Source organism: Mugil cephalus, chromosome 14 (genome assembly GCF_022458985.1).
Source record: "Mugil cephalus isolate CIBA_MC_2020 chromosome 14, CIBA_Mcephalus_1.1, whole genome shotgun sequence".
Classification (NCBI taxonomy): domain Eukaryota; kingdom Metazoa; phylum Chordata; class Actinopteri; order Mugiliformes; family Mugilidae; genus Mugil; species Mugil cephalus.
This window is the reverse complement of record NC_061783.1, coordinates 1,728,186-2,014,429: the sequence shown is the minus strand read 5'-3', so window position 1 is coordinate 2,014,429 and position 286,244 is coordinate 1,728,186. Positions and strand designations below refer to the sequence as shown.

The 286,244-nt window shown below is 41.4% G+C and overlaps 9 protein-coding genes across 29 annotated transcripts; 4 read left to right on the top strand and 5 right to left on the bottom strand.

The window, feature by feature from the left end:
• Positions 1 to 13,632: 13,632 nt before the first annotated feature.
• On the bottom strand, positions 13,633 to 26,050 carry nsun2 (NOP2/Sun RNA methyltransferase 2). The gene is made up of 19 exons (XM_047605098.1): positions 25,807 to 26,050; positions 25,177 to 25,334; positions 24,708 to 24,812; positions 24,515 to 24,620; positions 22,459 to 22,530; positions 22,292 to 22,376; positions 21,996 to 22,188; positions 21,331 to 21,405; positions 21,039 to 21,169; positions 19,226 to 19,299; positions 19,007 to 19,137; positions 18,423 to 18,519; positions 18,063 to 18,274; positions 17,780 to 17,872; positions 17,548 to 17,683; positions 15,379 to 15,459; positions 14,849 to 14,987; positions 14,453 to 14,492; positions 13,633 to 14,356 (listed from the first exon to the last, which is right to left on the bottom strand). The coding sequence occupies exons 1-19, from the start codon at positions 25,870 to 25,872 to the stop codon at positions 14,032 to 14,034; spliced, it is 2,319 nt and encodes a 772-aa protein (XP_047461054.1). The 5' UTR covers positions 25,873 to 26,050; the 3' UTR covers positions 13,633 to 14,031.
• Positions 26,051 to 26,660: 610 nt separating this feature from the next.
• On the top strand, positions 26,661 to 35,168 carry srd5a1 (steroid-5-alpha-reductase, alpha polypeptide 1 (3-oxo-5 alpha-steroid delta 4-dehydrogenase alpha 1)). The gene is made up of 5 exons (XM_047605099.1): positions 26,661 to 27,109; positions 27,655 to 27,821; positions 30,536 to 30,637; positions 33,726 to 33,876; positions 33,972 to 35,168. Exons 1-5 carry the CDS (start codon positions 26,799 to 26,801, stop codon positions 34,036 to 34,038), a joined length of 798 nt encoding a protein of 265 aa, XP_047461055.1. The 5' UTR covers positions 26,661 to 26,798; the 3' UTR covers positions 34,039 to 35,168.
• A 2,413-nt stretch (positions 35,169 to 37,581) lies between these two features.
• Positions 37,582 to 54,963, top strand: tent4a (terminal nucleotidyltransferase 4A). 4 transcript variants are annotated; one of them, XM_047605794.1, is made up of 14 exons: positions 37,582 to 38,828; positions 42,159 to 42,282; positions 43,628 to 43,674; positions 43,765 to 43,885; positions 44,779 to 44,886; positions 46,763 to 46,891; positions 47,124 to 47,337; positions 47,836 to 47,962; positions 48,059 to 48,162; positions 48,541 to 48,716; positions 49,205 to 49,354; positions 49,513 to 49,686; positions 50,324 to 50,404; positions 51,547 to 54,963. In XM_047605794.1, the coding sequence occupies exons 1-14, from the start codon at positions 37,999 to 38,001 to the stop codon at positions 51,697 to 51,699; spliced, it is 2,538 nt and encodes an 845-aa protein (XP_047461750.1). In that variant the 5' UTR covers positions 37,582 to 37,998; the 3' UTR covers positions 51,700 to 54,963. The 4 variants fall into 4 exon arrangements, with proteins under 4 accessions (XP_047461750.1, XP_047461751.1, XP_047461752.1 ...); XM_047605796.1 differs by having other exon boundaries at positions 37,583 to 38,828; positions 49,513 to 49,566; XM_047605795.1 differs by lacking the exon at positions 50,324 to 50,404.
• A 12,303-nt stretch (positions 54,964 to 67,266) lies between these two features.
• adcy2b (adenylate cyclase 2b (brain)) lies at positions 67,267 to 113,907 on the top strand. Of its 3 annotated transcripts, none has more exons than XM_047605904.1 (25): positions 67,267 to 68,033; positions 75,143 to 75,340; positions 79,729 to 79,890; positions 80,675 to 80,824; positions 84,864 to 85,012; positions 86,684 to 86,795; positions 87,774 to 87,901; positions 88,564 to 88,722; positions 89,249 to 89,405; positions 92,977 to 93,153; positions 93,980 to 94,020; positions 94,114 to 94,194; positions 95,495 to 95,564; positions 95,890 to 95,987; positions 96,641 to 96,725; positions 102,272 to 102,409; positions 105,009 to 105,125; positions 106,727 to 106,911; positions 108,008 to 108,092; positions 110,242 to 110,400; positions 111,161 to 111,307; positions 111,415 to 111,522; positions 112,581 to 112,695; positions 112,804 to 112,928; positions 113,003 to 113,907. In XM_047605904.1, exons 1-25 carry the CDS (start codon positions 67,770 to 67,772, stop codon positions 113,153 to 113,155), a joined length of 3,363 nt encoding a protein of 1,120 aa, XP_047461860.1. In that variant the 5' UTR covers positions 67,267 to 67,769; the 3' UTR covers positions 113,156 to 113,907. The 3 variants fall into 3 exon arrangements, with proteins under 3 accessions (XP_047461860.1, XP_047461859.1, XP_047461861.1); XM_047605903.1 differs by having other exon boundaries at positions 102,269 to 102,409; XM_047605905.1 differs by having other exon boundaries at positions 67,268 to 68,033; positions 89,273 to 89,405; positions 102,269 to 102,409.
• A 135-nt stretch (positions 113,908 to 114,042) lies between these two features.
• c14h5orf49 (chromosome 14 C5orf49 homolog) lies at positions 114,043 to 119,852 on the bottom strand. Of its 2 annotated transcripts, XM_047605907.1 has the most exons (4): positions 119,605 to 119,852; positions 118,811 to 118,927; positions 118,341 to 118,392; positions 114,043 to 115,780 (listed from the first exon to the last, which is right to left on the bottom strand). In XM_047605907.1, exons 1-4 carry the CDS (start codon positions 119,719 to 119,721, stop codon positions 115,674 to 115,676), a joined length of 393 nt encoding a protein of 130 aa, XP_047461863.1. In that variant the 5' UTR covers positions 119,722 to 119,852; the 3' UTR covers positions 114,043 to 115,673. The 2 variants fall into 2 exon arrangements, with proteins under 2 accessions (XP_047461863.1, XP_047461862.1); XM_047605906.1 differs by lacking the exon at positions 118,341 to 118,392 and having other exon boundaries at positions 119,605 to 119,848.
• Positions 119,853 to 133,734: 13,882 nt separating this feature from the next.
• On the top strand, positions 133,735 to 206,420 carry trioa (trio Rho guanine nucleotide exchange factor a). Of its 7 annotated transcripts, none has more exons than XM_047606051.1 (64): positions 133,739 to 133,876; positions 134,013 to 134,460; positions 153,300 to 153,350; positions 166,139 to 166,213; positions 168,844 to 168,958; positions 170,511 to 170,703; positions 173,466 to 173,570; positions 173,747 to 173,943; positions 174,251 to 174,500; positions 175,246 to 175,368; positions 175,807 to 175,998; positions 177,079 to 177,210; positions 177,927 to 178,157; positions 178,794 to 178,916; positions 180,065 to 180,256; positions 181,147 to 181,316; positions 183,849 to 184,023; positions 184,304 to 184,499; positions 185,084 to 185,250; positions 185,357 to 185,476; positions 185,581 to 185,772; positions 185,860 to 186,009; positions 186,097 to 186,211; positions 186,873 to 186,988; positions 187,117 to 187,239; positions 187,320 to 187,514; positions 187,614 to 187,732; positions 188,445 to 188,511; positions 188,622 to 188,731; positions 188,894 to 188,963; positions 189,200 to 189,289; positions 189,384 to 189,476; positions 189,563 to 189,674; positions 189,780 to 189,970; positions 190,228 to 190,329; positions 191,430 to 191,459; positions 192,179 to 192,321; positions 192,450 to 192,549; positions 192,723 to 192,966; positions 193,090 to 193,197; positions 193,304 to 193,497; positions 193,593 to 193,763; positions 196,079 to 196,174; positions 196,496 to 196,644; positions 196,763 to 196,829; positions 196,918 to 197,021; positions 197,120 to 197,189; positions 197,283 to 197,372; positions 197,471 to 197,563; positions 197,693 to 197,743; positions 197,838 to 197,915; positions 197,996 to 198,187; positions 198,402 to 198,582; positions 198,702 to 198,968; positions 199,066 to 199,568; positions 200,399 to 200,646; positions 201,960 to 202,098; positions 202,189 to 202,216; positions 202,328 to 202,490; positions 202,622 to 202,743; positions 202,832 to 202,907; positions 203,018 to 203,218; positions 203,323 to 203,461; positions 203,820 to 206,420. In XM_047606051.1, exons 2-64 carry the CDS (start codon positions 134,391 to 134,393, stop codon positions 204,369 to 204,371), a joined length of 9,321 nt encoding a protein of 3,106 aa, XP_047462007.1. In that variant the 5' UTR covers positions 133,739 to 133,876; positions 134,013 to 134,390; the 3' UTR covers positions 204,372 to 206,420. The 7 variants fall into 7 exon arrangements, with proteins under 7 accessions (XP_047462009.1, XP_047462007.1, XP_047462011.1 ...); XM_047606050.1 differs by having other exon boundaries at positions 133,740 to 133,876; positions 202,829 to 202,907; XM_047606049.1 differs by having other exon boundaries at positions 133,740 to 133,876; positions 201,957 to 202,098; positions 202,829 to 202,907.
• A 3,304-nt stretch (positions 206,421 to 209,724) lies between these two features.
• On the bottom strand, positions 209,725 to 254,003 carry LOC125019646 (growth factor receptor-bound protein 10-like). 2 transcript variants are annotated; one of them, XM_047604549.1, is made up of 17 exons: positions 253,661 to 254,003; positions 251,149 to 251,253; positions 244,189 to 244,282; positions 237,561 to 237,819; positions 236,801 to 236,924; positions 225,413 to 225,569; positions 222,897 to 223,012; positions 220,487 to 220,561; positions 220,074 to 220,211; positions 219,685 to 219,795; positions 218,657 to 218,755; positions 218,434 to 218,511; positions 217,299 to 217,415; positions 216,852 to 216,918; positions 216,673 to 216,760; positions 216,344 to 216,437; positions 209,725 to 215,260 (listed from the first exon to the last, which is right to left on the bottom strand). In XM_047604549.1, the coding sequence occupies exons 2-17, from the start codon at positions 251,197 to 251,199 to the stop codon at positions 215,114 to 215,116; spliced, it is 1,815 nt and encodes a 604-aa protein (XP_047460505.1). In that variant the 5' UTR covers positions 251,200 to 251,253; positions 253,661 to 254,003; the 3' UTR covers positions 209,725 to 215,113. The 2 variants fall into 2 exon arrangements, with proteins under 2 accessions (XP_047460505.1, XP_047460507.1); XM_047604551.1 differs by lacking the exons at positions 251,149 to 251,253; positions 253,661 to 254,003 and adding an exon at positions 248,412 to 248,553.
• Positions 254,004 to 273,976: 19,973 nt separating this feature from the next.
• On the bottom strand, positions 273,977 to 278,832 carry LOC125020166. 2 transcript variants are annotated; one of them, XR_007114174.1, is made up of 6 exons: positions 278,615 to 278,832; positions 278,458 to 278,480; positions 278,260 to 278,380; positions 277,996 to 278,169; positions 274,461 to 277,873; positions 273,977 to 274,154 (listed from the first exon to the last, which is right to left on the bottom strand). XR_007114174.1 is itself a non-coding variant. In XM_047605460.1 (5 exons), the coding sequence occupies exons 1-5, from the start codon at positions 278,615 to 278,617 to the stop codon at positions 277,241 to 277,243; spliced, it is 954 nt and encodes a 317-aa protein (XP_047461416.1). In that variant the 5' UTR covers positions 278,618 to 278,832; the 3' UTR covers positions 273,977 to 277,240. The 2 variants fall into 2 exon arrangements, 1 of the variants encoding a protein (XP_047461416.1); XM_047605460.1 differs by having other exon boundaries at positions 273,977 to 277,873.
• An 876-nt stretch (positions 278,833 to 279,708) lies between these two features.
• Positions 279,709 to 283,662, bottom strand: LOC125020447. 7 transcript variants are annotated; one of them, XM_047605782.1, is made up of 7 exons: positions 283,532 to 283,662; positions 281,338 to 282,268; positions 281,159 to 281,254; positions 280,846 to 280,892; positions 280,362 to 280,753; positions 280,140 to 280,269; positions 279,709 to 279,977 (listed from the first exon to the last, which is right to left on the bottom strand). In XM_047605782.1, exons 3-7 carry the CDS (start codon positions 281,161 to 281,163, stop codon positions 279,964 to 279,966), a joined length of 588 nt encoding a protein of 195 aa, XP_047461738.1. In that variant the 5' UTR covers positions 281,164 to 281,254; positions 281,338 to 282,268; positions 283,532 to 283,662; the 3' UTR covers positions 279,709 to 279,963. The 7 variants fall into 7 exon arrangements, with proteins under 7 accessions (XP_047461738.1, XP_047461739.1, XP_047461740.1 ...); XM_047605783.1 differs by having other exon boundaries at positions 281,159 to 281,249; XM_047605784.1 differs by lacking the exon at positions 283,532 to 283,662 and having other exon boundaries at positions 281,338 to 281,445; positions 282,225 to 282,240.
• Between the last annotated feature and the right edge of the window lie 2,582 nt (positions 283,663 to 286,244).

The following is a 286,244-nucleotide window of genomic DNA, read 5'->3' as shown; positions in this document are numbered from 1 at the left end:
AGCACATCAGCTTAATTTTCTGATTGGAACACCCTAAGCAGACAAAAAAAAACCTTCTGTGTCTGTATGCGTGTGTCTTTCGGTGGAGGCAAGAGACTGAAAATTTATTATTCAGTTATGAGGCAACAAGGCTCAATTCCCTGAAGGTTACCTTGACACAGAAACAAAACAACCTCAGCGAGGCTCAGAGACACAACAACAACAAAAAAAAGAAAAAGTTAGAGCGAGAGGAGGAAGGTGACCGTGACTGTGTTCGTGCTTTTAGGATATGCTCATCTTATATCCCAAGAAATGATACCATAGGGTATAATCAGAAAGATGCAAGTGTACTGGGCCTGTTTCCACGGGGAAAGCTTAATCAGAGGGTGAGGAAACAGTGATAAGTGTCTTTTTATGGGCAGTGCTGTATCAGTGTTTAGGCTTATGGATGTAGACAAGGGTAAATGCTTAAAGCCACATTTCAATCAGCTGAATACTTTATCTTGCTTCTCATGATGAAGCTTGAATAAAATAGCCTGAGTGCAGATTTTGCTTATGAGTTGTTGTTAAACTGTCTATTGAGAACTTTTTACAACAATAATAATAATGATGATGATGATAAACAGTTTGTGAAGTTAGTGTCAGGCTGATAAATAACACCCTTACCCTTAGCTTGCTAAAGTGTTAGCTTAAATCACTTCAAGATGTTTCAGTGGTTGTCTAGCAACAGAAGTAACAGTTGATTTTACCACTTGAAACAAATAAACATTTCATACATGAATTGTCATACGCTGCCATTAAATATGGCCACATTTGCCGGGTAATGGTTGGTAATGTCTTCATGAGGAATCATGTGTTCCAATGGAACTAGTGAAGGTAATGCATATGATTGGTTGATGTCATTGTATCATGGCTACTGTGAATGTAGCATTAGATAGATTAGATTTTCTTTTTTTAAATAAAGCATAGCCCTACAATTAATCCTTTTAGTACAACTATAAAACACAGCTTAGCAGCAAACAAAGAAAGAGGGAGATTTAGATGATCTAAACTAGAAGTAAAACCTCAGTAAAATGAGGGCACAGAGTCAGGAGCACAGAGGGTTAGCTTCTCCTCTCCAGCTGAATTATATTAGCTTCATTAGATAAGATTTGATTTGTGACTCTTCCATTTCCTCTGCCCCGTCCTCACTGACAAGGACTGCGGAGGACATTTCCCAGAATATCGGTATGAGATGAGAAGAGAGCTGGTTGGAGGGCGTTTGCTTGCTGCCTGGTGAACACGCACCTTATTAGGCACGCACTTCCAGTATATCGAAGGCTCTTATGTTTACAGACCACTTGTCGTTTAAGAAGAGGCTGACTTATTGTCAAGAAGATTGGTATAGGCACAAAGGGCTTGAGAGGGTGAAAGGAGACAAACCAGATGGGCAGATTAGACACCCTCCCTCCCTCCCTCACACGTAGGTCAGTCCATCATGTATATTGCCATCTTTTAAAATGTATGAAATATTAAAGGGGCCTCAAATATATGGCTCACACAAAATATCCCATTCATCAGCACAATTCTCACAGGATAATAAACAACAAAATATTGTGTGCATATAGTTTTGCTGTTTCTGCAGCGTTGAGATGAAGCTTTACTGTGCAGAGACACTGGAGAGTGAATTTTATTCCATACAGTCTGCATGCATTATGCATCCTCCATGCGCACTACACTGGTGTCTCACTTGGATACGTGGTGTTAAATAATGAATTTGTTTTCCCTGTTGATACACAAATGTATGGATAACGTGGGAGGAAGGGTTTATACACAGACTGCGTATGCACTGTGTATGTGTACTGCACATGTGTGTGGTTAGGAGAGGTTGTGTGAATAACTGAGCCCATAATAAATTGATTTTGTTCCATGAGCAAACGTCTGCCACATAAATTAAAGGGGAACACTAAAAAGCAAACTGAAGAATGGAAGCTGTTTGCCGCAATTACAGTAAGTGTGGCTCCAACTACACTCAGTTAGCAAAGCTGCCGTTGTTTATTACTGTCATTCAGCAAGCCAGGTGACAACTTTCTTCTGAATACTCTTTGTAAGTCATGAATGATGGTGATAGAAAGAACAATTTATTCACCTTTCATGTCATTATAAATCCCTCCCTAAGTATCTTCTATATAGGCGTTCTCTTTAATGTTCATGTATCAGAATATTTACTTTTGCTCATTGATGACATTTCTTATTTCTATTACTTAAAAAGCAGAAGAACCTGTAGACCTTTTGTCAATGGCCCTTTTCAGACCATACATTAACATGTGTTTTGGGTGACCCCAGATGTTGACAAATCCAAGGAGATGTAGTCCCTATTTGGGCCTACTAAAGTAGAGTAAACCAACCTTTTTATAGAAATCATTCAAAATAGTTTTGTTTCGTGGTCACAAGATGACCCGCAAATGTGGACTGAGTTTTCGGATCCGAAACGTGCCTTCAATGTGTCTTTAAGCTACCTAGTTGTGATGGCATCGGTCAGGGTCTGAACAGGGCCATAAAGGATGCACTGGGATCCAAACACAACATTCCAACATGGTCTGGACCACATTTGACCACATTCTTTTAGCATAGAGAACATAAATGTGACCTGGACCACACTGACCCATCACATAAACTGGTTTCCTCCTAAGCAGATGTGTGCTTCATTAACTTTGGTGTGCAATTTCATCTATCACATAGTAGGGCTTCAATGTAATGATGGTTTTTACTCTCAGTCATTCATCAGGTCAGCAGTCTAGCATAAACTTTTCCAAAGACCCTTTAAAACCATAGGAATACTCCAAATTGTCACTAAACCAAAAGATGCCTGGTTTCCTGGGCAAACTTGCACAAGCACCTGATCAGAAATGTGAGTATATGTGGAAGGGAAGAGCCAGTTGAAAGAAAGTGGGTCCTGTGAACATCCAATGACAGGTGCAAAACAGAAAACAACACAATAACAAAACAAAAGGAGAGACTTCAAACAGATGTATGACTTACCATTCTGCTTTTTTCAGTTACTAGTACATCACAAGTTGTTAAACATGCCAAATAAAGTTGAATAAATGCTTTAAATTACATGATAATCTTTATAGTCTTTTGTTGCAGCAATGTATGTGGTTGAAACAATGAAACCGTCTTTTTTTCTACATCTTCTTTTAAGATGCTTGTGTAAGATCTGAACATAATGTTAACCCAAACATGCATGTCCAAGTCTCCTTTCTTTGAGGTGTACAGATTGTGCCAGTATTAGGGTACATTGATACTAGACTAAGCTTGACCTGATTTGATGTTATCTGTTATATAAATAGTGTAGTAATAAAGCAGTCCAGATCACAATGTTCAGGGCTCCTCCAGTGATTCTTTTGACCTCAGCAGAATAAACCCTCTCTGTCGCCCTGTCTGCCTCAATCTGTTTGAACATGTGTGTTAAATACAGATAGAGAGTAAGGCCTGAACTTGTCTCTTTCAAACTGCAGTTAGCTCTTATGTAAGCCCTGGCACTGGGATGGAGGCTACAGCAAGCTTTGGAAGCTATTTCCTCTCCCTCTTTCTCTCTCCGTAGCATCTTTGCCATTCTTAGCGCACTAGGGCTCACTATAAATATTTTATATGGCACAGTGCATGTGGGAAAATGTATTTTTAGCCCCTTTCAGTGCATTCACAAGAAGCCAGACTGCTTTTTTCTGTTTGAATTCATTTGACTCTTGTGTGCATGCGGGTTGGGCTTGATTAATTCGATCAGCTCTGGCTGCTGTCCGCTGGCAACAGCTGCAGCATTGATTTTCAATGAGTTCTTTTAAGGTAGGATACCCTGCGTGAGCTTTCCAGTCAATAGAGTTTGAGTTTTAAGGACCTCGGTCTCAGTGTGTTTGGGATTTAACACAAGGTGATCCTTCCCTCCCCAAGGACTATTAGAAAGACAGAGGCACTGATAGCACAGGATGGGGACTGTGAGGAGAAAACCTACGAATGAGAAGAGAGAAAGAAATGTTTGCGGACGTCTGTAGTGAGGGATGGTTGTTAAAATGCAAAGCACTCCCTTCCCCCAGCCACCAAGACATGCATGCATGAACATGAGTAGCAGACTGCCTTCAGACACTCGTAGTAGCGGCGGACGCCTTTTGCATGTGACCGCACATGAAAGAGAATGGAGTAATTAAAGCAAAATCATTAGTAGCCCAGGCATTAGACACATCCATGGATCATTAGCCACATCGCCGCTGCAAACTGTGAGCGTCTACGGAAGGGAAACTTTTTGACACAGGCGCGTACGACATAAAATGTGGCCACATCTCTCCCTCCGTTCTTCCTTTTGATTTGTTAGCCTCTGTAAATTTTAACAAGCAACCGGCAACTTGGTCGATCGCACACACACACACACACACACACACACACACACACACACACACACAGAGTCTCCTTAGTCTGGTGCTGATGAATAATAACAAGAGTCGTGATTGGATCGGGCAGTTTATTGAGCTGGTTTTCTTGCTCGTTTGAAAGGATGCAGAAAATGAATCAAAGGCCGACGTGGTTGTGTGGAGGCTGTGTGTTCGAACCTGTCTGAAACACACTTCCACGGAGCAACATGATGAGAAAGTCTAACGGAGCAACAAATGCTATGGCAACAACCTTGGTGAGTGTGTTTTTTTTTCTCTCTCTCTACAGAAAGATGTTTTTTTCTGTATTTTCTCTCCTTCCTATCCACTTTCCCTCCTTAATTCATGTCTCTCCTCCTGCCTCTACTTGCCCTCCTTTCCTTCGTCTTCTTCCTGACAGGAGGACATCAGCCATCCTGACTGCTAATGAGAGACAGGGCTCTTGCTCTGTATGTGTGTGCGTGCGAGTGTGCCATACTCTGAGGGAGAAACACACAGAGAGGGCGTCTTTGTGCGTGAGCATGAGAGTGTGTGCGTGCCTGCATTGGGAATTTGGAAGACGATGAGGCCAGGAGCCGAAAGAGAAGGACTGGAGAAGATAAAGGGAGATGTGCTCTCCAGCTCTCTTCCCTCGATCTGTTTCCTCTCTGTTACTAGGCAACACCTGCAGGCATGCACTAAATAAAGCCTTGTACCCACTATTCACCCCACCCCTCTGCCTCCCAACTCTCCTTCTGTCTCTCTCCTCGTCACCCTCATCCATCTCTCCTTCCTTCATTCATCCCTTAGTTCTCCAGGACCCCTGCCCTTCGCCCCACCATCACAGCCCCCATTATTTTCCCCTCGTACGTCCTGTCCTTTCCTGTGTCATCCTCTTCCTCCTTCACCGTCCCCTGTTCTGGTTTGAAACAAAGCAGGAACAAAATAACTTGTCACTTTGACACAACAGAAAGAGTTTCTCTTTTAATGCCAAAATGTAGCTACATGTTCTCCAAGCTTTGGGTGAATCGAAATATACAATAATAGCTCAGTTTTGCCGTTAATATCATGGTTCCACATTCTCAGAAGAAACAGCAACTAGATTAGGCTGCACCAGATGTCCTTGAATATATTCAAGAATGTAGCGACTTTTTCCAAAGCTCTTTGTGAATAGCACAATTCCCTGACCATTTTCTGAATAACTAATCTAAATCTAACTAAACCAATCTTTGGTTAAAAATATAACAGAACTTTTCCGAACAGATTTTATTCAAACCTATGGTGACACATTTCACACGGCCTGATGCCTAAGGAAGAACCAGTTTCACGCTTCAAGTTTAACCCAATGATACTATTCATCACAAATTCAGATTTATTGAGTGGAATAAGGAATTTTTTTTTTCTATATTCTGTCAATAATTTGCAAACTCCAGTGACTTGTGCTGATTGCAAGTGGAAATGCCACCAAAGCATATTCTATACAAATAGCAGTAGTGTTTGTAGTGTGTGGTAGTGTGAGCTTCCACAAACGACAAATATTCAGTAGAGACACTGAGTCCAATCTGTTTTTGTAAATACAGATATTATAGTTTTGCACAGACTGGTAGACGTGTGTCAGACTGAACAGTATTCATGCAGTTTGGGGTGAACTACATTACTACAATATGGATATGTATGTAGTATGAAAATATATAAAATTCATTCATTCACATTACAGCAAACTTACACTTTTGTAATTTTTTAGGTTTTCTGAATGTATTCAAAATCTTCAGAAGTCACCAGATTAAAAAGAGCAATGTACTCTGCATTATTCATTTTGATTTGAAAGGAGTCAAATGTTGGTGTGCTAACTTTAGCTTTGTTACACCGATACAACCGATAGCTGTGTGTACCATTACCTCCACGCTGCTAACAAAATCTCAGAATTATGGTCTAACCTCAGTTTCAGCTGGGAAGGACTGACACCGGCATCAGGAAGGAAATTTTGGTCAGACTGTGAATGGTGGTGTGAAACTCTGATAATGCATCCACTAGCGCCTAACACACATGTAAATGTTTTCTCTCTTTGCAATCACCGGATCCAGGTTATTTGAGTCCATCTAGGTTATTTCATTATATTGAATGAAGTCAGTCTCATTGGGGATAAAATGTACCCTGCTTATTCTTTTGTTATATTCCCACTTTGTATTCAACAGCAGGCAGAAACACACTGTTCGTGTCAAAAAAGGTTATGGGGCATGGAAACACATATATCTTATCAGAGCACCTTATTTAGTGTACATGTAAGATTTTAATGTGAGATCAGAATAATTCATCTGGTTAAAGATACACTGCCCAAGTAAACGTAACAAATGTCTATGTGAGAACTACTGTGTGCTTCAGCACTTTAATTTGATGACGTATAAATCTCAAAGATAATACAAAGTTTAAATCTGCAGGCGAGCTTATCGACAGTTCCTTTATCACTTCTGATAATAAGCTTTCAGACAAGGACGGACAGGTAAAGAAACTGCTGCCTATGACTCAAATGCACATTAAACTGATTGTGAAAAGCTGGAGGTTTTCTACTGGGCACTTCTAAAGAAAAGGCATAAAATGTTTTATTGAATATCTTGTACAAAAGAAATAAAATGGCATGGAAAAATGAAGTAGGAGACAACCACAAAGGAAAGTGCACGTGCAGAGACGGGCTCGTTGCAAATAACGGTAATGTAATGGAGGCTTTTTATGTCCTTTTTAAATTTTTGCATGCAATGACCCTCACAAAATCGCAAACCACATCCACTGACAGCAACAGAAACACTCTTCATACCTTGGCCTTCTTGCCACCGTTCCTCCTATATATAGCGTACCATGCATTCTTAAAGGATTTCATGACGATAAAAGCCTCCGGCATTATTTATGGTACTGTACTTCTTGAAGGATGTGCTTGCCCCTTTGTGTAGAGCATCTGCTCAACCTTTCTGTGTAGTGCAGAAAGACTGAGCAGATGCTACATCCATGGAGTCGGATGAACCTGAACGGAGGCACTGCAGCCAATTCAGTTGTGGAGGCTCTCATGAGAGTGCCGCATTAACGCACAGGGCGCATGGGTGACCTGGCCCTCACCTGGATTCTGCACTGAAACCTTGATTCCTTTCACTTGATAATATTATTAGCTCATTCTAGACGATTTATCAGGAGAGACAGGATGAGGGCTTGAGGAAACTGAGACAGAGATAGATAGAACGGGAGGGAAAAGAGATAAAGACAGCACACTTAGAGGCGCAGGCAGGTAAAACTAACCCCAAACTGTCATCCCGACACACTACCACATCTTTCTCTCTGTGCTGCTGCGGAGGATAAATCTTTGGATCATCTACAAGATCAGTCAACCTGACAGGCAGCAAGAAACCGACCTTGTGCTATTTGGGATTTTGTGGCTGTCAAAAGTCTTTTTGAAACCCTTTGAAATAATAATAATAATTGTCTTGTTTTCGACCTTTTTGTCCCCCCTCTCTGGGGTGCTCAGCTGCTGATTATAGTACGTGTAAAGAGGACTCAAGTGCACCTCTCAAAGCCCATGTCTGTCTGCTAACCTGTGCGAGCGGATTTTGTTCAGGTTTAAACCCTGCATCCAGTCCTGGGAGACGGCACATTGAGCGGTAATGGCGCCACATGAAGAGCGGGCACGGACACGCACACACATGCCTAGCACGGGTCTGGGACAGAGGATGAGAGGGAAAAAAAGGATTAAAGGCTCTGAAAGCGGCAGCGTCATATGTTGGGGAGCGTCGTGCATCAGAGGCAGGAATAAAATGGCATGGGACAGGTCTCGTGTACGTGCGTGCAGTGGGGGAAAAATATTGGTATGTTCTGAGGGTGCACGTGCACACATGGGTACATGCACACAGTGGATTTGCACAATAGCACCATCAAACAGAGCCAACAGTCCTAACTGCAGATTTACCAGCGGATTTTAAAAGGGCGAGCAGTTGTGTATGTGTGTGTGTTTGTGTGTGTATGTAGAGCTGAGTGGGATTTGGTTTAATCCAAACATGAAACACTAGATTCCCACATCACAAACACACACACGCACACATATACACACCACCACCACCTCCTCCTCCTCTTCGCTGTCACTCTCCCTCTTAGAGTGTGTGTGTGTGTGTGAATTTGCCTCCCTCACTCTCTTTTGGTGTTGCGTAACAGCTTGATTATATAATCCCAAACATTTATGCATGTCCACAAGGCTGAGCGCTAGAGGGCATGAAGCATGCAAGAGCATCAAATTGGAGAGGGGGTGGGGTGATGGGGAGGAGGAGGAGGAGGAGGAGGCTGAGGAGGAGAAAGGAAAGGGGTGAAGAAGGGACACTGTCTCAAGTGACGTCACACATTCATGTTGACAGGATTGCATTTTATAGGAGCAGAGGTGGCAGCGTGTTTTATGCCACTGATGAAGGTAAAGGGAAGAAGTTGGCAGAAAAACAATGGTGCCCTGTATCATGTGTCAAAAACACTGTAAATGCTGTTTAAGATAAGTGTAACAAAGTGACAAATAAGACATGGGTTTTATTTTACATTGAAAAGGACACACAGAGCAGGTTTAATCTTAACCGTAGCAGAAACTTTCTGATTTGGGTTTGTACATTGTTTTGGTCCTATTAACTGATCACATCTGATTGGGTGTTGTTCATGTGCAGGTAAACAGTCACGGTGGAGAGCGAAAGAGGCACACGTCCTGTCATACCCTGCTGGCAAGCAAGCTGAACATGTTGTGATTGTCAAGCAAACTCCCGTGACAGCAGATTGGGACACATCAAGCTGGTGACCACGAGAGTCCGTAGTTTTGTGTGTCCCGCAGCGTTGCCACTAGCTGGACTCCTGTCAGTAGCTGTTTTGCCAATTCAGTGCGCTGAACAAGAAGGGAAATGGAAATGATGAAACTAAACTGAGACAAGTTCAAACGGCAAATGCTCTTCTTGCCTGTCCTCGTCTTCTAGTCTGAACATTCAAGCACACAAATATTTTCACAATTATAGGATCGTCTAGAATGAATAAACTGTGGACGAAACAATCAGCATGATTCAGGAGGGGTCAGCTCTCCCTAGCATCCCAGCTAATGGTAGCTCTTTCGGTTTCCCCATATGAATCAAGGAGAAACACTACTGCCTGCCACTGGTATGATGAGTTATTTCCTTTCCTTTCTAGACGCAGAGCATACAGTATGGGCCATCTGGTCTTTGGCCGTAGATTTTGCAGGGTTTTCAAGTGCAGGCACGCGACGCAACGTCACTTGTCAAATGGTTCTGTTGTAGACATGATTCTATGGTTTCACGTCTCAAGTTGTTAGACTTTTAACAATGACCAGCACACAGAGGAGAAGGTCTCAACCATATTCACCGGCTTTCAACTGTTGTCCCCAGAGGTAGGTCATCAGATGATAGCAGATGACTTCATATACCAGAACTGGGTTGATTTACACTTTGGGGACAGTTAGAAAATATACTTTAAAAGGACCAAAAAGTGGCAGAAACTGACACAAAATGTCTACCAGTGTCAGTTTTGCTTAATGATTGTGTGACTTTGATGGTTTCGCGGTGTCTTTGACGTGGCTACTAGACATGAGACAGGAGCTGTGTTTCAGTCCATTCAGTTCACAAGATGTATGTCCAGGATTCAGTCTCCTTTAGAGTCTGAAATAAATGTTTGCTACATAAGTTGGTAGTAGCAGTTTGTACAGGGTTGGCACTGTCTGGGATTTTCTATCACTTAAAGCATTTTTACAACGGTTTTGTAAGACATTAGTGAAAACAACTCTTGTGGTGCCATGTTGTAAAATACCTTTTCCAGGGCATCACAACTCGCCCTCAGAAACATTACGAAGACAATAATGCAGGATTATAAGTTTCCGGTTTTCTAATAAACCAACACATCAATAATTACAATAACTTAGTATTATTTATAGAGCCAAAATACAAATCTCTTCCAGCGGGGGACAAAGCTGCTGTCAGGCTGCACTATGTGGGAGGATAAACACCAGCCAGAGAGATGTTTTACAACTTGATAATATCTACCTCACATAAAAAGATATGAAACAAGGGAGAGACTGGAGGACAATAACCAAGTTTTGGGTGGGAAAAAAAAACTTGCTTTGATTTCTGAATGTATCACACAAACACAAAGAGCAGAAGGAGAACACTGCTCCAATAAAAGTGGAGTACAGAGGGAGAACTAAAGGGAGCAACTTAAATTGAGGTGACAGTTTGGGAACATTTCAGAGCCCGAGCTTTAGAAGGTCCTGAGTGCTTTCAGAAAGCTCTTCTGGGGAGAAAGATAATCAAAATGGAAAGAAGAACTGAGTGTTATGAATAAAGTTAGTGACAGAGAGCGGATGGAAATGTAACCACAGAGTAAAAGCTCAGGGAAGACAGGAGATGTGCGGTAGACAACGACGGAGAGAGAAGACAAAAAGTTGCGCGTGTCCTTGAGCAGAGTTGATGTCATTAGCAGCATTAGCAGTTTGACTGTAAACACCGAAGCTAAAAGGCAGAAGGCATCACTCACCCTGACAAACACACTTTAAACACACAAAGACAGGTTTAGGTTAAGTATACACACGTATTCAGGCGCTAGCTTAACCCAAACACACACACACACACACACACCAACAGGCCTGTGGCTCTGACTTTTGCCTTATCTCGAGACCTTTCCCTATCAGCTCAATTCATTTTATTCACTGCCACCCTTTCTGTAATCTTCTATGCATTCATCTCTTCATCGTCCCAAGGCTTTTATCATTTCAGCGCCGTCCATTTTCACATGCTATCCTCTATTCAGCTTGAAGAAGCAGAGTGTTTCTTTGACATGTGCTCATCCTCAACTGACCGCATAAGCAACCCACCTCCGTATGTTTGTTGTCCACTCTTTGTTTTCACCTGTATCCTATAAGCAGAGACGTCAGTAGGAAGAAATGAGTCGTGATTTGGTCAAAATGTTTGCTTGATTTTACTGGAAACAGCTGGTGAACAAAGAAATCTTGTCCCCTTCTGCCCCTGCAAACAGTGCTGTCACTGCGTACCAACAGCCAAGGGAATTGACATGACAGCTGCTCCCCCGAATGGTAATACCCACAGTGCACTTTAGAGGTCACGGAGCAAATGGCAAAAAAAAAAAAAAAAAAAAAGAAAGGAGGAAGAAACAAGCGAGGATAGAGAAGAAACGTAAGGAGTGAGATCTAGACAGAGAATGCAGAGGAGCGCTCACTGCTCTTTGTGGAGCCTCCGTCCTGCGTTTCCTCTCATCACCAGAGAGAGGTGAGGGGGCTGGTTGTCATGACGGTTGTTGTCATGGTAGCTGGTCTCGGTAATAAACAGGAGGAAGAGACGTCTGTCCATCCAGTGCAGTGATGCAGTCTTGGCAAATGCTGACAAGTAGCAGTAATCAAGCACAGAAGTTTGACTGGGTTTTTAATTGGATGATTCTCACTTTAATTTTAATTTAATTTACATTTCTATTTAGTGTGATGAAATTGTGAAGACCTGTGGTTATACAGCTGGCAACACAGTTATGTGAGGTTTTAGAGTATGGCAGGCATTTTAGACATGAGACTCTTTGGCCAGAATTTAAATATCTCAACTTCTGGACTGACAGAAAATTATCACATTCATGGTCCATAGAGGATGAATCCTGACGACTTTGGTTATCCTGTAACTTCATGTCTCGAATAACCCATGAACCCTGGGAGGAAGCTGTAGTACCTGGACAGGACCTGCGCAGCAACAGGGAGAACATGCAAACTCTCCACAGAAAGACTCATATTCGAACCCAGAACCTTCTTCAACCCAGACTTGTAAAATGAAATCTCACCAACCTAACTAAAGGAACTAACACAATATCTTGGCACAGACATTAATGGACAATATATCCTATTATCTTTCAAGTTTTCCTTAAACGCTTGCAATGCAAACCAACTTTGACACTTCCTCACTTTGCCTGAGCTTAGATCTAAAATTTCACAGGGTGACCAAAAGACTAGAGGCCAGATTCTACTCCTACATAAAGGGAAAGTGTCTTTCAATTCAAACTGAACAAATATGCTCTGTACTTAATATGTACGAGTTTATAATCATTCATTTTCCATTGTTGCCCATCATCTAGACTAGGGTTGCTTGAAGCTATCCCATCTTTGGGCGAGAGGTGTGATGCACCTTAGCCCTTTGCTTTGGCTTACCCAGAAATATGGGCAACCACTCAGACCCATTAAGCTAACGTGCGTGTCTTTGGAATGTGGGACCACAAAGAGGTACATGGAGAAAACCAATAAAGGCAGAGGGAGAACGGCCCCAAGACAAGCTTTTTTGCAGTGACCACTGCACCAATGTGGTGCCCCGAGGTTATGATCAGAAACATGCAAATCTAATAACATTTCTGGAAGAGTCACCTGGTTTCACTCATCCGCTCATTAGCTATATATAAAATTGGATGAAGCTTCTGTGACGTCACCCATAGGATTCCTGAAGAGTGCTTCTGAAGGTCAGTGTGGGAGCTGAGGTTGTTGCCATCTTGGCTGTTCACTCAAATATAAATGGCAAAATAGGCCCAAAACTAGAACTTGAGTGGAGGTGAGGCAGGAGACACCGAGGCAAATGCTTAGCTGTGAGGGAACCCATCGCTGTCACACACTTAATTGTGCAAATTAAATAAACGAAAACAAAAACAAAACAAAAACCAGCCCTGAACAGCTGCCATGAATGCTAAAATTAGGTACTCTAGACCGTAAACATGTTTCTTTGTACCAGGTTATAAACACAATTATTTGATTATTGTTAAGTTTAACATGGGGGTCTATGGGTTTTGCCCATAGGCTGTAAATAAAGATGGAGGGCAGAAAAGATCCTCAAAACTGAAACCAGAGCAAGTAGAAGATGTGAGCGAGCCTGGAGGAAGTGTGGGTGGGTCATCGATAACACAGCTCTGCATGGCTCCACTCTCAGACCGTACTGCGCAGACTCTGACTCCAAACTCGCAAGACGGGTGGTCCATATCCACACGTCAATTTTGCCAATTCAAGGAAGTCAGGTCCATTGTCCATATTTATGCAGTCTATGCGAGTATTGCCTTACTTAAGTTGCCATTTGAGGAACAAACTAGTGAGCTAACATGGACATGAATGTGGTTAACCATTTAGGTGCTGAACATCAGTGAGGTATTATGTTCTTTATGCAAATTTTGCCTGTTTTTATTGTGGTTGATAAAGTGGAAGTGTAATTATTTGACCGCTGACACGGTGAACATTTCACGCTTTTAATTAACATCATACTTCTGCTTAATAACAGGTGTAGGAAATCAGGAAGCAATTAATATAAAGCTCTCAAAACATGAGCGACTGAAAGAAAAGTGATTCCTCTGACTAGGTCAGAGGGACACGCTGGTTAAAACTGTTACTATATAAAATAAGACAAGCCATATAACTAAAAAGCTGACTCTTGGAGGAGATCCAAAAAATGAAAACTCCAAAGGGAGTCCGTCTCTGGTAGGGAATTCTTCTGTGCTGGCAGTGTGGTAAACAGAGAACCCCTTAGAGGCACATTACTCTACTCTACCACATAATGTGGTTTTGGACCTGGTGGACAGCTCTTAGAGCTCTAATATGTCATCAGTCTTTCTCTCCACTGTCTCCACTACATTCTCAGCTGCTAGTCTCTTTGTCGCCGTTGTCAGCCTTTGGCTGTGATGATCCATTTTTTTCGCCATTCTCCAAGTCCAGCACTCCCTCATTTTCCACTGCTGCTCCTTCCTCCTCTGCGTCCTTTTCCGCCTCGTCCTCTACCTCCTCTTTTCTATCCTTTTCTCCATCCCTCCTTTTCTGCCCCTGGCCCTGTTTGTCTCTGAAGACCTCCACACCTAACATTCTGAGGTAATGAAACCTCTCGTTGCGGGGGACAAAGGCTCGGATGGACGTCTTCCCCCTCCATCCACACAGCTGGATGGGACACTGAGGCTCCGCTGTATTACTGGCAAACAGAGGGCAGTGATGAGTGACACAATAATATCACTCGACAACATGATGGTTGTTTTAACATGGCAAACCAAAAATATTTATGTCTTACTTTGGGTTTGGAATATACGTCAGCACAATGCTTCCCATTCCTGTGAAGAGATTTATAACGTTATACAATGCAAATAACTGGAAAATGAAGTTAATTCACCTTGTATGGCAATATCTGAACTAACCAGTGTACTACGACTGATACTTCTATGTCTGCAGGTACACCGTAGCTCTGGAGCTTGACATACAGTGGTCTTTTTCAGATGTATAGCTCCCTTTGTAGCTGTTGGACAGCAGCTGTGATGAAAGCCTCACACATTTATTTGCCTCTTTCCCTTAATGCCAGCCACTCATCCGCTACTCTAACCCTCCGATTATGTTAGTCGAGTCTTCTCTGGATGTGGTCATTTAGTTTGAATACATGTCTTTTCTTACAAAGCCATTCCGCAGTCAGTACCTATTTTCTTGGCTTGACTGTGAGCGTCGTCCTGCAGTTTGCTGAGGAAGGGGTTCTCCTGGGTCAGCAGCACTTTGATGTCCTCCACACTCACTCTGATTATCCTGGAGCGAATGTAAGGCTGAAGAGTGTAAATACCCTGGCAGGACAGAGACGAAATAAACCGTGATATTTTACAGCTACACTGTGTACATAAAATGAATTCAGTTGATTTGAGTGTGGATTCTGTAGCCTGGCTCCTTGTTATTAAGCTGGGTTCTGCCTTCAATGATGATCCTTTGAGTTCACATAATATTCAGTATACTACAAACTCAAAGTATATGTGTTGAAAAATAAGCTATATTACAAATACAAGCAACACAAGGTTAATTTGCATTTGAAAGGTAGATTTTGGACATTGGGAGAAAGAATTTCACAAAGATACAGGTTCAATTAATAACACAAGAGAGTTCACAGAAAAATGAATTTTACTCCACTGAAGATTACATCTGTGTGGATGAATTAAATAAATTATGCCTCGTGCGCGTTACCTCCTGAGCCAGTCTGAAGGCACAGCCAAACTCGTCTCCATCACTGTTGCGACACCACACCTTCAACCCTGTGTTAATGACCTGAGAAGAAACCAAAAAATAAAAAGCAGGCTTTGTGTAAATGGTCTTGTTTTTATATAGCACTTTCTCCCCATTGGTACTGAAAGCACTTTTATAGTCACACACACATCCACCCATTCACACACCAGTGCCAGTTGCACTGGGAGCAACTGGGGGTTCAGTGTCGTGCTCAAGGACACTTGACAACGTGCTGTACCTACTGAGCCACAGCCGCCCCCAAAAGGACAGTGATGGCAAAAAAAGTCAGTGAAAATATATGCAAGGTTGGTCATTTAAATTTGAATTAGTTACTATGTATTATTGCACACAAATAAAAAACAGGTTATAAACGACTCATAAAAACATGAAAAACAGCACAAGGTGTTGCCTCCAAATTCACTAGATCCCAAACTGATCAAGTATCTGTGGGATGAACCACAGAGGCCCCTCCTCTCAACCCATAGAACCCCACTGACAACATGTTGTTGCCAGACACCACAGGACACAGAAGACCCATAGGAGACCTACACAATACAAGGAAGGTGGTCATAATGTTATGCCTGACTGGTGTATAGTGAAGACAAAATTGAATACAGCAAGGCGTTGTGTATGTTGTTGCCAATTATTCCTGCCAGATATTTCAGGAATTGGAGAAAAAACCTGAAGTAAATGATGACAAACGTGGGAATTCTTTAAAAAGAGATGAAATAATAGAAGTCAGCATCATCTCAACATCGAAGCACCTCCATGATACTAGATGATCTGACAACTTTCAGAAAATAATGTGCCTCCGAGCTGATGTTGTGTCCTCATCTGTTGCATCTCAGACAATAACTCAAAGACTCCCTAGAGCAGATGCTAATTAGCCTGGTGAAGCCAAACTCAATTCAAAATATGACTCTGGTAACACTTAGATTTCATTATGGGGCATGTTTCAGCGGATACAGAGAAAAGAATACATCTGCACTAAGCTGGACAGTCCTGCAAACAGAGTCATGCTGTAAACTTATTAAACTGCAATGCCCTCAGATGAGGCATATGAGCACATTGCTGTTACTCTTCTGTCCATCGCCGCATAAAACCCACCCACATGTTTTCATCAGCCACTAAATCTATGCCAGAGCATATTCAGTTCCCAACAAAGTGACTCTAGACCAACAAATACTGTGGAAGTCAGGATGGCTTCCAGGCAAGATGTAATGCTTGTACAGCAACATTAGCTTTCCAGTGCATCTGTTTGTTTATGTCTCTCAGTCGGTGCAAATAATACAGCTGCATTTCAATCACAATCAGCACAAACCACCGAAATTAAATCATACTCTATGTATGCTAATTAAGAGCAGAATATAGCAAAGAACATCCTTCCTAATTAGGTTTACACTTAATAAATCTCTTCATTTGTGATGAATAGTACCAATGAGTAAAATAAAACGCTTTGTTTTCTAGTTAAAATGTGTCATTATGGTAAAGCATTTGAAGAAAAGGTTGAAATATTATTGCATGGTTAATCTGCAGTGTCAAGTTTGAGTAATTGAGAAAATAATTGATACATTAATCTAATCTGTAGTGGCGGCCTTATTACCAATACTTATCTAATTGATATTAAACATTACACTACTGTGGTACTTGAAATGTTATAAAGCAACAAGGACTACACACGAATCCTGTTTTCCAATGATCGTGCCAAGAATCTGTAATGACGTGCAAACAGACAATTTACTGTGAATCAGCTCAAGAGAGTCACTGAGAAGTGAGAAGCATCAAACAGTGAGGAGAACAAAGACACTGAAACGCACAGTGCCACCTGTGCAGGTGCTACAGGGTGGAAGACCAGAGGGATTGAGGAGAGGAGAGGGTCCCATCTGTTTATGCTTCTCCCTTCACACAACAAAAACAAACTGCTGTATCAATGTAAAGCCAATAAATCTGCACTCAGATAAACAATGCACTTTCAAGCAGATCTATACTAGCCACACAGTCCCTAGGAAAGAATTGATTATGGATTTGTTGTATTTATTTATAACACATGGACATGCTTCGTCACCAGTTATCCAACCAGTTCAGTGAGTGCAATAATCGGCAATGCTGCCCCCAGAGAAAACTACGCACCTTCATGCGCTCACTGTTGTTGAGTATCACATTGCGAAGCTCTTTGGAGACCATGTACAAGTGTCTCTTCTTGCCCTCGTGAGTCCGGGTCAGAACATTGAGTTTGGGAAAGTCAGGAGACAGATCATAGAAAGATCTAGGAAAAGCGGGATAGTGTTTTATTGAATTTTTTTTTTTTTTAACCAGAATCTTGAAAACAATCAGTTCCACAGTGAATACACGCGACTCTTACTGTATGTTGGTGAAGACGGGGTCGTCTTCAGTTAAGAACACAAAAGGGTCTTCTTTATACCCAAACAGCTTCATCTTCTTTGGGGGTGGAGGCCTAAGAGGAAATACGTTTAAATTTTAATGCTGCTTCATGGTGATCATTAAGGTAGCATGTAATCAATGCAGGAAATGGCACTGATGGATTTGTTAATGCAAAGAGTATTTTCTTATTCAAAGCTCTGCATATTCAATATTCAATGGCGCGTATCTTTTGTTTATTAGCACACCAGACTGACATGACTCACCCACACACCCCATCTTGTTTAGCACCAGCGTCGTGAGCCAAAGGAGCTCCTTTGGACGGCTGCTCGTCTGCCTCCCCGTCTTCTTTTCCCTCAGGGCCGCCTCCTTCCACCTCCTCTAGCAGACCCTCAGGCTGGGGAGTGTTTGTTGGTGACAAGGCCGCTTGAGAGCTTCCCGTCTGGGCTGCTGAACTGAAGGAGACGTCCTTCCTCAGCTGGAGGCGAAGGGGAGGGGGGTGAGCGGACAAAGGAGACAGGAAAAAAATTAAAAGCCCCAGCTGTGGTTTGTAAAACGGAACAGGTGAGTGATACAGTGCAGTGGTAGTGTATTAAGTGTGTGTGTGTGTGTTCGTAAGGGAGTACCTTGGGATATCTTTTGTTCCAAGGCATCGGGGCTTTCTTCACCAACACAGCCACAAAGAAACCTCCAGTGTTCTGGTGATGTGGCAGAATCCTCATACTGACATTAAAATACAGACACAGACGAATCAGAAATCATGGCCTTGAGTCTCACGGTGCCATCTACTGTGAAGACAAACATGGGGTTTTTTTCCAGCTATTAATAAGAGGTGTTGTGACAACGTAGGACAACAGCTCCCTCTGCTGGCCCAGATAAAGTCAGAGAGCTAAAGATAATGAGTAGAAATGACATCATCTTCCATTATGGGAGAAAGAAGGGGGAGCATGGCATTGATGCAGACTGGGTGTATGTGTTAGAAGTTTCTGCCAAAAAAATCATCAAAAAACACTGCCCTGTTAATGAATTTGGCCACAGTGAGGGCTGCAGGTACATGTGGGGTTTGGTTTCCAAAAGAAAATACTTTGGGGATAAAAAGATGAGGAAGAGCAGCTAAAATAAGATCAGGGTTTGAGGAGAGAGTGTTTATTACTATATTAGTACATTAAAGTTTGGAGACTGTCTGTGCTTTTTGTGTGTGCGCACATACCATCGCTCCAGGTGCATGTCAGCCAGTTTCTCTGGGTCTGTTGGCGGGAACATGGTAGGGCGGATCTGTGTGTGACGACTGCTCGGGACCTCGGACCAGTCTGAGTACCACTGGCCCTCTTTGGTCATCAGCTGGAGAGGAAAACGGAAGATCCACCATTAAGACGCAGACAAACTAAATTTTGTCATAGCCATTGCTAAAGACTAAACTTTTCTGCACCTTCCATGAAGAGACCCCTGGCATCCACTTCAACCCCGGCAGCTCAGCTGAGCTGTCGGCCAGCTCCAACGCTCCTGGAAACGTAGACAGAAGAGACATTAGATATCATCCTCGCATAATACATGTGGAATATGTCACCTGAGAAGGAAGGATTTTGGTGTCGGTGCTGACTTTGACAGATAATATTGTCATCTTGTATTAACATATGATCCAATATGGTATGAATGAATACGAAAAGAAAAAAAATTACATTTTATTTTTTGAGAGAAAAAAATCAAAAATCAGTGTCATTTGTGATTGATCAAAGCAGCCATAAACAGAAACTTAATACACTCCAACATTAGGCCTGACAAAATTTGCTGATCAACGGAAAATTAACAGTCAATAATTTAGAATTTGTTGTCATTTTCCAAACAATAATGTCAGTGTTTTTGGTTTCAGGATCTCCAGTGTGAAGACATATTGCGTTTGCTTGTTTAAGGTTAGATAAGGGCTATATTACTGAGTTAGGCTGGACAACGGCAAGCTAAAATCTTTCGTTGTCAGTCAGTGCGTTTACATGCACAGCTTAATCGAGCTAAGCTCGAAATTCGTCTTTCTGAATGTGGTCATTGTCCCAGTTTACATGCAGCAGAAGAAAATCAAATAACTGACGGGAACATGTCCTCCTCCTCCTCCAGACAGGTTAATACGACCCCCTTTCCAGCTGACCTAATATGTCATATAATAAAAAGAGTTGTTCATGTGGCAGGCCGGCATTTTAAACAACGAGATGGATAATATTCAGCTTTTTAATCTCGTACGTAATGTACGCGCTAGTTATGATGCAGATAAGATGGTGCTATCCTTCAGGTGATTCTTCTACTGGCTCTGTTTACCTTCTTCTGCGACTGGCTTTCTTTGATGTTTTTGTTCTGGGGTCACACGCCAACGCAGTGGTTGTGGAGCATGTGCTTAATGCAGTTAAAAGTCTGTGTGCATACATGGCGGAGTGTTAATTGGATAAGAAGAACTCCGATTTCAGTTGGCGTAATGAACTTAAGATCCCCAGTTTAAGTTGGATTAAGGCAATAATTTGTTTTTTTCCACATGCATGTAAACTTGCCGAGAATTTGTAGAACTGGCTTTTGTCACAATTAAAGTAAGAATGACAATGACAAGACATGGATACTAAAAAATATAAGGAGAAAAATTCAAATTTATAGTCGCACTTCACTGCTGTGCTGCAGCTGTGGTGTAGCCTATGGCGTAAACCAGACATGGCCCTCTCCGGATATGAAACTACATGTTGTGGTGATGAAGACTACCTTGCTCCAAAAAGCATTCCTCTGAGAAGTGTACTGTGAGATCCCTTGACCACCAAATTCTAACCAGTTCACTCCTGGGTCTGAGGGAAAATGTGAGCCATATGTAAAGGAATCCCATCCAGATATCCCTGAAATATACCTTGAATGGGAGAGACAGACAACCTGACAACAAAATGCCTCTAACCATGGCTAGTGGCAGCCCGGAGGAATTTAAACTGCAATCAGTAGCTTCGGCTCTAAGCGTTGCACTAATACATATCACAGGTCTTGAGAATTTCAGAGAGGCACCAAACTTCAAGCTAACAGAGCTGACTTGTCTCTTCTTTGGGTATAATTTACATAACACTACATGCATGACAAAAGAACAAGGAGGTAATAAACAAAGTGATGTGCAAGGTCAATGCACTATTCATAAAAAATGAAAAAAAATTGGTGCTCACTGAACTACTTAAATTGAAAAATAAATATTGTACAGAATATTGTATGACCCTGTGTGTGTTAGTTACCTTCACTCTTCTCCAGCAGTGCTGCTATGACAGCTTCGTCCTCTATAGGGTTGAGTGAACAGGTGGAGTAGACCATCCTCCCTCCCACAGCCAGCTGTTCAACGCCCCGCACTGCAATACGCAGCTGGAGCCTGATAAAAAACACACACTGTGATGCTGCCAACTTTTCTTTTAATTAGCACCAAAGAACACACCCGCTTCCCTGGACGTTAAGTCAATTTGGTTTACCACACGAGTGCATGAATTCCTGTGTTGTCCCTTAAATGTGAGCACTCACTCTCCCCCCACTCACCCGTGGAGATGCAGGCTGTTGCTGGTCGTCCATTTCTTCCAGACGTCTATGTTCTTCCTCATTGTGCCGTCCCCGCTACGGAACACAGAGCAGACAGTGGCACAAGTCAGAAACACTGTCACTTTGGCCCCTGGGACGCAGAGACCACCAGAGATCCCAGACACTTCTCACAGGGCCAAAAAGTCTGCAAAGCACTAGCTGTAGAAACGCCAGGCTTTAGCTGACTGCTCACATCACTCTGCCTGCCTGCTTCTGTCTTCATTAGGGCTTTTCCTGCCCTCGCTCTCCCTGTGTTGTGTTTGGCAAGGACCTCCCGGATTCAGCAGTTAAGCTGGCTAAACACAAGCAGCATTTGCAAACCTATGCAGTTCTGTTTTGGCCACAAAATGCTGCAAGACTTGGAGAGAAGGAGGATGTGGAAACATGTGTTTCCAATGTACGGAAACTTCAAGGAATCAGAGACATTATTAACAGCCACATGAGGAGGTGTAGACACTCTGCATTTGACAGAGAGGATGAAGCGCCATCTCCATCTGTCACACACAATCTCCTCTCCAGACAAACTCCCACACATCCAGCAGAGCTTAACAAACTTATTTTTAATCTTTAAACCGTAATTCTCCTAAACTCAACATCACTGATGATAGTCATTTGCATTTGCTGACCTGCAGGGCACGTCACACAGGATGCGGTCATAGAAGAGGATGTCCTTCTTCCCGTCTGAGTCGATCTTCAGCGTGGGGATGCAGGAGGCGTCGTGGTTGACCACCATGACGCAGGGGCTGTTGAGACGCTTGGCCTGGTGCACGAGCAAGTAGCAGCGCTTGTTGTCCACATCGTTGGCAATTACAAAACCCTCTGAGGGTTGGAAGTGTGGGGGAAAATGATAAGTTATCACAGGGCATATCTTTTTCTTAAAAACAAGATGCAGAATTTTATTCTATTTTTAAATGGCTCTTGCCAGGAAATGGCACATCCATGTCAGCGTGGAGCATCTCGATCAACTGAGCTGTCTTTGACCCGGGAGCTGCACACATATCCAGGATCTAAACAAAAGAAACGCATGTCAACTCTTCAAGCAGAAGGCAAAGGTAGTGATTTCACCTTAACAACGGGGAATGTTTTTACCTTGTGATGTGGCTCAATCTTCAGGAGCAGAGGAGGGATCATGCTGACAGCTTCCTGTCGGCTGATGTTTCCCTGCAAGGACAAAAAGGATGCCCGTCTCTTCCATTGATGGTATATAAAGATGGACAAACCTTATGCGACATCACCCACATACTATGGTCAAAAGAATTTAAAGAACGCTTGTTAATCTGAATAGAGCATCAAGTCCATTAAACTTCTGTGATGTTGATCTGGTCAGTTAAGCAGTGGAGGGTGTTGTTAATCAGTTTCAGCTCTTGGGTACTCTAGAGGAGTAGCCATGAGATTATCCCCTCCTCATCTTTTCTGACTGTTTCCACTATTTTTTTTTTTTTCATTTGGCTAGGGTCAGTGTCACTACTGACAGCATGAGCCTCCCGAACTGTACAGAGTTTCACAGGTAGTCCAACTCCTCCAGGATTGAACATCAATATGTGACATTGCGCCCTGTGCTCTTCACAGATAAGAGCATGTTCACCCTGAGCACATGTGAAAGGGTCTGGAGAAGCCGAGGTGAATGTTCTGCTGCCTATAACACTGTTCAACATGGCCGCTTTGGTAAGGGTCAGTGATGATCTTAGGAGGCATAGTTTAGAAATTATAAATCCCTTGAAGCTCATGGACACTTGAATGGCTGGGTTCAGGATCTGTTCTCGTTTTGACTGGGGGCGAAAACAAGCTAAACCACTGAAACAGCACCAAAATGGTGGGAAAAGAAAAAGAAAACAAGTCTGTGCTGCCTGTATCATAAACCAGAGAGCAAGGGCTACAAAAGTGGATGCTGATCATCATCATGTAATGATACTGTAATGATCACGGCATAATTTTCAGTTTGTACTCCTGTCATACATAGTTTGTTGTTCTCTAAATCCTACTCAGTTGATTTTTCAGTTGATTTATATCCACCGTTGGCTTGTCTGCATGTTAAAGAACAGTAGTCAACAACACCAGAGTTGTAAAATATCACATACAGCAGGTAAAATAAGTATTGAACACATCACCATTTTTCATAGTAAACCTATCGCTATTGACATGAAACCTTCACGAGATGTTGGTAACAACCCAAGTAATCCATACATAGAAAGACAAATAAGTTCAGAAATTAAGTTATGTGTAATAACGTAAAATAACACACGCAGAAAGAGAGGGGGGAAAAGGCATGGAAAGCCAAGACACCAGCTGAATCTATCAGTGATCAGAAAGCCATCCTGCCCCTTGTCAGTGCAAATGAATATCAGCTGGTTCAGTCCAAACTAATGGCCTATAGAAAGGTGAGTCATTACCAAGGTGTCACACAAGGAACATCTCATGATGAGTAAAAGCAAAGAACTGTCTCAAGACCTTCACAACCTTATTGTTACAAAACAGGACGTTCAAATGCATTAAAAACTCAAACATTGCAGTTGCACTACACAAAACAAGTCACTTCACGTGTTAATTTACTATTCTGAATGTTTTGAGCATGAAGTTCTTTTGTGTGAGGAATTTTCACTGTGAAGAATAAAGTCTGAAACTTGATACAGCCGTCTCATCTTTAAACTTTATCTGGGCACTGGTTTGTGAGCTATTTTTCTAGTTTCCTCCACATCTCTAGCAGTTAGCTAACACTAAAATCAACTTTTTTTATGGTTTGAATTATTATCAATTCCTTTACTGCAACTGCACTTCAGCCTGATTACCCACCAAAATGGTGCTAATGACCCAAAATGCACTGCTTTGCGAATTATGTCACCTGACAAAACTGAGAGAACACCTCTGGGACATTATGTTTCAGTCCATCCAATGCCACCAGGTTTCAGCTCAGACAGTGATGTCTGAGTCCAGGGCTGGGAGGAAGATATGCCAGGATACCATCTGTCATCTCATAAAGAGCACATTGGAGCTAAACAAACTACTGAGTACCATTTTCATTTGCAGCAATTGAATTTCAGCAAAATGGACTAGTCTGCTGCATAATTTCTTCCATTTTTATTAACATACCACAATCCTGTTAAAGCTTTACTGCCTCAATTTTCCATTTCCGTTGTGTCTGACTCACCGACTCAGTCTCGTTGACCAGAAACTGGTGGAACTTCTCCAGGAGGGGTGACTTCCTGATGATCTTCCTGCTCATGTTGGTGTGCCAGGCCTTCTCATCGGGGTACCTGGACAGGACAGACACAATCTGCACTGAATTTCTAGTCTTAGCCCGTGGGTCCTTTCAGTCCAGTGCAAATCACGTCATATATTACCAGCTAAGAGCCTGTGGAGCTTCAATCTTCTGGCCATCAATGTCCAGCTCCTGAATATCCTTGAAATATTTTTCCTTGAGACAGTGGAGTATCTCCTTCGCATGGCTGCACCAGGGCAAAATAAAAAGAGCAGAACTGGCATGAAGAAGCTAGAAATATTTCCATCAAGTACAGCAGTGAGCCAACACTTTAAGACTAATGACTAAACCTCAGAGTTTAGGTCAACAGGCTGGCAGAGAACATTCCTGTGTGGTCAGTCTGTCATCGCCTGCTGCTGGCATTGGAAAGATGCGTTAGCAGTTGCAGCTAAGCTTTAGCTACAGGGGTTCATCATCAATCATCGAGCACTTGTACTGAAAAGTGGGAATTCAAAAATAGCTGAATTTATAAGTAATCTCTATGAGCTGCGTATACTTGTTCATGAAAGGCAAATTCATTTCATGAGACCAAAATGACACGTCCGACTCACCTCTTGTATCCAGTGATGCGAATGGTTGCTGGCAGCGGTTCCCTCATCGCCTCCATGAACTGTTCAAACTCTCCCTCAGGGACTAGGCCTAGTTCCTTGTAGTAGTGCTCGAACAGCTTATTCTCCTTAACAATGTCAGCATAGCCTGCTCCCCAGCCCTGGAACACATGGTGCATTATTATTACTGTTATTATTAGTAGTACTAGTGTAGGTCGTATAACTGAGCTGCTGCATGGAGAGGCTACAGGGCAAAACTTAAATCAAATGTCTGATAATTTAACATTCATTTATGGTTAAAGGCTTTAAGAACATACCACAGTACCCCTAACATTTTAGTATAGTCTGATGGACAAAAGAAAAAAATAATCGGCGAACGTGTACGAGAACAGTTAGAAGGATACAGGAGGGGTCACACATAGCTGTAAAATAGCAATTAGCTTCCTGATGTTGCAGCTGTGCCTCAGCTGCATTTCTCCACAAGTTTAAAAAAAAATACAACCAACAAACAACTGCGATGGCCTACTGTGGATCACTATGATCAAGTCGGCTCCACCGGTGTGTACTACATTTAAATTTAGTTATTCGTGGCCTGGGGACCTATTCAGGTTTGTAGTTCAGTATGAATCTTACAGCGTTGTCTCTGTCGTCCCTGCCAGAAGTCTGGTTTTTCTGTCTCTGTCTGCTTCTTTTCCCCATCTTAGAACAGCAGACAACTCTGGAGAAAAGCCTGCGGAGATGCGTGGTGGATGAATGCAAAGTAGAGACCTGCAACTCAGGAAAACTGTAAATGTAAAAGCGTTTCAGCTTGAGCTGCTGTGTTTCCTCGGAACGTGTTGCCTCTGACGCACGTGAATCAGGACCTTTCGAGGTGGCCACAAAACCTGCCTGACAAAAAAAGGAAAACGTTCTGGACAGTTAACGTTATATGTTACGGTCAAGTATTTGAATTTGTATTATAACATATTAATGAGGTAATTGTTGTATATATAATGTTTGTTTGTCGAATAATTTTGTTAGTTATATATAACTAATTGCGACACCGTAATGTAACTTATCGTTAGCCTAATTTAATAATTTTCCAAGTCATTTTTTAACTTTCTGTTACAATAAAATTACAATAAAAATACATTGTGTTTACTAAAAAATGTGTTTTTCTTGTCTTCCAAAACCGTTCAAATAAGATTTAGGCAATTATTCTAACAGCGATATTAAGAAAATTAACCCAGTGAAGTTAGCTATTTATTCTTTTTGATGCTGCATAATCTCGTATAACTGCATTTTTATCTGCTTTGATATCTAATTTTTAACGCGTTTTCCTAATTTAATAAATTCGTAATAGTATGCCAATCGGAAGCAAAATCACAGGTAAGACGTAAAATAATAATAATAATAATATTAAGCACCTTCAACTAGCCCAGCCCCCGAGCATTTTGATTGGTTGACAAGATCCTTTGACGTGTTTCGCCAAGGACTGTGATTGGTTCGAATCTGACGCGAGCACATATGCCGTCCATAGACATACAGGAGCTCGTGAATCAGCATACTCGAATTGGAAGTTGTAAACATTTGTTAAATTGCATTGCTTCTTGTTTTAGTTTTGTGCTTCCACCTCTGCCGTCGCCATGGACGCCCTCCTCTCCAGGCTCTTCTCCTCGGAGGCAGAGGAACTGTTCACACTGGACTGCATGGCTTACCTCATGCATGTCATGGCAGCCTGCACTTTCGTTACATTGCTTTTCGAAAATGTCCCATACGGGCGATATGCTAGCAGCAAATATGGATTCCCAGTGAATGCTAGATTTGCCTGGTTTGTCCAGGAGCTGCCTGCCTTCTTCTTGCCTTTGTGCCTGGTATTTTGGACATCCTCTGCAAAAACGTCACTGCTGCCAAATCAGCTGCTCATTGCCATGTACTTCTGCCACTATGTCCACAGGTAGGACTGAATCTGAAACCGTTAATATCACCACTGTATGCACTGAAGTATGTAGTTACTGTTCAGCTTTGATCACAAACGTCCTGTAGGTAGGTGCCAGTGTATGGAATTCCACTGTGTAATATATGAATAATTATTTAATCGCTTTTGTCACTTTGTTCTTGTGTAGTGATTTTATGTTGGCTGTTATGTTTGTCCTATTCAATGTCTTTTTGCTGTCTGTTCTCTGTGTCCTTTTTAATTTCTTTTCTAGTTACTGGTTTTCTTGACTTATGCTGCTTTAACATTTGAATTTCACCTAAGGGATTCAATAAAGTCTTATCTTATCTTATCTTATCTTATCTTATCTTATCTTATCACCAAATGTGTTATATATTGTTGTCATGTTTATTTTATTTTGTATTTCACATTCATTTTATTTCGTTGTAAAGTGACCTGGAGGTTCCGAAAGGTGCTTATAATTAAAATGCAGAGGTGTTTAAATAATGTCAATACTAACTAGTCCATGAGAGATTCTTGTCAATAACATTTTTGTTCTTCTGCAGATCTCTTATTTATCCATTTTTAATAAGAGGAGGGAAGGCAACACCATTTGTCTCATTCGCTCTGGCCACTGTCTTCTGCACCTATAATGGTTACATGCAGATCAGGTACCTGAGCCATTATGCCGAGTACCCTGCATCCTGGGTTACACATCCGTGCTTCATCATTGGTAAGTGTCTGCTTCCCAACTTTCTACAAGAGAAATATGATCCAACTTATTTTGCATAAAGCTTTGTAGTGGACTATAATATTGTTTAGTCTGGATAAAACATGTTTTAATGAATTTTGGTGGAATAGAGGAGGATATAACCTCCTTATGTCTTACCATCCTCAAGTATGTCCTTTCTCCCCCTCTTTCTTACGTTAAAAAAATACAGAGTTTGGTTTTCCAAACCCTCAGTATCATCAGTGATTATATCCCTCTTATTCAAGCAAATGCAGCAAACCTCTGTATCAATCGAATTAATGCAATGTATCACTATTACGAAACTCTTACTGCCCTAGATTTATATTCCAATTTTTCACACAATACACTAAGTTTAAATGTGTCTAATTACAGCTTGATAATCAGACTGAACAGTCATTTAGTTTAGGATTATTGAAAATATGTGAGATTAGGGTGACAATTCAGAGATCTGAACCCTGGTAGGTATATAGAAATGACACTGATTAGTTTTATTATCTCAACCCAGACATCCAGAATCTCTCTTACAGCTCTTTTCAGTGTGGTTAACCAGGACACCATGTCTGAAATATGAAGATACATTTCTAACCATTGTCAAATCAAATTTGTCCACACTACCAAGTGCTGAAGTCTGTAGTTCGTGTACTTTGTATTGGTAAATGACTTCTAGTCATTACAGACCCTAATCATGTGAGTTTTTATGTGGGTATCATCCACAGATGATATCAATAAAACCCATACTCTTCACCAGTCATTGAGTCTGAAGAGGCTACTTGCATGAGTAGTGAAATGTCTTCAGAATCTACCTCATGAGATAGATTTTACTACATAGATAGAGTTAAGTGTTAACAAAGACAATGTATATCTCTGTATTCATTCATTGTAGCATGTAAGCTTCCGACATCATTGTAGGTTACAGCGGCAAAAACACTATAGGCTAATATAGTAATAGACCTGATACATGTGGTAACTAATAAGTGGGTCAAAATTTCACCAAATGTGGAGTATAATGTTATAATGGAAACAGGGACATTTACTACTTGCACAGAAAGGTGCAGTGGGAAGCCTGCCATTAAGATCCTTTGTTGGTGATCCGAGCGCGTAAGCCAGATGTGAACATGCATTGAGATTGGATTTGTTTTGTCTCATTTATTTATGAAAAAACACATGGGCGTTATTATAAGTGATTGCCTAAAAAGGAAAAAGCATCCTAAGTGATTCAAGATTCAGGAATCATTTATTGTCATTATGTGTCTAAATAACAAAATTTTTGATGGCAGGCCCTGGCTAAAGTAGTGCAAATATAAAAACAGTACAATAAGTATGCCACTATAAATAAAATAAAATAAAAACAGATGTACAGATATATACATGACTAAGTCAGCATGGCGGCGGTGTGGGAGCTGTGTGTCTGTGTCTTGAGAAACCTTCAGGGTTGGAGTTATAATCTGACAATTGTGCAGGTCTAACTAATGTCAGGGTAGAGATGAATAGGTAATCACACGCATAAAACAGTGGTGTCCTGGGTTCTAGACCAGTGGTAGAGCTCTATTATACCCTTTTCACATCGAAAATCTCGGGTCGACTCGCCTATGGTGCGCTTTCACACCTCCACACGTCCCGGGTCTGACCTCCTGCTGTGCGTGCCTGTTTTTTCCTCCCTCTAATACGTCACTGCGTACACTGCAGGTAAACAATGTACAGCATGGGTGTAGTTTTTAACGCTTTCAGTTTGTTGATGACCTGAAGAATGGACCAGTCAAACTCCCACTCTTTCAAAAGGCTGCTGATATTAGAATAAATCACTGTGTCTCGCACAGAGTCTGATCTTCCACCGAATCTCCTCTTCTCCTCGGGTTCAGAGAAGCTAGCGGTCAATGTCAGAGTGAAAAACCCGGGGCAATGTGGCTTCGATGTGAACAGGAATGCCGTGTCGACCTGGGCCGATAAAATCCCGGGTCTGACTTTTTTATAGCAAATGATTATTGTCCTGATTGTGATCACACACTGGCACCTAGAGATGGAAACGAAAGTCTGTACATAGTGTCACAGGATTTGCCATGTATCAATCTGTAATAATAGATACTGCAAATATAACCCATATGTTACTAGAATTTAAAGTGTGTGGGAGGAAGTTGTTAAAAATGAATGAATGATAAGGGAAAAAACAGATGAGTGCCATCTTAAATCAAAAATAACAGTCTTATGATGGATGGAACAGGAAAGAACAGACAAATGAGATGAATGTGTGTCATGGGATTTGCAGGGGTTGGTTTATGAATATAGGAAACAGTGGAAATACAACAAACTGGACCACTGTCCAGATTTCTGTAAAAAAAAAAAGTATTAAATACATATCGCAACATGTTTAAAATCCCAATAGTATTGTATTGTGATATCATGGGTTGGTCCCAATGCTGCCTATATTCCACACTGCTGCTCGGTGGCATGTTGAAGGATAGAAGAACCGTATGCATCCGATGCTTCAATGAAGCTTGATGAATTCCAGTCTCTCCGTCCCAACTCGACACCTCATAGTTATTAATAAATCACAAGACATTTTGTTTCTATACAATTGATGTCCTCGTGTCACTGTTGTAAGAAAGGCAGTTGTGTGTTGTTTTTTTCAAACACAGATTTGCTGTCTGGATTTTGTCTGTGAAATGTCTTGCTTTAGCAGCTTTTGGGTTTGTTTCCAGGGTCTGCTCTGTGGTTAGTTGGCTGGCTTGTAAATATGTACTCTGACCACATCCTGAGGAACCTGAGAAAGCCCGGAGAGACTGGTTACAAGATTCCCACAGGTAAGGACTTCATTTGATCCAACACATCTACAGTGTAGACCTCAAGGATTTAGACATTTACAGTGTGTTCAGACACTGTGCTTTACCATAGTCAACATGTAACAGACTACTGAATAATACATTAAAGTGACAAGTCTTGCCTCTAATGTGAGTAGATTTTCATCAACATAATGTAATAGAGTGTGGCAAGTAACTTAGTGGAAAATAATTTGAGTGAGAAAAAAATCCTTTATGTCTTATGTTCAGGTACATTTAAAAAAGCAAGATTTGACATAAAATATATACTTTCCTGCCAAAAATATGTCTGTTTAACAATGTGAAAAGGACCTCTTTCTTCTGTATCTTATTTTTTGATTGGAATTTAATGGTCAAAGGTCAATTACTCATCATCATAATGTCTAATTATGACAATATTCCACTCAAATAAATATACATTACATTACATTAAATTCCTTCACAATCTTCCCTACATGTAGTATATTATATGAGCACACATGAATGTTAAATGCATCTTGACTGGTTGGCATAGCTACACAATCACTAGATGAATTTTGACTGCATTTCCTTGCTTTCATTTACTGTTAACAGAACATTTAACAGAACATTTTTTCCTCCACTGCCCTGGGGTGACAAGGAAGTAAAAAAAAAAATAAATAATAACAGTAATCACATCATGGCACTGAGCACAGCGGTCTCTGTACACTAGATGCTAATTTTCCAGTGTGGTTGCATGATTACACAGGATTGTACTGTAAGCAGAATCACAGGTTGTCACCAGTTATCTTTTCCTCCCTGCCGTGCTCTCTCTGAGCCCTTACATTAGTGCTGAAAAAAGTTCTTGCTGCACTGACTCTAATACGCTCCAACTCACAATACTCGTAGTGTGTTTAGTTTTGTGTTCGCTGACTCAAACGCAGAAATGTTTTAAACCACACAGTGTTGATAGTAACCATGTTAGACAGCGAGCTAAGTCTATACTGGAACATGTCTGGATGGTATGCACCGGCCAGTCTGATTTGATATCCAAGCTAAAGCACTCAGCTGTAAAAAGGGTTCAAGCTATTATGACATCCCTGTGTGGTTCTAAATTACACCATATGTTGCTGAAATTTCTTTTGAGTTTAGATATTGTAGTTTTAATACAATTCATATACATTCACTTACCAGTTCTTTGGGTACCCTAGTGAAAACATTCCTGCCCTAAATTTTAGTTTCATGAAGGTTCTGTTATTTAAAATTTGTTTCAAATAACTGAGAGCTGTTCATTTGACTGTGTTTTCATTCTGGAGGCTGTGGTCTGTAGTACTATTGAATTGTATTGCATTGTACTGACAATGCAATACAATTATTTTGACAACTCAGTGTGCTAGGTTTAATACAGTGACACTTTTATGACTAATAAATCCAGTCAATCCAGTTTAGCAGCACCATATTTACATCGTCCAAAATGATCATCCAGTTGAATTAAAAATCAGAATAAGAAGTTTTATTGCTGCTGTCCACAGAAAAACAAAGAAATACAGTTTATAAAGATAAAAAACTATTGTGGCAATACACAGTAAAACCTACAATATATACAATAAAATCACGGAGTAGCGCACTAATGAATGTAGTTAGGATAGCGGTGAATGAAAGTGACAGTGATATAGAACAGTAAACTGGTATATAGCAGCATTTTAAAACAGTAAAGGATAGTGTAAATTGCCCGTGGAGTGCAGATGGACTGGGGAATAGGTGTGGTAGTTATTGCACAACAGTCTTATGAAAGGTTGAAGGTGTGAGGGATTTGACAGCTTGAGGGTAGAAGCCGTTTTTTTAGTCTGTTGGTTCTGGATTTGTGGCTCTGTATTTCTTTCCAGAAAGGGGATTTAGTGCAGGATATCAGAACACGTGCATTTTCACTAGTGTACCTGATGAACTGACAAGTGAGTGTACATTCATGCCAAAATTCAAACAACAATGAAGTGTAAGAACAACCATTTGGGATTTACAGGGGCTTCATGTTAAGATTTGTGCCAAGCTAAGCTAACTGACTGCTTTCTCCACTTTATTACACACGTTGTCAGCTGTTCCTTTGAATCAATGACTGACAGAGCACGTTACCCTGAAGAGACAGTGAAACATGTTGCAAAACTCTGAAAACAATTCACTGCACCGAAGGTTTTATTTCCCCTTTTCGAGAGGATTCATGAAGGTCAATAAATGTTTACATTATTATGTACAATGAAACTAGCTACAAACTAGCTATAAATCTATATGCATACAATACACAATAAATAATTATACAGTCAAGAAATAATTTGCAACCATATTCTCAACAATGCCACAGATCGACTAAACAGAAGCAGGTGTGGGTAGATTTTTTTAGTCCATGACCTTTCCAGTGTAAAAATGGATGTGCTTTCTATGAGATGTGACATGTTAGGAGGGGGTTTGGTAAACAGGATTTTTGACTCAGCTCCAAATTCCTCTTGACAAATAGCCCAAAAGGAGTATGAGTGGATGAAGCTATATGTTTGGCTAATTCCAACATAAACTGGCTTTTCCCTTTCCTAAATGAGCCCGTAATGATAACAGGTTCACAAAGTGAGTGGCTCCCCTGACTAGGAACATAGTCACAACAATGGCACCTTGAGCCTGAACTTGACGTGAACCTGTTGAAACAATCCGTCCTGGACCCTTAAGGAAAATAAAGTGGAGAAGGCGAGGCGGGAGGAAGCTGTGAGCTTTGTTGCTCCAAATCAACCTCCAAGCACGTCTGGAATCCCCTCAGCCAAGAATCTGCCATTTTCACATAGAGGGTAGAAGCATTGCTGAGCACACGGCCTGCAGTCAAATAATGAGTGCTCAGCCTTCTATGGTCGGTGTGGAGCTGGTAGTGTGAACGGCCTCTTTTTTGTAAAGAATATTTCGCCTCCAAATGAAATCTGTAGATAGTGGAAATGTCACTACTTACTCAGCTTAGCATGGAGTTGTAGTCTAGGAAAAGCCATCAGATTTGATTTTCTTCCAGACTGAAACATTTTGCTTCAGTGAACATATAAAGGATAAGCACACCTGCCCTCATTTCTGTGTCTTCCACCCACAGGCGGAATGTTTGAATATGTGTCTGGGGCCAACTTCTTGGGGGAGATAACAGAGTGGGCTGGCTTCGCTCTAGCAGGCCACTCTGTTCACAGCTTAGCTTTCGCCATCTTTACCACAGTGGTTCTCGCCAGCAGGGCTGTGGCCCACCACAAGTAAGAATAATAATAACATGCGCTCTGTTAGAAGGTTTCCATGGAGTGTGTTGTACACTTTAAAGCAAAATGTCTCCTTCTTTCTTGCTCTGCAGATGGTACCTTGCTAAGTTTGAAGACTATCCTAGAAGCAGAAAAGCGTTGATTCCCTTTCTGTACTAGAAAACAGTGGGGACTTACCGGGAGCTTAAAAAGGTATTGTATTTACTTGAAGTGGCAGAGAAGACCATTCCCATATTTTTTGTTGATTTAGAAAATTTCTGATGTCAGAACAAACCCTCTGGAGATCTTTATTGAAAACACACATGCATGTAAAAGATCTAAGCTGCAAGCCAACAACAGTTAAACCTCATCATCTTCAAATGCTTTTTATTGTTGCCATTAGTTTGGCAGTAATATCCATAAAGCACCAAGAAACACCGGCAGGCGTGGACTGAATGTGTTGGTACTGTTGTGTTTGAGGAGAAGCATTACAATTAGTGCTTCTCCTGAGGATGTACGATGGAGAATGAAGTGTACCTTAACAGTAATACTTTGGATTTATACCACTCTGCAGCAGCAAATAACAGCTTTGAGACTTTCCTCTGATCTGCATAATCTCCCAGATGGGACATAAACTTGAAAATGCAAAGCGTTAAAGTTTTCATTAATCCTCAAGGCTCATGTGTTGCAAATCTATCTTTTTTAACATCCATTCAAATGATATAGACCACCTCAGCAAGGGGCTTTGCGTGAAGAAATGCTGAATTTTTTTGTGGATGTTATGAGAGACTTTTTTTTTTTACTAACCTCACCACTTTGAAAAAAATACAACTGCGTCTCAGGCCTATGAAGACGGAAACTACAGTAGGTTAGTATCATAAAATGGAGTCCAAGCATGGCTCTCAATAGCTCACCCATGCCTGAAATGAGAAAATGAGAGTTGCCTCAACACATCACTCCTGTCAGGGTTTCAAAGACAGAGATTAAAGAAGAAGAGCATCAAGTGTTAATCATTGGACTGATACTGGATGGATGAGGTTGAGTGTGACTGAATGAACAGAAGAAAACTGTTTTTGATGAGTCTTGTACTCTATTATGGTTTCTTGATTAATGTTACCACGACAATCTTGTCATTGTAAGTATGGACTTATCATGTGTTATGTCTTACTAAGAAAGAGGTCTGACTGTAACTCAGTTCAGTTCTCTTTCCCAACATCAGTCACAAGCAAACAATATGTAATTTTACAAAGAATTTTATTTTCTCATGGTTTTTATATGCTGTCGTCAATAAATACTACTTCTGTTTCTGAGTTTGATGGGAAATCTGTATAACTGAAGGATATAGAGAGTGACATCCTTCATGTTCCAGGACCCTACTGTCTCACTCTTTCTCTTCAAGACATTTCCTATATGTATCTTGTTTATCCGTGCTCCTTATTAACTGCATCTCTGTCTTACACAACCAGTATTTACTGACATTTGACTGTGGTACCCTTCATCTTCAAGCCAATTTATATGCATAGCGTCTCTACAAAGTGTCTCTAAATCTAAAACTCAGCTACTCAGTCACATAGACTGCCAGTACTCCATAAGGAGAGCTGTTTTGTAATATTCAGCATAGACATGCCTGCCAGGCTTTGTCCCATAGGCAAGGATGGTAAAGTATTTAAGTACACCTGTAGTATTCCACCCAAAGTACCTGGAAACTTTAGTCCCATGAGCTTCTTTTGTTGAGCTAAAGGGTTTGTTCACTGGTCTGCAATTCCACCTCTGAGTCTAAATCCTCAGGAAGATTAGGCAAATTAGGACACTGATGCTTGAAAAAGTGCGTAACTCCACATGAGCCAGCTCCACGCCACTCCAGAAGGTGGCGGTAATGCAAGAGCCTGTAAACTGTATTATAACTGTAAACTGTTTATACTGAATTATGGCTTTGCAAATATGTATTACAAATGAAATTCTGGACTCAGTGTCAACACTATTACCGTTATGTTCACGTTATGACAATAGATGGTTTTGTGGATGAATCTCATTTATTTCAGTTTCGCAATTTCTCTTGTCATGTTTTTTTTCACAGGTTCAGTTAACAGGTTAAGTGATCACTTGACATCACTTATGTTGTTTAAAAAGTGATTTCTAAAAAATAATTAAAATGAATGTTTTAAAACAAATAAACAAACACTACAATAATACTAGTTTAATAAAACACCCATTGCCTGTAGTTGATGAATCTTCTAAGCATCTGTGTTCCTCGTTGCCTGTAGATGGCACACACTGTTAGGTATAAACTGCAGCACATTTTATGCATTTAGGTGGTGCAGGTTGAACAGCAGGTCCAGATCATAAACTAAATATAAAGTCAATGGCCCAGATATGCAGTTGTGAGTCTGCAGTAGCAGTTGCTCTGCAGTCAGTTTCGCTGGGTCCCTTTCAACTGTGTCCTTGTAATAGTGCATCTAACGTCAGACCGGAGGCAACACACCAGAGGCGGTACGTTCATGTGTAGAAATGTGAGGCAGCGTCTGACATTGTAAATGCAGCTTTTCACTAATGTGGGTTAAATATCTGGAACATGCTGCAGCCTCATTACTATTCAAGCCACATGCAGCCCAGACGACCGCCTGCTTTCTTTAATATTATCTGCCATTGCTTGGAGCACGTTGTTGACTTCTCTGGCCGTGTCCCTGTTTATGTGTGCGTTTGTCAAGCATCTGTCAGCCACGGTCCACTCGTCACTAATGTGGTAATCCCATAAAAGCTGACAATGAGGCAAACCAGCCTTGGAAGTCAAACACACATGCTCAGTGGCACACAGTCGGTGTCAGGATTTGGCTTGAGCGGTGACTCTGACATTAGAAATGGGAGAAATAACCTATTAATTCTGGTGTGTCACTCAAATGCCTGTGTTTCATACATTATAAGACAGAGGGAGATAGAAAGAAGAGCTTGGATTTGTACATGGGTACAGTGGGAGGGAGCAGCTGTGGGTACGCCCGAGTGTGTTACACAGAGAGCTTCATCCTAGCCGGCACATAGTTTGCTCTGGGGGGTTTTCCTTGGCTATGTCACATGCTGCACGTGAGTAGCAGAGGTTGGGGGTGGGCATTATGCAAGACACCCTCTCGCTCACTCTCTCTTTTACATGCATACGCATCCCAAAGGTGCTGGTTATGCCTTATCCAGCCAGCCTCTGCTCTATCATAAAGCTTAATGGGTTGAAGTAGAGCAGCTACGAGGGCTGAGCAGCAGAATCTAGACTGATGAATACCACCTGCCCGCATTACTCCTTTAAAATAAGTATTTAAAAGTATTTCAGATGCCAACAAACAATACGTTGAGGTCTTAGTCTCACTCCATTTTCTCTCTTTCAAGGTTATTAAATACCTTCAGTGGGTGTTATTACCTGACAGCTTTCATGGCACATGAGACGGATCTGTGACTAGATTACTCAGAGAAAAAGACAGATTTCCAAGGGGGCCCAGACTCTTAAGGCTTCGAACCTCCATGGCTTTGCATACATACAGTATAATTACTGAGTTCAGTTGGAATATCTGCCAATACTTCCAGGATATTATCAGTTAACTGACATTCCTGCTCAGTCTCTTATTGATAGGTGATCCCCTGTGAACACACCCACCCCTCCTCCCCCTGGTGAGTGTACAAGGATCTCTGTGTTCCCACACCTCGCGTTAAGAGCTTAGGACTTCGGGTAGCCTGTCCATTATTGACATTTTCCTTATTTCATTTGTTGCACAATTAAACATTTATTAAATCAAGATTTATATGTTTATTCGACTCAATTCATCAGCAGCCCGGCGGAGGAGCGTTTGAGGAGTGGGCGGATGGGGGGCGCAGTCATCATTTAAGAAACCCCTGATAGAGCGCATGCGCTTGGATTTGAAGAGAATACGCCATATTGAATTCCCGTAGGAACCAGCTAGCATTTTTTCCAGCTAGCGGTGTAAATGGGCCACTTTATCAATGGTCCTAGTTCGGTTTAATGTTTAAATACGTCTATTTTCGTTACCTCGGACAGCGTAGCGACCCTTGAAAGGTCCAGGGTGCGGCGCAGATTCACAACGGGCTCTTTAGTGTGTGTGTTAGATACTTATAGGGGGGGTTACCGGAGAAAGAAGTTGAATGGATCCGAGGGTAGCTTGGATTCAGCCCGAACAGAAAGGACCTGCGAACGCCTTATGGATGCACGTCTGGGAGACCTCTCAGGGAGTACGGACACTCTCCACTCAGCAGCAGCAGCAGCTCCACAATCAAAATCATTACGCGGCGTTGGATGTTTTAAAAAATGTGGCGACTGCGGTGGCGGCGAGCAAGAGCATTTGCAGCAGCAACGGCAACGTTACTGGCAGCCTGGGCAACGGCAGCAGCCATCACAGCATCATGAACGGCACCACACACGGCAGTAGTGTTAACGGTACTGCGATGTCCCCGCTGGGGATGTCGCTGTCCAACGGGAACGTACACAACTCTTTCGCCGCGACGAACCTCGCCGCCGAAGCAGGTGAGGGGAAAATCCTGCCCCAGAAGTCTGGATCCGTCTCCTCCTCGTCTTCGCAGGAATCCGGGGCGGACAGTCCCCCTTCCAGCTGCTCACTTGAGAGGACTATGGGTGGAAATGACACGGGAAACATTAATAAAAACGTCGGGGGTGCCAACCTGCTCTTCAGCACGAGCGACAACATGGACAATAATGTGAACCTTTACCACCAACATCACCGTCACTTACAGGAGCACCCGGCTTACAATTTACAGCAGATATGCGCGAAGCGTCATCAGGTTCACCCCTCTGTGTCTGTAAATCACACACACAATCATCACCCAGGCCGAAGGAAAAGTGACAACAAAGCGAGCACTTATGGGATGAATTACTTGCTGTCAAACTGCACTAATGGCAATTATGCGAGCACTTGGACTCCCTGGAAGACGAGGAAGTACAACCCGGGGGTCTTAGGGTGAGTGTCTGAACGCTATAGGGTTATAAGGCTGAAGTTGAGTAACGTCTGTCTTTTGCTGCTCTTTCAGCTAATACGCGTATTTTATGTGTATGTATTAAGTCATATAATAGAATGGGCTCTATCTGAACGCTGTCCAGATGCCCAGACATGAGTAATCTGGAGTCAGGCTGGATGTTTTCTGTCGCCGTTGTATGGTTAGCGACATATCCACTGTTACATGTCGTAGTTGCGTAAAGGCGGCGATAGACGGCCTGGACGAGACCGGAAGTGCCGTGATTTTGTCCTCTGAATTTTAAAGTGGACCGTTAAATCATTGTCATTTCCTACACATTACGGTAGAAATACAGCTATCAAACACTGAAAGCGAGGAGTTGTTAAATATTTCGTCCACCCCATAAATACGTGTTGCAGACACGGTATTTTCATGGTGTCGTTTATTTAGAAGGTTTTGACCGGATACTCGAATTTTTAAACGTTGTCCGGTCGTCAGCACGACCGAGGAGCTAATAGCTAACCTGGCTAACGGTTTCTCCTGTAACTGTAACTTAAATGTACGGAGCAAGCAGTTTAAAAGCCGAATTACGAAACTTATTCCACCAAGGAAAACTAAGATTGATCACTGAAATTGAAAAATTCTATTAATAACCATCCTAAATATTACTACTACATTTTAACTAACGCGCAAGTGAATGAACTGTTCATTCTCCGGCTTTATTAATTACTTGCTTGATAAAAGTATTCTGTCAACGTAATGTGACACTATGCAAGCACTTTGGATTTAAATGTGAATATTGTAAATTTCAACGCTTTATGTAGCATTTATATCTTTATTATACAGCAAAGGCAGAATAAAAATTATGGTTGAGATGCGTATTAAATTCTGGAAGACTCGCTTTTATACCCAAGTTATTCTGGGTGCAACCACAGTTGACTTCCTTTTTCCAGGTTGTTCTTTATTGAGCACTCCTTCAGTGTGACATAACATGCAGGGGTGTATGTACTGAAGAAACACAGTTTGATCAAAGATTAAATGGAGTATATATTATTAGATTAATCTCTCCTTTCTCACAATGTAATGTGTAGGAATGGTTAGTAGGTGTTGCGGGAATGTTTGACACCTGGTGTAATAAGAACCGTGTAACTGTATGTTGGGATTGATTTCAGATATTCATAAATGTGTTATCAGTTTTGCACAGGCAGGAATATTCTTACAAAACAAATGACTATAGAAGTTTCCAATGTGGGACACAATCTTGTGATCTTTGAAACGGCTACTTGTTTGATAAGTTTCTGTACAATGAATCTGCGTTTGTCATGGAAATATGCGAGTTGTTATTGTTTTAACATGTGGTGGCTGAATTAATGACACGTCTTATTTGAGGTTTCACAAGTTTTCTGATGCAAGTTTTGGCTTGTACACTGACAAGTCTTGTATTGGGTTGCCTTCAGGGATGCACTTTGAAGTCCTATGTAGGGAGGGAGGCCCATTTCAAATTGAAAGTACTGTTCAAATAACTGTAGTTACTCAGAATTGACATTCAGCGATTAGGTTTGGTTAATATAACATTGTATATTTAAAATATATTACAGTGGCAAGCACCATTGGTTTCTTTAATACTGGTCCCCAAAGTGGTCAAATATTGATTGAGGTTGTTAGCCTAAAGAATTTTTGACTTTAGGCTAGTGTATCAGGAATGTCTGTAGTAGCACTCCGATTTTGACTGTGGAGTTCCCAATAATAAATATGCTCTCGGACAGTGGTGGACTCTTGGCATTCATACGCCCTGGCCTGACTGGCAGTGTTTTCACCAAGAAGTGGGCACATGGGCTGGCTGCATCTCCTCCAGGGCTCTGGTAATTGATTGTGACAGTCCCCCTGTTCTGTATTTCACACTGACAACATAGTGTGCATTCCTAGAAAAATGAATAGCCACAGGGATGAACAGGCTTGCACTGTTCGAAGGCATTTGACTGGTCAGAAATCTTTATGCTATATATGCCTCTCTGCTGTTGAACACAAAAACATATCAACAGTAAGCCCGGGACTCTGCAGCCCTACTCTGGCTCCAACTAAAGCTTTGTTCCACATTCCGCTCAAAACCTCAGGTGCATGTTGTTGTATCTGTGGCTTTGCACGTCCAAATATTTTCACTGATGATAAGAAAAATGCTGCAACTGTCACTATGACCACTTTTGTTGTGGCCCATATTTGGGATATGGCTACGTTAAGAGCTAGGATTACTGTTGCTCTCATGGATAATGCCAAAGTTACAAAGGTTTTGTTTAAAATGTTTTATATCAAGAAGAGTAGAAGAATTTGAAATTGGTTTCTTACAATATTGACTTTTGAATAGTTTCACACAGTTGTGATCCCAAAGGGATTTATGGTTTTCAGACTTGGACTTGCACTAGGACCGTAGCTCAGAACTCTCACAGACGTAAATTATTGCCGTTTCGTTTATCTGGGATATTGTGCTTCCTCTGTAACTCCAATTCTGCACAGCTGTACAGTGATGTTACAGACTGATACCATTTTAAACAAATTTTGCCACAGTATAGGCATGGATTTAAGGTTAATTAGTGACTTTTAAGATGCCCTGACACTGGTGAATTTAACATATTAAACTCTGAAAGTGAAGGTTTTGATTTAAAAAAAAAAAAAAAAAAGAAGAAAAAAAAGGCAAAGGGAAGCAACCACTGGAAGTTTTTACCAACCCAGTTGTCAGAACAGTGACCCGTGTAATCAAATAATTTCTTACCTTACACTATCAAATATGCAGATAAATGTTTGCATTAGAGAAGCGGTGGAATTCTGCTTTAGCACTAGCTGTCTGAAAGTTCAGAGTTCTGATTAAAGTCTTCTCTCAATACTGAACCTTTGGATCCGCTAACAGTTGCATACAGTTGGTATTAAATCTGGATTAGACATGTCTGGTTGATACCAGACCTGTTCAGATATACTCTGAATGTCCAGTGTGTTCCAGAGCTTCTTGGCTCTCATTTAATGGGTGCTAATCAGCTGTAATCTTGAAGCTTACAGGGTTTTCTACCAAAACTATCCTATATATTTAGTAATTTTGTAGTAGATATATTCACCAGTTGTTTCACAATTGCACCTAGCAGTGTGAAATGATTCAAGGCAGTGCACATATTTTAAATAGTTCACAGGTAATTATTTCATTCATTCATTCATTTTCTGTAAACACTTGTCCTGTAGAGGGTCATGAGGGGGGCAGGACCTATCAGCCTAGGTTTTAACTGATATTTGTCGGAGAAGAGTCAGTGTGATGAGAGAGAATAACTCAAGTTTGTCACTTTTTTCTTCAGACTCCACGAAGAGGTGATGGACTTCTACAACTTTATGTCTCCTCGACCAGAGGAGGCAGCAATGAGGAAGGAGGTGGTGAATCGGATAGAGATGATCATCAAAGAGCTCTGGCCAACTGCAGATGTAAGACACACACACACACACACACACACACACACACACGCATGCATACGCATGCATGCTTTTGTTTATTTGATCCCGCCCCAGTGACTTAATATTTTAGAGAGCAGTCCCTTAATTCACCCAATTGGCTCTTGGAGGAGGAATTATTGGCACTAGTTTGACATTTTGGGAAATGCTCTCAACCTCTTTTCCACAGAGGTGGGCAATCTATATCACGGTATTGTGAGTGGGGTGAAACTGAGGGTCATAGCATGATCACTGAAGATATTCCGTTCCAAAAAATGATTAAAATTCACATATTAGCTAATCTTCAGCACACAAATTAAGATGCTGCATATCTTTTGGTTTAATTAACTCTGAATACATTTTCGGTTTATGTGTTAAATTTTTTCTTTATTACTGAAGTGCTTGGCAACCGCGTCACGACGATGATGATGATAAGACTCTATAAAGTTACTGTGTCCATTCAAGAAGTAATCTGGCACGTGGCAACCCACCTCCTGTAAAACCACTGCTTGGTTCAGTTTGACTCGTCATTGCCAGCCTTTCTGCTGAGCTAAGCTAATCGACCCCTAGCTGTAGCTTCTTGCTTAATTCTCCTGAAAGTAAAACACAAAAAGTCCTTCAAAAGAGCCATTCTGCAAACTTCTGAATTGTTATTAGAAGCGAACTAGAAGGATTGATTGAAGTTTCTGTAGAAGGAATGTTCAGAAATTACACTTTTTGATCAGTGTTGTATTTAGAAGCTTGTGCACTTTGTATGTATAGAAATAGTGATGGAGGATCTTGCTGTTGGTTGAGAACAGTGCAGTGAAGTAGGGTTGATGCAATGCCCCTTTCATTACTTAATGATGTAAAACATGCGCAGCGGTGATTTGTTGGCTGCCAATCTTCCCCACTTCCACTATGAGTTGCGTTGTCAGGTAAATGGATCAAGACTCTGATTTGTACCAGCCTCCCTTTTCATTTCAGCCTATTAATCCTGGCCTGTCCGTGTGCAATTGCCTTGTCGTATTTACCAGACGGAAAAGGAAAGAACTGTACGCCGCTTCCTTTGGAGGGCTTCGCTTGCAGCCCCCAAGCGCAGCATTTGTTTTCTTGAACCCATTGTATAGCTAATTTGGCAGCATATTCAGTTTGGCAGGGTGACCTGTTCCTGAAGTGAAACCTGGAAATAACTTTGTCCTGGTGATTTGCAAACATTTTGAACCGATCTGATCTATAGTTGTTCCAAAGCAGGTTGCCAAGCCCTTTGTGGTTTCGATTGTGATTTAAGAGGCGGTGTCACTGTGTATGTTGTGTCCTGTGCTGCATTTTACTTAACAATTTCTTGTTCCTGCAACAGGTCCAGATATTTGGTAGCTTCAGCACAGGGCTGTACCTTCCAACAAGGTAAGACACAGTATTTCTACATAAAGAAAACTCAAGGTACCAATTGGTTTGCTGGACAGTAATTTAATGTTCTTACATTTTTCCCCTCAGTGACATTGACCTGGTGGTGTTTGGGAAATGGGATCGTCCCCCGCTGCAAGAGCTAGAACAAGCACTACGCAAACATAATGTGGCTGAACCTTTCTCTATTAAAGTGCTGGACAAGGCCACAGTAAGTAGAAGCAACCAGAATGTGTTTCTCAACTATTCTAGCTATGTGAAGAAGCCAGAGGGTGTTCATATTGTGTTTATAAACAAGGGCAAATTGTAATTTACAGCAACATATTTGAATGAAATAGAGATTTCCATCCTGCATATTGCTACAGTGATGAATGTGTGTGTTAACATTGCTTGACTGTGAATTTTCAGTATTCTGGGTTTTATTCCTCACTGTAAATAATAAAATATTATTTACCCGAGTAAATTAACCGAAAGTTGAACTAGAACAAACCCTGCCAAATCAAAAAATTGGCAACACATTTTACATTCCATTCAAAGTTCTGCTGGACTTCAAATGGGCAGTTGGAAATGTAGAGCTTACACTCCACTTAATTCCCTCAGCGGAAATAAAAAAGAAGAGGTGCACTAACCTGTGAGCCTCAATTAGTGTCCTCCATCTGTTCAGCTCATAGGTGGCTCATTTTGCCAGTTGTGTTGGACCTGATACCCATTTTTCCTGATAAACAGTGTATTACGTACGATTATTGTGCAAATGGAGTGTGTGTATAGTTCACAAAAAATGAAACCCGTCATCACGTATTCAGCTGAGGTCAGTGATTTTGGCTCAGTTCAGTTCTACTTAAACTTCCCTTCATTGTGTTAAAGCGAAACCATCATTCTACAGTTTCTTGTAACTACATAGGTGGAAGTGTTTATTGCTTCACTCCCACAGTGGTAGTTTTGGAAAAGGTAGCAGGGCAGCCCACACATCCATCTTGTGGGCTGTGCATGCATTGAGGCAAACCATCGTCAACCTTGCTGACTGACATGATGATAAGCTGTAGTTATCTACGGTTAGATAAAGGCTAAGATGTGTGATGATGTATTTCACCTACTTTCTTTCAGGTGCCAATCATCAAGCTGACAGACCAGGAGACTGAGGTGAAGGTGGACATTAGTTTTAATGTAGAGACTGGGGTCAAAGCGGCGAGCTTCATTAAAGACTACGTAAAGGTGAGAGAGTACATCTGTCTTGGAAATGTTACCCTCAGATCATACTGGTTTAGTTTTAATTGTGGAATCTGACCAAAAGACCACAAACAACACACAGAAATCCATGTGAAGTCGCAGACTACAGAGACTAACGCTTACTAAGAATGGAGCACGAGAGCAGGAAAAGGTCATGTAGACATGTTTAAATAAAAAAAACCGCCAGAGGAGTCCCATAATTACCGTTCTACAGTGGGGTCTAAATACAGAACTTTGGAAAATCCCTCTGTGAATCAGGCAAGCCAGCAGTTTAAAGCATTACACTTCACTCCAGTGTTGTTCTGGCCCATCTCATTTCCTAAGTGAAGATGGAACAGACCCAGCAACCGTGCTCAATATAATCTCCTCTTAACTGGACCGGAGTCTGTGTGGTGCTGAAGATCTCATTGCCAAATCTGCTCAGTGGGGTGAGTTCACCCTGTGGCTCTGACAGAATTCCTGCTGAAGGTGGACCTCTGCCTGTTTTCAGTCCTGGCTTTAGTAGCTAATGAAGGAGAGAAATTCCAGGTGCCGACATTCCAGCAAGCTGTCAGCTTTTGGCCTTTGTCTGTTGTTGTAGTTGCATGTTTGTTTTCAGATTCTCTGGGAGCACATGTCGCAGCTTGAAAGGCTGCTGTCAGCATCCATCCAGCAATAGCTGATGTTGTTAATCTATGAGCGAGGATCCAGCGCAGTCTCTTCGTTCGTTTTTATGTATCGGGCAGGTTACTGTAAAGCTAGTTGTAGCAGCATGCGGACCAGTCTTGTTCTCACTTCCTAAAAGCATATTTGAAAAAGCTAACCAAGACATGCTGCTCCACTGGCACAGATAAGCACGCACACATTGCCAGGAGTATGCTGCCTTTTCAATTGGAAAATTAACATATTTGTAATTCCCGTTCTCAGCCCCTCAGGCGCTTCACACCACTTCACATTGCTACCTTTTTTTAGAAAGTTTGGCCCAGATGGCAGCAAGAGAGAGCGTGGATGTTAGTAGGGGCTGTAACAATTGTATGTTGCAAGTTGAAGAAGACACTTGGATTACTGGTAAAATGTCTCAGGGGAAACTCAACAAGCTCCTTTGTTTTTTTGATATTAATATTTTACTATTGAACTCCTTTGATGATCTAGTTCTTTTTGTTTCAGTAATAATCATGTTTCTACTTGTAGTTTTTAGCTCTGAATTACTTGCTTTTGTTATGTTATGTTTGTTATGTTCATAGTTCTTGAGAGGCGGGTAATGCACTGAACTGGGGTCATGACATGATAACAGGTGCCCCAGGATCATAGCGTTCTACATTTCGAATAGTATGATTAATGTATAAAACTACCGTCAGCTACACAGCACCGCCAGTGAATCTTCAACTGATTTAGTGGGTAGTCCTGGTAAATACTCCATCAAATCAGAAACCCTCACAAAAGATTTATTTATGTGGGTTTAAATGTGTCCATTTAATAGTTTTGATTGAATGAATTCAGTCACATTTTACTAAACTGAATGAACTTGTCTGTGAAGTTCAGTCACTCTTAATTATTAAATCCTCAACCACTCAGTCAAGCCAAGTTGTTATTTGTCCAAACATACACACTCCTGACATGCTACAGTCCTTTCAGTAACTTTCTCTCTCCACTTTCAGTGTACGTTGGCCCTCTCTCTAACTCACTGAATTCTCTGTATAAAACTAGAACCCCCCAGTTCCCTCAGTGGCTTATACATGTCAAACCATCTACTTTTCCTTTTTAAGATTCTCTTCTGTGCTCTGATCTTTTTTTTATTATTAATTTATTTTTTATACTTAATCCACAGTTTGACTGAAGTGACTATTGCCATTCCACATCTGTCTCTGTTGTCTGCTTTCAGAAGTATCCAGTGCTGCCTTACCTGATCTTTGTACTCAAGCAGTTTCTGCTGCAGAGAGATCTGAACGAAGTCTTCACAGGGGGCATCAGCTCTTACAGTCTCATTCTCATGGTCATCAGTTTCCTACAGGTATTGTAACACAGTTGCCACAAATATCAAACTTGCCTCATTTTTCTAGTGATGCTTGTGCTAATACAGTTTATATGATAGTGGTAGAAGTATTTTATTTGTCCGGCTGCCTCTAATCTGTTAATGCTAAGGACAGCGATATCAGGATTCACATAATTAGTTGTGTAAAGCAGCATTCATAAGAAAGTACCTTTCATGATGCAATAATAATCCAGTGTCCTTGTCTCTTCAGCTCCATCCTCGTATTGATGCCAGAAACCCCAGTGAGAACTTGGGGGTGTTGCTGATCGAGTTCTTTGAGTTATATGGCCGCCATTTCAATTACTTGAAAACAGGGATTCGTATCAAAAATGGAGGCGCATATGTAGCCAAAGAGGAGATAATGAAGGCCATGACCAATGGATACAGGCCATCCATGCTTTGCATAGAGGACCCACTACTTCCAGGTGTGTCTTCACAGAAATCCTATTTTTAGTCTGTGTTATTGGCTACTATATTAATAGCTGGCTCAGAGACCTAATGACTCTGAACAGAGTCTGCATCTTTGTGCAGTCTCGCTTGTAGTAAGAAATACTTAGGCTGGTGGTGTTTGACCTTTTCTATTTGAATCATTTTATTTTGTCACCATCTGGTGGTGGTGTGTGGGATTACATGGTGGCTGGCAGCTATCGAGGACACCTTAAGCAAACACTGCACCAGTTTTCACCTGCACTGATTCTCTACAAACAGAAACCCAACCAACATTTTTGAAGATGATTGGATCTAATAAGAAAATGACACATAGACTAATGACTAAATAGTTAAAATTTAAAACTAACTATTTAAAAATTTTTAAATAGTAGTTTGTGATGCAAACATACCATTTGCAAGTAAGCCGCAAATTCTGTCACAATTAGTGTCAACTTTACATTTAAAAACTTTAAATTTGTCTTTTTTTCCTGTAGGTAATGATGTGGGGAGGGGTTCCTATGGTGCCATGCACGTCAAGCAGGTGTTTGACTACGCCTACACTGTCCTAAGTCATGCCGTGTCACCTCTTGCGCGGTCATATCCCAACAAAGACTGCGAAAGGTCAGAATTCAGTCCATTACAAAAAGCTTTGTAGATGAAAGCACTAAAGAGTAAAAGTGGTCCTCCTTTTAAAACACATCTCTCTCGTCCCTACAGCACGCTGGGGAGGATAATCAGGTTGACCCAGGAAGTGATCGAGTACCGGGAATGGATCATTAAGAAGTGGGGGGGCAGGGATTTAGCACGAACAGACAACAGAGGTATGATCAGATCATATGCAGTGAGTAGAAGTGATGGTTAACTGCTTTGTAGGGAACGTCTGCTTTTCATTAAAGTCAATTTACTGTCTATGAAGCCATTAACTTGTGGCTAAATATTACAAATACAATAACGAATACAGCTATGTTCACAGTGTGCAACAGTTCTGCAAAACAGCAAGGCATGGACAGCTACTTTTATGAGCTGCTGTTGAATTGTTGCTCCAAAGCTTGTTGACATTGTTATGTTGAAAAGAATGCTGGAGCACATACAAATAATTACTTGACTTGTGACTGCATGATTGGAGTGCTGCCAAAAAGGGAACTTTTTTTTCCTGCTGTGGGTCCAGTTCAACCTCACCCTTTATTGTCTCTCCCCAGTTTCTCCTACCAAGGACTCGGAGCAGGAGTCCTGTGTGCTGGGCGGCGGTGTTGGGTCAGAAGAGCAGCAGAGGGACTCGGTGTCCCCTCACAGTGCAGACTCTCCTATGTCCATCTCCAGTCCTCAGCAGCACTCGTCAGCCTCATCCGTGTCCTCACTGTCTGGATCTGACAATGTAAGAAAACACATACACATGTGCGGAGAAGAGGAAAAACACACACTGTAGATATGCAGTCACAAGCTTTTGATTTGTTGCAGATTTTCTGGGGTGTATTTCTTGTAAACTGTCTTTCAGTGTGGCTTAGGTTCATACTCCACACTTGGGTGACCTTTTTTGCCATTCTCTTCTCTCACCATTCCCACATTTCCTCTGTCTCTATTGCAGGCCATGATAACTTCCTTAATCTAGTAGAAAACTTCTGTTTGCTGAGTGTTTACCACTGTAAATGATTCTTTTCCTTCATAATTTATTGTGTTTCTGCAGTTGATGTCTGGTTTAGTTGAGTAATATTGCCATCCACCTGGTGTGTCTCCGTCCTGATTGGTTCTCTTAAACCCATCTGACGGAGGCACACGCAATTTACATCTAATTTTCCTGTTTAGATAAAAATATGATCTGCGGTGGCTGTAAGTGACACAGTATCCTTCTGTTTGATCTCCCAGGACTCTGATTCAACGTGTCCGTTCCAGCCAAACCTGCCAACGTTTCCGTCTTTCCCACCCATGGGCCTACCTTTACCACAAGGCCTCAACCTGGGCACCGGCAAGCATGGCATAGGAGGACACCATCTGCTCATGCCTCCAGTTTCACAGGTAGACACAGAGCAGTAGCCACAGGCTAGTTTTTTGTGTTTGCTTTGGTCATATATGCAAAATGAGAACAGTGGAAATGTTCCGGTAGTATTTAGAGAACCAGTGTATGAGTAAAATGTACTGCACTGTAGTTAATTGTTTTCTCTTTCATCTGCCAGGCTCGTGTGTCACTGCCCGGTGGTCTAACAATGCACTCCATACCTGGCAGACAGGTGTGTATAGACGCCAGGCTCCCCCCCTTCTTCCACATGCCCCCCCCAGCCCATGCTCATGCCCCTGCCCCTTCCAGCCCCCAGCCTCCGCCCAGCCCCCACTCCAGCCACACACACAAGGTAGGCGCTGGGTCTAACAAACGCACTCAAATGCACTGTCAAGACAACCTTGTCTCACATGCAGGTTTATACTCTTTCCATTTTCTCCGTCTCTCATATATCATCTCAAATGCTCTCCCTCTTCTGCACGCTTCAGCCTCTGTCAAATGTCTCATTTTCTTGTTCTGTTTACTCTGTGCTTTATCAAGCGGTCTTCAGGGTAGTTGTGTATCACATTACATTGTTTTGCTCTTTTCGCCATTCACAAATAACCAGTAGGTAATAAAACTACAACTTTGAGGTCTGATGTTCCCACCTGTACTTACTGCTAGGAGAAATTACACCAACTGCCAAAGAAACATGACCTTTTACACTTTGATCCCATTTTAGTTCTTACTACCTACTGACCCATTAAAAGAATAGTTCAGCATTTTGGGAAATACTCCTATTTGCTTTCTTGCAGAGATTAAAAGGGAGTTCTGATGGGTTTCATCATTGTTTAATTTCTATATATAATGCTAGAATTGTAGATGTTCATAACATGGCCAAAGTTTCAAATACTGAAGTAATCTGTGTGAGCCAAAAGCTCAGGCTTTGGCTGCTCTAAACACTTGGTTTCCAACATTTGTTTTCTACTTTCATGCCAACCTGACGTCAGCTCGTCACAGATTTCTTTATACGATCATCTGCTCCAGGCACAGCACACCCACGAAGTCAAACCACGGTCTTCTTGGTAAATGTATGTACACATTTTTGAAAAGTCTACTTGAGTAGTATTCTAGACGTTGAATGTACTCCAGCATACGAACGGACACGTTTATGTGACACAACAAGCAGTCAGAGAACCTCACATTACATATGAAGTCATCCTGATGGAAGTGTGTTTTTTGCTACGGATCTTAGTGTTGTCCACTTTGAAGTTCTCTGTCAGATTCAGGCTTGAACACTTCCAGATGGGTTTGAGAAGCTGCTTTCAATTGAGAATTTTTTAGGGATGCCCAAATTTATTGTTTATTGGTATATTGGTACCAGAAAAGGATCCGCCAATAAAAAAACAAAACAAAAGAAAATTCCGCAAAGGGCTACTTAAGTTCATCCTCTTAGACGTCTATCTACAGTAGAAATAAACGTACTCTGCCTTGTACGTAATAAAGGGTTTGTGTCTGTTCATGACCTCACAGGTTGCTAGTGGTCTGTTTATGTCTGTGTTTACCAATTTTGAATATGTCTTTACCCAGCAAAAAAGAGGAGTAAAAACCAATAAAGGCAAAATGAACAAACCCATAAAAAGAACTTGGTTATCAATCAGAATGTTACTGTAAATATCTGCATTGTGTCTGTCCAGTATCTGACTGTTCCTTGAAGCGTGCCGGTCAGAAGAATGTAGGCTTTTAGGGAAGGGTCCTCAAAGAGCCTGGAACATTTGCATGCAGTGGCTGTATAGCAGACAGTAGGAGGAAATCTTGCATAACTTCTCATAAAAATGAGCGTGATAGATCTCCTTTCCTTTACTTTCCTATAAAACAAACTAAAGAGAGCAGTTTTCACTTTTCTACAGCATTAGACTAGCCGATCCTAGCCTCTGTGCTAACAGATGAAGATAAAAATGATACCTATCCTCTTAACTAAGGCTCAGCAAGAAAGCAAATATTTGTTATTTTCCAACGTGTTTGAGTTGAGTCACGGAGCATGGTTTTATTCCAGCAACATGCACTAGATTCCCCTGCAATGTGTGTCCACACACAGTAATTCATGGAAGATACAGTCATTTACGAGTCTAGTTGTCAATCTGCAGGGTTTCATTATAAAAGAATGAAATGAGCATCATCACTGAAGATAATTCATCAGCATTTTCTGTGTTTTGTTTCCACCCTTCTTCAGAATGGAGCCAAGTTCAACGTGAAGGGCTTCCACAACCCGCCGCTGGTCAACAACGCTGTTCTGGCTAACCGCGGACACACGCACACACAGTATCACCGCAACACTTGGCGACGCAGAAAGAGGGACAGCCTTCCGGTTAGCCTCAGCAGATAGAAACCACTGCTCTCCCCCTAACCCTTCCTCCCTCCCCTCTCTGGCCACATGGCTCTTCATCCGTGGTGACTGATGGACAGACAGATTGACAGAGGACCAGAGACCAGCAGTTTTAACTCTGGGGCTGCTGTGACACCGAACGACAGCCCTCAGCTCTGCATCTTCACCTTGCTATCTGTGTCTTTCCGTTTCTGCATGACTTTTTTCACTTTGGTTGTCAGCAGTATTACGTTACTTTCAGTATTGTTTTCCTCACCTGTTTCAGGTCTCTTACTGTTTGTTTTCTGTTATTTTTGTGGGACTCGGTGTTGATGGCATTGCCAAGTTCAGTTCTTGACCTCGTTTTGACCCTTGCGATCAAGCTGCTTGTGGTCTGATGTTTTTTTCTTTTCCTTTTTTTTTTTTTTTACAGTTTATGCACTCCCGAACAAACCGTTTTTCATTTTGTGCAATACCGTTTTTTTTTTCACTTTGAGACAATAGTAAAGGCTTATTTAATTTTATCTGTGTATATGTAAAGGCATTTTATACTGTTATTTTATTTTTGTAGAGTTTTAAATTTTGTTTACGAAACCTTTCCCCAGGCAGCATCTCTGGAGTGTGTGTGGTGTGTGTGTGTGGGTGTTCATCACTTGTGGTGTTTATGTGTGTGGAGTGTGTGTGCACCTCTGCGTCACGTGGTTCAGATAGACCTGCTGTTCAGAGGCCTCTCCCCTCCTTAAATGCGTTCCGTTTGACAAGCTGTCACAGAAAGGGATTAGGAGCTCTTATCTTGATATTCCCTACGCTTTTTGGTCGGGGTAAACAACCAGTTCCTCTGGGATGGTGTGTTCCTCAACTCCCTAAATATAAAGCATGCTGGAGGGAAAGGATGAGAAATACAGCCTGTGATAATCTGCGTAACGAGGGGAGATGGTGCTCCTGTGTTTCCAGCAGATAGACTTAAGCAGTGCCACCTGGAGATTGCGTGTATGTGTATATCTCTGTTTTTCCTTTATGGGAATGTGTTGTTGCCATATTTTGTGCCAGGGGAAGGTTTGCAGCGGCCTGCTACTTTTTCTTGGCCAGCGTTCACTCCACTGGAGGTCATTTTAAAGGAAAGGCTTCCGCACGGTGCGGGATTTTGGCCGGAGAGAGCCTTTTCCGTTAAACATATATGCTTGTGTGTTTCATTTTGTGCGCGTCTTTTTTTAATACATATTGTGGGAGAGCTGGGGCCGAGAAGGCAACAGCTTTACTGACTTGAATTCGAAGACCAGGATTAGGGTAAGAGGGCAGAAAGCCACTGATTTCTCCTTGAATGCCAACGCTGTGTAGATGAGAGGTGTGGGTTGTGGAAAGCAGATCGCTGGACTGAGGTCAGCTATTGCCCTCAGCAGTACACACCATCTCCTAGGATTCTCAGCGATACGGTTTTCTCCTTTTGTGATCCTGGACAAAGGAGAAGGAGGAAGGGTGCTGATGGGGGGGAGGGGGGGTCTTCCTGAACCAAGGACCCTAGTGAAAGGGAATTTATATTTTGATTCCATTCGGGAATCTTATGTATATTCGATTGCCAGGTACTTCCGCTAATTGTTTGCAATGCCTTTCTTTGTGTTTACTTAGGAGTGTGTGTACGACGTCTTTTCGCGAGTGTCACACAAATACACACACTCACAGACAGGACTGTCGACGGCTGTGACTCGCCCTGAACACTACACACCCTGGTGTTATTACTATGCAAGTGGAATATTACTAATTATTGTGTCAACTCTTGTATTTTTTTTTTTTTTTTGTTTTTTGTTCGGGGTTGTTTTCCATTGACAAACTCTGCTTGTTGGACTAGAGAAATGTCACTGACTCTCAAGCCAACTCATGTGAACTCTAACTCCATCCCCTGACCCCCTCGTATTTGTATGAAGTCCCTGAAATGTTTCAAAGTCTAGTTTTTTACACCTGTCAGTGAAATGTAAGGAATGGGGATGTTAATATCAGTGATTGGGTCTGTGTAGTGTGACATAGTGAAACATGTGAGAAAGTATTGAGACTTATAACTTGACACTACAGGTCTTCTGAATCTGAAGCCCCGGTGTACATGAACGGGTGCACCCAGAGAGCGACTTGCTCTCTGAAGGTGCACTTAAGAAGGGGCCAAAGTGTCCGCCAACAATTCTCGACTTTATATTGATTCTCATTCAGTACTGCTACACCATTTATTTGGTCTGTTTTTTTGTTTTGTTTTGTTTTTTAAACCACAGCTACTCTGACTTGTCAGCCAAAACTGCACCTAACAACCTTCAGTCAGTGATGAAGGGTTTTGCTTTGGTGCTGACAGGCCACAGGCAAAGCAGATTATGAGCTAATCATCACCTCCAGCTTAGAGATTTCTCTCAGTAATTTAACAAATAAAAATCATTGACACCATGAAAAGGGAGGAAAGCTTTTCAGAGACGTGTCTAGCCATACTACTCTTTTCACCATATTATTTCATGTAGATGACTAAATAATTTATTGCTTTTTTTCATAATAATTATTTTCCATCCATAGGGAGGTGATAAATAAAAAAGGCATTAGTTTCTCTGTTACATGCGTCCTAACCCAGTATGATTTGGTTAACAAGGTGGATGTCATTACCAAGCCTCTGTAAAGTTTTCAAACTGCTACCTTCCCAGCCAAGTCTTTTTTTTTTTTTTTTTTTTTTTTTTTTTTTTTAAGATTACAGCCAGCATTGATCAAAATGTTGATGGAAGGTCTTTGGCTGGGTTACAGTCGCCTGAATTTTTACAGAAAAGACATGTCATGCAGTAATCAAAGTCTGTCTGATACAAATCTGCGCGCATCCAAGCATCCCAGTGCAGCCTGATCTCCGCGTTTACTTTCCCTCATTACTTTCTCTCACCTGACGGTGTCGGGAACCATTCGAGTTTAAGTTTTGGGTGTGTCCTCACTTCTTCAGATTGGTGTAAAAGTAAACATGGAAGGGAAGCGAGGAGAGAGGCTTGGGCCGCTGGGATCTTGTAAACACATGCGCATGTAGATGCAATGTAATATTACCCCCACTGCAACACAATGAGGGATTTTAAACTGCTGTCTGCTGTTTAGAGAAAGATGACAGCCCTTCTATGTCCTGGCTGATTCATGTGAGCAGTGGCCCTCAAAATGGACGCCTAGCTACGGTGGCCAGAGGGAACCACTGCCACAGATTTTGTTTTTTTGTTTATTTACATTTTTATGTAAATATATTTTTTTCTATTTTATTTTTTAATAAAACTTTTAAAACTGCCAGTCTGCCTATGTGTGTTTTTTGTTCTTTTTGTTTTTTTAAATGATAATGAGCTAAGATGATTGGAGTTGCAATGATAGGATAAGTTTTTGGTTACAAGCTGAAAAGATAAAGTTGCTACAGTGTAAATGTAATTACTGACCAGCCATGGTCGTAATGGTTGGACAAGATTTATCTTCAGATCTGCATCAACCCTTCATGGCCTCATCTCTCACTGTTGATACAAGGCTGGAAGGATCCATGTATTCATGTTATTTACTCTGATCTTACCATCTGAATGTTGTAGCAGTCTGAACAGTCTAGGTTTTAAGCTTTTTCGTCTTAAATTGCAATTGTGGTGAGTACTTGTGAATTATGGACTCAGTTTATTGTTCTCAGGTGGTTAAGAGTGGCACTGTTTCTGTACCCCAGCCTCTTCAAGTTTCAACATGGTTGCTGTTCAGTGATGCTCGGCCACATATAGATTATATGACCACTGACAGGAGAAGTAAATAACATTGGCTGTCTTGTGACAATTTAGTGTTTTGCTAGTAAACATTTGGACCTCTCATTCATGTCTATGTTACTTAAACATGTAGCACCCATCTAAACCAGACCAGACACACTCACTCCTTAGCAATGATACTCCTTGATGGCAGTCATCCCTATCAGGATGCAGCCTGACACAGACACACACACAAAAACGCTTTAGGAACAACTTAAAAAACATGAAGACCAGCAGGTGTTGACCTGACCTCCAAATTCACTAGATCCCAAACTGGTCAAGTATCTGTGGGATGATCCAGAGAGCCCCCTCCACTCAACCCATAGGACCCAAAGACCCCCACTAACAACATTCTGTTTCCAGACACCACAGGACACCCTCAGAAGGCCCATGTCCATTCTCTGATGAGTCACAATTGTTTTGGAGACATAAGGGAGACCTACACAATATGGCCCCACCAGAGGGTGCTGCTGTGCAGACGAGAATTATAAGCTTCTTTAAGTTTTTCTTTGTTGAAAATGTGCATAAGTTAATAAATAATAATCTTTGTCCCCAATGAAATGTCCACATTCAATATAGAATTTCCTTTGTGGACACTCTTTGTAGTGTAGTTGTGTGTGAATCGTTCATTATGCCTGATGCTGTGTCTCTATTTCCACTCGGTGGGGCACAGCTGAGATGGCCCTGGCCTGCAGTGATGTGGACTGGTGAACTGATCTACAGCGCACACTTCAGTTTGGGTAGTGGGGCCTGACAGTCACGGCCCCAGAGCGTTTCTCATTGGCTGATTTGAAGAATTGAGGGGACACTGCTCCACTCCACCGGCCTCGCTAGCTTGGCTAAGGTAACATAGCTAATTCCCATCTCATTCATTAATTCATGAGTCAAGTTGACTACCTGGCTAGTTTGCGATTTAGGTTGAAGATAAAAAGGTTTGGGACCACATCGACCAAAGGATTTAATCGTTTCCCAAGTGGGAAAAGACAAAACTAGGACATTCAACCAGGAGTGGTTTAAGAGGAAAACTTAACCGGGAGCTCATTAAAAGGCACTTGGTGAGTCTAATTTACACTCACTCGCCACTTTATTAGGTACTGTTCAATTGCTTGTTAACACAAATAGCTAATCAGCCAATTACATGGCTGCAATTCAATGCATTTAGGCATGTAGAGATGATCAAGACAATTTGCCGAAGTTCAAACCGAGCATCAGAATGGGGAAGAAAGGGGATTTAAGTGACTTTGAATGTGGTATGGTTGTTGGTGCTGGGCTGGTCTGAGTATTTCAGAAACTGCTGATCTACTGGGATTTTCACACATAACCATTTCTAGGGTTTACAGAGAATGGTCCGAAATAGAGAGTCATGTTTATGCCAGTTTGGCATAAGCAGGTGATCGTGATCTTTTACCTGAACTGATTCCAGAGTTACCCATTCAAACATGTCAGAAGCATTCTTACCAACTGCTTTTTAGATAGGGTGTTCAGGATCTGTAAAGAGTTGAAGTTACGGATTTTTGCAAAACTATCTGCTCACAAGCTCAGTCAGACATTGCAAAGACATTGGGAGAGTGAGCTGGCAGGATAAAGTCAGTTCATCACAGCTTTATTCCACACAATAGCCTGCTGTGTCTCAGTGTGGTGCTAATGAGAGTGGTGAGCCTGATCAAAATAGTAAATGCGTGGGTTAAAATGAAGAAAACAATATGTTAAATAACTCTGAGGGAAACTGCACAGTTGGTGATAGTTGTGTCTCTGTTGATTAATGATAACTTCCTTTCAGCTTTTACCGAAGTAAATCTTTATTGCAGCTTTATGTGACTTTATGAGGCTCTGATCCTCATCTGTCAAGATGTAATTCTTCTCATCAGCAGTGGGTGGTGCACATGTACTGCTGTTTTGTCAGTGCTGAATTAAGAGAACTTCTCAAACTCAAGGCTGCTCCACATTGCTGAGCTCCCTGGGGCCTTCATTACGCTTAAATCCCAAAACCAAATATAGAGGCGTTAAGTCCACATTGCCAGGCTTTGTCCACAAGCTTCACATTCAGTCACACCGTTCCTTCAGTGTGGATGCTTAGTGTTTGTATGTGATGTGCTGTTGTTCTGGATTAGGTGTACTGTCTGGGCTGGCAGCAATGCTTCTCAAGATAGAAGAGAATGAGTCCAGCCAAATCTGAAACACCTGCCCAGGAATCTTCATGATCATCCTGATCCATTTTTCTTCACCTTGCTGGTATGACCTCTGGAAGGCAATAAAAGTCAGCTATGGTGGAGGCAGGACTTGACTTTAAACTGTGATTGAGGGAGGTGAATGGGGTCAAACTGGAAGAGCATTTGAATTTAAAGCAGCTACCTGGGAGAGAAGGTAATGCATATGGATTAGTGTTCAAAGCCAAAGTGAGGCTTAACAACACTGAGAACAATGCTGGGAACAAGATGAGATGTGAATCAAGGGTTTCAAGAGTTAATAACTCATGCACACAAGTAAAAAGCTCATCATTGTAATTCTGTCAGAATACTAAACACGGCTCTTTAGATTGAAAAACGCTGTACCCTCATGGCAAACAAACGTAAAACATTTCATAATAACTAAGCTGGAGAGGAACCTGTCCACCAAACAGACCTTCTGAGAGAAGTGGCAGCCATACAACCTGATAACCCAGCCTCTGTGTTTTTCCTGAGCCTGAGCTGAATTAACTGACTCCAAGTGGAAAAGCTCTGTACACGGCTAAATGAACAAGTCTTTCACAAGTCAGTGATTAACTGCATCCTCACTTCTTCACAATTCTTACTCAGAGAATGCAGAACAGAGAACTATTAAACTAACTAACTAAAAACTTAATTTAATTTTGCCATTCTTGATATTTTACAGCACTTTGTGTAAAGTGGATGGTTTTGCTCATTGTGACTTTCCCACAGATAATTATCACAGGAATGAGAAGGAGCAAACCTACATATATTCAAACCTGAATGTATGACAACCTAGATTAAAGGACCACTGTGTGACTTGGTGGCAACTAGTGGTGAGGTTGTAGATTGCAACCACCACCAAACCCTCTATAGAGCCGTTGTATGTACTGTATTGTACTGTATGATAGAAACATTGTGATGTGAAAGGTGATGATTAGTTGTTACAGATGATTATACACAAATATGAACGGAATTATTAATACTATATTATATTTCTCCTCATAGATCCATGTAAATCCTACATATTTAACCTCTAACTATTTTAGTTTAGTTTAATATTTTTACCTGGATTCCAAACTGGGAACCATAATTAGCACAAATAATCATATTTTAAACCACATAAATGAACACATCAGTAAATACTTTTTATACAGTAACAGTTAGCACACATACTCTTTATGGTTGAGTTTTCTGTATCACTGCACAGGGATTTCCGTCTATGTTTTGTGCAGTCTTGCGATTTACCCAGGGAGCCTTTACACTCAACAGTCATTCACTTCTCAGGATTTTCTGCCAAACGGCATTTTAACAAGCCTCGCATTAATCCACCAAACAATGGTAATCAAATGCAATTAAAAGCCTGATTAGTTTCGCATTTTGTCAATTCCCAAATATTTTCTGTATCTCTCAAATAAGGCGTGCTGACTCAGTGTATGATGTGCTTTCAATCACCACGTTTGATTGAGAAAAATGTTGCGTGTTGTACTCCCACAGTGTTCATTTTAATGAGGAATCAGGGGTGTGGGTGGGGTCTCTTTTTCCCTCTCTCTCTCTTTCTCTTTCTCTCTTGCCATCACTCGTTCTCTATCCAAACTTCCTACCTTGATTCCTACTTATCTAGGTCAATTCAGTGTGTTTTAATCACTGTTAGGTTAAGAGAGACCCAGTTAGGTGATGAAGCCCACTTTTATCCCATCAAGGTGGGAGATGTGCTTTATTTCTAGTTCACCATCAGTCAGTCCTACTATAATTATCATTGTTCGTGCTCTGCATCTGGGATCCTATCCAATTTTATCAATAATTCGGCCCTCGATGCCATTGGATACTTTACAGGATATAGATCAAATACAGGGTCGACCTTTTCATGTTTGCGTGCTTCGGTGAATCCATAAGATAGGAGTGATCACTGTTGATTTCCCTTTTGGGTGGAAGTGGTTTACACAAGATGAGCACAAATAAGACCGTCTACACACGATTCCTGAGAGTCTCAATTCTTGACAAGCTGTGTGTTTCTGCTGTCTCCTTCAATCTGAAACACAGTGAGGAAACTGTGCTACAGTCTAAATACAATTCTCATTTCTCATGCTGAGCTCATGCTGCTCTCTGTTTTTTACAAGTGACAAGCTACAGATTTCTCTCAGCAGGCCTGCCAACTTTGTGCATTCTAATTATTCATTTGATTACCCAGCGAGCTAAAAAGTCAGATGAAGTGTCTCATAGCTGCACGTTAAAACCGTACCGTAACACGTGTGATACATGATACGTGGTGAAACGTGGTGACTTAGTCGGCACCACAAAGCGATGGTGTGGTCAGATGCCACTGTCACATTGTGCCTCAGGCTCTAAGGGTTTTCCCCCCTGTTTGCTTCTTCCAGTAAACAACTTAGCTGTTGATCAGGAATAGACCATGACTAGTTGGACGTACCACATGCGTTTGAAAAAGTGGGAACAGAATGAAAATCTTTTCCAAACTGCATATGCTTTATTTGATGAGTCTACATGGGTTTTGAGGAGAATCACATCTTGGCTGAGGAATGTACTGTAACGTGGACAGAACCTTGGGGGAAAGACAGAAGTCTGAAAGCTTAAGAAACAAACCGCTGCTTTTGACAAAGTTACTGCAACTGTTGATACTTTATATGAACAGTGACATACAGTATGATGGAATGTGTAGTATGATGGAGTTGTTTGTAGCATTAAACCCACAGAATTGTCATATTCACGTTTCTATCCCTGAAACCTCCACAAAACCTGATTTCCAGACACAGCAGGCACTCTTTGTCCGCCAGTATGGTGGGCAATGGTGGACAAAGGGTAAAGGTTACCCTTCCAAGAAAACAAAACACAGATTAATCATAATTCTGCTTGTGTTTACTCACTATAGAAGTTCAGTAGCTAAAAGGCTAAACTAACACTACAACACCTGCTAGAACCCAGACATGCATACAATATAGGATCTATATAAAATGCTCTTTTCGCAGTGGTCATAAAAGAAATACACAATTTATTGTTCACAAGATTTTACACAAGTTTATGCAGTTACTTCATCTCTGAAACCCTAGCTTTACTGACAAAGGTTCATGTTCTTTAAATGATTTAAAACTTTATCGCTTGTCCTCTGGCCACAGAATTACGGTAAAACCAGGTGAGTCTGTTGGGGCCCTAGGAAAATACTTCATATTACATATTTAGTAACCAACAAAAGAGCTGAACAAATAACTTGGCTAGCTAAATAAAGTAATGTTAACTAACAAGAATGATGGTAGTGAAAGTTACTTTTTGCAAATATCTCTCCCATTATAGCTAAGACTAGTATGACAATTATTATTATTATTAATTGTCTTGATAGTCCGATTCACGCACCACCGTACTACTTTCTTTACTCAATCTTTTCCTCTGTTTTTATACTCCCAGAGTGATAACTTGTTTAATTTTAAATTGAGCGCAATGTGATACTTAAGTACATTAAAGGGTCATGCACAAAACACCCTGAAGAAGATCTCCGGGTCGAAACATTGGTCATGCCTGAAAGCATTCCGTTAAAATAAGATGCACTTTCACATCAGAGCGACGAGTGTTCAACTCCAGTTTTTTCTGTTTTACCGTTTTGTTCTGGCTGTCAGCATTTTCACCAACGCCTTCTTTTTGGTACACAATATATAATATGACTGAGTGCTCCTCTTGGGGCCTCTTAGGGAGGTCTCATATGATTATTGACAACTTAGCACACTGCCACGACCTAGTTTGTGCCCTAGGCCTACTGTCCTAGGGCATGAAGCAGTTGTCTGTCTTGCCTGTTGATAAGCTGTGCCTCTGTTTCCTAAGCAGCAAAGCTTCTATCTGGGAGATCTAATCATGTAAAAGACAGGGTTAAACACCCCAGGATGCAATGAGATTGCATTTGAGAAACCCAATCTATGACCACATTTGAGACCTGTTCAGACCTAGCATTAAGATCCAATCTGGGCTATCAGATCGCAAGTGAACAGTTTTAGGTACGTGTGATCACATCAAGAACAGGTAACAATGAAGCTGATTGTTAACAGATATAAGTCATGTGAGTTTCTGATGGGTAACATCGACAAATATATATATTTAAACCCCAATTTTCCACCAATCTTTCAAAACTGAAGTGGCTTCTAGGGGTTGTACTGGCTAGTCAGTTAGTTGACTTTACTACTTACTGTGCCTTGAAGCTGGAGGAGGAAGTTGACTAGTTGCTGATCGTGTGACAATAACAACATAGATACCTCCTAAAAGACAGGTGCAAAGACCAGTCAGTTGTTGCAGCAATTTAGCAGTGGTTCATCAAGTGTGCTCAAATACTTGACTATAGATGAAGTCCATTCTTTTTTTGGTCCTGAAATACAACAAATATGCTACTGCATTAAAGACAGATGCGGTCCCAAATCCTTCAAACAACTTCATTAAACATCCTGCGGTAACAGAGAGAAGGAGGCTGTAAATCAACAATTTGCTGGTGAATTTCATTGTCAAACTTATTAGACTTTTAGCTGTGATGGAGACATTCGGAGATTTATAGTGATTTTTAAAAATCCTGGCTACATTATTGTATCACGCGGTGATGCAGTATTAAACACTATTGATGGTGCCATTTTATATGGGCTAATACTGCAGCACACAGTATTGATAAGCACATGTGCTTGTGTTCAGTTCTGTAGTGTTCTATTAGACATTTCTGCTGTGGTTATATAGTGGGATTTTTGTCCTTGATGTCAGTGAATGCAGCGTTATTTGGATAATCTTGACCTTTGTTTGGGGTTGTTCCTGCATGCTCAGCTGCTAGTAGCAATATTTAGCATAACACATGAATACAACCTAGCTCTCTGGTCCTCTCTCCATCTACTTGCCTAGTCCCCTGTGCTGACACTGTGCCTCTGTCTATACGTGGGAGGGTGTTGATGCAGAATTAGTGTGTTAAGGCCACTCTTCCTCAATGTGCTCTCATTCTGTCACCACCTAAAGCACTGTGTGTGTGTTGTGTGGGTAGCAGGTGGTCAGTCCAGACGCACCTGTTGTTAATTCGATTGAGTATAAAAGCTTATATGGAATACCTCCATTTATAGCGCAATGAACACACACAATATAATAAATGTGATGTAGTTTTACAACATGGTAAGAACAGATGCTACAGTATGTCTGTGGTTTGCTGTGTCTCACACACACACTTCTTCATACATGTCAGCCTCTCAGTAAGAGTGTGTGTTTGATTTAATGTTTGGGGTTGTTTCTCATCCTCCCTTATGCTCAACTGTCAAGTTACACTTCACAGATTAGTTAAAGTGCGTGCAGTCTGCGGTGGCAGAGAATGGGATTCCCCTTATCCTCATTTTGAGTAATATTGCTCAAGGGCTGCTGAAAAACAACATTTATCACACTGCACGAAGGACAAGTTAAATGAAGGAAAATGGCTCACAGTTCACACTGCCATTCACTTGCACAATTACACCCATGCACACACATACCAATACACGTGCACTCATGGGGGTTGTGTTTGTGTGTGTGTGTGTGTGTGTGTGTGTGTGTGTGTGTGTGTGTGTGCAAGGAGCACCGCTCACTCCATTAATCTTGTCTTTGTTGTGTCAAGGCAGATCTAATTAGATTGCATTACACACACTTATTCAAGGCAGCCAAGCAGGAAGCATATGATACTTAGCAGTATGCCATAAGCATGAAGGCACGCACACACTGGGATAAAACAGACATAGAGACATAGCACCGCAGATTAAGACTTCATCACACGTCTGTCAAAGTCCTCAGTTACCACCAGAAGGGAGATTCAATGTGACAATGAAACACAGATTCACACCAATTTCTCAGAAGTCCAAAAGCCATCAGGACAGACTGACAGTCGCAAGAGGCGGAAAGAGCAACCCTGAATGGCAGTAAATGCATCACACTTCATGTCATACAAATATCAGCTTGTCAGGGGGAATTTGGGCTATTACAATACATGACTCCTGGTGTCAGTCATCCTCTCTATCTTGCTACAGTCTTTCCTGTTTCTAAAATAAATATTTGGGCTTCTGCTCCTTCACAAGGCCTGGTCTTTTTACAGCAGCACCCTGTTTCACTTTCGGGAGGTTACTGACACTAAGAACTTGATCCTCTTCTGCTGATCGACCATGCAGGAAAGCTAGAAGCTGACCCGAATCAGGTTACTCAGCTGGATCTAATCTGTAAACTTTTTGAGATTTTGTTGATGAATTGGAGTGCATGATGTTAAAGTGTTAGTGACTGCCTTTTTTGTAGCAGTATTATGTAGTTTACTGTATAATTAAGCTGAATGTGGCAAACTATGTGGAACCGTTCTACATGAATTATTCAGCCTGTTAGTTACAGTTAGTTTGGCCAACTTCAGTATTTACTATTAGAGGGGCCATTCATACAGACATTTATTACATATAGTAACTGTGTTGTCTTCCTCCTGTTTTATGGGCTGTAACAAGGTGTAGGTTGTTAATCCCCTTAGAGAAAAGTAAAGAGTGTTTTAGTGCCTTTTTATATTACCGCCAATTAAAGAAGATCATTTAAAAACATAACTAATGCTATTAGGCTACAGTGATTAGGACAGAATGAGCTAGTGACCTTATCAAAACCTTATCAAAAATAAATGAATCCATGAATACTTTAAGAGGTGGCTCTCCATATGCACTTTCTGTAAATATGGTAAACAATATCCCTTTCAAACGGACTGGTTTATAACACTGATAATATTGGTACTGCAGTCTATTTTGTATATTTTTAGTTATTTGGGGAAAATAATGGTTTTTAGACTACCAACTAAATAACTGAGATGTCTTATCCTTTAGCATGTTGCTGGAAACTGTGTTGGATAGCAGGGCATGAAAACATGGGCATCTTTATCGCTCTCAATAACATTACTGTCATTACTTGAATCAACTAGGAAGTAATTCTCTATAGATTTCTCCTTGTGTCACTTTCTTCACATTGATTGATTCCTCTGCTCTCACTCTCTGCAGAAATGTCTCTTTCTGTGCTTCTTTCCCTTGTCTTCCAGCAGTCACATGAACAGATAGATAGATAGATAGATAGATAGATAGATAGATAGATAGATAGATAGATAGATAGATAGATAGATAGATAGATAGATAGATAGATAGATAGATAGATAGATAGATAGATAGATAGATAGAGATAGATAGATAGATAGATTACTTTATTCATCCCCGAAGGGAAATTAAGTTGTCACAGCAGTCCGGTATTTGGGTACAATAAAATATAATAGAATAAAATACCGAGGTAACACTGGACATGTCTGCATTGTCCTTTGTGTTCCTGGTTTTGTTTGTGCTGATGTTGATCCAAGAAGCCCAATATTCTTCCACAGACTCCAGGGATAAGTACAAAGCTAGAGTGACTCCAGTCATGTGCTTATTCGTCCATCCCACACATGTGATTTCACACATATTGTTAACCAGATTTTTTCAACATGTCCTGCATACCAGGATTTCCTGAATTGTTCGAGATGTGTTGTGTGGGTGGAAGTGACAGTTGGAACAAGGTAAAATAGTTAGTTATTATTATTATCAGGAATGTGCGTTTGCAGCACTGGTGTATGTTTTCTTCTATATACTGGCCTATCAATCAGAGCGGAAAAACACAAGAACACTGTAAATAGGCTGACATAAATAGGTTGCCATGTTAGCAGCGAGGCATTAGGAACAGCAAGGTTGACCATTCATCAAATGCCTGCAAACATAATGACATTCCCACAATCTCTGCTTTGTGTTTTGTACTTGTAGATAAGTGTTATCATACTAACATGATAAAGTAAGAAAGTAAACATGATAGCAGAAATCTGAGTTACCACTCATTTTAAGAACAACGTAAAACTTAATGTATACCCCATTGTGGAGTTTACATAGTAGGCATTGGAAAAAATGATGTGCCTCTCCCCAAATATGTATCTATATGTCACAGGGACATGGACCATAACAGCTAATCCATTTCCTCATCCAATGGCTAGATAAGCATGGAAAATTCCCCTCCCTTCTTCCTCAGTCGATTCAATGATCATACACACCATCTACTCATGTAGACGTCTTCTCTCATGTTTGCAATAATATGTAAAGTAGCTGTTGTTCATCTACTAGCTCCACTTGGAGCTAATGGGGGGTGTAGTTGCAGTGGTGTAGTTTGAGACAACAGGAACCAAAGAGGCTTTCTTGCAAAGGCTACAGCATAGGCTCTGATTTGATAGGTTTGACAAAGAAACCAAGCTTAAATGCTCTACTTTCTCTCTCTCTCTCAATATTTCATAGTGTAAATATGTTTTGTTCTGTCTTTTGGGTTTTTGTGACAATCTTTGCTCTGATTTTTCTCTTTCCATGACACGCTGGTAGCTTGTTGGACAAGGACACCAGCCTCCTCGGCTGAATTCCCATAATCCTTCACTCTGCGTAGACGGAGAGCCATCCAAATTAACACCGTTCTGGAATCATAAGTCGGCCATAACAAAGCTGCCTCTGTGGCTGTGCAGTGGGAAGCTCAGTTTGTGTAAGTTGTAACCGGTAACGAGCCCACAGATTGGAGTCTTCCTTCTGTTGGAGGTGTTTGTTGCTTTCCTCGTGGCTGCTGGTCATTTTTGCTACTGTCATTCACTCCCACAGTGGATAGGATTAACGCTCAGCTTTAATCTGAAAAAACGGTTTCTAAAAATTCCCTTCAGTTGTACTGAGTGTTGTGTATTTATCATTATCAGATAAGCTGTGCTCTTCTCTCTCTCTCTCTCTCTCTCTGCCTCGTCAGTGTTAAAAGGAAACTATGTGGATTTGACACATTGAAGTGGCATTTTCACACTTCTCAGAGCATCACATGGCAAGAGGGGAGAGAGGGAGCGCTCTGTGTGACAGATGAGGAGTCAAAATGGAAGAGGGCGGAACGATAGCTGGGAGGAGGAGGGGAATATTGGGATTTTGGTCCTCAAATCTTATTTTTACTCCCTCCACCGGTGCACACACACACACACACACACTGATGCTCTCAGACTTTCACTCATTACCAGTTCTCTGTCTCTCTTCCCTATCCTCCCCCCTCGTTTGAAGTACTGATCTCTCTCCCTCCCACACACTCTCTGTCTCCTGAGGTTTTTCCTTCCTGACTTTGTTTCTTCTTCCCCTTCCTCCCCGTTCTTTCCCCTTGTGTGTGTGTGTGTGTTTTTTTCCTTGCACGTCTTTTTATCTTGTCCCCAGCTGCTGGGTGGCATTTCATTCTTCTTCTAGCACAGCTGCTACAACCCTTCTTCTTGTTCCCTCACTTTGGTTCTCCTTATCACGTACAAGCGCGCACACACACATGCTGACACAGATCTTCTTCTTCCTGCTCTCCTCTGTTATGTAAATGTCTTCAGTCTCTTCCTTTTTCTCTACCTGGTAAACACACACACAGTCTTGAGTCATATACCAGTTCTTTCCACATTAGCTAATCTCACACATCACTATTCTCACATTTACACTCGCTCTGATAGGTACAAACACTTTTACCCAGTAGCTCTCTCCACCACACACATTGCTTCACCCTCTCACTCTTTTCCTCCCTCCCAGTTCATACATTCCCTCTCTCTCTCTCTCTCTCTCAGTCCTCATCTGCACTTCAGCAGAGTAACATGTTGCCTCGTCGCAGCTACGGTGCCGAGTTATAAGCAGAGGCTGCCAGCTCCCCATCAGACTGACCAAATATCAACAGAAAACTCGGAGGGAAGCAAGGAGAAAGGCAGTGAAGTCTTCCCACTGCAGAGTCCGACCACCTTCTCTGACAGGAGGAGGAGGGGGTAGAGGAGGAGGAAGATCGGTTTTCACACTGTCCTGACTCAGTTTGTCACCTCAAGCAGAAGGAGCGGCAGAGGATGCGAGGGAAACTGCAGGAGCTGGAAAGTTGGCTCTGTTTTCCTCCGCCGTCCATCCATCATTCACAGCAGAGCAAACTTTTTTAAAAGGAGAAAGGCGAGGCGGTGCGTGTGCAAAGGTGGGGAGAAGAGAGAGAGAGAGAGAGAGGGAGACGGACAAAAGCATCCCTCACCCTGCTCATCTTTTCCGTGCATGTATTTTTGCAAGTGAGAAAGCAGGTGCCATCCATCCAGAGGCAGCTACCCATGTGGCAGGAGGCTCTGTGGACCCGTGGACGCTACCTGCTGGAGAAGAATGATGGAGGCGAGGGCTGTGAGGGGCCTGAGAGCCTGGGAGACGGGTTCCCCGGGTTCCAGGGTGAGGTGTGCACCGAGGGGGAGAAGCCTCAGGACTGGCTGTATGAGTCGTACTACAGAATGAGCCAGCAGCATCCGTTGATAGTGTTCCTGCTGCTGATCGTCATGGGAACCTGCCTCGCACTGCTGGCTGTGTTCTTTGCTTCAGGACTGGTGAGCATGTGTGTGTAAGCGTGTGTGTGTGTGTGTGTGTGTGTGTGTTAACGGTGTGTGCCTGCGTAAGTGGATTTTAGAGGTGTGGGTAGTTAATCCAACCAGAAAGAGGAGGTTAGTGTCGTTTCAGCCCAAATATAAACACAGCACCAGAATGCTGCATTTGCAGACAGGAAATGTTGTTGAGAATTTTCACGTTAGTAATAGAATAGCTATTTGGATTTTAATAGTTTTCTCATCATCAAAAACCTCTTCTTCTGACAAAAAGATAGAAGAACTTAAAGGAATAATTCGATATTTAGTTCCTGATTTCTTTGCTAAGAGTATGAAAATCAGCATGACTGATGTTAGTATCAATACCTTATCTGTAGAGAAATGTTTTTCAGTTTTCACCTGTTATTATTAGCTTGTCTTTCCTTTGTGTTTGATCAGTGTAAGATGTACGTCTTATTCAATTTAATTTCTTGATTCTTGGAATCTTGATGAAAAAACCTGGAGGTAGCAGCCGGAGAGCTCAGTTTCTCAGAAAGACTGGAAATAATTGGCCTTGCTCCATCTACAGAAAGCAAAATGGCCCCAACACTTCCAGAACTTAAGTTATAACATCTTCAAATAGTCCGACAGCTTTACGTTACCTTCGTCTGTCGCAACCTCTCGTGATATCAGTTGAATTGACATCAGTTTAAATATATAATTCCAAGCTTATTTCCCTGACTCAACCCATGTTCACAGTGAGAGCAAATTGAACACAATAAGAAATTGCATTAAGAAAACCAGTTTGTAGTAATAAAGACCCATTGTATGTTTTTCAAAGTTGAGGAAGTTCAGACAATACAGTGCCACAACATATGTCTATGTTGCTACAAGCTACTTAATCAATTGAAAGCATCACACAGTAGCTTTCTTGTTATGATCATACTCGAGTGTAAGAGCATGAGAAGAGACTGAATCAGATGGGACTGGGTTGGGGGGCGGGAGGTTGCATGTGTATGATTATGTGTGGCAGCATGAGAGGCACTTTAGATTGCAACGCTGGCTTCGCACAGAGGATCAAGAGCGCGATGAGAGTCGAGCTCGTGGCAGTGTGGGCGCTGCTGCTTTTGTCAAGTGAAAAGTGTTGTTTTGGCCACAAACACTCAAACGCAAACACGAGCTATTGTTTGTGAAGTGCTGCTTTTGTGTTCGATGAAACGGCCGTACCAAAGGAAGCCCACTCGTTCCACCTGGCGTTGTTTCAAAATGATTGTTTTGCTCCTATATGTTCTGCAGACTTATGTTTTGCTGTTTGCGTGACTGTCACTCTCCAAGAGGCGTGCGGGGGCTGTCGCTGAACGGGGTCATTCTCAGGAGCACCTCCACCTGAATCAATGCCTGTACTTCTATTTAAGACAAATCAATAGGTCTCATTGCCCCCCACCATAGGTCGATTTAATTCTCAGAGCTCTCATTTTCCTCGGGGCATCAATTATTTGCAGGTTAAATTACAACCTCCGCCAATAATTTCCCATCGTTTACAATATAAATCGAAATGATTCTTTCCTCCCCAGTTTGTAGCCATTAAATAACCGACAAGCCCCGTCTGATGAAGCGGTTGTTCAGCGAGGCGTGTATTTTTATTACTGTTAGACGAAGAAGAATGACAGGAATAAATAGAGGGCAGGGTTGGAGCTAGAGGCCGGGTGGCCGAGGGAGGGGAGGATGTTGTTGTAAGTGTTCAGGCGTTATCAGAGAGCTGACAGAAACGCAAGCAAAACGTCACTAATGCTCCCAAAATTACTGCACACTTTTATCTTTCCCCACAGATTAGTGCTGGAGTGGGTGAATGTGGGGCCTTTAAGACTTACAGTCCTCCACCCATTGTGTACAGTGTGTGTGTGCGTCAGTATGTACATGCTTGTGATCATGTGTGTCATTTGGGTGTGTTTGTCTCAGGAAGTCCCTCAATTCCCCTTGGCTTATCTGATTTTTTTTTTTTGCGAAAACAACTCTTCTTGCTCTTTCGTGTTGGCTTGAAGTAATGACGTAATATGTGTGTGTGTTTGTGTGTATGCGTGTGTGTGTGTAAAACGTACAATTACACGGCTGTATGAGATCTTATTGGCAGTTTCATTGAGATCAGCATCTCATAATGGAAAACTGGAAATCCATACATAGCTCAAAACAGCTCATTTATTGAGATTGCTGTTAGTTTCAGGTCGTGTTCCTGTCAGTTTATGATCATTTACATCCATTTTGATATTTCACACGGTGTCAATATTTCGTGTAAAAGCCAGAACAACGATTTGGTTCCATTTCGTCGACAGTTTGATGAATGCGGGGTGGTGACAGAGGAGTGTTTTTGTAATGATGGATCACCAGCTGTAACTGGGGGACGAGAGGGGGAGTGATTCGGATAAAATAGGTGCTGTGACATCACTGACTGAGGAGTGGTCAGAGCCGGAACAGAAAAAACATGATCCGCTTCAATAAACGGATGAAAGGCAAGTATGACATTTAGCTTTTCGTTCATTGTATATTAATACATCAAAGATTTTGAGATGTTAGTCTAGATTTTGCTATCTATCACTAGATGAAGTAAAACAATGGTGACCTCTGATAAGAGTAGTAGTGGTAGTTATACATTGCCATTTTTATGGACAGGGTTTAGAGAAATGATGGCGAGGAAAGTGCTGTATTTAGTTGCTGCTCTAGTATGCTCTCTACAGATATTTGAATATATTTGAACTTTTTTGACAGTTTGAAAAATTTCAGGTAGTATTGGACCAACTCTGAGCAGCCATGGTGAGCTGTTAGATGAAGAGCTGCAAGGTGACAGGCTGCACACCACACGAACATCCCAACTTCATTGTACCCTGCTCATGTTCAGACTCATGCCCTGTGAAGCATAAAATCATGGGTGATCACAGAATGATGGAAAATGTAAACATATTGGATCTAAAGTTATCCAAGAAAGGAAAAGCATTGAACTGATGACAAGGCTCATTGATTGATTTTTCTTATTTAATCCAATCGGCCTGTTGATAGCTTAAACTAATTTGTCTGTGAAAGTTCTTAATCATCCAGGTCATGTTTGTCCAAAAATGGCAAAGAAACTGGACATGTAAAGTTTCTTGAAGACGTTTCGCCACTCATCTGAGTAGCTTCTTCAGCTCTAAGAGACTGATGGGGAGTTGAGGTTTAAATAGAAACATCTGTGGGTGTAACTCATCAGAAACTTGCTTGACTAACGTCTGTTAAAGGCGTAACCTACGCACACAGCCTACGCCAATCAATTCAACAACTGCAGAGATGGAGAACAAGCTTGAAATAGTAAAGTGGAAAAAGGCTATGGCATTAAGGTCTGCATAGGGTGTGGGCTGACGCTGTAGGTACGGCGTCAAATTGACTAAAACTTAATTGTAAACTGATGGTAGATTATTTCTCAGTGTTTCCAATCTGACATAGAGGAATCTGACATAGAGGATTCCTTTACTTCTCTTTCAAACCATCTGTCTTCTCTGGCTAAGATTTGGACATTGTTTTCTTCAAAGGATTGTCCTTCATCCTTCTGGTGTAGGTGGACCGCTGATTCATTCCCTGATGACCTGGCTCTCTTGTGTTGGTACATTCATTTGTGGAAGGGTTTCTTTGTTTTCCCAATGTACGTGTCTCTACATTCCTCACTACACTGAACAGCATAAACTACATTGCTCTGTTTTTGCCTGGGTGTTTTGACTTTGGAGTGGACCAGTTTCAGTGTATTACCGGTCTTGAAATATCTAGATGTTAACAGACACTAGTCGGGGAACTTTTTGAGGGCCAACGCCCACTGATGTTCATACTTAAACCTAAGCTCGCAACCAGTCCCTTAAATATGATGAAGCTGAGTGGTGAAACTGAGTTATTCAGATGCCCTTCTTTAACCTTTTTAAAAGGCATAGTTTACCTATTTTCTTAGTTTCAGTCCGTATTACATTTTCTTATGACCTTATCTTCATATTTCTTCATATTTATTTTTACTTATTTGTAATTTGGCTACTGGGAATCTTTGAAAGTAGAAATATAGTTCAGACTTTACTCAGCATCATCCTACTGCCCTGCCTTGCCCTCTGGCACCCTTTTGTCTGATGGTGAAATGACCATTTCTTCATTCTGAATTGATGGGGCCGGTCTCTGTGGTGCTGGGATGAACTGATGTCACACCATACAACTCAAGTAGATAGAATAAAAAGAATCACAACCATTTAAATGAACCTGCCACATGACATTTTTACACTTATGGGTAAATGTTTCCACCTTTCAATCCTGATCTGTGGTCACTGTCTAAAGCGCATTCATAAGCACTGGAAGTTGTACAAAAATATTCCCTCGGTGAAGTGTCATCCATTTTCATGATCATTTTTTAGTCTGGCATTGGATGTTCTGCCACCTTTGACTTGTTTAGCAGCATGTCTCAATGCTGCTCTGTGCTCCAAATGGAGCCCTCGACAATAGGCTTGTTGATTATTGATGAATTTCATAACCAGCCTGGGAGCAGATTGAAGAAATCTGCCACCAGTGCTGCTTCATCAGACAGTATAAATATTCAACAGGCGCCAGAACACGGAAAGTGCATACTCTGCTGTGATTTCAACACAGACTGCTGTGCCAACTCTGCCCTTCGCCTTAGTTTTTTGCGTAATATATTTGGTGTTTTTGTCATTTTGCTGCTTAATAATAAGATCGCTGCATCTCAGTGTCTCTTTCTGGTAGTGTCATATCTCCCTGTTGCCCCTTTTTCCTCTCTGTATAATAGCTGGATGAGCCAGGCTGGGTTAAAAAAGGAAATAATTGTTCTGGGTGACAATGCAGCACAATATGGCAGGCAGGCACAGCCCCCTCTGTCTATGCCACGTCTGGGGAAATGGCTTTAAATGGTTTCAAAAGGGATTAGAGGGCTTACGATCTGAAATGTGCAAAGTGCAGATGCATCTCTTTTTTTCTTTCTTTCTTTTTTCTTTTCTTTTCTTTTTTTTTTTTTTTTAAGTGAATAGCTGCCCCGGTGAACTGAGCATGTGTTGAGAATGCAGCTCCTTCTCTAACCCAGTGTGCACCAACAGTGTGTTATTGAGCATTTAGTACAATGTGACATGGTGCTAAAGGAATGTCCTCGCCACTGAGTTGTCCCTGAGTTTACAGTCTTGCTTACATTCTCATTAGGATTCAGTCCATGCTTCTGTCTGACTGTATGGCTGCCTTGGCGTCAGCAGCCAGATCCCTAGGGATCACTTCGCCAGACCCTGACTCACACTACCTCGGCCACATCGTGCTGTTACAGTAATATGCAGCAAAATGCTCTTACCCCCGCATTTGCTCGGCCTCTGCTACCTTCAACGAGTGGCTTGAGTCAATAAACCACCAAATCATCCACAAATTCAAAGTTGAGTCTGTGACTTCTTTTCATTGTGTTACATAAAACCTGTCAGTGAACTGCAATTGGCGGAAGTCAAACACATTCCTATGGTGTTCATTTTACCGTGAAATCGGTATCATGTAATTACACAGTGGCACACAACTTTCACATTTACAGCGGCTGGACCTGTCAGCATAATCATGACTGGACTAAAATAACTTAAACGGTTTGCGTCTGTGCAGGGTGTAGGGTGTGTAAGTCTGCCTGGTGTGTGCGGAGGGTTGTGTCTACAGTCCGTGCAGCCTGCAGATGATGGTGATTTTTCACATTCTGAAGAGGGGTAAAAGAAAGTAGAAGGTACTTTTTCACCGTCACTGGATTCTTATGAAGCGGTGGACTTAGAACATTAGCTATAAAGTGCATTTGCATATGAGACATTACACGTGTGTGGCAATGAGCCAGTATCAGTGGATTGTGCCAAAAAAGGATGTTTAGTCCCATTAGTTGGCACTAGCTGACCTGCAACAAGCACTTCTGTTCTGTCATCACTTCTAGGTACAGTGGCTGGAGCTTTTTAAAGGAACTTAATTAGCATGTTTTATTTTCTACCACTTCTCTGGGTCCAGATCAGAAAATGAATTAACAATCATTCCGTACCTTTTATTCTTATATCCAACAGAGAGACAAAACCGTAATAATGATCTATTTTAGGCTCTCCTCTTAATCTTTTTTTTTTTTTTTGTCTTCAAATGGCAAAACTTCTGAACTTGGTCGGGGAATGGGCAGTTGTGATACAAAATACTTGCCATTCAAGTGGTAACATCAGTCGTAAGACGTGAAAACACTGCTACTGCAAGATACAACTGGATAAATTAGTACAGGCATAACTGAGGATATGAGCATTAGGAAAATAATAAAAATATGTCAACTTACCAGTTACTTCTGTAATTTCTGAAAACATCAGCAGACACATTACAACTTGTGAACTTCTGAGGTTGTAGATACGACAGCAAGGGGGACACTGAAATGGACTTGGTCTGCAAACAAGGTCAGGAAGAATTCAAAGGTATGACAATACGAGGAAAAAAAGTTGCTACCTTGTAAGAAACAAATACAAACTGCTTTTTTAACATGGCTGACCTGTTAGTATGGAGAGTATTCACACGACTTCTTCCATTTTATACGTGACCAAGAGAGCATGAGGATGAGCTTCTCCTCTGAGGAAGAGCCAGAGAGAGAGAGTGTGTCGACAGTTGCTAAATGCTGACTTTGACAGTGTAAGTGTGGAAGTGATGCTGTAGCACATTCTCTGGGTTCAGACTGTCTGCCTGCCGACCTGCAGGCCGTCTGTTCATCCGTTTGTGTGCTTGCTGTGTACAACCACCATTCTTCTGAGGACTGAACGTCCTCACAATTATATAAAAGTGTGTTCTTCTGAAGTAAGGAAATGATTTTTTGTGATTCAAATCTTGTGTGTTAGATCTAAAGGAGAATTAAGAATTTAAAACATTGTGCAGACCTCATTCATGTGTCTCTGACATGTCTTTTTCTGCTCACACTGTGCTGAGGTCACACATTATTCAGAGTTCGAAATTGATTTGATAGTCATCATTGGAGGTTCCTCACTACTGTATTACAGAAATCACACTTGAGCGTGTCTGTTATAGGAAGCGAGACAAATACTGTTGGAATAGACTGAAAAGAATATAAAACCGTGATTCTTTCTGTCTCTCTGCAGAATACAGAGGATCACTTGACATTCCTGATCACAGTGCCCGCTGCTCTCTTCCTCTTCTTGTCCATTTTCATCCTTGTCTGCATCGAGTCCATCTTCAAACGGATGCTCCGCCTCTTCTCGCTCCTCATATGGGCCTGTCTAGTCACCATGGGTTACCTTTTCATGTTCTCCGGAGGAAGACTCAGTCCCTGGGACCAGGTAACTCAATTAGTGTGAGTGGTATTTTTCTGTGTGCGTGTATCCAGTTGGGAAAGCAAGTGTATGCCTTTTGATTAGATACAGAAGTGAAAACGAATGCATTCTAATACAACAGTCCTGCACTAAATGTTAGCTTCATGTAGCATACGATATTCATCACTGGTTTAACATTACAGTGAGAGCTGTTATGTATAAGCATTTAATCATTCTTTTTGCTGGTGTACCTAGTGTTTGGACAAGTGAACATATGCATTGCTGGTTTTAGGTGTCAGTGTACACTCAACTGAGCTCCACCCACTTCAGTTACAGTTTAATCATTTCCATTTTTTCATATATGTAGTAATTAATAACAACAAAAGCTAATCAAGTTGCAAAGAAATTTTGGATTAGAAAACGTATCAGAAAAATAGAAAATTGAGTATGCATCAGTATTATATTAACTACCTAAAATGACAGAAACCATCCTTAAAAAATTGCCGTGTATTTTAGAGTTTTAGTTTGGTCCAAGTCCATCCACTAACATAGAGGAAATGGAGCTTGTGACCTGTGGACTCTTTGCAGACACGTCACAATTATCACGTGACGAGAGAGACAGCGCCATGATGGACGGCAGAAAGTGATAGATAGACTGGGAAATTCTAAAGCCAACAACAAAACCAAGTAAAATGTTGCAACGGATGAGTAGCTATTCTAGTGTAACAAGTGCCTCATTGTTTAAGTTACTATTGTTTTTTGTCTTTAAATGCTCCCGGCTGACTTGGTTAATTCAATTAAATCTCATTCAGTTTTATTTATATAGCACTAATAACAATACAAATTGTCTCAAGACTCTTTACAAAACCTGGCCTGAAACCCTCAGAACACAAAGTTGAAGGTGGCAAGGATAAACTACCTTGGTTTAAAGCAATAAACCCGTGAAGTTGTCTGAACTATTCACTCACTGGCTACATACAGCACGTAGATACATAATAATGGAAAAGACAATGGCTGGAAATACGTCCTGCTTAAAAGTAAGTAAACGGGGCAATATTGATGTTTACAGCTTATATAAGTTCAGATAAATACACCGTTCAACCCCTTAACATTTAGCCAACTATTTCATTATGAGACAAAAATGTTTTGTCCCTGTAATCAGTAGAAAAGAAAAGAAAAGAAAAGAAAAGAAAAGAAAAGAAAAGAAAAGAAAAGAAAAGAAAAGAAAAGAAAAGAAAAGAAAAGAAAAGAAAATATAATTTTGCTGCATTCAAACTGTCATTACAAGAAATCTTTGTTTCTGTGCTGTTAGTATTTTAACTGGTTTACACCATTTTAATCCTTTGTGCTTCCATGCCATGTGTAGTTTATCTCATCTGATAGGCAGAACAGGCTCATAATATAGGCCCTGGAAGAATTTTAGGAAACTTTAAAGTTTAAGATTAATAGATTAATAGATTAATAGATTTATAGATTAAAAATTATTCTTAGTTTTAGGCCAATAATTGCTGTCCCAGGCAAGGATTTATAGAACAACCACTTCAAGAGTAAAAAAGGAATGACCCAGAGTGAGAAGTAAACCAAACACAGGTTAGTGAGAAGAAATAATAAACCATACACAGTTTCATCACAATACAATATATTACATTTCCTTAATTACACGCAAGAGGTTGATTAAAAGGAAACAATCGAAATAAAAGCAGCAAAATCTGTGCTATCCTGACATTTAGTGAAATTAAAAAAAAACAAAAAACGCTTGACCACACAGTGCGAACCATAGGATGCTTTTCTACCAACAACAATATTTAAAAATAAATAAATAATGCCTGTCTTTCAGCAGTGACTTTGAAATTGCATGTGTGTTCAGTGTGTGACAATGTTCATTTTTGCACATCACTGTTTCTTTGCATTCGACTGTATTTATGTGTGAGTGCAGAATTAATTCCACGTGTTAATGAGGCCTGATGAGGGCTGGAGGTGAACGGATCAGCAGGGAGACACATTAGTTTTCGGTGCCAGGCTCCATCTCTCTCTCTCTCTGTTTCAGGAATCCTATTTTCTCATGCAGCGCCCTGTCACCCCCTATTCATCAAATCCCATTTTTTCCTCTCCTCGGCTTCTCCACCTGCCTCCTTTTCTCCTTTCAAGGCGCATACACCCACTCCCCACTGCAACCCACCATGCCCAAATTTCCTCTCTCCTCTCTCTCCCCGCTTCCCTTCCCTTCACTCCTTTCCTATTTTTTCCCTCTGGGATGGATTTATTTTTATCATAAGACACCTGTGAGAGCATAATCATTCTGCATTATTAATCCCTCTGTTCTGCTCCCATGACTCTTCCACTCCTTCCGCTTACGCATCTATCTGTCTGTCTATGTATCTGCTCAGAAAAGCAGAAATGCAAACAGAAGGAAAAAAAAAGTCTGAAAGAAGGAAGAAAGGAAAGAAAAAGAAGGAAACTTCAGCAGGAGGGCAGAAATCCGGTGAAGAGTGAACAGTTGGAACTGCAGGCTGCTCTCAGTGGGTTGGATTGATTGTGATTACTGAGAGAACAGCACGTCTGATGGCGCACACAGAGCTAATAACAGTGGAGGCCTGGAAAAACAGGGGAGAGAGAAAGAGTGGGGAGAGACCAGAAAGAGAGAGGACGCGAGAAACCGGCCCGTGGCTGTTCACTTTTAAGCCTGCAACGTCGCTGCAAGCGTGCTCACCTGCTCACCTGTAGCCGGTGCACACAAAGAAAACCTTGTAAGCATATAGTACAGCTGTATTATGCTGTTAGTCGGGGACTTATATGATTTCTCTGAAGGTTACGACTCTTTCCAGACAGCAGATTGAACATGGCTGCCACACCTGGTACCCCAGAATCATGATGCAGTACCACTTACCTGTGTGCTTGTGTGTGTGTTTTTTTGCGTGTGTGTGTCTCAGTAGAAAAACTGAGCACTTACATCCAGACGTGCCGCCAAGCTGCTTAGGCTCGTTAATGCTAAAACGAGGGCAGAGCAAAACGTTTTCTGACGTAGGTGTGCAAGCATGCACATCTGTGCCCATCACGTTAGGAGGCAAGTGAGCGTGCGCCACTTTTGTGTGAAACACAGGAGAAGGTCGTGTTCTTGGAACAAAACAGACAAAAAAAAAACAGAAGAAGCTGAAGTGAGACGATGTATCCCATCTCCAAGTGTTTCTTGGGTGTATTAGGATTCAGGCTCAGAGTGTGTCTGGCAGCCTGTGCCGCCGACAGAAGCAGGTGCCACCCGATACAGGTCGGACGTCCATCAGATTCTGCAGCTGCACCGCTTTTATTTATTTATTTATGTCAGAGGTGGGAGTTCAAGGCTATAAGTTGAAGATTAAGGCAAAATTTTACAGGACCTTCAAAACACCACATCTGCTCCCACGTAAGCATCCTTCCTTTTAGTGGTTCCCTTAGCAACAGAAGATCTAATCCTACACAAAACACCTCTCTCTGTACTCTGTGTTCAGGTCTTGTTTTAGAAGAAACTCGACCAATCAAACCGGCCATCGCAAATAAATGCTGATGTTAGCAGCATGTGTAGAGCCTCTTATGTGTAAGAACACGAGAGCTACAATGAGGTGTAAGAAATGGGGGGGATAAAAACCTACTGAAAGCTGTCAGTCTCAGTCAGTTCCTGCTTGCTGGCTGACTCTCTCATCCTGAAAGACGCAGGAAATAAACAGACAGGCAAGAAGGTCAGAGGTCATCTGGTGCCCCAGTTGAAGCTCTGACCTGATCGTGGTGCTCATCACCATAACAGGAAGGGTTGGACTGACAGCAGGGGAAGTGGACAGGGACGAAGCAGGAGGTTAAGGCACGAGGTATCACCGAGCAACACGGCCAGAAAAACACGCAGGAACATGCACACGTCCACAGTCAGAGGTGAAGGGAGGTCAGAGAGAGAGGCTTTGATGGATACCTGGAACTGGAAACAAATGGTCAGAGTAAACAAGCCAGAGACTACCGTCTTATCCTGATATGTGTGTGTTCTCGTTTTCAGGTCATTGCAGATATACATATTTTTTAAAAGTGAGCAGCCCACTCATCTGTGTTCATCGCAGTATCAGCAGTTTATCGTTGGATCTTTTAGTAAAGAACAGGCAGCAGCCCACTCAGCTGTGTTCTGTATTTAGACAAACAGCAGACAGAGACGGAAGGCACAGTGTATAAATTGCTAGTGATTCCATTTGCTGGCGTTTTTGCATCCTACATTGGGAAACTAATGTTTTAACTGTGATGTTTAGTTCAGCGAAAATATTATCTGTCCAAAGTGTGCACTCTCTCAAAGAGTAGCAAAACACTTTCCTTTTGCTTTAGTTTTGTTTGCCCTAGAAAAAAAAAAAAAGCTCAAAGAATCCATTATTTCACATTCGCATTTCTTCTTTCCCGTCCTCCAGGTGTCCTTCTTCTTGTTCATCGTGTTTGTCGTCTACACCATGCTGCCCTTCTCCATGAGCGGGGCCATCATCGCCAGCGGCATCACCTGCTTCTCACACACCGTCACGCTCAGCATCTGTCTGACCTCCACCTCCACAGAGCTGGAACCTCTAGTCTGGCAGGTAAGGCAGATATTTGCTCGGCCTCAAACGTTTGAACGTGCAGGTCAAACAGATGAAGTCCAGATTTTACGCAACGCCCTGCCTCTGCCACACATGTAACTGAGGTGACTCTATTAGCAGCAGCACAGGGGCTGGTTTCGCAAAGCCTAATGGGCAAGGCAGTTCCATGTACTATTAAAAATGATGAGGTAACATTTTACATTTTAATGAGGTCTAGGTTGTAAAATAGTGAACCTGCCCTGTAATGTGTTGCATTCAGAAGAGCCTTCACAGTCAAATAAACCACCTTTTACCATAAAAAAAAAACTCTTGATACAGTAACAGTGTAAAAAAAAAAGTGTGTAAACCCCAATAGAGAAACATACAACATAACGGGTTAAGTAAAGTAAAATCGATTTTAGCATCACACAGACAATCTTATCAACTATCAAAGCAAACACTCTGTAATCACAATAGTCTCTTTCTCTCTCACGCACACACATGCAGGGTGGAAAACTACACTAACAATAAAACATGCTCAAACACAGTCATTGCCCTTGGAGACAGCTCTGAGAGCAACCTATTGATATGCAGGTCCACATTTTTAAGAGCCTGAGGTTGACATAGTGGTGGAAATCACTGTGGAAGAGAGCACTCTTGACTGGGTTTATTAGGTAGCAATATAGGATATGTGGATGGTTGTATAAAGGGAAAATTACAGGTGCAATCATATCTGGAATATGCGTCACCTCCTGACTACCTCTTGATGCCATATTCTCTGTGTGTGTGTGTGTGTGTGTGGCAGATCTTAGCCAATGTGATCATCTTCACCTGTGGCAATCTGGCCGGGGCGTACCACAAGCACCTGATGGACCTGGCACTCAGACAGACCTACCAAGACACCTGCAACTGCATCAAGTCGCCCATCAAACTAGAGTTTGAGAAGCACCAACAGGTACGCCTTCAGATAGCGAGACAGGGAGGGAAATCGTAAAGGCGAACCATTGCTAAATGTTGTTCAGTTAAAAATCTGTGTGTTGCCTAGCTGACCTTAGCGGTGAGCTCAAAGACACATGTGTTGACTCTCAGAAAGCCACTAGCTACGCCGTAGCCACTTCCTGTTTTCCTTATCTCTCTCACACATACTCGATGAGTCCCCAAATTAAATTCAAATCTATTCTGTTTTATAGCCAGAATATTTCAATATTCCTCAGCTTTGTCGGGGAAATAGAGTTGGTATGTCGATCATGTATAAAGTGGTATTATCCATTGACATTTGCTTGACATTAGCGTCTTTGCCCTGGCATTAGCTATTCTTTCCAACTAGGGAAATAACACGTAAATCTGCACATTCATAACTGGCAATCTATTCAGTAGGGATATACTATTATTTGTTAATTTTCTTCTTTTTTGTTGTAAATTTAATGGTAAAATATGGAAGGTATCATGCACATTTTCAACATGCATATGGATGTTCATTATTAACCTTTTAATGACTTGTTTTGTGCGTCATTGATTCCACAGCTGATCTTAACAGCATTTTTGCCTATTTGTAGACTGAAGCTTCATAGTTATATGGATGTATGGTGTGTTTTAAAGTTCACACTGTTGCTCAATGCAGATCACTTTAGCTCATTACCAAAACACATGATTAATAACACTACATCTCTTCAGGCTATTATACCCTCCTGGCATGCTCACTGTTCATATTACTTCAGAACTGAATAAGTAAATAAGAGCGGCTGGTGTGGGTTTCTATTTTTAGCCCCTCTCTCTACTTAATTTGCTGCTGTGTTTTAGGAAATGAGCCCGTGGTGTGTGAACAGTGTAATGACCCTCTCTGCTGTGAGCCGCATTTATGAGTCACACCCCCTCAGGCTTCTACTCGCTCTCCGCAACACCATGCACACACGCCCACACACATGCCCACACGCTCGCACACACACGCACACACCAAAATCACCCTCCAGCCACCCTCCATCTGATGTGTGTACGGTGCTAAATTAAAGCAAAAACTTATTTGGTTACACAACATCTGTGGGTGATGGATCAAGCTCTGGTCTCTGGTTCTCCATTTTTCTTATAATTGACCATTCTAAGCAGTGAATTGACATTTCCAGCGCAGCTACACTATAGAGCGTGTGCCGGCTTTTAGAAACATGGGCAGCAGCCGCTGAAATCAGTGTCGGTGTCTCAGTGTCAGCTTCTTTGTGTAGTTTGCAAATAAATAAATTATACGAAAAGAAAGTGACAGAAACAACAAAGTTACTTTAATAGTACTACACACTAGGGCTGGGGGGTATGACCAAAAACATTGTGATGATATCACAGTCTTTTTTTTGGCTTTTTAGCCTTTAATGAAAGCGACAGTGTAGGAGGACGGGTAATGGGGACTTAGAGAGGGGGGAATGACACACAGGAAAGGCTGCCCAGTGCGGGATTCGAACCGGGGACGGCTGCAGTGACGACTGTAGCTTCAACACATGGGGCATACGCTCTGCTCACTGAGATTAACACTGCCCCAGGATGGACTATTTTACTGTGATGATGAGTAAATATTGTACAATAATCCCACACTAGTATGGGATTAGTAGTAAACAGGTTTGCATGGCCCCATGTTAGCACTGACCGCTGATCTGAAAATCCGGGGACAGCTCAGAGATTGAAAAAAAAAAGAATTAAATGTTAATCAAGATTAAATGAATAAACAGGGGCAATTGTGGTTTAATTTATGTTTGCATATTTATTCATATTTAAACTGCTATGCCTGTACCGTCAATAGCAGTGCAACCAACTACCGTAATAATTGTAGTTCAACGTTTTTTTCCCCCTCATCTTTAAAGCTAAAATTGGGGACACTTTTGGGGACAGCTCTAGCTGGGGTACAGGTCATCCAAAACGGGAACTGTCCCCAGAAATCATTGACGTCTGGTCACCCTAAAAAAAATACCCAAACTACCAACACAGTGCCTTTTTTGGCACAAGTCCTCCTGTTCTGGGCTGGGTGTATCGATCTAAATATCGATACTATGGCCACTATCAGTATCGGATCAATACTAACGTGTTTAGATCGATACATTTGTTACAGTCTCTGTTCTATACATACAGCAAATTACTCGTCACAGAGTTCATACGAGTGCAGCTTCTCTCCAAGTCTGTGTGCGTCAGGAGCTTCTCCATCTTCACCTGTAGTAAAAGGTGGATTATGCTCCACAACACAGGAGCGTCACACAGCTGGCACTGATGCCACTGAAATGCGTCAGTACTCGGAAGAGAAGACAATTATACGGGATGCAGACTCACTTCTGTGGTGGAAAATGAATGAGTCAAAATTTCGAGAGACACCTGGATCCTTCCAGTGGCACTGACACCCTGTGACTCCTGGATGCGACGCACACTGGCAGCCATACGTTCTGCCACTTTATTTTTCAGACCTATCCGTCCTTACCGTGCCTCGCGGCGACAAAAACAGACTGAAACAGTGTCTCGCAGTGGCACGCTGTGTAATCAAATACACCGGTATGCCAGTATATTAAAAATTCATATCGTAACGGAAAAAATGGTGTTATTCGGTATGGACCTGTACTACGCACCACAGCTTCCAAACTGAAGTTGTATGAACAATCAGTTATTTGAAATACAGGCCGAATGCCAAAGCTGATCCTCTGTCACATTAGGATGCATCTGTTCTGTGTGCCTAATGAACTGGCAAGTGAGCGTATGCTTGTTTGCAACCTTCCTACTGCAAGACGCTAGCTTGTACTCTGTATGTCTCTGTTGCAGGCATTTGGGCAGAGCACAGACTGAATAAATTAGTCCCCTGCAGAGTTAGACCTGTAGACTTTGCCTTTAATTTTCACCTCATGCACCTTCAAACCCAATGTACAGTCATTAGCAGTCTAAAAACTTTCCTTTCCTCTGACACCCTGCGTATTTATAAATCAGCCTCAGCTTCTCTTCTGTGTTTGACTTTGGCTTTCTGTATTCAGTCCTTTAACTCACTGAACCGTTCTATTTCCAGTGTGTTTAAAAGGTACAAACAGAGGGTGGGAATAAAATAGAATAGATCTGGTTATATTCTGCTCTTAATCAGATACTTCACATGTGAACATGTGTCTTTGTGGTCATATAAAAGCTGTTCATTTGTACACTGACACACATACAGTGTATAGTTGTACACTGTATGTATGTCAGTGCCTACCAAATCTCTTGTTCCTCTCAGATTATGATGCGTGCAATACTCATACTTAAGGCCAACCTACCCACTTGTGACATAAACCACCAACAGTTTCCTGTCTCAGTGCTCTTGTTTATTCTCATAACAGTAATTTTCACTTAGTAGTGCTTTGTTTGTCCCCATTATAAGTGCTTCCCATGTATCATGCATCCTGTAGTCTGTATCATGTACTCTTGTTTGTATCACGTTGATATGTTGTATCACACAGATGAATGTATGATCCATCTGTTTCCGCTGTTTTCCTTCTCTTCTGTCCCATTTACCTCTTTTTTTCTAACACCTTCAAACCCAGTGTACAGTCATTAGCAATCTAAAAACTCTCCTTTGCTCTGACACCCTGCGTATTTATAAATCAGCTACAGCTTCTCTTCTGTGTTTGACTTTGGGTTTCTGTATTCAGTCCTGAAAATTTTAACTCACTGAACCCTTCGATTTCCAGTTAGTTTAAAAGCTACAAACAGAGGGTGGGAATAAAGGCCCCTGGAGCTTGGACTTTAAGGGATTTGAAAGGATGCCAATGAAGAGAAGCTAAAACCAGAGCTACAATTCCTGTGAATGCTCTTGCTGCTGCATTTTGAATCATGTGGAGGATTTTTAGAAAGTTTCTTGGACAACAATTAATTTCAGTAATCCATCCTGGAAGAGCATGAACTAGTTTTTCAGCTCTCTCTCTCTTTGAGACAAGGTGATCCAAGTTTTGACAATATTACTCATTTGTTTGGCTTTGAACCCTACCTCTGCCTCTACTTGTCTGTAGGAGCGTTTGCTGTTGTCCTTACTGCCCGCGCATATAGCCCGCGTGATGAAAGCTGAGATCATCCAGAGGCTGCAGGGACCAAACTTTGGGCGAACAGAGAGCACCAACAACTTCCACAACCTCTATGTGCAGCGGCACACCAATGTCAGGTAAGATTCCTTCTCCTGTCTGTGGCTCCACGTCACAAAGGTAATTATTTTCTGCTCTCATCTTCCTGCGCTATCCTGCCTGCTCTTATTTTGTAGCACTCCTCCCTCTCTATGATGTTCTTCCATCCCTTCACCTCCTCTCCCTTCATTTCTCACCATCTTCTCAACATCACATCTTATTCCTTTTTATTGCCATGGCTAAATTCAGATCCGAGTTAATCCACTTCTATTGTGCTCTGAGGTCACTTTGCCAGATGAAGAGGGGCCAGTGTCCTCTATTCTTGATGGCGTCCTCCCTTATACTGTTGGGTTTCATAAATAGTATAGTACACAATCCATGCTTTACCACGAGAGCCCATTCATTGAATGCCCTTTCCATCATGGAGCTTCACAACAGAAACAGCATCACTGTGTCTGATGTAAGCGGGCCTCAGGTGTGTGTGTGTGTGTGTGTGTGTGTGTGTGTGTGTGTGTGTGTCTTCATGTTGATCTGCCTATTATCTCTCCACTAATAACAAATTCTCACATGGTCTAGCTCCCTGTGAGGGGGGAGGAAGAGGGCAATCTTTCCAGAACACAGAACAGACACCCAAGGACAGGTGGTAATGTGATTTCCCTGGGATCCCACTACTATAGACTAGAGAGCCAAGAATCCACTGCTTCCACCATCCCATCTCCAGCTGTAATAATTGGTGCCCCTTGAGGTCATATCATGACTGCCACTTTGGGAAATGTTCGTATTCTTGTAGACAGGTGGTAACAAAAAAACTAAGTAAATGAAGACCTTGACCAGGCCTGTGAGGTTTTTAAGGCTGTGCTGATGAAACAGAATGGTAGTGGAAGGAGGATATAGTTTGTGGTGCTGTTTATATTGTGAGGTGTTAATTGATAATTGAATGTAGGATTAAATATAATACCATGAATAGATTTTATTGGGGAAAAAACAAAAAAATCCTATTGTAATGGTATTGTCTAAACATGGAAAATGGAAAGTGACCTGGAGACTGAGTAGTTACGGCACATGTGCTAATGAGTCTCAGCCAGCTGCACCTTGGCTGCATGTTTCCCTGCTTCTCTCCATCCCACGTTTTCTGCATGTCTGTACCGCGCACTTTCTGAATAGAAAAAATATTACTGAAGGGATGGGAGATGTAGAACCTCTTGGAGTATCAGGTAATGTACACCACTGGTTGATGAATCAGTCACTGGCGGCCACCTGGCTGTGAGTGCACTGTGTGGTAAAATGTCACAAGTCAACATGACTGTAAACTATAGCCCCCCAAATAATAAAATCCTGAATCATCACAATAGGTGGTAGTGATTTACTCTGTCAGACCTTTGTATAGCTGGGTGTAATAAATAATGAATAACCTACTGAGTGTAAATAGGTGCATTCACTATGGGGAAGAAATGATCAGGTGCATGGTCCAGGTTGGATTGTAGTCAGGTGGTAGTTAGTCAAGCAGAGAATATTAAGAATTAAGTGAGTTTGCAGAGAACAACCCTGCACAATTCAAATGAGTTAAATCAAGTGCAATGAGTAAAATAAAATCATAAAATGGCTAATAAAGGGTGGAAACCAATACTTTGTTAAAAGGGGGCAGTTGATAACTGAGAGATTCATGTTTTCATTGTTATAAAGTTAATAGTACTGTTTGCTGTTTCCTGCAGCATCCTCTATGCAGACATTGTGGGTTTCACCAGACTGGCCAGCGACTGCTCTCCAGGTGAACTCGTCCACATGCTGAATGAACTTTTCGGCAAATTTGACCAGATCGCTAAGGTAATTCAATACAAACTGGACAGCATTTGTTACCTAGATGAAAACCATCATAGAGGAGATGGACGTGCCCATTATATCTGTGGAAATTTTATGAAACTACAAGCTCTTCTATCCGACTGCAGTCTGCTGCATCGTGTGGTGTGGTATCTTTCCTATGGGAAAAGTTTGCCCACAAAACATGTGTTTAAGTATTTAAAAATTCATAAACAGCGATTTCCCTTTTAAACTTGCTCAAACTAATCCCCTTCATTTTCAAGTTTTAAGGTGTTATAAGTTTGAGGTTTCCAGACCAGTGAGATTTTATGTAATTTTATGTAATCCCTTCATTTAAAAAGCTTCCACAAAACCAGTAAATCTCCTAAAGCTGCCGCAATGCTGGCCTTTCTTACACGATGCTACAGTGTGGCATTTTAATCACAAATTAAATTTTTCTCAGTTGACATGTAGCGCTAATGCTCATCTAATGTTGTTGGAAGTCTAAATCAAGTCACTTCATTTGATACAGATAATAATACAATAACCAAATGAGAGTACAAAGTCTGTCTTGTGTTATCGGAATAAATGTTTTCTCTGTCCGGCGGCCTACGTTGGCCTTCCTGCCGCACCTTCCCGGAGCGCTGTGCCTATGTGTGGGCTGGTCAGAGCGTATCTCACGGTCTCATGGGCTTTCAGATACATGGGTCTGAACAGCTGAGTCAGGCTGTGTCCAGCAGCTCTGCTCTCCTCTGTAACGAAGCAGCCGTTATATAAACCCAGTCCAACGCTGAGCTGTTCCACATCCCACATGTGGAACAAGAGCTAATGTGTCATGCGTGTGGGTGTTTAATTTTGGGCTTGATGGATGTGACTCTGTGAAGGGTTAGGTGGAGGTGAGAAAGAATAAAATAGATCAACATTAAAAGGGATTCAAGGATTCAATATTTTGTACAGCTCAAAGGAGTTCGATGATGACTTTACTTCCTTCTCCCCCTGTTTAAGGAAAACGAGTGTATGCGGATCAAGATCCTTGGAGACTGTTATTACTGTGTGTCTGGTCTGCCGGAGTCGCTGCCTAACCACGCCAGGAACTGCGTGAAGATGGGCCTGGATATGTGTGAGGCCATCAAGTAAAATACCAGATCTCTCCCTCTCTTTCCGCCTCTTTCTCTCACTCTTTCTCTCTCTCACACACACAAATGTAAATACAAACAAACACATGACTGTCAAACAGATTGAGCAGAAGGAATGCCAGACTTGATTCCAGCTCTGTTTGAACTCTTGAGTAAACACAGTGTGAGTGCGATGTGATAAGCATGCAGAATGAAAAAATAGAAATACAAACAAATGAGAAAAAATGTTGTGGCCTCGCCCCCTCCCTCTTCTTCTGTCTCTTCCACTCGCGCGTAAACGCACACATTAGCTTTATGGACCAATATGTTGGTTTACCGACATGACCTTTAATGACAATCAGATTAAAGATGCCATCCACAGTCATCCACCTGTGATAAACAGCGTCTGGATTTCACTGCTCTTACAGAAAAACTTCCAACTGACCAGAATTACACTGTAGAGGAAACACTGAATAGTGGACACGGAATTGATTTTTCACCTTTTGATAGATCTATTCTAGCTGTTTCCTCCTACTTCCAATCCTATTGCCAAGCTAGGCTAACCATACAATGACTCAAGTTCATATTATAGCTAATATTAACCTTTTCATCGCACTTTTGGAAAAACAAAGTGTTAATTCCTTTTACAAAATCCTTCGTGTCCTCTGCGTCCTTCACAGAAAGGTCCGAGATGCCACCGGGGTCGATATCAACATGCGCGTTGGCGTCCATTCTGGAAACGTCCTCTGTGGCGTGATTGGCCTGCGCAAATGGCAGTATGACGTGTGGTCACATGACGTAACACTAGCCAATCACATGGAGGCAGGAGGCGTGCCTGGGTAAGATACAACTAATAAAATACAATATACAATATACAATATATACAAATACAATACTGTGCATCCTCCATTATTACTAAGACGTTTATCATGGAAGGAAAGGCACACATGGTAAACATGTGATATGTGTGATCTAACTGTATATGTAATAAAGATTTTAGTCTAGTAATTATCGCTACCTCATTTGACCAGGCAGCTCTGCAGCTGATGGGTGGCCATTAGGTCTGCAAGCCTCGCACTGTAACAAGCTTGGGAAAATTGTCTGGTAGTTATGTGTATGCTACTCTGAAAATGAGCTCTCCACTGCTACAGTGTTGTCTCGCTGTGCTGCTAATGGTTTGTCTCCTGTGTTATGCCTGCTGAAAGGTATCTGAAAAACATGTCCACCGAGAAAACATATTTCCATCTCTGTTTGCAAGAATAACAAAGACGAAAAAGGCTGATTTGGGTATAAAGCCGGAGAGTAAATAGCATGATTGATAGAGTTATCTGTAGTGCAATGATGCAAGCAACTCAGCTCTAGTAGTCTGTCAAATTTACTCCTCTCCAGGAGGGTCCACATCTCATCAGTGACCCTGGAGCATTTGAAAGGCTCGTACAAGGTGGAACCCGGAGACGGACAGAGCAGAGACTCGTACCTGAAAGAACATGGAGTGGTCACCTACCTGGTCATCAACCCTAAGGTCAGACCCCTCTACTGAGAGGACTTCAGACACACATACACTGAACAAGTAGAGGAGCAGAAGGGCTCAATAATTAATATTTCTGAAGATGCCCAAGAGGAGTTCCTCTTGTGTAGCTGCCCTGAATTAGTTCATGTTTTTCATTTTCCTTTTGATTTTTTGATCATCAACCTTTACTTTCCCATCATAAAATACTCTTTCAGATCTCCACAAATGGATTTCTCCAGTATATTCGTATAACAGGAGCTGTGCACATGAAGTCATCTGTGTAAAACATGCATATAATGTGTAAATGACTGTAGCTATTTATGGTAGTTCAGTAGTGGTGAGATATTCAAATCACTGTGTGATATTATAGTGAGTCTGACAAAATCACACAAAAAAATCCAAAAAACTGTCAAGTTGGAGTTGAAGCTGTAACTACACACATTTGTGAGCTTGGTGCAGTGCGGCTTTGAAGCTCTGTGTTGTAGCTCTGGCCATCACTACTTTGGCAGTGTCCGCCTAACTCTTGTCCAATTCACAAATGGTGTAAGAGGTGCGACTGGACTGGAGCTTTGGCAGCTTTGGCATGTTTGACTAGGGCAACTAGACAAGAGCCACACTCTTACTTATGTATAGTTGTAGCATTAATGAATGGTTGCTAATGTAAAACTTCATCCTCATACAGTGGACACAAATGAGGAAATCGCCTCTCAAAACAAGTTTGTTCTGTTCCAGGTTGTAACAGTGTTTACTCTAGTCTAAAACTGGACATCTAAACATGGTCTGTTTGGACTGACCTCTTGTTACACAGTCTGTGGGACTGACTCCAGTGGCCATGTGTGGAAAATGTAGTTTAGGCTGAAGTGAATGCGATTGGATTTTTAGGTATTTGGTCATCACAGCCTAAACCGCAAGAAAAAAGTTGAGATGTTTGTAATATGTTACTGGCTGGCTATGTATTTTCATAATATTGTATATTAGTCTCAGATGTGTTTGAAATGTGATGCAGAACATGGAAGTTTCTTCCACTGCATTTGGACTTATAACTATATAGATGACTATTGAGAAGATATAGTGAATAGGCTGAATCTTACTTTTGACAGTAAACTAAATAAGGATCCAAAGGGTGTTTTGTCTGGGCTGACAGATTCTCATATTAGAAATAAACATTCAAAGAGACTTATTTGTTATGTTTATTTACATTATGTGAAAGAAAAAATATGTTGCTGAAATGGATAGACTGTAAATCTCCAACAGTAGCTGGCCAGCAGGAGGTTTTTTTGACATGAAGTGGCTTTTAGGGCTAGATCTAATATGGAGGCCTAAGATCTGATTCCTCTTTTGAAATATTTTGGTGGCTGACTGACAACCATTGTATTAAAGTGTCTGGTGGATCAGGATATGTAATATGTAATATGTCAAGGATGACTGATGCTTTGAGTGCCTAGATACCACTGTGCTGTACATGAGCACAGGTTGTTGAAGCTTTTTCCAGTGGGATTAATCCCCCCACTTTTATTCATCTGATTTCATTCTGATTTCATTATGTATTTACCATTATTATTATTTATTGAGTTTTCTTTATATCTATACTGTATACAGAGAAATACAAATTATGTGAGATGAAGATGTGAAACCATGACCACGAATTACATTTGTAGAGTTCAACAACATTTTTTTTTTGTTGTTGTTGAAAAAAAACTAAAAAGAATAAAATTGTATAATAGATTTAGCCTGAATAAACTGCTTTTCAAATATTTGGACATCATTTGTTTATTCTGCCAAGAGCACAGTGGCAGCTAATCAATAATTGACAATGTCAAGTTCAGGAAACAAATGTAGCGCTCCAATGATATGTTATCAAATGAACAACATATGGGCAGGTGTTTGGTCAGTCTCAGAGGAGATTATGTGTGAAGTCCTCTTTCTGTGCTCGAGGCATTGTGACTGGATTGTGACATTGTGCAGCTCCTCTTTTCAAGTGGTACCTAAAGTCATAAAGGGCTGATTAAGGACCATTGAGGGTTCCATCTCTTCTGTGAACTGTCTGCCGAGAACATCTCTATATAGAATGTGCAGCTGGCATGCAGACTGGGCTTCTGTCTTCCTAATCCCTTCGTAACTTGGGCCAAGATTCACCCACTTCCCTAAATATCAACAGGAAGGCCATCCTTCTTCCTCCCTCAGGCACCCTGTGTTTGCTATCTTCTTGCTTCAGGGTTCTCAAGTCCAGCACTGGCATCCCTCTTCTGAAGAATTAACATCTTTATGTTTCTCAGTGCATCTTTTAGAACTGGGGAAAAAAGCGCAAAAGACTTAAAGTCTTTTCAGTATTGATTTCTCCAAATCGGACTTTTTGGCTGCTTCTCCTCTTCTCATTTTCATCTTTGATCGCATGCTTCCCCTAAAATCATCACTCCAGTTCAAGAATATATTCAGTGATTTGAAAAGTATATAAAGTATCACATTAGAGAATTAATCTCGCTGTATTTATGTTCTACAGTATTAAGACTGTGGTCACTTTTCTTCTTACTCTACAACATTGATCTGATAGGAACATCTGGACTAAATATGACATATAACCTTTATTTATTCTTGATATACGTTCAGATATTGGAGAAAGGCTCTGGGTGCTCTATGACATTTCCAAGAAGCCTTGAGTGGATCAAGGCCAAATAATCAGCATGGATCCAAGGAGGTGTCTCCTCCACTGTCACTGTCATTGATTGTCACTGTCAAAGCTGTTCAGTAGGCCCGGGGGAAATAAACACAGTCATCACAGACTGTGTCTGTTTCAGTTCTTATGTGTGTATATGCCACCTTTGGTTAGTCACAATACCTGTCTGTGTAAAGAATTCAAATAAATCGCCAGAGGTATGGTACTCGTCATCCTCCCATATCCCCTGTGTCTCTGTCAGCTCTGAAGTGGTTTGCTCTTTGTCTGAGAAAAGCATTTAAAATAAAAGGAGAGCTGCATCAGTCTTGGCCAAAAGTGCTCTAAGCAGCCTGAAACACTGACTGGCAAGTCACAGATGTCAAGAGCTGCAAATGGCCACTCTTCCCATACCCAAAAGTACCCAGTCCCTTTTACTACACACCCACTGAGTCTGAGCTCTTCACGTGTTTAAATGTCTGGATGTTAGAGTTCCAATTGATCAATCCTACTTAGCAGTATGTATTAGCAACTACTTTGACTCCTATTTACAGTGTAGTAAATATGCTGTGTCTGTATTTCATTTATGCAACTTAATTTGGACTGTCCATGGTCCCAAAACATTTAGTGTGCGTATTTTGTATTTGTATTTTAAAATGTAAGTAGATAGTGGTTTGCATGTGTTTTAGAAAGCTACTGTTCATGCTGAGCCCATTTCTAATGTGGTGCTGATCCTGGACTGACATGGAATGACCTCTAGAGGCTCCTCTCTGGTACCTGGCACCAGGACATTTGCAGCTGGTCCTTTAACTCCCCTAAATTGTGTGTGGAGTCAATTTGAATCAGAGTTGTTCCGGCAAACTCCCTGACAAACTCGGTACGTAATGCCAAGGATGACCTGTCTGTTTACTCCAATGCTGTTGGTTTTTACAGACAGAGAGGCACAGCCCGCTGTTAGGTGTGCGCTCTCGTCCCTCCCTGGACGGTGGAAAGATGAGAGCGTCAGTCAGGATGACACGATACCTGGAGTCCTGGGGCGCAGCCAAGCCCTTCGCCAATCTTCATCATCGAGACAGCATGACCACAGATAATGGCATGATCAACACTACTGTGAGTGCTCACTGTTCATCTTTGACCTTCTCCACACTTGCTATTAAAATGCAAAGTGATCCTATCACAAGTGCTATCTTATTTATGTATCCACACCCAGCTCTTAAAATGCATCTCCTTGTGTGCCTCGAGTTACCACTTGAGATTTCACTCATTCATTCCTTCATGTTCTGTAACTGCGTGCCCTCTGGAGGGTCATGAGAGACACACAAAACCATGCACACTCCATTGGTCAATTTAGAATCATCAATGAACCTAACAAGCATATACTTGGATGGGGGAGGAAGCCGGAGTACCTGGAGAGAACCCACGCAGTCACAGGGAGAACATCAGCCCAGAACGTTGTTGCTGTGAGACATCAGTGCTAACCTCCACCCCACTGTCAGTCAATCATATATATCAGTGCTGCTCTGTTTGCATCAGTGAAAGGGAATATTATTTGGTACCAAAGGTAAATAAAGGCCCTGTTGTAATGAGAAAATACGTAACGTATGTCCACATAGCTAATTCACACACATAACATTAACATGTGGTATTGGAATGTAATTAAAAACATTCCAATACTATTTTTTGACAGAATTACACATCTTAGTTATATTCAGTTTGTTATTGTTGTATAAAACTATAAGTATCCATTCACGGTGTGAAAGACTTTTGCTGTTTCTGCTGCTCTTTCTAGCATAATAGCAGCTCTGTGTTCTTCGTCCTTGTTTTGTGATCATTTGTACAGTAGTATTCCCATAGTTTCAAAGCAAGATGTAAAACTGTACCGGAAGGAAGTAGTTACAAGCGACCAGCATGATTTATGGTCTGATTCTTGTTATAGGACGTGCCAATGGGACAATACCACTTCCAGAGACGAGAAAGGTGAGCCAGAAGCACTAATGCATTCAGGATTAGGACGAATGTGATGGCGCTGCCTGGCAAAACATTTTACCCTCTTATTACTTTCAATCCTAGGTCCAAATCACAGAGGAGGAGGTTTGAGGAAGAGCTCAATGAACGAATGATTCGCACCATTGATGGAATCAACTCACAGAAGTAGGCATTGTTTCTACTGCACTTTCTAATTCTGCATCTCTCACTCACAGGTCACTCCTCAGAAAGCCAGGACACCAACAAATAAAAATCCAAGATACACCAAGTCTACCTCTACATCAAAAACTGTACACATTTATATGAATTATATACTAAACTATGGTGGCTTAAGGAAACCTTTGAATTAGTCAAGATAGTGCATTTAGGGCAATTAACACAGACAGATATAGCATTAAGGGAACATTACAGCTCCCACAAAATATACACAACATACAATAAAAGATTTATGGGAAAAGAGATAACTTGTATATTAAAGAAACAAGGCAAAAAGTGTTCAGTATTTCCATAATAATTGAACTGTACAGCATTTACTTGGTATTCATCAAGCCAGATAGCCCATTAAAATTTGGTTGGTAGTCTTGCTCCTCCTCCTGTGTTGCTCCTGCAAAAATCTGGGCCAATCAAATGATTGGCTGGGTGGACAGAGGACAGTTACCTATGTCATCTGAAGATGATTTTGATTGGTTTAAGACTATCAAATTGTGTGTAGATCCTCTAGACTTTAAATAAATATGGACAATAAGTCTCCACTTCCTTGCATTGACCAAACTGGTGCTAGTTACGGGCAGCATCATCTTGTGAGTTTAGAGCCAGCATCTCCTGAGCCATGCAGAGCCCCGTTATCAGTGGTTGATGAATTGATGAATTAAAACAAACTCACCTGAAAATTGACATAGTAGTATTATAGTATTATATTAATTACCTGCAATAACTGAAATCATCCTTGGAAAAAATATATTTGATTTGTATTTTAGTGTTTTAGTTTGGCCCAAGTCCCATCCACTAACATGGAGGGGGTGGGGCTTATGACCTATACTGTAGCCAGACACCAGGGGGAGCACTACTTGATTTGTCTTCACTTTTGAGGAGCTGTTCATTGTCCATTTTTAATACAGTCTAAGCAGAGCCCATAATGAAGTATAAATGGTGTGATACCAGACTCGCATTCTGATAAGGAATGAGCCTGGCTACTCCAGGTGAAAAGAAAACTTCTATGACTAAACTCACCAAATTACTTATTTATTTATTTAATTATTTTATTTATTAATAAAATGTGCTCATTTAATAGTTGGACACTTTAAATAATTGAGTTAAATTAAATTTAAATTAAATTAAGAGAAATGTGTAACAGTCACATTAATGTGTGTATGTGTTTGGTTCATTCTTGCACAACGAGGCGTTATAAAATGTAATCCACGCAATCCAGACCTTGATCCTCAGTGCTGTCTGCTTCACTTTCCAGACAGTGGTTGAAGTCTGAGGACATCCAGAGGATCTCATTGTTCTTTCACAACAAAGCTCTAGAGAAAGAGGTAGGCGAAGGCACACAAAGCCCCAGCCAGTATTGTTCACTGGGGAAACAAATGAACTGTATATGTATCTCTGGGCAAACAAGTCAATGTAGAAGCTATATGAGCTTATAGCACACAGCAGGTCCACTACATACTAAAATCAACAAATGCACCTCCAAAGTCCTATATACTTCTTGTCATTTTAGCATACAGCATGGTTCTGGTAAATTCCCATATAGTACAGTGTTAGGTTTTACTTTGCTTTAGCATGTTTGCTATGCTGCACACCTCATAATCTTGTTCACATTTTCTTTTTTAAATATGTTGCCTTATCATCTCTCAACAGTACAGATCCACTACATTACCTGCCTTCAAGTACTATGTCACCTGCGCCTGCCTCATATTCTCCTGTATATTCATCGTGCAGGTTCTCGTCTTGCCCAAGTAAGTCTGCAGCCGCTTTTACAGGATTAACGCTGCACACTCTCCGTAGCATCAGCAAACTCCAGGTGTGGCAGCGGGTTGACGTGAAAAAGCCATTTGACGCCAGCTGTCTCATCAACAGGCCACGCTGAAATGAAAGAGGCAGGGGAGCAAGAGGCAGAATGTTAAAAGGCCGATTGAGATGAAAGGGCACCATGTCTGCTAGTGATTATAGATCAGGTGAATCAAAGTGTGGCGTCTCGTTAATGGCGAGGAGAGAAGTACACGGTCATGCTAATTTACTGCTTCTGGGAGCCAAAGGTGTTATTCAGCATCTGAGAGGCCATTGATTTTCTAATTCACCTCTCCCTCTCCCTCTCTCTTTATCTTCGCTCTGTTTGTTGCGGCATCGCTCCGCACATTTAGACATGACATCATCTGTTTAATGGCAGGCAGCGTTAAATCAGCCATATTCTTTCTTCTTACAAAAACTGACGCATGAGCAGACTTCTTTCTGAATCTGTACTATTCACTGTTATACTACCTTAGTGTAAATGGACTGAAGGTCTCAGGTAGACTACATTAGAACCTTCATCACATTTATTGCTTTGGATGGCACTTCAGAGGGCCGGGAGGCGCCATGAGAGTTAGAGTAATGTGTGTGTGTGTTGCAGAACTGCTGTGCTGGGGATCTCCTTCGGCCTGGCATTCCTGCTCTTGGCTTTGATCCTGCTCCTTTGCTTCGCTGGTCACATCCTGGTGGGTTTGCATGGATTTATCAGTGTATACACAGACATGCACATACACACAACTGCATGCACGCCACGCGCACCTGACAAATCTGTGTTTCAGATAAAAGTCTGGAGAGTAAAGTTAATATGAAGTGTCTTAAGCTTACCCACCTAGCACATGTGTGCCAAGCAGGTCATTGAATATGTTATTCAAATATTCATACCTTGGTGCAGGTTTCTGTTGTCTGATAATTAATTTTATTTTTGGTAAAAAAAACATAAAAAAACATGTACCACCTTGTCAAACCATGTATCAATAACAAGCCATCCGTCTGTGTGTGGCAGTGACGACAGTACTCTGTGGCAGAGGTGGGAAGTAATGAAGTAAAAATGCTTTTCATTTGTTACTGTACTTAAGTAGATTTTTCAGGTATCTGTACTTTACTTGAGTATTTGTTTTTCTGATGACTTTTTATTGTTAATCCCTTCATCTGTACACAAATATCTCTACTTTCTGCTCCTTAAATTAGAAAAACAGACTCGTTACTTTTTTAACCTCCACTGATGACATGACGTAAAAGACATGACATGATTGGACATGACTCGAGGATTGGACTAGACAGGGAAAGATGAAGAAGAAGAAAAGTCAAAAGAAGAAGAAGAGGGACATGTGTCGTGTGAGTGGAGAGTTAGGTAGAGAACTAACAGCAGCATGGGGGAAGGGAGTGAACTGGGATGTATTGTCGACAGTGAAGCTTCAGAAGATTTGGAAAAGCAAGACCTTAGCCATCCATGGCCTTATTTAAGAGAACTGTTCCATGTTGTCGACTCCAAGAAGGATTCATGGCGAATGTGTTGTCTCTTGTGCCAACCTAAAATCCACGAGCTTCTAGCCAAAGCTGTTAAAATGATCCAAACTCATGCAGGACTTGTGGTCGGTTCAGTCTAGATTGTTCTGTCACAACTTGTTTAATTTTGCAAAATGATCAATGGATGTATTGTTTCACTTCTCTGACTTTAAACTCAGATAAAAGTCAGAATTCTGACTTTAAAGTCAAAGCTCACTTTTTTTTTCTCACAGTGGCCCTAATCCTCTTTCGTATTCACTAATGGCAAAAAATCTAAGATTTTTAATTTTTACTCAAGTATATTTCAGAGCCTGCACTTTCTAACTGTTACTTGAGTAAATGAGTTGAATCAGTATTACCACAGTATTTTTTACACAAGTATCCATACTTACTCAAGTACAGAATGTGAATACTCTGCTCCATGGTTATGACTGCATCAACTGTTCATTAACAGGGCATGATTTCGCACACGTGTTTCTGTGTCATTTTTTATGGTGTTAAATGACACTTGAGGCAGTTAAAGCTATATGAACAGCTCTGACAGTGACAATCAATGACAGTGACAGTGGAGAAAACACCTCCTTAGATCCAAGCTCCATATTTGGCCTTGATCCATTCTAGGCTTCTTGGAAATGTCATACAGCACCGGCAGCCTTTTTCCAATATCTGAACATGTATCAAGAAGCTATCTGTACTAATTTAATGAAGATTACAATCTGAATAAGGAAACCACAAAATGTGTACAGATAGGCTTTGATGTGACTTGGCACGTTACTCATTGCTAGATGACACCAGACTGGTTATGGTGGTTTAGCTTCTGCAGTGGCTTGTTAAGATCTTATTTATTTGATAAGCTGTTGCCTGACTGGACTCCACTGGTTAAAATTGGTGTGTCCACAGCAAGCGTGTCAGTAAAAAGGAGCTTCTTTCCACTGCTTCACATGAAGATGTCTAGAGGATGAGAAAGCGATGCGGCATGGGCAAGCTTCAAACATATACCCAACACAGTTCAAGCCTGCACCGGAGGAATATAGAGTTGAAATGATAGTTTGTAACCTCATGGCATGCAGGTTTAGGTGTTTTTAAATGGGCCACATCTGTTTTCTAATAGTTGACCTACCAATTATTTTAATTAGTAGAGCTTCATGTAACCACCTCAGTCAGAACTCACTAACTCAATCAGAAGGAATTTTCAATCTGACTGAGAGAGGTGGTATAAACATTTGACAGTTCATTCACAGAGAATATAATAGTACCAATTAATCATGTCAAGGCTTTATCTGGTTGTGGACTGTGGCTGGAATAAATTCAGATTAATTCAAATTCAGAAAACTATTTGTTCCCAGGGCAATTAAGGGCACACAGAGCAGGCAACAACACTAGAATGAGTGGAAAGGCTCAGATGTTTGTATAGCAATGTAAGTTTATATATATATAGATAAACTGGGCGAGAGGCTATCACCTGAGGAGCTGGACAGCCCAGTACAAGCGACAGAAGCCTGAGGGGAGACCCTCAAATGCTGGGTAGAGGGCATGGGAGGGGTCCTGGATAATCCAGTTTGCTAACCTGTTTGTTCATGGTTCATGGTTTCATTAGGAGGTACTTATTCTGGTAACATTTGCTGAGGCTCCCCTCTGTGTTAGAGGAGAATTTCAATTGTTGAAGATGGTGCCCAGGTATTTGTACTTCTCCACAAGCTCAACAGGCATCGCATGGATTGTGGTGGTGACATATGTAGCCAGATGCTTTTTTTCTTCAAGAAGGCAGTGCTGGTGAAAATGTGAGTCAGACTTGGTAATTTTCTTCTGTTCAGTGAAATTCATGGTGTCAGTAATGTGGGACAGGGTTGATGCTGTGTTTGTTCAACTCTGCTTGTTAAAATGTCTTTCGTTAGTGATGTTTTGGACAATGTAAATTTTTTATTTAGCATATTTTTCAGACAAGTTTAAGTTATACTGTCCTTGTAAAGGACAAGAGAGTATCTTTCTTTCTTTGACTAGGTGCCTATTCTATTTACTCTTGTAACATACCTCATCATCTATTCTTTCCACACACTAGAAAAAACATTCTAGCAAGGTAGTTGATCGTTTCTTGTGTAGAAATTCACTTTGATCTGTCACCCCTGTGAAACTCAAATCTTGAATAAGGCATTCCCTAACGCTAACCCTAACCCTAACTATCTCACCTTAGGGCCTTACCCTAACTCTAACCATAAGCTAATTGTCACCCTAAAACAAAGTCATGTTTTAACCATCAAAACATTGTGGGGCCCAGCAACATGCCCCCACAACAACAATAAAAACAATCGAAACCCCACATTCAGAGCTCTGATCTGTGACTTCCATTGTTCAGATATGTGATTTTATCCATCCTCTACCAAATGAATTTGGTCCCCTATGACTGCTGAAATCAATGTTGGCTCACAAGACCCAAGTTCCTTAAACACTGTCACAAGATGAAACCATGACATGTCACAGGGCATTTGGCCATTAAATTCTCCTTTGAACTTTAAAATTACCGTGTAAAAGAAGAATACGCTGCACCAGGATTGCTCAGCTAGTCTTTGATTGGTCATTTCAGCCTGTTGCATCACTATGAATCATGACCCATTCCTTTTAATTCACACGATTAGCCCTTAGTATGTTTAATAACATTTTGTTTAACTGCTACAACGTTCATCCGGACTCATTCTAACTAGACTCATTGTATCACCTAATTTGAGCTTTTTATGCATGATCTAGGTAAAAAAAAAAAAAACAATGGTAAAAAAATTTAATAAATCTAATTCAAAATCCAGGCATATTGACATTTGTGATTTTTTCCTAGTTCTTACATTATACCGTATTACAAACTGTTTAATGCTACTGACCAAAATGTGTATGTTAATGTGCAATGGTTAAGCATAGTAGTATTTTTTCATGCAGAGTTAAAAACATGATTCCCAATGGAGCACATTATCAACTGCATGTGGGTTGAGGCGAGGGGCCTCTGTTGATCAGTTTGAAGGCAAAATCATTTTTTTGTTCACGTCTGTGTCAGGCTGCATCCTGCTGGGGGTGTCTGGTCTGGTCTAGGTGGGTGGTACATGTCTAAGTAACATCTACATAAATGCCAGGTCCAAAAGTCAGGAGAACACTGAATTGTCTCAAGATGGTCAATGTTATTTGCTTCTCCTGTCAGTGGTTTTAATGTTGTGGCTGATCGGTGTATATGATTCACTGCTCTTTTTCAAACAGCACAAGTGGGGTGATGGAAATTTTTTACCGCTGTTTGATGTCCAACCACGAGTTCTTCCTTAAGGAACCCTTTACTTCTTCTCCCATCTCAAGAGAATATAATTACATGATACATAGGTCAATAGTAATAAATGGAGCTTATCATCAACCTTGGGTCTGTGCTGACCCACATATCAGAATCACAGTTACAGCATCTCCTACTCAAAGTGTACTGGTGTTAAGGACAAAGAGCAATGTAGGCAATAAGGATAAGTAAGGGTAAGTAGACAATTGTAGTAAGAATACACGCATCAATGTAAAAAAATATATAAGAAATATATATAAGAATATGTCGAAGCATAAGTGAACTTGTGTTTCGAGTTGTTGCTCTATAAAAACATTGGATATGGGGTACTGCACAGCGGGAAATTATTGCACATGGTGAGTCCAGAGTCCAATTACAAGTTTATGAAAATAAAGTGAACATGAGTTATTGTACAATATCTGTATGAATATGGTCTTAAATATGGGTTATGCACACTCATCTTCATATACAGCCTCAACAGGAGCAGAAGAAGAAAGACGCCGTGTTTGATGAGTTTGTACTAACCATCAGTTTAACACTGTGTTCTCCATGCGAAAGCTGTTGTGGTCACTGGAGAAGGAGCACACGAGTCCATGTCTGACACAGCCTCATGCACCTGGTAGAGTTTGAGTGAGTTATTCTTAAAAGGGCATATTTTAGCTAAGGGCTGTTCTCTGCTCATCTGTGAAAGACTGTGTTACACAGTTGTTGTGATCAAACACATTTCTTGGGAAATGTCTTTTCAAGCCGGATGAGCTTGGAGGATCCTAACCATTGGTGAGAGGAAATGTATGTCTACTAGTGTAAAACCTACACTGTCACTGTTTAATAACAACCAGGAGGGGGTATCTGCATTTTCTGAATGGAAATGAGAGTCAGTTCACTGAGTCTATTGTCACCAAAATTAAGTACACAACCCAAGCGTGAGAGCCTAGATCTGTTGGAGCTCAAAGTGCTGTATGAACATACTGTTCTCATGAGACATGAGTCATCTGTCAACCTAATATCTCAGGACAAAATGTTTTCAGTTCAAACTTTTGGATGAGAATAAAAAGTTGATTGATTGATTTTTAATTCCACCTGAAGCTGATTGTCTGAGAAGGTCCTTTATTTGGCATGTGTGAGGGGTGGATCTATGTCTGTCTTTCCTCTAATTCACTTTGTTCTAATTTAATTATCTGCTCCGAGCTACAAAGAGGCATTCTGGTATTGAGTGATTTCCAGCTTTGCAGTATTCCTTTTATTTATTAATCACAAAAGATAGTGGAGCCCCCAGAGGACAGCAGCTTTCTGGCTATTTGAACAGAATTCATTTGTATTTTATTTATTTATTTATTGCGTAGAGATGCTCTGGGTTTGTCCACCGCTTGGCTCTCTTTCTTCCTTTTTCTGATCATTCTCTGTGTTTCTTTGCTTCCACAGCAGGGAAGGAAAGGGTCTTTCTGTTCTCTTACATGGTTCCCTACCTCTTCTCGCATCATCGTCACCAATAACCCCTGGCTACGACTGGTACTCACCATGACCACCACTGCTCTCATACTGGTCATGGCTGTCTTCAACATGGTGAGAAACCATTCAAAATCTGACTTCGTTTTGTAGTTTTAAGTCTCACTTAAAAAAAAAAAAAAAACTAAACGCTGTAGATTATGTGCTATAAATTTTTATAAATTGCTGCAAGAGTAGTAGAATGACATAACATAAAATTCAGTTCCAAAATAATTCAACCCCACACCTCCTTTATAGTGTAAGCATGATTCTGTGTTTTGTATACACTTACCAGTAATAACAAGCTACAGAAATGTTGCAAAATGCAATCAAGCTTTAGGGAACGACAGAAGAGTTGTATTCAGCTGTAATACAGATTTAAATCCCACCTGAAAACTGAATAGCAAACAGGCCGAGAGAGAAAGAGCTCAAAAGCCGAGGCAAGCAATGATTTCATTAAACCACGAAAAGCAATGTTTCCAAGAGAACAGTTTGGCAGGATTATGTGCATGTTTAAAACTCGTGGTAGAGCAGAAAAGCTCCCTGTGTTGAGAAGCAAAACTTCTCTGAGGGCAAAAACAACAGCTGGGGGAAAAAGCCCCGTATTACTGCCAAAGACCTGCAGGAGGATCAAACGCATGAGGACAGATACACCTTACGAGTTCTGAGAGTTTGTTTCATGGAATGATGAGGCTAAACTGGGACTGTTTGGAGCCATGGATCAGCAGCATGTCTGTTTGGAGGGAAGGAAACGCCTGTGTGCAACATTAACATCATCCCCACAGCCAAGCACACAAGAACATATTCCTGTAGACTTGACCATGTGACTCACTTGATGGATTCTTTATAACACCAGAGATGGAAGTACAATGGACAACGTAAACAAGCTTGATAAACACAGTTATTCCGTACAGAGATCAACAAAAGTTCAGCCGTCTCAGATTTAAATTCCAACTTTGAAAAGCTTTTGTGCATTTGAATTAATCTAAAGCTCCAAAGCAGTTGCTTCAGTATGGATCCCCTAAAGTGACATGGGGGGGGGGGGGGAAATGAGAAGAAGAACTATCTTGTGCTCACGAAATACTTATCTATAAAACTAGTCACTGACAGTATTTAATTCAGCTCCACATTTGCTGATAATCACTTAAATGGTAGATTTAATGATTTCATCCATCTAAATTGTGAATGGGTCAGAAGGATTCGCACTGGATTAGTTGTGTTACCAGAAATATGGTAATATGTGGTGTAAGTGTTACTTTACAAATTTCAGACATAGACAATTCACACAGGACTCACAGACGACCTCCGACATTTTTACAAATTAGATTAAACTAGTCCCATGTGAATTAGCAGTTATCTTCTTCTGTATATGTGCCTTGTGGCCTCTTACGTCATTCATTTTTTGCAAATATTCTCAACTGGCTGAAATCAGGGGAACTGTCAGTGTTCTTCTCATTTGAGAAAATGTGATAGCAAACTAATCAAGTGTGATTAATCAAGTGTTGCAGATCCACATCTGTGATGGGGTAATTTTTTTCTTTTTCTGTCTCCTGTCACTTAAGGATCACGATGTTCTGTAAATCAAAGTCTGAACTGATGTTAGGGAGCACAGTGGAGACGTCTCTGACCCAATCACTCGTCTAGACGGATGAAATCATTAAAACAAGCATTCAAGTGTTAATCGGCAAATATGGAGCTGATTTAAAAACTGATAGGTCATTGGTAATTTCTTCCTCAGGATAAATAGTATCAAAAATCTATTTTGTTTTATCCATTATAATTTACAAAGTAACTAAAGCTGTCAAAACTCACAGCTCAAATTGATTAAATATCAAATATTCATTATTGAACTTCCTTCGACTGTTCACTGAGAATTTATTTTCTGTCTTCCATTGCATTTTATTTGGTGACTGGGGTTGAATAATTTAGATTGTCGTTCAAGGGAGCTTCCAATCATCCCGAGACTGGTCATGCTAAAAGTAGAAATCAAATCCACACACACAATCTTAATGCTTTGCATGTCGTCCATAAATTATGGAGAACATACACGGAATGGATTGTAGAAGTTGTTGTGTTGTGATGTGATAACACATTCATTTGTTTCACTAAAGGCATTAAAAGTGTCACATGTTACAAAGTGAACTATCTGTTTATAACCACTTCAATTTGGCATGAAACATTACAGTATATCATTGCTGTATCGTGACGTCACATTTGTTGTTCGTCAAATCTAAAATAAAACCATATTAATAGTACAGTCCATCTCTACAGCTCATGTGGTGTAGTTATTTGGATAAAATAGAGTTGAGTTGGTAATAGTCAATAATAATGAAATCTTGAACTGCATTTCTTTTTCAGTTTACAGTGGAACAAACCTTTTAACTTATGATCACTAACTGAATATACATATTTCTAGCATTGTCTAAACCTTTCTTTGCCTCTGGAGGCATCTCAATTTAAAGGGTTATCCTTTCATGATCAGAAAGTGTGTTCATGTCTCTTGTAAAAATGCATATACAATAAGTAGATCACTGAAAATGGTGACTGAAATGATAACGTGTCCTTAATAGATAGATTTAAATGCCTTTTCAAGATATCTCTTCAAGTAGAGGCTTCTCAGTTCTTAAGTTTTTAGTCAATGTCAAACAAACTCTCCACCCTCCATCCTTTCTTTTAGTTTTTTGTTGAAGATCCTGGAGGATCTACAGAGGACGTCCCGACAACCACTCCATCTGTGAATCAAACCAATGGCACCCTGTTGGACTATGCGGAAGAAAGCAAGTTTTACCTGCCAGTAAGTACAGCAGTGAGCTGGGAGAATGTTTGGTAGTGTCCAAAAACTGCTTTGTTACATGTTGATTGAATAAACCCAATGTTAGGGGCCACTCACTGTTCATGTTCCATGTTATCAGACCCATAAGGAAATTCTCAAAACATCTATTGTCTGTTTTGATGGAGGCTTCTCTCTCACAGTGTTGCCAGTATGAAAACTGTTTTTGTGTCAGTCCCTACGACTTTGTTGTTTGTTACTAGAGCTTTTATATTAAAAAAGGCCCATTACCAATTTTTTCTTGTACCTCTCTGGAACGGACTCACAGCTTCCTCAATAAATGGCACATCCAAACAACGTCACACTCGACACTTGGAACCCTTGCATTCTAAGAAACACACTGCCTTGACATAGCTACATGCCCTATAAATGCTTTAAACATTACCCTTGCTCAGATGTCATACTTACTGTGATTACATTGTTTATTTCCAATTAAATTTAGACAATGGCTGCCTTGAACTCTCACAGCATCTCACGTTGCCAAAGTAACCCAGGGAACAGAGCGGATGAGAATCTAACCAAACATTGCTAAATAATCCAATGGAAAAATGACCTTCATTACTCACTATTACTGCTTCCCATCAGAAGGTGATACATTTAGAATTTTAACAGTGTGAGATCAGAACAAGCTGCTGAACACATACACACCACAGTACACCTACATGGTAGCTAGAAAAAGCCCCTGACTCCACTTATTCCATATCAAAGAAATGGCTGACTTTGACGCCTCACATCACTTGTGTCTGGACCAAAAAGCTGCACTTGAAAAAGCTTCAAATGCTAAGGCCAAATAGCACGAACAATGCCCATCTGCTTGAGAGTCAGTAATCCTCCTTACCAGCCAGTGACAGTCTTTCAAATTACGACACCAAAAGAGCTAGGACTAGCTAAGAAGCTTGGCAGCTAGGAAGAGCTACAAGCTTTATATCTAGCCTGTCCTTTAAATCATGCTGTTGTGTTATTCCCTCCAAACCCATGTGTTGTGAAAATATTGATCTGTATGTCCAGATGAGGTGATGAACATGAAAAAGGAAAAGGGCCTTTATTTATTTTATTTTTTTGGTTCATTTGCTGAATCTTGGTACATCCTTTTCTGTTTTCATGTCCTGGTCTGCTAAGATTTGGAGCCAGTCACAGTGACCCCTCTCACCAGTGCTCTCCTCCGTAATTCATCATGCTCAGTTGGCTGAAAAGCCGCCATCCTGGGTCCAATTAATGGAGATGGTGCGGGGCACACCACCAAATCTAGAATCCCAGATACTCATCAATATTGAAGAGTCTTTGAAATTGATCCATTGCTTAAGGGGCAGAGGGTTGTGGTCACTGTGGTTACCCTTTACGATATGTCTGAATGAAAAACAACTTTACACTAAATTATGAGGACAGATCATCCATAGAACCCCAAACTCGACACTAAACTTCAACAATTTATCATCAAACTGAGAAAATCAAAGAACTGACATGTGCATAGATTCCTTCCTTTATTAGTGAGATGAAGGCAGTCTCACACCTGAAGCACACACATCTGTGATTATCAGTGACCATGTTTGTCTTTCTGCCTTCAGTACTTCATCTACTGCTGTATACTAGGCCTAGTGTCATGCTCAGTGTTCCTGAGGATCAACTACGAGCTGAAGATGGTGGTGATGCTGGTTGCCGTGGTAATCTACAACATCATCATCCTCCAGACACATGCCTATCTCCTGGATGGATTTAGCAAGGCGTTGTACCCCACAGATAAACTAGATAGGTACCTGAACACACTCTTTCTGCTAATTTGAAAAATTATTAGGTCCACTTAAGGTCAATATTATCTGTTTGAATCCTCCCGCCTCCTTCTGACCCTGCAGCCCGCAGGCCTCAGTAGAGCACAGCTTATTAAAATGACTAATGAGGCTGGACCATGGTCCACAGGGAAAGGCTGAGGCCATATGACTGTCAATGAAGCGTAACCCCTGAGAGGAAGATGATAAGTGGAAGAATGAGATATAGCAGTTTATGTTGATGGAGACAAAATTCATTTTTCACATTTGACTGACAGCTGGAGCCTCACTCAAAAAATCCCATTATGCAAAAAGTTGTCGAGAGCCCCAAGAGAGAGAGTGAAAAAAAAAAATTTATTTTATTTTTTTTACATTTTCTCTCTCATATTTCTTCTTATCAGCATGACTGACAGATAACAATGCTTGTATTCATTAAATTAAAATAAATATATTCAGGCATAGGATTCACAGCCAAGTGAATTATTACTTCTTGACATGTTTATTTTACCTTAAAAGAAATCTTTGATTGCTTCATCTCTGTTTATCTGTGCCATACAATTCTATGTCTCCACTTTGGCGAGCTGAGCTTATATCTACTTTATTAAAATAAATTGATGCATGCAAATTACACAAACCCAGTACAGGAAACAAAACAATTTACCTCGTAAGTAGAATCCTAAATGAGATTGTCTTTCAATAGTTATTGTTATTTTAATGGTCTGTTTACATCTGCAGGATTATGGATAGATATAATAAAATTTAAAGGACACATTTCATCCCTCCACATAAATAAAGTATCTATCGAATCTAATATAAATGGAGACTGTGGAGTGATTAGGTTTATTCTATGAAGTTTATTCCAGTTTTGATTGTATTCTGGATTTGGGGTTTACATGGAACAAAATAATCTGGTATATCATTAACATTGGTATGCCTTATTCTATACTGTTGCATATGATGCTTACCTCAGGAATATCCAGACTTCTCTGTGTTCTGTGTGAACACCACATCCTAGCCCTGTAACGCTGTTTCCTACTTAACCCCACTAAAACAGAAATAATTCAATTCTCTCTCTCTTTGCAGACCAGGGGTTCTGAAGGATCTAAAGACAATGGGTTCTGTGTCTTTATTCATCTTCTTTGTCACATTGTTGGTACTAGCCAGGCAGGTGAGTACTTTTCTCAAAGGGGTGTCTACAATGATATAACTGGACATCACCCATTCTCTTTGTAACTCAAGACAGGACGTTCACTTCATTGATGCCCATCTTAATAGGTCATGTCCAGAATCAGCATCTCACCCAGTTGATTCAGATATCTGATATCAGTGGATTTAAGAGGACCTTTACTATTGATGAAAATATTTGTGAAGATGGAGTTTTTTTGTCGTGTTTGAGCTTCCATCCTGTCCCACTGCCTTCATCTCCCCTGTGCCGTCAACCTCAGTTCATATGAGTCCTAAATGCAGCTGACACAGATTCTGCTTGGACATTTTATCTTTTTTTCTTTCTTTTTTTTTATTGGGGTACCATCCATCATCTTTGACCTCACAGCAGGTGTCCTCGACAGAAAAGACATCAATGGGGCTCCCCTGAGAGCCACAGTTGGTCCACACAGATCCAAGTGTTGTTCTCATTCTGGGTCATTGTCACTAGATGAGAAGGGAGCATTTGTTTTGTGTGTTAAACTTTTTTCTTGCAGAGCTAGCGACAGTTAATTGGGTTCATTCCTCCAGACAGATATTTCTACTGTTTAAAAAAAGATAAAACCTTTTTTCTGCCTTTAGTTAATAGTCATTAGTCTAGAGAGACAACTCTTTAAAAATGACCGAACATTTAAATTTATTATTTAATATTTGTTATTTATTGAAAATGATATTCTAATGTTTGCGATTATGAATTCAGTGGGAATCTCTCTGTCTAAACTCGCAATGTTTGGCTATTACTGCTAACCAGTGTGGTACAATGCGTCGTCAATAATCATCAGAATAATGGACACAGGTCAAAAGGTTTTCAGGGTGGTGTTGTCCATGACCCGTGACACAGTAGGTATGTAAATCAGCACCACCTTTTCTCTGCTTATAGCTGGCCATTAACAAATTTGCCTTGCAAAATTTCCATCATCAGCCCTAATGATCCTTGTCCCTGCCATTTAGTCAGAGGGAGGAGAAAGCAGGCTACACGAGACAAGGCATCTGTAACTCATCCCCCAAGAACGAGAGCACATCGGAGCAAAACTTTTTTGGAGACTCGTTAGCTGGTTTCTAAACGGCATCTCGAATGAGTTCACTTTCTTCTGGCCTACTTTCTAGAGCCATGGAGGAACTAGATTTTTTCTCCACAAGAGAATTGAGTTCTAGAATTGTACATATATACACGTGAATGATTCAGATTACCTATCCTGTGAGGCCAGGAGCTAGTCTATATTTTTACCTCAGCTTCAGCACTGTAGCACCAGTTCTCGGTGCAGAGCTATACAGGTCTTCATCTGCTGAAGAAGTCTTCGAAATTGTCACCATATTGTAATCTCAAGGGAAACATATGTAGCGCACACATACATCATCCAGACTGCTAATCACACATATGATGTACAGCATATCTCACAGAGGAACCCTCCCACACAACACACACTGCAGGAACCAGCCCACATGTAGCCCGGAGCTTTCACACACACAGTGTACGAGCATAATGATGGTGCATTCAGGGGACCGGACCCTTTCTGATGCACACACTCCTCCTGGGATGTATTGACCTTGATATGCGAGTCTTCCTGGCGCATTTAGTTGTGTTCAAAACTCCCTCAAGCTTGAATAACCAAAAACAAACAACCAAAAAGCGGCAGCTATCTTTTATGCAAAACAGCCCTGTCTGCTCACCGTTTCCTTGAGCCATAATAGCGGAGCTTCTCGCATTCTTTCATTGTCGTCTTATTGGGACATTAATTTTTCATGAATACTAAACATTCCCTTTAGTTCCAGTTGGTTAGGTTTTCCTAGAAATCCTGTGATATTTCCATTTGGTGGCACTGATTGGAATGGGGCAATCAGACAGGCAAATGATTTTTGAAAAACGTTCTCATATCCTGGACATATTTCTATAGATAAAGGATGGACCAAGGCAAATTCCGACATCAGATTGTGCTTTGATTTATGTTAATAAAAAGGAAGAAAGAACAAAATTAAATGAAAATACAAGATAAGAATCAGCCTCTTTTCTTGATTATCTTTTTTTCTCCCTGCTTTTGGTGCAGGTTTCTACTGAGAGAGCGCTGGGTGTGAATGACGCAGGTGTCTCTTTACTCTGTGTCCTCCTGTAACAGAATGAATATTACTGTAGGTTGGACTTCCTGTGGAGGGACAAGTTCAAGAGGGAGTGTGAGGAGATCGAAACCATGGAGAACCTCAACCGAGTTCTGCTGGAGAACGTTTTACCAGCTCATGTCGCCGAGCACTTCCTCGGACGCAACTGGAAAAATGAGGTGAATGAGACAAGACAGTTTAATGCTTAATTGTGGTGCTTAAGATCATAGGTCTAGTTTAACATTTTGTGAACACGCTTATTTATTTATGGAAAAATGGAGATAATAAATATATAGATGGTTAGCAACTGCAAACAGACTAAAGTGAATACCACATAAATACAGCACACTGAAGCTAGAAATGAATGAAATGAAATTCTGAGTTGTGGCTCCCATATGGAGAAAGAGTTTGAATACACCCTTGGAACTCAGGCAATATCTCTGCGTCACATCTCCTCCTCTGTGACCCCCTTTTACAACTCTCCCAAGCCTCACTGGGGAACTGTACCTCATCCTGGTTTAGTCTGAACACAAACCAAAGACTGAAAACTTCACATTGTTGGAGAATTACATATTTTACATGTATTGTATAGAATATTCTATATTGTCACGATATTTTCTTCTTCTTTCTTAACTGAAGGTACTGCATCGTTTTGTTCATGCAGCAAAAAATGTGGCCTACTTGCCTAACACACTTTCCATAGCTTTACTCGTACGTCTATTTTTTCCTGTGATGAATGCTGTTACTACTTTGCTGCCGCGGTGACCCATTCCCGCACAGAGATAATTAAGGTTTCTTCCTACTTATTTAAACACTTGGTGTCATTGTTCAGTGTGAGGTATTCACCTCATGAAACCCTTCCTTTTCTACTTTCCTTCACCAGTCCTCAATTGATGTGACGCATAACAGCCGTTACATTTTCTTCTTCCTTGTTATCAGGACCTCTATCATCAGTCATATGAGTCGGTGTGTGTGATGTTCGCCTCCATCCCAGACTTCAAAGAGTTTTACACAGAGTCTGATGTCAACAAGGAAGGATTGGAGTGCCTCCGTCTTCTCAACGAGATCATAGCAGACTTTGATGAAGTAAACGCCTCTCTTATTGATTGATCCCACTGCTTTTTTGAGAACTAATCACACTGAGTGATCCACAATGCTATGAATCATCATATGATCATGTTGTGTGGCCACAGCTGCTGTCCAAGCCCAAGTTCAGCGGAGTGGAGAAGATAAAGACCATTGGTAGCACCTACATGGCTGCAACTGGACTCAATGTTACCCCTGGACCAGAGAGCATACAGGCAAGCCTTTACACACCTTCCCTTGTCTTGTTGTGCCACCCAACGAGGTGCAGTTACACAGCCTTTGCTCATAGCCATCTCTTTTCAGAATGTCAAAACAGTTTCAGCAGCTTGAGCTCACATTTAACAAGCTTGCAGTTTTTTCGTATGTGTCCACAAAACAGGATGAAGCCTAATCATAGAAGTACAAATGTATTTGGAAGCTTCTGAGCTCCATAGAATCTGTTAAGCACATCATTTAAGCATCAGCGGTTCATTACGAGTGAATGGATGATTGTAATCAAATGAGATCATCACTCAGAAATGTGGCTTTAACAGAAGTCTGCTTGATTGTTTGAAACCTGCTTAATTGACCATATGCAGTCCCCCATCCTCCTCAGGCTGTTGATGCTGCATTTGTCAAGTCTTCACAGTGGTATGACTGGCAGATTTACCATTCCAGTGTTTTAGTGACAGCGGGCATTTGATTTCCCATAGTGATAGACGAATGCAGGGTTCTCATTTCGAGCCGATTAGTTTCTGAGATGACAGCTGTGGCAGACTAATTCTATTAGCTGTCGCTGGTAGGCTAATTACTGCTAACTCTGTTAGCCTCTCTTCAGACTGACCCACGACAAGAAGGGTTCAAACCCTTGTGTCCATCAAACAGCGTGGCCTACTTTTACGAGAGAAAAACATTTCAAAATAAGGACCAGTTGGTTAGGGAAGCATCACCAGTTCATAAGTAATAATATAAGGAGTGTCGTGAGGTTTAGCAGTGGGTAGTAGCTATACAGTACAACACAAGATTGATTTATAGCATAAAAAGAGAAAAAGAGTGATTTTACTCTGCCTCTTCAAGGTGTTTGGTGCTCTAAGGAAAAACTAGCTTCTCTGACACCACTGTGACTGTCCCTTACTGACTAAAATTTCAAAGAAAATACAGATAGGATAGGAAATCTCACGACTAATCATGGTTAACAGTGTCCAGTGCAATAGCAATGTTGCTCTTAAACTGACATTGATTCAGTTCCGGTTGTAGTTTTGAACAGATCATCTTCTCTCTGCATTTCCCTCAGGAACATGACAGACAATACATGCACATAGGCACTATGGTGGAGTTTGCCTTTGCTCTTGTAGGGAAGCTAGATGTCATCAACAAGCACTCTTTTAACGACTTCCGACTCCGAATTGGTGAGAACTTTTTCCCACAGCCTGAACCTGGCACCAATTTCATTTTACCTGTTAACTAGCTTCACTTATGACTAATGTCATATACTTTGTCTGTTGGTCCTTGTCTAGGGATAAACCATGGACCAGTGATTGCAGGGGTAATTGGAGCCCAGAAGCCCCAGTATGACATCTGGGGAAATAGTGTAAATGTCGCCAGTAGGATGGAGACCACTGGGGTGCTGGGCAAAATACAGGTGAGACATCTTACAACTGCTTTACACACACAACACAGCTTACTGTTCTACTCATGTTTCTTCCTCCTGTACAGGTAACAGAGGAGACGAGTCATATCTTATCAGCATTAGGGTACATGTGTTCATGCCGTGGCATCATCAATGTAAAGGGTAAAGGAGAACTCAAGACCTTCTTTGTCCACACTGAGATGACCCGATCTCTGTCACAAGGGACTGTCATGCCTTGAGCGTGTCACACTGACTGAACAAACAGACTCAAGAACACAAAGTGGCTGTAGAAGTGATTTGTCATGCTCCGTAAGTAAAACCCATTACCAGAAGCCTGCAGTACAATGGATAGACAATTGTCGAGAACCACTTTAGTCCTTAGCAACACAATGTAGATCAGGGCCATGGTGCACTGCCACAGTCCTTCAACACTGTCCTACGGGTGGTTTTCCCAACTCAAGTGTAACAAGGACTTCACTCTAAGGAGTCTCTTCACTGTCTAAAGGAGTGCCTGACTAAAGAGAGTTTTGCTTAATTAGTGCAGCTCTCAAGGACCGTAGTCACTCGTTTGTACAATAGTAGTGGTGTGGAGCTACGTACCCATGCCAGTGTTCCAGTGCTTCAGAGCCTTATACTTGAGTAAACTGAGCTGCCTGCCGCGCTGTGTTTCATTTTTTTTTCTATCTATGCCTGGTTGGCAAAGTGAGCCAGTTCATTCCATTTTATTCCAAATGGATGTTACAATAGTTCAGTCATATAGAGCTATGGATGCCAACAAATTACCAGCGTGATGGGTAGATTTCCAAAACCTGTGATTTGTATTTATAGCTTTAGAGCTGTGCTTGTGTCCCACTCAAGCAGGTGGGCTCAGGCGCAGGATTCAAGAGGAAAAGTAGGTTTCTTTTTTATAATCCATTTGGAACCAAACAACAGCATGTGTGTTCATGTTAACTGCCATCCTTTTGTTATCCATTAAACATTTGTATATAAATCCTCTGCCTATGTGTCTTTGCTTTGGTGCTGTGTAGAGAAGTGCACCGTGAAAGGCTCCATGCAGTGTAAACATTCACAGGACGTGCTTACAATGGAAAAGCTCATTAGTTTGAATGATTAGAGGCAGTACAAGTTTGGAGTTGTCAGACGTATTTAATCAAACAGGCCAGAACACATACGCAACACATGCCTTTATTTTAACAATCTCTCTATTAGTATCTTGTGATTTACAAGCAACAGTAATGATGTTTTTACTAACCATTTTAAATGGGAATATATGACTGCAGCTTAGGCTGGGGAAGCACAAAAGCTAGAAATAGGAACAAGGCTGAGTTAAATACTGATTTCAGAGTCATGCCGGTGTTAATTAGTGAGCTTTAGAGGTGCAGCTATAGGTGATTACTGCACTGAGTCAGGCTAGATGTAATCCCATTGCCTTTCATTGTGCTAACTAAGACAGCTGAGCACTCACTGTGTTTTCATATTCACAGTTCAGAGTCAGTCAGCTTCTTTAAACATTAGCACATAAAAATCAACCAAAGCAATGTCTATGTTCATGCTTTGTTTGCATCAGTGCTCACCAGCACTAAGAGCCTGCTCACTGAACGGAGATGCTGAACAGGCACAGAACATGTGCATTATTTCTCCTGCAAAATATGATGAAGAGACAACGAGCTATATTCACATTCCCACGTTGACAGTATCTGGTGTTTACATCTTCGTTTAGTTAAAACAACATTTTATATCTTTTTTTCTATTTCACTCTGCTATATTTACCCAGTTCTTACTTTGAAATGCCACCCAGGCGTATGAGCTCCTAATCCTCTAAAATGAACGCCAAACAGATTGAAGTTCTGCTAAGAATGCTTTCTAAGAATAAAAGCTCTATTTTCTGCCAAAACACAAAGGCAGAAGCAAATGGGAGATGTCTGCACTTGACAAAACCCTATTATGTAGGAGGCTGGTCTCAGCTGCGTGGGTTCAGAATTTAAAAAGAATCCAAGAATCTGAGTTAAAAGGGTTAATGAGGTCCAAAAAAATCAAAAACAGTGAATTTAGTGTAAACTGGTGCTGAAGCAAATATGATTACCAATCTCCTAATCCTTCTTTCTCTTCAAACATTTGTTTTCTTACGTTTTTTGTTGAAACGTGTTTTATCTGAGCTGCGTCATCGCTTTTATGAAAAATGCTGTTAGTCTCAAAAGAGAAGATTGAACACCTGAAGCTCGGTTCCGGTGGTAATGTTCCAAAAAATACTCAGTGAACAGTATGCTAAATGCAAAGTCCTGTCAGTTCAAGAATTCACAGGATTTTTGACATTCATTCAGCCTCTTGACAAAAGCAGCCATTGTACTGAAGGCGGTATCTGAAAACCAAGGCTCTGATCACTGCTATCCGGTCAAATGTCCAGCTGCAATAACTGGATGTTGTGATTCACTGTCTTCCTGTGTCACCTGAACCTTCAAATCACATTCATGCTGACAGAGCGATTTCAGGCTCCAACGGGAAAATGGAGCTTGAGCTTCCTGGAAAATGTTACTGTTTTCAATTGTTCCAAGTAACTCTCCAAGATCTAATTGCTAATTAGTGGTGCATTTTTTCTTACTATGAACACTACAAAACTACACTACAACACTGGTTTATTATCAAAGCGTCCACAGTCAGATGTCATGCTACGATATGTCACACTTTCAGATAGGGGCCACCGATCCGTATCCTTCTTCCACATTCCAGGTGATTCCATTTTTCACAAAAAACTCTGTTTTAATGCAAGCCACCCGAGCAAACTGCCGGCCAGGATGGTAGAGGGCAGGAGCAGAGCGATGGCCGTATGTTGACGAGGACAGCACAGGAACAACTCGGGACTTCTCCTAGGAGTGAGCAGGACAAAAGAGCAGGAAGACGTAGATGGCAGATTATTAGAGATCCTTAGGATTTGAAAGGCTTTTGTGTTAACATATACTGTAATTTACAGCAATTTTCTTTTTACAGTTTTCCAACTGCAAATGGTAACTATGAAGGAATAATTTATGTTCTCCATTGCCTCTATCATCATTTCACCGACTTCCACTGACCATGCAAGGTCTGAAATTTTCCCAGCAGAACACTGAATTGTCGCAAGATGGTCAAAGTTATGTACTTCTCTTGTACGTAACGTGTTGAGGCTGATCAGTGTATGCAACTTGCTGAACAGCACGTATAATACATTACAATATAAATATATAACATCTTTAAAAATTCACTTACAAAATGTGATTTTGATTTAAAATCTTTGCCACATCTCTCGCTATTGGAATGTCATTTGTACCGGATGAGCCAGCTGATTTAAAGCCACTAAACATTAGCTGTTTAAAGAAACTGAGTGAATTTAGCGGATATGGTTGTTCTGCTTAAGTTTTATTCTTCCTTTTCACCCAGGAGAGAAAATTACCACAAAAAAAAAAGAAAAAGAAAAACCTTTCAGCTACACATTAATGCATATTAATGTATTATTTACAGAACTGAAGGACATGTGTTGCTCATCATTATCTAGTGAAGCAGTGTGTCACTACTGTGTGTTTTTTTTTTCAGTAGACTCGAACACTGAGAACCCCTGAGGTCAGGCTAACTAACAGTCAGTACCAGCTTCTGACTCTGTGATCTTTACTGGTGGGTTTCTATCTTCATAAACCTCGGTGGAAAAAAAGAGCAAAAAATCAAACCAAGAGCAAAAAAATTACTGTTATCTTCTGAATCATTCAAATTCATATTCAAATTAGAACAGAAATGTCCTAATTCGGCAGGAACTGTCAGCTGGCAGCCAACTATTCAATCCACTGTACTTAGAAGCTCAGCTGTGTGTGTGGATGATTGTTCACCTCCCTCTCTGCTTTCAGTGACCCAGAAACTCGCTGTGAGCTAGTTTTCTTGACATGAATAATTACTCTGTAGCTTCAACATGAGCTATAAACAAATGTCATAAAACTCAGATATATGTCAGAGCATCTTGATTGATAAAACCTACAGAATTTTAATGATGGATTATGGAACACATTTAAATGTATGAATGTATGCTCTTTTGAACTAATTTTCATAATATAGTGACATTTACATTTGTAAAAATCCACACTGCTGATATTGTATTTAGCTGGAAAGCCTGTGCACGAATTAGAAGGTGCTATGGACACAGCAATGGCAGTGAATTGTTAAAAGATGAATGGTAATGAACGGTTGTTTCTATGTGTAGGTGGGCAGTGCTATAATACAAATAACTGACTTCATTACCATTAAAGTGATTAACTAGTGGAACTATTCTTTATTTTTGCATTACACCATACTGTAAAACAATGGTGCACGTTTTGTGGTTGTGTCCACTATGCATGCAAAGCAACCTTTTAACAAATGAACAGCCTAAACGTACGGACACAACAAACTTAACCTAATGTCACCTGTTAGGGCAAAAAAGTTGCACTTGAATACACCACAAAAATTATGACTAATACCATCGCTGTCCTCTCCTGAATGTCCCTGATCAGTTGATCCACATTTTATTCTTTCTTGATGATCATGTTGTTGTGAAGATATTTATTATATTATACTACAATGATCAGACTGAGGTGTAAAACAAGATGATTGTTCTGTGTGTCTGTGTGTTTGGTTCAGAATTTTACGGTCCTTTTATTGGTTCATAAAGCTTTAAATGGTCTTAGTCTAAGCTATTTATCAGATTTGAGTTAGAACAAAAACCCATGGCGAGGCAGCTTTTTACAGTTACCGTCCACCTCTGTGGAACAGCCTGTCTGAAGATGTGAGGGCTGCAGAGAGTATTAATATTTTTAAAGGAAAGCTCAAGACTTACCTTTTTAGTCTGGCTTTTAATTGAATTTTAACTATCCATTTACTTACTCATTTACTATTTATTTATTTATTTTATTTTGTTTTATTTTATTGATTTATTTTAACTCTCTTTTACTGTCTATCATTTTTAAATGATCTTAAATTTAATTTTATTTATTTATCTCATCTCATCTCATCTTATGTCTGTATATTATTTTTTAGGGTTTTTACTGTATCGTTTTTATCTAGCCTTTGGTGTTTCCTCACCTACAGTAATATTTCCAGAGTTCGTGCTCCTCTTTTAATGAATATTGTTTTATTTTTGAGTTTTTGAATTTTTTATTTTTAAGTTGTGTGTCTGTCTGTACATATGTGGATGTGTGTCTGTGTCAGAGAAGGGGGTGGGAGGGGGTCTGATTGATCGATTTCATTGTCATTTTGTTTACTTTTGACTGTGCACTCTCATGCACTGGTTCTTAAAGCTGAACAGCCAATGAGACAGACATCTCTAACCGACTCATTGAACATACTAAATTGGCCGAAAAGACAACTCTAGGGGTCTGAATATTGGCAACGGTGGGACACACCATAAAAACTAGGGCCGCATATGCTCACCGAGGGCACAGTGCCAGAAATCGGCCGAATGTTGACTTGGCATGTCGCGGCCCTAAGGAATAAGATTGAGATTGGAACAGCGGTTATGATTCAATTATAGAAAAACAACGATATAAAAAGCAGTAATTTGAAACATGTTACGTCCTTAGGGGAATATGAAATCAAAGCTACTCTTGAAATTGTCGTAGATTCAATCGAGGGCTAAATGAAGAGGGACGAATGATTTTAATCAAAAAGTGTGTGTGCCCATGAATTCCAATTTATGTACAATATGTCTGTAGCTATTAGAACTTTACAGTCTATTTAGCAGCCTTTTATGTATTTTAAGCTTTATCTGTATGAAATGTAGTACATGGAGTTTGGTTCATATTTTTATGACACACTCTAACTAAATGATACTCTGTTCAGTGAGTCCCTCCACAAGCTAAGACAGTTAAGAACTACAGTAGTAACTCAAATGTGCTTATTACCTCCTTGCTGATGTCCAGTCCTTTTCCTTTCTTGTGTTTTCTGTCATCCCTGTCCAGCATCATATCATAACCCACAACCTGGTGGAACACATGGTCATATGTGGAGACATCTGACATCTGCCAGTGGAGAGAGAGACAGAGAGACTCAGATGAGGATCAAACGTTGCACAAATAATCCTGTTATGATCCATCTTTTTATCACTATATAAATCAGAAAAGACCATCAATAAACAGGACCAAATCAGTTTTTTCCCCACTATTTTAGGAAACAATATCAGGCTATGAAGGATATAGAATTCAGATAAGGGTAAAACTGGAAGGCTAGATGTTTGTAAAGTAAATGTAAAGTAAAGTAAATGTATGTAAATTCAGAATATGACATAGAACTTTGAGAAAAGTTCTATATACTGTAATATATACTGTTAATATAGTAATATAGATATTACCATATTTTTTTGTATCACAGGTTTTCTCAAATATAATATACGTATAATATACAATCACCTATAAGTTTTTTTTAGCGTTTTCCTTCTACTAACGAAAGCAATCTTAGCATTAACAAATATTTTAATTAAGCGTGCTTTTACCTATACATTTGATGTTGTGATTTTTACAGTCAAGTTACATGTTGCCTGACTTCCGTTCATGAATTAAACAGTTTTCATTAGAGTTCATGTTGTCCCAGCATAATGAGGAATAAAAATAGTTGTTATTGTAATTTCAGTATCAGTGAGATTATTTTAAATTAACAGAGAAACTAAGTTCCACGTCCAACTTCTTAGCGTTAGCGTTACCTTTGACTCTCTGTTAAAGTAGGACATTTCTTTTGGTTCGTTTCGCCGTGGTGGGATGTAACTGAAGGGGGACAAGGTGGACAGCGGTTTCTTTTTTGCCTCGACTGAAACATCCATTTTGCTAGCCAAAGAAATCTCTCGGTAAAGTGAAAAAAGTAAAACTTCAGCAAAGTCAAATTGAGGCTAACACGGCTAAACCAGACAAAACGCTAACGCCTGTGGTTGCTAGGATACCGACACACTCCAAAAGGAAAGCTGACGTGCTGCCTTCATGGCCTTTTCTTTTGCCCGGATTTCAGACGTTCTTCACTGTAAGCGTACAAACACGTACAAATGGACTCACAAAACGAGCAAACACAAAATGCGTTGCAAACACAAAAACTCACAACACCAGCAGACATAAAACTCCCTGCAAACACAAAAACTCAAAACAACTGCAAATACAAAAATGCGCTCCAAATACAGACAGGAGCTGCAAGTAGGCTACAGAAACACACTGCAAACACAAAAACTCACACAACGGAAATGTTTCCACAGGACCCTAAAAAGTGATGGACCTAAAAACAAACCAATCATTTTAGTACCCGGCTATTGCGGTGGCCTCTGGAATGATATTACTAGTCCTACCTCACATTACTTCGGGTAACATAATTTAACCTAAGGTCTACTGTACTCTATATGATGATTTGTTTGAATGAAAATATACTACAAAAAGTTGTTTAATGCTTTAAAAACGGTATTGTCATAACTTTGTCAAATTTAAAACTGTAGATACCAGTGGCAGTTGCACTGGGAGCAAGGTTCGGTGTCTTGCTCAAAGATGCTTCAGCATATGGCACACTCGGGGGATTGAACCGCTAAGCCTTCAGGTTCGTGGACAATCCGCTCTAACGTTACCTACTATACTCCAGTACATTTGATGGTTGCTATGTATAGTTCTTACTATAAACTAGTTACTGATATGTGTGTAACTGCTCCTAAGTTCAAAATACTGCTCAAAATACTATCATCTACGTTGACTCTTTACTATTTTGGATTAGAATGAAGGTGCCTTTGTATTTATTCAGCTCATACCCACCTGTCTGTCACATTGTATGTACCAGCACCTGCTTCAACAATAGACAGCTGGTATTATGTTATCTTAATCTGACAAATTATATTTGAAAAATGTCACCTATATTTCAAGTTCACGTTTACATTTTTCATCATGGTAAGTATTTATACTTTTATTTTCCTCCAGAGCTGCAGTGCGGATCATTGGTGACATGTTTATCCGTCCGTGGTGCCTATAGAGATGTTCAGAAGAAACCTCTGCAGGCTGGGTGTGTGCATCTGTTGTTTGGCTGGTGTAACTTTGATAGAAAAGCTTTCTCCTCTTCTTTTCCTACTCCCTGTGAGGTGGTAGCGATAAAGAAATATCGATACTTCCGATCTAGACCTGTTTTTTAGAATAGATCTTCACATGAAAAGGTCGATCCAAAGTTTGTTTTCACATGAAATCTTAATACTTTTACGACAGAATTGGCAGTAAATTCTAAAAAAGTAAAATGTGGAATCTGTAGTCCATAGGTCTTCAACAGGGGGTCCATGACCCCTATGGGGTCTGTGAAGGTACTGCAGCAGGGTTGCAAAATTACAAAAAGACTTTTTTTTTTTTTTTTTTTGATTTTCCCCCACAAATTTAAATTTCTTTAAATACACATTACCATGAATCCAACATATTTTAGTGAAGGGACAAATGAAGGCAGAAGATGTTATCAACACTTCACTCATTCAACGATATTCAACGATACAGGAGCTATCTGTACACACTACTGTGTGAACAAATAGATGGGTCAAACAGCAGGAACATAATTTCCCCTCGGGGATCAATACAGTATAAATTATTATTAATTATTATTTTACTATTATTATCTCACCAGCCACCATTTCACACAGAGTGCTACACTAGACCTGTCAATCTAAGCCCCCTGTACACAGTAGGCCCAATCATGAGGACACATATTACACACTGTTTCTGTAAGTTTCCCTGAAACTGGCCAAAAGCCTATTCAGCCCAGCAATATTAGCAGAAGGGGAGCTGACAGTCACAACATCATAGGGAGAATGAATGAAGATCCACTATGGTAGACAAAAAAAGAAACGTTGCTTGGAGTTATTTCACTTCAGTAAATGCAAATGAACCCACATGTGAATTGTGTCTGTAATCTTTGAGGTACTGTGGCAACAGCACATATCTGAACAAACATGAGGATGATGAGTTACACTGGAGGTGACTAGAGGAGCACAGGGAAAATGTCTCCACACCAGAGACAGACCTCTATGATGGAAGTCCTTTAGAGAGGCAGGCAATATCCAGGTATATAGTGAGCCCCCTGTACAGGGGGCTGACATGAGATCCGTGCGCTACAGATGGTCTAAACACATTATAGCACGCCCCATTATGTAAAAACATTCTCAAAATCATAAAGTATGTCTTACCTTTGCTGTTTTATGATTAAAAGATATATTCCAGCTCTAAAAAAAATGCAACTACTGACTTCTCCTATGACTCTATGTCAGTTTGAAATGAATCATGGTGGGCCCGTTTGTTTGCATGAAGAGGAAGAGGCTTCTAGGTTAGAGCATAAGATCGCTGACCATATGTTATCTTTGTGTTTAATTCGCTCTGGATTGGTGGTTGCTACGTTAAATTTGATTGATTTGCATGACATTCGATTTTTTAGACTCTAATTTGTCGATAGAGTGTCAGTTATTAAAAGTGATCAATTGGTTGTCGAGATATTGTCCTTTGAGTTTCACCTAAGGCCTCCATTTACACACAGTCTGATGAATGAGTCACAACTGTTGTAGTGATATATCATTGAAATTAAATTTGTTTTTCAGACTGGTGTCTGAGAAAGGTCAAATGGCATGTATGGTGCCAAAATATGACAGAAAAAGCATAAATTGTGATTCCTGCTGGACATAAATGGGCTAAAACATCTCTAGAATTGTTCAGATTCACCTTTTTATCATCTACTTTTGGACAGTTACTCATCAGATTTTACATTACTAATTCAAATGTGAACTGGGCTACTAACCCACATATCTGGGGCGTTTTTTACTCTGAATAATGTGTTTTTTCTTTCGACGAGAACAGACATTTTTTAATTTGTTCCAGGTGAATTTTCTCTGACACAGTAACATATATCATTATTCTGACACTTTTGTAGCAATCTCACTGGTGAGCCCTTAGATATAATAAGATAAAACACATTTATTATTATATGTTATTACATGGGGCTAAGAGGTTAACAAAAACATAAATGGGAAATAATAGAAGCTATTGAATGTAATCTTTGTTGTCAAAGTTCAAGTTCTTATGACAACTATAAGCAACTGTTCTTATATTAAGAGATTTAAAAAAATGTGATTCCCTCAGATTTTCAGATGATGTGTTGATTTGCACAGATCCTTTAATTTCTTTTAATTGCTCTGATTAAAGACAAAACAAAGTCGGATATTTGGTAGCTTGTTTAATTCTTAGACAGAGGTATGACATATATTTTCCATAATTACATTCTCAAATGCTCATTGTAAAAGTTGTCATTTGCACAGACACAAGTAGACATCTAAAGCTATTGATATCGGGATTATTTGGATTACTTGGTATCGGATTGAAATGAAAAATAGTGGTATTGCACGGGCAGCACTGAACATTCCACTGCCTAAGCAAACCATTTTTAAAACTACATAGGTCACATCTGAAAAGACAAAGAATTCTGTTCACTAAAAACAGGCAGCAGTGGACCCAGTGCTTTCTGGCATGGTGGGTTTCATCACACAAAGCAGGTGTTAAAAAAAAAATAAAAAAATACAAAGAGAGATGAAGCTACTGCCGGCTACGACCAGACCCTGGACCAGCTTCTGAACAAACTGAAGAAGTTAACAGGGACTGCTACCAGAAAAAATAGGTGGGAGGCAGCGGCCAGCTAAAAAGAATCTGGCATTTTGACCTGCTGACCCCAGTTAACAACAACAACAACAACAACAACAATAATAATACATTTTATTTAAGAAGCACCTTTCAAGTCCAATGGGCACAAAGAAACAGCATTCAAACATCCAAATACAAGAAACATACAATAAGCAACATTCAAGCGGTAACAGACAATGTGCATCATTCAGTTGTACTATAGCATCACTTAGTACAGTTTTAAACTTAGTTGACCCTCTGAAAAAGAAGGTCATAAATCGGAGGATTACACCAGGATACCCTGGTGTATTTCACAGTTGCACGGTTGAAAGCAGGCTGTTTGAAAGCTGGAAAGAATTTAGCATTCCATTAATTCTGTAGAAGCTCACATAACCTGGAAAGATAGTTGAACAACTCTCTGTAAGATTAGAACAGCATACTATTCATCATTAATAGAAGAAAACAAGAACAACCCCAGATTTCTTTTCAGCTGTAACCAGGCTGGCAAAGAGTCACAGCTCTGTTGAGCCATCTATTCCTTCAGACCTCAGCAGTAATGATTTCATGAGCTTCTTCACTGATAAAATTGTTGGCATTGGAGACAAAATTCATAGCATCCTTCCAACAGCTGTCAAAGATGTAAATACAGTGGCATTAGACACTTCTATTGGACCTAATCAATACTTGGAATCCTTCTCTCCAAAATGATCTTCCTGAGCTCACTTCAATAATTACAGCATCTAAAACAACATAATCAGCTTGTCTTCTAGGCCCCATCCTGACTAAATTGCTCAAGGAGGTTTTTTCCATTAATTAATACCTACATATTAAATCAGATAAACTTATCTTTATTAACAGGACATGTGCCCCAGTCTTAAAAAATGACTCTTGACCCAGATGTTTTAGCCAATGGCCAATTTCCAACCTTCCTTTTATTTCTAAAGTTTGTTGTCAATCAGTTGTGTGACCATTTAAGTTACCAACGATCTCCTCATGGCTTCAGACGTTGGACTTGTCTTTATACTTGTCCTGCTAGATCTCAGTGCTGCATTTGACACTATTGAACACAGTATTCTACTACAGAGACTTAAAAGTGTGATCAAGATTACAGGAATTGCATTAGACTGGTTTGAATCCTATCTGTCAGACAGATTCCAGTTTGTCTGTGTAAACAATAATTCTTCCATTTATGCAGAAGAAAGTTATGGAGTTCCTCACGGTTTTGTGCATTCTGCTTTCCTTCACCAGTGTAATATCATCAAAAGCTGAAAAACTAGTTGCATGCATTGTGTTTTCCATGCTGGATCATTGTAATACATGACTGTATGGTTGGTTGGCCTGGAGTTGTGTGTTTCTGACCTGTTGAGCTCCATACTACATCTGTTGTCTTGGTCTCATCAACCTGCCATGTCTTCATGGCCTTCTGCAGTCATTCGACTCCTACCTGAATGGACAGTACTCCAGCCTGCCTGTCTACCTCTTATAAATAGCCCTCAATCTGTCGATGAAGCATCATCAGCTATATCATGTATCTGTATCATCATCACCATCATCATCATTAGATTCTACATGTTTGCTTTAGTCAGATGTATGTATCTATTACAGATGTATGGTTATCTAATTTTCCTGCTATTCTCTTCTCTCTCTTTTCTGTCCCTACCTGGCTGGTCTGAAAGTCTGATGGGTCTCTCTATATGAGCTGTGTTGTACCAAGGTTTCTTCCTGTTAAAGGGAGTTTTGACCAATTTAGTGACATCTTTACAGTCTTCTGGCCTGTACTCTAGAAATGAACGAACCCGTGCTGACATTCAAAGGAAAGAATATCCAGCAAATCATCTGATGATGAAATTTTTTTGTACAGTGTTGACCTTAAGGCCAATAACACTTGTCCCTTGCAGGTCCCTCAAAGGTCTCTCACTGCATCTGCAGTGTAACTCAGGCAGCACAGTCCGTTTATAGCACTGGACAGACTATGCCTCAGGGACTGTGTGGAATAGCTTTGTGGTTCAGTCATGGGTGACAAGGAAGTTCAATTACCGCTGCTTCAGAGAAAATATAAATAACCTCCGAGTCCCTCAGCACTGAAGATACAGATGGCACGCCTCTGGCTAATATTGATAATCCATTGACAAAACAGGGAAAAGCTGGTACAAAACAGCGTATGACCACTTTGTTGCTCAAAAAGAAAGAAAGAAAGAAAGAAAGAAAGAAAGAAAGAAAGAAAGAAAGAAAGAAAGAAAGGAAGTGCATGTAAAACACTGTGTTTATTCCGAGAAAAAGGAGTTCTAAATAAAATATATATCACTGCACGCAAAATCATCAAACCTTCTCACACGCAGATATGCATAGACTTACTAGTTCACTTCTGAATAATTTAAATATTTACATGGACTGATGTTCTTTACCGAAACACATTACCCAACACTAACATTAACCTAACACTAATTCTAATAGGATCATTCTAACTGTAACTAATCATCAAATCAAATTTAACTTGACCTAATTTTTATCCAAATTTAATCAAACTTATTCATTTACAGGTTGTTTAGACTGCTGCAGACACAGTCTTACAACTCTACAAAAATGTAACTGTGTGGCAGTAACACAGGCTGGAAGAGATGTGATTGGCCCACTTGGTTGTTGTGTACTTTAGTATTTTCCGGCTGCTTTTCCATCGCTGCCATTATCAAACTGATGAAACACATCGAGGAAAGGGGGAGAGGAGGTGGAAACTGAAGAGGTTCAGAGATAACATTTGTATGATTTGTGTTTGGTTGAAAGTTTCTCTCACCATTGTTTAAAGTGAAACAGGTAGAAGTAGAAACAAAAATGAAACCGACTGGCAAAAAAGACACGAGGACAACTAGCATTTGGATGGCGCTGTTCATTAGTTTCATTAGTTATGGCGTTGATGTTTAGCAGTACTATAAAAGAGCCTTTACTTTAACCACTAACAATTAGCGTTTTTCCAGTTGAGAATAAAACAGTTGTCCTCACCACCACCTTTTGTCGGCAGTTAACTGGCCTGCAGTCTGACATGTTCCCAAAAGTAACAGAAGAGAGAATGAAACACACACAGGCATCTATTGGGATGAAGAGAGCGTGTGTCTTGCACAATAACAGTGGAGTGAAAGAAGGCATACAGTATAGTGGTGACATGGCAGTGCAGTTAACCTCTTACCCTTTTCCATTAGTGTACTTCAATTGTAGCATGCTGACACATGTGTGTATGCCAGCCCCACCTGCTGTTATTTTTTTTTGTCCTTCCAGTAATTATGACAGAGCAGCATGGGGTCATCTCTCTCTCTCTCTCTCTCTCTCTCTCTTTCTGTCTCTCTCTCTCTCAAACACACACACGCACACACATACATTGTGCTGTGCAGGTCTAGACAACAACAATGACGTAGAGGACAGATAGGATGGGCAGACAAAGAGAAAGACAGATAGAGTAAGGGAGACGGATCGTGATCACCACCTGCTTTCTTTCATTTTAGAGGTTGTCGCTGAGCGCACTAGTAATTACAGCTGACATTTCAGAGGGACATATTGCTATTTGGCGGGGGCTACTGTGGGAATGACACAACCTGAAGGACGAGGTTAGGTGTTTGGTTATTAAAGGAACCCACTGCTGAAAATGAGCCTTGTTCTCACCTGTATTTTTCTTTCACTGCTTCAGAAATATATATTATATTATATAAATATATATTAATCTAAATATATATACATTAACATGGAGTGAAACCTCTTCTTTGCTCGTGTGTCATATATGTTTAAGGTTTTCATCAGTGTGAAGGTTGACACCAGTTCACACTAGTGTCAATCAAATCTAATCCACACCCACACGTCCAGAGAGGTTGCTTAAATTAGCTTTGGAGTGAAACACTCCTAACAGTTAATGTGCAAGGATGGTATTTTTCTAACATTAAATATGATGGCTGGCTACAGAATTTGTATGTTCTCTCTGTGTCTGCGTGAGTTTTCTCCGGGTACGTCTTCATGAGTGTAAACGTGGATGGTTGTCTGTCTCTCTATGTTAGTCCCGGCCAGGGTGTACTCTGCCTCTCACCTGATGACAGCTGAGATGGGCTCCAGACAAACAACGACCCTCTCGCCCTCCTGTCGTGTTCACCTCCCACCCCTTACTTTAGTGTTCCCTATTAAAGTTGACCGGTCTGTTTTAATACTGCTTTTAAATTAGCTCAAAAAACATTTTTCACCAATAAATTTTTATTCAACATTGTTTAGCTGTGAACAATGTCTCAAAGTAGTGTTTAACATGAATTTATAGAATTAGACATAAAATAACTGCACTGAAAATGTATTACAAAGTGAACATATAATCTAAAAAGTAAATCTGTGTGTGTGTGTGTGTGTGTGTGTGTGTGTGTATTCATGCACATGAGTCATGAGTGCCATGTGACACTCAGGTCAGAGTGGGCCTTGCAAACATAGGCATCACATTTGCAGCAATCGAATAATTCTTGATAGGACATGAAAGTGTTGTAAGGAAATAGTTGCCCGGAACATAGGCCTGCCAGACTCTGCATCCCACAGACTTTTTGTAGCCTCAATGGACTCTGGTAAAAAAGAGTTGGAAGCTGGATTTGATGTCATCCAACCGAGATGTTGCATACCGTGTTGGCCCCGGCGTCATCTTTATGATGTTTTCCACTCTTGCTCTACTCCCTCTGTCCTGAGGGGATGAAGACCAGATCGAGTGTCCACTCTTGAACTGGAATGTCTCCTCAGGTGCCTGTTCTTCAGGTGCCTCTCCCTCTCCATCTGTTGACTCGTCAGTCTCCTCAAAGTCGGGATCAAAATCTGCATTGTCTTCCACTTCCAAGACATCCTCCTCTATCTCTGGTTCAATTTCAGTGCCCTCTTCATCATGTCCAAAAACCTGGACCAGAACCTCTTCGACAGAACCGCTTGGTCAGTCGCCTACTCATTGTGCTCAGAGTAAAAGGAGTGCGAGGCAAACATCGAGCTATATATGTGGGGTCTGTGTGAAGATGATACATTGATTAGTCTGGAAGGTGTGGTTCACGTGGGGGATAGGCACAAAAGCGTGGGAAAGAGATGGGTTCGCATAACAGACACCTGTTTAGTCTGTGTGAAGATATGATATAGTTTTTCATCAGGAAGTTGGTTCATGTGGGAGGATCGGCATATAAGCGTGGGAAAGAGATGTGTACCCCCAAAGACATTGTTCAGTCTGAACTGTGTGTGTGAGTGAGTGAGTTGGGGTGGTGTGTATGGGGATGTTTTCTGTCTGATGGATAAATATTCCCATTCATTTCCTGACCATTCATTTCATTTTTGACCGGGAACACCACAGGCGTAACAAGGTTGATTAATTCAATGAAAGAGGTGATCATCACTTTTATATGTTCAAGTGCATAGTGTGGAGGATATCACAAGGCCTTGGGGAAATCAGATGTAAAACACAATATTTATGAGTATTTTAAGTTGTAAATCGGTCAGATTTGACCCGAACACGACAGGAAGGCTAGAGGACAAGTGATTATAGAAGATGAGATAAATGTGTGATGTTTGCTACTTTATCACAGTTGTACTGAAATACTCTGATCAAAACAAAGATTATGAGAGTTTTCCTGAAGGCTTACATTCTTTAATCCAACTGCAAACACAAGTTGATTGTCCAATTACTTTGACAAAGCTTAACTTTTGACTTTTCTGGCAGAATCAAACAACTGACCAAACTATGCTTTCAGATCACACACAAAGTCAGTCAATGCATGGACACTTTAGAGGAGTCATCCCACTGCACATCCAACAGTTTTGTCTGAGGCATGGCAGAAAAACATTGTTCTTCTTCTCTGTAGTCAAATGCAAAACACTGAAAACCAATAAAATTAATAAAAAAAGGTAACAATAGCAAATAAGCATCACAAATAAGTGTGCATTCTGAATCAGTCTCATGTGTGTGAGTGTCTCTTTCATCTTCACCACAGCGAGTGCGCTCCCTTGCAAGGCATCCAACCTTCACCTCCACGGAAAGGGAACTTACAGTGGGACGAAAACATTTGCAAAACTCTGTTAAACCAGTCTGCATGGACAGAAATTTCACAGTGTGGCAAATTACAACATACAGTATATGCAGGATGCCCTGCCTGCTTGTGGTCCCCCTGTTCATGGTCAAGCAAAATAACCTCCATCCAGAAATGTCAGAAGATGTTCAGCGCTGCGTGGCCTATGCGGATGCCGTGATTGCTGATGGCTGCACAGCGGGTCAAATTGCCTCCATGCTGCTGAGGCACTTCCATCATGGACCAGTGACTAGTGTTTAGACCTTTCCTTCTGCTTTTTGCCAGACTGAGTGTAACCAGCTTCCTCCACAGCGACATGGATTTCAATCAGACCATTCTTTACAAATACAGAGAACATGTGTAGTACACACAATACTGTACATTACAGGCTATCGTGGAACTAAGTTTGAATGCATACTTGCTTGGACATAATGAAATCTCTGCCCCTTCAGCTTTGCTAAGTTTCCTCTTGAGCTCATGAAAACTTACCATTCACCCTGAAGCGGTGCAAAAAGACACTATTACATCTTTTATTCTCTATGTCATGCCCTGACTGTGGACGCCCTTCAGGAGACTGGCTTTAGACTGTACACATAGTCATGAAGTCATCATCTATGATTGTCGCTGACTGTTTATTCTGATTACTGATCGGATTCAGCATGTACATTAATTGTTATCACATTTATTATTATTAGTGTGGTTTTACTTATTTATGTTGTCTAACTTGTGTTGTCTATGTATGTCACAGTGCAGAACGTGTCTTATCAAATGAAAATCCTTTGCAAAAATAGTAATGAAAAAAGAGGGACTGACTCAATTAATGGGTTCATACACTGAGCATTTGGTACAATGTTTTGGCATTTTGAAAAAACTGTATTATAGAAAAGAAATGTATTCATTGCTTTTACTTCTGCTGTTCCAATATCCACCAGGCTGGTGTCTCTTTCAGTATCCAGAGAGATGGCATATTATATTATTCTAGTTAAAAAACAAAACAAAATGAATACAATGAGAAGAGAGGGGAGGAGAGATTCATTTAATCCTTTTACTATCCAGCATTGATGTCCCTCTGTGAAGGAAAGACAGTTGTTCCCTAGTATCAGCCTTCCCCCTGCTGGACATCACAGGCAACACATCTGCATGAACATGCGAAAGTAAAATATATGATTTGTCAATATAACTATTAAAAAAACATATATTACAAAAACACCACTGTCACACACCAGTATCACTAAAATTCTCAAGGTTTTGCTCCGTGAGTCTAAGAAGTATAAACCTGAGGCAGTATTTTCATCTAATATCAGCAGCACTGCTCTCAGTACATATTCCGCCACAATCCTCTTTGCTGCCATAAAAAGGTAAGGGGCTGTGAATAGCAAGAAATTACTTCTTTTGAGCGAGCTTCTGCAATAAATTCTTTTTAAAGTGTGATTATTTGCATAATTTTCTTGGACTGTCGGAAAAAAAAAATTCAACCTCGATAAAAAAGACATGCCTGTGTGGATCATAGTCCTGCATGTGAAAATCTCCAGCAGGCCCCAGAATGTTCACAGCTGCTTCAAAGGAAAGAGGCTGATCTCCAGTCCTTCACTGACTGCAATGAATACATTCCAACTAAAGGTCGTTTTCATTTGGAGCTCCACTTATAAATGGACGCTTTAATGTCATCTCATCGATAAATCCTTTTACTGTGTGCTAATATGTTTCCCAGACAATTTATCAATATTGACATGTTCGCGCAATGGGAATTCTTCAAACATTTTGTGAACAGCGTGTGTGTATTTGCGCATGCTCCCTTGCTGTGATACTCTCATTATTATGAGGACCTTCTGCTCACTTCAAGAAAAGATTAAGTTGGCATGAACTGGAGAGGCTATGGATGATAGTAATGATAATAACACAATGACTTGCAGACACTCCCACACGGATACATTATAAGGAAATATGACTCCTCTTGTCACTTCAATGCTGATGATACACAGCTGCACCTCCTACTAAAGATTAGTGGTTTCCCATACTATAGTCTCTCCTGGGCTCCTTATTTGACATTAACAATTTCCTTTAGCTAAACAGGAACAAAACTGAATAATTATTGAAGTCCAATGGTTTTATAGCCAGTAAGGCCGACTTGCCCCATACATGAAGGCACATAACTCACCTTTCATTGTGAGAGCATTCTTTAAATAAAAAAAAATATTCACAAAAATAAAAAAGTCTTCTTATGCCCTACAATAATACTCTAGAATTTCCAAGAATTTCAATAAATGCCCTATAAAGGGTTAACCTGTCTCCACTGACGACCTATTTTCATGGTTGATCATGAGCACCCATCTTGTTTGACAGACCTCTGACTGTGTGTGCACTTCAGCTTTTGAACGTGAAAACAACTCTTTTGTGAGCCCCGGTGTCACAACGGAAACCGAGTAGAGGAAGAAGCATTGCAGTAGCTACTACAAGACTGTGGAACCAGTTGGCATTAAATATTGTTTTGTTATATATCCGTCTCCGTTTGAGGCTAAGGACACAAAATCAATAAGATCCTGAAATCAATTCTGAAACACAATGGGAGTTTATTTAAAGTAGCCAGAAATAGCAGTGGTGTGGGCATGCCTACGCCTAGCACTTACATTGTGTAGCTTATTGGAAAAAGCAAATAAAATTCCATAATCTATTGATTATCAATGAGTTCACAACAAAGCAGCATTAGTTATGATCTTTAATGCTGCTCATAGAAAGAAAAACATGTTGCGTTTCTTTGAAGACATTTTCAAAATCCTGCTCACTATTATGAAATGTATTGAGCATTATGAAACATCACGTTGTTGTGTCTAACTTTTTAAGATTAAATAATGTTTTTTATAGGGATGTGCTCATCGATCCAAAAACATTGATACTTCCGATCCAGACATGTGTTCTTTATAATTGATCTTCATATCAAAATATCGATCCTGAGTCCACTTCCACAAGAAATATTAATACTTTTATGACACCGAATCTGTAATCACTTCTAAAAAAGTAAAACGTGTGTGAGAGCGGGAGCACGGGGAAACTACCCCACACCTGAGACAGACCTCTAAGGTGGAAGCCCTTAAATTCAGAGAGGCAGACAACATCCAGGAATATAGTAAAAATACATCACAGTGCTCATCCCAGGCACATACACACAGATCATGTCAACATGCTGTTGTTTCTTAACAAAAACATATACATGGGAATGACAGAATATAGAATGTAACCTTTTCCGTTGAAGTTCAAGTTCTGTCAAGTTCTAACCTGAAGACCACTCTGTCTGGTCCAAAAAGAATTACAGTTTATAGAAGTTTTTTAATAATAATGTGATTCGCTCTGATTTTCAGTTGACTTGTTGAAATGATTGTCTTCAATTGCTTTGATTAAAGAGAAGCCTGATACATGGCAGGGGTATAAAATACATTTTTCATAACTACATTCACAAATGTTCATTGTAAAAGTCATCTTTTTCATATACACAAGTAGACATCTAAAAGTATCAATATCAATATCAAAATAATAGCCTTGGTATTACTTGGTATCAGTTTGAATGGAAAAATAGTGGTGTCGCACATCCCTAGTTTTTTTAGGGGTTTATTTGAAAATAAAAGTGTTAATTACACATGCTTCCATGTCTGTATTTACTAATGATAATATTTATTCATGTTTTATTATTTATTTAAAGCATTAATCTTACTTTCCAGAGAGCAATACCTGAATGTCACATTTCTGTCTAGCAGATAAATGCTAGGTAGCATAGGTTTAATCAATATTTGCTGCAGTCTTCTGATCAGACAGACATCTGACATATTTTCAAATAGGCCTGCAGATTACAGATTGTGTATTCTCTGATGCTCAATTGTTCCACACGTAGAAAAGAAAGGGCTGCTGATTAAGAGTTATGATTATTTTTAGTTGAGGTTAAAATTATCCACAGTAAATTTAATAAACGCGAAAGTCTTACTTTTCCTTTATTCTGCATATTTAATAGAAAAAAATTGGAGCAGGAGCATCAGTTCCAGCGTCAGCCAGCAGATGGCCCCAGTAACACAGCTCAGAATACTGCAACAGCTCAGTCAAAACAGCTGACCTCTTCTGTTTGGATCCGGGAGTCTTCCCGTCTTTCTCTTCTCCTTCTGCGTGTACGTTGAACCAAATATGCAAACACTTGTTATGGACAAAGGTATATCCTAAAAAGAACAGGCGTGACGATCGTTTATCCTAAAACGTGGTCCTTTCCCAACAGTGTCGCATTGTGAGTATTTTAGACGGGCCAAATAAACATAGCATACAAACCTTCCATTTTCATATTTATATAACTGACCGACTTTAGACTCCTTGTTATAGTCCGTGTCTTGGTTTTAAATGTTTTGTATTTCGCTGTAATTTAGTCGCAGACAAACAGCGGCCGGCGTCGTTCCTTGATGACCCACCGCCTGCTCACTTCCGAAAGCTTACCGAGATTCACCGAGCAGCGACCCAGCCCCTCCCGCCCCCCTCACCACCACCACCACCAGCGCTCCGGCGACTCTCCCCTCGGCTGTACTCCGAGGAGGAACCCGGTGCCCCCGGTTGATCGTTTCCAATTACGTTACCCCAAAATGGAGGTCTGCAGATGGCACTGCTAGAGTCTACGAGTCGCCGTAACCGTCCATGTGGCTTCAATGACGCTTTTGTCAGGACAGGAGTGATTGTGTGCCTTCTTTTTGTCGTTTTTTTGGGAGAACTACTTGGGAGATACTGAGCTCCAGGTTCGGGTTGTGGCAGCCATGAGCTGCGGGGAAGGAGCGGAGGAGACGACAAAGGACGCCAGCGACATCGAGGCGAGCTTTAAGACCGGTAAGCCCCCCCAGAAAAGTGGGAGAGGTTGGACTGGGCTCCACGGAGAGCTGCTCCCTGCGGTCCAGCTACGTGAGGGACATTGTTCCCATCTGTGTTGTCAGGTTTAGGGCTCGATTAGTGAGGAGGGCGGCAGGCTGGATCCCATGAATCCCAGTACTACTTCAATAAATAAGAGGCCCGACAAATACCAATGGCCAACACAGTAGCGTAAATTTCTTAAATGTATCGCATCCATTTCTGTAAGTAGCTACATTAGACCGCTTACCTAGACTGTCTAGCCATTCAGTGTTAGCCGGAGCGCTAATAGTTCGGGTTCCATCTCCGGACACACTCGTAGGTGGTTGGGTCGCCTGGTCATCTTTTCTTATAGTTTCCTTCAACGCAGAAGTTAAATCTTTTTGTCATTTTTCCATATCACTGGTAACACTCACGTCACCACCCGTTGCCAAAATAAGCAATAAGAATGTAGGTTTGAGTTGGGGGCAGGAAAACCACAGCAACCGCAAACGTGTGTTCCTTGTCCGGCTCTACCGAGACAATTATTAGGATTACTGTGGTGTTAACATGTTGTATATTTTATAGTTTTTTATTTTAAACTTAGTGGAATGGGTGTGGATTTTATTCTTACAATAAAATATGCAGGCCAGGATTGTCCGACAATGGACTTGTCCTGTAACTCATCAGTTTTAGTGTTAGCCCGTGTGCTAGTGATTCCTGTCTGCTAACTGGTTTAGCATTGCTAGCTTGGTAGTGAGTAGACAAAGCTAGCGCGTATGTTAAGAGCTGACCGACTCTTAACATACGCGCATATCGCATATCGGGCGAAAAGAAAACCCACAAGAGCGCGTTTCAATTAAATCTTATTTTTGTCCGTCACTGCTTGTCGATTTCCAGGCTGTCAATAAAAAAATAGTCCAACCGGACAAGCTATGTAAACAATACATGGCGTGGCAGGCACACATAGCTCAGCTCGGGTGGTAGCTTTATAACATAGCTACCAAGGCCAAAAGGATGTTTTTATCCATTTGTGGTAAAAAAAAAAAAAAAAATGCATGATAGCGGATTATTCACATACAATAAAATTAAATTTGGCAAGATGCTACCCAATTGCATGCACATAATTGCTAACATTAGCTAAGAAGGCTAATACGCTGCCTGGCAAAAAAAAAAAAAAAAGTCGCCACCTGGATTTAACTAAGCAAATAGGCACGAGCCTCCTATTGGATAATTACTACATGGGCGAATATCTTTCAACCGGCGTTAACTGGCGCTTTCAACACGTTACTTAACCACAAACTGATGAACTGAGTAGCTTCCCTTTTTTTGTTTTACAAAAATATTTATAATTCTTCCATATCAAGAACATTGTCTACAAAAAACGGACTCAGACAAAAAGACTCATTATGGTAATACCAAGGATAAAAGATAAAAAATCCCAACAGTCGTCAGAGCTCCTCCTTTTTCAAAACAACCGTTTAGATTTCCTGATGGCATGGGCATATTCCAAGATGACAATGTCAGGATTCATTGGGCTCAGTCTGTGAAAGAGTGGTTCAGGGAGCATGAGACATCATTTTCACACATGGATTGACCACCACAGAATCCATAATTTAACCCTACTGAGAATCTCTGGGATGAACTGGAGAAGGTTTTGAACAGTGGTCAGACTCTCCATCATCAATACAAGATCTTGGAGAAAAATATATGCAACACCGGATGGAAATAAAACTTGTGACATCACGAAAGCTTATCAAAACAATGCCACAGCGGTGGCATGCTAGAATCAAAGCTAAAGACGGTCCAATGAAATACTAGAGTGTGTGACCTTTTTTTTTTGGAGGCAACTTTTTTTTTTTTTTTTTTTGGCCAGGCAATGTATACCTGCAAGGAATTGTGTTAAGTCCCAACATGGGCCTACAGTGATTTGATTGGCTGTAGCAATACATCATAAACTGTGAATTACAGGGGCCCTTGTGGGGAGTTTAGTGTACACATAATTAGGTTAAGCAGACTTTACAAAGTGAAAACTTTGTCAGGATGGCATTTGTTATTCATTTGTTATTCATTTTCATGCGCCCACTTAATGAACTATACAGCTGGTACAGATGTATATAGTGTATTTTAGTAGGATACAGTTGAAGGAAATAGTGTTTGTTGAGTTAAGGCCTGTGTGTTTGTGGGTCTTTGACATGAAAAAATAGCTGGTAAGCCTGTAGGCAAGCTGCACTTAAATATGGTTATATACAGCCAGTGATCAGATCCATTGCTTGATGTCATGTCATCTAACTCAGCTTGCTATAGTAGCATATACACACACACACAAACACACACACACACACACACACACACACACACACACACACACACACAGTATTTCTAAAATGACTCTAAAATAACTGTATTTGCCTCCCAATTATTGTTAACGATACATGAATAAGTGTTTGTGCTCCAACGTAAAACTGTCACACAAGGCAGAAGTGAAACTGAATATTTATGTACTATGCATGTTCTCCTCCGGTTGTGCTGGTATGTTGTAACGCTGTTGTAATACTGTTGTGGTAGAACTGAGATTTTGAAATACAGTTAGAGCGGTGTAAACACAGACAAGAAAGCGGAGTATTGACATCCAGTGCCTGGCTCCTGTGGTTTGGTGTGTAGTGCGATAATAAGCCACAGAGGGAAATTCAGTATCCGCATTGAGCTGATCTGTCGGCTTCCTGTTAAGGAGAGAGGCTAGGAGCATCCTGTCAGTCACATGCAACTCCATTTGTATGTTTTGTTGATGGTGCACAGCTGCAGCCATTCTGCTCCAATCTTAATCAGATCTGTTGCTAATTTGCTATATAATTTTTAGGTATGGCCCGCTTAATTCACAATTCCTAATATTGCCACAAGCCCATCTGCTGCAGTTTAAGTTTGGAGTTCAGAAATGGGTCTTTATTTACCAACAGAGCACTTAAACCACACATTAAATTTGTGTGAGAGAAGCAATGACACAGATAATTAGCTTCTGGTATTGGTGGGGCTGAATTAATAAAGTAGCGATTGTGGGAACAATGAGAACCAATCTGTGAGTTGATGACCAGGAAACAAAATCACGCTGAGGAATCATGAATGAACATTTCATGCTGCTGTCTGCAGCTGGCATTGTGTAATCCCAAGCATATTTTAACACTAGTATTATTTAAATGTTAGGCCATCTGTGCTGTAATAATGATAATCTTTACTTCTGTAGCACTTCATCAACATAACAAAAGCCTTGAACAGTTTTAGTAAGACACATAAACCACAGATAATATGTTCAAACACTAACTTTAACCACAAGAAACCTTTGGGCCGTCTCTGAAATTGCTAGTTTTAACCACAATCTCAACCTAAACTTATCTTGTTTTGTTGGTTGCATTAGTCATCCCCACAACAGGTCTACTCAGAACCTACATCGTAGGTGGCTACACCTGGATAAGCATTTATACTTGATCACTTGTGTGTTGTTGGTATAATTACGCCACTAAAACAGCTAGTCAGCTGTTTTTAGTTTCTCTGCATCTGTCGCTCAGTGGCAATTGGAACTGAGCAGATCAGATTGGAGATGAAGTTACTAAATGTTGGTCAGCCTTGTTACTTGTTACCGAGTATAAGTTTTGTTATACTGATTGTGCTGGGATTACAAACATCTGGTCTTTGTGCTAAATTGTTGTTCTTGCTGTTCAGTTCTTCACTGCTGTCTGAAACTTTCCGGCACTTGCTGAATTTTTCTGACGTTGACTGGGCAATGATTGACAAGACCACCTACGGTATGAGATAATTATAACTATAGACAGATATTTACTGTAAGCATGAGACCAGAGAACAGTAATTAGATTTTTTTTTTTTTGCTACCCACTACAAGTCATGTCCAGTATTATTTGGGATGCAAACAAAGTGTGGCCATTGGGGACATAAGAAGACATTCACAATAGTTTGTAGCATCTTTGCTTGTAGCTTGTAGGTTCTTTTGCCATTAACTCTCTCTCTTTGATAAACTACTTGCATTACTGAGCTCAGGTTCTTATTGCACATACATTCAATTTATATGTTAGGATAGATGACAAATGTTTATGGTTGCCTATCTGAAAAACTTCTGAACAAGTGTCTTGTTCTGAATCAGTCATCTTAGTGGTGAAACCAATACAGTAGTATAGTATAGAGAGCCTACAACTGGCTTGGTACAATAAGGTAGTAAGGAGGTCTGAGTGTCACATTCGGGCCCTCCTCCTTTTTGTTTTGCTTGTGAACTTCCTCTTCACAGATCTGGGAATCTTGTCCTGACATGCACAGGTTTGAGTGTCTTGCCACAGGCTACACTTTTTCTCTCCTCTCCGTCCCCAGCTCTGTCCTCATCTCTTTTTCCATCCTTCGGCATTTGGTCTCTTTGTCTTTCCCATGTCTTCTCACTTTCTTGTCCACTGTCTGCCTGCTGCCTGAGCCTTCCTTTGCCAATGTCTGTTTCATGTTTTCCGCCCCCCCTTGTTCTTGTTGTGTCGTGTTGGGCCTCTCTGTCCTGATGCAAAATGACAACTAATAGAAAAAAAATGCTTCCCCCTGTCTTTCTCCCCTGTCTCCCAGACTGGAATTAATACCTAGACGGCCTCAGAGCTCTGCAACAGGGAGTTTTGTTGTGGCATGTTGTCAATCATCAAGTTGTTCCACTCCAAACATATCTTTGGCTCCACAGATGACTAAGAGACTGATTTAGTGTTGATTTCATATAGTTATTATTTGTTGGAAGCATTAGGCATTATTCACAGTGGAAATTTTACAGTCCTCACTCCCAGGTCTTTATGAATGAAAGGTTAGAGGCTGCAGCGTGCCGTTCATAAGGTTGCTCTGTGTGTTTGAATCAGCATCGGCGTGTACCCGTGTTTGTGCAAAAGAGTGAGAGCAACAGACGAGCTAGAAATTTGATCCAGAGCTTGCATTTATGACTCAGGCCCATTCACTCAGGATGAGGCACACATGTGCATGCATACGTGCACTCTGAGACTAATGGATATTGATCCAGGAGATGGAGACTGATTGAGGTCCCTCAGTAAAGGTTTCCTCCAGGCCCAAGCTGCCAAGTCAGACTGAGAGCAGAGGCTATAACCTAATGCTGTACAAAGCAGATTTCATTTATCATCTCAAGTTTATGAGGTGAAAGTAAACAGAAGATCAGTACATCATACATCAACACAAACAAATAAATGGGGGCTATGTTTGTTTTTGTTTGTTTGATATTTCTTTTTTCTGTATTTTTTTATTTGACATGTTTTTCCAAATGTGTGACTATAGAGAAACTACATGAATATGCAACTGCCAAAAGCCCTGCCACTTTAAAACTTTAAAGAGCTATTACAGCATTTCCAAAAAGCTTGTGGGTTGTCAAAGAAAGCTTGTATTTTTGGAGCCTGAAATGACCATATTTGAATGAGAAGGGGCAGCTGAGGGAGGATTGAGGGGTAGATCAAAGGTAGATGTAGCCAGACTAGAAGATGGCTAATCGATCACTCCAGGCCTGCTTCTTTCAGGCCTAATATCTATTACTATTTGGACCCATCACCTTGCAGCTCTCAGTCGCCTTAAGTCACTTCCTCATTGGCTCCAAAGTCCATCTTTTATATACAATCTGTGACCCCTATAGTCATCCAGACTATTTTGGGTGTGGCTTCTTTTTAAACCAATGAAAGAACAATTTCACTGCAAAAATGTTTTACAGCCCAGGAATCTATGCATTTCAGAGACGAGATGTAAGATGCTTTGGCTGAGAAGCCCTCCCTGTGCTCGCAGGCTGTGGTGCCTCTCAGTGGTTTTTCCTCACCTGGATGCTCAGTGCCCTGGACTTTCTAACACAATGTGCGCGTGCGTATGTGTGTGTGCGTGCACGTGCGTTCGTGTGTGAGTTTATATGTGGGGTTAGTTTTTATTATTTGTTGTAATGTTTTATGTTTTTATTTTGTGCGAAGCCCCTCTAGTTGCATTGTGTATGAAAAGTTCTATGTAAATGAAGTCTGATTTGATTTGATTTGAGAAGTCAATATGAACTCTTCCCTAAACTCAGGCATTGGTTCACAGTACAGTGGGCTCTGTGAAACCAGTAGTGAAACTGTTCCCTCTTAGTAGGTTTTCACACAGATTCTTAATTTACAGGACCACGTTGAGTCCGTAGCTACAGCGCAGGGGATTACGCCATCAAAAGCATTGATACCTGTGCATCTGTGACCATATTGTCATGTAATTACGCCTCCGGAACACTAGGCAGCAACTGGCCAGCTGTTGATTATCACTTTACACTTCACACAATGGCGAGAACATGGTGAAGATGGTGTGTATAAACCTGAACAAAGAAGAACTTTCATTGCTTGTCCGGCCACTGAGTCACAGTTCGGACCAGTCACAGTCATTACAGTCTGCGTCACCACGTACATAGTTTCATTTCTGGGGAGGTGCACGTCAGGCTACGGCGTCGGGTCTGGCGCAACGCCGTAGCAATGGCATCAGTGTGGTGCTGTAAGTTGTGCTTTAGTCACATTCACAGGACCATTTTCTCTATACTGTTGTTCTCACTGACTGTGTTTGTGTCACAGTGCACTACAATCAGTGTTGCTTTTCTACAGTGAGTGGCCGTTTCTACTCATGTGCACCTTAATACCAGGTACCCCACACACCTCTAAGTACCTGTGCTCTTGTGCAAAGCAAAGCTAAGGGAAGATAATAATGAAAGCCAGCTGGAGGGAAACATGATGGTTATGAGATTTTAGCCTTTTATTGAGAAAGGCAACTTCAATCAAAAGCAAATGGATGGCTGAGTAAAAAGCTTTTTAGAACAAGGCCAGACATTACGCTAAAACACGGATAAAAGAATACTCCTTCTGCTTGAGTTGCTCCCTTTATTGTGGCATTAAAAATGTAATGTTTCAGTTGTGAGGGCATTCATCCCTTAAAATGAAACACAAATATAACATTGAGCATGTGGAAACAAAATCTGCTGCTCGTGCACTTTGAAGCCATTAGTGCTACAGACTAAAACCTCCCATTCATACATGTGTAAAAGGACGGAAATTTTAGAAGATTTCACTGACATATAAAATGTGTTTGGGGGCTTAAAGTATTACAAATAAAATAACTGTCTTCTATCAACTGACGCTATTGGAGCAGAATTAATGCCAATCTCTCTCAACAGAGGGATCTTTGTAGAGACACACTGAGAGGAGCTGCCTGTTTGTAATATTTTAGAGTAAATAATTTAAATGGCTCTCATTTCCCCATGAGTAGTTAAACAAACAGAAAATCTTCCTCACCCCCCATAACAGGTGCAAGTACATTAAATTTTAAAAGGCAGATTAGTGCTAGCAGAGCAAGTCAGGTCTGACCACAACCTGCTGTGAGGTCAGTTTGAGTGGGAGGATGCTATCACGCTTTCTTTCTTGTTTGGATTGTCATCTTTGAGTCTGTAGCAGCATGATCAAAGTTCTGGTCAATCATTAGCATTCAGACACACAGTTCCCAGTCTCTTCTTTCAGCGCGAGGAGTGACACAGTAGAGCAGCATTAGCATGCAGAGCCTGTGACATGAATATAAAATATGTGTTTCCAGAGAGTCGGGAAGACGTCACATTTGACAAATCACAATGTGAAACACCCACTATTACTGCACATCATGTGACAGTAAATCTGCTCTTTTAAAGCTTCCCCTGGAAGTGGGACAGGTTCCAAAAGCTATAGCCAACCCGACAAGCCGTAGCAATCCAGATACAGACAAGTTACTAATCTCCAGGAAAATGGGGGGAGCTAAATTGAAGTCTTCAGCGTGATACTGTGTTGGCGCTGTTCGCAGATGAACACCTGCCTGTTGTAGCTGTCTGCTGCCATTTAGTTGCAGAGTAAAACCAGGTGGAACAGCCAGAAATGCTTTAGCTCTGCACATCTCATCTTGTGCTCCTTCCCTTCCTAATTCAAGCCTGTAGTTTAACCAATGAGCAGTCAACCTAGGAAAAGCGTCATCACCCAGGGGTGATATCCTGTTAGCTTGTTGAGCTTAAAGCAAACATGTCTCCACAGCTACTATGTTCATTTAACTCATGTTTTTTTAGGTGCTAAACATTTCTCTCTGTTCACTAGTTTGTCTGTAGTAAACTTTATGCTAAGCAAGCACTATTCTTCAACATGCTTAATGCGTTTGCTGCTAAACCGAACTGTGGATCATATCACAGGGTTGTAAGGACTGGTCATCCGGGTGAAGTTTACTTTGGCATTGCAGTGACGTATTCCGGTATGCAAAGTCTACGTTTGCCTCCTTGGCTTTATTCTCCTCTGAATGTGCTGTTGAATGAATGTCATGAGGTGAGCCGAGAGGTGAATTTCTAATGGTGGCAGTAATAGTTTCCTGTCGGAACCACAATAGGTTTAGTGGTTGGAAGCAAACAGATGGAGGATAACTGGGAACATTTTATGAGGTCTTTCAAACTGATCAGCAAACTTATAACTCTAGACCAGAAAAGAATGGGGTGCAGAAGGATCCTGTGCTACCTAACTGAACTATTGTATGCATGAGCATTGATGCCAATGGAAATATATTGAACGCAAATGTAAGATTTTGGGGACTACCATAGTTACAGACAAAGAGGGGAAAAATGCTTTGACCTCACAGATTGGGGTCCACTCTATGGTCGGAAAACCCGCATCACAGATGGCTGGCTAGACTAAACACTGTAATTTTTCAATCAGAACACGGTGAGCGAAGCCATCGAAATGGCATGAAGTGAAATGAATGGCAGCATCGGATTTGTTCGTAGCCCAAAGCACATATGATGTCAGCGTGAACCTTTTAGGTAACCCACAGTAATACAATCCCTAAACTCAAACAAAAAGCACCAGATTCAGTTTCAGAAGGAACAACATTTACTTCTCCCATAGTCTGACGCTTGTAAACAAGTTTTGTCCTTCTCTGGATGTGTCATGACATGGCAATGCAAAAGTCTGCCTGTAATAGCTAACCAGTAGCCATACATACAGTAGGTGTACACACTGTTCATAACACATTGTAAATATATTTGTAAACAGTGTTGTGTGGGAAATGGACTCAAACAGGCAAGTACTGTATATATGAGATGTGGCTGAAAGCAAAGCTGTATGGCAGCACTACAAGACTACTCCCCAGCTTGTTTGTGTGTGATAGTGTGTTTTGTTGTCACGTCTAATGGCATTAGGCGTGTTAGAGGTGAGAGTTCATTGGATTAAACACACTGAGCTAATCTAATCTGGTGTTTATTCTCTGGGATTAGTGTGTATGTGTGTGTGTGTGTGTGTGTGTGTGTGTGTGTGTGTGTGTGTGTGTGTGTGTGTGTACAAAGTGTTTTGCTGGAGGAAATACACACACAGATGTGTGACACAGGTGTATTTTGGCCTTTACTTGTATTTTCATGGGGTGATTGGGGATGTTGATTTGTATCTTCTCCTGGTTATCTTTAAAACCACATATCTTTTTTGTACAGATTACGCACACATTACACAACATTAATATGTTATTCATAGCTAAGGGAACTGCACATCTATGTTTTGTTCTGATTAGGGGAGCAATCGATAGAATATTGCGTTTAACCTCAGCTCAGCATTGATCAAATACACGCCTGATCAAAATCTTCAGTTATAAAACTGCAAGAATTTGCATTTTTGCACTGTTGGATCTTAAGATGGTTCTAAGTCGAGTAGCAAAATGCAAAACAGAAAATTTATTGAAAATAACAATTTAACTGAAATAAACTGTTCATCAGATGATCAAAAGTTTAAGACTGTAGCTCAAAAAACCTGAAATCCCCCTCAAAACAGAAAAGAAAGTCTTAAAAAAAGACTCAGTAATGAGTAACTCCACCGTTCTTGTTGATCACTTCAGAAAATTCGTGTCGGCATGCTTGATGCGAGTGTTTTCAGAAGGCTAGTGGGAACGTTGCTCCAGGTGGTGAAAATGGCTTTATGAAGGGGATCCACTGTTTGGAACTGAAGTCCAGTTTTGTAAACTTCCCTTACCATCCATCCCCAAATGTTCTCAATCGTAGTTTATAAGGGAAACACGCAGGATGATGCAAAAGAGTGATGTTATTCTACTGGAAGAAGTCTTGTCTGGCGGGCATTGTGAACTGCAGCATTGTCTTGTTGAAAAACCCAGTCATTACCACACAGACGAGGGCCCTCAGTCCTGAGGGGTGCCCCGCTGCAACATCTCCACATAGCCAGCTGCTGTTTGACGCCCCTGCACAACCTGAAGCTCTATGGTTCCATTGAGGGGAAAAAGCACCCTCCACTGTGCTGTGTAGAAAACATCTCAGGTGGCATCTCCTTATCATGCCAGTAAGGTTGGAAGCCATCAGGAGCGTCAAGGTTAAATTTTTTACTCGTCAGAGAATAAAACTTTCTTCCACCTTTGAATGTCCCATGTTTGGTGCTTCCTTGAAAATTCCAAACAGGCAATTTTGTGGCGTTGACAGAGACGTGGCCTTTGAAGATGTTTTATGTTTTTGAAGCCCTTCCCTCGCAGATGTTGACTAATGGTTATTGGGCTGCAGTCAGCACCAGTAATGGACTTAATTTGAGTTGAGGATAGTCCCGTGTCCTGGCAGACAGCCAATCAGATCCTCCGGCTCAGTGCTGGTGAGATTTTCTTTTCTTCTATGCAGCTCAACAATGCTACCACACTCACAGATAGTGAGCTTTTTTTGCTTTTGCCATCAGGAGGCCTTGACAGTGTGATTACTTGACAGAAAATGACATGGAATCCAAATTCTTGCGTAGATTTTGGCTGTTAAAGGCGGTGGTCTTTTGATCAGCTGATGAACAGCCTATTTCAGTTAAATTGTTGTTTTCAATAAATTGCCTGCTCAATTTATTTATTTATTTTTTTTGCAAAATTTGCTCGCATTTCTTCTTTATGCATTTTGAAGCTCGACTTAGAACCATCTTAACAGTGCAAAAAGAAAATTCTTGCAATTTTGTACCCGGTCTTAAGATTTTGACCAGAAGTGTATGTAGGCTGTGTGTAGAGAACAACGTGTACATGGTGAGAAGCCACTTCCAGCGCGCACTTCCAAAGACGCATCAGCTAAACTTAGTCATCGGTTGGTGGGTAAAAAGTGTTCACACTGCAGCCAAACTGCTTAGAGGTGAGATTGCAATCGGCCTGAGACCACCCTCTCCTATCGGCTCAGCTCGATTCAGTTGTTCCGGAACGAAATGTGATTGCAGTTTTCACACCAACCCAAACAAAACAACCGGAGGGATAAACACTCCCACGACCTACATGTGAAAGTGTCTCTTGGTTGTAGCTTTTTGAAAGTATGAACCGAATCAAACTTGTTGATCCAATGTTTATTAAGATCAAGAGCCAGCATTATACTACATACAAATATGAGTGCATATTATATATCGGACAGCTTTGCTTATGTCTACTGAGTGTGGAGACTTTGGGATGAACTTTCAGGCTGGAGCACTTGCGTGGTTTAGAGACAGTAGATATTTCAACACATGCACATGAAATATGCAAAGAGAAAGACGACCTCTATTGCTATACCGTAGGGGTATGCTTTATACTGCTTTTTGTGTCCCGACTGGGTTTTCAGTCTGTCGCCATGGCAACAACAGCTACCGTGTCAGTCTGTCTGACCCATGCTATTTCTTTACAAACACGCCTAAGTGTACCAGGTCTGTGTTGTCTGTGAGCTTTTACAGCTCACACAGACAGACAAACGCACAGTTACTGGCCACATTCAAATAGATAAGACCAAAGGCCAGCTGATAATAACAACAGTCAGTTTTTATGGTCTAGCAGTAGAACAATGAGTTCAAGGGTGGATCGCACGCTGCATTGGGATGAATTAAATAGCGTTTTAAGGGCAATGCAAACAATAACAGAAGATTGATCATTAAGCAACATAGGTGTCAGCTGGTGGATCATGATGAGGGCTCTACAGCCCTTTGCAAAACAGATGAGGTGAAGTTAAGACAGCCTTTGAGTAACAGTTGAGCTTCAAACACACACTCCCTATTGAATTGAAGTTACTTAAAAATATAATATGATAATGTCAAATGTAGTCTATTACCCCATTTACCAGGGAACTGAACGATTACAGTGTCAGATGTGCAAAGGAAGGAGTTTTAAGCTTTTTAATATTCCCTCTTAGGAACAACAGAAACACTCAGACACACATGCACACACATGCACACACATATGAAAACCTCTCGCCTCGCTCCGTGTTTATAAAAAGGAGCTTGTCCCACTTTTCCCTCTCATCTGTGTGCTCCCGTTCTGTAATTTCTCCTGCGTGATAGCTAATTGGTGTGTGCTCGGGGAAAATTTGCTGCTCTTCCACCGCGCTCTTAAAACAAACTGGAACAAGAGAGGGAAAAGAGTCGAGGGGGCATAGAGAAAAATGGAGAGAAGATGGAGAAGAAGGAGAAGACAGGAGGTACGTTGGAGGGGAGTGGTTGGGGGCGCAGGTGGCAAATCGCCTATTTTTGACAATCATTTCATTATGCAGTAATAGGAGCATAAAGAATAAGCCTCGGAGTAAGCGGAAGAGTATATTGTCCTGTCAGAGTGAAAGCCTGTTCTATGTAGGTGAAACGGAGAAAGAGAAGTGAAATTCACAGATGGAGAGAGAGGTCTTAGAAAACTAATGAAGAGAGGAGAATTGTAGATTCAAGTGGCAACCTGTGTTAACAGAGTTCCAGCTGGTTAGTGAAAGAGGTCACTAAAAGAATTGAATTACCTTGCAATTGATTAGGATCAGTGTGAAAGATTTTCCGAAACGCTCCCTGCTCCTATTTTCGGGAGCAGAAAGAGATGGAGCGACCGAACCAAACTAGGACAAGTCCTGAAAGACCATTGTACTCCTTTTTCTTTGGGTCTCCTGTGCATTCAAAACTGCTATCTCACTGATGACCTCCCCATCGCCCTCACCTTCTTTCTGTCTGTTCCTCTACATTTCATCCCCTCTTTTGCTAAGGGCCAGTATCCAAGAGAAATCGATCCACTGTAAACATCACAGTCAGTGGCCTTTTGTGTCTTAAAGCAGAGGCTGCACAGACTACTGAGGTCCTTCAGATAGTCCCCCAGGTCCTCAGGCCGCATGAGGAATAGTTTCATGCACCGGCCTTTAGTCTTCAGGACAGTACCAGGCTTTTTCATCTTTAGCGTCTGCCGGGCTTTTTTACACCTTGGATCTCAGGAGAGGTCAGATAACATCATGGGTTTATAGAAAAATGGCATCTCACAGCATCAGGACCAAGGAGTCCTGATTAAATGGAATCATATGTAGAATGTGCATTCAGTATTTTCAGTCCTTTCAGTCGTTGATTGAGTTTTGGTTAAAGATTCATCCAGTTGCAAGGGATTTCCTGGTAGTGCACTAGTAGTGATAGGGAGGCATTGAGGGTTTCAGCTTTGTTTGGAATCAAGAACTGCATCAGTGTTTGCATGTATTTGGTGTCCTGAATTTCTCTGTATTGTTGATCCACGTACATTCTGTCTGTAGTATGAATTAAGCACATACATGATGAGAGAAATACGAGCTCAGTAAAAAAAATGGTGGCACAAATCTTAGGTGACTTATACTCTAGTAACTTCCTACAGTGCTACTATGATTAGTTATGGACTTGTGCAAAAATGGAAGCTGAGGAAAACGATTGTATTGTGAAACCATGAACTATTGGAAAGCGGCTGTACCTTTTAATCTTGCGAGTTCACAGAAACTTTGCAAGTGCGAGGAGCCTATTTCTCCAGGTACCAATTCCAGCAGCTTATGTGAAGATTTCTGTTGATACTCTGCATTATCCAGTAGAAGTAGTCTCTGTTTCCCATAATACCATGAGGCATGCAGTGTATCTTGTGTAACGTAATGTGCCAAGCAACAAATCTTTCTCATGGGTTATCCCGTTAGTAATGTAGAAATGCTGTCCATGGCCCTTGACATTAAAATGTTTGCCCTGCAGCTATATCTAAAGCTAGACTCTTCAAGGCAGCTTTGACAGCAGGGTATTGCTCATTGTTTTTGTGCCTCACACCTCTAGTTCAGTCTGCATGAGGCAGACAATAGGCATTTTTTAAATGAAAGAGGGTCTTTCCTATTTGTGTGTGAGTCAAACGATGAGTGTGCCTGCCGAGAAGGGGAAGGCAGGGGCCCACAGAAAGGGTGGTCCCTTGTTAATGCGGGTTCGGAGACACAAACTGTGTGTCGGGACAAGAGAGAGCTGTCTGTGGAAGGGAGCTCACATTTGGATACAACATATGCAGTGTTGAGCAGAACTGGAGTCTAGGTGAGTCTGCTGTATGCAAATGTTGGACAGAGGAGAGCTTGGATGTTTCATGTGATGGGGCCGTTGCAGCTTTTACTTTTTCATTTCCTCAACAGCCGTTTGATGTGTGTGAGATCTGTTGAACTGTATCCAAACAGCTTTGCTGACATTTCTGCGGTGGCCTTTTCCTACTAAGGTCTGTTACTAAGTTGGATCAGTGTGTTTGTATGTCTCTGTGTGTGGCTGAATTAACACACTTCTCTAACGGCCCGATCACAGAGGAAAAGGCTCCTCTCATAACAGCTTGTGTACAGTATCTGTGACTCTTTATGCACTCATACATTGTGTTTTATCTCCTTTTTGCTCGCACATGTTTGACTTCTGGCTCAGTTACAAGTCTGACTGTTTAGATTGTGATAAGTTGTGGGCAACCACTACTGTAGTCTGGTATTACATTGTTGCACACTGTGGCTGAAGTGGACATCTTTGGCATTGCAAATATGTGAAGTATGTGGGTGTTTGGTCTTTCTCTTGCCTTTCTCTTTTCCCTTCTTTCTTCCTTTATCCCATTCATTCTGTGAAGTTTCCCCATGGACCTGACTTAGAGAGTAATTCCCTTGAGATCTTCGTGCTTCTTTTGACTGCTAGGCTTTGCTTTCTCGGGCTGTGTTTGAGCTGTTTGTTATGTTAGTTAGGCCTGTAGTTGCCAACGTGTTTGCTCTTGTTTAGCTTTATTATCTGTACCTTTCTGCTATATGTTTATTAATGGAAACGGTCACCAGCAATATGGTGCAAACTCATACCTGCCTTGAGGGGAGTCATACACTATTGTATTTTTAAGACTGAATCAGCAATAATTATCAGTAGCGAGTGATTTAGTGGGATACAGATATTGGTCCTGACAGAGAATCTCTTTTTAGCAAAGCAGGTACATCTTGACATGGGGTTTTTAGCTATCACCTTTTAGTTGTCCAAGAATTCTTCTACTGTTAGTGGATGTCAGTGTCTGTTAAGTCAATGTCATGTGCATGACATTTGAATCAATATTGTAGCTGCTGTTATGACAGGAAAACTCATGTTTCAGAAGCCTTGACACATCCATCGTCACACCTAATAACATGGACATTCCTTCAAAAACTAATGTAATTAATGAATGTAAGTAATAAAGCATGGTTCCTTCTTTCATTTAAAATGAGGGAGGAGGTGCCAGTGCAGATTCCTCTGGATGGTTGGTTTGGGAAAGAGTTGACTCTAAGCTCAACTTTTGATGCAGTTTAACATCAGAAGTGAAATGCCGTGTTGTCCATTGGGAGGCATGCAAATACACACAATGACACTGTAATGTTTGTTGCTATAATATCCTTACAAATGTCAGTTTTTTTTTTATCTCTATGGAGCCTCCAAATGCATTATTCCGCTGCTCCAACTGAACCGTGTGCTCGTTGTTTTTGTTATTTTTTACTGTCTCACTGATACTTATGGATAGGGTATGGGCACACCAAATTGGCATCAAGGAACTACCTGCAATGATGGCTCACTGTGACATCGTCTGTGTCTGAACCACAGGGTTGCAATATAACACACCGCACAGACCATAGCCAACGACTAAGCAGCATGTACGCTCTGTGCCTGCGTGAAGAGGAAATAACTTTCCATACAAGCAGGTGCCAATTGTCTGTATACTAGGAATGGGAGACATGGGCTAAAAAAAATTATCACGTTAAATTTTGCCATGCTGAGGATAATAATAAAAATCACAATAAAATATTATAATTCCAGTCCATCATTTTGACTCAATCTATCACTACTTTCTCTCTGCCGACTGCTCTACACTGCTCTAAGATAGTACTTACCTGTTTAAACACTATGTCTGTTTTGTCAAAAGCAGCTTGACCGACTACCGTAAAAATTGTTATTGTAGTCTGCGCGCAACATTTTTTTCTCATAAAACACCAAAATCTGACATTTTTGGGGCAGCTTTAGTCAGGGGATAGGTCATCCAAAACAGGGACTGTCCCCAGAAATCGAGGACGTCTGATCACCCTAATTTACCAGATGATGTAGCTACTTTCTCGTTTGACTCATTTCCTGGCTCTCATCGTACCCCGGCTTGTGTTTGCACTTCAAGTGGTGGAATAAATTTCTTGTGTTGCTACCCTTAGCCATCATCTTTTTTTGCAAACCTTCCTTTTGTTCCAAATCCACCTCATGATATCTGAACCAGTTTCATATTATTGATGAAAAACCTTGTTTAGCCACAGGTGAGCTACAGCTGGGAGGACATTAAATATGTCACACGTGCTCATCAACTGGCATTTATCACATTTATTGGGAGCAGAATTCTTACTGTGGGGACTGTTTTTGGCAGTATATCGTCTACGATGAGCTATCAGCCATTCCTAGTGTATACAACATTCAAAAAGGAAAACCCAAAAAATGAGATACTTGATAGTGCAGCTCCTGTATTCAGTACAACCATCAGCCTCTCCCTGTCAGTATAGTGTCTGTAATGTTTACCAGGAGGACTAATCCTGAGTCAGAACAGAGGGAACATGTGTCACTGAGTCAGCCTGCCCAGCGTCCAGCCTGTTTACATGTTGACAGCACATGACACTGACCGTATCTCCTCCTCAGTCACAGCAGCGGCCTCTCTCTCAAACAAACTATAGACTGGATCAATGGGCCGATTGTGTTGTGTATTGGCTTGGAACCCAGTGGACCTTGGTCATGAGATGCAGGGTGATGAGAAGATGACTCCTGTATGTCCTGTGTAAGCAGAAGGTGCTGTTCAGAAACATGGAAACTGTCAAATTGCTGATACTTTGGTAAAAATAACTCAGGGAGAACATGATTGAGATGCACAGTTGTCTTTGTGCTCACACCAGTGGCTTTGAGTCTGCTCACATTTCTGAACATGAACAGTTACCCCTGTGATTAAGAGACAGTGTTGCTACTGTGGTTTTTCACTTTACTGTACAAGCTAATGTTGAGTTTTCAGCCTAACTTATGCAGAAACCAGATTAAGAAAGCCTCATCTCTGTTTGTATTGGACAAACAGCACCTTCTTCTATATTCAGCACAGCGGTACAACTATTAGATGTTCTACCATGAAATTTGGTTCATATGTTCACATTGCCTTTAGCATGAATTGTAAAAACAGTGCTATCTTTTTACGTACAGCTATTGGTTTATGACCATAAACCTGCACAAAGAATGATATTCCTACCAGCCTCAGATCTGTTTGGCTTTCAGTTGAACCCCCCCCTTAGTTATTCTTGCTAGCCTGTCAAGCTTCTTGACGCTAATGGTCTCAATGTGGTGTCATGGCGAGGAGAAATATACTCGGTGTTTGTCAGTGAGTTCTTGGAGCAATACCTGTGCACCTATGTGATATTCTACACATCGAGGCCAAAGGCGTTACAATATTGAGTGGAGGGATATGTACAAAATATTAGAATATGCAGTGAAGGAGAAAATACGATTATTGAGGTGAAAGCGTTTAATGGCAAAATCTGAGAAACCTCATGACCTCTATCTCAAATACAATGAGCATGGCCTTAAGAGTAGGCTCTACTCATTCACAAAATGGCACATGATGGAAACAAAACAGCTTTAATTTGTCTGTTGGGGCGCTATGTTCAACTTTGATGTAAACCTATGAAACAACATTAGAGAGAGCTCCCAACAGTGAGACCCAATGCAACAACTAAAATTAGCTAGCGTGAACCCGATAGCTAGCTAGCTAACATTATGTTGACTAACGTTAGTTAGGCACTAATATTACTAATATTTGCCAGTAGTAACCATAACTTTGACATACAGTTTTGTATATGAGCGTCTTGCTCATGTAGTCTTGCTAGCTCAACGTTAACTAGCTCGTATCACTATGGCTTTAGGCCATTTTAGCCACCTAGAAGATGAATGCTTGTTTATTTTCTTGAGATTTAGCTGGGAGTGGGTTCTTCCACACTGTTTGATCTACTTAAGTCACCGCTCCTGTTGTGTTTTCAGCTTCAGGGAAAACACGACACCCCCAGCCAGGCTCTTACACACGACTTACATATGCCATAGGCACACCGCTTCACCATTTTGCTTGTCAGAGGTCGGCAGTTTGACGATCCTTGTTTACAGAGTAACGGTTGCTAGGGTGTATGATTGGCACGACCTGTTTAACATCTAGCTGTAGTATTGTAAGATTATGTTGACATTACTGTGGACATTTGAATTACTTTTACTGTGTTTTCTCCCTTCACTTGCAATTTGCTCATGTTATTTTGGAGAATGGCAATCAGTTTTGAAAATAGGAGCATAGCATTATTAGCTTTTCAGTGATTTGTTTCCTCCTCTCTGGTTCGTTTGTGTAGTAAAGAAACTTGTACAGTGAAGTGTGCGCCATTCCTTGCCACCGTCGCCTTTGTGCTTGCTCTGGGGGTTTCCGGCTGGGTTTTGTTAAACATCTTGTATTGTTTTGTATTGTTATTGATGCTATATGAATTTTTTGACAACGTAGTGATTTTTCTTCTTTCTTGCCTACAGATGGATCCCTCCCTAAAGAGCCCAAAGGAGATGTGTCGAGCAAGATAGCAGGTAAAACACATCCACATATAGTGAACCAAAACTATTTTCCTACGTTGCTGTGTTCATTTGTGTGTGTGTTAGTGGTGGGAATGGGGTAAGAGTTACACACATTCACACGATTCATATGACAGTGTGATGGGGAGAGAGCAGTGTCATCGTATTTTTTTCTTGAATCCCGCTCCCTCCTCTTCTCCACCCCTCTGTATCCTCCCTCCACTCCTGCCATCACATACCATGTTCCCCAGAATGTGATTGGCTGCCTACGTCAAGGGGCCGTCTCCGTAGCGACAGCATCGCAGCAGTTGAGATTGAAGCTTAGTCTGTCTCCTCCAATATGATTTATTCACCCAGTCTGTTGTTTTATCACCCTTAATATGTCATTTCTTGTTTACGTTTCTCTCAGCTTTCCTTTTGTTTTTAAAATTATTATTTTGCCTAAGAAGTTATTATTCTAATTTCAATTTCTATCATATGAGGGTTAATATTTTCCAGTCAGTGACATTTCGAGGAGACATATGACTGGTTTGTTATTAAAGATTATTACTCTTACATGTTTGAGTGGGAAGTTTTAGTGTTGTATAGATTGCACAAATGATTGACTTTAGGGTGTCAGCAGTATCGGTTTTAAATTAAAAAAAAAACCTCAAACCCCAGATATAAAGGAGGGCAGTGAGTTGGCAGGTTGCTTCACAGCCCCAGGGCCTTGATGGAGACCGCTTCATTGCCTGCAGAAAAAAACAGTGAAAACCACACAAATGCAATGACAGCTAGACAATGTACTTGCTTTGGAGCTACCATTCAGCCTATCTGTGTGACAGTCTCACAGAAGTGTTTTTTCCTTAAGCTTCCTGGTGCCTGCCAGTTGTCACTTCCTGGTTTGGAGAGCGTGTGGGATTAGGCCTGTCCATCTGTTGGCCTCCTCAGCCACTGGTGTGACTGGGTGGCTGAAGAGTGGGTTGTAAGGGGAGAGTGGGGAGTGCTGTTATGTAATGATGTTAATGCTTTTGGATCTTGACAGATGTGCAGCAGAGTGCTTTTCATGGAGGGAGTGTTGTGGGCTCATGTAGTTCCATCACTGTCTCTCATTCTCTGTCCATCTCTAAGCACTAAATCTTCAACTACTTGAGTATTGATGAACTACTTTGGTGTAGCTCTTCAGTAATCCTGCAGGCTAAGAGCATTGCCTCCAGATGGCGTATAAGAGAATGTTGGAATAGCTGAACTAGAAGAAGAAGAAGGGTCGCAGCAGCCTGAGCTGCGAGTGGCAGGAGTCAGCGGCTGAAAACATGACTACACTGTTTAACAAATCACTGTCTGGAGGAAATGTGTGGGAATGAAATGTGCGCTTGTAGTCCTTCTCTTACTGTAGTAACAGATTTTTATGGATGAAGCTCATTATCTGTCCTGTCACGGTTTGTCAGAATAGGATCATGTGCCATTTAAAGATCCGGACAAATGAACTCTTGGCACCAATAACAAGCCATCTTTTCTTTCTCTTCTCTTTCTTTTCTCCCTGCCTCCTCCACCTCCCTTTCCCCTCCTCCCCTGCTGTGTTTGGGTCGCTGGGGTAACCCTGGCCCATTTCTCGCTCGGTTAGCCTACCCTGCTATTAGAGGTCTGGACGGATGGAGAGAACAGAAACAGGCGGAGGTAAAGGAAAGATGGTGTGCACTCGCTCCTTTTCTATACTCCTGGCCAAAACTCAGATTTGGGGACATGAAGAGGAAAATGGAGAGGATCAGAAAGTATCTGAGTGGACTGAAAACACACAGCCAAACTGTGCTGTTCAGACGCCACTGCTAGAGGAGGTGCATAATGATAAAATACAGTAAGAAATACGTGCCAAACAAACATCCCAAAGTCTTGTAAAATATGCCTCTTTTCTTTTTCATTCTGTGTCTGGGATCCAATCAGACAGTTGGCCTAAGAAATAATTCCAACATTATTGGATTGGTGTGTGGAAAGATTTCTCTCAATAACCTAGGGCTGTAAGACTGACTGTCTGCTTTAAAGAGCTGGTGTCTGAGTTGTAGTGTCCCTTACTGCAGTCCAGTCCTCTCTGTGTCTACAATTTAGACGTGAATACTAAGTATTTATTCATAAACAACACATTTTTAGAGAGAAAGTGTGAATTTTGTAATTATGTATGTTGTATTTGCTCAGTGACTGATAATACAGGTACACATCACATTATGACCATATGAAACAAAAACAGATTTCTCTTAACAAGTTACCCACTTCTTTGGATATGTGCAGTGCCAAGGCTCAGCTCTACCCACAGTGGGCTCATTGTTAAGTGGCACAGCCAATCAGAGGAGATCTTCTTGCATCTTTGGTGTCCAATAAGGTGACCTGGGCAGCAGACATTCAGAACTGCTTTACTAGGACAGCAAGTGGTGTCTATCAGAAGTCAAGCAATGCTAGTCCAGGCTTGAGGTGATGAATAAGTCAGCATTGCTGGCATTAAATAAAAATACCAAGCACTTAAGTTGTATTAGAATAGGAAGAACAGAAGAAGACAATGAAGGGAAAACAAAGAGGGTGGACAAGGAGTTCAATAAAAGGACAAGGAAATACAATGAGTAAGAAACTGATGAATGAGTCAATGTTTGTGTGTGTGTATATATATTTCTTATTTCTTTACACAATACCTTTCATGTTGCTTACCACCAAGAGCACAGTTAACAGTACATGTGTTTCTGTGTAATGTGCTTTAAGAAGCGTCAACAGAAATGGGAAAAATTTTAACTTTCACAAATTTTTTTTGATTAACTTAAGTTGTTTTTTGCCATAATGTTCTTAATGGGAGATGGAATCCAGATTTAGCAGCCCCGTGTAACTGAACAGTTACGTCAGCTACTGAAGAAGTCTCGCCCATGTGTACGGTACTCATTGTAGTCATATGGTCCTCACTGCATGCATAAGTATCACTGCCTTCCTTGTCTTTCTCTCTGGACAGCATGAAACATGACCCAATTGGAGCAAAAAAAAGCCAGAGGCCCTTTCTCAATTTTCTCTCGTAGATGGCCAAGACGACTAGTTATGTTTGTTTCTTCTTCTTCAAGAAGTACTTGTTCTGTTCTTTTTTTTATTATTAAAGAAAAAGCCATGTATAACACTAATGACACTGTACTGCCAGACTAGTTCTTGGAAATTCACCTAATTAGCATTTTTCTTAGATTTTCTGTTTTGCAACATTTCAAATATGCACTTTTGGAAACTTTGAAAATATTACAGCAGTTGTAAGCTGCATATGTCCTGTGATAAAAGCTTGGGAGGTAATGATTAAGCAGGCAAGTGCTTGACAGTGTACGAATTATTCTAGATGAATCTATCTGGAACATCTTGGCAGTGACCACCTTTTCTACAGTAGAGTTGGCTTTGTAACAATGGAAATACCTCAAGTTGAAAATCTAAGCCTCGGGAGAAACATTAAACAAGTCCATACATACTTGAGTGAAATCAATTTCATGTGTCAGACCTGGATTCGGTGTAGTATTCATGAATTAAACAAGCTTTCAGTCAAGGACAAGTACAGTCAAGTACAGTAACTATTTTCCAGGCTTTTCAGAGCATCAGGGATCATGAGTGGATCAGGGGTCCATGTTGCGGACACGCTATTCCTGTCCACGCTTTCAGCCTCAAGGAATTCCTGCCATTCCCACACATCCCTCAGCAAGGAATTTCTGGCACGCTGTGAATGTGGGAAGTCCACAGTTATGCAGGGATGTACACACATGTGTAAGGTTCTGGTTTCTCTTGGCCCAACAGCTGGCTTAAAACCAATGCGTCGCAGTCAGCTGTTGGGAGCCATTATAAGATTGAGCCTGTGTGTAACTGATTTTTAATCAGATGGGAAAGATGATGTGAGTGTGCCCTTTTGTCGGCATAGATTCCCCTCCTTCCCTCAGCAGACTGTACCACCCGTCCCATCTGTCCTTGTCTGGGCAGCTGTTGCATTCTCTCTCTCTCTCTTTTTTTTTTTTAACACAGAAAGTCACAAACAACCCTACCCCTCCCTGAGGTGCTGAACACAATCTCTGTGGGGCAGTCTTGTAATGGTGTTGCTGAATAAAGTGCTTTGTTGTATCAGTGAGTCTGATACCCACTTGACCCCACAGAGGCCCCTACAAGTCTCAAGTCTGAGGTTTGTGTTGAGTGTTGAGATCTTCTGACACACACACATAACCCTGTAACAGCCATGACTGTGTCGTTGGTAGCAAAGGTTGATGGACATGTCTGGCATTTCCCTCTCATCCCTTGCCCCTTCTCACTCATGGGTGTAGCCATATCAGGAATAACTTTGTTTCACACACTTCACTCGGGGCTAGCATTAACCCAGGGAATGTTGCAACTCAGAGTTGCTTAGACAAAGCTGATCTAGATAATAATCACCCACCTCAACTTTTGGAAAGTAAGTTCTTCTTTGGTATTTAGGGCTTGGCAATGGACACCGGTTTATCTGAATCCATCATCAAGGTAATGCTAACATCCATTATATTGATTGTGGTCATTAATCATGATCATGAATTGAGGAGTGTCATGTGTTTGCCATGGTCTTTGCATTTTGGAGGGTCAACTTTCATTGTCATATAGTTATCAACACTATGATCAATCTGAAACACTAAGTTCACAAGGGCCATATTACAGAGATTGAGCATGACGCATGTATCAAGCATTTCTCGCTAATTGCAGTATCTCAACGTTACTTAATCATTGTAGTGTTTTAAACAGTGTGACAACACGCGTGTCTCATCCAGAGTCTGCAAATGCCAACTATGAAATCTGTTTACCGAAGAATTGGCCACACTATCGCCTATTTTCACGTTAAATTCTGAAATATATTTTGCATTTTATTTCTAGCCAGAATTTACACGCACACAAAAGAACATCAGAATACCAATATCAAAAACAAATACCTGCTAAACAAACCGGTATCTGAATAGTTGAATATCTGGGTCCAGAACAATGGTTATTGGTTTCTGTTGTGTGCACCTAAAGAAGAACACGGTTAGACAGTGTTGCAGGTTCTCAGAATTCATTGTTTCCCATGTAACACCCCTAAAAGTAGCAATGAAACATAACTTTAAGCCTTTTTTTTTAACCTTTTTTTTTTTAAAGGTTTCTCTTTCTCACATGACCAGTCCTTAATGTAAAGATGGTGTTGTTGACTACTACATTTTATTGTTTGGAGCTCAGCAAAAATCATGGGATCTGTATGTGATTTATTTATTTTTTCTCTTGAGAAACCAGCAGTGCTAAACTCTGATCATACCATATGCTACACACCCATGTAGAATGAATTTTTAACCTGTCATGTGTTTTGGAGTAAAGTGCTGCACACTGACACAATTCATTACAGATGTGTCAGCTGCCTGGTACAACCATGATTTCTTTTGGTTAGCTACTGAGTGTCTCCACTAAAGAGGCTGCCAGAAAGGAAAGACTGTCAGGGTTTCCCCATCAATCTCAGGTGTCCCGCCTCGAACTAATCCGGTTCTCAGGGTTCATAAATGCAGTGCAGGCATGTTATAATTATTGCCCCTCCTACAGATTGAGGATTACCTCCAGGAACCCGTCTTTACAAAAGACGGGCAGATTATCAGCTCACCTAATGCTACATGAGATGCCCACTGATGCCGTAAAACTGCAGAGTCTCCCCGTGCACAGTAAAACGCTCCGCACTGTTAGCCCAAGTTCCTGCTTGGAAATGTTTGCTCGAAATTTTCCATATGGTCGCGCAGACAACACCAAAATGGGTGGTTTGGGTTGTCTGCGAGATTGGAATATCTCCCCTCAGGAATCTCAGGATTAGCCTCAGCTTCTACGACTCCATCCAATGTGGACTGGGATTTCTACAGCTTCGTCAGCCTGTCAGTGTATCATTAGCTGATGGTGTCGGCGGACTACGTTTCTCCATCAGTGAACAAAGCCAAAACCACAGCAATTTATGGATTTTTTTTTTTACTATTTGTGGAAGAATTATCACGCATGGCTTGCTGGGCAACCAAGCACAAGTGGCAGTATGCTCATCCTGGCTCCACCCTCATCGAGCTGACAGGTACAGCGCCGCCTCTGATGGTGGACGGGTGGGTGGCAATTATAGATATCCAGTGAAGTCATTACCTTCCTCTTCATTTTCTGTCTTGTTCCCCGTCTCCATTAGCCCAAATGGAGACTGAATTTAACTTTACTTTTGGTCATTATAAGGCTTTCAGTCAAATGAAAATCAAGACTGAAATTCTTATCCCCCTCCTTGTGTCCCGCTGTCCACCTATGATTTCCCACCTTATCTCCATTTGAGGTTTCTCAGCCCTGTTAATACAAAATGTTGGATCTCATTAGTTCAGTTCTTCCTTTCTTAGCTGTTTTTGCTCATTCGTCCAGAAACCCTCTTTGTCACTGTGTATGTGCTACTGTGTGTGTGTGTGTGTGACCTGGCCACTCTAAATTTAGCTGCTGTGCCACTTTTTCCAGTCCCATAGCACTGCAGAGTACTGGGAAGTGATCGGTCTGTGTTTTTAAACTTACCTTTTCGTGTTAGGTGAAAGAGAAAAAAACGCTTCATAAAACACCTGGAGGCTTTCTATAGACGGGCTGAGCTGCACCTGAACGTCTTCCAGGTGGAAATGGGCTGTGGCAGAATGTTTCAAATCCAGCCGAACCTCATTAGCAGCTAGCTAACCTGGAGCCTCCGCAGCCTAACAAGCGGCTAATGACAGGTTAGCGTTACATTGCTGTAAAGTTGTATCAGATGCAGGTGTATTGGAGGCTGGAGGTTGTAGCATAGTGGTTCCGGGTTGATATGACTATGACTATGCTACGCTTTCTACATCCTGTTGAAAATCATTGCAGGAGACGTAGGAAATCACTAACTGAAGTAGAAGGAAATACTAGTAAATATTGGTGGAATTGCTTTGGACATCACAGATTGGTATCTAACGGTCTACCAAATGATTTTGACCTTTCAGATAATTATAGGTTGTAACGGACAGCACTTTTCCCCCTCTCAGTCAGTGTAAACATGAGTATCACCCCAGGGTGAGTCTGGAAATGTGAAGCATGTTGTTTAGATGTAGTGTACTATTTTATGCGTTAAAACTGTGTGTGTGTTTACAAAGGATGATGTGTTTCTCGTCAGACCTCAATCCAGTGACCGTTAAAGCTTGCTGTGCAGTAGCAGATACACGCGGCTACAAAGCACTCACTATGTGCTTTCTTTCCACACGCGCACACACACACACACACACACACACACACACACACACACACACACACACACACACACACACACAAAGAGAGAGAGTGATTTTCCGCCTGTCATCTTGTCAACATTAGGTTTTTCATTGACCTTTGCTTAGCCTCCTGTTCAGTGGCAGCCAGCCAATCAGAGAGCAGGTTTACCAGCAACATCAAAGATTGTCTTGGCTTCAGAAGATGAATCACTCCGTGGTGAAAACATGCTGACTTAACGGTTTGTGAGCATATGCTGCAGTTCACCTCGACACACTCCTTAGGCCACACACAGCAACAGCCAAAGCGTCCTTGATGTAGATAGTTGGCACCTTTAAACACCAAGTTGGTATTAATGTCTAAGATTATGTGCCCAGCTTGTATAAAATAGGTGAAATTTTCCGGAATCAGGTTCATATGACAACCACAAGATTAGGAACACCATTATGTAGCCTGTATGCAATTAGTGGCAGGTACATTTATATATGGTTTCAACATTCAGCAATGTTCAAGATAATTTAAAAGGCTTAAAAGTTCTTTTTGTTTGTTTGTGTTTTTAGGAAATCAAGAACGGCATTTAAAATTTCCTTAAACACAACCAACAGTCAAAAAATTGAATTTCATGTAAGACCATAGAAAAGACAATGTTCAGCTTATGGAGGAAATATAACTTGAATTTTAATTTGATTTTAACTGTTTCTTGACGTCATATACATATGTACATATACATATACATATCACATACATAACACACACACACACACACACACACACACACACACACACACACACACACAGCAGATGCAGCCCAGTTTGACAGCCCTGCTCTCCATACAGGGTGAAAGCTGCCTCCTGGTAAATTGTCTTACATTTATATATAGAGCTTTTGCATTCACAGAAGCACACACACATTCACACGCCATTGCCAAACACTGGGAGCAACTTGTGTCATGCTCGCGGACACTTCAGCATTCCATGTATCTGGAATCAACTCGATGCATGATTCAGTTAACCTTCTGGTTCATGGACAACCCGCTCTACCTACTGATCCACAGCTGCACCATGTTTGTTCCCAAAATTAGAGAAAGAGCTGGAGCTCTCTGTCGGCACTAGCTCACACTCATGCATCATCAGAGAAGAAGTACAAGCTTACTCTCTTCAGGAGCTTAGTGGGAAATGTTGATCATGCTAATTTGTTTTTTTTTATGTCACCCTGAGGAGGGGCAGGAGACAAATAGGGGGAGAAGGGAGCAGTAAAAATAGAGAGTATAGAGAGGGAAGTACTGATTCTCATCCATCTCTACTGAAGAATTAACATCTCATTAGAATTCACTTTTAAATACAAAGACATGCTGAGAGCTGAGTACACTGAGAGTGGAGTACAACACACTCCCCAAGAGCTGTATGTGTGAGAGAGTTTAGAGAGTTTACGTGACAACAATATAAGAACGACAGGGAGATTATTCCTCCCCCTTATTCTTGATCTAATACAATCTAATCTGTTTTACCAGTGCACCACCCCAGACCGTACGCGGACAATGTAATGTAAGTCTTTCATAAAGGATTTGTTTTAGTTGTGTGGAGGGATGCTTTTGTTGTGCAGAGATGGTTCGTGCACAAACTATGCTGGCGGTCAGAGTTTTTGTCAATTTAAATGGAAAAATTGGATATAAAGTACCACTTGGCTGATTAGTATTACATTACAATGAATTATATAACAACATGAATTATATAACAACATTGAACATATTGTGACTTTCAATGTTCTGCTGAGAAACTTTTGGACCTGATTTCATTCATGTGGATATTACTTGTTCCACCCACCTAGACCAGACCAGACCAGACACCCGCACCCCATAGCAATGACACTCCTTGATGGCAGCAGCCATCCCCAGTAGAATGCAGCCTGACACAGACACACACACACAACACAGTGTTAGGAATAACTAAAAAAAAACCTGAAGAGCAGCACAAAGTGTTGACCTGGCCTCCAAATTCACTAGATCCCGAACTGATCAAGTATCTGTGGGATGATCCACAGAGACCCCTCCCCTCAAACCATACAGCCCCCACTAACAACATTGTGTTGCCAGACACCAGAGGACGCCCTCAGAAGGGGACACAAAGGAGACTCACACAATATTTAGAAGAATTTATCAGTGCATCAGTAGAAACGCTCCCCATAATGAAATTCAAAGTTTGATGGTGTTGCTCTCTCCCTTTTTCACACAGCTGTGAGATAGGATCAGGACTTGTATTGACTGATACTAATAAACGTATTCAGTATATCTTTGCCATTTTCCTTCCACACCTGTGGGGCATATGTGTGCATGCTCGAACCTATGTCTAGTTAAACTGATGTAACCTCACAGCCTATTACATCAACAGCAGGCATCTTTTTCTTCTTGGAAAATTATTTTTTTACAAACTTATCTGCAATCATATTTTTTTATTTTAGTGGCCTTGGCAGCACAGTGGCTCGGTGGTTAGCATTGACGCCTCCCAGCGACATGGAGGTGTGCTCATACCAGCAAAGACATGCTTTTATAGGTTAATTTAATTAATAATAGGTGTGAATGTGAATGGTTGTTTGTCTGTGTTAGCCCTGCAACTGGCCCGATGACAGCTGGGATAGGGTTTAACATGGACAGTTGATATCATTCAAATAAATGTTTAAATAAGCATTTTTTTTTGTGCTTAAAGTTAAATCCATTCTACTCTGTTTACTGTCCTGCTGTGTTGTTGCAGCTAAATCATCACATATCCATTGTTTCAAAATGAAAAGCCCTCTGCAGTGTCATGAAATTGCACCTTCAGTATTTCATAATTGTCATCCTCTGAAGCACACACATTTGATAGAGCACTTCTGACATACATTGCATGGTACCTCAGATGAAGGTCACATAATTAATGTGTCTGATAGTTTGTGAAAAAAACACTAAAAACGGAGGAGAAAGTGTAACAGACTATCAAACAGAAAACAAGAGGGAAAGAGACACATGGGTAATATAACTTGTCTGGCCCATCAGTCACATAAACCAGGCCTCTGCTCTGTCTCAAGGACAAAATCTAGGTCCATTCTGTCCACCTGAGTGAATCTGTGTGTGTTTGTGTGTGAGAGTTTAATCTCTATAGGGAATTCAGTGTCTACACAGGAGTTGTTTCAACGGGTTTGCAGTTATTGAATATTTCCTGACAGCTGTTCCTTTACTCCAGACAGAACATTAGCAACACAGCTGCAGGATCTTTGACACCATTACACCCATGAGTTCCAGTTTGACATTCATAGGGCCTTGCTATCAGTTTTTTTCTGTGAGGCTTTTCTTTTACTTTAATTCTCGTTATATATATTCCAGAAAAACCAGTACGTAAAACACACTAGTCCTTGTGTGCTGTGCCAGAGGATTTTTCCCAAGAAAGCCAGCAGCTGGGAGAAAGTTGACGTTTTTATAAGGCAACTGAACTCAGCAACTACTATGTCATTCTTCAGCAAATATGAGTGCTGTTTATTTATAGGAAGATTCTACGTATTCGTAGTCTAGGAGAAGGCAAAGAAGGTTGAATATAGTGTTTCATATGTTTATATAATCTTTAATAAGGCCACTATTCAAAAAATTGTCAGATTGCAGTTTTCTGAGAAAGTAGAGGGAAATTCAGTTAGCTGCATGATACACTCAGTTGGTAACGGCCAAGATTTATTACAGTTAAATAGAAGTGGAGTTGCATTATTGGGGTAATCATTTTTAACAATGCCACCTGCATGACTTCAGTCTGTGAACGTTTTGTACATTCGTAGACGATCATTCCTCATGACTTTACAGATCTGACTTGTAGCAGCACAGTGAGGTTGACATGCCTTGTCAAATTCCATGCAGATAATATATGTTCCCCTCAAGCTAAACTGGGACAATGCTCTGATAAAGAAATTAATCCCTCGTATACATCAGCATGTTAGTTACTAGTCACCAGTGTTGGTAACACGGCATTCCTAATATGTCTCGGTATGCCCTCTCAGATCTACTAACACAGCTGGAGACGAATATAGCCGGCTGTACAGCTGGATGCACAGCCGGTTGTAAGACTAAGCTGGGCTTAAAATGTGTTTACAGTCCTACATAGGATGAAAAGCATGTTGGTGGAGCACTGCACCTCGCGCCTGCTCAGGGGTTGTTGTAAAGTGAAAAGTCTTAACCAGCTATCATGGTTGAAAGAAAAATATTGATCCAATTTAGCATGTGATGTACAGATGTCACGATCAGCAGGCATTCAGGTGTGAAAGAGAAATGAGACATTACACCAATCCTATGGATATATGCAGATATCAAACTTATTAGGAGATCTCATTTCAGCAAGAGTTCAGGTTATGCACGATTCAGACAAATTACCTGATGTGGTGGCGTGGTGGGTCTGCCCATGTTACACACATATAGAGAGAGTGTGTGAGAAGGGACGACTCTGGCATAATAATTGGCAACAGTGTATACACTTACTGGGGGTTCAATAACAAAGGTTTAACAGTCTAAGTCATTTCATTTTCATTTCTTCAGCTCGACCATCATTTTCAATCTATTTCTTGGTGCAAATGTAAATTAAGATAAGAAGTGAAGTAACCACAGGAAAGTGATTCAGTGATTGAGGCAAATGTCACTATGCTGAAATGTGTCACCATGGATGTGCATCTATGACGCTCAGCTTATCTGTGCCTAGTCATCGTTTAGATGGTGGAACTGGCGTAAGCGACAACTGCAGTTCCTCAAATGGCCACCTGAGTTCCATGAGCAAGTCACTCCCCATAGTCTGAAATGGTGCAAAATAGTTTTCAGGACAACTGTACAGAGTGTGAATATTAATACAAGTCAAGTAAGTTATGCGTAGCTAAGGGAGTGGCCAATTTGAGTGGCAGGTGGGTGCTTTCAGTTTGTTTAGCTTTTATGCATTTGTCTGGAGAAGACAATTGCCAGAGCCACCCACTGAGCTTCTAAACCACTGTCAGTACTTTTTTTTTTATTATTATTATTACAGCATTTTTCTCCACTCACCAGCCACTGACTATGTGGGACTCTGGAATATCTCCAGATTTGATGGTGTTATGGTGTTTTAGTCTGGCTGATGGAAACTAAAGTGCTGTACGGAGTTTTAATGTTTCTTTACCCCATTTCATCTCTGTTATAGTAAAAGCTGTAAGAGCTCTCTGTTTCTCCTGAACTTCCCCATGTCTGGCCCCACTTTGTCTTACCATTATTATTAAACCACCCTCTCTCAGCTTCCTCTCATATGAGGGTATGAGTGCATGAGCATGCAAGAGAGAAAGAGAAACCTCTGACATTTTCCTCACGATGCAAGCAATCCAAAATGAGATACAATCTTCCTGCGTTTAAAAGCTACATATCTCCGGATTATAAGGGGACATACTCTAACCTAAAGAATCTGCCTTGGAGGAAAAAAAAATAAAACTTGTGTCATGGACTTGGACAGAACAGGGAGGAAAGGGTCATTTATTCTGATTTATTTATTCTACTGTGAAAGCCTCATTGTTGTCTTTTCTTCTTCTTCTCTCTATTCAGGTTTTAGGAGAAATGAGGAGATGAGAGCAATGGAGGTTCTTCCCATCCTCAAAGACAAAGTTGCCTTTCTGTCAGGTAAGATTATGAATGTGTATAGACTCACAAATCTGCCATCCAAAACTGTCTGATTGCGGCGAATCGGGCTAATGGAACATGAAGTATATCGACTCCTTAGTTTGGACGAGACAAATGCCCACTTCCAAGGTATTAGCTGTGCACATTTTAGTGAAGATTTCCCTCTAACTCTTTCTTGTTCTCTGTGTCTGACTCAAACACTCAGACACACACACATTGTAGACATAATAGCAAGCTGTGCACCCTGCCTGTGAAAACACACAAGGTCAGATGGAGGCCCAGACACTTAGCCCTTGACCCATCCTCAAACATCTTCATACATGCACACACACAGATTACACACAGTATTGACACACTCACACATACACACAGATCCATCGTATAACCGGTATCAGCACAACTGCAAAATAGAGGGCTGCAGCTGTGTGTGTCTTTGCCCCCTCCAAGGGAAGCTCAGCCATGTCTGACACACACACACACACACTTAAATCGTGCCAGAGAAAACTCAGTAGACTGATCTGGAGATATGAACTGCCAAGAACATCCAGCAGGGTTATTAGTACAACACACAAAAACATTATTCAACACACGTGCATGTCTGCGCATGAGAGAGAGTACGTGTATTATTATCTCATGTATCTATACGCATGCAAATGCCACTGGAACAACTTTCATGCAGTGGATCTCCACAGAAACGAATGGAATAACAAAGGGAAATGTGCATTCATTAGTGTGTGTCATATGCACATTTCTCTCTGGTCCACGTGTGTGGAGTGAAGGTCGCAGGTAGAAACACAATGAGGAGGACAATGACTCAAACAAACCAAATTTGAGAGAGGGAGAGACGGGACAGTGTTGCCATGGAGATGACTTACTGTCAGTCCCTGCATCTTATTGTAGTCGCTGGCGAAGTAATTGGCTTTGAAATGAAGGCGGCAGGGAGGTGGGGCCGCCATTGAAAAAGGAGGTAAATGAGCTAAGCCTATTATCCCGAATCCGGCCCCTTAATAAATCGGCCATGTTCACCCTCTCTCATGTTTGCCTGTTGCCACGTGAGCGTTTGATTTTCTCCTCTGAGCAGCCGGATCGAGCCTACAGGCGCACAGCAACTCGACTGAACTCACTAATTTGTGGGCTGAGTACAGTCAGCCTGTGTTTACAAGTTCCCACGTGAGGCAAGCGGCTCTCTGCTTCCGCAAGTGGTCAGAAGATAGGAGCAAAATATGGTTACAGTAGCAGAAATCTGTGATTCGGCCATATGAATATATGCTATAAATGTTGCCCAACTGCCCTTTAAAATGTCAGAATAATATACAAAAGGTTGGCTTCAGGCTAGAAGCTTCAGGCATATGGGAGTTGCACACTGCACGTACTCTACAGAAACCAATGGATAGTTTCCAAGTAACATAGGGAAACACATATTTATCTTGTGTGTGTTTTAAAAGGTCTTATTGACTGTCTGTCTGTCTGTGTACTTCCTGTATCACCACCAGTTTGACATTTATGCTATAAGACTATCACTCTTTGAGGTTAGATAGACGCAGGGACATGTATGTCTTTGTGCGGAGGACTTGAACCTCCTGTTGGTCTTCTGACTGGTCTGCTCACCACCAATCAGAAGGCTGCTACTCTTCGTCAAGTCCTCACTTCTTGTTACTTTATCTTGGTAAGACAATCGGAGGGTCCATGCCCTTAAAAAAATATTTAAACCTGTAAACTAAATTTACATTGATGCTCCCAATCGTACAAAAACTTAAAAAATAAATAAAAAATTGTACCGTCTTTAAGTATGGGTACAGCATACTAAATAACATACATAAAAACTGTCAAACGTCTGTAATTTGGTTTGCCGATGCTAGCATGGTTGCCACCGTTAGCTGTCTCGCCTCTACATTACTCCTAGACTCTATTATTACGGGTTTTCAAGTTTTTCTATGGAGCCCTGCTTTGCTAGACTTACCTAGTAACAAGTGGTGGTCAGCAGGTTAACTGTTACCCTCAAGTTACCCTCCACATTAAAAAGGACTAATGACATTGTCAACATACTTGGCTGTGCTCCTTGCTTAGCTCTAATTAGCAAATTAGTAAAACATGCTCAATTAAGAAGCTGAAATGGTAATGTGGTAAAGATCATGTAGCACAATCATTGAGCTCCAGGCTCTGTGGTCCAGCCTCACAGAACCTCTAGCATCACTCTGTTGACAGACATGAACCAATGTACGTTTAGTTTATTCTTGTCTCTTCTGTATCTCATCATCTCATCAAAAAGGCAACCTTCCTCAAATGTTCTGCATTATGGTTCCTCAGTGTTTTTGTCTTGTGTTATTAAAATGCTACCATTAATTTTGGGTTTCTGGCAGAGCAGTTGGTAATTAAATTCAATTGTAGGTTTTTTACTGAGGGCATTTGATTTAGTCTGCTCATATTTTTCCAGCCCATTGCTATGATGCCTGTTATTCTCCAATCAGTTTAGCACATTTAGTGGCAGGAATACCACTGTAATTCTGAATAGCGTTTCCCTCATTCAGTGTTTAAAATGTCTCGTCAACTGGAAAGCCCAGTGGCAGTGGTGTGCTTCACACAGCAGATATACACATGGAGTTCCTGTGCATGTGTGTTTATCGCCTCAGGAGGCAGAGACAGACGTGGAGGTCCAGTGTTAACGTTTCCATCACGCAGCAACCACGACAGAATACGAGCGGACGACCTGAGGAGACTGATCGCCTACCTCGCCGGCATCCCCAGGTTACCCATCCATTTCCTTTCTTTTGTGTGTGTGTTTTGCCCTTTTCTCATTTTGAAGGAGAAGCTCGACTCAGAACGACACAAACACTCAGAGCAAGTGACTCTATCAGCGAACACGTGAGAGGGCTGAGATGAGCATGTGAGCAGCGAGAGAGGGAAATAATTCAAGAGCAGTTAGCTTGCTGCAGCTTCTTGGCTGCCAGAAATCAGCTTCAGAGAGACAGCGAGATGCTGAGGCGGAGAGGGAAAGCCTGACCGGAGAAGGGGGACGTATAGCAGAAAGCGAATGAAAGACGGGGATATCGACGGAGGGAGGGGAGGGAGGGGAGGGGGATTAAATCTGACAGAGAGACAGAGTGAGAGCGCATGTGCAAGGAGGTGTGTGAGCGAGCGAGGGAGGGAGTGACCGAGCGAGCGAGCAAGTGTGTGCATGAAAGCAAAACAAAGTGTCGCAGTAGCCGAGGCAGTGCAGCAGCAGTAGTTACTGTGGACGAGTAGCTCCTCACCTCCCAGGTAAAACATCCCTCGTTTCCACCTCACTGTTTACTTTCCTTAGCATTTCCTCCTCCATCAGTATATCCTGAACATTCCATCGTCGCTCGTCTGCTTTCATCTCCATCAGAGTCGCCACATCTAGGTGATGCGATGTGTTTGTGCTCGAAAAATGTGACAGTAAACGATCCCCTTTGACTGTTCTCGTCGGGCATCTCTAACCTCGCTGTCATCATCTTCGTTATCTCTCCGAACTGTGTGACCAAAAGTGTTCTATTTTGGGAAAGGCAACATCTGCCTTCTGGTATTTAGATATTCAGTAACAGAAGGATGTTAAAATAATGTGCGTAATGACAGTAAAATATGAGGAATGATATATTTTTTCGGATTTTGCAGGATTTCTAATATTAGTGTTTGGAAAAGAAGCATGTTTGTTAATTAAATAATTTATGTTTGTAGATATTTAATAGATGCCCAAAGAGCAACAATGTAGTGCTCCCTGAAATATTGATTGTTTTAATTCTCATTAACTCTCGATCTCCTTGAGACGTAATAGATTTAAATCTCAGGTGTGTAGATATAGCTATTCTGTGTGTGTGTGTGTTGCGCGCAAAGCGTTACGTGATGATAATGTCAGCGACTACAGAGCACCACAGGAGAAAGAGGTTGCTGATGCTCAAATGTGCTGATTTGTATTTTCATATTAGTGAGTCATTTGTCGCAGGTTTCTGTGTGGGTGTATGTGCGGGTATGTGGGTGGGTGTGTGTGGGATGTGTGTTTGCTGCGAAGACTTCTGACATTATAGAAAATGCGTCATCTCACTGTTTGTTTTGGTTCCTTTTCCTTTTCTCTCCTTTCCCTTTTTCCCTTCTTCTTCCCCTTTTCCATTTGCTCTCTCCCTCCTCTCCATCATCCCTCTCTCATCCTTTCCCACGCCTGTCATCTGTCTCCTCTCTCTCTGGATTATACTCTCTCCAATCTCTCTTGGCCCCTCCCTCCGTGCCTCTCTTCTCTTTAATGCCTCCCACGCCTGCCGACCTCTATCCCTATCCCTGCCAGCGAGGAGGTGTGTAAACATGGCTTTACGGTCATTGTTGATATGCGCGGCTCCAAGTGGGACAGCATCAAGCCTCTGCTGAAGATCCTGCAGGAGTCGTTCCCATCCTGTATCCACGTCGCCCTCATCATCAAACCAGACAACTTCTGGCAGAAGCAGAGAACCAACTTTGGCAGCTCTAAGTTTGAATTCGAGGTAGGATGGTGGAAACCTTTAGATTCTTTACTCTACAGTGGTGCATGTGAGGTAATGACAGTTTAATTGCAAACTGTGACTTTAAATTAAAAACATCCAAACTAAATTTTCAACTTGTTGAATTCTTTGAAGCAACAGTTGTAATTACTAAAATGTTGTATTGTTTAGTTTTGCAAAGATACAGTGTCATATTCTGGACAGCAACATATTAAAAATGATAGATAATTACATCACAGCTACAGCTACTGTCGGGAACTTTTGTCTGCCTGTTCTGGTAGTCAGGCTAATTACACAAACACTGTTGACGTATGCGCACAGATGGAGCCGACATTCGTCCCTCGTCCCTCGTCTTCTTTTCGCATGCTCCATCAAGGAGAAACTACACCAGCAGTTGTCTGCGTTCACCCCTGTTCTCATTGGCTTTTCTTTTTTATGCCAAGTGTCTGGAGCATCAGAAACATATCTTGGATGGTTCCAAGGTTCAGTTTTGTCATCCTAACCACCAGTGATGGTGAATTCAAAGAACCCAAGTTACATTCATAACTATCTCATTTGTTGGCCATTGGTGCTGCTATATTTCTAGTTCCTGTAGGAAACTCGGTATCTGTTGCTATGATTTTGCCTTTCTTCAGCTGTGGCAAACTGATATCAGATATAAAACTGTACTACAAATAACAAAAAGATTTACTTCATGTCGACAGTTTTAATCGTCATTGCGTATGCTGTAAAACTTACATATGTGTCACTAATGGGATGTTGTGAGGTTATACTGTGCCACAATAAAAATCTTTTATTCCATATGATATGATGCATAGTTACAGTGCATATTTTGCATGTCATAATGATTTTTGAAAGCGTCCCGATATGTTTCTCAATATTATACTTGACATTTTAAAATGGTGTTATAAAAGTAGAAAAGTCCATCGTCTGCTGTCAGTGGAGCTGTGATAACAACCACTGTAGCTGCCCCCCTCCTGAGCTGCTCATTGTCAGCACATTTCATTATTTTCCTCTCCCTGCTGCTTTGGATGCTACATCTCTAGCCAGCTGTCTGCCAGAGGAAGATTTTTCATCACATTCAGCCCAGCTCTGTAGATCACGGGGAGGAGTTATTAGTGATGCTTTCTGTGAAACCAACCCATTTTCACAGCTCATTTAATGATTGGCGTAAACAAGGTTATGAGCATTTCATAGTTATGAAGTGACTCCAGTATGTGCCCTGGTGTGCTTTCACAAACATGTTGGCCAACATGTCTTCATTTGATGTGAAGGCTTCTCAACCTTCTGAGTACATACCCTCTAATGAGGAACCACATAACAAATTCCCACTCATCTGTGTGAGCTCTCATTAACTACCCTGGTTTACTATGATAATGATCAGCTTCACGTTTATCAGCGGGTTGTTTTAATCGGTAGGCGGAGCCTCTGTTTTGTACAGCTTGTGCTTGGATTCTTGTGTAATACATTTCTGATATTTCCCTTCAGATCCAACTATAGCTGTGTGAGCAAATACGGTGGGGTGGAAATTACTCTGATGGCTCACATGGCCAGGCTCAGTGTAGTCTGATCACACCATATTGATTATTTGGTAGAAAGAGTAGCCACAGGGAAGGCTGCTGTTATCCATAAGCATGAAACATGGACATTGATTGGATGCACTGCATGTTCATTTGTATGTGTGCCTGTGATCATGTTGCACCACCCGACCTCTGATAATATATCTGAAGGTTGTAAGTTTTCTACTCGGACTGTTCAAGTAAATGTGAGACCAGACTGTTGCTAGGGCTACAGTTGAGGCACGCTCGTGTGTGTCCAGCATGTCGATTGAGTATTTCTGTTGCTGGTGTGTTCTCTTCCACGCAAGTGTTGAGGATTTTCTCTTCGCTTTGTCGATTGAAAGCCAGAGGTAGGGCAGGTTTCTCTCTCTCCGTTCCCATCTCCTCCTCTCATGTTCAGTTCAGACGCACAGAAAGAAAGCAGCGAGCTGAACCGCTGAGGAATGAGCGAAACCCCCGATTTTAATTGTTGCTAAATCACTTGGTTCAGAGGGAGAAAAACGCTGCCCCAAGCGGCCTCTCTAAATCAATTAACTTCTACAACAAAAGTGAACATGGCGGTATCAGTATTTGCTTGTGGCGAGATCTGCTCGCCTTTTTTACCCAAGGATAACAGTGTGTCTCTGCATTGTTGGGCCTACACAAAGCCTATCTAGCTATCGTTCTGTCTCCATCCATCTCTGGCCATGTGTGTGGGGGTGTTGTGTGGAGGCGGCTTAGCAGAAACACGAAGGCACCGAAACCAAACATGGAGACGTTTCCTCACTGTATCTCTGAAATTGGTATAGTAATATGCATTTTACTTAATTCTAAAGTCAAATGCAACAAGGGGTGTTGAGAGGAATCAGTTCGTAAATTCTGAAATGAGAAATCTGCATATCGATATGCTGTAGCAGCTATTTGGTCGGTGTGATTTCTAGCTGTCTTCTATAAAGAGAGGATAAATTGTTATATAAGAAGAGGATGAATTAAGAGGATAAAGTATGCTTAAGCTAAGTTAATTACAGGGTTTCCATTAAAAGCACATCTCTGTAACTAATTAAAAAAAACTGTGGCGGTTTTAGGGAGCAAGTAGTCGCTCATGATTTATTTATTTATTTTATTTTTTTAATTTTCAGCAGTCATGACTTCCATCTAAATCCATGTAAACCCCCTTCTGTCCCTCTCTCCATCCTGTCTGTCTGTCCTCTACTTTTGCTTGTCTAGACCACCATGGTGTCACTAGAGGGCCTGACGAAAGTTGTGGACCCTTCCCAGCTCACGGCAGACTTTGACGGCAGCCTTGACTACAACCATGAAGAATGGATAGAGGTGAGACCGGCCTGCAACCCGTTAGTCAAGACTGTCTTCATATCCATAGAGCAGTAACAGCAGTGGTTATTATAACCAGGATTCCTAAATGATACGGCGTTTTTGGTAATTGAAATAGTCTTCTTACTGTTAGGGATTGTCATAGAAATCCACTTCCACTTTATGCTTGTGTCCAGGTGCGTGTGGCGTTTGAGGAGTTTTCTGGTCACGCCACCCAGATGTTGGCTCGACTAGAGGAGATGCAGGAAACTGTGTCGAGAAAAGATTTTCCCCAAGATCTTGAAGGGGCCAGACGGATGATAGAAGAACACGCTACGCTGAAGAAGAAAGTCATAAAAGCTCCCATAGAGGAGCTGGACACTGAAGGACAAAGGTAAAATAATAAATAACGATGAATAACTAGTTCCTTTTTATACCCTTCACCCTATATCTTTTTTTGCCTGCCATGCCAGAACCTGCATATGGAATTTGGATATATCATTTAACTTTGGTGTAGGGGTTTACACTCTAAATTAATGCATTCAAGTTTAAATGGTAATTCTGTTAAGTAAAAAACAAAAATCATCACATCAAGGAGGGTCAATCAGCTAATGTGATAATTGTGTGTGCAACATTTCACACTCCTCACTAAAATCAATAAATATGAGCACAGTGACTTTGAATGTTAACTTTACCTGCAGGCTTCTCCAGCGTATTCAGAGCAGCGAGTCCTTCTCCAACCGCAACGGCAGCACTGGCGGCAGCGGAGGCAGCAGCAGTAGCGGCAGCGGGGTGTGCAACGCCGACACCCAAGGCCTGGTGCCACGCATCACCCAGCTGCTGGACAAGCTGCACTCCACCCGACAGCACCTCCACCAGGCCTGGCACGTCCGCAAACTCCAGCTGGATCAGTGCTTCCAGCTCCGCCTGTTCGAACAGGATGCAGAGAAGGTCAGTGGGTGGTGGGAGTCGTTCAGCGAGAGCTGGGACGCTGTGGTAATCTATAACTACAGCTGATGATCCCTGTAGGGCAAACAGCTGCCAATATAAACAAAAACGCAATTACACCCGTATTGAAGCATTGATTGGTGTTGTTTGTGGAAGCATCATGAACTGGTATCCTTAAACTTTATTTCACTTATAAAATGGTAAAAGTTAACAGCCTCAGCCTCAGTTTGATCCCAGGTTATGAAGCAGGTAGATGGAGCGTAGCTCATTCAGGTGCGAGGCCACCTTCTCTAGTTGCCACCCAGGCAGCCCAGGAGATGACAGCTGCAGCATAAAATAGAAAGAGACAGGAAGAGAATTCCACAGATCCATGTTTGAGTGAGTGGAATAAAATAGAAGATTGCAGCAACAGAGAGGGCTGCAGTCCTGGATACACTGCAGTAGCAGGAGCTTGTTGCTAGGACACCATAGGCCACGAGTTGTTCTCTAGGAGAGCCTGAGAGGATACTCTTAATCGAGGCAGTCCATTTCTCTGTACTCTGGCCTGGAAAGATGACAACTCTTTGAACACTGCGGCAATACACAAACACACTCAGGTTTACGCATACTGCCATGTCCCAGCTGTTTGTGGATACCTGGCGATGCAATAATTTGTAAAAGTTGCTGATGAGCCTTGTATGCTCTGTGTGCATGTTTTCATTTTCTTTTTCTATATGCGTGTTTGTGTGTCTGCTTCCTCGTGCCTCAGATGTTTGACTGGATCATGCACAACAAGGGTTTGTTCCTGGCTGGCTACACAGAGATTGGCAACAACCACCCCCACGCCTTAGAGCTGCAAACCCAGCACAACCACTTCGCTATGAACTGCATGGTAAGACACACGCATGCACTGATCCATCCTCAGCAGGAGGCAAAGCTCTTCCGCCCACTTGGCCTCAGGTCCATGCCCCGCGCAAATAATCATATAGTTATTGCACTTATCACCAACCTCTAGTGATGTGTTTGTTCGGAGCAGCCAGTGCTTCTGTGCACTTGCACATTTTCTGCGTGTTAGCAGCAACACAGCCAGGTATTAAGTAATCCTATTCTCTATCCACAGTCCGCCTTACATAACCATTATGAAACTGTAGAGGCCAGCAATCAATCTAGCTACTCGAGTTTCTGCTCACTAAAGAGAAACAATGGCACCTCCCTGGTAGCCCTCACCTCACCCTCTCGTTCCTCATTCCTTTCTCCTTGATAATTTCTCTCTTTGTAATAATCCTCAACCCACTGGTCAACTCGCTTTCCTCCATGTCATATGTTTCAGAATGTGTACGTGAACATCAACCGGATCATGTCAGTGGGCAACCGGCTTCTGGAGTCAGGCCACTACGCCTCCCAGCAGATCAAACAGATCTCAAGCCAGTTGGAGCAGGAGTGGAAAGCCTTCGCCGCAGCCCTGGACGAACGCAGCACGCTGCTGGATATGTCAGCCAGCTTCCACCAGAAATGTGACCAGGTAAGTCAGGCAAAATGTGCAATTCACGTGTGCTATTCAGTTCATTATTAAATGAGACACAAGACATCCCAGAGACGGGCAGTTCACTTTGCTAATGACTTGAACAAGTAAGTTGATAAAATGAAAATATTTGGTGATTCATTTTCTGTAGCCATACACAAATATTTGGCCACCAGCATTTCAATCCTTCTGTTTACTCCCAAATGGACAAAAAATACTATAAAGATACTAAGCTGCTGGCTCTCTAGCTTCACATTTACTGTACAAATATGACACACTGTTAAACATTTAATGTATAAAAACGTATGAACTTGTTTCTCAAACTATTCCTAAGTCGGGTTTAGTGTGAGCTGGATTCAGAGAAACATACACACACTTTCTGGGCTGTAAAATACTCATCTGGTTTCATTAAATTTATAAACTCTAAATATGCAGACCATTTACATATATTTACATAAATATATGTGCAGTGTAAGTCAGGAATTTGTTATCTTCAGTTATTTCTGTCTGTGTTCATTAGTTGGAGTACCATGGAATGATTCACGGCCTTAAAAGTCATACAGGAAGGGTCCCAGCTAGGGAACATGGGTGGTTCGACTTTTCCGACCTGGAACACTGCTGTCATCAGTCCAGCCTTTCATGCTTTTTTTTTTTAACCCTCAGAGGTTTTACCTTTTTTCTAAACTTTTGTTCTACTCACGTGTGTTATTCCAATTAAAATGAGAGATTCTTAAAAGTTAATAATTAGATGGAGATCACTTCAACTTTCTGATCTTTCTTTGTTTGAGGCCAGGTTTTTTTCCATCCCTCCCACAGGGGAGTACAGGAAGCTCTAAGAAGTCATCACGAGGCAACAGCCAGCTCATTCAACAATAGATAATGCTGTAGTGTCATAACCATAAGCAAAGATGTTTAAGTAATGGTAAAGAAAATGCCCCCCAGGTCATGTCTTGTATGCTTTGGTATGTCTGACTACAACATGTCTGCTGGGAAAAGTACAAAGATGCATTATACATGCCACCACTGTCTCACGCCCCGTCTTATGTGAAATGCTTCATATGTACGCTTCTTCCCCTGCAGTACATGAGTAACGTGGACTCGTGGTGTAAGGCGTGCGGTGAGGTGGATTTGCCGTCCGAGCTGCAAGACCTTGAAGACGCCATCCACCATCACCAAGGCCTGTACGAACACATCACTGCCGCATACTCTGAGGTAACATCACTAATACTCATGTGAAACAAAGATGCTTGAGTGAGCTGGTGTCATTGTACAGGGTTAGGCAGGGATGCTCAGCTGAAAAACTCTCACAGTTTGATTTGCCAGATTTAGAGTTATGTAATCTGAATACCTCCACACACAACTGGATAGTCCTCCAACCAATCGGAGCCCTTATGCTGTAAGCAAATTCAACTCCACGGTGCTCAGAGGACATGTATGACTACGTTGCTGTTGCTCTTCTCTCCACCTTTATGCATCAGTTCCCAACGGAGTGACCACAGACCAGCTTTCATATTCTGAAAAAAATAAACCTTCATATTCTTAAGATTACTCCAAGTTGCCTCTAAATTCACAATAAAACTTTGCCCAGAGAACCTCTACACAGTACAACTAAGCATTACAAATCTAATTAAAAAAATAAATGATTGTTTTTTTACTCTGCCACTGACTTCAGGAAATACTACTGTACAGTTACAGAAATAACAGCGGCACTAATTCCTTAATTCCTCTTATGCTGCGCTTTCATTTTATCATTTCTAAATATAACGGCAGCAGTGGGTGCTTTCCCAGGCAGCTGTCCACACAGTTTGCTGATAAAATTTCAAGATTAAGTTGAATATGAAGCGTACTGATGCAAGTACATGCACAGTTATATTTGTTGTTTATATAGTAAAAATAATATAATATGACGGCAAATTTTGTAACTTCAGGTGAGCCAAGATGGAAAAGCACTATTGGACAAACTACAGCGACCTCTGACCCCGGGCGGTGCTGATTCGCTGACGGCAACAGCAAACTACTCCAAGGCGGTGCACCACGTACTGGACATCATCCACGAAGTGCTACATCACCAGAGACAGCTGGAGAACATCTGGCAGCACCGTAAAGTGCGACTGCACCAGCGTCTGCAGCTCTGCGTCTTTCAGCAGGATGTCCAGCAGGTAACACATTATATATGTGTGCACACATTTGGACCAACACATGAACCAGATTTAATTTCCTCTGCATAATGTGAGGGGGCAGACAGTGATGTGAAAATGTCACGTTTGTTCTGCTGAAGAAGGAATCTAAACTTATTATAGGGTTTGAACACCAGTCTTGATTCCTGTCGAGATGCCCTTGAGCAAGTTGGCTGAACTTTTTCGGAATCATTCATCGCATGTCGCCATGGATATGTAAATGTTTTCTGCAGAATAAAGGATTGCAGTAACTACAAGGAGCATGCTATAATCAAATGCTCCAGTATGGTAATACAGTTGCTTAGTGTCCAAAAATCGTGGGTATGCCTGTGTGTTGACATGGCAACTGTTGCTATGGCAACTGAACTGGGTCATATGTCCACGCAGATGCTGCTCCTCAGTTAATGCTGTGAAGGACAAAGTGCGGGGAGGGGTGTGTAAGGAAAGGCTCCAAGCAATGCCTCACACAATAATACTAATCATTATTTCTGTCATTCCTCTGCTCTTATTACACACAGTTTGATCACCAACACTTGCGGTGCATTTAGCGCTTCAGAGCGCCCCCCTGTGGTCACTTTTTTCCCAGCTTTTCCTCTTTTGTTTTGCCTCTCTGCACAGGTTTTGGACTGGATAGAAAACCATGGCGAGGCCTTCCTCAGCAAACACACAGGTGTGGGGAAGTCCCTTCACCGAGCACGAGCTCTGCAGAAACGCCACGAGGACTTTGAGGAAGTGGCACAGGTAGGTTCCTGTCCGTGCCTGCCAGGTTTAGCCACGCCATGTCTATGTTGAAAATGATCTTTTATGATGTGTAAATATCACACGCTGTGAGGCCGGGTATTTTTTTTAATCATCACAATCATTTAATCAGTTGGTTTCCTAATGAGTGATCATTTTAGCCAGTTGAATTTCTGAGATGGTCTATGGCAAAAATAACTTCTCCTGCAGTAAATAAATGGCCTTTGTAACCAGTAGCCGAGGGTGGCTAGTCGTCAGTGTTATTTGCAGTATCTAGGTGTTTCTGGTAGCAAAATGCTAATATTATGTAGAAATTTCTGCTTGCAGCAAATATTCCATAGATGCTGCTGTTACAGAAAACTTTAGCTTCTAGCATGTTCCCAGCTTTTCCTTGCTGTTGACCAGGTTAGACAGTTTTGCTTTAAGACATAGCCACCAGGTTGTCTTTAAGAAATTCCTTTAGCCTAAAAATACATTTTATGCTAATGGTTGCAACTTCTCTGCTTGTGAGAGAGAGATATATTAATCGGTGTATCGTAATAAATAAAAATCAATTAATATATTATTATATATAATGATAACATTATATATATATTAATCGATAATATTAGATATAAAGTAATTTAGCATGAACATATCACAAATGTTTGAAATAAAATGCACTTAAAGGACATAACGTCACGCTTCAGTTAAATACTGTTTAAATTGTGAGATATAGTACTACAGCACCTATAGCTGTACCATAGTATTGCACATTATTACTCTAATCCTAACTCTTGACAAAATTTCTGAACACTTCTGCCACAGCTCTGCTAAAATGTCTATCATTACTGATCAGCTTTAATGTGCAAATATTAGTGTATTGGTTATCATCCCACCTTAATATAGTCAGCTGCTTCTATTTCTTGTTTCTGTATATTTGCCTTTATCTCACTTTCACCCTCTTTCTGTCTCTATTTCCTCTCACTGATTGTCTCTGCTTAGCTGTGCTATCATTCACTTCATCAATGCACTCGCCTTCTACATATCCTGTTTTTCACTTAGTCCCTGCCTCCGTGGTTTTTCTCTCTCTGCTCATTTGCTTGTCCTCAAAAACGTGTTGTGGTCTCAAGCTAATCCATCTCTCCGTTGTGTCCCTGGACCCGGTGTAGAATACGTACACCAATGCCGACAAGCTGCTGGAGGCGGCCGAGCAGCTGGCCCAGACGGGAGAGTGCGACCCAGAGGAGATCTACCAGGCCGCCCACCAGCTTGAGGACAGAATCCAAGACTTTGTTCGCCGCGTGGAGCAGCGCAAAGTCCTGCTGGATATGTCTGTCGCCTTCCACACGCACGTCAAAGAGGTGGGCAAAGAGGATGATGTAAGGTTGAAGTGGATGGTGGGCTGTGTGCTTGTGTGGATGAGTGTTTTCTGAGCATGAGGGAAATAAATACTAGATGAAGTGGACTAGGTGTGCATTTTGTGTTTGATTAATCAAACGTGTTAAATGTTAAATTGGCCGATAGCTGATACGTGCAGCAGATTTTTCTGAGCTGATATTTGGAGCCCATGTTGCTTTTTCTCCCTCCATCCAAAAATGACACAATGACAACAAACGTTACAAGTCTTAATTTAACCAAAAACATAAATATTTATTGAAGTTAAAGAATATTTAATGCACTTATGCATAAAAAAATAAACAGGTAAAAAGAGCATGCATTCTGCTAGTGGGGGAGGGGCAATGTATGGGCTGCAGGGTCCAAAGTGTCCCCAGCAGCACAGGGCTGCCTGTGGATGCATGTCTATAAATCTTGCCAGAAAATAAAATATATAGATATGTACCCGCAATGCCGATACCAGTCAAAAACACAAATATCGGCCCAATGTATCGGCCGACCTCTCGTTCAATATTAATGTTAGTAATCTGATCATAAAATGTATTGACTGAAGTGGCCTCTGTAAAAGTCAGTCATTGACTTTTTGTAGCGGTTGAACCAATGCCTGATTTGTGTTGCTTGTTGTTTCATTGCTGTTGTGTGATCAGAGTGAGAACTTGGGTGGTTGAGTCCAGTGTGGGCGTCACACCAACAAACATGTATGATGCGTTTTAATATTAACAGAGTGAGACTTCACACAAGCCTACCTACTGTATATACAGCATATGACATTTACCAGAATAACTGAGAGCATAACATTAGAAGTGACGAACGTTGACGCCTCTCCTCCACCTCTCCTCCACCTCTCCTCCTGTAGCTGTGGACATGGCTGGAGGAGCTCCAGAAGGAGCTGCTGGACGACGTGTATGCCGAGTCAGTGGAGGCCGTCCAGGACCTGATCAAACGATTCGGCCAACAGCAGCAGACCACACTACAGGTCACAGTCAACGTCATCAAGGAGGGAGAGGATCTCATCCAGCAGCTCAGGTAGAGACCAGTGAACAAAGTAACCACTCGGAAAGGAATTCAGAGCCACAAAGTTTAATTTTAAACTTGAAGCTCTGGATGTAATGCCTCATCTGTTTTCCTCTTCTTACTAAAAAGCATTAATTTCTTACTATAAAGTAAGAGATTCATTAAAACCTACATTGAAAAAGAAACTAAAAATTAACTAAAAAAGTGATATGAAACCAAACAAAAAATTCACTTCTGATTTCAGTCCAATGCCACCTGCAAACGACTGTCTGTTAAAGCAAGTAACTAAGGAACCAATGAGAATTGTGCACGTTATGGCCAAAAATAAAACCCTTTGAGCCCACTAGCAACATTAAAATATCTACATACATTCATTCATACATGCATACATACATGGTCTTCCTCTCCTCAGTAGAGCGTTGGCGGGTCATTTTAAACAGGGACAGATTTGGGATACAAATCTGTATCACTGTTTAAACACTTAAAGGAGTTAAATTCATGCGTGTAAATTTGAAAACCCAAAAAAAAGCTGACAAAGGGTGTTGGATAAGTGGATGCGATTGACCCTCGTTCTCTTGCTTTGTCTGTATGCAGAGGATGATCCAGTCCATCTTCTTCTCTCTGCTTGTCCACCCCCTTTTTCCTCAGTGTCTTTTTCTTCCCTCCATAGCTCGCTCCCTGGTGTATTGGCTCCACAGTGAATTCTTACATAAGACTGCATTTATAAACGCGTGTCAGATTGCATGGCAGTCTCCCAGGGAGGCAACTATAACTCCACACACCTCCTGCTTATGTGTGCAAGACTGAACTGTATGTGTGCAAACCTGCAGTCGTGAGTATGTGTGTAGGGGATCATCTCTCACATCTCACTAATTGATCAACCTGAAGCCAATCAGAGCTCACCTGACCTCCCCTGTCCTTGCTTATTCATACATACGTTTCACTGCTGTCTGGGTCTGCATGTGTGCATCTGATCGGACCGATGAATCAGAATCTGCATGGCCTGTTTCAGTTTACTACTCTTTTTTTTTTTTTAAACCCTTTTTTAGGTTGTGTGTACGCTTTTATTAATCCTATGTTATCCACTAGAGCCAGTCAGTGTTCATGGAGATCTTTTCAATAAGCAATTTATTGGAATTAATAGATTAGACTAGACACAGTTTATTCATTTAATTATTAGATCATATGGAGGCAAATGATAATTACATCATTCAAGTATAACATTATGACCACCTGCCTAATATTGTGTAGGTCTCCCTTGTGCGTCTGAAACAGCGACTCATCAGAGAATGGACATGTGTCTTCTGAGGGTGTCCTGTGGTCACTGTGAGCAGAGTGTTGTTATTGGGGGCCTTTGGGTTTTATGGGTTGAGAGGAGGGGCCTCTGTGGATCAGCCCACAGATATTTGATCAGTTTGGGAACTAGTGAGGCTGCATCCTGCTGGAGCTCATTGTTATGGGGTGGGGGTGCCTGGTCTAAACAACATCCACACAAATGCCGGGTCCAAAAATTTCCCAGGAGAACATTGAATTGTCACAAGATGATCACTCATCCTGTCAGTGGTTTTAATGCTGTTGGTGAACAGTGTATGTTGTGTAATAAAATTGTGATTTTTTTTCTGTCTTTCTGTGACATTTTGAATTCCTCTCAGTCTCTATAGACTGTATATAAAAGATGGATGTATCCATGGAGATGCCACCCTGTGTTTTGTGGACTACCGTTTTGAAGCCTTGAGACAGACATTTAGCTGTTGCCATTTTTTGAAGCTAGAAGCGGCCATATTTTGACAAGAGGGAGGAGTTGGGGAGGAGTGAGGGGTGGATCAAACTGAGAACCCAACAACAGCTTGTCAATCATTCCAGACCACACATGTCAATCAAACAAGCAAGCTCCCAAGCATACCTATATCTGAGCTCTAGTATCTACTTAATTATGGATCTATTTTCAAAAGGAAGGCGGAATAGAATAAGTGAATGTGGATAATGACATTAAAACATTTAGTGACGCAGTATCTTCTGAGACACATTGACAACTTTTAAATGCAAGCTTCCTGTGGAACCAGCACGTAGCTCCAAACACTGTGGTATTTCACATTGTTATGTTACTTAGTCTACGTTTCATAAAGAACGTAGCTTGACGTACTCAGAAGTGGGTTTAGAACAGAAACTGACTATAAGAGAATATGTAAGACGTGCGTGTAAGTGCTTGACATTAACTAAATCCATGCAAGTTGAGTGTTAAACAGTGTTTCTCTTGAATCAAGGACTTTTTCCCTCTCTTTTAAGTTCAGTGTCCAAATGTAAACCTGAGAGAGAAGCAGTCCTAGTCAAAATGTATGTTTTAAATGTGTTTTCAGTTTGCACATCTCTGCACCACATTTAATCTGTGCGAACTTTAAAGCAGATTTAGGAGCAGTTAAGTCCGCTTGGCATTTTACCCACACTTTCTCTATAGCTGTTTTTATTTATTTATTTAGTTATTTATGTTAAGTGCACCGTACTGCATCTCACGACTTATTACTTAATTGCATCTTTCTGTTCCAGGGACTCTGCCATCTCCAGCAACAAGACGCCCCACAACAGCTCCATCAACCACATCGAGAGCGTCCTCCAGCAGCTGGACGAGGCCCAGGCACAGATGGAGGAGCTCTTCCAGGAGAGGAAGATCAAATTGGAGCTCTTCCTGCAGCTCCGCATCTTTGAGAGGGATGCCATTGATGTGAGTCAATGTGTGGGTTTAAATGTGCGAAAGTCTTAGAATTTTACCTCTAGTATGTAAAGTAAGGTCAAAAACTGAATTAAGTTTAAGACAATGAGAAAGGATTTTTCATTTAGACTTTATATCAAGGGATATCCTCAACATAATAAGAAGTATATCACAACACTGGGCTGCCTTCCTCAAGTCTAACAAGCACACCATAAATGAATCTCCTTGAGAAAGCTTTAGGAATTCTCTACTACAAGCATTGTTTTAAATACATTTTGCTGTCCTTCTATAGATTATCTCTGACCTGGAGTCATGGAACGAGGAGCTGACAGGTCAGATGAATGATTTCGACACGGAGGACCTGACGCTGGCTGAGCAGAGGCTGCAGCACCACGCTGACAAAGCCCTGACCATGAACAACCTCACCTTCGATGTCATCCACCAGGGACAGGAGCTGCTGCAATACGTCAACGAAGTCCAGGCTTCGGGTGAGTTCCCTCCTCAGGCTCAATTTAAAGTAACAGTCTATCCAGGGTATGTACTGGCCTTTCAGAGACAACGCTGTAGCTGTGTTTGCCATTAGGTGTGTTAAACTGGAAGGACGCAGACTGTCTTTCACATTCCTTGACTTTCCTGGTCACCAGCCTTCATCCAGCTGAGTGTTAAAACAATAACTAATGTTCATTGTTGCTGCACAGATTTCTGTGTTGGCTCCATTAGTTTAATATTGATATTGTGTAGGTGTCGTGGTTCAGATTCAGTCAGTGTTTGTGATGAGAGGCACCCACTCACCAACTATAATAACTCACCGGTGATCTCACATGTTAATAGGTGCTCTGTAAAACAGCACAAGGAATGGTTACATCACGCCTCGTGTATCGAACACAGAGCAGTCATTATCTTGGGGATAAATATCATTTACAAAATTAAGACAAATGTGACTAATAATTAACTATCAGGCGTAAATTGCAAATAATTATAGGCTGGGAATGTCAGACAGAAGTGCAGCTGACATAGATACAGGTCTGCTGTGTTTGTCCAGAACTAATATGCTTGTGTGTCTTCCCTCCAGGTGTGGAACTGCTGTGTGATCGGGATGTTGACATGGCCACACGGGTTCAAGACCTGCTGGAGTTCCTCCATGAAAAGCAGCAAGAGCTGGACTTAGCAGCAGAGCAGCACCGCAGGCACCTGGAGCAGTGTGTGCAGCTGAGACACCTGCAGGCTGAAGTCAAGCAGGTAAGATGCATATCTGCAGCAAGGCGCCATCTGCAGGCTAAGACTGTAACAGCAGTCTACCAGGGAGTCTGAGTTTGATGACATTCGAGTTCCTCTTTTTTTCCAGGTGCTTGGCTGGATTCGTAATGGAGAGTCCATGCTGAATGCTGGTCTAATAACAGCCAGCTCCCTGCAGGAAGCTGAACAGCTGCAAAAAGAGCACGAACAGTTTCAGCATGCTATTGAGGTGACAAAGTGTTTGAACTTCCCATCATCCTGTAATGCAAAGTCAGAAGTCTGTTAATTGCTTTTCATAACCCCTGTCTTTCTCTGCCTCTGCCCTCACTGCAGAAGACCCACCAGAGTGCCCTGCAGGTTCAGCAGAAGGCAGAGGCTCTGCTCCAGGCCAACCACTACGACATGGATCTGATCAGAGACTGCGCAGAGAGCGTGGCCTCCCACTGGCAGCAGCTCATGCTCAAGATGGAGGACCGGCTCAAGCTGGTTAATGCATCAGTGGCCTTTTACAAGACTTCTGAGCAGGTGGGAGACCTGATTCAGTTTGACTATTTCTGTTTCCTGGCTAATCCACAGCACAGTGTGACTGACTGAGTGTGTTTCTCTGAAAAGGTGTGTAGTGTGTTGGAAAGCCTGGAGCAAGAGTATAAGAGAGAGGAGGACTGGTGTGGAGGAGCCGACAAACTGGGACCCAACTGTGAGTCAGACCATGTCACTCCCATGATCAGCAAACACCTGGAGCAGAAGGAGGCCTTCCTCAAGGTAACATACAACCACAGAAATTCTGAATCAAACTGAAAGAAAGTTGTATACTGTTGGTCTGATCTGAGTGTGTGTTTAATATTTCAGGCGTGCACTCTGGCCAGAAGAAACGCAGACGTCTTCCTCAAGTACATGCACAGGAACAGTGTCAACATGCCTGGGATGCTGAGCCACGTCAAAGCACCAGAACAGCAGGTCAAAAGTGAGTACGCTGAAGATGGTGCTGGCTCTTACACCTCAACACTACGTGTTGTAATTGAGAACACATGAATGTTGATGACCAAGTGGGCAGCACCTAAAACTAATCTCTCTCTTCATTTCTGCTTCCGTTATCTATCGATACTGATGTGTGCACTGTATCTCTTTTCGGAATTAACACAATATGCCTAATTTTATTGTGATGCCCTACTGGATGCATTCACAAATGCCTATATGAAGGCCCTGTTTCTTTTTCCCCACGTAATTTTAAACCAGAGACTGAGCCAGCTTGTTAGTCACAGCTAGCCATGCACTTGTTGTTCTTGTTGTCGTTGTAATACGGCATCAAGCGCGCACTTGTATCCTGATACCAATATCTCCAGACATTTTTTATCCTTAAATCGGCCGATAATATTGGAGGGCTGATATTATCGGACATTAGTAGTTGACAGGTCTGTGAAGGTGCAGCAAACCAAGATAAAAGAATGGGAAGAATTCCGTGTTCCAGCAGAGTTTCCATGAAATGACTTGCATTGTTGCTTATCACAGTTCAGACTGAGTACATGGACATGAGCTGATACATTTTTTTTTAATTCACATTTATCTCGGAATAAAGCAACAAAGTTTTGGCGTGATTGCCCAACTGTCTCTTTTCCTGTGTTTAGACATTCTCAATGAGCTACTGCAGAGAGAGAATCGTGTTCTTCACTTCTGGACGATGAGGAAACGACGACTGGACCAGTGTCAGCAGTATGTGGTGTTTGAACGCAGCGCCAAGCAGGTACATAGACACACACAGTCCATTTTACTGTGTCTTACTAAAGACAGCTGAAGTGATTCAGTGACACACATTTGGTTTTCATGTCATCTCATAATAAAATAACATGCATCACCTGTGTGTGCATCAAGGCCCTGGAGTGGATTCATGACACCGGGGAGTTTTACCTGTCCACACACACATCCACTGGCTCCAGTATCCATCACACACAGGAACTGCTGAAGGAGCATGAGGACTTCCACATAACTGCTAAGGTCGGGCTTGCAAACAAACACAAATGAGTATGTACATGTATGTGTGCGAATGCCGACTCATTCAGCTCCTCTTCTTGTAGCAAACCAAGGAGCGTGTGAAGCTGCTAATCCAGCTGGCTGATGGCTTCTGTGAGAAAGGCCACAGTCACGCTGGGGAGATCAAAAAGTGGGTGACGGCTGTTGACAAACGTTACCGAGACTTCTCCCTGCGCATGGACAAGTACCGCTGCAGTCTGGAGAAAGCGCTGGGCATCTCCTCAGACTCAAACAAAGCAGTACGTGGATACTCAGCTAATGCACATTCTCCCTTCTCCCTTGATCTCTATCATTATGATTTAAACATCTTATCTCTTCTTTATTCCTTTCTGTGTCAGAGCAAGGATCTCCAGTTGGACATCATCCCAGCCACAGCTCCAGGGTCAGAGGTCAAACTGAGAGATGCTGCTGCCCACGAGCTAAATGAGGAGAAACGCAAGTCAGCGCGCAGAAAGGAGTATGTCACCTTTCCTGTTTACGTTGCAAATTAATAGACTTGAAGTGAAGATAAACATTTTCAAAACATACATTGAGTTATAAGATAACTAGTTGACTGATAGGTGCTAAATGAAAATGGCATTTATCAGCTAAAAAGCAGCTCTCAGTGTGTGTGCTAAACCTATAAACTATAAACTAGCGGCACGTCAGCATTCTTCCCTCCTGTTGAAGAGATGTTTTATGCCCTAAACCAATAGCAATTCAGTTAATGGCTCAGGGCCCAAAATACGCAGTGGAGAAGCGGGATGTCTTCTTTATCAATGCCGACGCTGAGCCGCTGCGTGCTCAGTAGCTGAAAGTGGTTTTGAATGGGAGAGTCCAGTAAACTAAATGTATATACATAATGGATATGTGGGATTTCAACTTCCTCAGCATCTTCTCTGCTGCGCCAGCACAAGAACTGCAGACACAACAGTCGAGCTTCATCAGAGAACCAATGACTCCACGCGTAGTGCACAGGAAAAGGAGCATGTGTCATTTTATACGAGCAGCACAAATTATTATTTTCAGTCATTCGCAGCTGGTCAAGTTTGTGGCCTGTAACTCTTTCATTATTTGTTAGTGTAAATGGCAGGCTGAGTGGGAGTGATTGATGTAATTTTTCATTGTTTGAATGAGGACAGTATGAAAATTGCTAATTTGTGCATGCGTCTGTTTTTGTGTGTCTCCAGGTTCATCATGGCAGAGCTGATTCAGACAGAAAAGGCTTACGTGCGAGACCTGCGGGAGTGCATGGATGTAAGTTAAGCTTCACAGCCTGTTTTCCACGCCAAACTAAATGTATAAGAATCTGTTTAGTTTTTCTTATTTATTTATTTAAAATCTCTGATCTTCTTTTCTCCACACAGACCTATCTGTGGGAGATGACCAGTGGGGTTGAGGAAATTCCTCCAGGAATCATCAACAAGGAGCACATCATCTTTGGAAACATGCAAGACCTTTACGAATTCCACCACAAGTGAGACTCTTAGGACTTAGGTCCATTTATGTAAAATCACATTTAAAAGAGCAAACTGTAATTCAAAATTACTTCTTATTCTCAGTCATATAGGTTATGTTTTGAAGCACAGTTCAACATCCTGTTTTACACGTACCAATCAGTGTCTTTGTTTTGTTTCAGCATCTTTCTTAAAGAGTTGGAGAAATATGAGCAGCTACCTGAGGATGTTGGGCATTGCTTTGTCACATGGGTATGGCACTGATTCACTGTTTCTGGGTTTCCTCAGACCTCAATATAAATATGTATATCAACATTTAGACATTTAGATTTGCTGGAATGCTGATTGTTTGTTCTCTTGAGTAAATGATGCTGTGTACACTAATCATCAATCTACAGATTGTAGACTTGAAGTATAATTGGCTGACTTCATCAAATGTACTTAATGCTGTAGTAACTGTCATATAACCAGGGTCTCTCTTCTTAAAGGCTGACAAGTTCCAGATGTACGTGAACTACTGTAAGAACAAACCTGACTCCACCCAACTCATTTTAGAACACGCTGGCAACTACTTTGATGTGAGTGACCTCTTCGGCCATTAAAGCGAAACTGATTAGTCTGTGTTGCTTACAGTCACATCACTGTCCTTCTCTCTGTGCTTGTTTACGCCAGGAAATTCAACAACGGCACCGTCTGGCCAACTCCATTTCTTCCTATCTGATCAAGCCAGTGCAGAGAATCACCAAGTATCAGCTTCTGCTGAAGGTAACTCATCGTAGCAAATCTCACGGCTGTGGTGTCCATCTCCATGGTGCCTGTTGTCATGGTTTCCACTATCTCAATGCTTTTAGGAGCTGCTGACATGCTGCGAAGAGGGTAAAGGAGAGATAAAGGATGGCCTGGAGGTGATGCTCAGTGTTCCCAAGAAAGCCAATGATGCCATGCACCTCTCTATGCTGGAAGGTGATCAGCCCTTCTGTCAGATTCCAACTATTTATCCAAATACATATTAGGGAGTGTGCTGCTTTTAGAACAAAATCTCATGGTAGTTTCCCCTCTTTCCTCCAGGATTTGATGAAAACATCGAGACGCAGGGTGAGCTTATTCTCCAGGATTCATTCCAGGTCTGGGATCCAAAGACTCTGATCCGTAAGGGTCGAGAGCGCCATCTCTTCCTCTTTGAGATGTCTCTCGTCTTCAGCAAGGAGGTCAAGGACTCCAATGGCAGGAGCAAATACATCTACAAGAGCAAACTCTTTGTGAGTAGATGGTGAAAGTTTTCATCACATGTCTTTTGTGTGACTACCTTCAGTGAATCAAGAACAACATGCTTTTTTTTAATATACGTTCTTGAAAACAGTTTTTGATGATTGGTGTTGTCTTTTACTACATGTTCTTTATACTGAAGCATAGGTCTAGATAAAGACCTCTGTCTTACAGTGTCAATCTGACCTTTTTCTAAGACATTCATACATGCTGGATGGAATCTTCTCATCTTATCTTTCTTTTTCCACAGACGTCAGAGTTGGGGGTGACCGAGCACGTTGAGGGAGACCCCTGTAAGTTTGCTTTATGGTTGGGACGAACCCCAACCTCTGACAACAAGATAGTGCTCAAGGTAAAACAAATTCCATCTCTTTTAATTTTTCTGGAATCTCCTTTAATGTTGGACTGATATGTTGTCAAAGACACAACCCAGAAATGGGACCTAAAAGCCAGGATACTATCAATGAACATTCAAATATTTTGAATTTATATGATGATTATGTGATAAAACACACTTCCATGGTAATGTGTGAACATTCGGTCCATCAGTACATGATGGGGATGAATTTTCTGGCTAAATGAGAACGATATCAGTTAAACCCAGTTGTTTTTCCTCTGTTCAGATTCAGACCTCTCTATATTTCATCTTATATTCTCTCTTGTACTTCCTGTGCCCTCTGGTGTTTCGTTTAATTGCATGAGCAGCTTCAAAGTGGCTGAGGAGCTTTCTTTAATCACTCCTCTGTGTCCTTGATTTCTTGCTTCTTTTCCTCCGTCTTCTGTCCATCTCTTTCTGCCATCCTCCGTCTTTTGGTACAATCCTGCTTTGTTCCATCTGTTAACAAACACAAGCACATGTGTGTGTTTCTGGGGCTGTGTTTTCTGTGGATGTTTGTATCTCTACTTCTCTATGTGGGCTGACATGCTTCCACCAACGCTGGTGACACTGATCCACTGGTGAACGCCCACCACCTCCCTTCCTGGCTCCTCGCAGCCGCTTTATCAGTGACCAGAGATCATGCATCTCTAACGTATTGACATAAGATACATCATTTTATTTAATCAATTGTGAAGCCCCCATTATGAGATATCTTCTGTGTTTCCCTGTTGAATCCTGCCACAGATAGATTCAGATTTGTGTCAGCCGTTGGAACAGCATGAAACCACATTCCTAACACATTCAGAACAGAGCGTTACGACTCGTTGAATCCCAAACTAACCACTGAGAAGCAGTCATGTGGTATATGCATTGTAAATTCAGTGTCTCACCACTAACTACACATGTTTACACACATAGATCCATTGAGATCTGCTTCACATTTAATTGGCCTTCATTACAGTGTTGTGTATTTCTATCATGTCAAAACCATTTTGTCAGTGTAAAAAAAATGTCCTGTACCTTAACTCAAGCCAGACCAGTGAAATTGTCTATCTTATATTTTAAATTCAAAGCTAAGTCAGGGATCCAAACATGGAGCGATGGTGAGTACAAACTGAACCACAACACAGCCCTCAACCATTTCTCACAAGTCTGAAACGCAAGTATTTGCAGTTGCATCCTTGCTCCTCTTGAATAGCTGAGGACTGTAACACTGTGTCATATGTGGGATCTGAAAGGCTGGAAAATATGCAGTGTTTGTGATTCCGAGTCAAAGATAGCAAATGCTGGGGGTTTAAATGAGCACAGCCAATTAGAAAAAAATAAAATAACATATCTACAGTTTCATTTAAACAGTCTAGTTAGGTCTAGTTAGCATATTAGGTCTTCAGATAAGTTTAAAGTAGAGCATTTACAGCTGAAATAATTGTAAATTAAAGTCAAATTAGACAGCTATAATGAGTAAGCTGTTGTCCAAACTTTTAGCTTAACTAAAAAAGTAATAAATAGCTGAAATATTTTTCATGTGCTGCTGAAATAGGTGCCTGAAATTTGCATTGAATAAAAGTTGAAAGCTAGTACTAGAGTAGATATTCAGCTGAGAGGAGTGTGGCAGCACAACAGACCAAAAAGGTGGAGAAACACTGTTTTAGGATTCCACAGCTGGAAAGAGCCCATATATGCACACACCAATTAACATCAATAAATGATGAGACATGAATTCAGACTTGTGTGAAACAGAGTGAAACAAGAATTCCAACAAGTTCCCTTTTTGACCGCTTTTAAGTTTTCTTTAACTCTTCCCATTGTTGACTGATAACAGGCGTCCAGTATTGAGAACAAACAAGACTGGATCAAGCACATCAGGGAGGTGATCCAGGAGCGCACCATTCACCTAAGGGGGGCACTCAAGGAGCCCATTCATATTCCCAAAGCTACTACAGCGAAGCACCACAAGGGACGAAGGTAAACATGACAAGTCAGACTTCTGGATCTATAACGAGCACCACTAAAACATACAGAACACAATCAATATCTTCATCTCTTCAGTTTAGCTGAGTTGACCTTTCACTCACCATGTGTGGTTCTGTTAGGGACGGAGAGGACCTGGACAGTCAGGGTGAAGGCAGTAGCCAACCAGACACCATCTCTCTGGCATCACGCACCTCTCAGAACACACTTGACAGCGACAAGGTAAAAACACTCCGCACCAGACCAGGAGTTTTGCCCTGCCTCCTCATTTTCTGCTGTTCTAAGAATAATGCAATCTCAGCCTTTTTTTTTTACCATCTGCTATTTTTATGCATCACCTGGGACAAATGTGACATGGAAGTAAGGTCTATGTGATTGTTATTTTTCGTCCTCAGCTCTCTGGTGGCTGTGAGCTAACGGTGGTGATACATGACTTCATGGCCAGCAACAGCAACGAGCTGACGGTGCGGCGCGGCCAGACGGTGGAGGTTCTGGAGCGTTGTCATGACAAGCCAGACTGGTGCCTGGTCAGGACCACAGACCGCTCTCCTGCTCAGGAGGGCCTGGTGCCCTGCTCCATGCTCTGCATCGCCCATTCCAGGTCCTCCATGGAGATGGAAGGCATTTTCAACCACAAAGGTACAGAGCATGGTGGGATGGTCGGTTTGAAGGAATACAGTATGTGTTCTGCATTTCAGGAATTTATGGATAATTTGGAGAAGTCACAGATCTAATTATAAACCATTGCTGTGTTTTACACAGACACATTGTCAGTGTGCAGCAATGACTCCATCATGCCAGGATCATCTGCCACCCTCCAGCCCGGCCATGGTATCGGCTCCCATACGTCACCGGGACCTAAGCGACCAGGTAGGCTCTCTTTAAAACTGTCTCGACCTGTATTCTGTAGACATAGATCTGATGTAGGTGTAGATCTGAGTTTGGTCTTTGTATTTTTTTTGTTTTTATTTTCTAGGTAACACATTAAGGAAATGGCTGACCAGTCCAGTGCGTCGGCTAAGCAGCGGCAAGGCAGACGGTCACGTGAAGAAGCTGGCCCACAAACACAAGAAGAGCCGTGAGGTGAGGAAGAGCGGGGAGATGACGATGGGCTCTCAGAAAGACTCTGACGACAGTGCTGCTACCCCTCAGGATGAAACGTTGGAGGAGGTGGGTGGCCACTGATTGTTTGACACGCTGACGCCTCGAAGTGCTGTGAAGTTACTGTGTGATCATGTCTGCTTTGCTGTCCTCGTGTGTTGCAGAGGGTTCGTAATGAAGGCCTGTCCAGCGGTACCTTGTCAAAGTCCAGTTCTTCAGGAATGCAGAGCTGTGGAGAGGAGGAGGGTGAAGAGGGCGCTGACTCAGTTCCCCTGCCTCCACCCATGGCCATCCAGCAGCATAGCCTGCTGCAGCCAGACTCACAGGATGACAAGGTGAGGATGGTGGGGATGGACAGAAAAGGGGTTCAGACAAAAAGGAAGGTAGACAAGCAAAGATGATGAATGATGAGAGAAAGAGAGAGACTTTCATTTTCCTAGAAAGTCACAAATAAAATGGGACCATAAACACTGAAAGAGTAAATAAATTGAAATAATATGCACATGAAAATGTGCAAAGAAGCCAGCGGGGTGAAATTTTGTAACTTTCGTGTCTAACCAGTATCTTTTTAGATATATGATTAGAGTAACTTTTTATTTATTTGTTGTTTACTTTATTGAAGCATGTCTGTAGATTCAGCACTTCCACTTCTTTTCCTTCACTTTGCTGTTAGTTTTTGGTTTCATGAGTACACCTTCGCTCATTTCAGATTTATCCTTCCAGCCAAAAGGGACATTTCCCGACACAGTTTAAGTGACTCCTCAGTTTGAGTTATGCATAACATTTTACCTTGGCATGTTGCATCGTATTCTCCCCTCTCTTCTAAAGTGGAGAGCAATGAAAAGTTTCAGGCAGACCAAAGTCTCCTCCTCAACCCCGACGGAGACTCCTCTGACACTAATTTCTGTTTCTCTTTTGTTTTGTTTCCTGGTTGTATCGTTTGCTGTTTGCCACGCTGTAGCATTACCTTGATTTATGTCCTGTCTTTGCTTTGTCTCAGTTTCCATACCTCTCCATCTGAAATGCCCCGCTCTTCCCCTCCGTCTCTTCCCTCAGTCAATTCTTCACTTATCTCTTTTTTTCCCCACTCTTCAACTTTAAACGCTACTTTCTAAAGCTTGTTCTTTGGTTTCTACAACCGTTTCTAGATTTAAAGGACATGAAGATAGCTGCTTTTTTAGACGTATCTTTCATCTTTTTAAAATACTCCTTTCACTGAACCTACGAGTCACTCTTCCTAACTTTTGTAATTTTTATGAACTCGTTAACATTGCTTAATTTCTTTAGTCTAGAGTTTTTCCCTTCCATCTTTTTTTAGTTTGACTTGTTTTGACTTCTGGCCTCGTTTCTTCAGCACAGCACTGGAACGCAGAGTTGCCTTGCATATGAGCATGGACATCAGGGCTAAATGTAGATAAAGACAGGCTGCATGTAGCTCCTATCTCTAAATGAAGGGCCATGTACAGTTGTTTTCTGCCAGCGTTGGTGCAGAACAGAAGTTTGTGCACGCTTCTTCACATTTTGAGGAACTTTTGAGCTTCGTAATGCCTTGAGTCTGTTAGAATAACCCGGGACTGCAGCATTTTTCTGCATGTTTATCACTCATAGTTGAGATTGCTTTGTTATAAGGGTGCAAATGAAATGAAGAGTCAATACAAATTAAAAGCGGCAACACTCCCTCTCAGCTTAAAAAGCAGCTCCTCTGGATAATATGACCCTGTGTTAAGGTCACAATGATAAAAAAAAATCCCTTGTTCCCATCATCCCCCGCCCCCCTACCACCCCCTTCGTCACCCGCCCCTGCCCGCTCGTTCTCATTTCCTTTTACCCTCTGTGCGTTAACCTCATTACCCATGCGAGTAATTGGCATCTCTAAATGCTGGCGAGGCCAGAAGGGCACACAGCCTCACCCAGAAAACCTAATTGGGGAAAGTCTTGAAGCACAGCACAGCAAGGGTGAGAGTCTCCTGAACTATATATATAAATATATATATGCATATACCTCTTTCATTCTCGCTCTGTTAGCATTCTTTCTTTATTCCAAAGGCCGTTCATCATCATCCAAGCAAGCGACAGAAACACCTTCCATTACCATATCCCTTTCTTTCCGACCTTCTCGTTCTCATCATTATTTGAAAGACATTTCAGGAATATATTCCTCCATATTTTCCATCCTATTCAGACAACTCTGAGCCTCATATTTTAACCCTTTCATTGACAGTTTTTTTTTTTTTTTAATTTCATATGCTTTTCTTTTTCAATTTACCAATACTGGGGTTTCACCAGTGGAAACATATCTTGAACGAGTCTCTGAACATTTAACATTTTCACTCAGCCATTGCTCACAATAATAACTACAATATAATGAAAATGAGAGTATGAAGAAATGAAATGAGAGTATTCAAAGCTTGTCTTGGCATTAGTCTCACTCAAAAATCCAGCATTACCTTTGATCATTTTTAAATTTCTTTAGTCAGTTTAGTCAGTTCTTTAAATTATTATGCAACACATTCATTTAGATAAATTCACATTCTAATATTTTTTCAGTCTCATTAACGTCAACCAGAGAACAGATTTAGTGGAATAGTGTCCTCGTTGTTTTCTCATATCAGTCCTTTCTCCCTCCTGTCATCTTTCCATGTTTGCCCAGACCTCTTCCCGTCTGTCCGTCCGTCCCTCCAGTTCAGAGACACCCAGTGCCGCTGAGTTGGTGAGCGCCATTGAGGAGCTGGTCAAAAGCAAGATGGTAGGATGCGATCACTTTCACTAAACTTGCTGTATCATCCTGCAAAGAGCTCATTTCTGACTTTGTGAACTAATATATGCAGTTAGTGAGGATAAACATTAACAATTCATTCTTTTTTTCATTAAGCCCTTCTGTCTCATTGTTGCCTCATTGTCAACAGGGTAAAAAAAAACTTGCAGGAATAAAAAATTTCAACTGTACAGAGAGTTTGTATGATCCAAGTAATTAGCTTAACTGCCACAGGTCAGCATGTGTATTGATGCCACAGAGGAACCTTTGACACATTACTTAACCTAATCCCAATCCTTTCCCCTGGTTCAGGCTCTGGAGGACAGACCCAGCTCTCTGTCAGTAGAACAGGGAGACAGCAGCTCTCCCTCCTTCAACCCCTCAGACAACTCCCTCCTCTCCTCCTCCTCCCCCATGGAAGAGATGGACGAACGCAGGACCAGCATCCTCAAGAAAAGACAGTACGTCTGCCACCATCACACCACACACACTCACTCAGTGAATACCTGGATTTCTAGGGAATCTGTCGGGTTGTTCTAATGTTAAGTTTGCCATCTGTGCTTTTCCTCTTTGCTTTAGTTACATTCTGCTGGAATTGGTGGAGACTGAGCGAGATTATGTCAGAGACCTCGGCCTGGTGGTGGAGGTGAGCTAACGCTTCATCAGCGCTGGGACTGATTAATAAGCAGTACAGTGTGAAATGATAAAATGATAATGTCCATCTCCATCATAAGGGCTACATGAGCAGGATGAAGGAGGAAGGTGTCCCTGATGATATGAAGGGGAAAGACAAAATTGTGTTTGGAAATATCCATCAAATCTACGACTGGCACAAAGAGTATGTGGCACACACACTTATTAAGAATGCACATTTTAACGTTGAGTATTACCAGCACACTAACTTACTTGCTTATCTTCTGTTTTTGTCTTGCTCAGTTTCTTCCTTAGAGAGTTGGAGAAATGCTTGGAGGACCCAGACAGACTGGGGCCACTCTTCCTCAAACAGGTTTGTCCAACGTGAGATTCCCATCTCTGCTATAGCTGTACTTGCTGATGCACATTTGATAAAACTGCAGTTGTTTGTGTTTTCTGTATTCAGGAAAGGAGGCTAAACATGTACGTGGTGTACTGTCAAAACAAGCCCAAGTCCGAGCACATTGTCTCAGAGTATATTGACACCTACTTTGAGGTATGAATCCATTGCTTTGGGCTTTCTGTCTTGTGAGACATATGTGATACTTCAAACTGCTGCTGTCAGCCTCTCAAGAAACTTCTTTCATTTTGTAGGATCTGAAGCAGCGACTGGGACACAGGCTGCAGATCACAGACCTGCTCATCAAGCCAGTCCAAAGGATCATGAAGTACCAGCTGCTGCTTAAAGTTAGTCTGTTACATTACAGCAGAGGGCGCCAGATCTCCACCTGGTTCTTATTTTCCACTTTCTTCAAAATCTGTTGTTACCATTTTCTTATATTTCTTTTTTTTTTTTTTTTTGCTTGTGTGTTTCAGGATTTCCTCAAACACTCTAAAAAGGCTGGGGTAGAGTCTATGGATCTAGAGGTAAGAAAAGCGATCTTAAGGCTCTGGTAGTAAAAAAATCGATCAAAAAAGCATTGGAAATGATATGACACCTTTTCTTCTCTGGCTCTTATAGAAAGCAGTAGAGGTCATGTGCATCGTGCCAAAAAGATGTAATGACATGATGAATGTCGGCCGGCTACAAGGGTTTGATGTAAGAAACTACATTAAATCGAAGCATGTATTCCGCTTCGTTTTCTGTCCTTCACCTGGCTTGTTCGTCTCTTTCTGCAGGGGAAAATTGTGGCTCAGGGACGCCTTTTGCTCCAGGACACGTTCATGGTGACTGACCCAGAGGGCAGCGTGCTCGGCCGGATGAAGGAGAGGAGAGTCTTCCTGTTTGAGCAGCTTGTCATCTTCAGTGAGCCCCTGGACAAGAAGAAAGGGTTCTCCCTGCCAGGCTTCCTGTACAAGAACAGCATTAAGGTAATGATGTGAGCTGCAAGAGTGAACACTAATAACTATGTAAACAATAGGTTTCACTGTGAGTAAATGTAACAACATCTATGGGAGCTTGTATTAAGATATGGTGACCTACACTTGTTTTTCTAGGCAGTGACCCTTGAGGTGGATTTCAGTGAATTTACTCATTACCGTACAAATCAAATCATGTGACTGATGATTATCTTTTGCACCCTAGGTCAGCTGTTTGGGTCTGGAGGAGAATGTGGAAGGTGATCCTTGCAAGTTCATTCTCACTTCTCGGTCTACCAACGCCTCTGTGGAGTCCTTTGTGCTTCACTCCTCTCACCCGGGGGTGCGTGAGGTCTGGACCCTTCAGATCAGCCAGATACTCGAGAGCCAACGCAACTTTCTCAATGGTAAATCAGCACACACACAAACACACACACACACAGGATATTTTTTTTTTTTAGATATCTAAGTTTGATAGAACTGTTTAGTACAAGTCCACCCTCGTCTTTTTTGTACCATATCACAGCTCTAACCTCACCAATAGAATATCAGAGGAACCATGTAGGGGCGAGCAGTGGGCCATGTGCAACCAGCATGGGAGCTCCAGGTGGAGGCAGCAGTGGTTCAAATGTGACCCCTGGAGTAGTAGGGGGAAGCTCCCAGGGAAGCTCCGTCCCTCCAGGGCCCCAGGGTGGCCTCCGCCGGCCCTCAAGGATCCCACAGCCTTCCCGTCTGCCCCAACCCCTTCGCCACCACCCCGGGACCGACCCAGAAGGCCCCAACAAGATGTCAGGTATGGAACATCTCTCTGTATTTTTTTATTATGTTTTTTTTAAATGGCACAATGAAAGATATGACTGAGGTGTGAGTTTTACTCGGTTGTGATCCAGGTCCATCCCCTCGTCCTGTCCCTCCTCCCATGCTCCCCTCGGGGAGCAGCCCGCAGGGCAAGCGCCCTACCCACCCCCCAGATGACCAAGCACAAACTCCCACTACTGCCGGTGCTGTAACCCCTTCACCCCGTGCAACAGTTGGGCCTCTGCCCTCCACACCCACTTCTAAACCACGGCCAGGAGCTGTGTCCCCTATGGTTTCCCCCCTATCTATTCCTGCTTTTGGCAAGGATGCCGTTCCTCCTCCTCCTCCCAGCCCGGGGCAAAAGTCTGGCTCTGGATTCTGGAGCTCCATGCCGGGCTCTCCAGCCAGCCGGCCTGGCTCGTTCACCTTCCCAGGCGAGGCAGGAGAGACTGTGGTCCGGCAAAGTTCAAATCAGATTCAAACTGGCTCTGGGACCCAAACCCACAGACACTCCACACACAGCAAGGACGCAGACCGCATGAGTACATGCTCATCGGCCAGCGAGCAGTCCATCCAATCCACCCAGAGTAACGGGGTAAGACTACAACCTGCTGTCCAGTGCTGATCCAACTAACACCGAGGCAGAGGGAAGCCTGGTCTGTCCTGTCTGCCTGTTGTTTCCTGTCCTGCTGCAGCCAGCGCTACTAATCTGTCCCTACTACGCATCTCTGACAATCTTCACTGCTCTTCAGCATCATCCTCTCTAGGTTTAGACAGTTTCTGAAGATTATTTAGCAAAGGTTTCACCATGTTTAAGGCTCAAAATCTCTCTAGTGGACCTAGTTCACCTCTTCCGTAATCATCTTTTAAATCTTTCTCTAGATTTACAAACTCTAACAAAGCTTCTACTAACACCTGACTTCCTCTTGGCCGTCCTTCACCGCCTGCTGTCTTCATGGCGTCTTACTGAAATGTACTCTTCCTGCAACTAACCTCCAACGTTTGTGGTTCACCCACAAATGTACTCCACAGAGATCCTCTCATTCAGCCTAACGTTCCTCCTCGTCTTTGCCTGGAGCAGCAGAGCAAAGACGAGTCAAATGGAAATCTTCATCTTATTCCTGCCTTTCTTTATCCAGTTACCTTTTATCAAGAAGAAAATAATGACTCTTGTCTTTCTTCCACTTGAATCTAATCTTTTCACTAATCCTGTTTCCAGTGGACACTCTTTCCAGTCTTTAGCCTCTGTGTTTCTTGTACTTTGTGGCTTACCTTTTACTCAGCAACTCATCAAAAGTACAGTTTTAATTCCTCTTAAGATTTTGTCGCACATTCTACAGGGAGACATAAAATCTGCATATAATGAACCGCGATTAGCTTTGCACTGACATTTTTCCACATGCTGGTTTCCTCCCCGTGATGCAGAGTGAAAGTAGCAGCAGCAGTAGCGTATCCACCATGTTGGTGACCCAAGACTACATGGCTGTGAAGGAGGATGAGATCAGCGTCATGCAGGGTGAGGTAGTCCAGATCTTGGCCAGCAACCAGCAAAACATGTTCCTGGTGTTCAGGGCAGCTACTGAGCAGGGCCCCGCCGCCGAGGGCTGGATCCCCGGATTTGTGCTTGGACACACCTCTGCCATTATCCCGGACTGCCCCGAGGCATCGATCAAGTAAGACATCTACATAAAAAAATACCTGCTCTTTTTGAGTGCATATGGGCTTCAGGAATGTAGCTGTATTTTTAAACTGCACAAAGTGGTTTGTGCGTCACCTTTGTTTTGGAAGGGTGTTACACATGAAATACAGGAAAGTAATAACGATGTGTAAAAATATGCTTTATGCTTTGGCATGGGAGGTTACCTCTAGCTGGATTGATTCAAATCAGAGTGTGTATGTTCCAACAAAAACAGTTTCTCTTGCTTGTTTATAAAGACATTGATCTTACTTGTGGCATTTTTTTTATAATATATCCCAAAGAAAAATAAATAAATAGATAATTAGACAAATAAAGAAACATACATATATAATAGCAAAAATACCAGCAGCAATAATAAGTAAATGTTATCGTTATCATAGTTACAGAGTAGTCTTGGTCAGGGCAACATGAAACTGTCTCCCATAGATCCTTCACCATAGCACAGTCATGTAGCATATGCAACATTGTGCCGACTTCCTTATTACAGCGCCAGCATACATTGTCATCTCTGAGTTTAAGACCAGTAGCTGCAGTTCAGAATCTCGTAATCAACAGGTTGAGATTGGACCTCTCTAACAGAAGTTACCAAGTGTTGCTGAATCAGTTTATCATTATTGTTTTCCCAGGCCAGTCTAAGGCCATTAGCATTTCCGACTAGGTTATAGAAGTTGGCTTCTTTCAGTATTAAGGTCAGGGCCAGATTTCAGCACTGAGTGAAGACAGTGGCAAAGTTGAAGATATTTCCCAGAATTCTGTGTTTGCCAAGTCATGTTTTTGTTTGAGAAATTCAAAGGTGAACATGTGAGCATTGTCACACAAGCCCTTTAAATATAATATCCCTGCCTTAGCCCACTGGTGCCAACAGAAAGCCTTTTTGACTGTTGTTAACTTTGAATTGAGCCATATTGACACATCATATGTGAGGGATTACTCTCGATATGTGACATTTTCCAGGTTTCTCCTGAAAATTCTAATATTGGCTTATTTAATGACATATAGCAGCCTATCTGCATCACAAATGATTCAGTTCAGAAAGGGTCAATTGTCTCTTTTTCAGTTTGTACCCAGGCCCTATTAGAGGACACTTTAAATTTTGACAGCTGCCAAAGTGAAAATGAGTAGTGGTACCAATCACGCCCATTCACAATTTAACACTGTTAACAAGTCATTTTTTTTCTATTGCCATTCAAATGATTGGACATGTTTATTGTAGTCTTTGGTAGACAGGACGAGTGGTGCCATGTTTATTGTATAATTAAACTTGTGACATTTTCATTGATCCAGTAGGAAGTCTTCATCCTGGCACACATCCCTGCGCATCCGCAAAAAATCTGAGAAAAAGGACAAGGAGGCAAAGAAAGAAACCAAGCTGGAAAATGGTTACAGGAAGTCCAGAGATGGCCTGGCTAATAAAGTTTCTGTAAAGGTACGTGTCAGTCGAATTCAAGGATCTATAGTCATATGAGTCATATATCTGTATTTCCATCTCACATATATTTTTATTTTTTATCTCCAGCTTCTAAATCCAAACTATATCTACGATGGTAAGTTCTGTTTTTGTGTGCTGAATGAAAAAAAAAAAAAAAATATGAAAAAAAAGCAAATAATTATCAGTAAACTTCAGTTAATTCAGTTTATTCTTGAATTAATTTCAGTTCCCCCAGAGTTCCTTGTACCTCTGAGTGATGTTACTTGTGACAACGGAGAGAGCGTCACCCTCAGGTGTAAGGTCTGTGGTCGACCGCGGGCTACTGTCACCTGGAGGGGCCCCGACCAGAGCAACCTCACCAACGACGGGCACTTCAGCATGGCCTACAGGTAAGGAGCCCCAAACTTTTAAATGGAAACATTCACTACCTAGTTTGTCAGCTGAATTATTTTACCTTGCAGTCCAGAAAGCACATTAGTGCATTTTCATCATCAACCTCATCAAGCTGTGTTTGTTTCAGTGACACTGGTGAAGCGACACTGAGGATAATCGGCGCAGCCTCTGAGGATGATGGCGTTTACACCTGTGTTGCCACTAATGAGCTGGGCAGCGTCACATCATCAGCCAGCCTCAGAGTGTTAGGTAAGAGTATAGAGGGAGATCAAAATAAACAGCGTCAGCGCCTCCACAGCTTTTAAATGTCGACACGTATCATCAATTATCTCAGCAGTGTCCACTGACGGGGTCAGAGTGAGCTGGAAAGACAACTTTGACTCTTACTACACTGAGGTGGCTGAGCTGGGAAGGTAACCAAATATCCAAATATTTTCTCTCTGATATGTTGGATTTAACTTGTACGAATGTGTTGAGGAGTATCTGAATTCAAACACAACCAACCAACTCGTTTCTTGTTCAGGGGTCGTTTCTCTGTTGTCAAGCGTTGCGATCACCGGGGCACCAAGCGCGTGGTGGCGGTCAAACAGGTTAACAAGAAGCTGATGAGAAGAGACCGGGTGACTCAGGAACTCAATCTACACCAGAGACTCCAACACCCGCACATACTCAGCCTCATAGACACATATGAAACCCCCAGCAGCTACGTCATAGTCCTGGAGATGTGAGTACACACCGGAACAAGGAGGCCATCTACATACACAGCTCACTTGAAGCGCCTTTTAAACCCTTGTGTTTCTCCTGTCCCATGTTCACTGTGCGTTTCAGGGCTGATCAAGGTCGTCTGCTTGACTACATAGTGAGCTGGGGGAACCTGACGGAGGAGAAAGTGGCCTGCTACCTGCGCAATGTTTTAGAAGCTTTACACTACTTGCACAACTGCAGAATAGTACATTTGGACGTAAAAGTACGTACTTGCTCCTTGCACACGCGTTCAGTTAACCCGCACTGCTATGTAAACCAGCTCAGTGGAAGTCTGCTGGAGAGTGTACAGGATTTGGTGATATTGTTTTACGCTGTTATTTATGATTAATTTGTGTCTGTTCAGACTGTGGTAAGTGACACACAGAAGACATTCAAGCTTCAAAAACCTCAGCATTGTTTCTAGAGCTAGTCCTCAAACTGTAAAGCAGAGTGGTGGTTAAAGGTCATGTAGGTCTTCTCCAGTCTCACACGAATTTAGTTGACACCCTAATGTTGGATTGATTTATTACTAATGGAACACACAGGAATAATGGTAGATTGTATTCTTTTCTCTGCTCCAGCCTGAGAACCTGCTGGTTGCCCACACAGCCAGCGGCCAGCCAACGGTCAAACTCACAGACTTTGGTGATGCTGTCCAGCTCAACAGCGCTCACTACGTTCACCCCCTGCTGGGCAGCCCTGAGTTTGCCTCCCCAGAGCTGGTCCTCGGAGAGCCCGTGTCGCTGACCTCTGACCTGTGGAGTCTGGGCGTGGTGACCTACGTGCTGCTGAGCGGCGCCTCACCCTTCCTCGACGAGAGCGCAGAAGAAACGTGTCTCAACATCTGCAGGTTGGACTTCAGCTTCCCGTGGGATTACTTCCAGGGTGTGAGCCAGGCGGCCCGGGACTTCGTCTGCCTGCTGCTGAGGACCGACCCAGGCAGAAGGCCTCCAGCTGGACTCTGCCTCCAGGAGCCATGGCTGCAGGCCGGCGATGGCCGGGCCAGAGCTGAGGGCTGCCTGGATACCTCCCGCCTCATTTCCTTCATAGACCGAAGGAAACATCAGACTGACGCCCGGCCCATCGGAGGAGTTAGGAATTTCATCCAAAGTCGACTTCAGCCTCAAGTTTGAACTCATAAACACCTCTCAGCCCCTTCTGCCTCACCAGCCTATACACAGCAGGCAACAGCAGGAAGTAGTCCAATGCTGGGGCAGCAGGGGCTGCACCTTCCTCTGGAATGAAGGTCTTCATGGTTCATAAAGTAAAAAGAAGTAGAAATAATGAATGCTGATCTTATCCTCTTTCACAAAATGTCAGTTTAATAAAATGATGTAGTAAAGTTCTCTAGCCAATCAGAACCCCAGAGAACAGAGTTCTCACCAACCTTAAAAAAGAATGGATCCCTTTCTACTGCTGCTCGCTGGTTTCAACTCTAAACCCATTTTCTAGTTAAATGAACAAAAAAAAAAAGAAAAATATTAAAAAAAGAAAGCGTTATGAAGTAAGTTATTTTCCTTGCAAAAGTTGAAGCTGATCAGAGGAGCCAATTGATCGAGCCTTGACACCACTGCACATGCAGAGGAGAAAGTGATGGGAGTGAAGCTAGAAATAATAGAGCAAGCTGCCCTCCCTTGTGTTGCTGAGGAGGGGCACAGACATTGTGTTTTTGCTCTTTTACACTAATGCTGTATCTCAGATACTTTTGAGACGCAGCCCTTTCTTATAGAAACAATGTATAGAAAGGAAAAAGTACTGTCTACGTTTCCAAAATAATTGTAGAAAATGCTCGTCAGTTAAAAGTTGCTGTGCTACTTTGGACTCTGTAGACACTTGGAGACGGTGAGTTTGAGACATTTATACATACGATCAGAGCTTTTTGATGGCTGCGCTTACATAATGTACCTAATCTAAGACACCATGATGACCATGTCACCAGTAACAATGCTGCACTGTCTGATCTGAGAAGGAACAATAGACGTCCATCATTTGCTTTTCTTAGAACAAAAGTTGTGTTGCGCAGATATGACATGTTTAAGCCTTACCTTGTACATAGACTTCTGCCTTCTTCCCCCTTACATTCACAGTGGCTTTTGGACATGAGACTGTTGGAGCCTCAACAGCAGCAGTCAGACAAGCGTGAATGTGGAGGAAGACGAATAATTACTGTAAATGCACTCATTGTATGTTATGTTTGATTATCATGTGCAATGTTGCGGCTTTAACATTTTATGCAACTATTTATGAAGACATCTGTTGTATCTGTAATAAATCTAGAGAAAAGCATGTACTTGGTACTGCAAGCACTGCTGGTAGTCTGTGTTTATTTGATGGTTGAGTGTTATGACTGCCAGGCCAGGCCGTGTTAGCGGTCACAGTCTACAATCATTCTGGTTTGATCAAAAATAATTTATATTAAAATAATAATTTCACTTTTTGTACTGTATGCCTCTGTAGTATTGGTACACCAAAGTTGCTCTAGCTTTATAGTACTTAATAAAATGTTTAATTGTGATTATGTCTCACTTGAGTTAGATAATCTACGACCATGTGAAATGATTGTTTACACGTGTAAAGACGCTATGTTGGAGGAACATGATTAGTCTCCTCTATATCTTTTATTCAAAGGCAGGAGATTTACTCTTGGAATTTGCAGAATGGATCAAAGGTTGAATGCAAGATTTTATTTACTAAATGGTCATCGAATTTTATGTACAGATACTTTTTGCCAAAATATTTTCTTCCATTAATGACTCTACCCTGAAAAGAGTTACATAACCAATGGTTTTGGTTGAAATCGTTGATGTTCCTGAAGACGACAAAAGCCAGACAGCTATGAAAATGTGACATGTGAATCCAGTGTGGGGTTAGGATGTGTCATGTTTGAACAGAAATCAGCCCTCTGTTACCTTTTTATTTATTTTAAAAAGTGTGCACAGGCCATTAAAACAAGGAAACTTGGACTGGATACCTCAGTTTAGGTTTTTTTTCTTTGTTGTCTTTTTTTTTTTTTTTTTGTCCTGGTTGTTTCCAGTTTTATTTGTCTCATAAATTACATGTTTGCTACGTTTTTATTTTTTATCTTTGCATGTATATTTCTTTGTACAGACCATACATATTCTCTCTTGTAAATATTCTCATTTTGCCATCAGTTATTTGAAAATTAAACACAATGAACGCGTGCCCTGTTTCACATTCTCTATCATTTGTGTTTATTTGGATTTTTATTTTTGTTCTGTCATCTAGACACATTTTGGTTATACTTGAAGGTTACCTTCATACAAAACACGCATTCAACGTTTTTTTTTTTGTTTGTTTTTTTTTTCAATGAGATTGTATGAAAGTTTCCAGCTCTTCCTTTTAGGCTTCTGTAGAGAGAGATCTGATGGAAAAGCCAAATTTTGCCACAGTATCTTCATTGTACTGAAGGACTGGTGACATGCAGACAATCTTGTGCCTTTAAAGTTAAGAGCTGTCAGGTTTTTATTCAAACATCAATAAATACACAATAGGATAACTTATGACCGCTATATGTTAGTCTCTTTGTCCAAAGCAGCTGTGACTCATCAAAGAATGGACATGGGTCTTCTGAGGGTGTCCTGTGGGATCTGGCAACAGGATGTTGTTAGTGGGGGACTTTGAGGGGAGGGGCCTCTGTGGATCATCCCACAGATACTTGATCAGTTTGGGATCTAGTGAATTTAGAGGCCAGGTCAACACCTTGTGCTGTTTTTCAGGTTTTTTTGAGTTATTCCTAAACTGTGTGTGTGTGTGTGTGTGTGTGTGTGTCCTGTTGTGACACAAGAAGCAGAGAAACACTTACCATGACTTTGATTCCCACCACCAAGTTTACCATGCTAATAGCAGGCTTGGAAGCAGCAGGTAAACCCAGATGGAGCAACAGAATGGTTCATGTGATATTCATAAGAAGCAACATTTTATGTTCTGCTTGCTTCACTCATAAACCTTTGGGACAACGAAGTCAGCCAGAGCCTGGAAAGTCCACCAGCAAGCAACAGTCACTTCCTAAGTGAGCAGGGTTTTAGAATATGACATAGTAGTTATATTTGTAACTCTTGGGGGTTGGCTTTGCTTGTTAACCTGCTATCAACCACACTTCCATTAAATAATTGAATTATTTTATACAGTAATATATTTTTTATATATATAAGGTATTGACCTTATACATTCATCTCAAAATGAGATGCAGAGATGCACCATTCTACTAATTCACAAGTGGCAGTAACACAAGAATGAATTAAAACTAGCAGGATTCAGAAAAATACTATTGCAACTCTCCTGACAAATGTAAACAGAACTTGTTTTTAAAACAAGAATACCAAAATGCCTTTAACACTGGCCACTCTAATGGCATGTATCTACTTCTACCCAGTACATCACGATTGAACATGAAATGTGTGCCTCAAGGAAGTCTCTAGAAGACAAAATATTTCTAATTTGCAACACAGGACCAGTGTTGCAAAGGGTAGTTGAATCACATGCAAAATGATCTAAAATGTTTGGACTAACTATTCAAAAGATTCTTTTGAGCAGCAGCTCTAAAGCAGCCTTCTATCAGAGCTCTAATGTTTGGTCTACACTGCCCTCAAGTGGCTCTTTGCTCACAGTAGGAGCAATGACATATGCAATGACAGAACATCATCTTTATTTTATACAGGTATTCTGTGTTTGGTGTCTTTTGGTTAAACGGCTTCCTGTATTAATTCCACCATTTCTCTGCTGATGTAACTCCTTCACACGTCCCAGGATGGATAGGCTGATGCTTGATTATTTCTGAAAAGTAATTAGAAATGATTCACAAACCGAAGCAACAGTAACAGAGGTTTTAGTGCTGCCCATTTCAAATTTCTCCTTTGACAGTTTTTGAGAACAACGCCAGCATTCAAGCACGTTGCAATGTGTGAATGTACCATTAGATGCCACTAAACCCTTCACATTTAAAAGAGCACTGACCCTTCAAATGTCATTTCAGCAGATTTCAACGTCTCACGTCTCTTACATTGAAGGGTCTTCAACTTCAACTTCACTGCAATCCTGTTAAAATTGTTTCACAGTTTTGAAGGATCTGCACTGCAACAATTAAAAATAAATAAATACGCCATTAAATACACCAGGAATGTAGTGTCTGTCGTGACAGAAATATATAATGTCTGTTTTAATTTGCTGTATTGATGTTCCATCCTGGAGGAGACTCTGACCCTAGCCAAATGAAAAGAAAAAAAAAATGTGGAAAACTGTCAGAAAAGATGAAGAGGGGAAAATGTCAGTGGCCTCCACATGTGAAATCAGGTTTTGGAGGTCTGGCCCAGAGCGCTGGAATCGTCCATGCTGGCTCACTGGAATGGTTGTGACATTCTTAATATAACAGGATGATAATTAATACTATTTACTTCACTTCAATTTTATTTATTTTGTGTCAATAACAATACAAATTCCCTTAAGACACTTTAAGGAACCTGGTTTAAAACCCCCAGAGAAAGCACTACGGTGACAGTGGAGAAAAAACAATCACAAAGAGGTATGTGTCTGATATATATCACAGCTACACAGAAACACTTAGAGCATTACAGCACAGAGGGATTTTTACTATTAACTATATTATTATTATTTTTTATGCTGCTTTAAACTTTTATTACTTCACAGGCAATTATTCTGCATTTACTCTAATATACAGTATCTCCTACTTCCTTCAAAGGTTTAGTGTTAAAACCAAACCAATAAAAAAAACAAATAGTGTTAAAACACATGTTCACATGTCAGAGCAGGAGAAACAGACGTACTTAAAATAATAGAAATAATGTCTGTATGTAACAGAGCCACTTGTGCTTTTCCTGTTGGAACAAAAAAAAAAAACTCTTCTTCGACATGGTCGAGGTTTTGCCTGAGGTTTTTCAATCTTAATAGTTGATATTTTGAGACAACTCGAGAACGGAAAAAGAACCACTTAAGGCGTTTTATTGGATTCATTACTAGTAGCTGCAGGATGAATCATCTCCCTGCTGGTGTAAGCTATATCATTAAAGGGACACACTTTAACATCAAATTTGATTGAACTGTATTGTATTTATAATAATACTTCTGTATGTAGTATACATACAGAAGGACTTTTCAGTAGGACTTTAAATGTAGGACTTTAAATGCAGGGTATGTACTTGGAGGAAGCTAACTGTAGATCAGTAATTCTGACCTACAATTAGCTACAAATACCAAAGCATGAGAAAAACTAAACTTCCCTCATTGCACTTGGGTTAGCTTGCTGTTAGCCTTAAGCTGAGGACACGCTACAAGATGTTTTCCCAGATAATACCCACTGGGCAAAAGAGGGCAAAACATGATTTCTTTCCATATACCTGATCAACCCACATGCTCTGACAGATGAGTGGGAGTTCATACTCCACAGCCAGACCCTAATGATCATTTGAGATTGTGGGAATGGGAGAATAACAGAGCAGCAGTTCAGTCGTGTTTGGTTTATAGCAATGTTGTCTTTTATTCTAATTTCCAATAAACAGAGAATATATCAGTCCCTTATTTGTACAAAAATACCTGAACAGGATACAATGTAGATCCAGGAGCCGCACAGAAAGAATGAAGCCAAGCACAGTGGGGTTATGTGAAGAAAAAAAAATAAAAAAAATACGGTTGATCTTTTTTCATTCCCTGAAATGTTTATTTGACTTTAGCTTAAGAGATCTTCAACCCAGCAACAAAACACAACTAACACTGAGTTAGTTTCACTCTAAGTCACCAAACTCCATGGGACTTGTGTGTGATGTTGACTTGACATTGATTCCAGTAAGGTTACATTTCACAGTCACAGCTAATTGTAAATGAATGCAGTGAGTGGACGGATGGCAACTAAGGACTCTGTTACTGTTACTGAAAGAGGCACCTGCTGCAAGACCTAGTTAAGAAAAAGACTTTGTTGTGCACCTTAAACCCCTAGTAAATGGACATAATGAAATCCACAGTCCTCTTGAGCTACAGCGTATAATTGCACTATGTGTAATGAAACGTCTATAAAAGCTGCTAAGAATATCCCCACGGGTTAAGCGTTAGCGCGTGTGCTCTCGATAAAAAACCACTGCTGTGTGTGCATGTGAGATTAATGTCCAAACTTTTACTGGAGTGTTTGGATGACTGGAATCAGAGGTGGTAGATAGGAGATATTCAAAAAGATAGATGTGGTTTAGAAAGTAAATGGCAACAGAAATGGATGCCGGCAGAGTCGAAGACCCTGACAGCCTGTCAGCTTATATGCACAACTGATGTTCAGAAATTTGACACATGCCAAATATCCAGTTTGATCGTCTAAAAAAACAGAACTGTTTAATTTAATACTGTATATACTGTGGTATATTCTATATATATATACATATGTGTGTGTGTGTGTGTATATATATATATATATATACACACACACACACACATACGTATATAAGGGTCATTTTTGTGGCAAACCAAATAAAATACATAATAATATCATTACACACAATCAAATAATGAAAAAAAGGACAAAATAAATCATTCTTCATTTTACATGGAGTTATGAGCAAAAGCATAACACCCCATACATAGTGATCTGTGACCTAGGTACAGTGTTAGATCTACATCTTCTCCGTAGCTTCACATATTTAGAAAACAAATGATACTTGTATATTCATATAACTGGACTCATGTAAAGGATTGCATTGTAGCACAGTGATTAAAAATTGGAGGGGGAAGGAGAGGACGGTGAGTTGTCCCCACAACCCCTTAGCGGTGTGGCTTCACGTCCCTCTCTGACAGACAGGAAAGGACAGAACCTCAGCTGAGGACTGGGAGTGCTGGGATACCTCCAGCCAAACTACTGTCTTCTCAAAATCCTTAAAAACGGCTTAACTTGACTTTACCCAACCAACAAGCTACTTCCCTCTAACTGTCTCTAAAAGGCAAGTATGATAACCAGCAGGGTTAGCAATCCTGAATAGTGAATATAACAGTCTAGCCATTCACACACATACACACATTCACCACAGGGGTCATAGCTTACAGGCTGGACACAGGTGGGAGAGGGGGTGGGGGGTTCAAGCATTATCCAATCCCTGGGGAGAGTCTGCCCTGACTGACTAGAAAGGCCTGATTGGTGGAGTGCAGAGCTGGTGAGTCGGTCAAGTCACGTGATTAGTCGACTGGCGGCGGCAGTGGTTTGTGTGTCAATGACAGTACTTAAGAGTTTTGTCAGCAGGGAGTCATGTGGCCTCCTGATAACCCTGTTCACTGGAAAGGTGGCAAAGGATGGACTGAAGGTGCAAGGGGAAGGCGTGAGGGGTGGAGGACGAAGATTAACAGGTGTTGTCTGACTTTCCTGTCGTATATTCCTAGAAATCAACTGTCATCGTGGACAAAGAAACAGAAATCTAACTCAGATGATCTACCGAAGCCACTTTGAGTGGTAATTTTATGTGAATCTAACATGTGAATGTAGTTGCTCTCACGACCACGCTGTTTATATAAAAGTTGATGGGGAAAATTCATGCGTGTGCTCCTTGCACTGACTCTGCCGTTTTTAATCTTACCACCAGGGGGCTCTAGAGTGGGTTGCTCTCTCCTATGTGTACTAATTGCTTAAATATAAGGGCCTTCTTTTTTTGGACCAATTCTTTTCAGAGCATACATGCCTCCTTATCACTTCTCTTCCCAGAATGCTTTCAACAACTACCAGAGAGACACCTGATCAAGTTTTTCTCAATCAGACCAGTGGACGCAAAATCCTGCCAGTGTGCCAAACAGTGAAGGGGTGTGACTACTGATTGTTTTCCAAATGGATTGGTTTTGGTTGCTTTTGGTTTCATCTTTGAATAATTTGGTTGATAAAATTTCAGCCAAAGGTGAACTCTTCAGCCTCAACAGTCCAAATCCCATGTATTGGCCAAAGATTTTGCTAAACAAAAAAAATAAAAATAAAAGGAAAAAAACAACAACAACAAAAAAACGATTAAATCCGCACAATACTTACTGACTGGCCAGTTATGCAGTTTGAACTGTTTTAAACACCTGTACCACTGTCTGCATGATTTCCTGGTCCTAAAATGGCTGTTTAGTTCAGTTTCAAGAACAGAAACGTTTTAGAATTATTGTGAGCAACTGACATCTGACATGAGATACCCAGTCACCGGGATCTATTTTCTACATTGTCTCCAAGAGGATTTATATGTTTCATTAATTTTGAGAAAGACATATGTGGAAAATATCCTTATTTGCTTTCTTGCTTCGAGTTTTAAGGGAAGATTGATACCACCCTCGTGTTTTGTTTATCTGACATACTTGCTACATTTACACGGACACTAGCATTCTGCTAATAATGTGATTAAAAGCTCAATAGAACCAAAAATGCTTCATGAAACCACATCAGTTGGAACAGACTGGCTGGATCAGAAGGTATTTTCTAACTGGTTGGAGAGTGGTGATGTAAACCTTTGATAACCTACTGAAAAGGAAAATAATAACTGAGCAAACATTTGATCGAAATAGTTTTTCTCTAACTGGAATAAATGCTTTGTTTCTGCGCATGTTCGCACAGCATGGGGTAAACATGGGATGACAGTGGAAACACGGAGGCAGCAGAACAAGAAGTTGTTCCCTGTTTGGAAACAGGAAGGTGTGTCCCAGTCACTTTTCAACTGAAAAAGTTTCTTCTTCTGTTATGATTGTGACAGACTTGACACTCCACACTAGGACGAACCTCTTTATGCATCTCAAAAAAAGTTCTATTCCGATGGATGTTTCAGGGCATGTAAACGTATAATTCTCATCAGATCATTTTATTCAGCATCCATATCAGCTGGAATCTCCAATCTGAATGACTTCGATCGACTTGAAGACATGTTGACCATGTGAACTTACTCACACACTCGAGAATAAAGCCAACACTGTGGTTTGTGCAGTGAATATGAAGCTGCAGCACAGCCCGCAGACAGGTAGTTTAACTTTGAGTCAATCAATCCAGTAAAGAAGCAATAAAACAGTAGGTTGTTTTCAACAACCTATAACATGTTAGTTAGCTTCAGAGGTGCTGGTGGGCAAATTGGGTTACCTTTGGAGAGAACCAAGCGAGCTAGCTTTGCTCCCAGTAGTGTCATGTTTGGCATACACTAAAAGAGAGTGGAATACATTTGCTCGGCAAGAAAGCAAATAAGACTATTTTGCAAATTCTTGCAACGTTCCCCAACATAATTTTAAAATCCCGAACGCGTTCCTGTATGTGCATTTTAACATAGCTTTAATTTTACACACACGGCTCACGCTTTTCACTTAAGGCGAGTGAAGCTCATTCGACTGTGTTTCGACTCCCAGTCAGCCGAGTTCACATTTCAAGTCATTTGTTCAAATTCCATATTTAAAACAAAACAAAACAAAACAAAAAGTTATGAGAGTGCTTTTGTTGCTTTTCTATGAGGGAACAGTGGTCAGAATCCGAACATGACAGCTCCAACCCATCGATACCAGATTAGGATGACTAAAATGTGCAAGCAGAGAGTTCAGAACAGGCTGAGGAAAAGAAGACGACATTCAAAGACGAATTCACTGACAGATATAACCCCTTTGATTTAAAAAAAATAATAAAATGACTGAAATGGTAGAAGCTTGGGGGGTGGACACACTTTTCAGGAGTCTATTTAACAGTCCTCCTCCTCTTCCTTGCAGTTTTGAGATTCTACAGCTGGTTTAGGAGCACATTCGTCATTTAGGGTAGTGCAGATTTGTTGGTACGAGCCACACGGATGTCCAAGCTGTTCCTAAACCTTTCTGAAAGGCACTGCATGATCAGCTGTGACTCCTTGCTCCCACGCCACTGTAATCCAATCAGAGCTGATGGAAATTCACATGCATGCTTTTCAGAAGGGAAGTGGAGGAGGAAGAGGAGGCAGCTTCATTTAGCCAGAGAGCTGTCGTCTGTCCGCCCGGGAGTGCAAAACTAGTTCTGCATTGAATCAACAGTAACAAAACAGCATTAAAATGACATCAAGTAATCAACTCTACAAGGGAGGCCTCTTACAGCCTTCCTGATAAACATTCCTCTGTCCTTTCATCAAACCCTCGCCACTGCTCTGCTCGTATTGCCTTCTGCTACTTCTCGTTTCTCTCTGGACTTTTCTCTGAGCTTGTGTTGCATCGGGGGATTGTGGGTCAGGACACAGTGGAGCCACCATGTCGAGCCGACTAAGGTGTTGGGAGGAGGGGCAGGTTTGTGAGCTTATCCAGACTGGACTGCACAGGTTGAGAAAACTCCTGGATCGAGTTTGATAAGACCCAGAGAGGTTCCCGTCCATCCCTGATGATCAATGAGGAAGTCAGAGGGTGGCGCTCCCAGCCCGCCTCACTTGTGAGGGAGCGAGGGTGGGGCGGGCACCACAGCTTATCAGGCCTGGAGGATGGGGGCAATTGGTGGGGTTGAAGGGTTAGGGGCTCTGAGGGAGGGATCCAAGACACCCGCAGCACTGCTGGAAAGATGTGACTGTAGCCGTCCTGTCTTTGAACCAAATGTGGTCTTTTGCCACAGCAATGATTAACCAGCCAGTCTCCATGACAACATCGCAGGAGTTGGGCAACTGCTGTCCACAATCTGAAACATTCCGGATTGTCCCATTCAAACATCCAAACAGCGGTAAAGCAGAGAAAAGCGCGAAGCACCGGGGACATCAAACTTCCAATGCCGGCCCCTACCGTGTTGGTCACATCCCCCGTAACATAACCTTTCTCTGTTTCCTCAGCCCCGTTGTGTCGGTCAGGAGGGGCGAAGGGGGAGGGGGGATCTCCAGGTGAGAGGTGTGCAAAAAAGAGGGTGTGGTGTTGGGGGAGAGGGGGTGGAGTGTCACAAGGCCACAGCGGTGCAGGGGTGTTTGAGCTTGCAGGGCAGCACTCCTCTGTTGAGCTGGTAAAACTCCACCAGGTGGATCAGGTCAGTGAACTTGGTGGCGCCATCATCGAGGCTGAAGAACACCTGACCGTCCTCCTCGCACTTCAGCAGGCAGGAGAAAAGAAGACGGTTAGCCATTATGTGACCAAAAGACAAGCACACTGAAAGAACACGTATGTTTCAAGCATCATAATCATCAGAATTCTGTACATGCCCCATGTCTGCCACAAGGCTGGTTTTCATTGTTGATATGTCAGACTCACTGCATTTCATATGCACAACCTGGTGTCTGGCTGCATTATAGGTCATAAGCTCCACCTCCTCCATGTTAGTGGATGGGATTCAAATCAAATAATTTTTTTTCCAAGGATAGTTTCAGTCATTTTAGCTAGTTAATATACCGTAATTAATATACTGTCAAGTGACATTCGTTTTAACAAATGTCACTTTGACAAGTTTCGCTTTAGTTAGCTATTTGACACAATATAGAAACAGGATGTGACATAATGGCGACCACCAGTTGCCATGCCAACTCCTCCATAAAGTGGTCTGTAGGATTGTGAAACAGAATAATTAAAAATAAGTGCAGTTTATAATCCTAAATTTATGAGGCCTTGATGTAGAGGAGAGCGCAGTATTAATTAAACAAAAACACAAGTGAGTCTGGAGGAAGTGTGGACGGGTCATTGATACCACGCTCCGCGTGCTTCCACTCTCAGACCGTACTGAGCAGACTGTGGCTCCAAAGCTGCAAGATGGCACCACCAATATCCCCGGGAAAATAGCTTCAGTTTAATGCAAGGAAGTAGGGACATGTTGTCCATGTTTATACAGTCTATGGAACAAACGTAACACCATCGCAGGATATTAACCTTAACTTTTTCTTTAAGCTCAATTACTCTTGAGCATCTTACTCAACAGTAACTCTTGCATCTCTAGACTATTTATAAAGGTGGACAAATGGATGCGTGCCTTTGCATGTGAAGCCAACTAGCTGCTTTTTGAGACTTTGACTGCAATTTAGTATTTTTGGCTTCAAAAGGAAATCACCAAGCTATGTTTCTGTTCTAAAACAATCTACCTGACAGCACTATGATAAGTTGTGATATTTTCTAAGAGAGAAAAGCAGTGGTCTGCCTCACTGTTTGGTATTTAATTCACATGCTGTTTTATCATGTGACTGACCGGGAGAATCTGGAAGTGCTTGATCTTCTGGTGGTGGCATAAGGTGAGCACAAACGCCTTGGGATTACTCTGACTGTCCCGCAACAGGAACAACCTGACACAATGAAAACATAATGAGTTATGATTAAACCAATGCATGAAATACAGTATGTATGACTTTTATACAATGGCATTTCAAACAATCGGCGATATACAGTTCTACTTGAGTTTAACAGTATCTTAATCCTCTGAGTAAAGATTGAAATGTATCACTGACAAGCCAGAGGGACAGAGTTTTTTAGACACACAAAATTAAGCTTTCCTAATTCTAGACCTTTTTTAACACTCACCCATCTACTTGGCCTTGCTGTATGATCATTTTGTGGGCTTCCTCTCTCATGATGCGACCGTGAAACCAGACCTGTGTCCTGTGGATCACTGAAAAACAGGCATTTTTGAGATGAACCACACTACACTGGCACTATTTAACAGCAAAGGAATGCAGAGTTAGCGGTCAGAGTGAGATTACCTGTGCTCAGAGAGGAGGGGTGCAGGGGGCTGGGACTTCCCAGGACATTCATACGCTGACTCCTTTTCTATGAGGAAGATATTTATCATCAGATATCTCCACACTAGCCTCCAAGCTCCAAGCCATGACTGTCTCTTTGACTTAATCCAAGCCACAAAGAATTACATTTTCTGTGAAATTTATCTAAAGTTATAATCTCTTTACAGACATAAACAAATGTAATGTGTTTGTGTACTCATTAATGGGTCCAAAATGGTTAAAAGCTTCTGCTCTCAATGAATGTCGTAGTTACATTTATACTCATACGTGTGAAAACAAATTGGAAGTTTGCTAGTTAGTTCACAAATGTTCCAGCATGATATAGAAGACAGTAGAAAGGGAAAGTTCATGCAAAAATGGCACTGGTGGGGAAACGACATTTTGTGTTCAAACCAAAGTGTGACTTACCCTCCAGGTCTGTCCCTCCTCCAGGGCGGCGCTCTGGGCCTCAACAGGGTTGTCAATGACGCGTCCGGTCCGTCCTGAGAAGTCCATGGCAACCAGGGAGTTCTCAGATACACTCCGCTGTTCAGAGAGGACGGGAGGGTAAGTGGTGGGTGGGTGGTGGGAGGGGATACACATGAATTGGGGTGGAGGGGGGTAGACAAGGGTCAGAGGTCAAACAAGCCAGACACACTCACTGGAGCATGACAAATCCTGTCTGCACACAGACCCACTTTAGTCCATCCACAAATGTCCCTCTGAGGAAAAGCACAGGCCTCCCCTTGCTTTCTGGCTCTGGGGCTTTATTCAGGTTTCCTTATATTTAATTACTCTTAGCTCATTAAACTAAAGACAAATGTAATACATTTTGAACGACTATTGGCATATTATATTTCCCCTTTAATACTGTTGTCCCTGAGGACCTAGAACTGCCTTGTCATTCACAAATTAAAAAAATACAATTGTATGATATTGAAAGTAACTTTAAGTTACAGCCCTAATTCCTTAAGAAGTGCATGCACAAACTTTGTGCGCGACCCAATTTAATTCACCATCTTTCCAAATGAGCTCATGACGCCTTTTGTCACACCTCATGGAGTGAGGGGATTAGACTTGTGCCCTTGTGCGGTGTGCATTCAAACACACATTTTTTCTGTTGGCTGCATGTATAATCTTTTAGAAAAGCGTACGTGTTTTGGAGCACAATGTAAAAACTGTGGGATCAGAAGTTATGGGTTGGGCGTACTTCTGTTACACCCTGCTGTTAAATGAGCAGCCTGAACTGAATCTGGACCGAAAGCCTTTCACTAGAGAGGACTGATCATCTCATCAACAAGATCGAATGACCATTTGAACAGAAATGACTGTCAGTTTGTAAAAAAATCTGTTTGTTCAGTTTGTAAAATAAAAATGAAAAAATTGTACCCGCCAGTACTTGGGTTTCTTTTCCCCTGAAAGAGTGAGGCCAGAGGCAGCCACAAAGTGAACTGGTTACCATTTTACCATCAGCTAATTAATGGATCACTTTGGACTGGTCTTGGCTGAGTGGGTGCATTAGTGTGGGGTTGTAATAACATGATGTCAGAAAGCAGATCCTCACCACAGGCGCAGAGAAAGGCGAGAGGCTGGACTTCCTCTGCTGGGGGCCACTGTAGCTCTGATACAGCACTATCCCATACTGCAGAGACATGTGTGGACAGATGACAAATGAATAAATGTTCAAGAAAAAGGCTGTTTCCAAGTAGTTGTTGCACTGGCCGTCAATTAGCAGCATGCATCAACTCTCAGTGAACTGAATATTTTCATGGAATGAAAAGGTTTACTTTGAGCAGTCTGAAGGCGGTCATCCAGCAGGTCCTGCTCTGTTCATCCTCCGCACACAGCATCTTCAGTTCCTTACAGTCACTCCTCACTTTACTGGGCTGTCAACCAAACAGAAGGCACAGCGGTGCGTTCAATTAATGAGATACACATCATGATCATGTATGGCCTCTTTTGTGGTAAAGGCCTTCAAACATGTGATACAGCATGGGCAAGAGTCACATGTTTTGGAACACTGGTTGTGCACTAATGGCAAAGACTTGTCATTTAGTTTAGAGACATCTTTGAACTCAGTTATTAACGGATTCGTTAGTTTCACTGGATGAAATAAAGAAAAGATATTATTTACCACATATCAATCTTTATTGATCAATAGTCCATATGGTATAAAAAGTAATTTTACAACTTTGTTCAGAAGCTGCATCTCTAGACATAGTCTTTCTCCTTCGTTAGACGTTAGACACATTGCTCTTTAAATGCAAACCCCGACCAGTAAATTCATTCATGTCGCCATAGCAACAATCCAGCCACCCCCAGCCCCCAAGTAAAATCCCTTACCCAATCCTGCACTGTCACCCCCGCTGACAGCATCTGACGAACCAGGTCTCTAGTGTGTGTGTGTGTGTGTGTGTGTGTGTGTGTGTGTGTGTGTGTGCGTGGTGTGTGTGTGTGTGTAACAGAGAGGTGAGGAGGTTAGGCGGGCCAGATTCCCTGTTCCATCCCAGCTTATCCCACTGGGCTTATCCCAGATCAGCAGGTGACCCACCACAGATAACTCCTGGAGCAGGACACATGGTCCTGAGTGAGTGTTTAAACCCCCACTGTGTGGTTTTAACCCCAATGTCCTCTGACACAGACGCACACCAGATACCATATATGCAGAGATAAGGCAGGAGCGTCACGCATCATCACACTGGGATCACTACAGACTAAAATAACTGATAAAATAATAATCTGACAGTCTGATTTAGTTAGTTCACATTGACACTTCAGTGATTTAATCAGGGTGGGGTGTTGGCCTGTGGGCTACCTTGATGCAGAACTGGTAGTCTGTGGGGGCGTTGTGGAACTTTCTGCCTGTGATGATGGTGAAGATGTTACTGTCCTCCAGATCTGACAGCAGCTGCAGGTGTCGGGGCTCCTGCACAGTGATGAAGGACAGGGACAGAGAAGTCACCAGCAGGACAAGGTAAAGAGTTCAGAAGATAATTTAAACTACTACACACAGAATTGTCTGCTCGTTTGGATATTAAATCTGAAACATAGGACTCAAAATGTATATATGCTTTTAAACTCAGAAAACTATGAGTTGATGTATTTACATCAACTCAAAGAAATTAACCGGAAAAGTTTCATGCAAACGTGCCAGCTGACAACCTATCAAGTTCATTCAGAATAGATACAACAGTATTTAATCACCTTGGATGTTCCTTTAGTAGAGTAATAGAGGCCAGACCGCCTCAGGAACATGTAAAGCTTCTTCCAGGACTTGCGCCCAGGCTCTTTCACGTACAGATAACCCTGGATCTCTGGACAGCTGCTCGAGTTCAGAAAGTTCTGGAGGACACACAGAGCAGTGCCTGTTAGGAATACTGCTCTAAGGGAACTGAACACATCACTGGCTGGATAGCACAGTGAAATCATGAGGCAGTTTTTATATATTCCTAAACATCTTGAAGGAACAAGACTGGGTGCATGCAATTAGGAAATTTTAGGAACTGTGGATTAGAGTACTCTTGAGCAGTAGAGGACTAATGTGCAGTATTAGATTTAACGGGTTTAGTGTGTATTACTAGGGATGTATATGCCCATTCACTGAGTCATCGCCTCACCTGTAAGAGCTGTGACTGAGGGATTGAGCCATCAGACTCCTGACACCAAGCCACCATCTGCTCTGGAAAAAAGTTCTGGATGGAAAAACACACATGGACGAACAATGAGCGAGAGAGAAAAAAGGACAAAGACAGAGAGAGCCACTAGTAGCCACTTAGTGTGTATGCAAGCTCAGAGTGGGGTAGTATTTCTCTATGCAGAGTACATCTCTCTTTCAGTGTCTGTGTGTGAGACCAATGAGCACAAGGACTGGGAGACAAAGTGGTGGGGAGAGAGAGGGCACTCCAACCCAGGAGTAGATGCAGTATGATCTCACCCGCTGATGTAATCCCCTTTAGCCAGCAGCGCTACTCTTAGTATGATTGACAGGCCGTGGCCAGCACTCTGGTGTTTTACTGTGCTCATTACCACAGAGCTGAGGTCACCTGCTGGCTCTGACACGCACCTAAATCACCACGGCAATAATGTCACCGCACATCTCCACCAGCACGCAACGGTGGAGCCCCGTGCTGAGTCCACATAGCCAAAAAGATGCCACGCAAGCCGTCTAGCGCTGAGTCGCTGGCTGAGGGAAGAAGGCCTGTGCCCTTAAAATGATGAACAGCTTTGTGTTTATGTTTCAGCTGCAGCTCAACAGGCACAGCGTGACACAGAACTAAAATATCCAGAGAGACGACACAAAGAGAGCACTGTGACTAAGTTAGACTCATTGGAGACAATCCTTGGCCTTTATTAACTACGAAAAGTCCTTCCCTCAGTCTCCATGAGGAATAAAACTGCAAAATACAGCAGAAGATTAACAGCAACAACTATTGTATTTAGCTTAATCACATGGAGATGGGAGCATTAATAATACCTACTACTTTAACATGCCACTTTGGCCCAAGCTCTAGACTAACATCTCCATGAAACAGATTTATGTCCAGTTATACAGATATTCGTGGACTCCAGAGGATGAACCTAAACAAATGTGTCCTTTAAATCCTCCTTTGATGCCATGAGCGGAGCTATTGTTATTCATCCACTAGGTTGGCCTATGATGAAATACTTGGGATACTGATGTTTATTGATGATATTCCCACTAGTCTGTGTTCTACTTTATAATTAGAAACTGCCAACATGTTAACAAGGCAGGTATTATTATGTGTTTACCATCATCATGTCATCATTGTGTGTCAGCACACTGACATTGTCATTTAGCTTTTTTAAGCACTTTTTTTCTATTGTGTGCCTGAAATCTTTAAGTCCTACTGAAAAGGTTGTAGCTGTTCCCCACTGTGCCACCTAGTCATACCTAATTTGCTGTTAAGACGAACAGCCACTAAGCCACAATAGCATTTAAGGACAAAAAGACAAGTGGGATATAGCGTACTGACTGACTTTCAGTATGTTGGAAGAGTCTGAGAGGACCTGAACAACAAGTCTAAATGCTACAATAACTATGAACATTGCACACTGTGGATATGAAGATGAGCCCAGTCACAAGCATTTGTAACGCTTTGCTGGTGCAGACATGGAGCCCAAATTGAGACCACAGGCTAAAAAACAAAGCCAATATGAAAGTGTCAAAAACTAGAGTTCCTCAAAAGGCCACTTGAGGCTGGCACCAAAATCAAGTCAATCCGCATTGATCTTAATGCCAAAATGCCCAACTTTGAAGTGTGGTACCAAAACAAATGACTTTGGTCTCTATAAATAACTGCATGGAAGTGAATTTTCCTTTAACTCACTTGTTTAAATAGTAGTAAACCTTTTATTTATGCATAATTAAGGGTGTGGCTGCTTAGAGAGACAGGTGGGTGCACTCACAGCTTTCTAGATGTCTGCCTGGGCATTACACACCCACATCAGCTCATCACTCATGCTCCGCCTGTTCGCCCATTTTTTTTTTATTTGTCAAGTAAATGAGATGTGCTCCGGCTGGAGCCACCACACTGATCTTTACAAACACTCTTCAGGATCTTAAACCTGACAATTATTTGGTCTGGGGATGAAATCAGGGTTTAATACTGAGAAGAATCACATTTCTTGTGGGAAACATTGGGTAAAGTCTACTTCCGCAGTCAGTGGGTGAGGAACCTTCTTCCTGCTAAACATCAGCATGTTAGCAATGACGTTTGTTGTGATTCATGAGCATCTAACACAACGGCATTCACATTACTACAAACGGCTCAAAAAGCACAGCATCACAGAGCATTTTTTATTGATTGAGATTTTAAGAGTCGAATATGAACGGTCTTGACAGTTTTAGCCATCAGCAGCTCCTATCCAAAAATATCAGGGATGAAAATATGGTTTGAACCCCAGCTGTGTGTGTGTGCTCATGGCTGTGTGTGCGTGGGTGTGTGGGGCTGCGTGCTAAACCAAGGCAGTCACAGAAAGGTCATCTCAGGGATGAGAGAGACTCACCAGGGGGTTCCTGAAGAATTCATATTTGGCATAGTTCTTCCTGAAGAGGAATTTACTGTCGCTGCTCATGGAGGCTTGAACCTGAACCACCAGCTCGTGGTCCTCCAGACATCTCTCTGTACAGGGTCAAAGAACAAAGGCAGCGTTAGTCCTCCCAGCTAAGTTATCTTCAGATTGTCCTCAGGGAGTGTGATGTGTTGCAAACCCAAGTTTTAAATACATAGCTACATATATATAATGTCCATATATGGATTTTAATGTCAAAAGCAAGTGTAACAAAAAACAAACAAAAAACAAAGCTGCAATTTCCTGTGCAACAATAGTTTCTCTGTTCATTGTTCTTTTTTTAGATTAGTTTCACGGCCTCTGGCTGGTCTGTGGCATAACAAACAGCTCTTCTGCATGTATTTCCTCTCTATCCCTCCATCCTCCCTTTCTTTCTTCTCCTCCGTAGTTTAATGCAAACAGCATATTTGGAAATGTCCTTGTCACTGAAGGACCTTGTTTACTGTAAGCCGTTTTGAACTGCGACCTCTAGCAGCAGGAGGCAACTACTTCTGATGTGCAGGGAAATTAAAATTAAGCTTTAAAATGAGTCAAGCTGCAGTGGAGCTAGGCGTGCACTGAAAACATTCAAAGATATGTGACGTGTTACTGGCAATTAAAGAGTTAACGTCTGTTGTTTTTTAATCATCTCAATATGAATTCAAAGTGTGAAAAAGATAATATACAACATGTTATGTGACAATAAACACATGGCTCTCACAAAGCAGGGCTGACTTGTGTTTGGTCATCTATTGCCACCGGTGGGAGTTTACGTCTATATTTGCCTCTGCAGCAGCTACACTATTGCATACAATGACACAGCAAGAAAAATCGTCTGTTACTAAGAGACGAGCATGGGAGTAAGAGGTTAAATGAGGAGGGGCTGTGAAAAGAAGAAGCACTGCGAGGCAGAGAGGGAGGAGGTGAAGGTGGAGAGGAGAACTGGTATGAGATGGAGAAGGGGGAGGAGGAGGATGAGACGGGTGTGTGTGTCGGGAGGGGGGGCATTGCAGGAAGATGATGTCATGTATTAAGGCTGATTGCTGAGAGCGGCGGAGGCATAAGCAAAGCACAAGCCACAGACAAACACACAACCACACATTAAGAGCTCACATAGTCCTAACCTGCTCACTGTGCACCGCAGAGGCCCAATTACTTTCTCTTTCTTTTGAGTGTTTGTGTGTATGTGTTTGTGTGTATGTGTGTGTGGTGTCCTCTTTCCTGAAGTTGACGGCATAAGATTCCACCGCCACTGCGTGTGGACAAACATGCAAAAATGATAGCTACCAAAACTATCTTTTCTACATTTCCTCCTAAGTCTTCTTTTATTGAGATTTAAAACACACACTTGTACATACAAGAAAAGCTATTTTTGCTCTTTTTAAAAAAAAAAAAAAGTATTCTGGCTGCAGTTTATGGGTGGAAATGTCTGGCCTCCGCGTGTGTCAGTGTGTGTGTGCATGTGTGCCAACACTGGCTACAAGCAGGGGAATTTCCTGTGGACGGTTTAGGAAGATGGATTGGCTAGCAAGGCTAGGGGCTCGTCCGACGGAGACCTGTGATTGGCTCCTTGCAGCTCTGGTATGACGCTTTAGTCCAGGCCTCTCCGCCCTTCCCCCCTTCTTTCTCTCTGTTGCTCTCTTTCTCTCTCCCTTCATCTCTCCCTCTCTTTTTCCCTCCCTCCCTCTCCTCACCTCACATTCCATCTCTCCAGTGCACTTTTTTCCAGAAACGCACATCAAGCAGGAAAGCACAAAGCAATCCTTTGACTCTAAAAATACAACTCTGGAGTAGGAAAGCCTTACAGAGGACAAAGACAGACCCAGAGAAGAAAAAATAAATAAATAAAGGTTCAAAGAGAGACGGGGCAAAAGTGAGACCCAAAGCATGGGCATTGCCCTTTGCCTTTCTCTCCTTCTCTATTTACCCACTGAGCATTTGGGAGGGAACTGGCATGTGAGTAGAACATGGAAAACGCTTAATCCTACAACCACCACACCTTCCTCCTGAGCCATATAGGCACACAGGCACTCGTGCCATGCTCAAGTGAACATATACACTGAGGGCACACACAAGAGTGTCCCCACCCATGCAGAGACACACAAAAGGATATCGACACATAAACCAAGACTGATGAACACCTGCAGAAAAGGCATAAAAATCCACTGCGAACTAATACACACAGACTACGAAAAGGGTAAATTCTACTTACTTTCTACTTAAATTCTACTTATTTTTACTTATTTTGCATTTGCTTTTTTTTTTTTTATAACTAAATGCTGGTTTCTATAAAATATAGCGGATAAAGCAACCAAATGTTATTCTGGTTGGCCTCACAGGAAGGTATAATGCTGTTCAATCACCTTTAAAAATACACACCTACAAAAATGCACACAAGTCGTCCTTATGTCCAACCACTCAAAAGCTAAAAAATAATTTAAAAAATAACACTGATGCAGACACATTCCTACCCAGGCCGAGGATAGGGTGGTGCTCCACCAGCGTCCACGCGCTGTCGTCCAGACAGTGGCTCTTGTAGACCAGCAGCTGACACATATCCCTGGCCGTCATGTCTGCAGGGATCTCCACCACTTTACCGGCCCCATCCTCGCTCCACACCTTCACTATCTGAAAACACACACAAGGATAATGATGGGAACATGCAAGGCCAGCGACAGTCAGGTTTTAGCAAGCAGGAAAGGGTCTGAGGCATGGTGTGTTCTGAGCTGCTTTCAGGAATTTGAATTTGCAGAGAATCGGAAGAATATATGAAGGTCAGAGACCACATTTACCTCCATAACCAGGTGCTTCGTCAAGTCCACCCTTAAAAAGTCCTGTTCACATTATTCTGTCACTCGAACATGAGAAGCGCTTAAAAAAAGGAAAGGATGACGTCCAGGAAAGGTTGACCAGTCCTTGCGCTTTCAGTTCAGCCCTTTTGTCCACCGCTCAAACAAACTTACTAAAATGCACATCCACTAATACGCATGTGAACCCACAATGACTTGTGTTTTCTGTCACATACAAGAATATCCACATTGGAAAAAGTAGAGAAAGAAAAAACACATTCACAGGGCGGCGAAATAACACGGCGCATTTGTACATGTTGCATTTTGTCATTAAAACTGTCACCGCTGGGAGCAGCAGGCGGGTAGAGTTCAAAGCTGGGGTACCTCCCATTGTTGCGCCATTTTGAACCATTTCAGCCAAGTTCCCAAAGCGACATTTCAACCAGGTGTAATTTTGCCTTCTTGGTGTCTTTTGCTGCACAGATAACCACAGACCAGCTGCTTCACACCACTCTATGAGCAGAATCACACACACTCGCGCCACAGAGCACTCGTTGTAACACGCAGCAGAACACACAAACACATGGAAATATGAGCAAATCTATATCAGAAAGTGTCTGCAAACCACAGAGACCAATCAGATTGTCGCCCCAAATATCAGGCGAAGATGGTGTGTGTGTATATCTGAATCGTGTACTGACGTCTTCTGTCCACAGCAGGGATTCTGCTGCCCTGCACTTCATAGAAAACCACCAGGGAACAACTGTTGAAAAATTACGTGAAACAAAGCACAAAGCTTGTGATGGGCGAGAGGATAGAGATTCCAGGGGCGGGTGGGGGGGGCGGGGGGGTCAAAAAACTTAAGTCAGACAATGGCACTGCATAGTGGAAATACGCAAACCTCTACAACAACAAAAGACGTTAACGGTGATCCAGGAAAGACACAAAACATCCGAAGCAACAAGACGCCGACACAAAGAAAGACTCCCAATGCAACCCGAAACAACGTCACAGCTCTCTTTGCTCCCTGCAAAGCCAGAAGGCTGCCTCTTCTTTACACACATGCTGCCCCCGGGAGAGAAAAAAAAAAGTACATTTATGACGCATGAGTTTCGTTTGACAAAACTTTTAAAAGCACTGAGTCGAGGGGGAAAAATGCAAAGGTCCTCATCACTGCGAACTGACAATCACATACACACAGCTCACGACAGATATCCAGGAAAGATACGAACACACACACACACATGTCTCTTACCTCCACAGCCTGTAAGAGGCAACAGTCTGGAGAGCAGGATGGCATTTTCACACTGAGACGCTCTCCAGTGACACACAGGGACAGAGACAGAGAGAGGGAGAGAGAGAGGGAGAGGGAGGGACAGAGGGAAACAGGAGAAGAGGGAGGAAAGGAAGTCAGGAAGAGAGAGAGAGAGGGTGGGACAGAGTGGCAAAGGAGACTGCAAGAGAGGTAAGAGGGAAGAGGGGGAGGAAGTGACAGAGGAAGGACGGGAGTGAAAGAGAGACAGAGCGAAAGAGAGGCAGCCTGCCCCTTCTTCTCGTGCTGGGCAGCATAAAGGCTGAGCAGCCAGGAGTGGTATGAGCAGTCGCTCCTCTCCTCCCTCCTCACCCCTTCCTCCACCTCCTCCTCCTCACAGTGGATTAACCCAGTGTGGGATTTTTAAATGGTGAGCTGCTACCTGTCACGTACTCTACGCTCTTATCTTTAGGGTTGTGTTTCAATCCCCTCATCCTCTCAAAAAAAATCACTGTCAGCTCCTTTTACTGATGGCGCCACACTAAAAGTAACAGTCTCTCTCCTTAAAACACGCCCACAACTCCTCACACACACACACACACACACACACACACAGATAGAGAGAACAAGCTCAAAGTACTAAGCCAATCACTGAACACACACACACATCCCTTATTCTTATGCATCCACTGACATTCACTTTGAGCTGCCTGACGGTTTCAATTTCTACCCCCTCCCTCTTATCCGCCTCCTCCTCCTCCTCCTCCTCCTCCTCCTCCTCCTCCTCAGCTGTATGTGAAATACTATGCAATAGTGTTAGGACCAGAGCAACATGTGTAACGCACACTGATGGCTTCGAGGTTTGCAGAGAAGGCAGTTAAAAGTCTTCACCAAAAAAAAAAAATGGGGTGATTTGATCTGAAGCTCTACGGATCACGTGCAGGGCGTTTGGGCTTTGCTGAGGGGGTCAAGGGAGGGGTAGGGAGGGAGGAAGGGAGGGATGGGGGGAAGTGGTTGCTCAGCAAATCTGCTCGGGAGAGGTAGAGAGAGAGAGAGAGAGAGAGAGATAAAGAAAAAGAAGGGAGGGGGCAGAGAGGAATAGAGAAAGAGAAAAGAGGGAGAGCTATGGAGGAATGTAAGTAATGCAATACTGAGTCATAATCAGGCTCATGTGTAGAGCACAGGCCAACCCAGCTGGCCCCTAATACAGTGTGCATGAGGACTATGAGGCACACACACGCACACACTTGAAGGAGGAAGACAAAATGTAAACTATGAAAACCAGCTCCGGCAAGTTTTATTTTTTTTTTTTTCTTTACTTTTCAGCTCAACTTCTCCTCAAGCCTCATCTGCAGCTTGGCCGCCATCTGGAGAACGGTATGACAGTGAGCTCTACCACTGCACACGTGCACGTGTGCACGGACATGGCACGTTCACGTATGTGGTGATGCGCACGTGTGGGACAAGGTTTGTGCAGTGTATGCAACCAACAGGCCAACTGTTCCTCCCTCTTCCAGTCTGACCTCTTTGTACTTTCTCGTGTTTGTGTTCCCATGCGTTTCTGTTCTTTAACTTGCTAACAACAGTTTCTACTCATAAAGATCACTGATAGTCTTACATGCTTACCTATATATGCTCTTTACTAGGTTTTATCTTTACATAATGAAACACAACTAACCTTGGCTCGTTCATCCCCTCTCTGTTTCCCCATCCCCCACTCCCCTCTTTCTCCCTGCACCAGAGGAGGGTGTGGGGTGGAAATGTACAGGGTTACCTTGTTTATATTCTATGCTTTATACAGCAACAAACACAGACATATATACACGTGTAAAGACCGCAACATCCAGGAGCAAAGGGTCATGGGCAGACAACTCCATGCACACGAACACACACACAAACACACACAATCACAGTATGTGAAGGGTCAGAGGTCAAAGCCAATAATCTGCACCGGGGTCAGGACCACTTGACCAAGAGGTTTATTGGTCACTAAACCTATTAGGTTATACTGTAGACACATACATACACAAGCTAAGGCACACAGATTGCTTTAAGCCAATTGTGAGTCATTCTCAGAGGATTAGTTATACATGTAGATCCATGTAGATGTATTTCTTCGTCACTTTGGAAAATGGTAGTACAACACTAGCCTGGAAGCCAGCCAGACGTTCCACAGCCACAAAACGTTTGCGGCACAATTTTGGTCAGGTTTTGGTTCTGGCTGCAAGCTACTTCCAATAAAAAATCTCCTCGGGCAATCAAATCATTTTGGTGGGCTTTATGTGGTGATGGACAGAAGAGTACGGCGGCGTACACATTATCTGAGCGCTATGGAGTTGAATTTGTGGCAGTGGCGGTGACAGTGGCTCTGATTGGTTGGAGGACCAGCTGCATGCATGACTTATTTTTGCCTCTGAAATATTTCTCTCTGAAGAGAATGAAGTGTGGTACTTGTTACCTTGGATCATCAACATATGCAAAGAGTAGAGCTCCAGCGAACAACTATGTTCATATTTAATTAATGAACCAACGGAACAAAATATAACAAACAATTAGTCTTAGTGGTCGATCCTTACATTATCCCCTATTTTAATACAGGCAGAAACAACCATCCAAATGATAGTTGGCTGTGTGGCGTTCGCTGCCATAGTAGACTAACACACCCATCACTAGTTGGTGGTGACTCCCACACTGGTCTATTACAGCATCATTTGTCTTTCATGTCTGTGAGTGGTCGGGTTTCAGACCAGACAGAGCTGATTAGCTCTGCAGACAGACCAAACTCAATTTCACCTCACTAGAGCACCATGCCAAAGCCTTGCTGAGTGGCTCGCCTCCCTACGACCCAACACTGTCACGGCATGGCCCTAACATAAACACAGATAACAGACAGATGTATACACAAATATCTGTCCCTGTCAGTGACTGATGGACGTCTACTGTTCAACTGTGCAAATAGAAGCACCGGTACGTTCATCTAAACTAGAATTGTTCATAGTCGCATACTATTACTCACATCTTCATTTAACATGTCTGTCCAAACACTTTGACCTTTGACCTTTTTGCTGTTAAATGTCATCACTATACGCTTTCCTCCTGTTAGATATTTCAGAGATTACTTTTTCCAGAAATATGGAAACCTTAAAACTGGGACGACATTCAGCAGCACAAAATTATGAACATGTGGGCAACCCAAACAACATTATGCCTCTGACCATGGCTGATACTGGCACAGACATGTAATGAAGTCATGTGACTGTGTGTGAAATCAATCAATTTAAAAATTAAAAATTAAATAAATGGACATAACAAAAGTAAAATTTAGACGTCTCAGATATGAACATGATTTTATTTTTATTTTTTTAATAAAATTTGATTTAGTGGAGTTGGCAGGCGTGTTTATGAAGTGATTTGTTTGGCTCCCATCCAAACATCCTGTCAATGCTCTATGGGCATGTCTATATTAATTACATTGTACTTTACCACAGCAACCTTTTGGGGATCCATATGTGAAGATACCGTTCACTAACAAGTGTGTTCTGGGGTCCCATAAACATTAGCATTTAACATAGTCAGTTTTGTCTATGGGAAAGGTGAATGTACTGCATAGGTTGACACTAATGGCCCGTTTAATCATCAGGAAACACATTCAAGGGGGAGCGAGTGTGTGTGTCACAGAAGTGTACGTTCACTGAACAATTACAAAGTCACGTCATCACATTGCCACGGCATGCAAAACATTTACTGCTTGGCTGAAACTCAAAAGTCCTCTAAATCTTAACAAAACAAACACATGCCAGCCAACACATTTACTCAGAGACTTAACACTCTGAGTGTTAACACCGAATCCTACTCAGGTAAGTCTATGCCCCGTTATCTAACAACAGGGCATCCTGTGATCGTGCACCCAACTCATTTGAACAAGCCTTCACTGCCATCTTTGCACACACACGCATACTATGCACCGTATCTGACTGCAGTGGGTCAGCAGACCATTGCGTGCAGAAGTATATCAGCTGACCCCAGACAAAGGGGGAGGTGGGAGTCCGAAATAGAGAGTGTGTGACTCTGTGACTCCAATCTTTAGTCTTAAATTAGTTTTCATGACACAGATGCAGTCACAGATCATTTCTGGTTTGGACAGTTTAGAATCTGTTTTTAACACTAATGTGACACATTGAGAAACAGTATGCATGTATACACAGCATACCTCTATACAGACAAGGTAACAAAAAAAAAGTTAAAAGTTTAGTTTTCATGCACTGCCTTAACAATGCTGAATCATCTGAATCTTAAAGCCATGAGGATGGGCTCATAAAAAAGTGGACAATGCCATTTCATATAAAAGTAGGACAGGGAGACTTCCCGTCACTTCAAGGTAAAACGGTCAAATAAGTATTGAGTGGTGGAAGTGTTAAAAATTCAAAGATGTCAAGGTTTTCTGGACCTGTTTTTCCTTTTTCTTTTTTTCTTTTTTTTTTTTTTTTTAAAGAAGCAATAGGAACAAAAAATAGGAACAACAGCAGTCAGAAAAAAAGACATTTAGGGAGAACTTGGATGCCACGGATGCTCCGCCAACACGCAGCTCCAAGATACACTGAGCAATATCAATCATCCCCACTCACAGCAGCTGAGCACGAGATCCTGCTCAAGCATGGAAGATCTGATGTGATGTGGTTGCATGTTGAGTGCAGCAGATGTTTGGTGAGTGCACCACTGCTCAACCCCAGGTCTTACACTGGTTTTATGCAACAGCTGTTTTATTATATTGTTGGTTAAATCCACCCACAGATGTTCCAAAGAAAAACCTGAACCTTCCACCAGACATTTAGAGCTGAAGAAGCCACTTGGACGAGCAGTGAAACGTCTTCAAGAAAAACAGTTTCTGTGGTTTTAGCTTTGTTTTTTGATCTACCGTGACCTGGATGTCTGAGAATCTTCGCAGACCAGCAAATGAAAACTAAACCAGAAACCAGCTATCGATAAAATAAATAAAACTGATCATAGGGAAACATAGGGAATAGCGTTTTAATGTTAAAAACAAGAGTAAAACCATGGTAATGATTTATCTATAGATCTTTTCTTGTTTTGGTTCTATATCCTACCAACCCACATGTAGATTAGTTGTTCTCTATGAAAAAACTACTACTCCACACATAAAGCATCAATTAATCTAAGAACAAGAATAATGTGCTAATATGATCACAATCACATGTTAAGATGTTAGAACAACACATTTGTTAATTGAACCACATACAAGCAATATTCAACTTAGGCTGATGGGAATGTTGTGAGGACCATAGATATATTTTCCAAGTTTCATGGCACTTACTTCTATAATTGTTCAGATTTGTGAGTCTGGACAAAGTGGTAGACCAGCCCAGGTGACAACTCAACCAACACTGCCATCCCTTGAGAGGTGTCACTGGCAAGTACCTCTTTCTACACAATCTGCTTAAACTTTTGTAATATTTTGCAAGCACTAAATATTTCAATGATCAGGCCACACACTGAATAACAAACCATGAGAAAGTGACTTTTTCACATCCCCTTTTTCATAGTGACCCTCTTTCCTCTTGCGTCCTTCCACAGGGAGATCAGAATCAGCCAGCTTAGGAGCAGTTTTGAGTTCAGTGTCTTGCACAAAGCTACTTCAGCAGAGTGGAGCGTTGCCAGCACACGCAGACCGAGAGATGGTCTCTTTAACACTGTGCTCCCTGCTGTCCTGACGTTCGTAATGCCGTCTCTGGCCACAAATAAAAGCAGGAGTTGCGTTACAACTGCAGTCATGGTGCCAAAGCAAACAAACTTGCTCAGAGATGACAGACAGGTCCCGACCAAACCCTTGTGAAAGCTGAAGAAAGACGACTGAACTGTATGGCGCAAGACTGCCACTAATGGCGTGGGAAATAGCTCGGTATAAGAGTTCACTGTTAAGTACAGTCACACAAATGAAACAACTTCAACCTTGACATCTGTAGATGTTAAGGTTAGAAGAAGATCAACTCAAACTTTTTTTCTAAAACTTAATGGAAATGCAGCATCATGTTATCTGTTCACAGGAATAGGTCATGAACTTGCATAGGTCACTTTTACTGGCTCATAATAAAAGGGGTGTATCCCTCTGAGAAAGACTGAAGCTTAAGGAAGAATGTTCAGGCTCCAACTCTGCAGCTGGAGGGAAAAAGATCTATGATAAAGCTGCCAATGCAAATACAATACAACTATGTCTCTAGACCAACGCACGGCACGTCTGACAGTCCCGTCTGCATTGTTGTGTAAGCCACTCTCACTGCTCCTCTGGCTACACGCACGGCAACACCTAATAGCCTATCTGTGTGATTACATATGACGGAGTTAGGCTTGAGCAAAAGGCTGCGTCTTAGACAGTCTGCCGTCTGCTTTCTGAATGTCAGTGATCTGATCAGCAATGGTTACATTCAATTAGCTGAAGACCTGCTACAGCTCATTTTAAAGTCCTCTACAGGAGCCTTCTTAACACGGAGACTGGTTTAGTAACACGTTTCACAGTCAAAACTTTATTTAGCTTGAATTAGCCCTTTACTGTATTATATATCCACCAACCAGAAATGTTATAGAATATGGATACATGGATATATATGGATACAAAATGTAATCAATTCATCATTATACCCTACATATCTGTCTCAAATGTGTTCATAACTACAATATCATTTCTCACATTGGTCCTGTTTGCCCCAGCATTGCCTGGTGTCTTCTAGTAAATTGTAAGTATTGCTTTTCGGGGATCTTAATCCCATGCAAATCTGCCACACGTGTAATCTTTGAATTACAAATGAAAATAACACAACAAGTTACTACAGAGGTCCTGTGATCATACCAGTCTACTACTAATTTAGTTTCCTCCATGGCTTTTGAGCCCCTTTCTTGCATGAGGTAGCACGGACAATATTTTGAAGGACTAGATTTTATATGTTGATGCATTAATGCGTTCATCACATCAGTAAAGGCAGAGCTGATTTAAATACAGCCTGGTATTATTTTGTTTTATTATTACTCTGATTTTCTCCCACCTCTAAAGACATGCTCATAAGGCTAATTGGTGTCTGAGTGTGAATGGTTGTTTGTCTCTGTGTTAGTCCTGCCATAGACTGGTGACCTGTCCAGGGTGTACCCTGCCTCTCGCCCAATAACAGCTGGGATAGGCTCCAGCAACCCCACGACCCTAGTGAGGATAAGTAGTAGATAAATAGTAGTAGGTCAGGATCACCCCCCGAATGCTAGTCCATGTTGTGTCTTTTTTTGCCAGTTGATTTCATGTTTGCTTCTACTTCCTGCTAGACTTTCAACAATGGTGACTGAAACTTCCCCGGAAATTCCACAGAAGACAACTCGTACAGATGCTTATACCTTGCAATTTCCTCGTGTGGTCTCTGTTAATTGATCCAAAACGATCAATTCAAAAACTGCATAGATGGACAAGCAGCTGGAAATATGAAAGTGGAAACATGCTATTACCAAGAGGACCAATCACAGCTCTTGCGATCTGCGTTACCATGATACGAGGCTAAATTTTCTGGGGAGGTGCACATCAAGCTAAGGCGTGGCGGTCTGGGTTGTCGCCGCAACTACAGCGTCAAATTGCATAAGATGTAGTAGCATCTAGTAACATCAGTCATTCTCTCAGTGACAATGTGGCTGCTGATGCTGAAGTGATTTTTTGCTATGTTGATCTTAGGTTCGGGTATTAGCATTCTAGATAGCATGTAAAACACTAACTGGAACAAACCAAAAAGGATAGCTGATGCTTCATTTATGTGCATTCACAAAATTAAGAGTAATCCGTCTCTGCTGAGTTCTGAAAATTACAAATAGGAACTTTGTGTTATAGGAAAAATCAAGAGATAATAAAGGAGCACTGAGCGTGCAACCATGGCGATGAAATTATTCCAGCGCGCACGTAATGCATTGATGTGTGTGCATCAATATATATTAATCACCACTAACTACAATTTTATGTTTCTTTATATGAGTACTTTTCATTTCCCATGATCCCCATCACCTCCAGCCACGCATTTATCAGTCTCCCAGCCACCTCCTCCTGCTTCTTCTGCCAAAATGCTTTTCTCTTTCCCTGACAATGATAAACATGGTGGAATGTTGGAGGTGATTTTTCCACATGGCTTTTATGCGTTCTAGCTTTATCGCCGTTCACCCTGGAAAAATACTACCACCTTCCTGTTTTTGTGCCTTTTAGCAATGTTGATGAATGTCCTGTCTGCTCCAAACTAGCTGCACGCCATGAAAATGTAACTAAAGGAGAAGCAGAAGGCTGCCGGGCCACAAAACCAGAAACTGCAATTAAAACTGTAAATACACTGTTCTTAATAACATCAAAATACAAATCAACCTCCCCCATACACACACACACACACCACCACCACCTCCATACGCATACATGCACAGTTAAATGAACTAAAACTGCAGACAAAATAAAGATGGCTTGGGAAAGAGGCATTAGGCAACATTTCGTCAGCTCTCAACCACACACAAAAGATACTTTGTATAAACTGCAAACTTGCTCTCTGACTCTAAACCTTGTGAGATGATGTCAACAAAATGCTAAACTAATGCCTTACCACATGTCTTGGTGTGTGTGTGAACTGAATAAAGCCACCTGTGTGTGTGTGTGTGTGTGTGTGCGTGCAAGTGCACGTGTGCGTGCGTGGATGTGACTTGGGCATCTAAAATAACTTTTATTGTTCAGGGTGGGCATCCTGAAAACATCTTTGAGGAGGATGGAACATTCCTGGGACAGGAGGCTCTACAGGGGGAAGGAAGGGCAAGGCTGTGACACACACACACACACACATAGTGACGCTAAGAGCCAGGGTCGAAGCGTGTGAACCGGAAATGGGCGCCTGTCCTGCCAGAGCCGGCAGACGGATTCAAAAGGTTCAGAGAGATCCGACTTGCAGACGTTCCCAGCCGTATTCCCGGGTCTGGCACGGGAAGTCTGCGCTCCGTCTGCAGCATCCTGGAGACACTGCTCACCTCCTTCCCCAGCAAAACATGTCACATGTCAGATGGTTCCACAATAACACACACGCACACACACAAGGCCAGATAACCCAGGGTGAGCTGTTGTGTAATGGAAGGAAAGGCTGTACGCAGCCAAAGTCAACACATGCTGCTCTAAACTGGACACAACAAACCAGTCAGCTGGGTTTAAAACACATACTCATATGCAGTATAAACACACGCGCTCTCTATTGTCATTGTTAACCATTACAACAAAATCTATCTCAACCACAGTGATAGTGACTGACAACAACTGTATTAACTTATTTAACTTGGTTAAAGGAGCAGTGTGTCATATTTGAGGGAATAAGCTGCAAATGCAACAAAATATTTATGATTTTATTACTTTATATCCACCTGAAGACAAAATGTGTTGTGTTTTTATAATCTTATCTTTTCTAAGCTAATCTTGGAGCGGCATTTAAATATAGCACCCGCGCAGATACGCTTCCACGGAGCACGCCAGTTTTCGCCGCCCAGAACAGACATTCCAGACGCTAGGTCCGGAGAGGGACTATGGCGTTTTTGCTTGTAGATCATGGTTATGCTCACAAATAGATGCTGGTTGTAAAGCAGTTCAAATGTGCTAGAAAGTCAGTGAAGTTTTTTATTTATTTATTTTTGTCACTACAGCAGAAATAAAAAAATAGCCACTTTTGTCTGCAACCATCCCACGTTTAAACATGCCCCCGGCAGTCTGTTCAGTTTCAGTGAGTGTAGAGCAGGTGTAGGCGGGGATGTGTAGGCGTACTCACGTGGTTGTCTGAGGTCTGTATGGGGCTGAGAACCGGGGAACCTGCTGGACTGCAGAGCTCTGGGAAGGGGTTGGGGATGGCAGGCAGGGAGGCTGGACGCAGCTGCTGCTCTTCCTGCAGGCACCTGCAGAGGGAGACACACACATTCATGTGATGGCCTCAGCTCGCCAGTGAAACTCGCACAACACTGTACACACATGATTATGACTGGGTCTGAAAAGATATAGCACTATGGTATAAAAGTTCATTTGAACTTAAACTCTGGTTAAAACTCTGTGTGTTTCTAAGTCGAATTCTAAATCATGCTGTTTATTCACAAAGATCAGTAAAAGTTATTAAAAGGGTGAAAGTGTTCTATAAGTGACTATTGATACTATTATTGCTGGGACTGTTTCAACATTAATAATTTTATTGCATGCTGTACATAAAGTTTGTAAGTAAGGATATGAGGAAGAATCAGGAAGAATAGTGTGTAACATGATGACAAAACCTCAAGGGGGTGCCCCTAAACGAAAATAAATTTTCGAGCTAATTTTCATTTTATTGTGAAAGCTGCAGCAGTAATAGCAGCAGAGAGAAGAAAAGTTTGCCTGATGCACATAAACATACACACCTACGTACTGAGAGCGTACTTTCTTTAGCAATACTGTCTTATCTCTCAGGCATATTTCCATTTCTGCAAGCGCAGTACTTCCAGCTGTCTTTATCTTGAACATAAGCCAGTGAGATCAACATAGAGGGGTAGGTTATAAGTGTTTACCTGACAGCCTGGATGTGCATAGGCTGAGAGTGTTTCAGCCTTTCCCTGGAGGGGGAAGAGGAAGAGTGCAGGGGCGGGGTGTGACGGCGGTGCGCCTGGCTGTGTCCCAGGTAGGCAGTCTGCACGTGGTGGGGGTGGTGGTGAGGAGTGTGAGCGTGGCCATTGTTTAGGAGAAGTGCAGTGTCTGCCTGCGTGGAGTACACACTCTCCATGGAGGAGTTCATGTCATTCACCAGCTGCTCCAGGTCCACGTCGTCATCTGTGGATGGTGGGATGAGAGAAGGAAGGAACTGAGTGACAGTGAAAGTTGCAGGGGGAGCAAACATTGACAACCAGCTGATAATCATTAAAAATGATCCTTAATAAACCCCCTACAACTCTGCAAATGAGATTACCCCTAAGTGAATCAGTCTAGTTTAACTGAAGCAGCCAGTTCCAGTGATGAATAAAACAAAAACACATGAACAAGACAAATGGCAGAGTCAGTCATGTTTTCACTCATGAGTATTTGCAGTTGATTTAAAAGCTTGGTTCTGGAGATTTCTGTTTTCTCGTCACTGTCCCACAGGGGACTGTCCCATCTCCATTTCTGTCCACCCTCTACACTTCTGATTTCTGATATAGCTCTGGGTCCTGCCACCTACAGAAGTTCTCTGATGACTCTGCAGTGGTAGGGTGTATCAGAGATGGACAGGTGGTGGAGTACAGGACACTGATCGGCTTTGTGACTTCGTGGAGTGGTCCCAGGCAAACCATCTACTCCTGGACGTGGACAAGACCAAGGAGATGGTCACTGACTTCAGGAGGAAGAGGACACCAGTGGAGCCAATCACCATCCAGGGCCTGAAGGTAGAATTAGTGGACCAATACAAGTACCTGGGAGTCCACATAAACAACAGGCAGGACTGGAGGGACAACAGTGATGCTGTGTACAAGAAGGGCCTGAGTAAACTCTACTTTCTCAGGAAGCACTGGTCTTTCAATGTGTGCAGTGAGTTACTAGAGTCTTTCTACCAGTCTGTTGTAGCAAGTGCCCTGTACTTTGCTGTGGTTTGTTGGGGGAGTAGTACCAGCAAAAAAGACATCAATAGGATCACCAAATTGATCTGAAAGGCTGGAAATGTGATTGGTAGGAAGTTGGAGACAGGAGGACATTGGATAAACTGCTCTCCATCATGGACCATCCATCCCATCCACTACACCAAACATTAGAGGGACAGAGGAGCTCATTCTCCAGCAGACTGATTCAGTTCTGCTCTAAACGCTACAGAAATTCTTTTATTTCCTACTCTATCCACGGGTATAACAGCTCATCTTTTTGTAACAATTAACAACAATTAAGCTACTTTGACCAATTCCCTTGTGGATCCTTAAAGTCTAAGTTAAACAGGCAGGGTGTAACAACTAAATCCATAATTGGTGACCAGATATAATGTCGTACCACTAACATGCTTCATGCTTCAACACATGCTGTATTCGATGGCACCTTTAGAGAGAGAGAGAGAGAGAGAGAGAGAGAGACTTGTTGTGGAGTTTCGCCTCTTTGGCTTGGATTTCCTCCAGTAGAATACCAGCTCACTGGCGTGTCATTACAGTATGTGAGACCTGTCATTCAAAGGGGTGATATATCTATCAGGCAGTGAAGTTTAGACAGTCACCTGCAGACCAAACGATCAACCAAAACCAGACCAGTGAGAAGGAGCCTCTAAGGTTGCTCATGCAGGTCAGTTGATAAGGCTTATCTCTTAACTTGAACCATTATTGATTAACTAACTGTGACCTACTGTGAGCTGCCCTGTGTGCTTTAATGATCTGTTGTAGGTTAGCTTCATTTTGATGTGGAATCAGCAGATTTCTTGAAGTGGTTAATGCTGCAAAAATCAGAAGCCTGTCTGGAACAAATGGAGATAAACACAGCAGTGTTTCCCCTGGCATTATAGTAAAGGGATATCTCCCCTGCCCCTTTGAAGTTGAAGTTCATTTTATTTTTCTATAGAGCGACAAAATATAGCATCACACTAACCCCTGCCCTCTCACCCCAGTGAAGCTGTAAACTAAACTTCTAACAAGCAAAAGGGCATTGCTAGCTTATGGGGAAAGTGTGATCACTCTCAACAGAAATCTCTTTAATAAGGCCAGTTTTGGCATAGAACAAACTCTGTTAAATGTCCTCTCAAGTGCGGCCTCAGTGTGTTTCTTGTATGTGTGTCTAAAGGTCTTTGGCCCTCTGTTAGTCCCACCCCAACACCACACACAGAATTCCTGACATTCCTGCAGGAAGAAATTACAGCACTCTGGGAACGTTAACCAGCCTGCTCATGGCACATGGTGGCCAAACGATCAGGACAAAGTAGTTCACCCAAACACACCCCCACACATGCTAGTAATACCTGGACCACAAGGGCAAGGATAGAACACTGAGTACAACATGCAGTGTTGATGAGCATGTGCATGTAATTACAGAGGAGATTTAAAAGAAAAGGCGTTGCATTGTGCTGTATGCGCACACACACGCACACACACGCACACACACGCACACACACGCGCACACACACACACACACACACACACACACACAGAACATAGACACAGAGTGAAAATGAAGCCACTGCAGCAAAAAAAAAAAAAAAAAAAAAAACAGCAGGAGCCACTCATATTGGGTCACAAGGAGGCATGCATGACACTCATGCACACACATATGTACACAAACAGAAAGAACAGTCTGGGACACATGTGGCGTTGGGGTTCACGAGTGGGACATGGGTTGGGCCAAAACGGAGGGGGGCCGGTTGTAAAAACACAAGAGAGCACATGAGGACAGTCAGACATTATATAAAGAGTCTGCTTTACCACACTGCTGCTGATTGTTTTGCTACCATAAAATGTTGAAATGTCTTCTGAAAAATAAGGTTGATACGATTGCAGATGGACAACGACACTTATGGAAAATATAAATCCATTATTTTCTCCCAGGTTTGTGCCTTATACTTGTTACAAAATGATAAATGATAAAAAAAAAAAAAAAATTTAAAAAACATGACCAACAAGGTCTTTGTAGCCATTTAAGCAGCACGAGTCGGTATATAGCACTGTCAGTTGGTTGTTCCACCACTTGTTCCAGATTATCAGACGGATTTCCATAAAACTTTGTCAAAGTTCAACATTGATCTCTTACTTTCCAACTTAGTTGTGTTTGTGCTGGTAGCAAATATTAGCATGCTAAATGTTAAACTCAGATTATACCTGGCAAATATCAGCATGTCAGCAGTGTGAGGATTCTTTAAGTCCCCTCACAGGGCTGATAGCTTGTCAACCCTGAGATGCATTTAATTCAATATGCCATTCAGTGCCCCACTGAAGGGGATCTTTATTGGCTGGATGCTGCTTGGGTTAGGATGGCTCCATTACATTTACATTAATTATATCTGAAGTCAAAAATGTAGAGAAGTATCACATCATGATATTTTTAGTTGTTGTATTTTATAAAGCTGTCAAGCTGGCTAGCAGCAAGACCAAAATCTTTGCACTTACGATGACTAACAGCATCTGAAATCTTCGTGTTAGCATGGAAAAGAAGACAATGAGAATAATAGGTTTGCAATCTGAAAGAAATCTGTACTATTTCCACAATGTATTATGAAGTGTGCATTAGAAAACAAATGCTCACTTGCGGTCATTTTGTCTTTTTCAAAAAATGAATGATGCACCTAATTGCAAACAGAAACATTCATTAATTTCCTGTAACTTCTTGTCCTCTAGAGTGAGGCATCAGTGCTAACCACCAAAGCCACTACTGTGGCACCACACAAACAAAAACACCTAATCAGAATATTGACATAGCGAACATTTAACTCCAGTGACAGATGAGTTGTTTCAGCTTCTAGAGAAGACAAAGTGTCTCTCTTGTATGCATGGCGCCTATCATTGTGATTTGGTCCTTGCTTCATTAAATTGCGTTTCTATGTCTTAGTCTCTGGAGACTTGCGGCACCACCGTGTCATTTAGGCTGCTGGATTTTTACATTAAACTTTATCCCAGTGCTGCTTTGAGGGAACAGTGATGGTATTAGCACTGGTAAAGTATCGTTCGTCTCCCTTCTCCTGCGGTCAGCTTGGCCCACAGCTGGTTTCATGCAGGAAAAGTAGGGGGACATATAGTATGAAAATGTATGCTCCTTCTCTTCTACTAATTAGGACTTGGAATGCAGATGACTTGCTGCAGCAGCCTGGCAAGCATCTGACGACCATGCAACCGTGGTCAGCTCATTCCTGTAAGATCCCAGAATACTCTGAATGAGTGCACTCTGTCCCTGGCCACGACAACCTGCAATCATCGATCTCTGACGGCAGACTAGAGGTCAGTAAAGAGGGACGGCGTTTCAGGCTTTCAAGGGCAAAGTGCAACTGAGTTTCTCTATATGCTTTAGAACTATAAATGGGAGCTCATACAGAACACATTTGTTACTGTTGTTTTATATGTTATATATGTTATACACCATCAGGCATAACATTACCACCACCTTTTGCCTCCAAAGCAGTTGTGACTCATCAGAGAATGGACATGGGCCTTCTGGGGGTACTCTGTGGAGTTTGGAAACAGAATGTTGTTAGTGGGGGCTTTGCATCCTATGGGTTGAGGGGAGGGGCCTCTGTGGATCATCCCACAGATACTTGATCAGTTTGAGATCTAGTGAATTTGGAGGCCAGGTCAACACCCTGTGCTGTTCTTCATGTTTCTGTTTTGAGTTGTTCCCAAACTGTTTTTGTGTATGTGTATGTGTCATCCTGCTGGAGATGGCTGCTGAGGGTGGGGTGGGGATACCTGGTCTGGTGTAGGTGGGTGCTACATGTCTAAGTAAAATCCACATTAATCCCAGGTCCAAAAGTTTCCCAGTAGAACACTGAATTGTCATAAGATGATCAGTGGTCTTTACTTCTCCTGTCAGTGGTTTTAATGTGTCTGATTGTCAATGAAGTGAAAGTGAAACTGTTGAGCTTCAACACTTACGTTGCTTAAATGTGATTGTGTAAAGCGAATGAGTAATGCTTTTCATTCCTTACAATCATTACAGGTCATACAGCCTTTAAGCCTCTAGCTATCAGTGAACAGTAGACATACTCCTGAAGAACTCGGGAAGAGAATGCACAGTTGAAATAGGAGACAATCAAGAACAAAACATTAAATCTGTAATGGTGTTCTGGACGACTTTCACGCCGACGGCACTGTGGCACGCATCAAGACAAGTCATCAGATTATCAAGAAGACAGGTCTAGTATAAATGAAGGGCAAGTAACCTGAGCCAGCCATGATCTAAATATACAACACATCCATCACTGAGGCTGATGTAGGCTTTCTCTGCCGTGCAAAGCCAGAATGAAACCACAGCTGAGCGACTTTGACTCCTGTCTTTTCACTGAAGTCAACTTTTCTCTTCCAAAACAAATCATCAGGAAACCTAAGCTTGTGGTCTGTGATGGATGGGCTACAATAAAACCCAAAACAGTGCATCATGAAATTGCTCAGATAATCTTTTAGCATAAGACGAAATCTTCTAATCCTTTTACAAATGAATCTCATGTTATGGTGCATGGTGAGAGAACTGACTCAAGTCTATAGTAATGTTGATAGTGTGGTTTAGTTCAGTTGAGTTTATGGGTCATTTATGATGAAGCATTGTAATCAACTTTGCCACTTCCCCTGAGCCTGACTCATCACCTAGTACTTTTCCATATCCCCCAATTAGGTTTACAACCACCACAAAGTAGATATTAAATAGCAGGAAACAAGTTATTTTTGCATGCAGATGAAGATAGCAATACGAGGTAAAAGGTTTTTCCACACAAGACATTAAATTAGAAGTGATCATTTTGTTTTTTTCAATAAAGTTTAAATTGTGGGAACAAGAAAATACTTGACACTACCAAACAAAATCATTTCACATGCACTGTGTGATTGTAACAAACCTAAACAATCTGCACCTCTGCCTAACAGAACTATGGCCTACTTACTATAAACTCCCCTCTGCCCAGCATTGGTTGACCTACAGGCCTATATAAACACCCCATCCGCTATCCCCATTCATATGAGGCCATATTTACAATACTCTCACACAAGCATGACAACCACACAGCAGAGCAGACAATCCAATAAACCACCAAGGAGAGGGTAAAAAAAGGATTCCCAAGATTTTCCACAACGGCTGAAGGGATTTCTGCGAATATATTGGGAAGACTAATGTTGGAGCCCAGGGAGGGGTTGGGAAAAGTGCTGAGCAGAGCTTAAAGGAGAGGGAGTTTAACACTTGTCAATAACCTCTCCATCTGGAGAGCAGCCTGCAGGGATGGAGGAATACAATGTCCCAGATGGAGCTGAACACAGAGAAGGAGAGGTAAAGATTTCTAACAAGACAGGAGGAGTGTTAAAAAGGTTTTGGTTGTGAAGGGAACCCATGAGGAAAGGCATGAAGAGAGAAATTATGCATGAAATACGGATGGAACTGTTTCACTGATCTTTCACAGCATGCTGAGTACATACAGCCATCAATGGTTCATTAGTATATTTCATACGATCTGATTTCAAATTTTTGAATAAATTTGTCATATGGATATTGAAAAAAGAGCACAGTTACCATGGTGATGTTGCGAATTCTGATTGGCTGAGCGCTGAAAGCCAGGAACAATCAGTTCTTCAGGTCTGCGAGAGGAAGTATGGTCCATCCTTTCCTGTTAAAAGGAAAGAAAAAAAAAGTTTTTCTAAGAAGCAAAGATAATGATGTAAAAACAATGGAGACTACCATTTTCATGCATGGTCAGACAAAGGGTGGGTTTATACATCTGCTTTTGAGTAACATCAACTCATATGTCACAGACCAGTGACACTTTGGCCGTGAGGTAATGACTTTGCGACCCATCTGACCTTTCCCTCTGACTCTCTCTAGGGTCACTCCCTGTGTTTCTCATGTGCACACTTATTGTTTTTAAATTTTCACATGTGAAACTCACATGATGTAATGATTGGAGCATCTAACAAAAAGGAAGCAAATCAATCACTTTCAGCACAAAAACACACCATCCCTGGCACATGTATACAATCCCACACGTCTGGAGATAGACGCACACAGTGCCAAGTTCCTCACACGTTGTCTAATTTGAAGCAGCCTCGAGGCAAGAAAGCTGCAGTGGAGAAAGGGAGGGAAAAAAGCCAAACAAATTTCAATGTTCACTTTTCCAGGAAAAAGAAGAACGCGGAAGCATTGCTTCCAGGAACTGCTCGTGGCCAGAGGTCCTGTTGTGATTGTATGCACATACGCACACACTCACAGCTCCCTTCGGTGCTTCGAAAACATCCATAAATGCCCAGAGTAAGATTTATAGCTCTGAGAAGCAGCAGCCAAAAGCTTTCCAAGGAAGGCAACTTGGCAGCAGGGCCAGTGGGCTGACAGAGAAAGTCTGAAGGCTTCAGCTTGGGCTGCTTAGCACAGCTCAGCTAGTTAAATGACTTTACCTTGGTACATAGCCTGCCTTGCTTCTTATGTGAAAACTACGCATGCCCATGTGCAAATAACAGCAGAAATCTACAAATCCACAAGACCCCAAAACTTGTAGAATTAATCATTTGCTAACATTTACGTACTGTATTTTCTGCAATATCAGACAGGAGTCCAGTATGTGAGGCTATGTACTAGTGAACAAACCACCATGGCTCCAACAACCAGCAAAACTTTGAATCATGTGAAGAACACCTGGCAGCTACAGACATGATTGAAATGTAGTCGGGATATGTCTGTGAAGGTTCTCAGTCATCCAGGTGATGGTATATCCAAAAAAAAAAGCAACTGGACTTGACTGAGTTTTTTGAGAAGACGTTTCTCCACTCACCTGAGTAGCTTCTTCAGTTCTAAGGGCCTGGTGGGAAAATTGAGGTTTAAATAGGAAAGCTGTACTCTGTGAGTATAACCCATCAGAAACTTACTTGACAAGAAATTGGTGGAATTCATTTCCACAGACAGCTAGATGTTTACCTGTCATTGAGGGTGGGAACTGTTTGTCCCTGTCCTCTTTCCTTGTGAAATGTGCTCTAACAAGCTATTGTCAGTCAGAGGCTCCAGTTTCCAGGTGTGAATAGAGTTGAAACTTCTTGAGGACAGAAGTTAAGACTGTATTGTAAATTGGTGGCAGATTATACTCGGATGAGTGACAAAACGTCTTCTCAAAAAACAGGATAGACCATAGGTGCACACTTGCATGCTTACCTATGGGCAATTTAGAATAAGCAGTTAACGTAACAAGCATGTCTTTTTATTGTGGGAGGAAGCCAGAGCACCTACACAAAATCCTGTCAGGCAATGGTGGCGTACATGAAAACTCTGCACAGCAAGAAGGTTTTTGGGTAGGTTGGAACCCAAGACCTTCTTGTTGGTGCTAACCACTGCATCACTGCACTGCCCAGCAACATGTGTTAATTTGATTGGTCACCTTTATCAAGACACATCTTGATCATCCTGTTTTTAGAACTGATCTAGGGTTGCCTTTTGCCAGGCACAGGCTCTGTGTGAAGGCTGGGGTGGAACTGTGACCTATATCTACTTACAGTTATCAGAAGCAGTAGTGTAAATATACAGTAAACACAGGAAAATTACTCTGCCCTGCACAGCTCTTTAATAGTAATAGAACTACTGTTGTCACTGACCATTTCTTTGCATTCACTATGAAACTGTCATGTGATATCATCAGCTATATCTTGTACTTGTATCATGATTAGATTCTATATGCAAGCTTTAGTCCGATGTATGTAATAAACAGATCTATGTTTCTGTGTATCACATTTCTCAGGCTGTTCTCTCCTCTCTGTTTCTACCTGGCTGGCCTTAGTCAGATTGGTCCCTCCATAAAAGGGAGTTTTTCTTGCCACAGTTGCCTTAGGACTTGTTCTGGGGGTTTCAGACCAGGACAGCGTCTTGACATAATTTGTATTGTTATTGACGCTGTATGAATAAAATTGAATTGAAAAAGTTTAATTTAATACATCGTTGGCGTAGACAATGTGCACAGTGTGATCTCTCAAGTGATTAAGTTAAAAAGCTGTACTGTTTCTTAAAAGTAAGCACTGGTTTGTTTCTTAAAAGCCATTTTCAAGAATAGGGTTACACTTCATAGGTACATTTTTTTCAACCCTCATAAACAATTACCCAGTTTTAACATAATACCTGTCTAGAGAGACTTGTCTCACTTGACAAATCTCACAAACCTGCACAACATATCAGTCCTGAGAGCACTGTCAGGCCTGAAAGCTGATTGGAATTATAAAGTACAACAAAAGAGAGGAGGTGCACGCAAGCAAAGCCATATGCAAGACGTACCAAGTAAAATATTGTGGAAACACCACAAATCCCTGGAAACAATGACAATATTAGTTTCGAGCGCAAGTGAAATTGTTTAAAAACCAAAATATCTTTTTACTTCTTGAGTGGATCTAGCAAGGGAGATGGGCATTAATGTGGTATGTGGTCTAAACTGGATATGGTTTGCAATAGTACCTGTTTTTAAAGTTGAGCAAGGCGGACAGTCTACAGATGTGCTAGCACATTGGGAACAGAGGTGTATTAAGCTCCAACATGTTTACTAGGAAAACGCTCATGTTATATTTACCATCCTAGTCTAGTCTGTTGTGCTACATCTGCTGTTTAGTCCTAATCACAAGCGAGCACACAATATTAATGGAATGTCATTAGCTTTCAGACTAGGCATCGGTCTTTGGAAACCATGACTACATATGAACAAGCTACATATTTTGACCTGATATTGGTGCTAGATGCACATTACACTTCACTAGAAGGAGTGGCATGGACACATTTTATTGGATCCATTTTATAGCTGAGACGGTTCATCAAATGTAAAAACGTTGCTGGTGGCGAGAAAGTTCAGGTGACCACAAAAATCTGCAGACTTCATCCACTGAGGGATAAAAATACTGTATATTAAAGCAATCAATAGCTGTTGAGCTATTTCAGTTTGAGACAAAATGGTGGAGCAGCTGATAAATACTGCAATCCATACAGCCAAGCCATCAATATGGCTAAATGCTACTGGAATCTGAGTAACATCAAATTATAGGTTGCTTTATGTGATGGTTAATGAAACTATGCGAAGCCACTCTATTCGGAGACTACTGGTCTACTGGTGGGGTGGTTTTATATCTTTGGCAAAATATACTGACTCAGACTTATTAAAGTTTTTGCATTGACTAATTTTGGTGGATTAACAAACGGATGGCATGAAAAAGGATGGTTGGGAGGCAGTGCAATAGTGGTGATGTCATTTCTGACAGCTCATACTCTTCCACCAGAGTACACTTTGCTTTGATTGCGGTAATCTCCAGAATTCATCTGCTCCAAAAATAAGTGTGAAGAAAATTGGAGAGTGATCCCTTGTAGTTTTCTTGGATTTGAGGAGAGTTATTTCTGTCATTGCTGTTGGAGTCAGCAGAAGTTGTAGAGGAAATCTTTAGCCATGAGTTTCGAACAGCTTGACATATTGGGGTTGCTCTTCGACAGACAGCCTGTAACTACTCTTGACATGTCTTTCATTATTAGCAAACTTCTCTCCTTTCATTCTTTAGCCCGCGGCGTAATATAGGAATTTCAACATACATTCTCTGCGAGCACTAAAGGCTAGGTTTCCTCGAAAGCACAAATATGGCTCAGCATGGCCAGTGCCACCGCTGTAGTCAATAGCCTCTGACCTGAAAATACTGACACCTCAAGCTCTCTTCACTACTGAGCTTTGATTCTGCGGACTGTGGTTTCGCTGAACTCTGCAGTGTTTGAATGCCCACTTACAGATGGATACTCACAAATAAGGAGAAGGACGGACTGGGAGAAGGAAGGCAAGAGTTGTTGCAGGCTGCTTCATCCCAGACATCTCTGGCACAGGTCCAAAGTTTTCAATAAGATAGACGGACACGCTTGCACACACACACATGCACGCACACACAAGGACACACACACACACACACTCTGTGGGCAGTAACAATATAGATAAGGAGCAAATGAGACCCTTTTTCAGTGTACTTACGTAACATTATACATAACGTTGGGCATGTTTGGGAATCTGGGCATCATTCCAGACCTGTCTCCAAAGTGTGTGTGTTTGTGTGTGCCATGTGTCATGTCAACTGGAAAGCTTTGCATAAGAAACATGCACACGCTGCAATGCTGTAACCCACTTCCCTCCATCGAACTATTAAACAGTTTTTTCTCCGCTAGATGTTGGATGGAGGAATGTTGTTTTCTATGGGGATTCAATTCACCATTCACTGCAGTCTTACTGGTGCAAAACCCTTTCCTGGAAGCTATCACGAACCAATCCAACTTAATGTCAGATCAACAGGGGTTCAGCAGTCCCACGGTTTGGGTTAGCAGGGAGCTGCATTTTTGTACCTCCGCTAAGAGGAATAAGGCAGCTGAGACTACGTCATCTCCGTCGTCCCACTGGTCCCAGTAACACGTCACACCATTAATCCCATGCTTTCAGGCCTGTCACACAACAAAGTCCGCAGCTTGTTATTGTTGTTTGTTTAGAGCTCTATTTATAGACCTCCACTATGCTCTTTAGCCAAATTCTTTAGGTTGCTGGAAGGTTGGAGTGGAGAAAATCCAAGCTGAGAAACAAAGGGCTCATTCTGCAGACACTGGATAGTGAAAGTGAGTCTGTTGTGTTGCAGACACAGTAGGCTGGGAGTCATTTGCTGTGAAGCAAGTGCACTCACAGAGCCACTGTCCTCATGTTGATGCACAGACAGAAGTTGGAATAACTGTGCTCTAACTATAGTCTCTCTGTGGCACAAAAATCCAAAGGTAAACCATTCATCATTCACAATCATTTTAATTTACAAGTTTCAACTTGTTGGCTTCAGTTTCCTTACTCTATTTTTTGACATCTTTGATTAAAGCTCTGTTTCAATCTACTAAAACCCAGGAGCATTTAACATACAAAAAAACACACATAAAATAGAGTTAATATTGTAAATGTGGTCCCCAGGGGACAAGGTAACTCCAGATGAATAAGTACATAGCTCAATTTCTGCTAAATAAGAATAGATAGCGGTTTGCTAATGGGTTTAACGTAGCTGTGCCTGCATGATAACATTTTATTCACCAATCTCACAGCCCAGTTGTGACTAAAACTTGAACAATTCCAGTGAAGAACTTAACAAATCAAGTACACAGCAGTATGCTAACTTTGTTCAAAGGTGCTCACAGTCAATATGAAAATGGACATTTACAGTCTGAGGAGATGCATGTCAGGATGTCAGGCTACGGAGTTAGGGTCTGCGTAGGGTGTGTGTATGGTCTGGGGTTGGTTGTGAGTTGAACCTGTATTTTTACGGCTATGACCAGAGTCGGCGCCAGAGCAGATCTAATGGAGGGGCATTGGGTCATCAGTGGGGGGCACTGCTGTTGATTGTTATTGTTAATTATTAGCAAATTTCGTTTTTTGTTGTTAAAAACATGCCAACAGCAGCAGCACATCATCATTACCATAATGGCAGTTTTCATTCCCCAGAAAGCGTAACTTCCCAGCGTTCAGCCCTCTTTATGTGCATTACGGTAATTCATATACCGCAAGCCTTTTTTTTATGTGCAAGGGGATGTTTAGCTTTTTAAAGGTTAGGTATGCGGCGCACAAAGTGTAACCGTGACGTTACCACATAAGCACGATGTATAAAGTAAGCGACCATCCTCCATCACAGCAACAATGGCACCGGCCAAGGTTCCACGTTAGAGTGCGCCCTACGTGGCAGCCCTATGCACACAGTTTACGCAGTCACATATGAAGACGATAATAACAGGCAGAAAGGGGTGGGGTAAACTTTCGCCTTCTCTTTACTCCAGTGATGATGGGGGATCACTCACACTGACACACAGTGGAGGCTAAGCGCAAATAAATGCAGTTTACCTTCCTCTGACATGTCAGAAATAGTTTATCCACCTCTCAACAATTTGTGCACCTCCAGAATCCCATTAAGAAAGCATTCATCATCAGATTGTTGCTCTGTGTGCTTTGTTGGCAGTTGTCCGGAGCTAGCATTATCAGAAGGACCAGCTGGGATCTCAGAGACCATGGCTGTATTCTTTCGATTCCAACCACTTGAAATGGATTCAACGCACTGTAGCTCATAGTTACGTTTAGAAAGCAAAATCAAATGTAACAATTTTACTCAGTGACCAATGAGCATTGACCAACCCTAGTAGCCTAACCTACCATGCATGCACAACCCCGTTGTCCCGTTTTTTATTTATTTTAAGTTCAATTTTTTTTATTTTAAGTTATTTATTTAAGTTATTTAAATAAAAGAATAACTGAAAAGATATTTTTTTTGGCCACGCCATCTCCTGCGGTGGAGAGGAGGCATCGATGGCCGCAAGGGGGGGGCACAGCTCTCGCATGCCCATAGTGCAAACACTGGCTAAGACAAGTCAAAATGTCCAAAGTGAAAAGGTCTGAGGGCCTAAATGAGCTTGACTAATTTGTTACCAGAAACCGCTAACAATCACACAGGCTGTGCACATGACACATGAAATATTTACCTGGTAGTTCGAGTGACGCAAGAAGTAGTCAGGGCACCCTGCTAAGGCCATGATGCTTCCGCAGTGTTTCTCTGCAGCGAATGAGCCCTTGATCTCACCAGCACCCTGCACATAAAGGAGGGATACAAAACTGAAAAAAAGATCACTAAACTGAGTGGATAAAGATTACAGAAAAAACACAAATGACAAAAGTGAACTCAATCACTGACGAAAAAATGGAATTTGGAATGAACAAAACGTCAAAGTGTAGGGCTTTGAGTAAAACTTTATGAAACCACTTTGTAAAACAGATATCTAGATGTTTTGTCTACATTTAAAGAAATCCTACACCCCGTTCTTGCCTAAAAGAAAAAGAAGGCTGCATGTGCGAATGAATGTGCACGCATGGATGAACACACTAAATCCAGTGTAAACACAGCCATTGTGTACGACACACACACAAGTCAGTCCCTAAACAAAGCCTGGGGCTTAAGACTAAATAAGAAACCCTCTCCAAGCTAGCAACACATGACCACTTGAAATAGGAGTCGCCTATTTCGACGGCATTATCTGCTGTGAGTAAGCAGTGCGATGTGGAGCGTAAATATCCATTTCCAGCTGTTCTGCCTTTGGTTTTACGTTAATTCTTCTGCATAAAAGAGGGCTAAAAATCCAAAATTTGCTGGCTTGCTGTCACACCCTGACTCTCATTCCAGTCAGGCAAATATGAAGATAAATTGGCTCCTCGACCGAGCATAGTGTCATTTTGGAATCTGATTTCTGTCTCAGCTTGTTTCATTGTTTTGGCCGTCCTATCCTCGCCTGTTGGTGGAAATCCCAGATAGCCATCAAAATTAAATCGAGGGTTCCCTTCAACAACTCCTGCTCATCTGCTCTTCGAGTTTTAACAAAAGCTACATTCACTTTTTAGAGATGTTCTCATGCTAACCTGGATATTTCTCAGAGTTTAGGAAAAATATCTGCACTCCTCACATTAAGCGATGACTACTAATAGGTCTCAGGGAGCTGCTGCAACTGATACTGCTTCAGTATCACCAAAGTGAATCTATACTGAACTGTGCATCGCTCTCACTAAATAGCTCCTCTCCACGTTTTGCTCACAGCATGTCTCCATTGTACAGGTCATTATATAACAGATATCAGATGGTTCAAACAATATCTCTTCCTCTTCCTCCTCCTGCTCCTCCTCCTCTCTTCTCCCTCTCTTTTCACCCCAGTAATTACTGTTTCCACTGGGGCTCTGCTATCTTTAGGTCGCTCTGCTGACAGAGAATGCGTGTCTAAATGTGTGTGCACAGTTGGGACACACATTGAAAAGACACCCTCTCCTCCACTGCTGATAATTGCAAGCCCCCCCCCCCCCCCCCCCCCCCCACACGCACCCCTCTTTCTTTTTTTTTTTTTTTTTTTTACTGCACCCGGTTTTGTATCTCACGTGTTCTTGCATTGGCTGTTCACACCAATCAAAGTGCTGGCCAAAAGGGCAGGCGCTGCTGATTGTACGTGCAGCTAATAAGCCTGAAAGCAAAGCCAAAGCTCCGAGTGCTTGACATTTGCTGACATTTCTGGTTCCTCCTGCAGAGAAAGGGAATAATTCACCTTTACTGGTCATATGGGGAGATCTAGAGAATTAAATGGGGCAGGGAGGAACTTAATAATGCCACACGCGTGAGTGAGTGTTTGTGGGTGTAGCACACCCACACCTGCCTCTTTCAAAGTACAAATGCACTCTGCATTTTGGTTTTCTGTGATGATGAAACCAAGCTCGCAACACACAGTGGGAAAAGTCGGCCAGTTGGAGCCTCTACACTCCTTAATGCTACCCGATCCTACACAGACCTGAAGTCTTCTTTATGCACCAGGAAGGAAGAAAGAGGTTTAGCTACCCACATTAAGTCTAATGGAGTTTTATGACAGACCATCAACACACACACACACTCAAACAGTATATCTTTCTTGATGCAGAAGCTCCTTAATATGCTGAGGGTTCGGATAACTCCCTTTCCGATGATTCAAAGCAGGGATTAGTGAAAGAGGCATACTTTGCAGTGAGGAGATGAAAGAGTCAGTGTAGTGCTGCAGCTTTTTAACACTGGTGGAGCATCTACACTGACTGGTGTGTTGAAGGGTTATGTCAACTTCTGGCTTCAAAGACCTTAACCCCCTTCTCTTCCTCACCAGCACAGTTTAAGAAAATAAAGTAGAAGATAGAGTATATCATTTTCAAAATAAATTAGTCTTACACTTTTAAAGATGCATGCAAAGACTTTGAATTTCAAATCGAAGTTTAAAAATATGAGAAAAGATTCTTTTCTGAAACTTAATTATTTGGTAATTAAAAATAATAATATTAATAATAATAAAAATAAATAAATAAATAAAGCGTCTCTAAGGCTCTACGGATGCATGACCAGTGCGCGCGCACAAGTAGAAAGGTTGACAATGAGTTCAATAGTATGCAGACTTAGTAAGAGGGTTATTAAGTTCCCAAACAAGTAGACAAAGTGCTTACGGTAATGGAAGGGCAGGATGCAGCTCTAGATCGGGTTCAGGACGCACGACGGAGCAGCACCCGGCGCGCTTCGACTATGCTGGTCTGGATCACCACACAATCCGCTCCACTCTCGCACCCCCACCCAAAAAACACACTCTTGTCCACAGCTCTGTTGTCTTCACCTTGTCCCCCCGAAGTGCTTTCCTAGCACACGAACAAACACGCGCGCACACACACACACACACACACACACACACACACTCGCATATAAACGCACACTCACGCTCGCACACATCCACACACTCTGCATTCGCCGCTTTCACCCTGCACTTTTCGACCAGCTGACTCTTCTCGCCCCCCCCCACACACGCGCGCGCACACACACGCGCGCACATTCTTGCTCTCTCTGAAGGAAACTCCTCTCTAGCAGCCCCGCCCTGTTCACGACAGCACACTGCAAAAAATAGACCTTTCTTTTAACAATCACGCAAGTCAGTGTCCCCATCTGACATGTAGCAAAACAAGTCAAATCTGTGCAGTCATTTCAGTGAATTAAATACAAACTTTCTGAAGTTGTGACTGTGATTCCATTTGAGAGATTCTACGATTTAAAGCTCGAAATGACAGGGGATGTTGACAGTTTTTGCAGTGTGTCCAAGACCTGATTTTAACCCTCCAAGCAGAGGCCTCCACTCAGAGCTAAAATGACACAGTCATTAGTGTCAAACCATCCATCTGGTGTTATTACTGCAGGTTTACTGTGTGTACCTGCTATACAGCCTGCAGCATATGTCTTTTATGTCAAATCTTATCACACATTTACACAAGCAGACTAAAAATAAAACAAAAAACAAAAACGAAACTCAGTTCCTGTAGGCGCAATACAGCCATCCCATAACTAAGCATGAAAAGACTGCCATCTCATTATTTAGTAGCATACTCGCTGTAATGGGATTTGGTGAAATAATGTGTATTATTTTGGTATAGAATTCACTTCTAGGGACCACATGTACAAACACGTATTTACTTCAAGAAACCTTCCCCAGGAAAAATAATTACTTATTTCAATTGAAAAACATGAGTCAACTGAAAGCTATTCAAGTATTAATTTAATGCTTATTTTAAGTGACAACCTCTTGCATTAGATTGTAGGGTTTATTCCTCTTCGACACCCCCCATGGCAATATCTGGTAACTGCAGCTGTGTTTCAACCCCACTTCTTTCAGGGTGTTTCTCATCTCTCATCTCTTGTCCAAGGACTAATCCAATTTAAAGTACACACATGAACAAGTGCAGTCCAGATACCTGGATGTGCTCTTGCTCCACCAGTTTTATCGAAGACACAGTAGGTAACTTGTATGGACACGAGGTATCCCAGAATGCATTTTGTGGTCTGCATCAACTATGCTGCTGTTCCAAATAACCAAATAACTAAATGCTGATGCTGAGTTGTAACTTAGAAGTAGGTTCTAAGTTTATGTACTCGATATTGAGAGACACTCTCAGATTCAAATGGTAGGATATTGACAGTCAACCAAATGTTTGTTGCACCTGCTTTTTCTGGCACAAAGATAACTGCTGATGGATCACAAGACACTAACTGTGCTTGGCTTGTGATTTCATGGGGGAGTATTTCCACAAACACCCAGATCTGAAAGCTGTATATATATATATAAATGGTCATATAATTTAATTTGTGGGCCAGCCATCATTGTGTTAGCTCATCTGGTCGTAAATTGTGATTCAACAGACATTTATTTCAATTAAAAGTCAGAACCTTCCAAAAGGTATTGGATGGCTTGCGTTGGTGCATAGTCCCCACATGGTGGGCTCTCATCTAGCAACATCATCATCAGGCCAAATTTGGTTACCAAAAGTCTTAAAAAAGTATTTCATTGTAGCAGTGTCTCAATAACATGTGTTGGTTGCTCTTCTCCCTCGACACACATGACTGTACATCCAAGCACAGCTCCAACATCATCAGATCTGCTGATGACACCATCATCATTGGCTGTATTACTGGCAGTGATGAGTCATCCTACAGAGAGGAGGTTAGAGATCTGTCATCATGGTGCACAGTCAATAACCTCTTGTGCAATGTCAGCAAGACCAAGAAGATGATCGTGGACTATGGGCTTCAGGGAGGAGGACATGCCCCCATCCACCTAGTAACAGTGGAGAGAGTCAGCAGCTTCAAGTTCTTGCTGGATCAAAGCAAAGATCTCTTCTCACCACACCACATGAGCAGCATCAGCAAGGCAGCGAGACAGTGCCTCTTCTTCCTATAGAGTCTGAGGAGGTTTGATGTCAACACTTTTACAGATGCACCATCAAGAGTATCCTGGCTGGGATGGACCCGATATGGCAGCTGCAGAGCACAACAGAGGGCGGTAAAATCAGCCCAGTGCATCTCCAGTTCCATGCAGGACAATTGCAGCCTGCACTGGACAGGTTGCCAGTCTGTCGAAGGGCTAACACACAGACCCCTAGGGTCAATTTAGAATCACCAACCAACTTAACGCGCATGTCTCTGGAGGTGAGAGGAAACCAGAGTACCCAGAGAAAACCCACACAGACATAGAGAGAACATGCCAACTCCACCCAGAAAGGCCTGAGCTGGACTCAAACCCAGACTTTCTCACTGGGAGGCATCAGTGCTAACCACAGATCCACTGTACGGCCCCCTCTTTTATCTTATTTTACCTGTGCACCAAGAATTTCATTACTGGTTACAAAAAAAAACTTGTATCTTGAATATAAGGCAGTGAACTAATGATGACCATAACCATGGTGGTTATATGGTTATATAATCAATAGTTATACCAAAAACAGTTTCTTGAGGACAGTCCTGGAATGTTGGGATGTACTCAAACCAGGAATAACTTGGTTTGGTTTGTATTCACATTGCATTTTTTGACAAGCAGACCAACATTGTAAACAAACCCATGTGTGTCCTGGTATACCAGATAGCGATTGATCGCACATTTTTGACCCCACTGGTGTGCATGGTGAATTGTTACAAACGGAAGCCCGTTTAATCTGAAAAGGTGCTCAGATTCTGGTGTGGACCAAACAAGTTAACCGAGTCCCAGCTGCATAGGTGGCCTCGGTTCACTTGTTTGGTCTGCACCAGAGTCCGCTGATTTACATTCCCACCTGAAAGGTCCGCACCAGAGAAAAGGTCCGTTTCAAGTGGACTAAACAAGCCTGGTGTGAATATGACCTTAAACTTCCTGACTTTTTAAATCAGATTCAGAATTATTCATAATTAAGATCAGTGTTGCTTTGATTGACACACTAGAGCAAGGTGTGTTTGGTCAACTCACACTCCATCTTAACCTTTTAACCAGGGTTGCTCAGTATGGGCGACTAATGGAACCAGTGAACAGAACCAACTGGACTTCAAAAATACTCCTGGATGAGGTCACAGACACAGAGGGTTTATTCATCTTTATATGCTGTCCATGGGTTACATTTAATTAGCATGTTAGCATTTTCACTGTGTAAATGCTAGCATTCTGTTTTTTTTTCTTTTTTTTTTCTTTTTTAAAAACACTTTTAAAAGCATCACTGCACCTAAACTGAGCCAGTCAGAGCTGCTAGCATGCTTGTACCGTATCGGTCTTGTCAACTGTCAGCGTGTCAGTGGTAGTCAGCTAGTTAGAAATCTTTTAAAGGCATGTTATAAGTACTTTGACTTTGGCACTACATGTGCCCTCATCATTACTAAATGGCATCAATATTTGACTTAAATGGCTGAACATTATGTCATACCATAGCCCAATGAAAGCAATAAAGGTGGTAGTTACAGTTACACAACTACCACTATGTATTTACACTAGTCCTAATGTGGTTTAAATTCAGGCCATTTTTGTTTGTACTGTGTTAGATAATCCCTGATCCCTACTCCCCTTTCAGCCATCCATCAGCCAGTGGCCATTTACAAAATCGGGTTTCACTCACTCACAGGTTAACTAAACCCTCCACCTTATCTGCTTTCAGACCTAGGATACATGTTTGAGTTGACAGCAGTAAAGAGGGAGCTTTGAGAAGTAGATCCAGTAATGTGAGAGATATTTTTTGTATTCACATGACAGCATGTGCAACACAGCATGTGAGCTTGTGTGCTCATTTCAAGGTTAGACATTTATGGACACCCAAGATGACAACTTCCCTGCAACACGAGCAACCGAGCAACAGCTCAGATGGAGCGTTAAAATGCTTCACACACACTCCTAGAGCAGACAGGATGCGCTAGCCTGCCAAAAGTCATACCTGAGCAATGTGATGGTTCTTGAGTTTTTCATAGAAAAGTCTGCTCTATAAATGGGTAAAAGACACACTATTTACGGAATCAGTGCTCAGTGTAGGCTTTTGTTTACAAAACCAACACCAGGAGTAAGACTGGAAAGACTACGATGAAGAATTAAACCACCTCACCACCACATGGGAATGCTTATGCTCTTTTAAGGGACTTGGCAGGATTTCTCTGACATCTGTGGCAGTTCTGTTGCATTTAAAGTACAGACTGCATTTACTTATCTGATTGAACATTTAAAGCAGAGTGTTGTGGTCTTTTTTCTGTTAAATTGTAGCTGGAGTTTGTGGTGTTTTCACCAGCTGGGGCAGTGTCTTCAGTCTTGGGACAATATTGGAAACCCAGTCCAGGGAAGTCTGATATGGCATGTAATAAACAAATGGATTATGCATGAGACGTTTGAGCTGTTTTATGGATATTTGGAGTGCATTACATTTTTGTGTTTTGTATAATGACAGCTCCAGGGTGATCCAAAGGTTGTCCAAGACTTTGGCTCAAATACTTGAAAAACAAACAGCACCATAGCAATATCTTTGTGTTTAATATTAAGTAACATCAAATAACATGTGTTAGCATGCAAAGGCACAGAACTGACAAACATTCAAAACCACTCTGTTGGAAATTTAGGGAGTTAACAGTTTCGATAGCATGCTGAGTCTTCTCCAAGCAGGTGGCTTTATTCTTTTATGTGGTTTGTGTGAGGATATTTTAGTTTCATCTGCGCCAGTATGATCACTGCATCAGGTGTTTTTGTCATCCATATTTGCTCACCGCAAGAGGCCGCAGGAGACTTGTGGCATCATCAAACAAAATTTGTGAAAAACCCTCCAGATACTGCTATTATTTAACAATTTTTGGGGCAATAACAGGCTGAGCTTCAAGGATGCCAAAAACAGGTCATTACAGTTCATTCCATATGTTTGGAAAGTATCATGCACACAACAGTGAACAAGTAAGTTATGTTGCAGGAATGCAGGTAGGATATTTCTAATGATGTTTTGATAGTTGTTTTTTTTAACCCTCAATAAAAGTGTCTCAGTGGTGGAATTCATTGTTGTCGATTTTAACTTCACCAATTATAGTCGCTGGTTTCCATCAGTGGGGAAAATACATTATCCAAACTTTCATTTAAAATCTACACAGGAGCAGTGGCTGAAGCCAAAAAGTGATTTTTTTGTACTTTCCTTTACACCAATGGAGTTTTTTTTAAAACATAAAGAAAGTTAAGTAAAATTGTCTTCACATGTCAGCGAGCTCATTAATTCATGAACAAAACTATGTTTTATTGCTTTACAAATTCTCACATTTTTCAGAAGAAGCAGGCAACTGGATAATCTTGATTATGATGGATAAACAAAGATTGCAAAAAAATAAAAAATAAAAAGTCTTTATGGCAAAAGAATACATTATTTTGTTTAAGAATGAAGTTGAAATGAACTTGAAAAAAAAAAAAAAAAAACATTGTTAGAGTAAGAATATCCGAGTATCTCTATGAATACCCACCTTGACTGCCTGATGAATTCCAACATGAAAACCCTGCACATTGTTAAAAATTAGGGACCCTCAACCACTTCAAAGCACAGTGCCTTCTAGGAATGCCAACAAACTTAAAAGGCTAAGGCCCACTGCTCTGTTTGTTTGCATTCATGGGTTAGGTGTTAAAGAGTTATGCAATGGACAATGGCAACAGAAACAGCTTGATGCTTCCCACTGAAATGGGTCAGCCGCACAAACACGTGGATGTGTGCATGTGTTTTGGAAACACAGGAAAAGCGTGGCCGTTATGTAAAAATTCCACTGACCCTTGTTGTGAAATAGTTAGGCATCCCAGATGTGGTGGAATCTGAATCTCCCAAGGCCTTGGTGGGTCAACTCAGACACACACACCACTGCTCATACCACCACCGTGAGCTAAATTGTCTGCAGTTGTAAGCACACAGTACAGTATGCTGACATATGATCCCGGAAGTAACATCAAAGCAGTACCCTGCGTGAGTGTGTTTTGGTGTGGAGCACAATTAAGATGCCATAAATGGTGGTGCCACAAACTACGTGTGTTGCAACCTCTGAGAATGCAGTGGAGTAAACAAACAGCCACATGGAACCAGGTCATCCTCACAATGTGTGAGTTCTACACACAATACACATCTATTTGTGCGAGTACAGCACGTTCGCTTACAGCACCTTTTTTTACTTCTTTTCTTCTTCTTTTTTAGGCGATTCACTGTGTGTTTGTGTCTGAGTAGACAACGTGTCTGTGGTTGGGTGGTCTGAGAGTGGTTGTTGACAACCTACTGGTTTTTATTGATGTTCACCTCCGAGATGGAATGCTACTACTTCTCCAAACATAATAAGGTACAGAGGTGGGGTTTGGTAAAGAGTGATGGAAAATGTGGCTGAAAGAGCAAAGTGAGGAGAGATGATCAGATCTTTTTAGGGGCTGGCCATGTGCTCTGTCAGTCCAACACTTTGGTTCCAGACTAAAATATGTCAGTGATCACTTAATTAGCATGTACAGCAATTTTATAATGTTCATTGTCTAACTTGGGCACAGGAGCTTTATAGTATTATTTTTATTTGAGCATTTTATGCATTTACAGTGGCAGTAACACAGAGATGCAGAATGATGTGCAACAAATGTCCACTTCAGGGCCTAAAATTCGGTTCATAGTCAGCTGAGGTCGAAGTTAAGTCTCTGTTTTTGATCAGATTTCAATCAGCTGTACTTGTGTTTGGGGCTCATGGTAGATGGTATAGTAGAATACTAGTTATAGGAGATGATGGTGAACATGGTAATCATTAACAATGTGCAATGTACCAGTGATGCCTTTATTTAAGATTTTTTTTTTTTTTTGCGAGGGGGGGGGGGTACATTTCACTGTTTCAGAATTATGAACTACAAGTTTGTACAAAGGGGAATAATCCATAAGCAAATTTAAATGCTGCTACTGAGCCACTGGTGAAAGGTACCATGTTGAAAAGTCAGACATAAGCATAAGACATAAGGACTGAGTGTTAGTCTATGTCCTTGGCCTGTCTGGAACAAAGACACTTCTTCAGAAGGATCCTCTGAACTGCACATTTTTTTACTGGAACTTTTGGAATCCCCTCAAGTACCTAGCCAGTTCTGTGGCTAAATGCAAACCTTGTCGAAATGGTTAACAGCCACTCTTACTCACTCCCCATTGTGGGCCACCACTCAGGCAGCTTGACTGTGTAGTGCAAGGGCATGACATCCAGTATCTACTATCACTTGCTACATGAACCGGGTCTCTTAGTCGAGAAAATTTGGACTAGGCTATGGACATATCCTCTGGGGACTGGAAACTATATATGAAAAACATGAATGAAACCTAAAAGGGCAATAGGTTAATTCAACTGAATAATAGCATCACACAACAGTTATGCTACACTAATGAAGGGAATTCTAGCTGGAGAAGGAAATGTGTCTCCATTCTACATACTATATACTTTGGTCATGTCCAGCACTTGAGGATCCAGTAGAATATTATTGGAGAGATTATGTCCTAAACAAAAACATCACTTTCTTCCGTCTTTTCTTCTGTCCTTTGACCCTCTTCAATGATTTTTTTTTGGCAATGAATACCACTCAGACAGTGTAGAAAGAAAGTGTCCCTGCCTCCTTGTCAAGACTTCTGCACCATAATGGCGCAGGTTGCTGCTAACAAGGGCATGATGTGCTGTCTATTGAATATGTTTGATGAGGACATATACAAACTTCCATCAAGGAGTGTCATTGCTATGGGGTGGGGGTGTTTGGTCTGGTCTAGGTGGGTTCTACATGTCTAAATAACATCAACATGAACGAATGCCAGGTCCAAAAGTTTCCCAGGAGCACTGAACACCGAATTACCATAATTCTTTTCATTTTGCCAGTTCTCAATTTTAACACATGTGCCATATCCATCCATCAATGCCTGATTATTTTTACTGACATTCCCAACTCAACTCTTGTATTGTTTTTGTTTTTTTGTTTTTTAAAGTTATCTTGGATTTCATACATATTATGCAACCATAGGATTTTCATCAGTCCATTGCTTTCTAAAGCATGTCTGGACAGGGCCCCCTGGACTTTAACTGCTGCTTTAAAGCTGACCCTTGTTGCTGTTCTAATTTCAAGCCTCATTTATTCCTAACACCTTGGTAATCGTTAAATCTAAATTAGCCACAAAATACATTTTTTCAGTGTCTTTTTTTTCCACATGGGATTGGGACATAATCAGGCATCTACATTACAAATTTAAATCGTATTAAGAGCTTGGAACATTGTGTTGAGTTACAGAGATTGTGGTTCCTCCTGGTGCTGATAAGCCTTCAACTGAACACACACGTGCACACACACAAACACAAACACACACACACACACACACACACACACCCACACACACACACACACACACACACACACACACACACACACACACATGTAGACCAGTACACTTAGGGGTAGATTTATATAAAAATAAAAATCTCCCTTTATCTACACATTGGGGTTTCAAGAAAAGATCTGTTATTTGGATTGGGGATTGTATTAGATCCATTTTTTGAGGCAGGTCACAGGAAAAAGTGACACGATGATTCCACATTGTTTGTTGATGAACGAAACGCAGAGAATTGTGACCAGTTATTTTGTATTGTTTCAAAAGAATCAATGAGATTTTCAGCCTAGATCTTGTGGCTCATGACGGACTTTATTCACAGCATGTACACAGTGGATGTGCATGCAAATGCGTGTGTGCTCCCATTCGCCTCCAAATACGCTTAGAGTGAGTCGGGAGATCAAAGTCGAAGCTGAAGATTAATCCACATAACAGGAGCTTTCCCACTAATAACAGAACATTCTTTTCATTCTGGCTGCCTGGTACGTCAGCACCACCAACCCTCGCAACAGTTGCACCAACACACAGATCTCAAAGCAGACTTTAATTTTAAGCTAAAACAGTGAATCGTTACACAATGGAGATTCCCCCTTTAGATGTTTGAGGGAACTAGGAATGTCAGAATGTTAGATTTTGCCTGTTGGCAGATATGTTAAATGCAATTTCACTTCTGTTTTTGTTAATGCAGTTTTGTTGGCTGCTGTCAGACAGGCTGAAGACTCACTTTTTTTTTTTTTTTTACAGCTTTGGGAGGATATCAAATTAAATGGCCAAAAGTCTGGGAGAAATATGTTGATGGGGAAAGTTTAAGTCAGGTCACATTTGTGTTTTAGGATGTTGCCAAGTTTAATGATCTGAAAAAAAAAAAAAAAAAACAAAAAAAAAACATTTTGCATTCAAGCTTCAAAACACCTCTTTAAAATTTGAGGTTGAGGCCACGGGTGAGATTTTCCACGGCTCTCTATGCAGCTAGGCGAGGCTCCGATTGAGAGCACGGTTGAGGCTAACTGGCTGAAGGCTGGTGTGAGGTAAATCACCCAGATCCACAAACTTTGTTTCTAACCTTACATCTCCGTGCCGGAAGCAGCATGCAGCAGCTATTCTCCACCCAACAGAGAAATCATTTGTGATGGTGTGGCACAGAGCAGGCCTGTGTTTTGTCTCAGTCAGAAGGCCTCAGCCATTGCCAGGCAGATGTTTGGGTTGGATCGCTGTGTGGTGGAACGCCACCCTTGCATCTGGCTCAGTCCCTGCAGGCTACAGGAATAGAGTACCGAGAAAGCAGAGAACACAACTCCCCTTTCAATAGCAGTAGCATGATAGAAGAATGTTCTTCTTGCATTTTTTTTAAGTGGGTGCCAGAAGAAAAGAAAAAAAGGACTTAAGCAATAATCATTTGAGGAATTTAATTTTGCTGCAGCTAAATCACTTGGAATGTTTGCATTGTGCCTTAGAAACTGAGTACGTCCCAGAGATTTTCATTATGAGCAGAGCGAACGACTCCTGCAAGTAAGGCTGGCATGAAAAATAGACCCTGTCAAGATAAATATGACAACAAGCACACTGTGGAGAGCGTAAATGAGAGTTTAGCAGTAATAAACAGAAGACTATTTTTCTATATTAATCTTCCAGCTTGTCATTGAGTGCTCACAGTCTTAGACTGTGAACATTTGTCTAAATTACAACCTAGAAATAACAACCTGGAATCATTTCTAAAAAAAAAAAATAAATAATAATAAAAAATTCAAATGGAGAAACTGCACACAGTTATCAGCTCCAACTGTGTCTGAAAACTCTCCATAGCACTGAAAATGTTGCTAGATGACAGCAGATTCCTGATATTCTAAGCTAGTGACAGTGAAACCAATTAAAATAGAGTTTAGCAAAGATTTTCCTGTGCACCAGGCAGGCTGGCAGGCAGGCAGGCCAGCAGTTCCCTCCCATCATTCCCTGCCTCCCTCTTAAAGTATCAGCTATCTGCTGCCAAAAGACTCACTGGATATTAATAGCAACACTCCCCACATCTAAACCACATTTGTTTAGGTCAAGGCTGAGCCTTAGTGTCCATTAAATAACACAGAGAGACTCAAATGACTCTGGCAGTAGAAGGAGGAATGAGAGATAAACTAAACAGATCGGCAATGTTATAACCGCTTCAGCTGGAAAAGTCTATAGAAGAGGTTAATCATTTAAACTGGGTGAGTGCACTGTACGTGCGCCAGCCAAAGCAACTTGCAGTCTCCCTCGCCAAGCTGGAATGATTTGTGAGCCCTGCTGCACAAAGATCAACTGTAAGACCAAGAAGCCAAGAGCTTTTTAAGCCATTTAATCTCCAAACGGCTGCGTTAGATCAGACATTTATCATTGTGCACTAGGTTCAAGTTTTTCTTTTTCGTTCTTTACATGCATTTCTTGGTGTAATGTGTGGAACTGTTAAAGCTATGACACTTGTGGTGATCCTGAGAGCTCCAGCTACAAAACAATTAGAGTTGTCTCTATGTAAAACAGTGACATCTAGTGCACAGGCCTCAGCACACAGAAAAATAGTATTGCATAGATCTTTTTTATTTCAGCTATGTCATAAATCTAATTTTTAGAGGTAGCTCTAAGCACTGTGAAGAACTAAGGGAGCCCTCCGAGAGTGTTTGGCTCTGGTTCAAGCTGCTGGCTAGCTGCATGGTGAATTTTGCTGGGCATCCCACCAAGAAAAACACCATGACCAACATGAGGATGATATTGCAAAGTAACAGAACTCATATTCCACCCCTTGCAATGCAAAGAGTCGCCTCTTAGATTATTGAAAAAAATTAATTCCAAGGAAGAAGTAAAGATTACTACTTTGTCTGGGCCCAGCAGGGTTTTCCATTTACGGTGGAATTAAAAGGTTGAACAGGAGCAAACCTAGAGAGAATGATGTAACACGAAGGAGAGTGAAGTCGTACTGGCTTATTGCGGCTGGATGACCGGTACCAAACCCCGCTGACAGGGTCCAGAACATTCCCTTTTAAAAGTCAGGCATCATTTTTCTCAGAACAGCAGGAACTAAGTCCAACAGGAAAAAGGGGCGGGGGAGAGGAGAGGCGTGTGTCTCTGTGTGAGTGTGTTCAAGTGTGTATATGACAGAGAGTCTGTTCTGCAGGGCTGCGCCTGAACTTCTAATATCTCTCGAACTGGCACTCTCCCAAACCCTGACACATCTGTCCAGAATCTGAAGACAAGAAGACAGGGTGGAGGGGAAGCTTGTGCAATAGCAAGGCACAGTCTGTGTTTTTATGTGTGTATGTTAATGTGTCCAGAAGAGTCTTAAAGCTTGGGATGTCCTGTAATGCCCATGCTCCTGTGATGATACATTTCATATGCCAACAGTGACACACTGTACAGTACAAAGTTGGAACTGTGGACATGCGCACACACCCACACGTGCAGACTATCTGTGGTGGACAGGGTTAGGTAAACAGTAGCGCTGATAACCCTGAAGTTAACCCGACTGCTCTGATTGGCTTATCTCTTCATGATGGCTTCAGAAAGCCTGGTTCCCAGCCAATAATAACAGAGGAGGGAACACTCTGCCCTAGTCAATGGCAAGAAAACATGTTGTGCTGAGACAAAGGAAAGTGGTGATCCTGCGAGGAGTGAGACACATTAAGGTCTTGGTTGCGGTATAGAAGAAACAACCTGTCATTACCTGTTAAACCTTGTCATTCACCTCAGAGTTTATTTTCCAACAGGTGTTTTCAATTTTCCTGTTTCACTCAAATGTTAGGAGATAAAGGCAGATCACAGTGAAGTCTTCATATCAGTTTTACCTTTACAGCAACCTACAATTCAATCAGTGCATGCGGGAAACTATGTTTGCTAGCTTATTGTAGTTACTTAGCTGAGCACATGATCAGGGATGGAGTGTGACACAATTATAATCCAAGGCATTTAAAAAGGCAGTTGGACTTGTAGACTTTCACCACTCATCCGAGTAGCTTCTTTATTTCTAATGGGATGGTTTTAAGTTGAGGTTTAAATAGGAAACTGTGGGCAAACGCCCATCAGATAATGGAAATTAGTTGCACCAGATTCTGGTTCTTACAGAAACAAGTCAAGCAAGTTTCTGATGGGTTTACCCACAGAGTTTCCTGTTTAAACCTCAACTTCCCAAAAAGTCTGGTTGCTCTTTTAAATGCCTTTTGGATTACTATAACCTGGATGACTGATTACCTGTGCAGACATATAACATACATTTACACGAATACTGTACTTAAGTATAATTTTGATGTTACTTTCTACTTTCTTCTTTAAATCCACTGTAACTTGGATGTATTTGAACTGCACTACAGCTACTACACCACAGCACTACCGAGATTTTTATTATTAACCTAAAATACACAGCAAATAATATAACTATATTTATTTTTGCAGATTAAATCCAGTCAGAATAGTAACCAGTGGATTAATAATTATATTTTGATTAATCCTGAAATGGATTTTTTTTTTTTTTTTTGTCATTTTAGTCAACTTTTTCTACTGACCTCTGTTCAGGTTCAAGTTGGGCTGACTTTTGTAAGGTCAACAAAGGTCTGTGTATTATAAAAGGTGCAGTCACAAAGGATTTTGCATTCACATTCAAACTGTGTGCAAAATTGTGAGCGTCGCCAATTCAGGAAACCTTATTTATATCCTTGAAGGAAGCAGTCGAGAAGGAAGGGGTCCTGCTCTACACTTTCAAGGACAGCAGCAGACGTTAAGCACAGTATGTTTTATACTTTTACGTTTAGAGTCACTGCAATCACTTTTACAGTCGTGCTTCCTGCTACTCCCCTGTCTAGAGGTGATGGAGCAGGACACACTACATCACTGCCAGCTGTGGCCACAACAAATACAAATACATGCAGCGGTGATTGCGGCTCAGGGGAGTCAGTGGCCAATGTAGGCCAACACTTCTTCTTCTTCTTCTTCTTCTTCTTCTTCTTCTTCTTCTTCTTCTTCTTCTTCTAAAATCTTAAAGTGATGAAAGTGTCTGTGACTTAACAAAGCCACCATACATCAAATCTGCATACTTACTATTTGACATGAATTAATGATGAGACCTCCTGATGAACATCATCTTGTATAGTGTACTGAGACTGTATTATTAAGGGTGTGGGCGAATAAGGTTTAGTCCTGCAATAATTTCCAGACTTGTTTACATTTGTGTCAGTTGGAATAACTGGTACCTCCCAGATGAGCTATTGGTGTAATGGTCCTTTAAATATAATAACTTATTTCCTGGCTTTTGTCAATCTTTATTTCAGATTTTGACTCATTATACTTAGACTTGGCAGACTTCAATGGTCCATGAGGGAAATTACTTGGTCACAGTATCTTAGTTGCAAATGAAATTTTTTTCTCTATGACATGATTACATTGTTTCCTGAGATGTTTTGGTTTATATATATTTAAATATTTACAAAACAACCATGGGGGATTTTCAGTAGTGTTTGGAGCAGAGGAGAGAGCAGAGTAGAGTGGTCTTATTGCACTTCCTGTAAATGCATCAGCTGGCCTCAAACCGGAGTAAAAAGCTAGTGAAAAGTCATTATTCTGCTGCCCAGGCCAGAGCTGTTTTTATTGGAAGAAAGGTCTTGGTAGCAAGCTCCGCTGCTGGTTTAATGAGTGGTGTGCTTCAGCCTGAGAATGTAGGGGAAAGGCCACAATGTCCCTTTATGAAAAGGTCAAATTTAAAACTGCAAGAGAGAGTGTTTGTGTGCGCTTGTAGGCCTGACACTGAATGCAGCCATACCTCGAATCTCCGTACCCATCTCTTTGGCATGAATTGTTAAACATAATATTATATAGTTTACAGGGACAGTCTTAAAGGAGACAAGCATACAGACTAAGTCCCGCACTGTTAAATAAAACTACCCACCTATCTTTTTATTTGACAGCGCACATCCCTATTGCAGCGGGGGAAGAGGAACTGCACACTGTTAGTGATTCTGATAGCGATTCTACTGGCAAGTTTAAATTATGAGGGGCTGTGCTGCTGCATCGCTCTGAGCTCTGTCCAGTGCAGCCTGCGCGTACACACACATTCATGTTTCTGTCACTTCAGAGGACATTAGAATGACACTCATTATCATCTAATCTCACCCTAATCTTAAACCAAGTGTTCGTGAGCTGCTACGTGGTCCCCCACAATATGACTCTGTAAACATATCATTGTCCCCACAATATGAGTAACACACACACACACAGACGATTTTGTCAAAGTGAGCTTCTAAATATAGCCGTTCCACAGTGTTATTATCACAGCAGGGGCAGTGCTCTGTTATCTCTCACCCTTCGCTCCCATTGTTTTACTACTCAAGCAGATGACAGCTTCACTAAGGCTGGGGCCCATTTGCTCTGTACATGGCCTGTTATATAAGACCTCCCCTGATGCTAGTGAATTTGCAGCATTTTCCAATGGAAACACTTTAAAAAAGACTCCATGTCAGGTTTTATGAGCTGAAATGGAGTCTTCCCACTTTGTTCTGCGGTCAACGTCTCGTTGTTCTCTTTATTTCTGTTTATCGCTTCAATACGAATAGATCAAGGCTGAGCAACCATGATGCATAAAAAAAGGAAACAAAAACTCAATGAGCGCCTCTGTGTTGCCAAAATCCACATACGTCAGGGTAAGGTACACAATCACAGTGGATTAAAAAACACACTCTCATTAGAGACTGAACACCTGATTGGCGGGGAAGCCCCGGCTTTTTTCAGCACACGCCAGCGAGCACTGTGTTGCTTTCCTGCCTTTGTTGCAGAGCAGTGACATGAAAATGTCCCTTAGGCGCTTGCTGAGTCACCTATTCAGAGCTAACCATACTGAACAGCATGATTGGAAGTGATGGTGAGGTGGTTCCTCAAACCCACTGCTGCACTGACCTGTGGCTGCCTTCCAGACTGGATCAGTGGCTACAGACAGACTCAAAAACGCGACACACACACACACACAAATATCAAGGACAAATATTCATTCACAAAAGCTATTGTTATGACCGCATTGGAAATGTATATCAAGCAGTGGCCTGTTTCAGCATGTCCCAAGAGCAACAAATAAGTTAATATGCAACTATTTTACTCACACACACAAAAAGTCTTCAGCTTCTCCTCTGCAGCGTTTCCACCCTAACATACATGCTGTTGACTGGGTTGCAAATAGAACTGGTACATACCAAGAAGAGCTTAGCATTAGTGCTACGAAAGTGCACGCAGTAGCACACTACTCAGTCTCCACAGAATCGCAGAGGTGCTGAGGGAACAGGAAGTCAGCTCAGGTCTGTAGCTTCAGAGGCAGTGGACTCAGTCCTGGAGAGATCGAGGTTCCGGTCACTTAAAAAACTGTAGCTTTTAAGAAAGTTGGACTGATTGCAGGAATGCTGTGTGCAACTTATCTTGGGGTAATAAACTGGCAAATGGGTGCATTTTCACATGATTCCACTTATCCTCTCTCCACACATTTGACATCAAATGAAAGGCTCAATCGAAGGCTAGTGAATTAACCTCATAAATCAGGCTTTATTGCAACCTTATCTGTACAGTGATGATGATGTGTGTGAATTATTTCACTTACAAACACACTATGATGCATCACACGGTGATTAAACAAAGCTGACTTCAGGTCAAATAGGATTTGTCAAATGAGCATGACTCACATTTTCCAGACATTAAAACACAGATGGATGAAACTGCACTCAAAATATTACAGTTTAACTGCAACCATCTGTGTGTGTTTGTGCACATAAGTGAGATATAGTCGTAGAATTGTCGGAAAGGGGCTTTTGCTTCCGGGTCCTTATGTTTCTGGAAACCACTGAGGATTGTGCATTTAAACAAAGATTAGAGCCAGGTATTACCTAAGGTTTAAAGAAAAATTCACATTCCGTCTCCTGGACGTCATCAAGCACCAGCGTTTTCATCAGCAGGCTGAGAGGTCAGACAGGATTTCCCCCACCGGTAGCAGTGGGCCACACAAATATAGACCTGAAGACAAACATGTTATTGGAGAGAGGGCAACAGGAAAAGCCAGACAAAGCGTCTGTGACGTGGCAGCAGAAAATAAATCGCATTTCCCATCACTCACCAGACGTTAAAGCCTTCCTGAGGATTGGCATTTTGTTTGGTTCACAGGACGTCTGATTGAGAAATGACCTACTTGAAAGCACAAAAATCAACACACAAGTACAGACAGGCTCACAATTAATGATTAATGATTATGTAGGTTGTTCTATTAGTTTTTCTCCTGACTCCTTCTTAAAACGATCTGCCATATATAAACCTGCGATGCAGTTTTATTCTGTTTCAGGGTAAATTAGTTTTGTAATTTTTGCTTGTCTTTTTGCACTATAATCGCTGAACAACTTTTAGAAAATGTAAAATGGTTCTGTCAACCACAGCACAATTCCTGTCACTGGTGTCAAAGAGTCCAACCTGAAAAGAATGGTAGCATGGTGCTGCCCTCTAGGGGAGCCAGTAGTCAAATAAATTCACCTGGGACACACGATTTATTTATTTTACTTTATTTTATTTATGTATTTATTTATTTTTTGTAATGTACATAATATGTTACACTTTATTTTGAATAATTGTCTATAACATTTTCAGTCACAGGATTCATTTTTAGATTTTAAATGTCTTTAAATCACACCACACCATCACACCAAGAATTTAGTGGAATCAAGTTTGGAATCAAGATCAGATTGGTTCAAAATGGTTCTGACAGGATCAGCTGTAACTTCTTTATATTAAAATAAAACTTGATGTTTGAAACTGAAAAAACAGACTAATGTTACACAACATAAGTAAGGCGAAGCTGATGTTTAACTTAAAAAAAAAAACACATCAAGATATCAGATCTTGTGGAGATCTGCCTCTCCACATCCATGACAACACAAACCTGCATGGTGTGATATGTGCTCTCTGTACGACTTTGACTTATAAAATTTTGTATCTAACATTTGTACAGGGCTGTGGTGTTCTTTAAAATGGCTCCCACCGTGTTGTGGTCATAGATAAACCAAAATCCCTCTCCCATTGTTGTTTAGTGGATGACAAATTGTCTGAAGAGTGTTTTTTGTTTTTTGTTTGTTGTGTGTGTGTCATGTGTTTTTTTGTTAGAGTTCTCCCCCCAGCATTTAATAAGATGTTGTTCCAAATAGGACAGGACGGTAGAGAGGATCCTTCAAACGTTTGTGCACTGACTTAGCTACCTCACAGGAAACATTATTAAAGGGTTATCCATTGTAGAATTGATTCTGGGATGAAGCCAAAAAGCTTTTCATGACACATTTTTACTTAATTACACATTTTTACATAATTAAAAATCTTAATTATTAATCTTAAAAATTAATTAATCTTATTACCATTTCCAGCTACCTGGGTATAGGCCCATAATAAGGGGAATCTGGCTTTAAAAGCCAAACAGTATGAATAAACATCCAGTACTCCCAATCCTCCCCTTCTTCTAGATCCTATTTAATCTTTTATAACTAATTCTTGGTTTTCTTATGTAGGAAATCTAATCTAATCTCACTAAAATGTTCATTTTAATCACTTTCACTCTCCCCCATAATGAGATGGAAAGAACTGTAAATATCTTAACATCCTCTCTAATATCCTTAAGAAGGGGAGGTCTGTTTAAATAAGCTATAGGAGTTTGGATGTTTTGGTATTTCATACCCTGTGGTTTCCATTTGAATGGGGCAGTGTCGAGGTTCTGTGTCTATCTTTTATTTTGTGATCATGTTTTGGAGTTTCCTGTTTTATTTTGTCATGTTTCTTAGCTTCCTGCCTGTCTTGCCTTGTGTTTCTGTCATGTTTGCCTGTGTCATGTTGTGTTTCCTGTTTTATTTGGTTAAGTTCTGGATTTCCTGTCAGTTGTGTTTCCTCGTGTGTGTTGATTGCTCATTGGTTTCTCCTGGTTAGATTGCCCTCATGAGTTTCACCTGTGTCTTCTCATCCCTGAGCCTGTGTGTATATAAAGCCCTGCCTTCCCTTCATTCCTCGTCATGTCGTTAATGTTAGTATCCATGCCACATTCCTTGTCTCCATAATTTTTGCGCCGTGCCAAGCCCATGGTTCTTTCGATTTTTGTATTTTGTACTTACCTACCTTACCCTTTTTGTTAATTATTAAAAAAAAATAAATAAAATAAAAACTTTTCCCTGGATTCCCTGCCTCATTCTTATTGTCCTGCCCCTGGGTCCTCACTTCAACACCCACCCTTCTTCACAGGCAGAACCAAGATGTGAGGAATATGTAACATGGTTTAAAGGAATGGCTCCAAATGCATTTATCAACTTCATCACTTGTGGAACTGACTGAGGTCTGAATAGTGTGAGCAGTACATCATTTGCATACAAATTGAATTGAATTTAAAATCATACCCTTCAACTTGAATAGCAGACATTGTTTTCCTCTGCTCTGAGTTCAAGGGCAAGAATAAAGAGATACGGTGAAACAGGGCAGCCCTGTCGAGTCGACCACATGAGGTGAAAAGGTTTAGATACAGTACCATTAGTTTTAACTGCTGCAGTACGTTTGTTCTAAAGTGCCTTTACCCAACAGATGACGACAGGACCAAAACCAAACTTAGAAAATAAGTCCATTCTATTCTTCGTCAAGACATGATTCATATTATTAGACATAAGACGACCTTTAACATTATCTCAGAATCACAAACTGGTGCTTCCAAACATTCTCCATCCTGCTTTGATGCTGGTAAAGACAGATCCTTGAAAAATATATCCATGTCATTCACTCTCAGTCTTCAGACTGATCAGGTTAAAATAAAATTCTCTAAATGCATCATTAATTTTAGTTTACTCATAAACTGTTGATCCAGTATTGTCACATATAAATGCTATTGGCTGATGATTTTCAAGTTGTTTAAGTCTTAATGAAAGCTTCTTGCCTGTTTTATCGTCAGATTCAAAATGTTTCCTGCATGATCTGAATAATGCAAAATGTAAAATTGTCTGTAATTCTGCTTTAAGAATGAACATTTTATTTTTAACTTATTTATTTACTTATTTTTATTAAATCACGAGGGGACTCAAACCTCTTATGCTCTGAAATAATTCTTCTTCATTTTTTTTCTTTTTGGCAGTGGAATACCTAATAATAAATCCTCTGGAGGTTTTTTTAAACGTATCCCATTGACAGAGAAAGAGAGGAGGACTGAGAGAGGAGCATGATCTGTGATAATGTTATGAGCATAAAGTCATAATATTTGCTGTCTTTATTCTGCTTTATATGCAACACACTCTAAAGAGTCCTTATGACATGATACATCATGTCACCTTCCTATCACCAGGATGATGGCACAAAACCATCATCATGTCAAAATCCTTAGAAATGAGCCTGTTGTAGGTCTTAGTGAAACGTAGTGCTGCATTATCCGTGCACATATCAGTGAGCACGGAAGAGCGGACTGATGGTGCATGAAGTTTTACAGTGACGCAGGTAATCCAAGCTTGGCACGTAATAATTGTCTAAAATGTAAATGAATTACAGTATTACTCTAAAACTTTATTTTATTATACTATATTCAGTTTTGTTGAACACTGTATGCAGGGTTGAAACATGAACTCGAAATCAATATATTTTGTATTATTTTTATTTTTTAGATACAATGACAAATTGTTTTTAACGTATTCTACACAACACTGAGCCTGAAACCTCCAGAGCAAGCACTAAGGCGACGGTGGCAAGGAAAAACTCCCTTTGAACAGGAAGAAACCTTGAGCAGAACCCGGCTCATATGGAGGGACCCATCTGCCTGAGGCCAGCCAGGTAAAGACAGAAAAAAAGGATGGGATAGAAGAGAAAGAAGGAAAGGAGAAGAAGAAAGAATGAGAAACAAGGAGATACATTTACAAATCCTCTGGGTAAAACATATACTTAGCATCTGTGATTGAAATATTAGACAACTATGTCAGCAGTGATGGTCTTTTACATTACATATAAGTGTTACACACACACACACACACACACACACACACACACACACACACACACATATATATATCTGTAAAATAAATAAATAAATAAATAGATAAATAAATAAATAAATAAAGTAACTGACAGGAACACTGGGGTGGGGTTGGTGGGGCCAGGACCGCAGATCAGAAACACGCAGCTCCAGGCCAGGGACATTCAGAGAAAAGCAAGGGGTAGATGGGGTAAGGGGGAAAGAGAAAGAAACACAGAGAGAGACATGTTAATTACTATAGTGGAATATGCAAGCATGACTGTCATTCTTTTTTGTTACTTATTCTCTCTAAAAAGGTAAGTGAATCCCTGAGAACATTACAGACACTGAGCGCAAGCTGAAAGTAGGAAACATAATGAAAAAAATATTTTCTTATTTCTCGGCTGATTGGATATTTGAAAGACATTACCAATATTAAGAGGAATTTGCTGAACATCCTTTGTGTTTCTTGTGGACTCTATGCTGAGTTTATCATAGGGCCTGCTAGACCTCTGAATTTGAACCTCCAGTCAGCTCCCGTGCTGGCTTGCCTTAAGCTGGTGAGTAATCAGCCAGATGTTCCTCAACCTGGCAGCCTGGTCAGATAGCGCAAAGCCACATAGAACATCACAGATACCCATCTCCCATTGTCATTTCCACAGTGTTCCTCTTATCCAACGTCACGTACGTACTGCTGCCCAGCTTCGTTGAGGAATCTTGCTACTCAGGACAGCGTTAGTTAAGTTATTCAGTTGATGAAGATCTTGCTTCCCAGCACATCGCGGAACTTGTCCTGTTCCCAAGGCACCTCCTGAGTTGGCCGTATACAGAGAGAAAACTACATCCACAATGATAGTTGTTTATGTTACAGATGAGCAGTCTTTCAAAATGTATGAACATAAGAACAAATATTATGAATTGATTGGAAAAGGATGTGTAACTGTTCTGTGGGAATGAACACTGGATATGTTGAGTGGGTCCAGGACTGCAGATCAGAAACACACAGCTTCATGCTACTGGAAGTCTTGTAGAAAGGCAAGAGGGAGATGGGGCACATAGATAGAGAAAGAGACATGAGAGAGACATTTCAATGTGGCATATGAAAGCATCTATGCTCAAGTTTCTCCTTGTAGTTCTGTGAACATCAGGCCCATACCTTCCATGGTTTATGGGTGCCATAGCTTGGGCTGCCACTGCCTGATGATGCCATAATAGGAGCTGCTTCTTGGTTGATCAACTTCACGAGCTTCTGGTTAACAACCAGAGGATCTTTGTCATTTCCACCTGCCTTCTGCCAGGGTTGTGGAGGGCCTTTGACATCAACCTGAAGAAAATCTTCACTGTTGAACACCCAACCTTCAGAAGGGTTCCACCTTCACCTCTGGGCTGATGCCTTCAGCAAATCCTGTTGACTGCTCAGCCTGTTGACTGCTCAGCCTCCAGATGGTCTCAGCCACCCTGAGCAGCCATTCTTGTTGGCAAAATCCCGAGCCTGGCACCTTCAGTTCTGAAGTTTCAGGGTCTGCAAGAACTCTTGACTCTTTTGGTCCCAGTTACTTGGTTGGTTTTTGGTTTTCTTTTGTGATTGGGTTGTTCTATTTTGGAATCTCTTGCATTAAGTCGTCAGCCCTTTGTCCTTTGTCCCTTGTCAGTTTGTCTGTTTCCCTTTTTCCTTTTTGTGAAATGTGTAAAGTAAATCAGTCCACGGATGGAGTGTCATGTCTGCCAGAGAAATAACAGAACACATTCTTTTTTCCACAGCTTTATTGATAACAGCATATTTATACATACATATACATGAGCAACTCTACTGTTCACATCGATTTTTATCATCCATTGGTTTTTATCCATTTTCAGAAACTTGCTCTGTTGCTCCAGGAAATTTGTCTTCATTGGCCCTCGAGTGCCAAGCAGTGTACAGTAGAGTACTGCCCACATCTTTAGAATACATCTTATTGCTAGATTCTTCTGATGGACTCTTTTTTTCTTTCCAAAGGTGAAGTGGCACATTTTCAACTTCACAGTGACTTCAGCTTTGTTCCCATTTTGCTGGTGGCAGGGTTGGTCGTCAGCGTGCATGGGAGCATTCGTTGTGATATCCCTCTGATGGACTGGCGACCTGTCCAGAGTGTACCCTGCTTCTTTCCCAATAACGACTGCCTTTTTCAGTTGAAGTGGTCACATGAGTCAGTTTTTTCTGACTGGACTGTGATTTTGTCATTTTGACATATGTCTTTGTGATCCTTCTTCTCCTTTGAAATTATACGCAACAAGCCTTGTTCCACGGAAAGATGTTGACCTCATAATGGTGATTTCAGTCTGGTTGCAAATTATCCAAATATGATAGCCTTTTATTTCTTTCAAAATGTAAATGCTTCAATGTTGTCTGACTGAGTTCCCACTGAGGTTGCAAAAATATGCTTTTGTTATATGTAACCATTTTTTTCCCAGATTGCCAGAATTCTAGATAGCAATCAAGAATTTCATTACAATAATTGCTGTGTGTCCATTAATGAAATACCTAAATATCACAATAAAAAACTAATGGAAACTCCTATATTTCAAAAAAAAACTCTCAAATATCGCTAAAACACCTTTATGCTTTCATGAGGTGGTCTTTCTGATATAACAGTGTATTGCAAAAGTGCAATGGAAACACTTTTTTCGAGATGATGCATGTCAGGCATATTACTGTTATGAGAGTTACAGCTCATTCGTAAAACACCTTTCACCTTTTTTTGCGAAAAACTGTAATGGAAACGCAGCTAATTGAGCTAATTGTTCCAATCAAAGCCTATAGCCCTATAAATAAATAAATATTTCACAACCTGGAAGCATTGTGAAACATTAACTATACAAATGATTTTTTTTATATCCAATAACTACATCCACTTTTAATATGTGATCCTTTGTGGAGTGTAGAAATTGTTGTCCCATTTAAAATCAGTGTTTTCCAGTTCACTCTTGAGTTGTTTCAAAACAGCATTTCTAGCCTTCTGCCTGTTTTCATCTGATCTATGTCGTGCTCGTACTTGTTCTTTGACTTGATGCTCACTTTTCAGCAGCTCACTCACACTTTCAGCTTCTGCACAGTTGCCATAGGGCCATTCATCTGTGTTTTCATCTGTTTGCAAACCAAACAGATTTCCACATGATCTGCAAGGATTCATTTTTTCTCCACTATCAAGTTTAAATGACTCACACCTGACAGAGTCAGGTAGTATAATGGTTCCATCAAAGTATTTCTTTTTGGACTTATCTGGATTGTAGGTCATCACTGCTCCGGCTACATCATCATCCCAAGCACTTAGACAGGAGGCACCAACCATTATTTTCCCAGCAGTACGACCAGTAGTGGACATGGAGACACCGTAGTACTTGACTGGATCTGGGATGTCGATGTAAGACACACAGATGGTGAAGGAGTACAAGATCTTTGATCTAGCATCTTGCTTCAGCTGACGGATGAGCTCTTTGAGTTTCTCTTTGATGCCGTTTTCTTTCTCTCGACCAGTCACCTGGACAATCTGCAACAATTACAAATATCATCACAAATGATGCAATATTTACTGAATTGAGCTCTGTGTTCATAAAATGCATTTATGTATAAACAGCAAAATTTTGTTTTATTCTACAAGAAGAGTCTCACCATATCGAGAACACATGAAAATGGATGTCGCTTGGGTAGTTGAATGGAATAGAGTTCAAAAGGCTTTGGATAGGATTCCTTCAGTGAATTTAAAATTTCCATATCTGTGATGATAACTTCTGGGGGGCACGGTGGATTGTTTATTCCTCCCAAAAAGAAGATACTGTGAAGAGCCTGTAACCATGTAGAGGCAGAAATTTCTTGTGTTGCAAATGATAAATGTGTTTAAAATGTATTGACAATGCATATATTATGTCCACATACCTCATCCACTAACACAGTACTATCTTTTGGAGTTTGGCAACTCAGTTCCACCATTTTTTCGATAAGCATAGAAGCATTCCTTCTGAATATCTCAAACTCTTCTTCTTTTAGAAACTCTTTTCTAAAATAATAAGCATCAGTGATTAAAAGAGCACAATGTAGTCATAAACTTGTGTCTCTGTTGTTCAAGTAACTCACTTTGCTTTCCTGGTAACAGGTGGCTGAAATTGAACACATACACAAAACAGAAATTAAATTAGTAATGTAATAGTTCATGGTGTTATATGTAGTCTCTACAAAATACTGTAAATATAGAATCAAAACTAAATGACTCCACTTGAAAGCAGACACTCACCATCGTAACTTCTGAAAAAATGAAACTGACTCCTCTTGATTCAAACTCCTTGTAGTTTTTCTGTGTCCAAGAGATGACCCGCTGTAGTTTAAGCCCAGAGCATGATCAATCGTTTCAGTATTAGTGATCAAATAAAATATTCACCCGTAAAAATTAATAAATAAATAAAATATGTAGAGATGTGTTACACGGCAACTGGTTTACGCTGCATCAAACCAATCAGGAAATGCCCAAGTGTGGAATTGTGCAATAGCCGGCAGAGGAAACTTGACTTCACACACCCAGTTATGAGCTGTAAAACTCTAGGATGGACCTAAACATGATTATTTTAGTTGTTGTTAGGGGTTTAGGAGGTTACCCTATGCAGCTGAAAAAGCAGTTGTATTTAAATAGGCAAAATGTAATAAAGATTCATCTCAAACGACAGAAACCAGATTAAATGAACAGTATAAAAAAACAGATGTGTAGCTGTGGGTGTATAGCTGATACATTTCCATGTAGAATGTATCTTGTAGACCCTTCTATACACTAAGTTCAGTGTTTATAACCCTGTTTTACTTTTGTGGACGTTTTGTGTTCATTGTTTCGTTTTCATGAACAGTTCTGTTTCTGTGTACATGAAATGTGTTCAGAAGAAACGAAACTGACACAGTCAAATAAGTCCCTCCTCTGGCTTCAAACTTTTTTATTTCCATGACGTGTTGTTATCTAAACCATCCAGTTTGTGGATGTTAGAGACAGAGAGAAAAACAAGTCCTTCTTCATTACTCTAGTGAAGCCATACACTAATGCACTTTTGATGTGGTTTTCTCAGTCAGAGCAGAGGGTGATGGTGAAGACAGATGTTCTGACATGTCATAGCAGAACAGGTATAATGTCTGCGTTCACTTCAGGGAGGTTACATTGTATATGTTGGTTCACAGCCATGTTTTATTGGAACACTTGCTGGAATCGGTCCGGGACACACCTTAGATTATACTTGTGCTTTCCATTCAATATGGCTGCCTTGAAAGCGATCTATGAGACTTTGTTTTGATTTCAGGCCACTTAATTCAAGTCAAAACACAAACACACTGCACAAACAATACGGAGACTTATAGCAACGTATAAGACTTTATTTTATTACACATGCAAAATGTATATTCAACAACACAATTGCACTATCCTCCCAGTACACGTAAAAGCTGCTTTGTAGGCGTGGGCCTCTGAACGCAGGCACCAGATGCCCTCCACAAAGAACTGAAGCTCAGTCAGTCAGATCTCAACACTGCAACAGTCTTTGACAAAGTCCCACATTATGCAAAACTTGAATCCACATACAGAGGTATGAGTCACTGGAATGGCTGTTGTCAGCTGACCAACCCTAGAACAGAGAAAGACAAAGATTACTATTTTGCAGTTATTCAGCAGGCTACATGACATACATACAACCACACCTTTGCAAAGCTTCAATGTTTTAAATATGAAAAAGGACAAAAGGTTAGAACCTTAACTTTAATCCTGCAACATAAATAAATATACATACCTCTGTTGCTTCTGCTGATTCTGAGATTCTCCAGGAATCTGGACTTATTTGCTGTCACTAGCTTATTATGCTCTTGGTCCAACCTCTTCCCTACATCGCTATTCCTCACAGCTGCCCAGTCGTCTTTGGTCTATACACAAAAATGATATCAATGGTTAAGTGTCAGAGATCATTTAAGACACCAGTCACAAAACTCTACTAATTCCCTGTGATTATACTCACCATATCTTTGAAGGCCTCCCCCTTGTAATAGGACTTTGATGCTGGATAATTCATCCCCTCATCAAGTAAACACTTCAGGTCTGAAGCCACAGGATGCAGCTCCTCTCCATCATACGCGTACACCTTGTTGTTCTCACATGTCATAACAACTACCTGGTCACCAGGGCATGAGATGCCCTTCACTACACCTACAACTGTCATGTTTACTGACTCAGGAAGGAAGAAATGCCCCCACCCATACACCTCACGCTGGCCCCCTCTGTAAACGGTGTCCTCTAGGGGGCCTATTATCATTGTGGCGCCAGCTGGTTTCTTTAAGCGGATCTCATCACCTCTGTGTGTGAGGACAAGCTCTGACACCTGCCGGTGACCATTGGGTGGATGTGAGGAGTCTGAAGAACATGAAAAATATATAAACATACATTCTTGGTTTTTGTAATGTGGGAGAGAAGTGTGTGTATGATTCTGATTCTGTATAGCCTACCTTTTCTTCTTTTGGAAGGTGGACAACCAGACGCAACCTCTGCCAACCTGAAAAATATAAATGCTAGATTTACAAAAGGGACTTTTACTTTGTAACCTGTTCTAATGTATACTGATTCCAGCACTTAAGTTACCGATATCCGTCAGTTATTCTCGATGTACAAAACTCACTGCCAAAGTAACTGCATTTTATGTCTGTCCTGCTCATGAAAGCTGTCCTTAACTTTTCTGAAAGTCATAGCATCACTTTGCATGTTCAACAGCCATGAGCTTAAGAATGCAAACTGCCCTCTTTCCTACTCAGTTTCATTTACCACATTCCTTTGGTCTAAACCATCTCTCATCTTTGGTCTTTATTTCTTCCTCTTCTCAGGACTTGGTCTCAGTTTAGGTCATGGCTTCGGTCTGTACTGGCAGAAACAGGTCTTTGTTCAATCCTCTCATCTTGGATGGTAACCATTAAGCATTACACAAGTATGTGATCTGCAATTACTTGTTTCATCCTGCTCCTTCTTGTCTCTTCTCCACCTGGTGCGAATGATGTCTCCGTATGAGTAGTTTTGCAGTCCGGGTCCAGTATGTGCTCAGAAGAACCAAGAACCTAGGAATTGCGCAACATCTTCTTTGATTCTTCACAGTTTCACACTCTGCATGACACTTCTCATTTTAATTGAGCCAATTAATTTGAAAGTGTATATATAACAAACTCAAGTTAGAGAACATTTTGCTGATTGTGCAGGCATTTATCTTGTAGGAGGCCGAGTTACTGTTTGCTCTGGGGCTCTAACATCCAGCTGCAGCTTGTCTCTTCTTGCTCTGCGTGATTAATATTCTGACTCTTGTGTGGACTGGTCCTCTTTCCTTGTCTCCTTACAGGCCTTTGTGGTATGGAGGGGGTTTAGTGGTCCAGGTCCAAACGGCTCATGGAGTTCAATGTTTGTGTTCCTTATCCGAACGCCTTTTAAAAGCTGTCCCAAGCTTCTCATTGCAAATATATCGGTAAACACACATGTTTACTTGCAAGATTGCTTAACCTTATGGTCTCTAGTTATCCTCATGTTTGTAAGTTTCTCGCTTTCCTTGCCCAATAAAGCATTTTCTATTGTATTTGCTGGTCTTATGGTGAAAATTAGTTTGTTCTCTGCTTTGAAATCTCTGATTCATGAGTGATTTGTCAAAATTAGTGATATGGAAAAAAATAACAGTAGAATACAGAAGGAAACTTTCAAAAATTTCCATGCTTTGAGCAGCACATAAAAATCCCACTCACTTCCACCTTACTTGGGTGGTGCCACATATTTCAGACTGACTCAAAGCCTCGTCACTCAATGGAACTGACTCACATCCCGAGGTTACTGAATTGAGAAAATTGATTCTTACCAGCAATTTCCTGACTCAAGCAGCATTTTCTTTTTTATTGTTATCTAGAAAGAGAAAGAAAAGGAAAAAGCAAAGAAAGAAAAATGAAAAGCAAGAAACATACAACATTACCAGAAAGTAACAATACTGATACATGTTAACAGAAATAGAATAAATACTACAGGGCCTCCTTGTGTGTTATGGTTAAAATATGGTTATACCACCACAACATTCCCAGTTCAGATCCAGTAGCAGGGGACACTTATCATATGTCACATATTATCTGCTTATGTAACATGATATTTAATGTTTATATTTAGTTTCATTATATAATATTTAACTGACCAGAATTTGGAACTTTTCTTAAAACCACAGATCTGAAATAGCTAATCCACACCAGGCAGTTAATCTTCTGTGATTACAATCTATAATAATATCTTTGGACAGACCTACTGTGAGAACAAAAATGAAAGAAAAAAAACATAAACTCTGAAGACTTCTGGACAGCAAGATGAAGATTAACAAATATAAAAAGCCTTTAAAATATTTTTTAATGTATTAAAATAACCAAAATGAAACAAAACAAAAAACAATACACATAATTAACAATTTCTAAAAAAAATTAAAAAAAAAAAAAAAATAAATAAAATACACTTTCAGTGTATGTTATTAATTAAAACAATTTCTGATAACTAGAAACAGCCTGAAGGCGATGTCCCGCATGTAGATTAGAATTGGTTTCTCTTCTCTTGCCACAAAGTCCTGAAAAAAGTTTCGTTTATTTTTCATTTTAAAGATTATTTAAAATTAATACAAGATTTTAAGAGACAATATGCCGTGTTTTTGAACACATGTACTTTGGTATGTTTTGCCAAATACACGTTTCGCACCTGAATGCGTCTCACATTTCAGGTTAGATGAGAGTGACGTAGTGACGCAGTAACGTGCGGACACATCAGGAGAATATTGACTGCGCAATAAGCGATCAGCATTTCCTGGAGCCTCCCTCAACGCAACCACCTTAACTGTGACACATTGAAATATATTGTAACTAAAATATTGTAAAATAAATACTCTTAGCAGCATAAAATCCAATAAAGCTATAGTTATATATATATATATATATATATATATATATATATATATATATATATATATATATATATATATATATATATATAGATAGATACAAAAGTCGTCATTTATGTTTTAAGTATTTTAAAGTAGTCGAATCTGAAATAAATAAATCTAAAGTATTGTTGAAAAATATTCAAGATGAATCCTAAATAAAGTTTATCGAATAAACTTAAGTAAAAGTAAATAGTTACCTCGGCTATAAGTCTGTAGTTGTTGCCGTCGTCGGTCAAAACATGGCTTCCTCAGTTCTGTTTTCGCTGTTATTCTGCTCTGCCCACGCCCCAAAGGCTGTGCTCTCACGGTGACACACGGAAAGCTGCAGATACCGCACACTGTGGTAGTTGGACGTAGCTAGACTTACGCCCTTCCCTCGAACTTGATAAGTAAGTCATATGACAAGGCTGAGTTGTGTGTCGTGTTAGTTTTACTGTAACTTCACTCCCAGGCTCCAGTCCGAACAAAAGTAACACTCCGTGTTTAATGCACTTGTGTTGCCTCTCTGCATTATTGTGGGTACAATTTATAAAATAATACTTTTCATGCAGAGTGTGCGCATTTCTTTGTGCTAATGGACCCGAAAAGAGAGCTAGATGGGGGTGATTAGAATAAACATCCATGAAAAGACTATCGACAGAAAAAGAAAGACAGCGATATGTGAACAAGTTTGGGGAAAAGGGGAGTGACAAGGAGAAAGCGAAAGAAACAGAGGAGTGTTCAATTGTAAAGAACTGTTGAAATGTATTATCTGTAACATTTATTGAGAGTTGTTTCAAGATTCAAAACAGAAATTGGGAAATTCAGCCTGTTCAAATTAAGTAAATGCACTTTATTTGGACCAGCACATTTTATTTAATTTCTCTTATTTTGCAGCTCACTTGTATTTATTTAATGAGAACATTACACCTCCAGTCAGTTCTATGTTACGCAACAATGAATATTGTCAAAATGTTTTGTAATTGTACTGAATCCATCTGATTTGACAGTCAGCTATCGCTCACATGCAGATGTCAATACAAATCACACTAATCACTATAAATAGTTAGGTGTATAACTTTAGTAATAGTTGGACTTTATGATCTTATGGACACCCCCCCCCCCCCCCCCCCCCCCCCAAGAAATTTCCCCTTCCCTGTCAGTGTGTTCGTAAATTCCCCTGGAAAAAAAAAACACTATGACGACTTCTTGCTGTCAATTTAAGCTATTTATTCAAATGTGTTTTGGAATATAGAAATCCATGCGCATGGACCTCATCTGTTCAGTCAACCTTGGTCAACATCCCAGAAAAGGATGATTTTCAGTTGTTTCACACCACCATTTCAACAAAATGAATATGATTGGTTGGCTACAGGTGGTGAGAAGCTGAGGTTTAGACTTAACTCTCCCATCGTTGATGGACGGGTCGCTCCCGACCCTTGGCCACTCAGGTCTTCCAATCCCCTGGGACAGAGCCCTAAAAAGAAGAGAAAGTCCTTCCCACCTGTTCCTCCCCGACATAGGCCTCACATGCTCTGTTCTACGCCCATCCTCCTCTGCCTGACCCTTGCAGCTCTCTCCTTTGCAACATTTATCACTTCAGAACAGCTCCTCATTGTTCTCTATTTTGTCTCTCAGAATCACTGTTTCCTCCCTGCACTCTCCTAGTCAGTTGATTGCTACTTTCTCAACATGTATCAACCCTATACACAAGTAAACTTAAACAGGGCTGCTGCTTTTAACCCTCCCATTATCAAGGATCTCATTTTTTATTTCATTATATGAATGTTAATTACGTTAATATTCAAACTTCTAAATAGAATCTAGAAAATCTCAACTGATTATCACACGTCTAGACAAAAATCAAAAAATAATTCTAACAATTGCTTATAATATATGACATAATATGGTAGCAAAAGTCTTTTCCCATCATGGAAGACTGTGGCTTCAAAGAGTTTGTGGCATTGCTTGAACCCAGCATACTCCAGAGATACGAGGAGGGGAAGATCCAGAGCAAAGCTATCATACAGAGGGTAGAGGCTGTGAGTCTGACTGCTGATATGTGGATGTCCTTAATACTGACGCATATCTAGTAGTGGCCTGCTATTCAAGGATTTCAAGGATTTTTATTTGTTATTCACAACAATACAGAAGTATGAGCTGGAACGAAATTATGCACTCAGGTCCCGGGTTGTTACCCATATATAGATACTGAGTAACTATAAAATAGACAGTATATAATATCATTAGCTGTGTCTAACAAGACAAATAAAATAAGGTAAGCTAACTAAGGTAGAAAAAATATACATAAGAATAAAAGTAAAGATATAAAACAGCAACAGGCAGCATGAATGATGGTAGTAGTGCAGAATGGATTATTCCGTTGTAAAGTTATGTGGTTGACACTGTGAAGAACTGGAACTGAGTTCCATGTGAGCATGTATTTTCCAAATGTGGAGATGTGAGCAAAAAAGAAACCATTTAAATCCAAACACTGTCAAAAAATGAAATCTTCGATTTCCCCATCCCAGATAATCACCCCTACTTACACAAGCACACACAACCTATGCCGTATTTTCATGGAACTCTGTCCTCAGTAACACAGTGCAGACATTCATAAATCTTTATTTGTAAATGGGACATAATTAGTGTGTGTGTGCGTACCAACCAATTTGGAAAGATACTCTTGTGTTAGTTATTGAATCCTTGTCCACTAACTAACCTGCCTAATTTGACTGCAGCCTTGCTTTTTGCCAGGAGAGGTCACTGTAACCGAAGCTTCTAATAATGAAACCATTTATTTATTTATTTATTTTATGGTTCAGACGGTTCAGTGCTACACAACAGCTTCATTTACTCATCACCACTTATCGCGCACTCTCATGTGACAAGAAATTCTTCGTTTTTATGTGTTTGCCAGTCTGCCACCAC

Bases quoted from the DNA above. Each gene is read 5' to 3' on its own strand.
- srd5a1 (XM_047605099.1), top strand. From the start codon at position 26,799: ATGGACGCCCTCCTCTCCAGGCTCTTCTCCTCGGAGGCAGAGGAACTG. The intron at 27,822-30,535 runs GTAAGTGTCTGC...GTTTGTTTCCAG, and splicing joins ACATCCGTGCTTCATCATTG to GGTCTGCTCTGTGGTTAGTT. The intron at 30,638-33,725 runs GTAAGGACTTCA...TTCCACCCACAG, and splicing joins TGGTTACAAGATTCCCACAG to GCGGAATGTTTGAATATGTG.
- nsun2 (XM_047605098.1), bottom strand. From the start codon at position 25,872: ATGGGGAAAAGAAGCAGACAGAGACAGAAAAACCAGACTTCTGGCAGG. The intron at 25,335-25,806 runs GTAAGATTCATA...CATGTGTTCCAG, and splicing joins GGGACGACAGAGACAACGCT to GGCTGGGGAGCAGGCTATGC. The intron at 22,531-24,514 runs GTGAGTCAGACA...TTGTCCTTGCAG, and splicing joins TGGTCAACGAGACTGAGTCG to GGAAACATCAGCCGACAGGA.
- tent4a (XM_047605794.1), top strand. From the start codon at position 37,999: ATGGATCCGAGGGTAGCTTGGATTCAGCCCGAACAGAAAGGACCTGCG. The intron at 38,829-42,158 runs GTGAGTGTCTGA...TTTTTTCTTCAG, and splicing joins TACAACCCGGGGGTCTTAGG to ACTCCACGAAGAGGTGATGG. The intron at 50,405-51,546 runs GTATGTACACAT...ACCCTTCTTCAG, and splicing joins CCACGGTCTTCTTGGTAAAT to AATGGAGCCAAGTTCAACGT.
- adcy2b (XM_047605903.1), top strand. From the start codon at position 67,770: ATGTGGCAGGAGGCTCTGTGGACCCGTGGACGCTACCTGCTGGAGAAG. The intron at 75,341-79,728 runs GTAACTCAATTA...CCCGTCCTCCAG, and splicing joins GACTCAGTCCCTGGGACCAG to GTGTCCTTCTTCTTGTTCAT. The intron at 111,308-111,414 runs GTAAACGCCTCT...GTGTGGCCACAG, and splicing joins TCATAGCAGACTTTGATGAA to CTGCTGTCCAAGCCCAAGTT.
- LOC125020166 (XM_047605460.1), bottom strand. The intron at 278,381-278,457 runs GTGAGTTACTTG...TTATTATTTTAG, and splicing joins CCTGTTACCAGGAAAGCAAA to AAAAGAGTTTCTAAAAGAAG. The intron at 277,874-277,995 runs GTGAGACTCTTC...TAATTGTTGCAG, and splicing joins TTTCATGTGTTCTCGATATG to ATTGTCCAGGTGACTGGTCG.
- c14h5orf49 (XM_047605906.1), bottom strand. From the start codon at position 119,721: ATGGATGTTTCAGTCGAGGCAAAAAAGAAACCGCTGTCCACCTTGTCC. The intron at 118,928-119,604 runs GTAACGCTAACG...CTCCACTGGCAG, and splicing joins ACTTTAACAGAGAGTCAAAG to ATGTCAGATGTCTCCACATA. The intron at 115,781-118,810 runs GTAATAAGCACA...GCTCACTCCTAG, and splicing joins GACTGGACATCAGCAAGGAG to GAGAAGTCCCGAGTTGTTCC.
- LOC125020447 (XM_047605779.1), bottom strand. From the start codon at position 282,250: ATGCTGCTTGAGTCAGGAAATTGCTG. The intron at 280,893-282,224 runs GTAAGAATCAAT...TATATTTTTCAG, and splicing joins CTTGAGTCAGGAAATTGCTG to GTTGGCAGAGGTTGCGTCTG. The intron at 280,270-280,361 runs GTGAGTATAATC...TTTTGTGTATAG, and splicing joins GGGAGGCCTTCAAAGATATG to ACCAAAGACGACTGGGCAGC.
- LOC125019646 (XM_047604549.1), bottom strand. From the start codon at position 251,199: ATGGCCTTAGCAGGGTGCCCTGACTACTTCTTGCGTCACTCGAACTAC. The intron at 225,570-236,800 runs GTGAGTACGCCT...GTGTGTTTTCAG, and splicing joins TACAGACCTCAGACAACCAC to ATAGTGAAGGTGTGGAGCGA. The intron at 220,562-222,896 runs GTGAGTCTCTCT...TTTTCCATCCAG, and splicing joins AATTCTTCAGGAACCCCCTG to AACTTTTTTCCAGAGCAGAT.
- trioa (XM_047606049.1), top strand. From the start codon at position 134,391: ATGAGCTGCGGGGAAGGAGCGGAGGAGACGACAAAGGACGCCAGCGAC. The intron at 189,290-189,383 runs GTGAGTGACCTC...TGTTTACGCCAG, and splicing joins ACGCTGGCAACTACTTTGAT to GAAATTCAACAACGGCACCG. The intron at 193,498-193,592 runs GTGGGTGGCCAC...CGTGTGTTGCAG, and splicing joins AGGATGAAACGTTGGAGGAG to AGGGTTCGTAATGAAGGCCT.